The sequence below is a fragment of the Betta splendens genome, chromosome 6 (assembly GCF_900634795.4).
Source record: "Betta splendens chromosome 6, fBetSpl5.4, whole genome shotgun sequence".
NCBI classification, from domain to species: Eukaryota; Metazoa; Chordata; class Actinopteri; order Anabantiformes; family Osphronemidae; genus Betta; species Betta splendens.
The window spans coordinates 14,488,722-14,760,806 of record NC_040886.2 but is presented as its reverse complement, the minus strand read 5'-3'; the positions used below and the strand labels follow the sequence as shown (position 1 = coordinate 14,760,806).

Here is a 272,085-nt window from a genome sequence, read left to right as displayed (position 1 = left end):
CACGCATGTTTCCCTGGGCTCTTTACATGGAAGTGCAGGGGAGGTGAGGAGAAAGAGGGGAGGGGTGAGGACAGGGGAGGGAGGGCAGCAGCAGCAGGAGGAGGAGTTGGAGGCTTTCGACGCAATGCAGACGGGCTCCGCTAAAACACGCCGCCAGAACTTCTCCACACACCACGAAAACAAGAGCGCGCGCGTGCCAGCACTGGCGCAATCTGACTGCAATAAAACCGACGGGATCTAACGAAAGCCACGCGGCGAACGATGCGAGACGCTGTCACGCACAACGGGCCGCCGTAGATGGGGAGATGAAATAAAGCAAACACGCCTAGAATTACTTTACATTATTTGACACTTAGGAGCACGAGGACACTAAGCTCTGTATCCTGAGCAGATACGATTGTCAGCACCGTGTCCGCAACCGTCAAATACGGGAACTCTGTGTTTTACGCGCCGATGCTCCGCAGAGGTTCCGTTTCAGCACCTCGGACAGCGCCGCTGATTGATTCACATCAGAAAACGAGAGGACGCTCGTCGTCATTACAACACAACGTGATAAAGTTTTGCACCGTCGTTGTGGATGGGGTGAACTGTGGGTAGATGTTTGTCAGGGCCCAAAAAGCGAGAGGCTGAGCTCGTCTGACTCAAACCTGTCGTCTGGCTTTTGAAAAACACAACATCAGCTGATCAGACTTCTATCTAATTTGTTTAAATGCCGAATGACCAAAAACCCGCCCACCCCCTACTTCATCATTATGACATTTTATTTAACGTAATTGGTTTCATGGCAAGACTGAGTCTGGGTGTGTCTCACATCATTCAGCACCTTTGCTTCTGAAAACAAAATCTGGAAATAGAAAGCAAACACAAGGGGTCTGTTTTCTGTACCACTGTTTATTTATAAAAAAACATGAAGTGAAGTTTACAGGTGTGTTTAAGTTAGAAAAATAAAAATTTTGTTGTATTTAAAGTTCATAAAGACTCGATGTCATGCAGACGTTTCCTCCAGCCAAGTTGTTTACAGCGAGCAGCAAAGCAATCTGAAAGTTTGTTACATCACAGAGGTAAGTTAAGGTTCCAAATGTGCATTAAACGCTGCATAAGAAGAGGGGAAAAAACAAACATGCTGCATTTACACGACACCTTTACACAAGGAACGCTGGTCATTTAAGAATTTCCTTTTTTCTAGTGGTGACACATGCACTTTGCGAGCGTTTCCGTCCTGAGATCTCTGTAGGCCACATCACTGGCCGTACAGGAATAGTCCATGAGAGTTCCAGGTTCTTGGAGAAGAACAGAATGCCACACTTGGCCTCATCGTCTGCTTCCTGCAAACAAACACAAACCCACTGTGTTAACGTACAGTAAGGGGGTGAGAGAACGCGGAGGCAGCTCACCTTCACAGGCTCGTAATGAGTCACACAGCATGATCTCCAGGGTGTAAGGCTCAGTGAGTGCACGCCAGCTGTAACAACAAGGCAACGCCGCCAATGTGTGTAGGACCCCCCATCGTCCACAGGAGGGCGCTGGGAGATCATTTATTCTGACCTCTGCGTGACATAGTGTTAATCTCAGAGACGTTGTCTAAGAACATTTGAGAACAGCGTGAATGAATTGTGGTTACGGCTGATCTCAACACGTGCGCGTCTTCCTTGAAAACAGTTGCTGTGGAATAATGGATCTCTGTGTACACACACACACACACACACACAAACACACACACACACACACACACACACACACACACACGACCTGTTGCTATCAACCCAACCGTAACAAAGACGTATTTTACTCAGTTCACGTGTCTGTGTCGCCCTCGTGCGCAGCCTTTACAGAAGGTTACAGAGGGTTCGATGTGACCATGGACTGACTTTATTTCTCATGTCAGTGTGAGAAAACATGGAGGAGGCAGGAATTGAATTGCTTTTCTCTTCCGTCATCTTGTGAATCAAGATTTCAAAATAAATGACGCCACTTTTCATTTAGATGACGACCCCGAGGCTGCACCGCGTGCGTAAAACACCACGCGACGCGAATAATGGCGAATAAAGTGAACTTACCGGCGCCACCGCCCACAGTACTTTACACGTCCGTCAGTTTCCCTGTGTAAATCTCCACTGGGTTCGTGTTCGGATCAGTCAGCGTCTCCAAGTCGTCGCTCCCCTGGTAGGACTCCGTCTTGGAGAGCGACTGTTTACTTTTGTTCGAGTCGCATTCACCAAACGAGGCCTGTCCGCAGGTCACGTGCACGTACGCGACGTTCTCTTCCTCCTCGTTCTCCCGGTGGTAGAAATAATTAAAGTTTGACACGATAACGGGAACGGGCAACGCGATGGTGAGCACTCCTGCGATGGCGCAAAGAGATCCAACAAATTTTCCGCCTATGGTGGAGGGATACATGTCTCCATAACCAACGGTGGTCATTGTCACCACAGCCCACCAGAACGCATCCGGTATGCTGGTGAATACAGAGTCGGGGTCTTCCACTTCCGCAAAGTAAACGGAACTGGAGAACAGGACCACGCCGATGATCAGGAAGAAGATGAGCAACCCCAACTCCCTGAGGCTCGCGTGCAGCGTTTGGCCGAGGATCTGCAGACCCTTGGAGTGTCTGGAAAGCTTGAAGATCCTGAAGACGCGCACCAGACGGATGACCCTCAGGATGGCGAGCGACGCCGCCTGCTGACTGCTGCCCTGGTGCTCGGCCAGATCCAGGCCCAGCGTGATGAAGTACGGCGCGATGGCCACGATGTCGATCAGGTTCATGATGTTCTTGAAGAAGACCGCTTTGCTGGGGCACGAGAGGAACCTCATGGTGAACTCGAACGAGAACCACACGATGCACAGGGTCTCCACCATGAAGAACGGGTCCGTGAAGAGGTGGGCCGCGGTGCCCTGTGCGCTGCCGTTGCCTGGGTTGTCCTGCACTGCGGGGACGTCTCTGAACTCCGGCAACGTCTCCAAGCAAAATATAATAATGGATATTAAAATGACCATAACGGACACGATAGCAATTATCCGCGCGGGTCCGGAGCTCTCTGGGTACTCGAACAGGAGCCACAGCTGGCGCTGGAACTCGTTGTTGGGCAGCGGGCGGTCCTCCTCCCGAGCCAAGCCTTCGTCGTCCCGGAACAGTTCTATGACCTCGTCCTCAAATTCGTAGAACTTGATCTCCTCCAGGAAAATGTCCACGGGCACGCTCACGGGCCTGCGGAGCCGCCCGCCCGACTGGTAGTAATAGAGGATGGCGTCGAAGCTCGGCCTGTTGCGGTCGAAGAAGTATTCGTTCCTCAGCGGGTCGAAGAAGCGCATCCTTTTACGCGGGTCCCCCAGAAGCGTGGTCGGGAAGCGCGACAGCGTCTTCAGCTGCGTCTCGAACCGCAGGCCCGAGATGTTGATCACCACCCTCTCGCTGCACTCCTGCTCCGCCGGCTCCAAGCTCCCAGCGTCTCGTAGCGCAGAAGTGGCGGCGACGGTCTCTTCGTGGTTCTCCGGGGGCACCACGGTCATCTTTTACCCCTCCGAGGGTAAACCCGTTCCTTCTCCCCACTCCTTCGCTCATGCAGCGAGAGAGAGACTCGGTCCCTTCGACTCCCAGGTCGCAGCCGTGCGCTTTGTTGAGCTCCAAAATAGTGGCGCCGTCGTGTTTCCCTCAGATTCGCTCCTCTGTAATGTCACCGTGCGGCCGTGCAGACGGATCCCCACTTGCATAAGCTGTACTGATGGCTATCATATTCACACCATTTTAAACTGCGAAGCCCCCCGCCCCAGCTAAGGCCAGATGACATTCGCTGCTGCTGCTGTCCCTCTTCACTGACTCAGTCGTCACCACTCAAATGTGATTCTCTTCATTTGAATCTCACGCTTACGTTTTTTTAGCCTCTATGTTTTTCTTATTTGTTAAGGTCGAGTCCTTTTTCAGATCCAGAGTCTGCAGGTGCCGCGTTCATGAAGTCTCACCCAGTCCAGTTCTGCTCTAAGCACAAAAGAAGCCAAAATAACATTCCCCATTAAAAGGCTCATTTGTGGGTAACTGATTGGACCCTCAGACAGTGATCTGGCCTCCGTTGGTCTCTGAGCTCCCGTGTCGTTAACTCCTTATCGCACTGAGCGGGTCCTGTTCTGTCACAGAGGTCCACTCTCCTTTTAGTCCTCCTTCCCCGGCCCGCTCCACCGCGGCCTATCTTTAGCCCCGTTTTTTTTTTTTTCCACTTTCACCGCCTTCATGAAGCTGTGTCACTCACGGCACCGGACACAGCAGCGCCACAATAATAGCGCGGGGGTGTGAATCATGCCTAAAACCATCCCAGAGGGTAGAAGCCGCCGCGCGGAACCTCGGTGTCACAGAGGAGCGAGCCTCTGCTGGTCGCGAGGTTGACCGGCGAGGAGCGGACGATTTCAGGGTCAGATGTCCGCGTCCCGACAGGGTGACGGCTGCGAACGCCGGCCGGACCGCTGAGCAATGTGCCGGGCCACGGCCGTCTCCATGGAAACCAGCAACACAAACAAACGGGTCCAAGCAGTATCTGCAGCAACTGCACTTCAGGATAATATTATTGTCATGTATGAGCAGAGGATGCACGTTTCCTGTTTTGACAGGACTTATAGGTTCATAGATAACAGTGACGGAATGTGGTACAAACATAGTCTGGGAGACACATGCCATGAGCTCAAAGCGAGGAACCTCCCTTCGGTATTAATGGCTCAACCTCTGACTGCAGGAGACCTCACTGGTGCAGTAACAAGACACTGTGGACTTACTCAGACCAGCACAACAAATAAAGCTTCAATCCACAGCAGCGAGAGTGATCGGTAATCGTTTCTGCGATTACGATTGCATAAATAATGCAAATATCAATAATAATAGTAGTGTGTGAATGTCTCAACAGCAACGCGCAGACGGTGCATTTCCTTTCTCAGCCATTAAAGACGTGAGGTAATCACAGTAGCAACTTGTCAGTGACTCCCCTTGGCTTTCACCTCCTCCCAGACCCCACGCCAAGTGTGTGTGTGTGTGTGTGTGTGTGTGTGTGTGTGTGTGTGTGTGTGTGTGTGTGTGTGTGCGTGCGTGCGTGCGTGCGTGTGTGTGTGTGTGTGTGTGTGTGTGTGTGTAGGTGTGTGTGTGTGTAGTTGTGTGTGTGTGTGTGTGTGTGCGTGCGTGCGTGCGTGCATTTGTGTGTGTGTGTGTGTGTGTGTGTGTGTGTGTGTGTGTGTGTGTGTGTGTGTGTGTGTGTGTGTGTGTGCGTGTGTGTGTGTGTGTGTGTGTGTGTGTGTGTGTGGGCGTATCCAGCGTTGCTATTAGCGCCATCGGTGAATGAATCCACAGGCCTGTGCACGTGGAGGCTGTAATAGGGCGAAAGAGGAGTTTTCTGGAGGTCAGACGCGCCAGTCAACAGCTCCCGTCCTTCTAGTGCTCCACGTGAAATAGAGGCACTGGAGCCGCTCTGACGTATGTTCTGTAGGCCGGCGATGACAGGGTCTCACGCGCTGGAATGAGCCCAAAGATGTAAGGTTACAGTGAGGCCTCCCATTCGAGCCGCTTCGCGTGAAGCCCTCAGACAAAGGCTTCACACAATCATAATTTACTTTACGTTTTTATTAAAATGAGAACTTAATAAATCAAAATCCATCTGATCATCATCTATTTGCTTCTCTAGCTTGTGTCAAACCAAAATGGGAAAAAATAAAATGTATTTTAAAGTATCACTAGAATATGAATAGTAGCTCATCATGTTGGTTGTTTTGTTTATGTTCTTTATGTGTGCGTGCGTGCGGGCGTGTGTGAGTGCTGCTAAATACAGCGCATGAAATAACCCAATACATGAACAGAACATCACACACACATTGAAGCTTTGAGCTGGTAAATGTGTTTGCAGTGTTTCTGTGTTTCCTTCTGCCACATGCGCCTCGCTCTCTGCTCTTCAGCGCCGGCGTCTCGTCCGCGGCGCGAGAAGCATGTGCAGCTGCAGCTAATTAGCGGCTTTCGCCCGCGCTGTGTTCGTGCTGTCCCGATTACCCAGTCGACAAGTGAGGGGCGCACGCGGCCTCCTCGGCCCGCGCCGTGTGGAGCCAGGGCTTCCACTGTGGAAAGCAGACACCCCACTCTAACTCGCTCCCACTTGCCAGGTCCTGGGCTTTGATAGCCGCCAATTTTAGCCCGCCGCCATCTGAAGTTGGTGCTCGTGTTTTTGCTGATAGGTAACAGAGTGCGGGAGCGAGGCGTGACACCGGACCCCTCAGATCCGGAGGGCAGGGTTCCTTGGAATCGCCTCCCGTTCCACGCCCACGCCAGATTATCATGTCACTCCTTGATCGAGCCTTTCCCTTTTTTAGTGCACAGCGTGCAACATTCAGCAACTGGGGGGGGGGGGGGGCGACTCGCAGGAGATCCACACATGGGTTGTTAATCACACGTCACTTCAAAGGCTTTAAAGATGGACTTTTATTGGTAACATTGTGTTCATACGCTGATTGACCTCTTGTTGACCTCTTAAGTGCCAGTTTGTGAGGAGTGAGGAGCCACCATCTATTCCCTCACTCTTCTCTGTCCCTGACGTTTACACAGTAAAAGCCTAGGCTACAGGAAATATCTTGAAACTCTGTCTTATCTTCATTTTTACACTTCTTTTTTAAATTTATAGACAAGAGACCATGTCCAAGGTGCAGCAGCTCTCGCTCTGATGATGCGTTTCCATGTTTTCTGCTTCCACTCAAGTCAAACAGCTGAAGCCTCTAAAGCAAAGAAACATCCACGCTGTACGTTTAAAAGCTCCTGTGAAGTGGGTATTTTTTTCCTGTGTATTTTCTTTACGGGTAGAACCATGTTTGCGCTGGCGTCCACAAGGCCTCGCTTGTTCAAAGGTTTATTCAGCATTAACATTTATGTTTGTTGTAACTCACCTGTCATGTCTCCACATGTTACAGCGAGCTCGGCAACGCAAACACACGGCGCTGACCCGCAGCGGTGGGTCAGGCCCGGGCCGGTGCCGGGCCGCCGGTGCCAGAACACTTCTCAATCCAAAGCTTCCTTTAATTTTTGAGCTGCACTCAGAGCTAAGATTCATCACGTTCCGATGGAGGCACCGAGGCCGGTTTTCCTCTCTGTGGGCTCCAGAAGCAGCCACTGGTTAACTGGTTTTGGGACGATGACAGCGCATGTTGAGCAGAGCTCATTACGTTACATGAGCCTGTAAAATACACATAATTCACTTTTCTTCATCAACAACATTATTTCAAGGCAATGGGTGCTGTAGTTTGTATAAATTAGATTTCCAAATACAAAAAGATGATGAGGAGATATTATATAATCGTAATAGTATATAATATTAGATAATAAATTATCTCTACTGTGGGCTTCCACAAGCGTAAATAAACACATGAACGTTAACATTAAGACTTTCAACATTGTATCTGCATATAAATACTTTTATACAGTATATGCTGTATTTTCAACTTTCACCAGAGCTGTAATTGAATCCAGCTCTGAGAGCAGCCCAGCGCTGTGGAACCTTAGAGACTCCTATAAATAACCAGGCTGGGCTCCTTCAACACTTGCCTATATGGCGCATGGAATGATTAGCTCATGGCAAAACCCCTCTGATCTTACAGCGTGTAGCCACAACTATTTTCTGTCAGCTATGTGCGTTGCTTAACTCTTGAAGTGTGTCAAGTATGTGGTCTCTTAGGAATTTACCAAATGTAGTTGATCTGTGTTGACCTCACGTATATGTACTAATGATTGTTGCTGCATAATGTGGCTGTAGTGGTGTAATATCAGCACCTTCTTTAGACAAGATTCACGTTTTGGCTTCAAACCGATGAAATTCTAAATCCATTCTCCAGGTATTCAGCGAAGTCACTCCGCTCTGCTTTCACTTAACTGAACAAGCACACGTGTTTCCGAGCTCCAGTGGCTGAATTAAAAAAAATGCATTTGAACTCGACAGTAAAAAAAAAAAACAGTCCGGTTTTGAAATTGAGACAAAGGGCAAGAACACGTTTCACAACAGGTGTGTTGACGATAGCTGATCTGGCGTCAGCGCGTTCAACGTCAGGTGTGCTGGTCCCAGACCAGGTGGAAACGCTCCCTTTTCAGACACAAACTCCCGTGATATGAGTGTGATATGTGTGACAACGTCTCTCTACTGCTTCTCTACCTCCAGTTGAGCAGATTGATTAGATTAGATTAGATTAGATTAGATTAGATTAGATTAGATTAGATTAGATTAGATTAGATTAGATTAGATTAGATTAGATTAGATTAGATTAGATTAGATTAGATTAGATTAGATTAGATTAGATGCGCTGTTCAGTCTCAAATCTGCCCGTTTCCGTTCTATTCTAGAATAGTAGTCGTCTTCTGTTATTTGTCCAGAAGTCTTTTTCTCTTTCTCATGTTTTTGGAACAATAACGTACTGACGGTGAATTTCAGCTTGGTCCAATCCTCTTTATAATATTTGTGTAAAAAGTAGCTTTTCATATTTCCTTTTCCTATTTCATCCAACCTGTGATTTGGAAGGATTTGTTGTCTCAGCCTCACAAACGTGAATATCTGTGCTTCCAAAACAGATCCCACGATGGGGCTTTAGCTTTTGGGGATGTGACAGCCGTGCAGCACGGTTCAGTAAGTGTGCTTTTGTGAACAAAGAGAACAACAGGCATCTTACTTTTACAGTCTATTCTGCTGTTTGTTATGTGTAGGATGTTGTGGCCCTCACAATCATAAATGACTGTTATTTGCAAACATCTGAGTTGTGAGGGAAGGTGTTGTTGAAGAACGGCCTGTGGGTCATTTAAAGCATGAGCTGAACTAAAATTAAAATTAAATTTTTTGCTTTGTGATGTTTTAGAGCAAAGATTGATGCGTTTTCATAGTTGACTTCATGAAGTCTGGAGCACCGTCAGAAGAGAGGGGCCTCACATCCTGTGCTTACGTTAAACATGGGAGCTGTAAACTACCAAACTTGCTTGCTGCAGAACCATCTCCACACACCACAGCACCCTTCACTGCAGATGAGCGGTGTGAGTTGGGCCAGCTGCCATCGCCGTACGCTGAGGAGAAGGCCAAAAGTCAGGGGTGAGTCCATCAAGGGAGGGGCAGCTCGTCTTCTGTTACTGAGCTAATGCAACCAAGTCGTTTTATTCCCTTTCGCAATCTCTTTGCTGTTTATTACAGCTCCTGCTCCGGGTCTAACTTGGAATATCCAGTTATGGCGGAAAAAAATGTTAATCTAATATTAAGATTTATACCTTTCAGACTTCAGTTTGTTTATTACTGAGGTTGCAGCAATCATAGTAAAGAGGGTGTGAAGTAAACACAAGAATTATCACCAACATCTGTACTGATAAACGAGCGCACAACACATCATTTCATAATTAGTTTTATTTAATGAGAAAGTTCATTAAGATCAAGATTTCCTTTGCTAGAGACAAAAGAAGCAACACAGGTCTGTGACCTGTGTAAAATGCAGATAATCCTTTTAAATGTATTGCAGTAAAACATGTGAAGCAAATGAATCAACCTTGTTCTAAAGGAGGAAAGTGTTAACAGACGTATTAAAATAAGAGCATCATCAGATTCACTGTTTCACCTTTCATGAGCAGGAAGTGATTTTGTCTTGTTGGCACAAAGTAAATCTGGTACAGAATCCATCTTATCTCTGACTTGCAAACGTTTAGACAGTATAACAAAGTGTAAAAAAGAAACAATTAAAATTAAAAATCTTTTGAGATTTATATTTTATATATTTCTTTTAGACTTTTCTTGTAATAAGCTGTAATCATCAAAGTAAAGTTGTTTTAGTTCCTGATGTTGTAATTTTGTATTTATAAAAGAAATGTTTAGCGCCACAAACGCAACATCAGATGCTTGAAGTGCTATTTTTCCAGCATACGAAGCAAAGGGACAGTTGGAGTAACCGATCAAAACGCTCCAGACACCACATTACCTGATCCTTGAAATGCAGAGCACGCGATCGTCCGTCGTCACCTAAAGGGCGGCGCCGCTAAAAGCTGTCTCCGCTGACGCTGGTGACCTGCGGCTGCACCCTGTTCCGGCTGCAGCTGAAGAGCCAGGCCGCCCTCCGGTGGCGCCGGGACAGCAGCACGTAGAGCACGGGGTTGACGCAGGGGTGCAGGTGCTGCAGCACGGTGCAGATGAAGTAGAACGTCTCCCAGGCCTGCCCCTGCTGGTACAGGCCCAGGTACACGCACAGCTCCAGCACGTAGCCGGGCAGCCAGCACGCGGAGAAGGTGGCGGCGGCCAGGAACACCATGAGCGAGGCCCGGCGCGTGTTCCTGGCGCTGGACAGCGACATGACGGGGCTCCGGTGAAGGAAGAGCGCCAGGCGGACGTAGTTGAAGGCGATGACCGCCATCGGGACGAAGTAGTAAAGCACAAACTGGCTGAGCACCACCTGGTAGTGGTGCTCGTGGATGGTGGGGAGGCACAGGTCGGACTCCACGCTCTCCTTGGTCGCGAACATCCTCAGAGGCAAACTGATGAAGAAGCTGAGGGCCCAGACCAGGGCCAACATGAGGACCACCAGGTCCATGGTGGGCGGCTGGTAGGGGTTGGTGATGATCATGGCCCGGGCCAGGGACACGGCGCACAGCGAGTAGGTGCTGGCCGCCAGGCTGAAGGCCAGCAGGAACTGGTAGACCTTACAGGAGGTGTCCCCCAGCGGCCACGAGCGGCTGATGGCCGAGTGCACGGTGAGGGGCACCAGCAGGAGGCTGAGGAAGTCGGCCAGCGTCATGCTCAGCAGCAGCACGTCCAGCCGGTTGCTGCGCAGCGTGTTGTACTTGGCGAACAGGGAGAAGACCGCGAGGTTGGCACAGAGCCCGGTGCCCAGGATCACGCCGCAGGTGCAGGCGAAGATCAGGCCGTAGGCGTTGGCGTCGGCCATGGCGTCGCCGCGGCGACCTCACCTCAAGCAGCAGCGGAATCCATCAGTGGGGTCGCTCGGAACGTCGTCATGGTGATTTATGAAGCGGGACCCGTTCTGAAGCCGCTAGAGCAGAATACACAGTGGACATGTAGAACCTTGTGTTACATCATATATAGCAACCGCATCTGAGGCGTGTACTTATTTTTGTTGACAAACTCACCATCGCTGCTCCTCAGAGTCGCGTCTCCTCCTCACGCCGAGGCCCGGAGACCCGTCCTTCAGACGCGTCCATCTTTCCAAACTGCACCGAAGGACCCGGAGGTGGCAGCTTCCCGTGACTCATTACAAAGTGAGCAGTGCAAACATCGCTCAGATCCCATCGATTCCACTTGACTGAGCTTAAAGAGAAACAAGCACCAGCTGCTGCGCGACGGAGGCTTTCTGTTTGAGTCGAACAGAGAAGCCGCATGTCTTTTTGTGTAATATTTGGTTTTTAGTTTAAACCTGCTTCACTGTAAGAATATTCATCCCCCACGCTGGTGAACTGTTTGAAGGACAGGGCGTTCAGTCCAGCGTTCAGCGTTCAGCGTTCAGCGTTCCGCCCGTTCTCTGGAGATGTCAATGTGGGACTCCATTGTTTGATTGATTTCCTCTGTGTGAGCTGCAGCCTTCTGATGGCAGCTTTATCAGCCTTTCCATGACATTTATGACTCTGTGTCAGCTAATGGCCCGAGCCGTACACCGTGCTCTTAGCACAGGATATCGCTGACGCGGGTGCATTTCCTCCATTACCGTTTGGTTTGCAGCCGCTTCCAAACGTCACATTCTCAAGCAGTTTAAATAAACTTTACATTAAATAAACTCATTTCTGGTGAACAATAAACACAAGAATCGAAATATTTCTAATGGCTACATTTTTAATGGATGATTAACTGGAAACATGTACTGTACATTGAGCTCAGTGCAAGTCAGGAATGCTGAAGGAATCTGACCTGGGCTTGTTCTACAAAAATATAAAACTATAAAGTAAAATGATGCAAGTGGGTTTGTTGAAGCATCCAATAAGTTACATACAGTAAAGGATCTGAGGTGGGACGGGGTAAAGATCAAAAATCAACCACAAAAGAACATTTACAGGATAGAACTAAAGTGCATCATGGAATTTAGTCAGCAGTACCGCGATTCACACAGTTCACAAAATAAATATACACATTCAAAGTGAAATAAATTACACCAGAACAGGTCAGATGTGTTCACTGAACTCCACAAAAACGAAGGAAGACTCAGCTTTCTATCTTACAATGTTACATCAGATTCAGGCAATAAATAGTCCCTTCTTACCGATGACAACGCGGCGTTAAGAAGTAAACCAGGTTACTATGATCTAAACAAATATGAACCTAAAAGGTGTGAAATATGAGATGAAAAGACAAACGTACAGGTGTGAAAAATACTACTACACAAGCTCAGACCCCGGGTCCGGATGAGCCGTGAATCAAGTTTGTCAGAGCTCCGCTTGGCTGATCGGAGGTTCTCGCGTCAGTGTCTTGGGCCGGGCCCGTCTCCCTCCGGCGTCCGTCACGGCCGCCCCGTGGACCGCGTGCGCCGGCGCTTCCTGTCGCTCTCCCTGCGCCGGCCGAGCCGCGCCTTTTTCTTCCTTTTGGCCAGCTTCAGCGGCTGCTCCTTGTTGGTCTCCTGCGGCAGGTTGGGCCCGGCCCCGTCCGGCCCGTAGCCGTCGGGCAGGTTCTTGGTGGCGCCGGAGGGCTTCTGGTGCAGGGCGCCGCCGCCGAAGCCCCGACCCGGGGCTCCGCTCTGCGTTTGCTCGTCGGCCGTGTGCACCTCCTCCAGCAGCTCCTGCAGCCACGTGCGACGCTTGAACTCCTGCAACGAGCGACCCTTGTCATGCATCAGCTGAGCGTGGCCCACTGACCTCCTCCTTCAGGCAAAGGACAGAGGCAGAATTAACATCTACAGGAAGGCTTGACATTCTGAAACTGCACGATGGTTCAGTTCCATCAGCAATGGAAGAAATGTGAAAGAATTCATAACATAATCTCAAAAACAGGCTTTTTGGATCAATCTGTTTTGTGATTTAATGTGACAAGAAGCATTAAGTAAATTTGCAGGAGCTTGTTGCAGACTCGGGAGGCATGAAACTTAAGGCAAAACTCTCCAGCTCAGTAGGTGGCAGCATAAACAAGTTTGAGAATCATCACTAGACTGAGCTGGAGAGAGAGAGACAGAGAAGAGTGAACTGCAACTCAACGTGGGGCGGCAGCGCTCTCCCACATATTTAACTTCAGCCAGTTCCATATGGCACAAAGCTTAAGATGCAACGTGAATACGAGGAGAGTAACTCACGCTCTGCTGCTAAGCGCATCCGCTGGTCTCCCATCAAGAGTCAGGGGAGAGCACAGCAGGAGCACAGCCAGACTCCAGCCGTGAAGCATGACCACAGAGCACATCCTGCAACCAAAGGAGCGTTAGCTGTCACCTTCAGTAGCTGAAGGAACCCTTCACCGCTTAATGTGAGGGAGCTGAAAGCTTAGAAGATTACAGAAGAAACCCAGACTTACATGGTGTGACAATCCAAAGGGGAGCCTGCAGTCCCTTTGAGATGAACTCGTTCAATTATTCAATAGAATGTAAGTCAGCTATTTGGTTTACTCCAGTTTGGCTAATTCAGCAACAGTTTCCGGGTCCATTTATGTGAAAGCAGTCTGGGAAAATCCCCTCCGAGAGCGCTTCATCCATTTGCCTCCCACCAGTGTGTGTGGAGCTATTTATTTCTCCCCGGCGTCACAATTAAAACGCGGACGAGGCGCGAGCAGCAGCCCATCGGCCGCAGATCCTCCGAGTTCCCGCTAATCTCACGGAAAGCGGCGCCCGAGCATCTTCTCTGGTGGCCGGAGCCGAGAGCGGAGCCGAGGGGCTTTTCAGTGCAGCGCTGTAAACGGGTGTGAGTCAGTCTGAGCGAGTGACAGAGAGGAAGGCGAGCCCCGGCGCTACCTTAGCCCCTACCCATTAAGTCCAGTCCAAACTCCCTCCCTAACCTCCAGCTCCTGCCTCTCTCTCCCCCGAAGCGCGTGGTCACACCTGCTGGGACGAGGTGGTGCCAGTGCAGCGTCGACAGGCACGATGCACGGGGTCACTGAAGACGCTGCAACCAAGCGCCGGCCCGGACACCCAGCCATGCAGATAGCGGTCCGTTACCAAGCAGAGAGGGCGCCGTGAGGAGCGGGCAGAGCCTCCAAAACAAACAGGTCTAACGGGTCTGACCACCGTCCCAGGGGAGACGACCGTAACCTCAGAGAAACCCAAGCCACAGCCTCCAACTGCAAACCAGCAGCCCACCAAATGGTTACAGTGGGCTGTGAGGAAGCCATGCGCAGCCCGGGCTGTGGTTTCGTGTTCATAATGTCATAAATGTGTGCTGGAGAGGCAGCGCCGCTCCGCTCCTTCATAAATATGCATGGTGTTTGCTTATTTCCACGAGAGGTGGCGTTTTATTATGATGGTGAAAAGAATTTTTGAATTTTACTGGATAAAATGACTGTTTGTTATGAATCGTTGGATTCCTGTTAGATATTTTTGAGCTGAGGTGATAAATCTTTTAAGGGTGTTGATCAGTTGAGGGCAAACAACTAAACCAAAGTCCTGATTCGCTTCAACAATGGAGTTGTTTAAGGCCCAGACCCCCTGCTGCCTCCTAATTTCACCGTTTGTCTCCGACTTCCAACGCTTCAACTCTCAGTTGGGGAAAAATGCCTCATTTGAGACTTTACCTGCAAAAAACATGAAAAAAACCCCAACAAGTGGCGTTTCCTGGCAGACGCAGGCCACAGACGCGGAGCCAGGAAAGCTGCTTTTGATTCACGCTAAATTGCACACTCAACACGGAGCAGTATTTTTCATCCCGCCTGACTTTCACACGTACAGAACGTGTCCACACCCACTGCTCATACCCACGGCTTCGCGTGTTCTACCCATCGGCCGCGCCCCGCCCTCTTATGTCACCGGCCCTGTTGGCGCCGCTTCTCCCTCCAAGAAGCAGCAGGTTCTATGGAACGTGACACTGATCCAGGTCCGGTATCGGCTCATTGTGACCACAAGTCCTCAGAAGCGAATCGAGCCATTAAAGCAAACAGCGTTACACACGTGTCACACTGAGCGCTGGCATCTCATTAAGCGTGTGTGGTGCGTTCAGGGACAGGACAGGGTGTAGGTCACCTGCATTCCAGAAGGTCAGAGCTCAAAAACCTGCACCATAACCTCCTGTATGTCACTTTGTGTGTTTAGCTGCGCAGAACAAGCCATTTCAGCGTTTAACCTCCGCATGATGCACGTTGGGCTTTGATCATTCAGCTATTGGTTCACATAGGAACTTTAGGTTTGTTTTCCTGGAAAGCGTCACTTGAAAAATTACATTTGCAGAGTTCCTCCTTTCTCCTAATGGTTTTTTAATGGCAGCTCGCTGTATGGGCCATTTCAGTTGGTCCATTTAGAGCGGGCTTTATAATGTCATGTTGTGGGCAGTTGGAAGAGTCCGCTGCTAATCATTCACACCTACTAATCATAACTGTCATGGCAGGAATGTTCTTTTTTGTCTTTACCTACTCCTGGCTCAGCTACCGAGGCGGCGTGTTATTAATGAAAGCCCAGTAGACTCCGCTTCAAGTCGCTGCAGTCTGTTTTCTTTTCCGCCGGTGGTTTATTGTTGCGTAAAACGTGACTTTTCTGAAGTTTGTGTCTCGTATTAAAAAATCAGCCGACAGCAGATTTGACGTGCTCTGAGAACCAGCTCTCAAGAACTAAACTCTCTTCAAGATGTGGCTGAGGATTCAGCAGCTCGTCTGGTCTTTGGAGGTTGCGGGGGCCGTGAAGTCTCTCAGACGGTGCTGTTTGTCATTCGTAGGTGAAGGCTCATACGCTCAGAGACCCTTTAATCATGTTACCAAATCCTCACTTTAACTCTGTGTAGGTAGTGAGGTTATTGATAAATACTACATATTGGAAATTCTACCAAGGTGGGTTTGAGTTCAGATTTTTGCTTCGTAAATTGGCCATTTACTAACAATTACTATAGTTATTTTTGTAACAAACATAGGTGTAAAAACAGGATTAATATTTTGTTAGAAGGTTCAAGGTTAAAGGAATAGTGACCATCCACATGATGTGGATCTTATTTTTCCAAATATTTACTTTTTACTCTTAATTTCCAGACTCTTAGTTGCTGTTTCCAGCATCATTTGCAGACTTTTAAATTACGAGCGACACCGCACAATGGACAGTGTAGTCAGGAAGCCAGAGGAGGGTCAGTGCTCCACACTCTGAGAGGCGTACATCCTGAATATTACCTAATTCCTGCTCAGGGTTACACAAACACGCTTCTCTTTTTTTTTGGTGCCTTTATTTAATCGGAAAGTAGCTGTAAGATCCGTCCGTTGCTGTTTTGCTGTTTGATATACGATAATCCTCCTCAGGTATGGTTCCTGGGCCCAGTTTCTTATTTACAGCTGCTTTTTTAAATGTTAACCATAAATGTCAAGCTTCTGGAGACAGAGAGTCTGGGAGGTCCTATCAGGACAAAACCGTGTTGTCCAGACTCAGTCCAGAGCACAGGTACATTAAATCATTATTTTTTTAGACAGGAAATATCTGCCACTGGACATTTTGCCTGTAAAATGTGTTTCTAAGATGAAGTGATTACCGCCTGGCACAACCGCTCTCTCATCAGAGTGTTTGAGCTTGTTTCTAGTGCAAACTTTAAATGTTGTTCGTCTTGTGATTAAACCGTGTTTGATGGCGGCGTACGTGTGATTTCAAAAAACAGACAAACAACTCCTCGTGAGCTGCCCACCGCATTAGCATTTCTGCCTTGGCAGATGCTGCTGGTGGTGGTGGTGGGGTGTCTGACTGGCAGCCTCTCTGCTTGGCCCCGAGCGCCCCCCCCCCAGGCCAAACCACAAGCTGCCCCGTGTCCTACGCCGGCCTATAACTCTCTGACCTCAGAGGCAGATCCCAGGCCAGCTGGACGCCGCCCGAAACCCCACGCATTCACCACACGGCCACGAGCAGCGCTTCAGGCCCGGAGCTCCGGTAGCGGGTTAGCATGCGCCGTTTACATGCGACATAAATCCAACCGCGGGGCTTCGCGTCTTGTGGCTTGTGGCGACGAAGCCGCCGAGAGGCCGCGTCCGCCGTTTTTGAAACCCGCCACAAGTCCGCGCGCCTCACGCCGCACCGCTCGCTCCACAAATTGTGCGATTTCACATGGCCTCAGCCTCCCGGCGCAAATTGGAGAATCAATAGAGGCCTGATTGAGAAGACCACACACGCGGCGGCGCAGTAATGACGGGCCGGGGCCTGTTTGTTTGCACAAGCGAAGAGCAGGCTCAAATCATTAATGAGTGCTTTGCGTCCAGCGTGCAACCACAGCTGAGCCAGTGGGTCAACAAGGTTGGCCAGACTAACCGCCGCGCGTGTGTGTGTGGGGGGGTCCGTCCTCCCGAAGCGGAACGCAGCCCCTGCACAGGCTGGAGTCACATTATCGGAACGTGACGCGTTTCCCTTATTAACGCTTACATCACCTATAGGCACGGTGGCGCTTCTATATTTAACGCCGCCCTATATTTGCTGGCGCTCCGGCACACAGACGCTGTTTTGTTTAAAAAAAAAAAAAAAAAAACTCTGACTTTGAATATTTAAACGCTCCGCTTGAAATTTCCAAATCGTTATAATGCGCGGCGCGAGCCAAGTGCACTTCACCGACTCAGAGCTGATCCATTTACTGTAAATGAGCTTGTCTCTGTTGGTTTCCTGGCCAATTACCGTACAGTGAACTTAGGTCCCGTATTTATTTATCCATAGGTTATTTTAAATGGACCGCGCTCAATGCAGAGGCCTTGTTGGGCGCCCTCGTCCTCCCCGGACGCCCTCTGCACGGCTCTGACCTGCGCCGAGCGAGGCCACCCGCTCTGAGCTCCACAGGCCCCGGCGACTGGCACGCCACCGCCCGGCCTCGGCTCTCAGCTCTCAGCTTTCTGCGTCTCCAGGAGCGCGGGAGAACAGTGGGCACATTTTGAAGCTGCACAAGCGTGAAAGTCTGTCCAGGCCAAGCAGAAAGTAGGAAGGCTCCCAGCGCGCGGTGCACACGGAGCAGCTTTGATAGGACATGCAGAACCAACAGCAGCAGAGAAGTAATGGAAATGGAAATCATTGTATAAAACATTTCGAATTAATTGAAATTCATTCAGAAACTAGGTCAGTTAATGTGTGTGTCGGATGTCTAACAGAACCGTCTTTGCAAACGGACCTGTAAATCTGACGGGATTTGTGATTTGATTGAAAACGCTTTACAGTTGTTTTCCAAAGCTGAAATTTTCAAATGTGGTAAAGGATGACATCATGTTTGTGTTTACTTTTCATGGGGTTTGTTACTGAAGATTTCGCAGACGCAGACATTTAAAATGACATGAGCTCATGGCATCTGCTTTAATATGTGGCGGCTCTGGTCACGGAGACGGTGCAGAAACACACATTCATATAAATGAATAAAAACGTAGGTATCATGAATAAAATGGCCTGTAGGAGCTGTGATGAGAAGCCTGCTCTCGTAAAGCAAAATGTGACGACGTAATGCTCCCTAACAAACAGTGAGTCCCTCTTCTCTTGGCAGGACATAAGACAGTGGTGCCAACAGGCTCCAGCCGGGAGCCTTGTTTTCTGTCCCACTGTGGTTTTCCAACAGTCTGAATCCACCAGGCCAATTTGCTCACAACAGCCAGCATATTTCTCCAATCTGCATCCTCTTGTAAAGCGGAGGAAGGAAGGCCGCGCTCGCGGCTGTTTGTTTTGTGCCGCCCGCGGTCTCGCAGGCGCGTAACATAAGGCCGGGCTTTCATTGCCTCCCACTGCATGAGCAGCGTGGAATTAACTCCTCGCCGCCCGCTCCGTGGGAGCCGTAAAAGAGGCAGCACTGACTCAGGGACGGATTCACGGCTCGCGTGGGCGGCGCCGGGAACGCTGAGGCACCGGCGTGTTTACGTTGCGCCGTCCCCGGAGGCTGCAGCTGCTCCACGGGGGCAAAGCCGCCGCCGCGGGCCCGTAAAAGCCCGGCGTTAACGGCGGCGGCGAAGTGGCTGCGCAGGCGTGACCCTCCTTTCACAGCTCGTTGGCGTTTCCGGCCCCGACGGCGCCGCCCTAAACCTGCACCGATCGATAACTTAGCCGGAGGTGATGAGGAGCGCTGGTGTTGAGAACAGCAGCAGCTGCGTGGAAGGTTAAACAGTGGAAACAGAAGTCAAGAAGTCAATTCCTCTGGATTGTTACTACATATCATTTTACAGCCCCAGTTGTGCTCAGTATTTGTATGAACTAATGGTCTAAGACTGAACTTAAATGAGGAACGTTTCCTCAGTTCAGTTGCTCGCAGACGTAGACGCTTCCTGAGGCGATGGGAAGTCAACTCACTGCTTCTTCTTCTTCTTCTTCTAAAGGGCCAAAAAAATCATTTAATGCATTAATGAGTATTTCCACCAAATCAGCCAAAGCAGAAAAACACACAGAGGTAGGTGGAAAGTGTAAAAGACGTGGACGGGTTTATTTTAACACCTCCACGCCTGTAGATATCTGTTCCCAATCAGCCGTTTGGTGTAAGAGCACACCGGCCCTCGGCGCGGGTAATGAACCACAGCGCTGTGTGAATGGGAGCGTGTGTGCGTGTGGCCGCGCATGCCTGAGGTTGCTGAACCTCAGCCTTCTCCTCAACATTAATAAGGACTTCCTTCCTCCCAGACAGACTCAAACACCTGATCATTTACCGAGGAGGACATGCCCACGCATCCCCCGGAGCCTCCGCCTCTAATAAGGATCGGCCTGTGTTCCTCGGCTGCCCATCAATCAGAGCGCTCGCACGTCCACGCGCAAATCATGCTCCCTCGCTCGCTCGCCCGCTCGTTACTCCACCCCTCATGTGTGAGAGCGTGTTTGTGTGCAAGCGCAGACTGAGATATTATGGGTGGCAAACACATCCAAAGAGACAGAACAAGACATAATCCCTCTCAAACACCCACCACTTCAAAAATTACAGCTTTTCTCCAATAGCAATAAAGTTTGGCTCCTTTTAAAAACCCGGAGCCAAGATACACCTGGTGAAATGTGCATTTTTATGATGTGCATAACCTCTTACTGTGTTTTTCCTTTTTAAATATAAGGTTTTGAATTTGTTTTTCATTGGTCGCGAGTACAAACACGCGCGTTCACTTGGCCGAAGCAGCAAAGGCGTCGGAGAACGGGCCGAACACTAATCACTCTGCCTGAGTCATCGCGTTTCACTGGGCATTAGTTAAGTCATACGTGATGTCTTCGCTATGAGGCCTTTCATGAGTTCAGCCCCTTTCACGCAGGAATCGCGCTGGAATCCTGAAAATGCCAGGAGCCTCTGAGATTCAGAACGATCACAGACTCTGGCTGTGGGTTCCAGCTTCTTCGTGATCCGTTCAACAGTATTATAGTAATAGTAATAGTATTTACTATTGTCCATTCCCCCTGATATGTCACTACAGGCAGGTAGTGTGGTGTGATGCAGGCAGGGCTGGGATGCAGGCAGTTCCTGTGTGTTTTAATCATTCAGTTTCAAGCAAAAATGCATAAAGCAGTGTGATTGTTAATAATAATCTGTGCAGGTGTATCCAAAGCCTTAACCAGTTTAAAGCCGCCTCCTCTACAGCGCTGATGTCGTCTGCGCTGTTTGATTGGGTCAACGCGCTGGAGGTCCAGTGCCACGCTGTTTTCTTTAACTGGGCCCACAACTCCTAAAAACACACAAACACCTGGGTTGTAAATGACCTGTTCATCACGCAGTGACAGGAGAGGTGATTCTGGACTCTTGGTGGGCCAGGTGTGCGGATCGGGACGGGCCGCGGTGCCAGGGCCCGTTGGCGTGGCCACGCGAGGCCGCGGAAAGTTCTGGACTCTGTCGCTGCTGGCGGCGCCGCGCTCCTGAGCGGGACGGCTGTTGGCTTTGCCTCCAGCTGTTTCTTTACAGACGCTCTGAACGCCAGCGGCTGCCGGGGGCCAAGATCAGCCCAGAGTCTGGCCACACACGGGCCACTCGCGCACACACGGCGCACACCCACCGCTACACAAGCACAAACAAACACACGCGCCACCGCCGCCGCCGCCAGAGCAACAAAATGCATCGCATGGGTTTTCACGCACATCTGGTTTTCTCATACCGCTTGTTATTTTCATAGTTGATGCAGGTATAAAGGTGCAACAATGAGGCAATTAGTGTCTGCAGCCGAGCCGGGCCTAATAGTGCAGAACGTCGTCAGACCCAGACCTGTAAAACAAAAAAATCACCTGGTTCCACTGCAGACTCCATTAGACTAAACCAGTGCTGTGTTTACTTTATTAGCCTTGTTGTAATTGTCTTTGTGGTGGGAGCAGAAGAATAGTGGTAGTTTTACTCCATTGGCTTCAGTGGAGCAAGAATAAAACTACAATATGCACTAATACTTGAAAACAAGGACAAGTTTTGTCATTTCATTGATGAACATGAAGCACAGCTGCCAGCGTGTCCTCCAGCAGCAGCAGCTTTCAAAGACTGCATGTTCTAACTGCACAGAACACGTCCTTTGTTCTTGGGTCATTATAATGTGACAACGCGTTACACTATACTATAATGTTCCCACTATCGGTGGAGCTTGAAACCTTTGATTGAGGAACCCTTGAAAGTGGTGTTAGTGAATAATCACTCTGTTGAAACAGGTCCACCGCAGAAAAATAAACTTGCCTTCTTTTGTTTTCCTTCTGTGGTCGACGGTAACTCATTGAGCAAAGAGAAATAGGAGGGAGCTCTTTTTGTTTGCTAATTCATTACGTTCCCGAGACTCGGACAAGTGGCTGCGGAAATTAAAATTTATGGAAATCTATTTCGGTGGTAGATTGGTCTGTGTTTCTTGGAGCGCGGACGTTTGTGGCTCGTCTGTAGAGGGCGAATGTGAAGGTTTGCGGCCTCTTAGCGCAGATATGCTGGAAACTGTTGGGCTTTAAAGTGAAAACAATGCTTATTCCTGCACATAAGCATAATAATGCTCTGTGTGGCACAGGTCGAGGTCGTGGTCATTGGGTTGAAACAACACGAGAGACGTTGCACCGGTGGAAAAGTCCTGATGCACAGCTTTCCAGACGCCGCCGCGCTTCCGCTCTCTGTTCGTGTGTTCATCCGTTGGCGGAGGCGACGTGTGAGCAGCCGGACTGAGACCGAGACGCTTCCTCCTCCCGGTCCCGCTCGCCGGGCACCGAGTGGGTGGATCCGGTTAGCGGCAGTCATAACAAGCATTTTTCAAAATGAGCCTCATCTGATGACAAGCGCGGACATATCGAATGCCCAGCGGCGCTTTTGGGGCCAGGCCTCTGATGACGGCGTCCAGCAAAGACGCCGCTCTCCGACCGTACGGGGAAACAGTAAAAACTGTTGCCGCGAATGGAAAAAGCACGGGTTCAGGGGAGCGGTGTGTTTTCCAGCGTCTTAAGACGCGCAGCTGGACGGGAGCCGCGTTCTCAAGCTGCTACAGGCATTTTCGCCAACTCGCCCCAAATCATTATGTTGTCACTTTAGTTTCCCTCTAACATATGGCTTTATGAGCGTGTGGTTCCTACACTTATTACTTCACCACAGCGTCTGTCAACTTTCAAACATCGGCAATAAACTAATTCCCATTTACTGTCCGCCGCCGGTGCTGCAACTGCCCCCCCCCCCCCCCATCACTCACCCGCCGCCCGTCTGCCCCATGTGACACCTGAGCGGCCATCTTGCCACAGGACGGTGGCAGCAGCTCCACCTCCTAGTTTGTCTCTCGGTCGTCTCCCCCAGCATCAGCACCGGCGCTGGGCGCGTTTGGCTCAGCGCGTCGTGTTTGACCCGATTCCCAGCGCCGGCAGCCGGCACATTAATAAAACCCAGCTCCGGCCGCGTGGATGATGCGTTTACCTGAGTGTAACACAGAAGATAATGGGAGCTGTGATTGCAAAAACACCCCCCGTCTCACGTCTAATCCTTCTTACCAGAACAGATTACTGAATTGATCCATTATGTGTGTCTGCGTTGCAGCCGTATTAACTTCTTGGGCTATTTTTGCCATGTGGTTTTATCGTGTAACTCTGCTCAGGAAATCTCCCTGAGCCGGCTGCTCTTTTATCAAAACCAGAAGTGCTGGTGATGGTGGGCTGAAGCAGACACAGAGAAAAGGTCCGGTTACGCAGCGGAATTAATTCTGGGTCCCAAACGGGCCTTTGCATGAACTTGAAAGACACTTGGTCCGTGCACTTGAAATGGCCGTGCATATTCGATGTCAGCCCCGCTGGCACTGCAGGGCCGCCTGTGCTGCTGCACCTGTGCTGAATATGCAGGAAAACGCATACGCTCCCCCGTAAGAGAAGAGCACGTCAATTAAACTAGACGCTCTGGTCAATCAAGCCACCCAATATGCCTTCTCACAGCGAATTAAAATTAAAATTGATATCCCCAGCAAGGCCAGGCTTTTTTGTGTGTTCTGCCACTAAATGTCGGCGATTTATCATTCAAACATTCCGGGGTTTTGTGTAGGTCCTCTTGGACTTCAGCGTCGGTGGGTTTGATGCTCAGCCAGAGACAATATCCAAGCCATGCCAAGAGTCCAAGCTGTGAACGCTTGTCTGAGAGTTACCGTAAATCCTTCTGCTCACACCGCTAAGAAGCTCAGAAAGCCACAGCCCCGCTATTCGCCACCCCTGTGGTCCGTACAGGTAGCCGCCGAGACTCCCCCGAACCAGGGTCTTTGTGTGGAGGGGAGCAATGCAGGAGCGGAGCTCAATGGATAAAGGCTTATCTGTTGTCAGGAATACCGACGGCCCCCGAGGACACGGCGCTGATTGATCTGGCCCTCTATTGGAGGTGATGCTGATGATTAATGAAGTATTATCCTGGAAAAAAAAAAGCGGTCTTGTGATTAAAAACATTCCAATTTCAGATATGTCCTGCCTCAATCTGAAGTCTCTGGGATTTGTTCCTCACAGTTTGACCTCATCTCAGAACAAGAACTATGAACTTAGGATTGTTCAAATGTCCCAGTTGCTTTAATTGCACCTAATCGAAAATTATGCTTCAGTTGTTTTCTCCAAATAAACTATATATGTCCTATATTTAAGTTGACTGAAACAGTTTCAGATTACAGATTCAGGAATATTATGATTTATCGTGTAATAAATGAACCTAATTTAACCTCAATTTAGCCTCGGTGGGTCAGTGGGGTCCAACACTGCCCCCACCAGGAGTTCCCAGTAGGCTTCTGGCATCACACATCAAGGAGCGTGGCGGGCCCTCGACCCCTGCCCAGGCCTCTGTGCCGGGGAGGGCCGCGATCGAGTGGGCCGGAGGAGACAACACACCGTGGCTGTGTGCGACTGCACAGTGAGTCCTTTCGCTCACTGCCATGTCTCAGCTGACCGCAGGATTGCAGTGTTTACTTAAGAGCCGGTGCATAAGAGAAAGGCGGACCACCGGCCGTCACCACCCGCCTGGAACCTGGGGCTCATCTTTGTTGAACGTGGCTCTGGAAGCTGCCGCCTCCCACCGCCCCGGCCTAAATTTAGCAACAAACTGAGAAATCTCTTCATTCTTAAAAAGCTGTTTTGATTTCCATTGAGAAGGGGATTCAGAGGAGGACGGGTGGTGATGCTGCACTCCTGCAGTCTGAGAGGGTCTTGTCTATGCCCTGGACCCACCTGTACAAGATGTTTATGTTACGGCTTATCTCTGAATGACAGCCAGTCAAAATGTGCGAAAATACTAAAATATGTCCTGGGAAATTGAGTGCAAGACTTTCCTGTGTATTTAATGCATTCCTCACATGAAGACTCTTGCAAAGTCACCAAATGTTCTTACCTGGGTATAAATTAAATTTTACTACTTTAAGGCAGAAAGTGACTGTTGGGTCGGGAAACTGCTAAATTCATTTTCAGTGGCAGTGGATTATTTTCACTTCACATTAAAACATGTCTGTATAGTGAATTGGCCCAACCACCTTAAACATGAGGCAATTTAAAGTGAACTAAGAACGGGAGGCATCCAAATATCTGGTTTCTATGTTCTGGTTTACATCTGGGTGTTATTTCAAGCCTCTGAGTGTTTAACACTTGCTTGTTTCTGTTTTATTTGCTTCAGAATGTTTCCTTCCTAATGAAGGTGACAATTTGCTGACTCTGCGTTTTCGCTGTTTGCACGCTGTTCCACGCTTCACACTTCTCGACACCTCGCTGGATTCAGGAGGAGGGCGAATTCAAGGCAGGACATGCGTATTACATGTTTTCATTTGCCCTTGTATGTGCTTGAATAGCGAAACAATCCCCCTTTTCATGCCCACGGCTCTTTTTCGGTGGGTGGCGAGAGCGCGGCTATGATTGGGGATGAGGGAGCTGGGGGATTTTTTTTTTCGCTCCAAGGTGAGCACCTCATGGGAGATGACTGTTTGCTGCCATTAGTTTAAGTGCAGGAGTGTCAGTTAACCCGACACTGGCACCAGAATTACTTAATGCCAGATGGAGAGAGCTGTCCTTGAAGTCTTAACAAGCACGCAGCAGAGAAACAAGCCTTTATTCAGTGTGAGAGAGCGTAGAAAAAAATGATAACTTAGCAAGGTTACCACAAAGTGTATGTTAAATCCCACATAGGAAAGGGAGGGATAACAGAGATTGAGCGGGGTGGGGAGGGGCAAAAGTCCAAAGTGGATAAAAACACAGTTTAGATGTTGCTGACTATAATTTTTTATTGCGTTCAAAATAGGCAGGAATATAAAACAAAGCAGTGGTTGTCACGCTAAAGGGTCCAGCTGCTTAAGAGGTGTCAAATTTTTGTACCTCAGCTGGATACATCAGTGTTGGAAGCCAGGGGGGGAGGAAGGAGCCAAACCCAGCAGACTTTGGCACATTTGTCCTCCACCGCTGGCACGGATGAGCCACGCTGAGAGGCTTCAGAGCATCGATAGGCCCCTGGTGTTTTACTACCCAAAACTATGAGCTGCTACAAGAGCCGGAGCGTCAAGACTACCTCCTGGAAGGACAGTAAACATGACGACAAGTGCTTTTTCCACATGGTGCACCTCATAGCCCGCTGGTTCTGATGTAGGTCCAGCTAAAGAGCGGTTCATTCAGTCAGCGAGACAGTGTGAGGCCCGAAAGTTTCAGTTTTCAAGATTGAATAAATAAGATATCCGCTGAATTACCAGGTTCTTGGGAAGGTGTCCTGGCGGCAGCGGAGACAGAGCTGAGAGCTATTACTTAAATTAACTTGACACCAGAAAGCCTCCAGATCGGCCAGTGAGGAAATTACAAACACAGCCGTGTCAGTCTATGGAAGCGCCTCACACAAAGGTCCCCGAAGAGGTCTCTTGTTGTCAGCTCTGATAAAAGTCACTGCCTTTTTCGGTTCATAATTGAAAATTGAGGTTGAGCGCTGCCAATGATTGCAATAAAATGCTGAAGGTACTGAGCTGCTGGCACATTCTCTTATCTGGAGCCTAAACCTGTGTTTGCTATGTGCTGTTCATTCATTCATCACGATTACTGTTAGCGCTGCAGACTGGTGACTTGTCGCCTCAGGGGCCGTGGGGATTCGAGACCGGGTGTCGGGGAGGAGAGGAAGCAGCCGAGGGCCACGCTGGTGTCGCACCCTGTACTGGTCCACGACCAGTGTTCAGTGGGAAAAACACAGGCCAGGTCGCTCCGTTGGACTCGTCCGCCAAGCTAAGCACGGAAATCTTTCTTTCCTGCTAACTCGAGAACCTGGCAGTGACCGCGTGAGGTTGTCCTCCATTCAGCCGCGAGCCACCGGGTCATGTGGCTCCAGCGCGTCCAGGCCCGTGAACTCGACGTGGCCCCACGGGTGATGAACCCTGGGTCGAGTCAAACCTGTGGTGGAGTCACCTGGACAGAGGCAGCGGCGTCTTAGCCAGGAACTGTTCACTTCACTGCTTACGTTGACTCAAACACATTCCTCGCGTTCAAATATCGGGCTTTAATGACTTCCTGAACTTCCAGTTGTTGGGGAGCGGCGCCTGCGTTCAGGGACAGTCTGTTCGTTCCTGGTTGGGCAGCGGCTGCTAATTGTGTTTGGCGCACAGGTCTGCAACACACGAATAAACAGGTTTCCTGTGGCCACTTGGGGGCAGCAGAACCTGTAAACAACATTTAAATCACCATAATGTTGGACAACAGGATGGAGGCGCTTAGCCGGGAGTAGAGATAATGATTGGACCTAAAGATTATAAAGATATAAAGCACGAATTGAGCAACATTATTGATTATTAGCTATTTAGTAAGTTCATAAGGAACCGAAGAAGAGGCACTTTCAGCAGCTTCACAGATCAAATTTGTCTTGATCCGTTTCTGTCAATGCATTACATTTTGAAGAGATGGATAACCAGCATTAGGTTTCCCCCCAAATGATCCAGCATTAGATCCCATGGGAGCCTCCGCGTGGACTCAATAGAAATCCTCCATTCACTGCACGGACGTTCACTCACGGTAATGTTTGCCTTAAGTTCAGCAAGGACATGAGCAAGTGTGTTTCACTGTGCAACGGCCAAATAAAACGGGAAAAGCCCAAATCATAATAGTAATGCAAATATATGGAGGAGCACTTATGATGGAGGCCAAACAGGCTTCAGCAGGGGCCAGACAGGCCGTCTCATTTTTCCTCCTGACAGAAATGTCTACAGCTCATGTGTGTGTCCTTTAAGTGGAGTTTAGATTGTCAACAGATGAAAATATACTGTGTGAGCACTACTCGATACTGTTCCTAGGCCAGCACACACAAATCTCACGTCCTGTGAAACAGCCTCCATCCTACGCTGCTGCCTGTTCATCTTGATCACTTTGGCTTTAAACCTGTGAGGATGTCAGATTGTCGTGAGCAATTTTGCACGGTGCTGCAAAATAATGTGGGATTTTCGTAAAGGAGCTAAATATACAGCCGACAACGGGGCGTCAATAAGTTCTGCGATCACATTGAAACGTGTTAACCTTAAGTAATTGAACAAGTATGTGTTTAGTTGTGTCAATAGAATTGAATCAGACTTTCTCTGGGTGGTAAAGTTGACTTTTCCTAAGCTACTTCTGTGGTTGGCTTAGTTTGGATTTAGAAATGCAGAAAATCCAAGATAAACTCTATGCTGAACATTTTTCTAACGGATCCGAAATCCACTTTTAGAACACAGATGTTTGACTTTGTGTTAATTTGAAATGTCCCACTTTTTAATACCACATAATCACCATGGATCATTTAATTAATGCGTGAAGTTTAAAAGCTTGTTATTTCTGCACACATACCTTTTATATTCCCATCAAAAAGTGCCAGTTGTTTCATTCGCTCTCTAAATGTATTTACCATCATCTGTGCAGAAATATCAGTTCTCCTGACTGGTCAGCATCACGTGGGGGATTCCATTTAAAATGAACTCATTCTGAACGTACGTATGTTGACGATTAAAGGGTGGACTTTGATCATTTTTCAGAGGCCATGACTGTTATGCTTAAAGAGGCACTCGCTATGATTCTTGGCCTGAGCTTTATTTTCTGTATAAATTACATACAAAGAAAGCTTAAGAGGTGTTTCTCAAGGGCTCGACATTTTTTATGCTAGCACTCTATTGGCAAATCCACTGTGGAAAAGCTGAACTATAGTTGAAGTGCTGTATTTTAGTGTGGTTTGGAGCTGAGGCGAGGATCAGTTGCTTGGTTTCTGCAGCAGCATCCCAGAAAACCCTAGAGAAGCTGGACTGGAGGACAGGTGGGAGCCACACGGTGCCGCCTCAAACCACTGTCCCCACAGCAGCAACGCTGGTGGGACCCAGACTACACAGGCAGAACAGCACGACCACAGACCCAAGACCGACAACATGTGGTCAGACGCTGGTTTACAGTGTGTGTGTGTAAATACGGTGATGACTGAAGATTTATGTCATTTTAATGAGATTATTAAATGAATGATTATATTCCCAAGTTAACTTCAAACAACTTCCTTGAAACAGAAAGACATGAATTGTGATTTGTTCTCCGCCCATTGCTCGTTAAACAGCACCGGTTCTCCTGCATAGGGGTTCGTCCACACCTGTTCATGCTTCATTGCAGGTAAGCAGTTGTGGCCAAACCATCTACTACAGGACTCGTTGAGACAAAGACTGTTCAACAGTTTTGTTTTGTGTTGCAACAGTATATATTCTGGATAAACCAGGTGTCCCCGTGGTGTTTAAAGACTCGCAGTACTAATAGTATGGCTAATACTGCCCTCTTCTGTTGCAGGAGCAGGATGAATCTAAATGGGCTTTTGTTCCTACATTATGTAATACAAGCAGACATAGTGAGTGAAATAGTGAAACTAAACACCCAAGGGCAACACGAGGCAGGCCCTCCTTAACCATGCTTCTCCTCCATTACTAGACTGTTCTATCTTTTAACTGAATCTATGAATCTGCTGAATTGACTTTATTACCATGATAAGAATATGACTCCGGTCAGTTTATATGTTGTTCTTCTGTTGAGTAGTTTTACATTCAGGGTTACGTTCAAAGGTGTAAGAGACTAAAATCAGGTCTCAACATTAAACGTCAAACATCAAAGTGAAAGAATTCCTGTAATTACACTGTTGAGGAATGGCAGCTGAAATATGCAAAGAACTCTTAGACGTTTGCAAAAAAACAAAACAAAAAAAAACAAGCAACTTTGGATTACTGACCGTTTTAACTCATAAACCCCTAGAGAAGCTGGACTGGAGGACAGGTGGGGGCCCGTGTGTCACCTCAAACCACTGTTCCCACCAGAGCAAGGGGGTTGGGACACATACTACACAGTTACAACAACGTGGTGGTTACACAACCACAGACCCGCGACCGACAGCATATTCTCAGGCGGTGATTTACAGTTAGTGTCAAACGTCATATTTAAAGAATCTATGTAATTACACTAAGAGATGGCAGCTGAAATATGTACTACTCAGTAGTACACATTTCAGTACTCAGACCTGTACTCAGACCTGTGCAAAGAAAACTTTGGATTACTGAGTGTTTCAACTCAGTTTATTGCACCTAATAAAAAGAAACTATAAAAAATATTTAAAAGGTGGCAAAGAATCTGTTGTTGGCGTTAATAATAATCATAGTAACATATTTAATTGATTATCTAGCCAGATAGTACATGACGGAGTTTAGATGTCTTGGTCTTGCATCAGCATGGGCGTTTTTCCTATCTAGCATATGTAATTGCTCAGTGTATAAATTAGAGAAAAAATTTTCATCAATATTCCCTTAAGCAAAACTTAATCTTTTAATCTTTTGCCTGTGACCAACCCTCAGTACAGACCTTGGGTTATTCTCATACACTACTTCTTGTTGGTTCAGGTAATCATCTCAGGTTCTGTAGTCTTTTTCCATGGTCCCGTATGAAACTAATTGTACCATGACTGTAATGTTTACCGGTATTAACCGTCAGGATTTGATCAAATGCATGTTACAGAAATGGAGAGCGCAGCAACCTATTTGGAATAGAGGATATTTGCCGCCGTTCCATTATGATATAACGCATCTCGGGTTGATGGTTTAGGCTGGTTTCATTCATATTTAACATATTAATGTCAGTATCGCCTGGGAAGTCAAACAATGGTTTGAGATCGTGGGCAGGATTTGCGTAGGGCTGGTGTCTGAAACACTCGGCCTGCGCGCTTCCTTTGTGGCGGCGGCGGCCTGCCACCCTTCCATTCATAGCCAGCCAATCAGAGCCCGGCGCACTTGGCTTTGTCGACCAATAGCAGCGCAGCTTCTTTGTAGGCCTCTTCTGACCGCGGAGAGACAGAAGCAAGCGGACCGGTTTGAAGCTAAGCTAGTTCAGTTATATCCCACCTCGCTGTTTTTAATTGTTTGCATTGATTTTTTTTGTAGCACTCGCTTGGATCTGGTTGCAAAAAATTCGAGATACCTTTAGGCGTGTTAACAGTTCGGCTAACAAGCGTAATTGGGCGTTTATTTTTGTAAACCGCTTCTGTCCCGCTAGCTACGTTAACGTTAGCAGCGGGTAGGCGCCAGTCGTGTTTGACAACAGCGCTGTTTGGTCACGTTCCCGGTGTTGCTGCGTGTAACTACCGACTTCTGTTCGCTGGAGCTACACAAAACCCAAGTCTAGGTGCGGTTGAAAAAGTGAAGTTCGGTATGGCAGAATTCCTCGAAGATCCGTCGATTTTGACGAAAGACAAGCTAAAGAGTGAGCTCACGGCGAACAATGTGCCACTTCCGAGCGGAGAGCATAAAAAAGAAGTGTATGTGCAGCTGTATCTGAAGCACCTGACCACGCTGAAGAACAAGAAGAGTCCACCTGCTGACACCTTCTCCAGCGACGAGGAGCTGCCCGCGCCCGTGGTCTCCAACAAAAGTCGATCTGGAAGAGTAGGTTTATTTAAAAAAAATTATAGGTCATTGTGGGATGCATTGTCGTGTGTCTGTATGGATTGAAAACAAGTGTGGATTAAAACTCGCGCGGTTTAAAACAAATGTTTGTGCAGAAAGCCACCAAAAAGACGGACAAGCCGCGCGCGGAAGAAGTGGATGTGACAGAGCTCACGGATGAAGATTTGAAACAACAGCTGGCGAAGCACGGCGTAGATTCAGGACCCATTGTTGGTGAGTCCCCGTAAATGGGTGCTTTCTCACAAGGAAAGGCGCATTATGGTCCGTTATATAAAGTTATTGCGAGATGCAAAATAAATTGTATATATTGAATTGTCATAAAACTGTGTATTAAAAGTATTATAATAACACATTAAACTAATAATATAATTAACTTTTTAAAAACAAGTTTACTTTCTGTTCAAGGTTTGAAAAAGATCCTTAGAATATATTAAAGTCTATTGGCCCATATCCTAATGCAAGGCCCAGGTTATGCTTAAATGAAAATGGAGTTATTGTTATACAATGTCAAGTATTCCTGAACAGTGTGCTCAGTGAAGCAGTATGAAAGTCATGTGGTTATGTATCTTAACAAAATTGGAGGACTTACCAGCATGTTTCCGTTTTGGGCTCTGTATTCAGCCTCTACCCGTAAATTGTATGAGAAAAAGCTACAGAAGCTTTTAGACCAGCCTCCAATTGAACCAGAAGCCCCAACAAACGTCACGGCACTACCGAAGACAGAAAGTAACCAGAATGGCAACACAAACTCTGACCAGTACAGTGACAAGGAAGATGGTGAGCTGTAACCAAACATTACTTATGGAAAGAAAAAACAATGTGATTTAATTACTATCATAACAGTTGCTGTGATTTCTTGTGATTGTTCTAGAGGAGATTGTTGAACCTGAACCAGAACCAATTCCTGTGGTGGAGAAGCCTGTGAGGAGCAGAGGGAAAGCTCCTGTTACTGTAAGAACAAGCAGCAGACGCCAGACCAAGGTGAGGTATATGTTAACATTCCCAAGCTTGAATATTCCACTTTTGTTAGTGTACTAAAATGTTTCATATTACACCGACAGATGGTGGAAGAAATTGTCACCGAAGAGACCCCAAAGAAGGCCCCTGAGAGTGTTGTTGAAGATATTCTTGCCAATGAAATAAACACACCAACAGGCATCAGGTAGCCTATTATTGTTATTATTGATATTATTATTATTATTATTATTATTGTAAATTTGTCAGTGTGTTGAGATGATTCAATCGTGTCTATGAAATGTTTCAGAATTTTGATTCAGAAAAAATTTTAAACAGCTGCAAATAAATATTTTTTCGTTGTTACGTTTCGTTATGTTATTCTCAAATTTAGACTTTTTTTATTATTGTTTCTGAATAGTGCAACCTGTAGGCGTCCAATCCGAGGAGCAGCTGGCAGACCCGTGAAACCGAATGAGTACTGGCTGGACGAGTCTCTTGTACAGCGCACCATCCACACCGAGAGCCGCTCTTACTCAGAGTCCTTCTCCCGACCGGGCAGCACCCCCTCAAGCAAAGCACCAGTTCGACGAAGCTTCCTGTCCTTGTTGTTGAAGCTCCTGCTTCTTGTTGCGGTGGTTGGTGCTCTCTACTATGCCTACCAGAACCTGGATGCCGACCAGATCAACAGTCTCAAAGGCTACCTGGACAACGTTGTCGTCCCACTCCAGAGCGTGGTGGACAGCGCAGGCACCTATCTCGGCATCGGAAGCGGCAGCGGCAGTGCCCCGAAGAGCGCCGGCAAGTAAAGAACCTCAGGCCTCACTCACCGTATCCATCCCACCTCCCTGCCACAGCACACCCCAGCACACCTCAAGCGACAAACTTGGCTCACCTTTTTATTCCTACATGGTTGGACAAAGGACAGATTTAATTGGAACAATAAACATTCTCTTTTTTGGACTCCAGCTTTTCTCCCACCATGCAGGGAGATGTAACTCAAACAGTAGCTTCTGGATAACCGTGTTTTGTGGCTGTCAGAAGGGACTGATTTTAATCTGTGAATTGTTTGTGTCTGTGTGTATTAACCCTTGTCTGTAGTAACAAGTGCAGAATGGAGAGGCCAGTTTATCCATGCATGGTTATAGTTTTTGAAGGCCATACTGTAGTTTCTAACACTCTGTGCCAGGTGTTCTGGTGAAGTGCCTGGACACTGTTAGCACTTAGTGCCCTCCCATTTTCAAGCACAAAGCAGCTAGGACAAATGCCAGAAGTTCTACGTGTTTCTGTATCAAATTCAAAATTTGTAGCTCTAGAGTTAGGTAGAGTCATTATTTTTATTGTGCTCAGGTCAATTCAGTTCAAAGTTTTTAATGTGGTCTGTGCTGGGAGGGGACACTGGTGTAGTCTGGTTACATCACTGCATGATGAAACTCAGCCCAAGTAAATAAAACCTTTTTTTTTTTAAATTCTTTATATTTTTTTGTTTTGATGGTTTTTTGAATCGTCAGAATTGAAAATCTATGATTTAAAACGTATGATTATGGCTAACACAAATCTGGTCATTCTCGATAATGATCATCTTTTTTTTTTTTTCTTTTTTTTTGTACAAAATTCTCTGTACATTTATATTTTGTATCAATGTCCTCATCAGCAGCTTTTTTTTTTTAGGATTTTTTTTTGCCATTAATTTGAGAATCATCCCTGAGGAGGCTGAAATGATTGCATTGAATCATGGATTATTGATTTTCCACCACTGCCAGTGTGCCCATCTGCGTTTACATGCTTTTAGTGCTCTTGTGCTTTCCTTTTATTTTGTTGTGTTTTAGAACTTCAATCCTTCAGTCCTATACACAGGACTGGCTGCACCCACATAGCCCGCTTCACTGGCTGCATGTGCCCTGATCTACACATCAGACAGGTATTTTCTGGGATGACAAATCTGTCTTTCTGATCTTCGCAAATTACCACAATTGACACAGTTAAGTTACTCTTAAAGATGTTTGACTGCAGGGAGTGATCACTTACTCACTGGAAGCAACGATGGGGAGTGGAAAGGTTTCTGGGGTGACTTTATTTCTATTTTGATATTTTTCTAAAGTGGTGTTTGACTTTTTATAGCACATTTCAAATTTTAAAAGCAATATGTAATACATGCAAAATATACTGTACTTAAACCAGACTTAACACAAGCGATTCATTATCAGGCAGCTCTCCCACAACTGACAGAAATCACAAGGGTTATGTGGGTAAGGATTTTTCATCTGTTTATTTATGATAATGTAGCCAGTGTATCATAAAATAAACTTTGTGGTTGCCATATACGTTTCTTCGTCATGTTTAAGTACTGTAATATTTTAACGTTACTACTGCCACAGCAGATGTGATGTATTTTTACCAGAGAAAATTAAAGAAAAGGTCCAAATGTTTCAGTTTTAACAATGTGACCTCACCTGGTCTACACTCTCATTTTAACGCACAACAATATTACCTGCATTACTTAAATGTTGGAAGTAGCTGCTGAGGTTTCCATGTTGTCTGATTTGTTGCTGGTTTACTCTGTCACAGCTGTTCAGCTGCGTTTCCTGTTGGTTTTACTGCAGTGTGTGGTTTTAGAGAGATTATATCGCCCCCTCCTGGCTCAAAAGGAAAAGTATACAGTGAGCCTGATTCTGGTTCTGTAGAGAAATAAAAAGGAAAGCAGGCGAGCTAGACAGTATAGTCTGTGTGAGCTTTACAGTTACAGATTCATGTGTTTTCAAAAGAGGACACCAGGAATTCTGCCATTCCTCATAATTTCTCTGGGTTTTTAACCATGTCTCATTATCTTTGTGTGTTGACCCATAAATGTGCTGCTGTAGCAGCTGACTGTGATGACAGTGGAGACTTTGCAGGAGAGGCTTAGTCCATTAAATCCAGTAGGTGCAGCGTGACGGCACTGGCAGAAGACGAGCAGAGACGCAGGCGCTGAGGAACGACGAGGAGTTGCCCCTGAAGCAGCCGGACCCTCAAAAGGTGAAAGGCCAAGTTTTCTAGTCCGCTAGACCTGGACTGGGTTTGCTTTTGTGCAGTTATATTTGTGTTTATCTTGTCTTTTTGGGGAAAATGTAGAGCTGTTCTTGTGTCAGGCAACAAAGTCTGAACTTGCTGGTTACATCATTTGTCAAATTATTTCTTTATTTGCATTATACATTAACTTATATAAGCAATTGAAAGAATACTGGTTGCCATTGCTTGTATCTTTGCACTATGTTCAAGGGTGAGTTACCTTTTCTCACATTCACCAGGTCCCCACGCATCATTTTTCCTAGATGTCTTTCTAACAGCAATAACCTGATTATTACCCAGATTTATCACGTGACCGTGAACTGTGCTTATTTGATGTAATTAAAGGTGATGAACACTATCTGTGCTGTGACCTTGCAGCTGAAGCCACCTCGTTAACCGGTCACGTTTTCACACTCCGTGTGCAGCAACGCGCTGTCACTGGGGGGTCAATGGAGGAGCAGTTCACCCACGCACTTACAGTGGGATTATACTTACTATACTACGCTAAAGGCCTCTTGTAAAAAGATAATTATGCTGCTGTACAACGATGAACGTTTTCCAAGACAGTGGGAGAGATGAGGTTAATGTTGATCCACAGCTCCGGTGCAGCAGGTGGAGGCAACGTTAAGGGATTACAGTAACTCCTTTAACCGTCTGCAGTCAGTCAGAGCAGCTGCCATCCGATCACCTTCCTCCACCCTCCTTTTGTAGAGCAAGGTGGAGGGAGGGAGGGGGGAGGAGGCAGGTCCTCCCCAGTCACATGGGCTCTGCTACAGCTACAGCTGCAGCTGACCGGATACCTGCCTGGGCCGTCTGGCTGTCACAAACAGTAACTGTGGGAGGTGTGGTGGATGCAGGGAGCACACCGGCATCTCGCGCTGCGATGCTGATCACATGGTGGTATTTATACTTTGCAGCTCGGAGTATCGTCAAGCAATGCAAGTATTTCTGTTTCTCTGTCGGGCTGTGTCTTTTCAAGGTGAACTCGGTGGAGGCTGATGTGTTGGTCGGCGTTTTGGCAGATTTCCACTTTGTCTCATAATTACCACAGCTCAGATAAATTCCAGGCGTATAATTGAATTCCTCCACACACTACAACGCTTTGTGGCAGCGGGATGAATGCAGTATTCATGAGGCGTGAGCATGTGGCCTGCTTTGTGGCTGCGGCGCTGCTCGTCCCCGCTGTGCGTTTGTCAAACGCCTGTTACTCACGAACCAGCGGCGTGTTCCGTGTCTGACCTTTCCTGTGTCGCCTTCAGCTTTCAAGATGACGTCCGTCCTGCAGAAGCTCATCACGCCGCTGTGCAGCGGCCCCCCCGAGCCCCCCAGGAACAAGGTGACGGTGGTGGGCGTGGGCCAGGTCGGCATGGCCTGCGCCGTCAGCGTCCTCCTCCGGGTACGAGCCCTGCGTACATTACTGCTACCTGGAGGTGTAATACCTGGACCTCAACAGGCTGGCTCCAGATTACCTGCTGTCTGGCCTGGGTGTTATCGCCTCAGCGCCCCTGCTGAGTGACAGTGACTTTGCTTACATAAACACTGTGTGTGTGTGTGTGTGTGTGTGCAGGAGCTGGCTGACGAGCTCGCCTTGGTGGACGTGATCGAGGACAAGCTGAAGGGAGAGATGATGGACCTGCAGCACGGCAGCCTCTTCCTCAAAACTCCCACAATAGTTGCAGACAAAGGCGAGTCTGCGTTCTTTATCAAGAACCCTAGTTCCAGTTAGAACCCTAAAAGTAGAATGTACACATCACATCTGCTCTCTCTCGTATCGCCCAGATTACTCTGTGACAGCGAACTCCCGCATCGTTGTGGTCACAGCTGGAGTCCGTCAGCAGGAGGGCGAGAGTCGGCTGAACCTGGTCCAGAGGAACGTCAACATCTTCAAGCACATCATCCCCCAGGTCGTCAAATACAGCCCCGACTGCATCATCATCGTTGTTTCCAACCCAGGTCCTCCTCAACGCCCACATCATTCCTGCATGTCTGCTGGACTCTTCCTGTGTGGCTGAAAACTCTCTTCCACAGTGGATGTTCTGACCTACGTCACCTGGAAGCTGAGCGGCCTTCCTCAGCACCGCGTCATCGGGAGCGGCACCAACTTGGACTCTGCGCGCTTCCGCTTCCTCATCGCCGATAAACTGGGAATTCACCCCAGCAGCTTCAACGGGTGGATCCTGGGAGAACACGGCGACACCAGCGGTGAGGGCTTGGTGGCTGTTCAGCAGGCGCCGGCACCGGCACCCACGCGGGGCGGCTGACGGTTGGGACGTGTGTTTCAGTGCCTGTGTGGAGCGGAACAAACGTAGCTGGAGTCAACCTGCAGACGCTGAACCCGAACATCGGCACCGACTGTGACGAGGAGAACTGGAAGGAGACTCACAAGATGGTGGTGGACAGGTTGTTCTATTTAGCAATCACATCTGTGTTTTTTAGCGCGGTGGTGTTTTATACGTTTGTTCACATCATTCTTAACAGCTCCAGACTTTAATGTTTGAACTTGTGCCTCGTGTCTCTCAGTGCCTACGAGGTGATCAGACTGAAGGGTTACACCAACTGGGCCATCGGTCTGAGCGTCGCGGACCTCACGGAGAGCCTCATGAGGAACCTGAACAGGATTCATCCTGTGTCCACCATGGTGAAGGTACAGAAGCTCACACCCACACACACGTCCACAGACACAGGGTGAAGCCAGGCCAGAGGTCAGGCTGCCTTTCCAGAGCAAACTACTTTATTATAGCACAGGAATCTATAAAGTAATTAAAGTTCAATTATTACTATTATTAATAATATAACAAATGTCCATGTTTCCTGATCTACAGGGCATGTATGGGATCAGTGGCGAGGTGTATCTGAGTCTGCCCTGCGTGCTGAACAGCGGGGGGGTGGCCAGCGTGGTCAACATGACCCTGACGGACGAGGAGGTGGCCCAGCTGCAGGCCAGTGCCGACACGCTGTGGGACATCCAGAAGGACCTGCAGGACGTCTGAGGCGTCATATCGGCACCTTCCACTCAGAGCAGACAGCTCCACCTACTGCACCTTCAGCCACCGCCCTCTCTAGATTCACAAGTATGGGAGTGTAAACCCCAAAGATTAAGCTGTCAGTGTCAGAGTTTGTTCACTTTTGCTCACTGGACACCAAATACATCCTCTGCTGTGTTTGTGAGGTTGAAGTCTGACGCTTATGTTGTTTTAAAGTCAAATAAAGCAGTTGTTTTGGTTCCCAAACACATGTTGAGTTCACTGCTCAAGCCTTGACCTTGGCAGTGGCAGTTTTAATGGTCACAGACACATTCAATCAGTGTGAGTGAATGACACCTTTTTTAACTGTGACTCCAAAAAGAATGTTGCTATGAAGATATTGCATCCTTATGCACAGAACAGGTCCCAGATGAGCTGCTGACCGACGTCTGACCCAGTCACGTCTGGTTCAAGCTGCCAATGCACATCAAACTCCACGGCCGCCTCCCTCACTGAGCCTCGAGTACAGTGACAGTGTGATGACGAACCACCGAGTGGTGTGAATGACATGACGATGACGCCTCACACCTTCTGTATTTTAGTATTTTTTAATATGATCGTAAAAGGAAATCCCTCACAGACGAGGCAACTTTACATTGGGCGGTTAATTACAATAAAATAACAGCAGCAAGTGACAAAAATACAAAGACAACAGTTCACTTCTTCACAAATAGTTAATATACAGCTCTTGATCGTCTGGGTCATCATCTGGATTTCCTTCATCTGAGGGAAAAAAATTAATTAGAATTTTCAAAAATCGAAAGCCTGCTCAGATAACGTTTAGACAGAGAAAGATGACGTTCAGGCTTTACCTTCGTCAACAGCCAGCTGCAGCAGCTCCAGCAGGATGGATGAAGCCAGAGACCGACCCCGTCCATCGCTGCCCTGGTTCAGACTCACTGCAGAAATAGACCCAGGAAATAACACCTTAATAAACATTTATTAATATTTTCCGGTGAAATTTTTTAATAGTCTTCATTTATGTTACGTCGTGTGCCCCTGACCTGAATGTGAGGCAGCAGCATCCTCTCTGCTGGTGCGCTCCAACACTGAGCGGTGTCCTTCTGCAAAAGATCAAGGTTTCCTCTTAGTCTGAGAGCGCAGCTCAAACCCACACCCTTCCCTCGGCTGATCTCAGTGTGCGCTTACGTGAACCCTTCAGGTACAGGATCGCTTGGGGAGTCCAGCTTATCCTCTGCAATGTAGGTGGAAAATATTCTGTTAACTCCATCCTGATGTTTTTAAGCATTCCTGGAAAGTATTCAGTTAAATGTGGAAAAGAAAAAACAGCCACCACTGACCTGCGGAGCGCTCCAGCTCTGTGAAAGCAATGTCAACACAAGCAACGAGGCTGTGAGAGACATCGTAGACATCTGTGGAGATGAAAATGAAATATCAAGGACCATCGGTAACAATTAAGCAGTCTGTTGCCACAATTTAACAATTAGAGGAATCATGTGAACATGTTTAGAATCATTTTTAAGAAGTTATAGTGGTGTTTGAAATTCACCAAAGACAATTTGAAAAACTAATTACTGTTGATTTGCAGAATCAATGAACTATAACAATGTGATAATGATATTAATATTTATAATAGTGGCTTACCCCTGGGTCTGTGTCCTCTGTCTGCTGTTACATTAAACAATCAGAGCTGATGACTTTATTATAAAGGCTGAGTGATGAGGTGAGGAAGTATCTCATTTGCGTCACACGTGATGTTTTTACTGACGAGATGACAGGTGCTGCTAAAGCTGTCACCGCTCATTTAGAGTTCTAAGACTCTCAGGAGTCTTTTCACAGGGTCACCCCATGATGACGACACTGCTGAGATTTCACCAACGACAACACATCAATAACTACAACACACACAGGTTAGGGTTCAATCACTGTAATCTCCTGCAACAGGCAATAAAGCAGCTGCTCGCAGAATGCAGCACTTTTCTGGGTCATCTCTTTGTGGCCAGTGTGGGTATCTGATTGTTTATTGCATCTTGTTTTTGTCTATTTGTGTTCAATTTGGTAATGTGTTCAATTTACTTACTTATACATAATACAGCAATTTATATCCCTTTGCATTTAACATGATTATCCAACCAGCCTGATAACAGCAGGCCTAATCTGTAATTGTTCCATGTTAAAAGTAAGTAAGTAGTAAGTGTTAGTTTTTTATTTCACTTGTGTGTTGATACAGTGGAAGAAAACTAGACTTTGGTTGTAAATGAGCAATTTAAATGCTTTTGGTGGAAAGGACAAATTAATGATATCAGTAATTCTGATTTTGTACAGGGTCAAAACAAAACTGATGTTTCAGACAAAAAGGTGGGATCAAAAGTATAAAAGACATTTTATTTCAAATGTGCACTTACAAAAGTTACAGTACAATGTTTTCATCACAAGCTTTTTAAAGCCTCTTCTTAACAGTTCAGGTTTCTTTGCACAGGTAACATTTAGCTCAAAGTTGTTTATTTTAAATGTACAAAAGTCCAGTAACACTTCATAGAGGAACACAAATGCTCTCAGTTACTATTCAGGCACAGGATCTGAAGGAGCGGATACTGTAAAAGCTTCGGACTCCCTGCTGGGTTAATCCAGTGGACTCTAGTTATCAGTTCATAAATATCAGACTGGATTGACACAAAAAGGGAGACATCATCCAGACTCTTGGAAACATTGTCCAGTAGCAATCAGATACAAAACTACTTTCATCTGATAGAGGAATCATTCTGAAGTCAGTCAAACATCCATGGATGAAATTGTCTTTTTGTGCAGAAAAATGTTGGCAATAACCAAAATATACAGTCAACTATACAGTTAGAAGCTAAGACAAATTATAGTTATACCATATTGTTGCTCTCCCCAATTTTGTCGACCAGCTGAAAAAAAACACAAGAATTGAATTTCATTTAAGAGAAACCCCAAGAAAAAAGATGTTTTATAGTTTTAAAACAGCCATATTAAAGATAAACTTTGGAAGTTGACGTGAACTGACACACAAACCGTCTTTAGGATCTTAGACAGTGAACAGCTGTGTTAATGATGGCGCCAATGACAATGACAAATCATTTACATTTGGCCACATTCTCAGAGCACACATGAGCCGAGCAGATCAAATTTATTTTAAATGTTAATGTTTTGACTACAGTCAGAGAAAATCTGACTGACCTGACTGCTTCGATAGAATCAGTGCAAGGTGAAAACCAGCCCGTAGAGCCATGAAATTTGCTCCAGACTGACTAAAATCAAGTTTTAAAAACCTTTTGAGCAAAAAATAACTTTAAATTAATACTTAATACTAATACTAAATTAAAACTTTATTTATTTTATTTATTGTACTAATGATATTTTGTGATTCACTTTTCTCAGGTGCACCCTTCTTTTTGACTGGATGGGGACACTTTTACTATGGCTACAATTATTTTCTGAGCCTCAATCAAGAGTCCATTCATTCAAATACCACTGGCTATCTTGATACTTACAGTTCTGATCCCAGGTAAACTGAGCAAAGAGCCAAGTACAGGTACTCGCCGGATGAAACCCACTGCCACCGGGAAGAAGCCCCTGTTTAAATGAGAGGCCAAGTGAATGAGAAAAAAGCCTTCAATTTAATCCAGAAATAATTCTGGAATTATTTCTGCTTCAACTGACCTGAATAAGAGGAAGAAACCATAGATCTCCAGAACCACACCAATGATCGGCCAGCCGATCAGAACCACGAATACCCCTCCCAAGAAGAAGCTGGTGGCTTTAACTTTATGTCTCTGGAAGAAAAACCTTAATGTTCGCTCCAGGCCGATAACGAACGACAGACCTGAAACAAACAGAATCTGCAAAACAAGCAGACACACAAAAAAACAATTACAATTCTGTGTACCTTCAGATCAGACAAATAAGTATGTGGCAATATCACCCATCCACTCACATTTCCAATAGCAAGGAGGGCTTTGTCAAAAAACAGCATCATCCCAAAGAAAAGAAAAAACACACCGAAGCCTGTCAGGCCCATGCCGATTTCTGTAAAAAAACAAACAGGTACAAAATGAAAGTAACAGCAACAACAATTACAAGAATGAAACGAGAGCTAACCACAAAATAAACTCTGTAAATGTACAATGCAAATTAACAATGGCCATTCAAAAATAACTGCAATATTCAGTAAATGACTATCACGTGATATTTTTAATTCCCAATAGATTCCCTGTAAAGCTTCTGGCTGCATCTTTTAACACTGGACATATACATTTTATTTAACACTGTTTCTGGTCACTGAGAAAAACTATGTATCAATAAGTGCAACGCCCTGAAGTTTAAAATGACTTTTGCATGAATGATAGTCAGGATGCAATCAAATTAGCTTCATAACAACATATTACTAACAAGACTAAATACCCCACATAGATAATCTGGTTGTATTTTATTTAAATGTTTTATTTCTTTTTTAACCAATAATGACGTGCTGTTACGTGACATCAGTGCGTTTTTTTCCAGCAGTGGTCGAGCTGCTAGCATCATGCCTTTAGCTAAACCGGCTGCACATGAAAAGCTAAAAGGCCGATAACGACGGTAAAACACAGGCTGATTCTTACTTTGTGAATCCGTGAGGGAAATCATGTTGGCAGCAGCTGAACAATGAATGAGATCGGATAAACCGCCTGCTTTTGATGTCAGCACTAACTGTTGATGCTACGGCAAAGGCGGTGAAAGCGAAGCTAGCGGTTCAGAACGCCACGTCTTTCTGAGACACGTCATCACGCATCCCTGCAAAGATCGTCTATACCGGAAGTTTCTGACAACTACCATTTCGTTTCCTACAGCACGCTGCAATTACCTGACACTTTAATAGTTAGAACTACGACCTACACAGCAAATAATAAATAAGGTGGTTAAACTGTTGTATTAGTATTAAAAATGTCAGCAGCAAAATTAGTAATCAGTTGACTAACCTTTACGTAAGAATATTAGTCAATGCAGAACTTGAACTAGATTAAGAGTCTATTGCTCTTGCATGTTGCTGCCAATTTCTAAGTAACAAAAATAAACAATGCGCAGCTGCTCGTTGTGATTTATTTTAGCCATAAAAACCCAAACAGAGTGAGATCTCTTCTTACATTTGTAAGATTGATTACGCGCTCACGCACATTCGAACAGTTTCAACCTCCTCGACGAACGTAAAATTGTTTGCTCCTTATTTTGACATTTCATCAGTAGCTATTAGTACTATACAATTTACAGTGTCCTAGGCACGGAGAAGGATTAAGGATAAGGATTTCATTCATTCTTCCAAAATGTCAGGGAAATAACTACAACTCCCATGAGCCCCTGTGAGGCGTTAGAGTGCAAAGTCGGGTTCAGACGTGTTCATTGAAAGAGGAGTTTGTGTCGAGCAAGACTTCCTGTAAAACGCAAACCGCGCTCATTTGTAAAGATGTGCCGATTAGCAAACGTCTTTATCAAGTGACAGGTTTTCCACCGAGGTCTGCCCGCAGTAAGCCGCCATGGGGCCAGCTTTTGCCATTGTTCTTGTGTTTGTCGGATGTTGTAGCAACGTGGTGTCTCTGGAGCTCCTCGTTAGGTAAGTGGCAAACTGCACGTAACGGTGCGCCGGTACCGGGACCGTGGCGACTGGACCACACAACAGTTTGGCCACTGCATCGCGTGTGTCACAATATGTGTGACTGGTGATGGAGAGAAACGCTAGCATGAAAGAACTGTGCAAGTTTAAGCTGAAGACATTTCAAAATAAAGTTCCCTTCCTTGTGTAAAATTCAGGACCGAGGTGGTCTTTTCCTCGACCACTTGCTGTTTGACAGGAACCATAGGGTGTAGATATCCGGTGCTGGACGTCAGTAGGAACCTGATTAATGGCTACAGCTGGTTCACCCTGTTCTACTTTACATATGGGCGTGTGACTGAAAGCCTGTCGAAGTTGAAACAAAGTGTGCTTCATTTTGCTACACTTTTTAAACAGTCAGAGTTCCTTCTAGCATATTCAGTCATTAGTTGTTGTTGTTTTTTTCAGACAAAACAACAACAACTAATGTTGTTTTCTTGTGGGGTTTTTTTCTGACAAAGTAGACTGGGAATAATTGATGATGGAAAGAATCTGTAATTAGTTACAGCTCTGCACACAATAATAATGCCTAAAAACGATTTCAGAAACACATCCGGTGTTGAACTGTGGTGCTATGTTTCAATATTTATATAACTGTAATCCCGTCAGTTTTGTTTATATAACCCAATGTTACAAATTACACATTTGCCTGGTGGTATTTTATAGTCTTTAAGCCAGATAAAGATTAATTTCCCCAAAACCATTTCTAGTTTGAGCTCATTTGTGTCTGTTCTTTAGAGATTTCCCAGGATGCGGCAACATCGTCACCTTTGCTCAGTTTTTAATAATCGCATTTGAAGGATTCATCTTTGAAACCAACTTTTGGAGGAAGAAACCGGCCATCCCTATCAGGTAAACGAATGATCGCTGTTCTCTCTGCTAAAGTGTGTGCAATTGAAATAAAATAATAATATAATAATAATAATACATTTTTTCTTTCTTCTAGAAACTATGTGATCATGGTTACGATGTTCTTCACGGTCAGCGTGGTCAACAACTACGCTCTCAACTTCAATATAGCCATGCCGTTACACATGATCTTCAGATCGGTAGGAGTGAATCCCCTGTATCCTCACTGTTGAATGTTTCCCTCGATCTCTAAACATCCATACGTCACCTCTGCTCTGGTGTTCCGTCATTACAGGGATCGCTAATCGCTAATATGATTTTGGGAATAATCATCCTGAAGAAAAGGTAGCCTCACCTCCCTCAGTTCATAACCTCTGTGTCTGTCTCATCTGCAGGATCACAGTATTAACATTTAGCTTGAATGCTTCTTTGTCTCGCTGCAGATATTCAGCCAGTAAATATCTGTCTATAGCTCTAGTATCTGCTGGCATCTTCATCTGCACCATCATGTCTGCTAAACAAGTGGTGAGTTCTCCACAATGTTCTTTGTTGTGATGCAACAAAATGCTTCACGTCCAAAGCAATAATCTCCCTAAACAACAACAGCATTGACATTGATCTGTAATATTTCATCTCTCCACTTGCTCTGTGCAGAATGTGGCAAATGAGTCAGAAGAGCAAAGCTTGTACGTCTTCCTACACTGGCTTGTGGGTGAGTTCATTGTCAAATGGCCAATTTGGGCCATTGATCGGGGAGCGGAAGGTGTTTATGAATGAAGGAAGAGAGGTCACACAAATAGTCGACCCAAACTAACCATCACACCAACAGGAGAAATCTGATTTCCTCCCACTCATCTGTGTGCTCAGGTATTGCCATGTTGACCTTTGCTCTGCTGTTATCTGCGAGGATGGGCATTTTCCAGGAGATGCTCTACAAGAAGTATGGAAAACACTCCAAAGAGGCTCTCTTCTATAACGTGAGTTTCCCTCTACCTACAGGTGTAAGACTTTGGAGAACGTTTAATCCTTGGTTTTATCTCCATATTTGAGTAACTCATGTCGTTTAAACAGTTTTTCTAGTAGGCCTCTTTGTCCTCTCGCTGAAACAACCACGGTTTGTCTTTCTCAGCACTTCCTCCCCTTGCCTGGATTCCTGCTGCTCTCCACCGACATCTACAACCACTGTGTCCACTTTAGTCAGAGCAGTGGGTATCGCGCCACCATTCTCAGACATCTTGGACAACGTGACGTTGTGCTTTTACTTACAGATGTTTTGTCATCTCTGCAGCTCCTGCACTTATTCCCGTAGTTGGACTGACAATTCCGATAATGTGGCTCTACCTGCTGATCAATGTCATTACACAGTATCCTTCCATCCTTTCCTGTTTATATTATTGCCTTGAATTTAGCATTAGTAACTTTCACTTAATCACAACTGCAGATTGAACATAGTCATTATATAAAATCACTTTTACGTAGAGACCAAAGTTATTTACAGACACAGGTTATTTGTTAAAAATAAATTAGCTATTATAAATATAGCAATTTGTCATCATATAAATAGTTTAGAGCAAATTGTTGGAACATTTCATGATATTGTAGTGCTAAAGTACCTGAATTCAACATACTTGTAAATGTGTCACTGCCAAAACAAAGTGATAATGTTTAAGCTTCGCGCCTCGTCTGCCTCTTTAACTTGGTTCCTCAGATACGTCTGCATCCGTGGCGTCTTCATCCTGACCACTGAGTGCACCTCATTGACTGTTACCCTGGTGGTGACGTTGCGAAAGTTCCTCAGCCTCATCTTCTCCATCATATACTTCCAAAACCCGTTCACCACCTGGCACTGGGTGGGCACAGCCGTGGTCTTTCTGGGGACTCTGATCTACACCGAGGTGTGGAGCAGCTTGCAGGCGGCTCTGCATGGACCTGCCAAGAGGGAGAAGAAGGCAGAGTAAAGGAGGAGGTGCCACTGTATGGAACTGTTGTCAGTCAGCTGTACTGCAGCGATTTTATAGTTCTCAGACTTGATTGATGATCACACATCGTGGGCCACAGAAAACCTTTCACACAAGGTCTGTCAACAGGTTAATAGTGGCATTAGGGTGCTGATACTTATGTTATTGTCCTTAAATCCCAGAAGAAGAACTTTTTTTTTTTTTAAGATAGTTTATCTAATAACTTGCTGTTGAACTTCCGAGTTAAGCACTTGCTGCACTCATTAAGCAGCTGTTTCCACTGAGACTCCCTAGAAACCAGATGAGCGAATACAGTCATAACTAACCGGCAGCTGGACAGAGTGGAACATTTAGCAGCTAGAAGAATCTGAGCTGAGTTGATGAACTGGTCAGGCCTAGAGCTACAACCTTCAGTGACTTTGTGCTGTAGGACATTGACAATGATTTTTCCTAACGTTTTATAGACCATATAGATATTTATAGATCTATATGTATTATCTGGTATATTAGTCTGAGGTCTATTTCTACTGGACCCAGGTGGCTTAAAATACAGGTGGGGTAAAGTAAATGTTCTACAGGCGGGTTCTGTAGGTTCTACCAGTTGTTCTTCAAAGAGGACTAAATGGTGCTTTTGTTTCACTAAGGACTGTGTTCAGTTCAGTAGTAGGACACATTTGTTTTTTTACTATAGAACAGAAGTGCTCACATTCAAGGTGAAGTCAGATTGTGCCAGTCAGAGCAGTGACGTGTTTAATAACATGTAGGATCTTGACAGTAACTGTTTTTAGTATTTGAAAGGGAGGGAAATCATGCAGAATAAAGTTAGAATAGTTCATGAGATTCATGATAATTCTTTAAATGTGATTTCTGGACAGTAGCAAAAACTTACAATATAATTTTACTCTAACGTTGGTACCTCATTTGTATTGACGGGCTGATGCTGCCACATTTTCTGACTAAATATTTATTTCCAGGTAGCGGCAGGTAGTTTATATTCACATTCACTAGTAGGTTTAAACTGAATACAGTGAATGGATGAAATGCCACTAATGAATCAGTCTCTTAGAGTATAGAGATAATGTTTGTCAACATGTGCTGGTTCTGTCATGCGCAGCAGGAAACCTGTATAATAAAATCATACACTCCCTGACAACATGCATCCTACATCTTTTATCTATACTTGTTTCATTCGTGTCTGGGACACGATGTTCCCTCACGCGTCACTGACCTTTCGGCCCAGTCGACCAATCAGCAGACGCGTTGTTTAGCGCCACCCAATAGCGTGCGGCCTTGTTCACACGCACCGGTGGGCGGGGCAGCCTCGTACAGCTGTTTGGCCCTGGTCCCACGCCGTGGGCTCAAGATTTACGGCGAGCAGGATCGTGAGCGTGGACCCGGGATGGGGGGAAACGGGCCGAGCCGCGTGTCGTTGCCGGGTGAAGGCGGAGGAGTCGCGCTGGTGCAGGGAATCCGGGTGAGTGAAGGTCCAGGGGACTTTATTCTGCTTTGACCTGCGAGAAATAAAATAAAATAATTTATTTGGAGTGCGGTGGTTCTGCAGAGCTGCACGACTTGTTTTCTGTTTTCCTTCAGGCTTGTTGTCACTGCACAGGGTCGGTGGCAGCTGGACCTGTTAAATATAGAACGTACATTCTTAGAAACAAACGGTTATAATTCTAAAAGTAGTGTCTCATGAATACACCAGTACTGCAATAAACTAATTAAATAAAATAAGCTGTACGCAATTCAATTCAAATTAATCTATTTTTTGAAAGTTTACTTTTAATGAAAATTAAAAACTTCTACATTTCTTTTTCAGTGATTCTAAGTAAAATTTCCAAAACGTCAGAATGCTGATGTTTAGTAGTACAAAATATGTGAAAAGAGACAAAAGGAGTTTGAATTTAAATCTGTACTTCAAAACGTGTTAATGAGAGATACGACGAGTGAGACAAGTCTGGACTGGATGTGCACATTCATAGTTGACATATTTGTATTTCTGTCAGATCGGTTGTCAGACAGTATTTGTACTTTTACACATTAGGAGCAACAACTACGTAACTCCGTATATAACAACTGGAGTAAACACTAAACACGCATTTATAAGTTTAATATAAACATACCTGTTCAGTTTGAGTAATTTGATAATGTGCTAACCTATAATTTGCATTGTTGATTTATTTTTTCCTGGAGCTAATTAAATTTGAAGGAGATGCTGATTTCCACCAACAGGTGGCGTTAAGGACATAACAAATATTCAAATAAATGTTTGACTTTTTAAATATCTTTTGCAGCTGTCAGACAAAGTCATCCACCGGATGAAACGGACGTCACCCTCTCGGAGTGAAGGTCCTCTGAAAGACACTCCAGTCTCCGCCCCCTCTGCTGAGCCCCTGCTACCCGTGGAGACACCACCTCCTCCTCCATTACTCCCCACTGCACCACCTCCTCCTCCATTACTCCCCACTGCACCACCTCCTCCTCCATTACTCCCCACTGCACCACCTCCTCCTCCATTACTCCCCACTGCACCACCTCCTCCTCCATTACTCCCCACTGCACCACCTCCCCAGGAGGCCACACCAGTAGAACCTGTAAAACTCACCCCCCCTCCCCCTGTGAAGTTTCACTCCCTTCCTCCTTCATCTGCCTCCCCTCCACCCCCTCCGGAGACCAAACCTCCACCTCAGACCTGCCCAGCCTCAGCCCCGCCTCCATCCACACCTTCTCCTGTGGATCCTTCGCCTGCTGCTACACTTCCTCACCCCCCCAAAGCCTCTGTGCCACAACCCCCATCTACGCCACCTGCAGCAGAACATCTATTGAACGCTCCATCTGAACCATTACCTTCACCTGTTCCCACTGAACACGTGACTCCATCTGCTGCTGAAGCGGCTGCTGTTGATCCAGCTGTTTTTGAGTCTCCGTCAAAGAAGCTTCTCCACCCTTCACCCACTGTTGAATCTATAACAGCTGACACCATAGCTACACACTGTCCTGCTGATTCCACAGTGGAGCCTCCTGTGCCTCCAGCGCCTCCAGTTGATTCATCTCATCCATATGAACCGGCTCCTCCTCCACCTCCTCCAGACTCCCCCCTGCCCACTCACTGTGTGGAGCTGGCCCTTATACCTGCTGGTGCACCTGCAAATGAACCCACGGTAGAGTCTGCAGAACCCCATCCCCCCGAACCCGTTTCACCTCCGGAGGAGCCCACTCTGAGCCCTTCTTCACCTCCTGTTGGGGATGAAACTGTCACTGCAGAACCTCCAGCTGCAGCAGGTAAGTCAGGTCTGTAGCATCTGTCAACGCAACGTCTGAAAATGAAATTAATTTGTAGGTTTGTCTTCTGGCAAACAGAATGTTCATGTGTGGCTTTGCCTGTTTCTCCTGAAGTGTTGGAGGAAAGCCTGAGAAAGAAGATCTGGGAGGAAATGCAGCAGAGTCTGGAGGAGGAGATCAACCAGAAGAGGCAGGAGCTGCAGCGACAGTAAGAACAGACGCTTCATCCCCGTAGCACGTGGGTCTGTCTATGAAATAAGAACTTTGAAATGAGTTTGAGCTCATGATTCACACGCAGTCCAGATTTGGATGTGACTCCTGAAGTTGCTTGGCTGTTCTGTGACTGTGAAGGCTGGAGGAGATGAGGGCTCAGGCCGAGGCCGCGGCGGCGGCTCGGGCTCGGGTGGAGCAGCGGGTGAAGCAGACGCTGGCAACAGAGAGGGAGGCGCACACGGAGAAGCTGAGCGACTCCATCATGAAGGAGCGAATGAAGACGCGAGACGAGGAAATCATGGTGCAGCTTTATGTAAGCGACAAAAAGATGCGTCTACGTAGACAGGAAGTCTTTGCTCCTCTTAATGTGTCTCTTTTCTTTCTTGCCTGTTTTCATTATGAAGAGGATGGAGCAAAAGGTAAAATGGGAGAAACGCCCAACGTACATGACCATCACCTCTTTCATTACATTTCTTTTTCATGCAAAATATAATTATTACTATTGGAACCTTTTATATCAGACTTCAAAGCGGCCGATGGTCTGGAGCGATCTGTGAGTGGTGTCTTTTTGACTCTCGCAGGCTCATCAGCTGGATGAGAAGAAGAAAGAGCTGCAGAAACGAGGCGCTGTCTGCAAGGAGCGCGTAGCAACGCTTGAAGCAAAGGTACGTCAGTGATGTCATCATGGAGGTTCTGACAAGGTGTGATACCTTTTTGCCACTGAGGGGCAGCACAGTGTGAGGAGCATGTGATGGGTTCCATCACTGTAAAACGGGTCTCCTGTTTAGCCTCAACGCTAATGTGACGTTTGTCGCCTTCACAGTGTGCTGAGTTTTACAAAGTGACTACGGAAAGTTTCCAGAAGGGCAAAGAAGAGACACACAGTCGTTTCGCGTGAGTTTGCAATTGCTAGTTGCATTATTGTAATGATTTATCTCTAATAGTATTTTCTAGTCACATTCATGGATTGAAATATGTGAAATGTGAAATCAACTGGTTTTAATGTAACACAAATTGGGTGGCATCGACTACGAAACCAAGTCCAGTGTTTCACATTTGCATGTCTGTGTTTTTTGCTTTGTGCTCCTTCAGCCGTTTCAACATTGAGCCAGTTTGTGGAGACCTGCAGAGTCAGATATTGCGCTGCTACAAGGAGAACCCAGGAAGGACCCTGTCCTGCTCGCGCATCGCCTCTGCATACATGCAGTGCGTGGACAACGCAAAGAAAGTACGACTCGGCGTCGAAGCAGATCGTTTCCTGTTTTCGGACCTCAGTTCTTCACTCATTGTCTTTTTTTCTCCCTGCAGAAAAAACTGAGCACTGGAGGTTAAGATGGACGACCTAAGGATGACAACTGTGCGTCATAGTTACAGAAGCCATAGGAGAAAACGCATTGAGCCTTTTATGTGTTGAGAAGAGTAATGCACCTTGCACCTTTTTAAATTTAGGCTGGTATTCTGGTCTCTTAGACGTAGCCCTGGCTTGAAACCTCCCTGGTTCACAGGATCATTTTATAAGTGACTGTTAAATCCAATAACAACAGCTTCTAAGTATCAGTCTGAGGATTCAGGTGAATCCTGGTTCATCATTAAGTGCCTACTACCAGACTGCACATGGATGAAACGTGTGGAACACAGACGTGCATAAGATGAACTGTGTGTTTAGTTGAAGCTCGTCTTCCTCTTTCTTCCTCAAGCTGCAAGGTGCATTTCAAACTGGTCTCAACGACTCTGTTCAGTGAAACAATGAGCTTCTTAACTGATGTGGGTTTTTGTCCTCAAGTAAATTAAGCAGGAATATGTTTCGTGTCTTAATGCGGGGCAATGCTGTCAAAGTCGACCCGGACTCAAACATCCCGACAGATGTGCACGTTCTACATTTACTTCCACCTCTGTCTGTATCTGTGATGGTGCTTGTTATGCAAAAACACCGGTCCCAAAATAAATTTGCACACTTTCTACAAATGTATTATCGAATGCAAAACATGCAACCGAGGACCCGTGAGAAAAAACTTGCCTTCATTTAAACATATTTGTGCAGGAATCAAAAATAACCTTACTGTCCCAACGGGGGGTTGTTTGTGCTGCAGCAGAGCAGCGCCACTATTTGGATTTTAGGCACATCGTGTCCTGATCATGCGGAGAGGAAGTGAGACTCTGCTTGTGCGTGTGCGTGCAGGTTATTTATTAACGTTTCTCGCCGCGTACGGACAAAGTGAAGACAGCTGTTGAAGCAGCTCGGAGCATCGGCGTCATCCAGTCGCCGCACATGAAGAGTCCGGAGCAGCGGCGACGCGGTCTGCGGACGCGCTGTGACGTCAGCTTCTTTCATTAGCCGCGGAGGAAGCTGTGGTCGAACGCAGCGTGTTTATCTGCGGCTCCGTGTTTGTGTGCAAGAGCGGCTGGTGTTCTGCGTTATGTAATTGAAGCCTTTTCAGAGTAGCAGCAGTTCACATTTCTGCGTGGTTAATGGTTGATGCTGGAGTTAAACGACGGCTGCTTTAATGTCTGCCTCAGTGTCTGCTCAGCAGGAGGCGTGTGTGTCTGTTTACGTATTTAATTGGCTTTGTTTCAACATTCATGGTGCCCTGAGGATGAATCCTACCCAGTTTGTTCCCATGACGTTTCTACTCGTGTAGCGGGTTTTTGGTTATAAACTCATGTCTACTGTCATGTGGGAAAATCTGGGCCTCCGGGCTGGAGTCAGGTTCCCCGGCGTAGTTCTGTGGGTGCGGATGTTAGACGGGGCCCGTACATCCGTCCTGCCGTCACACAGCATACATCGAATGCAGTTCCTGCGGTGCAGCTCCGGCCCAGTTCTTCTGCTCTCCGTGTGCGGCCAAGGCACGGTCGCAGTTACTCTGTGAAGCTGTAGCTGTGAAAGTGACTTCAAAATAAAAGCCGTCACGGCCGCGGGCTGATGCTGCAGCCGGCCACTAGGGGTCCCTGCACCCCCCCCCCCTGCTCCCAGTCACCTGACTTCCACCTCACCTGTTTCCTGGTTAACTCCCAGTATACTGTACATACACACTCAGGTGAACGATCACCTGGAGAGGTTCCTCAGGTCTCATTCGCATTCTTCCTGCTCATTTGTGCACCTTTTACTTTTGCCTGCTCCTGTTGCCTTGGCGATGTCCACACCACTCCTGTTGACCAGTAAGTCTTGGTTTAATGGTAAATGAATGAGTTACAGTAGTTAAGCTTCTGTCTCTAACAGCTCCTAGACTGTGATACAAACCCAGCTAAGCGTCAGATTACGTCCTGTCTCCCTCGGAGTAGAAGCAGTCGCCGTAGTGGTTCATTATTGGTGACAGAGGTTAAATCTGTTGTTGACCCTTTTAATTCCTACCCGTTTTGTTTATTAGCTGTGAGGCATTAGGTCACAGTCAGTGTGGGTTTCAGCAGAAACACACACTACTGCGCTGGTTAGTCATTCTACAGTTTATTCAACATTATTGATCATCTTGTAGCTTTTTTTTTAAATAACTGAGAAAAGCTACAACATAACAGTATTAACATTAGCTGTGTTTCCATATTTTGGGACCTTCTGTGCTGACTGTGAATTCAAAGCATCCTAATATATTAATCAAACAGTCCTGACACTCGATGTTCCCGTATTTAAAGCTTCGACGTCTTTCAGATGCGAGGCAGATGAACGCAGCATGAGGTCCCCTCTTGAAGGACGCAGGTTATGAGATTGGAACGTGAGTGAATGGTTGTAAACGCTGCGCAGCGGCGTCTCATCAGGGGCAGAATGCGAACAGCGAGGAGGCGGCGGCGTCTGTGTGTCCGTGCCGAGTTTCTCCTTCCACGGAGGAACAGCCATCACTGCAACCTCTCCGCCCACTCGCACCCCACGTACGGTGCGCACACACTACGTACGCGTGCACGTTAATAAACACTACAAAGCCGCAGCGCCGCTCGTGTGTCGTCGACCACAACTTTGGCTGTGGAAACGCGTGGACGCACGCGCGCGCGCGCGCGTCCCGTACGGTTCACGCGTACACGCGGATCAGCTGTGTTTGTGTAGTCGCAGGAGGCACCGGGTTTGTCGTTACGCAATCGTGTCCTTTCTCCGGTGGCGCTATAGTGATTGTTACCAAGGATGTGTCTGAAGCTCGCAGACTCCAGGAGGAATCTTACATAACGGCACTTGTTTTCTTTTTTTGTGCTCTCGCTTGTCACCTTGTTGCTGAACCTGAGGGAGGCCTTGACGTCTGATGGGACGCCAGCGCAACGATCCCATAGGGCTCAGGCCAATGGGTTCAAGCAAATCCGAAAGACCCTAAAGGCGTCACACATGTAATACGATGTTTTACTTTAATAGATGGGTTTTCTGTATTAGAGCGATTCAGTCCTTTTAGCCTCAGAGCGAGGTCTCTGTACGATACTCACCCACTGCCTTCACTCCATCCTCTTCTTGTCTCCTGAGTTATTATTGGTGCTCACACGCCTTCACTGTCTTCCTTCAGTACAGTAACGTGGCAAAAACACTCGAGCTCGTGCTCATTTTAGCTCTGCTTTTGGTCTCCACCTCTAAGTCTTGATGGACATTTCGGGCTTTTATGCTGTAGTTGTAATATATAATGTATTGGTTAAGGGAGCATACGCATGCTGGGACGTTTTTACACCTTCATCCAGTATTTATGATTCACATACGTATTTGTGGGAGTCACATAAATGTCAAAGTACTGCTGTAACTCCTCATGTCCCATTGCATCTGCGTGCAGTACTAAGTGAAGTACAGCAAAGTGTTGGCCGGATTTCTTCAGCGTCCAGGCGAAAGTTGGACTCTGGTGTGGTTTGGGGTTTGCCTGAGGAGGGTCCGGGCCCGGAGCCGTGAGCGGAGGCCGCCACAGTGGACGTCCAAAGACGCATTCCCGACGGTGCTGCGGCCGTGGAGTCATGCGCAGCTGGAGGGACGCGGGGACGCGAGCGGCGCGGAGGCGGAGCGACGGGGCGAGAGCAGCGGCAGGTGCGAACGCCGCAGGGAGACGCGGGACGAACGACCGCTGGACCAGGAGCGTGCGCGTGACGGTGGGTTGGGTCACGAGCGGAAGGCGTCCGGACCGAGACCGGGCTCGGGCGCTGGTGTGAGTCAGCCATCAGCACTTCCTTTGGCGTCTTTAGGATGGAGAGATGAAAGCCGCGGGGGGAGCCACTCACCGTGTGGTCAGCTGACTCACCCTATAGGAACGGATGCTGGGAAGGGAAGCACATGCCGTGGCCTCGTGCGTGGAACGTGCATGACTGTACTGCGGTTGGACAGAGACCCAGTCAGGGAGGAATTCGGGGTGGGATTCCTGCCCCGTGAGTCTCGCCCTCTCACCTGCCATCACTTTTGCAGATACAGTTTCGTCCGTCCCGTTCCCTTCAACCGGGAATTCCCCAGATTGTGCGGTCTGCCGGCGGAGGAAGTCCGTGTCTGTACGAGCCGGGCTCTGATAATGGTGTGACATTTCGAGCCGTGGCTAATTTAACTGATCGGTTCCTGTTTTCTCCCCAGACTCTGTTTACTTTGATCACTCGGCTCTAGCAGGTGTGACCTGAAAGGATGAAAGGAGACATTTAAGAGCTGGCTGCACAAGCGCCGAGGGAATAAAGCACATTGTGACGATTGTGTGGACGAGTAAATGGAGTAATCGCTTGTTGGCGTTGGCAGGACTGCTTTGTCATGCTGTGTGTGTGTGTGTGTGTGTGTGTGTGTGTGTGTGTGTGTGTGCGTGCGTGCGTGCGTGCGTGCGTGTTTGCGCGCGAGCGAACGCTTAAGCCGCCGCTTCTGGTAATTGCGTGTTTGTTTTGTGAGAAATGATTCCCGCATCAGTTCACATCTGCTCTGTTTACATTCCTAGAACTTATGGCGGACGCGAACGCGGCGCAGGCTGCGCGCGTGGGAGCCGGAGCCCGCGTTGACTCACGGTTACGATAATGACTCCGGCGGAGCCGTGGACGAACACCTCACACTGACTGTGGAGCGAGCGAGAGAGAGCGAGGGGGCTGTGCTCTCGGTGGCATCTCCATCTCATCACTCCGCGGCGCGTTCGCGCAGTGCGCAGGCTCGGCTCGCGCGCGGAGCGGCGCCACGCTGCACTCTGCGCTGCGAAGTGCGAAGACGTCTCCGGGGACGAACTGGAGCTCCGAGCGGTAGGTGACGGATGACCCGCAACAGGTTAGTGTTCGTCTCTGCTACGGCTCCGGTGTGTATTTATTTATTCACTGGTCGTTAGGCGTCTATAAAGGCAAATGTGCAGTTTTACTTTGATTACAATAATGTTTGGGTTGTTACCGAAAGTGACGTAGCAGTTTCACTTTCAGTCTATTCTCGCACTCGGCCCCTTGTAGTTTGACTTGTGTTTAGTAGCAGTTAAAGGACTATTCTGCCAGGTTTGGGTCTGTGGTGGGTGGAAATTGAAGCCACTGTGTATTGGATGACACAATTATTGCGTCCTGAGGAGAGCACCTGTCCACGTGATGCCACCCGGTGAGTCCCACGGAGTCTCGCTCCTTCGCGTGACTGTGCGAACGCCAGGTGACCACACCTGGATCCTGTCCTACATCGATGCGGATATATATATATATATATATATATATATATATATATATATAGCTACAGGGACACACTGCTGCAAACCTCATTCTGTCATTTAAATCCTGCTTGTGATGAAGCCTTCCTTTGTCTGCACAGTCACTGATCTCAGGCACGGAGATAGAAGTGCGGACTAATTAACGGCAGACGGGCACGTCTCTAAAACTCCCTGGTTACTCATCCGCTAACATCAAAGCCCTGATATTTATTTCTCATATTTTGACAGAAGTCCTTTAAATTCTCTTTCTCTTGCCTTTGTACTGAATCATCACTGTCCTGAGGCAGATGCGCGTTACAGTATGCTTTTTTAAAGCAGTGTTTGCTGTCTTTACAACTTGAATAGTGCGGGAAATGATGAGATGTTATGACTCATCTGTCACAGGGTTTGAGTCTTGGCTCTTGACACAATCCACTTTTGTTTAGATCAACGACTACGCATGAGGACTCGGTTTCTACCATCTGCCCCGTTGTCCAAAGTCGTACTGGGTTTCTAATCCTCATATAAGATCCTAAATACTCTATTACTCCGTGTTAGTGAAATAAAGGGATAGTTTCAAATCTTTGGAAATACATGTTAAATATCAAACTGCCCAACACTATAACGGAAGAAAGTGACTCATTGTTGTCTCAGAAAATGACGTGCACGTTAACCTATGCCTTAAGTTGCGTCGCTACCGCTAAAGCAGGAAGTTGTGGTTCCAGTGGGTCAGAGGCGTGTGGTGTCAGTGGACTGGTTTTGTTTCCAGTCGTGCTACCAACTCTGACACCAAGTCACACAGCCGCTGCCGGAGCTCCATATTAAGTGCACAGACACAGGAGCGCTATTGATTTTTCATCACTCAGGACAAACGGCTGTAAATGTAGGTTTCCATTAAGGTGCGACTGACTTGTGTTCCCTCACGGCAAACTAATCAGATTGTTTAGCCACAACACGAGCGTGAAGGCCAGTTGTGTGTTGGTTGAGTCACCGTGTTCCAGGGAACAGGAACCCTTTCCACTGGACGCGCGCTTCCCTCCTCCTCCCGCCGCTCCAGCGCACGAGTGCACCACATCTGCGGGGTCAAACCTTCCCCCATTAGGGATAATTGCTCAGCCTGCCCAGCGTGTGAACTCACTCCAGCATGCTGAGGAGCATTAGCTGACGTATGAACACGAGGCTGCAACTGGAGCCTCGCCGCCTGCGACACGACCTCGGCGGCAGCGGTGGATTACACGCTACACGCATCCGATCCTGATTTGTGCTCCTCCGGCTGAGTCACTCCCGCTCCCGGTTCCCGGACGGCGGGTGACACTGGGCGGAGGCGCTGCCGAGGCGCTGCCGAGGCGTGAGCCAGCGACGGAGGATTCGCTCATCGTCCCAGGACAGCGACGCGGAGCGCTGACCAGCAGATCATTTCCTGTCTTAACACATCCAGCGTTGTTGTGTGATGTGGCAGGATTTCACAGCATATATTGAGCAGTGTGTTTTTGTCTCCGGGTGATGGATTTACAGGTAGTCAGATGAGATGAGGCCTATGAGCACTGTAAAAGAAGAAGGGGAAGAGGAGGTGTGAAGAACAGTGTGTCATATGATAAACCTTCACCCCTTCCAGCTCCTTTTCAAAATGAAGCCATCTGGGAACAAACATGAGTCATCGCTCCTATGGTGGAAGCATTATTATTAGACCTGCTACCTTTATGTTTCATATTTAATGTCAACAGCCCCAGCTTTGTCTAGTTTAGTCAACTCTAATGGTTTCTCATCCACTTTTCGCTTCTCTTTCAGTCCACTGCTGCTGTTTCTGTCAGTAATGTCAAGATGTCACTTTGACCCGCGCTTAATTTTAAAAGCAGCCCCGTAGCCGTTCCTCTCATATTAAACCTTAAGGTGTGAGCTAAGTTACAGGAGCTCAGGAAAAGGACTGGAAGTGAAGGGAAGTAAGGTTATAAACCCTCCAACAGCTTTTAACATTTGTTTAATCTCAACCATTTATAATTTCCTGTGTGATAAATGGATCCCGTTGCGTTAGTGTCACAACAGCTGGTCAACTACAGGAAGCAGAGGCAAACGGTTAAACGCTCTGTATAAAAGTAGGGATAAGTATTTTTAAAATCTACTTTGCAGCATCTCTAAAGATAAATAATTAACACTTTTTGTGAAAATGAGAAGCTGTGGTGTTTTGGGTAGTTGCATGATTTCCTTTTTTTTTACCCTTGAACAGATTCAGACTAGTTTTTTCCCAGTCTTTCTTTGACTAAGCTGGAGGTTATATTCACTCATTTACTTGATTTACCTGCTTTTGTTATGAAGGTGTGTGTAACTATTTTGGTGCTTCCTGTTCATCCAGGTAGGTGGAACACCTGGGAGGTTCCTAGGAGGTTAGTCGCCGCTGCCTCGTCTCTAAATGTGTGTCTGATTCCCTCCAACGCCGGGTCACTGCACCGGCTCCGCTGCGTAACCGCACCCTCTGCTGTTGGTTTACAGAAAGAGCCACTGAGCAGTAAGTGGGGGCAAATTGAGAACAGCTTCACTGCTCCAGGCCCATCTGCATCCAGTCAGAGACACTTAACATTCCTCATTACACAAGAGCCAAGGTGTCTTTGTGGGTTGTCGTGCTGAGGACCTGCTGGGTAAAAGCACTGCACTCAGAAACTGATTTCATTTGGTGATGTAGATGTTTGTACCCTGTGTCTAGCACCATATGAAATCAGTGCTCTGGGAGGTGGACTGTCAGCATGTACGCGCTGGAATCGCTTAGAAAAGTGAAGAAAGAAAAACGTGTTTCACATGTCCATTTATGTCCATTAATGTCCATTATAAGATTTTATTTGATTATTTATTATTTTATTCATTTTTTAACTGCATGTGAATTGTACTAATTTAATTTTATTCCAATGTTTACTTACTTGAAGTAATCTATGCAGTTTTTACGTTTTATTGTGTACTTAATATATGTAATCACCTAAAATAAATAGATTGTCTCACTCTTGTCAGTTGACCTCTTAACATGTCTTCTTCCTTATGCTGAAATTAACTAAAACAACAAGGGAATTAAAAATGTTTGATTAGGCAAATGTATTAATGTATAAGCGTCTTGTTGTCTGTTGGATTTTATAAAGCTTTTATTTATTATATTCACATGGAGCGCTTAAGTTTGTTTTTGACCTTGAAAACATCATTCCTCATTCTATTTAGACGTTTGTGAGTTAGCTTTCGTCATCAACTTATTTTCCATCTATTTTATATAAACCCACACTCTCATGTTTGACTGTGAACCACGAGTATAAAGATGCAGCGTGTGTCGTCTCCAGATGCCCTCTCCACCCTGACATTAAGAAGACACTAAAGCAGTGATGTCAGTCGTCATATTTCATGGCTGTGACAGGTATGTTGATTGAAGTGGCCCCACTGAACCCATGATGAGCCTGTGAACGACAGAGCTGTCCGCTGTAAGGAGCTTATTATGTACCATTTCACTGATGGTCAGGTCTTCCTATAGGGGATATTTAAACAGGCTGATGTCAATAAAATTTTATCTTCTTCCCCAGGCCTATATAGAGGGTGAACCAGATGGTTTCCTGAAGGATACGACTCCCCTTAATGTGCACAGCCTAATAAAGAAAGAGAAGAATTGTATTCTTCATTGAGTATTTAAAATTGTACATTTATGGCTTTCAACTACATAAAAAATAAAGTTTACTATAGGCATTACATGAAAGATTCATATAAAACAGACACACGTGATAATATTTTGTATGTAATCTTGTTCTTGCCTTGGTCTTTTTAGTTTACTTCACAGATTGTGACAGGTAAATTATGTCAGGCACCCAGAGGTATAAATACTGTAAGACGTTACCTCCTCACACCTACTCTCTGTACATGCTATTCTGTATGTGGACACATACATGATACCTACCCTCACACTGTAAATAGACAAAGGAGCACCTGCTGAGTGTTAGAGTGTGTATGGAGCACATATGAGGAAGATGCACATTTAGAACTACAGCTGACAACCGAGCTAAGCAAAAACCAGATGTTATAAACATGTAATGGTCGTGCGTGCGAGCAGGTATAAACAACATCTGGCCGATGATCAATTTACAAAGGTCAAATTGTTCTATGTTGTTCTGGGGGCACTGTTATGTAAGCATTAGTAAGTAAAGAAAGAAAGAAATAGTGAGTTTTTCATAATTAATGTTACATGTTTTCAATTATATACAGAGAAGATATGGATTTGTATTGCTTGACCCCGTAAACCATTTAGTACTCTGAAGGAATACTTCAGAGATAGATGAATACGCTGAAGGAATATATAGCTGCAAAAATCAGTCATTTACAGTTATTACTAACTGTGAATAGGATCATTAGTTATAATGTTAAAAAATATACTGCATAATAATTTATATTGCTATTTTAATTACATCTTACAATCATAGAAGCACACTCCACACTGGGAGTGTGAAAAAAACATTCATTTTTTTCTTAACTTGTAACATTAACATTTTTTAATTTTTGTTGCCTAATCAAATTGTGGTTCCATGCTCTTAAATGCGAATTGTATATATTTGGTTTTTTTTTCACTGTGTTCAGAAAAAAAACATTTAGCTTTAAGAAAAATAAATAGGTATGTGCTTACGTATGTGGATTACTTCAGGTGTAGAATTTTATTCCTGTTTGAATAGGTCTCTTTATAAACGCGTGTAGGAGTGAGAAAATATGTGTTTTATATACTAAACGCTATTTAGCTCAGTGAATACACTCGCGCTGAAAGAAAGAACTGGATTAAAGACACGGCAAAGCTGCGTTCAAGGTCCTTTATTGAATTCTGACTGTCCCCTCCCACTTCTTCGTATCCTAGCAGCGGAGCTCAGAGCTGTCTCCTGATTGGTTCATTTCCAAGAATCCGCCATATTCAAAGTTCCACCGCGGTGTGTGCTCTGTTGTCATCGACCTCCTGCTTTCTTTGTACACATCGGACTAGTTTTCATACGCATTTTTCCCACATAGCTGTAACTAAGTTTTGGTTTTGCTAATTTTACAACGAGACCTGTCGCACAATGGAAGAAAACGAAGACGCTAGCGGAAGAATGGTGGGAAACAGGAAGGGGAAACTTCGAAGGGTGTCATCGAGAACGTCTACTACCAGTGTCATTAGCGCGTCGCAGCCGTCTCCTGAAAGACTCCTGAGAAACCACACCAAGAAGTACGTATATTATTTCTCAAAGTATGACACGCATTCTTTATTCCATAGTTATTATGCTAATGCAACTATAGCACGTTTTAAACTGGTTAGGCGACCGCGACGGGCAGGGCTGATTAACTGGCAAACGATGCCTTCATGTGCACCTCGGAATACATAGCTGTTTCATTTTGCCACAATCTACCCGTGGGTGGTCTGGAAGATAAAGGTAGAATTTATTTGGGAGTCATAGAAAGTATTTTTTAAGTTTACATCTACATGATCTGTGTGCTTTTTACCCAGTAAATATTTGGGCTTATATTTGGGCTTGATTGTGAATTGGTTATTTATTCACTAACATTTAAAATTACTAAGTTGAAGAAGACCTGTAGTTACTTATCTGTAGTGTTTCTACACCAAATGCAGACAGTGTCAATCCTGTCTCCTTTGATATTTGTTACTGGATTTAAATAAATGAAATATTCGAATAAATGATTTCCATCATAAATTACAATTATATGATAATAACAAGTTTTCCCTTGTTATTACCAATAAGTTTATTGTGTAGTTTAACTTATTTCTATAGTTCTTACAAATCTCATCCCAGTGACCTGAATATTTGCAAGTTAAATGTAACTATGCCACTTTTTTATCGGCCTTGTAGAACATTTACTCCCAGCTCTTATCCAGCCAGATTTGAATGCCTGAGTACAAGGACAGGGTTGTGTAGCAGCGTGTACAGCTGACCTTGGTCTTGACAAAATACTCTAGGAGTTGAGAAGAAGATATTGTACAACTCTATGCCTTCATTGTTCGGTCATTATAACTGACATTTTCCAGCAGCAGGAAGAAGTCCAGCTTTTGGGGGGGAAAAGGCAGTTCCATCGTCATTCAGCTGTAACGCATTTGTTATAAAAACAACTTAGCATTTGATTGGCAACTACATTCAGCGTTTCATTCTAGGCCAACAGATGAGCCACAGATGTTTTCTTGGAATCAAAATTGATTGACTAATTATTTTCATTCATGTAGACCCCCTCTGCAGAGAGGCAGCTCCTTCACCTTTCTTACTCCAGGGACCCCGTGGGACTTCAGTCTTGTGAGTTGATGTTTAAACACATCATTATATGAGATTGAATTGACGACATCCTCATAACTTTTATTTGGACATTTGTGTAACTAGTATGTTTTGATGTTACAGAAAAGAAAGCGCAAAGAAAAGGATGATGACACGGTCAGTTTGTCCAGCTTCGACCTCAAGGTGAGAGTCAGGAAACCACTTATTGGTTCATTGGGTGCAAAGCTGGTGCTGCACCCTTGAATGTGTCCTCACAGCAAACTTTAATCCTTTTCCATGACTCAGAAACTCGGCACACAGCTGTGAGTTCTCATTAGCTCAGGATAATCCCACTTTGCCTAAAATGGTGCAGTGACTGTCCTAATGTGCAGGACAGTCTCATTCAGGGTACGCTTCACTTAATTTCCAGTCCAGTTCTGATTTAAATGTATCACTGAGAGCCTTGTATTACACAGCACTGTGTTTGGCCTTTGTTAAAACTCAACACAGACAGGTGAAATCTGTATTTTTTTCCTTTATACCCAGGAACCAAGTAACAAGCGAGTAAGATCACTGGCCAAAGTTTCTTCACTTGTCAACCTGATATCTCCTTCAAAGAATGGAGCAGTGCGGCGCTTCGGCCAGACCATACAGGTAATAAACTTGGTATACTTTCTGGGACACTGATTTCACTAAGTGGCCATTGGAATGAATGACAGACCTTCATTTTAATTTGTTTCCTAGTCAATGTCATTACGTAGTGATACCAAGTCACCTGGGACGTCCCTGAAAGCCAGCAGCAAGGCAGCGGGTCCCACCCCCACAAAACGCAGGAACAGCACACTGTGGTCAGAGACACTGGACATCCATCAGAAGAGCACATTCTCCTCCAAAGAGATCAAGAGACAAGAGGTTGTGCAGCTTGGGGTGAAGTACAGTCAGTCGGGTACAAGTACAGAAAGCTAAGAACTCATTAGTTGGTTTCTGTTTTTTATTTTGTTCTCCAGGCAATTTATGAGCTCTACCGTGGGGAGCAGGATCTCATAGAAGATCTTCAACTTGCACGAAAGGTTAAATTAAGTCAAATTAGACAGGTTTTTATTCAAATCAAATCTTTTTTTTTGTAAGCTGACTCGGTCTTGGTCTGTTTCTTTTCTTCCCTTCAGGCTTATCATGATCCTATGCTGAAGCTCTCTATCATGACAGAGGAGGAACTAGCTCACATATTTGGGGACCTGGATGCATATATTCCCTTACATGAAGGTGAGCTAATATTAGGAAAACTGAGGTTAGGCTGACTAGTCTGTTTATCACGTCTTTGTTTTCTGAATGTGTGTGTTTAATTATTTGCAGACTTATTGATGAAACTGACCGAGGGAACTGGCTCAGATGGAACAGTGGCTCAGATTGGGCAGATCGTAATAAACTGGGTATGTATGACAGTATCCTGAAAGGCTCCTCAGTATGTTTTGAGGCTGAAGAAAAGATTTAACAATTAGTAAAAAATTAAATAAACTCAATTTAGCTTTTGCAAAAACAAATATTTCACGATTATCTTACTTACTAACTAACTAACATCAGTGGTGTTTGCTGCAGAGCTCACGCATGTGGCACAATGCGTTCACTTTTAGATTGTAGGTTTACCCTAACATGTTCATGCCTGAATTTGCAACATCAAAAACAAGATGTCTTAAACCATTTTAATCTTCTCAGCTGCCTGGTCTGAATGCTTACAAAAACTACTGCAGCAACCAGCTTGCAGCCAAAGCCCTGCTGGATCAGAAAAAACAGGACAAGCGGGTCCAGGACTTCCTGCAGCGCTGTCTGGAGTCGCCTTTCAGCAGGAAGCTGGACCTCTGGAGCTTCCTCGACATCCCACGTTCGCGACTAGTCAAATACCCCCTGCTGCTGCGAGAGATTCTCAGACACACTCCTCCTGATCATCCAGATGTAGCCAGCCTGGAGAAAGCTGTATGATGTGTTCCCTATAGTTCTTTGTGCTGATGCTAAATTCTGAGAATTAATTGCTAAGTATTTTCAATGTTGTGTGTTTGCTAAATGATCTGCTTTCTCCTCACTTTTGTAGATCACTATAATCCAGGAGATTCTGTCTGAAATCAATGTGAGAAAAGGCGAGTCTGAGTGTAAGTACTACATTGACAAACTGGAGTACTTGGATGAAAAGCAGCGTGACCCCCTCATAGACAAATGCAACGCACTCCTTTGTCACGGAGAGCTGCGGAACAAGAGTGGCTCGGTGAGAATCCTTCAACGGTGTAATCTGCTGTGCTGTTTGTCCTGTATGGAAGGAAGCTTCACTTTCTCTCCATGTTTCTCCTGACAGAGGCTGCATGTGTTCCTCTTCTCTGAGCTGCTGGTTCTGACCCGACCGGTGACGCGCAACGAGAGGAGCTGCTTCCAGGTGTATCGACAGCCCATCCCCGTTTGCGATTTGGCTTTGGAGGACCTGCAAGACGGAGAGATACGCATGGGGGGGTCGTTCAGAGGGGCCTTCACCTCAGGAGAGAAAGGTGGGTGGGGCCAGTTAAGGGCCTTCTGTGTGCAGTGCTTGACTCGTGTAGAGACATTTCCTTAGAGGCTCTCAAAGGTTTTTACATGTGTGACTGTGACTCATTCCCCCAGTCATGACATCATAACTTTTTACTATTGACTTAAGATCCTCTCTATCAGTCACTGACTGTTTGCTTCCTGTGTTCCCGTAGCTAAGAATGTGTTCCGTGTGAGGTCGGTGGACACGGCCCATGGCCAGTCCCACACCCTGTACGTCAACGACGTTTACCACAAGCAGCAGTGGCTCAACTGTTTACGCACGGCGTTGGCCCGACAGCAGGGGGCTCCACCCCAGCAGGAAGAAGCTATCAGAGGCAAGCGTCGCTCCTCCGCCCTCTGTAACGAAGAGGCAGACGAGAACTGCCCGTCCGTCTGTGGCCCCAAGCTGAGGCCGCAGACCCTCTCCAAAACCAGACTGGACCAGACAGTACGAGCCTCTCAAATGAGGAAGGAAACGGGAGTGTAGACATTCGGCCCAAGGTGACGGCTCGTTAGAGGTTCTTCTCTGACAGATGATCAGTGACTCTCAACCACTTTGTGATTTCGCTTTGTCTCTAGCTGCACTGAAAGGCCTTTCCAGTCATTTCCGTCCAAACGTGTATCAACTTTTTGTCTTAGAAAGCTTAGTTTACAAAGGAGTGATATGTGCCAGCGTACGCGAGATGTTTACACAGCCTGAATGTGTAAAACCGGGGGTTCTGTGTCTAAAACTGTTTTTTACCACTTGTAGCTTTGTTGTCTTCTCCAGCAGTGACGCATGTAAAATGTTTTTTTTCCACAGTGATCAGAGTTTAAACTAGGACAGGCTGTGTTGCCTGAGCTTTGAGGACAGGAAGCATTGGGGTGAGACGACAAAAAATGCTCCTTAGATCTAAGATATTGTGAGTGAGAACTTTCACCACACAGCGACAAACTGAAAACATTTCTTGGAATGAAGAAATGAGATCAATCTAATTATATTGAGTGGACTCTGTTAAGTAGAAAAAAAATAAAACATTTAGTTTACTTTAAGTGTCTAGAGTATGATTGTCTGAGAGACTTTGTACTTTGACCCATTAGTCACTTCCTTTTAGTAACAAAGCTGTTCAGTAATGAGTTACCACATCGAGAACAAACAGCAACTGAATGAACAACTCAGAAGTTGCCTCCTTTATACTTGTGTATTGGTAAATGTGTAGTTTTCTAAAAAATAATTCCATCTGAAAATCATGTGTGAAATTGGTTGTTTGCCATTCTGAGCAGAATTGTCTGCAGTACTGTTATTTACTTACATGCGAAGCTCAAATGCAGCAGGCATGGCTAAAGCTCTTGTGTTTGTGTGTTCTTACTGATGATTCATTGTTAGTGGTGAACCAGTCTTCAACATAAAGGAGCGCCTGATACTGCATACACAACCTTTGTAGTTTTCGTACGTGTTGGACATTTAAATGTGTTTGGAACTCACATAAGATACTTCTGGAACCAAGGGTGTGTGCCTCTTGTCAATCATCTCACAGATTATCAGAGTTGGAGATATGGCTGTGACAGATACATCCGATCTGGCCCTTGCGGCACATCAGTCGCTTCCACCACCCACTACCAGGGGCCTCTCGTCTCATGTCAACCGTCGCGGTATTTTGAGCTTGTGGTGAACACGCTCGCTCACTTCAACCACCTATAGGACGTGCACAAACTTTCCTCTGATTTAGTTCACTACACGTGAACAAAAACCCAAGAGGCAAGTTTCTCAGAGGTCAGTGAAGTGAACGGTAAGCTGGAAACACCTCAGAGGAGGATGTTGAACCCGTTTTCTCACAGGCCTGTTGTTGGTCTGGTTGCGTGGAGTACGTGGTCACAGTCATTCTGTTTGACTGGTTGATCCAGCTTCACTCTTTTCAAGGTCTAGCTCGTGAAGGCCAAAATTGTCAGTTGTAACTGGAAATATTTGCTCGTCAGTCTAATTGGTTCCAGTCCCCGGGAGCATGGCGTTAATGGCACAGCCTGTACACAGTATACGGAACCTCGAGCTAATAATGAACCGTCCGACAGACTTGGCATTTGACGCAGCTCTTTTCACATCAGGATGTGTCTGTTTTGGTCAAACTGGTTTCCAAAAAACCACAAAACGCAGTTCAATGAGCGTAACAGATGTCTGTGAGCATAGGAAAGTAGGAACTGGACTTGGATGATTGTTCACTACAGGAACCTCAGTCTCTCGCTCAGCATGTAATGGTACCAGCACGTTATTAGAGCGCTCCCACTGAGACAGACATGTACAAACCATCTGCCCACTGTTGAAAAGGCCTGATTACTAAGCAGTGTGACCTAGATTTAAATACATAAAGGACGTTACTTGTTAGTAATTTAGACCGAGACTCATGTTTTGTGGGGTTTCAATGTATGTTTGCATTGTTCAGTCTTGGGTTAAATTGCATGAAAAGACATTGTGTCTGAATTTGGTCCTTTTATTTGCACAAATTTATTAAACGTAAAACTATCTGTATTATTTACAATTTTAAATTAGAAGTAAATAATGAATATAAACAAATAGACACAATAGTATCCTATTTCAAAGACCTAATGTTCACAGTGCAAGTATTATGGTATATGTCATGATTAATGAATTCTGAGCAAGTCCATATTTCAAACTGAATAAATATCAACACTAGACTTCATTGTGTGAGGATTATTGTGTGATTATCCTGGCTGCAGGTGGGCTGGGCAATGCTGCGAGTTACATTACAGACGAGGGCGTAACATGTCTTAACGTCGTCTGCACATGCCCACAGCCCTGAGTGGGTTCGGTCCACATGGCTTTTACCAACAAGTCGACTTGCTATTTGAGCCTCACCTCTCTAAAACGCCACCAGACGCTGAACTTAACATTCAGTCGATGCGGCTTCATGTCTCCTGGAGGCCTTTACTAACAGGATGACACATTTTAGATGGAATGTATCCAGACATGGTACACAAGTACTTAGTGCCCTCAACAAAGTGGAAGTGTTTTTAAAAAGGAACATTTTTTCTTAATGACACAACAATTGTAAATTGACGGCCCCTTTAAACTAATATTACTTTGTACAACCTTTAGCTGCAGGTGACTTGTGTTGCTCAGAGTGACACTAACAAAGAGTTTGATCCATCGACTTTGAGCAAACTGCTCCAGTCGACCTTCCCCAGACTGGAATTTGGATCAGGGCTCATAGAAGGTAACTTAGAATGGATTTCAGTTTAGTTCTTGATTATACCTTTTACCTGTTTTGTTGGATAGCATTGTTGATTTTCTGACATAGGGCCACTGTATATTAATTACAAAAACCTGAGCTTTAAATGTCATGTAATATACATGATACACATATACACAAATATGGTACTTTAAGTTAAAACATGTCTCTCACTATCTACTAGTCCGGCAACAATCAGCGAAATATCTGTGTTGTATTGTATGTCAGCATCCTGTCATGTCATTTTCTGGAAAATGATCAGAGCCAGAACAGAACAGACATACCAGATATACTGTAGATTTAACTGTTTAGGTCCGAGATGCTTAGATCCCCTTACATGACTAAATTTCAAACACTGGAGGTGGCGTGTAAGAAAGAAAACCTATAATACGATTGGGCAAACCCAGCTTGGAAACAACTTTGCACGCGCCTTTGCCAAGAGCCCCTCTCACGGCCAATCTGCTGATCTGCTGCAGACTGAGGGGAGTTTCTGGAAGAGAAGGACAGATATCTTTACCTTGAAATGCTCTTACACAATCTACTGTATATGAGGAAATGCAGTTTCTGTATAAAAACTTACTTTCATAGAATTCAAGGCAGAGATAAGAGGGAGATCCGTGGCTGGTGTAGTGGATGGGCTTTTTGTGCAGGTTATCCCTGGCGTACACATTTCCCCCAAACTCCACAAGTAGCTCAATCAAGTCAACGTTCTTTGTTTTGGCTGCGTGATGAAGAGCAGTCTCGTGTAGCTTGGCAGCATTCACGTTGGCTCCTTTGGGTGAAAAGACAAAGCAGCAGAAGTTTTAGCTGCGGGTAAACTGTAAGCACCGGCACAACTTCCTCATTCAACTGTGAGAACGTCAAGCAGAAGATAAATATAACCCCACCGGCTTTGAGGAGAACCTTAGCACAGTCATAGTGTTGCCTGGCACAGGCAACATGAAGCGGTGTCCCGTAGTGGCAGTCGTGGGCCTCCATCAAAGCCCCTTGATCAATCATGAGCTGAACACACTTTGAATTTCCTATTGTGAAACAAGTGAAAGTTCAGACTCGTTTAGGACGAGACGAAATGTAACATATTGAATGTGTAAGTGTGTGAATGTGTGATTCACAGAGCAGTGAGGCTTAGTTTCAGTTTAAATGGCTTGGGCTCAGGTTCCACCTTAAAACGTTCTCCTCACTGGTCTTTAGAGGTCTCAGATTAACACTGTAGTCATCCAAGCGTTCCCGTTCCGCTGCTTTGGCTCAGTAGTAGTCGCTCAACTTTTGACCCAGAGTCCTACTGGTATTTGTGTATTTTTCTTGGCTATGATTACAAATGTTTTAGAAACGCGTGTAAAACTCTAATTTCTCAAGATGAGCAGATACATGACGGCTCAGAGTACGGACTATTCGCGTACACTGGTGTGTGCAACAAGCCACTGACATCTCTCACCTCCCATGCACGCCTCATGCAGAGGTGAGAAGGTGAACAGAGGAGGATTAACCGTTGCTCCATACTCCAACAACAGCTTGACACATTCTAGGCTCCCGGCTGCACAGGCGTCACACAGCGGAGTGCTTCCATCAATGTTACGAGCGTCCACCTGTTGGACACACACACACAAGGTCACACACGCACCTTTTTGGGCTTGTCTGTTGCTGTGGTTGATGCACCCGGAACAGCATCTCACCTGTGCACCGGCGTCCAGCAGCAACCGGACACAGAGGCTCTGTCCCTGTATGCACGCCTCGTGCAGCGGGGTGATGGAGTCCACAGCCACCGTGTTGACCGCCGCGCCGCCCTCGATCAGCTGCTGCAGCTGGAGAGCTCTGCCTTGGGCCGCGGCCTCGTGCACCGCTGACCGGTCCGTCCAGAATCCAAGGCCATGAGCTGCAGAGGCACAAACAAAGACTGAGTCTGTCTCTGCGTTCCTCGCAGCTGCTCTCTGGGTCTGTGTTATTACGGAAGAATAACAGACATAGAACGTGTGAAGCAGGCACTGTTAAAGCACGTGAGGAAGCTTCACGTGTCTTGAAAGCATCTTATGTGGTACATAAACAGGGGCTGTATTACCAGCCTTACTACTATTACTACCTATCCTATTAAGGACTTGACATGCACTTTTATACAATCTGTCTTATTGTATTAAAATATACTTTAGCCATTTCGAAGTTGCAGGTGTCCTTTTGCTAGTTTCGATGACAGACTATCAAACCATCATCCACCACCTGCAGACGGAGCGCAAGCTAACGCTGATGGATGACAGGTGGCTAACACAGACCTAGCTTAGTCCCATCGATAGCGAGATCTTGTCCTTATAAAATCTAGAGTCCACTTCAGCGCTCTCCAAATCGTTGTCTCAACGAAGCACACGTTTACACGTTTTGAAGGGTTGTTATGTGGTCGTCGTTGGTCACCGACCATAGGTAAGCTACTTACCGATCTCACCATACAAGGACGGTCTGGTCCGAGTGACCTCCATTTCATTTTACCGATTTCCTCCTGGCGAACTGCGCAGATTCAGACAAAAATGCCATTTACTACATTTACTCTGAATAAAATAATAAAAGAGTGAGCCGACGCCATCGCCGTAAAATACGTTGGCCAGTCTGGTATCAACCGCTCAGTCAGGGAAGATGTGGAATTCTGGGATTTGTAGGAGTGACCCACAGACATGAGGCCCTACCGTTAATAGGTCAAGCTAGCTATTTCTTTTTTTATTTATTTAGCTGGACAAATCTTGTTTCTCGGGAAAGAGCAGGACGTAGGGATGAATGTGTGCACGTGGGTGTCTCTGAGTGCACAGGTAGGAATATTTTTTTAGTAAGTTAGTTCATTTGTTGATTTGGGGTCTTTTGAGTTAAGATGGTGAACTTTAGCTAGTGTAACACATACTAATTTACAACATTTTCTGTGGTGGCAAAATGTGATTGTGAAAGTTACTGTATTGAGATTGTGTTCTTTTTTCAATGAAAAACATTAAAGTAATTTAAATGTAAGATACTAGCTTGTTCATAGCACCAATGCTAGTTTACTGTTACATTCATTTTAGTGATGACATTTGATGAAGGACCTACATTTGTCAAACAGTAGCATGAGGAATTTAAGCTGTGTAGTGCTGTTAATACAAGTAGAGCAGCCACAGTTTTAATGACCTCTACAGTGAATGTAGTCATTAAAATCAGTCGCTACGCTAGTGGCTCGTCACCACCCGCATATGATTATGATTTATTCAGCTTTGTTTTCATATAGGTGGCCGATCCACTCGCCCAATGGGTGGGTTTTTGTACGTTGTGTTTCAGTTGAGCTGCGCCGGTTAGACTTCAGTTTCATGCAAACGCAGAGGATTTCCATGTCATTGGACCCTCAGTGGCTCAGCCGTGGAGTTCCCCCTGGAAAGGCCAAACGCCCTGGCAGGAATATGCAGCTCTGCTTGGCCACACAAGAGACGCGCCTCTGGGGCGTTTGAGCGGAACCATCGCGCTCCATGAGTGGTGCCTCCCAGTACCATCCATAACTCAACACAGCCTCCATCCAGATGCCCAACGCCCCAAGAACAGCTTCAGCTTCACCACAACCCACTGACTGTGGGCACCTTATTGGGGGCCAGTCATTATAACGAAGCATCCCAGTTATTTACATGTTTTTTTGGCAGGTAAAAAGTGGACGATTAACAAAGCCAGTGAAAATAATACATCAACCAGCATATGTGTAGCAGTTTGTGCAGTACTTCCCGCTGAGCTTCTATTATTCTGCGTGTAACCGCGATGACCACCTTCCCCCTGTAACGTAACTACACCAAAGTAGCACAAAGTAGTAATCCCGCGTCCACAGCCCAACGCACCGCGTCAGGCGACGGCGGAAGGACCCCCATTTCACGCTATTCATTTATCGCGAATCCAGCGGAAAATCGACGAGCAGAACCAGTGAACCGCCGTCGTGGCGAGGCGTCCGCCCGGCTGCGTCCGGCCTCACCACCACCGCCGCCGCCGCCGCATTTGAGTGGAGACTTTCAAGATGGATGCTCTGCCTCGATAGGTTTCTGTTTCTATTTCTATGCGGACCAGACACGCGCGGCTCCGCCGTGCGTGGAAACGCGCCGGGGACCACACTCGCCGTCGCATTTAGACTGACGTTCAGGCCGTGAGAGGTTAAAAGTGTGTTTAGTGGGAAATATCTGGTACTACGTGTTCGGGCTGTCGGCGGTTTTGTAACTTCCTGGTTGTCGCAGTAATATGTCTGTCGAAACTGCGGGGAAAGCTCAAGTGACTCTCGCAGATCTGTTCAACACGGCATTCATGGGACCTAATTATTGTGTTGTGATGTTTAAAACCAGAGGCAGCCGTTTCCAGCGACCGACAGCGAGAGAGGGACCGATATCATAGGAGTTGAGCAATGGAAAGTGGAAATGGTGGTGCCTCGAGTAAAGGTGACGAGCTTTTTCCTCGTGTAACCTTAGGATTTAAATGGGAGCATTATTCGCGTGTTTTGCGCCAGAACACTTTAAATACAGACCGACTGCTGCGAGATGAATGGACGGGATTTATTATGCGCAGTTTTGGTGTCGTCTTTCCAAGGACAAATTGTCCCAAGCTTGTGAAACTTTTCCCGGATGACGTGGAAACGCCGTTTTGTTTAATTTCGCCATCCCGTTAAGCGTCTGTGTTTCTGTCCACGTTTAGGTGTTTCAATGCCTGTGTCCGACAGGTCTGACGTCTTTAAAGACTGTATTCTCACTCCACTAGAAAGTGCGTACTTGTATGACGAGTCAAAGCAGTCTTTCAGATACGAGTCCGCAGTTTTGATCAAGAATCCCGCACTTGAAGAAAAGGTATGGAGTTTTATTCCACTCTTTGAACGTTAAATGATCGACTTTACTCTATTTAATGTCAGAAATAAATACTATCTTGCAGTAGATTACAGTTTTCCATTTGAATAAGAAAGCGGTAATAATAAAGTTTTGAGATGAGCCAGAAGTAATGATGTTTTTCTAACTGCACTGATTGTTTTTTCCGTTTATTTGTCAGTATAATACATTCCGGGCAAAGAGAAGAGAAATAGGCTATTCAGACGAAGACCTGAAGGAAACCTATGGGTTTTTGCTCTTTGATGATGTCAGTAAGGTACAGACTTTATCCAATGCCGCACCTAAAAAAAACACGTCTTTAAAACCTGTAGATTTTATTAATACCAATAATATTATGTATTTAAAGGCTCAGACACTTGGAGAAACTGGCGTGCTCACTGGAAATAGCACATGCACAACGCTGGGAGATCCTGCGAAGGGTAAATGGTGTTTGTTCCTCAACTTTCAACTGCTACCATGTCAACAATGAACTCAGCAGTCATGTGGCTGAGTTGTCCACCATTAGGAAGCCATCGCCCAATAAATGCTGTAACATTAAGTCATTGAGGTTAAATTCATTTCATTAATTACATTAAGGTTTTACCTTAATAGCCATATCCAGGATGTTTATGATGCATGTTGTCCATCCAGAATATCTGTAATGGGAATCAAACAAGAGTATTACCCATGTTGACTGTTCAGTGGTCTCCCTCCTTTGAAAGTGAAAGCAAGTTTGCAGCTTTTATGAATGTATAGAAGTGAAAGTGGAAGGATCTTCTTGTGAAACGAAAACCATAAGTTAGAGTGTATGTATTTTCAGTTTCATTGTACAGTGAATCTCGGATCCCAGCTAGTCATAAAATGTACAGTTTTATGAAGCTAAGCTTTGAAGTGTCACTGGGATTTTCTATGCAAGACCCAGGCTCTGACAACTGCGGCAGTTCATCGATATACACCTGGTTCAAGTCTTTTTATGTGCCTGTTGCCTGTGTGTGTGTGGTTTATAATTATGCTGAGTTGGCTCATGTAGAGAGAACTCCACTGTGTCACATGTCAAAGGGAGGGCCATGACACCCTTCCTAGTCGGTTATAGCTCCTGTGCTGATTGTGCCGCATGGCCGTGACAAACTCAAAAATTATTGTTATTATTATTTTGTTTCGAACAAAACTCAAGACTCAAAATATGTTAATGTGTAACTTCCTTTGTATTGAAAACACTTCTGTGTGTCTCTGGGAGCGTAAGACGCACCAACTGGCCAAACCAGTGTGGAATTGCATCATACATGACATGTCATGACACAGTGTGAAGAACACAGTGTAATGTTGGTTTGGTTCACATTAAGGGTGCGGTTAGGCAGGATGACCTTAACCGTTGCAACACATTTTATCGTACAACGTGTGACTCTGTAGGACAATTCACTGATAATACACATCATATGTGCTTTGTGTTTTCTCAGGTGTTTACATATCAATGTATTCTGACTGTTTGGACCCAAATCGCTGGTATCATGGGAAATCCGGCTGCATCGCCATCATTAGATTGACAAAGGTACTAAACTGTGGGCATTGTGAATAGTTGGCACTGTGTTTTCCTTCAGATACGTCATTGCCTTCTGTTGTTTCTAATAGGGGAGAGTTAAAAGGGTTTTTGAGAACTACACTCAGAACTTCACAGCTCCTTCTGTTGGGTTTGACTGCCATGTGTCAGAACACTTGCCTGTGTCTGCCAACACCAGCTCCTTTCTTGCCTTTGAGCGAACACAGGTGAGAAAAGTGTCTTGACTTAATCTTAATTTATACTATCCTCAATTTATATTTATATATAATTTATATTTAGAAATCTACAAACATGCAAATGATGCTGTCACATTATGTTATCAAATATTTTGAACAGCTTAATGTACAACTGCATGCAGATGGAGAAATAAAGACACTGACGGGTCAAATATGTGTTGTTTTGACCTTGCAGTACTACATGTATGAGCTGCTAGATGATGGAAGCAATGAAACGGCTCCCGCTCCCAGTGCTGCCTGTCCCTTTGCTATTGCGTTATTTTCATATATGGACACCAAAGTGACTGTTGCGGAACCACAGGAGAAAAGATACTTTATGCAGCGCACACTGTTCTCCTTCGAATGTTGGTACGCTCAAAGTTAATAGTAATTTTTTCCACAGTTTGAGAATGTTGAAGTCATACTTATTCATGGTTTTCCATTTTTTTATTGCAGTGAAGAGATAAAAACAGGTCAGTGGCATCCAGTACGTTTCAGCTGCAGTGATTTATCCCTCAGTGTATAAATGTACAGTCCTTGTCAGCGCAGTACAAGAGCTCAACAAAAACACCACCACCACAAACTGTTGTAATATTAAATCATCTTGTTTCAGTTTGTCATTACGTGCCCTGGAGAGGTCAGCTCCAAATTGACACACAGTTCTACAATGTTGGGCTCAAATCTACAACAAAGGCTTTGTTTCTGCCTGGAAAACTGTAAGTTAAACACACAAAAATGTCTTTTTGAATTTGGGAATGTAGTGTATTTGTTCATTTATATAGTTTAGTATAATCCATGGTTTGTCTTGTGCCTTTCTCGTTCAAGGCCACCATTGTTGAAAGTTGACAGAGCTGTTACTATGTTGGGTCTGCGACAATTGTTGCCAAGGACTGTCTTTGAAACGTACTTTTCTGGTGAAGGTGTGACCAGTCAAAACATTTTAAATACGAAAAAAATTGGACTGTCAACACAAATGCTGGATTTATTCTTTTTCTTTTACTGTCTTTTAGTCTTTCTGGATGGCTTATACTGCAGTCTCTGTGAACTGGTTCCTTCTAACATGGAGGAAACCAACTCGCTCACTTTGCTCGTGCAAGAGGTCAAGGAGAAAGAACTTGTAAGCTTTGTTTTTAAGAACGCTTTTAGTGATGAATTATTCCTTGCATTAAGTGCAAAATAAAATGAAAAATGCATGTCATGATTTATCAGTATAATGTTAAAAAAAGCAAACCATTGTATTTTAGAGAGTAGATCAGTCACAGTTGCAGTGTTTGTAGTGGAGGTCAGATGGAAGTTTGTCCCCAAGCATCATAAAAGTGCCATTTATATTTGTCAACATGCTCAATCTCATCATCTTAAAGTTCTTGAACTTCTTCAGTCTGTTTAAACTTTGGCACCAAAACATTCATCAGACTGATAGACCTAATTGAATTAGAAGTCAAAAGGTTTGACCTGACTAAAAAGATGAACCAAATGCTATGACTAAATTTCCAGATACATGTCATTTAATATTCCATCAGTCTATAATTGTATGTCTTGCCAGTACATTGGTAATTTAGTATCAAACACCGCAGTAGAACCTTCCTATTTATTACTGCATTTGATCTCCTGTGCATTTTAGTTTCCTCTCTTTCACAATTATATTTTAGTAATTTGACATTTAACCTGACTATTTTTTGCACAGGCTCTTCTCATTTCACTAAGTGATGGCGGTTTTCTTATCCTGTTACACTCTTCTCATTTCCTCACATATGAGAGTAAGAAATAAAACCAATTATATATCATGCTATTTTGTGACATACTTGCAGAATTTCTACATGTCAACCAAGTAGTTACAGCTTTTTGTTTTTTGTTGCCAGATATTGGGTCAAATGCAACCAAGGTCCTTCAAGGCTTGTTTGTGTTTCCAGAGTCACGACTAATACATCGAGGTGATTATTACATTATCGTTACAGTATCATTACATTAAAAGTGAAAAGCTGAATTCATCTATTCTGCATTATACTCGTTAGTTGTACTGCCTGTGCTGGATTTGTCTTCATTCCAAAAAAGCCCAGATTAAGCAAGTAAGCTCTCTTGATCTTTCACAGACACAAAATTTGGAGACCAAAAGGTTGCCATTCCATCGGAGATCCATCGGATTCTACCAGCCCTACATTATGCAGAGGGTGAAGCTGAGAAAACAACCAACGATCCAAGTGAAGAACTCTGTGAAGTTTTAGCACGGCACATGCAAAATTATGCAGCACTGATCAATCCTGGGTTAGCATTGAGTCCCTCAAGGGATGTTAGCGTTTTCCCAGATCAGTATGATGTGGCAAACGCTCACAGACACCTGTACTCAACCACTGAGTGGACCAGCAGTGCATGGCAAAATGTCAGGTCATACCTGAGCAAACCACTGTCCTTTCAGCTCCCAGTGGCCAAAGCTTCAGAACTCCTTGCAGCTGGACATGGAGAGCAAGGCGAAGAAATGGATGATGACGTGTATATCTGTCTGTCATCTCCCGAGGAAGTACAAGCCAGTTCTGTGAACATGGAATCAGATGACCATTCTACCTTCTTGGAATCTCCTGTAAATACTAGGTCATGTGTGGACTGTTCCCTACCAAATTCTGAAGCACACATTGGTTTAACTGCTATGCCTCAAAAGGATGAAGCTGCACAGGATACCAAAGACTATCTAAGATCTGACCTCACGGTACTGATCAAAAAAGATGCGTTGAAAGAAAATCTGCTGAATCTTCCCACATCAGATGACCTTCCAGCAGAGCTGATTGTCAGTATAACTTCAGCAAAGCGAACTGCTACCGAACAGAGTTTAGGATCGACGATCAGTACTGTCTCAGGAGCAAAGCATAATGACTTTGAGCTTTCTGGTTTTTCACCTGCCAACTTAAAGACGGAAGGAGTTAAATCTCTCATAGATGAGACTGTTGAAATGGTAAATGGAGATTGCTCTAATCTCAGAAAAACACGACGGGGAAAGGTATGTAGGAGACGTAAAAGGTGTTACAAAACGGCACCAAAAATTGTTGAAGGACCCAGTGTACAGACACACGTGGATGCTCCACATAACCTTTCCCAGAGCCAGAAGGATGACTTGGCCAAGGAGTCATCAGGACACTCACAGTTGAGCAATCCTTCAGGAGTGGATTGGAGGAAATTACCAAGGCGAAGACGCAAATATGGAAAAGTATTAGTAAAAAATAAAAAACTAAGATCTTCTACTGTTAATGTGGTGTCAGACATCACATATCCGACCACTGTTACAAAGGAAATTGAAGCGTGTACCATGAGAAAGAAAACTGAACGCTGGGTTTTAAAGCCAGTTGTCAGTGAATGTGGAAGAATCTTGGTTCCTCATGGCTCTGTGGATTTTGCTAATCAGATTAGATATTTAAATGAGCAAACAAGAAGTAATAAACAGGATGCTGAAAGCATGTTGGTTTCAAATGCTACCAGCACCTGTATGAACTTATCTGACACCAGTGTGCATGACATTGATGAAATGGAGCAATACTCTAGCACTGCCCCTCAGACGGTGGAGAACCAAACAGATTACACAGTGTCCAATGAAAGAGTAGACTGTTTACAGAACAGTGTGGTCAGTGATGATAATCCTGAACATGTCGTTGCAGAACAGTTGGAAGGCGGCAATGGTTCACTGCATTTAAATCCAGAAGGTGATGAACATTCTTCACAAAACAATGGCAATGAGACTTCCTCCTCAGAGGCTGTTAATGAAACCCATGTTGATAGGCTCTTCCTAGGTAACTGTGGAACGAAGAGTAAATTTCTGTTGCATAAGCTGAAATCTGTTCTTTTAAGAGGAAAGAGGAAAAGTGATGCCCTTGTTTCAGAGGGAATGACCAGAGATACTGCCCAAGACACAGACCTTTCTATCAAGATGGGCAAATTTGACTCTGACACTAACGCCATGAAGAGCAATAATTCAGTTGCAAGCGTCCGGGACAGTGACAAGGAACCTTCAGAGATGCGGTCACTTGATCCACTTTTTGCATATGCCCTAGGCCTCACCCCTAAAGAAAGAACACATGAAGTACAGAACACTGTGAGTCATAATAATCAACTAGGAAAAGACTTGCTTGAAAAACGGGAACAACTGGTTTCAGACAAGCAACCTCAGATCATTCAAAAGCCTCCACCGATCTTTCAAAAAAGGGGTAGGATTAAAACACTGAGAAGACACCAAGGAATTCCTGCAGAATATATTAAACAGAAATGTAAGCGATGTTTAAACAGTCCTACATTTATCATTGATGTTTATGTTGGCTGTGATCTGTGAGATCCCTTAACTCTTGTGCCCTATCTACCCTTTTCTTAGCTCTGTCACACCTGCCTCTGTCTTCAGCTGAACTATTCATAACTATTTATCTGCCAGTTCTTTTCTAACTTATGCTGAACTCTGGCTTCTGCTGCCTCCCAGTCCTATAAATCGCGATGCACACATGGCTTAGTAAACTAGACCCACTATTTTTAAGACATGGGTTACACCCTAGTAACATGTCAATAATATATGGTACATTTCAAATGCTTTCAATGTGCTACTTCTTTATTTTATGCAGTTTCTCTTTTCTCTCCTCTGTTTTGTCTTCACAGGGTGGTTGCATTTTCAAACCCCAGCTTCTTTTGCCAGTGAAAAACTCAAAAGCAAAGACTGTACTAGAGATAATTCTGTCAGGAAGACTGTTAAGGAAAAAATGAACAGTTCATGCACATCTACAGATGCTTTGAACTTACTTGCTGACTTGGCACTCAGTGCCACTAATGGCCAGGTTCCACAACAACCAGAACCAACACTTGAGAAAGAACGTGAGACAAGTTCCAAGAACTGTGACGTTGCAAAAGATGTTACCAGTGCTGAGCAAGAATCAGTTCTTCATTCTCTGCTTAGGCAGCCTGCTTCTAGAACCCTTCAGCCTCTTGAGTCTCCTTCACCAAGCCGTCGTGTTGCAGGCCATGAATTGCTTGATTTGATATCTGAAGAACATGCTTACTCATTGCCCCAATCTTCCCCTCTGCTGTTGGGTTTGCTAGGTACACAATTCCAGGTATCCCCTTTATGTGGTTCTACCAGACTTCTACATCGTCATCAACAATTTTATGGCAATGGAATTCAAACACTACACCCCTGTCTCTATAAGGAAGAAGACAGAGATGAACACAACCACGGGACTCCGCAAAACTTGATGAACACAAAAAAACATGTGCACAGGCACAAGTTCAAACACTCCTGCGCTTCTTTCAATAAGGATGGCTCTGTTCAAGTCACGAGACAATGGAAGGAAAACTATGACTTTAGCCTAGACAGCAGGTTTACAAGTGGCTTAAAGGAAAAGACTATCATTCGAGCCTTACATGGGTATGTACATGGTGTTATTTTATTTATTTTATTATTTTTTTTAATGCTATACCTTGTTGACAAATGTTAGCATTTTGTACTAAAGCTGACTTTCAGTTTGAGTGACATGAACCAAAAGTGTTAATATTTATAAATTTCGCATTTTTAATAGCCCATGGGATGTGTCCATTCAAGACAAGACGGATGAAGTTCGGCTCCTTGTCCACATGTGGATCGGTCTGTTTTACAGTCGTTCAACTGCGAGGTTCTTTCATATTGACTCAAAGTTTACACATCCATGTTCAGAGAAGAATGAACTTTTGGAAACGTTAACTGGGGTGACATCAGCCCCAGCTCAGTTGGAGTTTAAGGAAAGTTCTCTTGATCAATCCCCGAATATATCGGATATTTCAGACTCTGCGGTGTCAAAAGCTCTGGATCTCAGCAAAAAGGATACAACTGTTTTTGATCGAGGAGCTGTGATTTTAGATCTATCGCTGAGAAACCCCAATGCAGAGGCTGCCTCTTCAGCTTTACAAGTCAACAGAAAAAATACCTGTGTGTCCAGTGAAAAGCAAGACGCGACTGAAACATTGAGCGTACTTGAGTCATTCACGGGAGTCATTCAGGAGGCCAGCACATTTCAGGTTTGTTTATAATGTTATTGTTGGATTGAAGACAGGCTATTATGCATATAGTTGTGATGAACTGATTAATGAATAAATTCACAAGTAAATTTGTGTTGTAGTCATGAAAATATAATAATTAAAACTAAATTAAAATAATATTTTAACTCTTGTGGGAAGTAGGACTAATTAGAAAACTTGGAAAGAACAAGAAGTTCTTTTTCAAGCAAAATGCTAATCTGTCAGAGTTACTCAGCATGAAACCTGAATGACTTGGACTGCTTGTTTGAATTAACATTACTACTACATTTGTTTAGATTTTAACAAAACGGCATGGAAGAATAGACTAGAATAAAATGCCTTTTATTAGTCCCACAGCAGGGAAATTTCATCAGCAGCCAGCTTGACCGCCGCCAAATCTGACAGTGGAAGCAAGTTGCAGTACAAAACAATACAAAAACGAAAACATGCACACACAGTGGCACACAGTACAAGTGAAAACCTTGCTGGAATTTTTCGTTGGATACATCGGGACAGATAGATAAGGTCGCAGAGCAGACGGTGAGACTGTAAGGGGGGTGTATCTGTATCAGTATAGTAAAGTGTTGTTTATAGATGTACCAAGATGTTTACAAGCCAGTCCAACAGTTGTCCTTGAAGGGGGAGACACAATAAGGGAAAGAAGATAGAGGCACAGCTAGTGAGTTAGATTGGACCTGGGAAGGAAGGGTGAAAAGGGAGAAGGGACAGAATAATACACAGCCAATTCTAGTACATTTTAACAACCCATGACTAATTTGTCTGGATCAATAGTCCAGTCGGTCAGAACTCAGGGCTTCATCACCTCTTGTGGGACCATGGGGTACCCGCGACATCTCCTCAAGCCTGTCTCCTCAACCCATATTCACCAAGTGTTAAGTCTGTCTGCAGATGTTATACCTCAGTCTCTTCTTCCTCCGAACGGGCTGAGATCTTACTAGTCAGTCCTGCAATCCGGGCCGTCCTCTGGTGTAATTCCATCAGCCGAGTAACCATGGCCCCAGGGGCGTTTGTAACTCCACGGCAGGTGGATATGCCAATGAGCCTGCAGCAGATTTTCCAATCTTCCGATAAAAAAGGGCACCACCAAGCCAAATTATTATTAGCCCTGTTATCAAAGTCCAAAATATGAATAGATCCTCCGCATCCTCGATGGACAGTGGCTCCAGACACACAGGGCACCGGGAATCCCACACGTCTTGCGCGTAACCAAAGCCAAAAGTCCCAGAGGGGCAGAGTGGTTCTCCCGTAGATTCTTTTCTTTGTGAGAAGACTATATCCAATGCGCTGAGTGACCACTTGATTAGCTCCATTTTCAAAAAAAGAGTTATTCCAGAATAGCAGATCAGGGTGCACAGAAGAGACAGGACAAGGACACTGCAAGCAAAGTAGAGTGGGAGCAGAGGGAAAACACATGACACAAGAGGCAGAAGTAGAAGGGTAATCTCCATGAATGCAGTTTGACTAAACTACATCCGGTTGGCATACAACTGATGTTTCTTATCTGACACACTTTACAAATCTTAAAAAGAGACCAACTTCTATGCTGGAGCAAATGAATTAACATAGCCCCAATGTTAAAGTGTTGCATATAGATCACCCATGAATGGGCTATGCTCGACTCTAGTAGTAGAGGTTTTTATGGTTCCATAACATGGAATCCAGCATCTAGTCATCATGTCCTGTGTTCAACCTGAAAACTGAATCTTGTCATTACCATGTTTATTCTTTTCTACAGTGTTACAAAGAGATGGCACAGTCCATGGAGAGCATTGCTGAGGTGATCAATGCCAAGGACAATAATGAAAATAAGACTGTTCCATTGCAAAGAGCTGACATCTTGGAAAACATGGATGTACCATCTTTTAAAGGTCATGGATCATTAATTTCTCATCCAGAAGTGATTGAAAGTGTGTCCATTAGGCCAGAAAATCCTCAGACAGTACATGGACTCATCAAAGAGAAGACAGATAGGAAAGACAAAATCGAAAGTTCAACAAGCACAGAGATTAGTTTAGTTCTAAAACATTCAATAGAATCCAAACCCGCAACAGAAAAGGATAGAAAATTTAGCAAAGAAATGGAAACTGCGGTTCACTCGACTGAGTCTAAAGATGAAACAAACTCGACAATGAAGGAAAGCTCAAGCTCAGACGATAACAGAGAACCTCCGAAGATGATTAATTTTGGTCATAATTCTGCTTGCATCGAAGATTGTTTAGAAAATGAAGAGCAGTTATCAAGGGAGGAATCTGAATCTGCCCAAGATCAGACGAAAAATATCGATGAAGGTGTTGATTGTTCAACAGTAAAGGAAGACACAATAATCAAAGAAGATCACTCTAGGAAACGTGGACTTGATGAACAAAATGGTTGCATTTCATCTGTGGGAGATGGATTTAGATTAAGTGATGAGCCTTTACAGTTAATCAAGAAGGCCTTTCACACAGATTGTAGTCACCAAGATCTGTTTGATGCACAGCCATCTCAACGAGATTGGGAAGAAGATGCCTGCTATGATCTGCAGATGCAAAATGGAAGTACCAATCCTCAGACTCTACCAGCAATGGAGCCTGTTTGTTCTGAAGTTGCGGGGGAAGAAAATTCAGAAAGATATATCTGTTTGATGGAAAAAGCAGGTTATCAGAACTCAGCATTACCCACATCTGATGAGAACATGTGTTCATTGGGTGAAACTTGTGGAGGAATTACTGTGGACTCTCTTCCACAGACAAAGGACAATGCTGAACCTGGAAATAATGGCTTTGCTGTGACTAACCTCAGATTTGGTTTGGGTCGTGATCAAGAAATCAAATCCACCGAAGAAAGAAAGGATGATGCCAAAATTCAACTAAAATTTAAAGAGACATTAACTGATGAAGCAGATTTTAAAATAGACGAAACAAGCGAGGAATGTGGAAAAAGCGATACGGTTGTTATTCCATTCCATTCCATTGGAATAAACACCACTGGAGTAAATATCGTACAGCCACATGACTCGCACCCACAAGGCAATGCAGAGCAACAAGTTCAAGACCAAATTAAAATACCAATTATCAGTGAAACTACTTCACCCACATCTCAGATGCACAGTGAAAAGACAGAATTGTTTGGCGCCAAAATACCACTTTCTGATTTAGATAAAACCCACCAGAGCTTTTTCTTGGCAAATGAGTCTGATGACCGGTGTCCTACCCCAACAATGGATGAGAAACCATATGAGTACATTTCTGACCCAAAAATTAGAGCCTCGAACCCGGTAAATGATGTGATCGATATGGAGCAAGAAGATTGTCATAAGTCTACAGGAAACAACAGTCCTAACTCTGATTGCAGACTTCATTCTGATCTTGAATCAAGAACCCAAAGAGTTCTCAAATGTATAGACATGCTGCTATTGAAATCTGACCTCACTGAGAAATCTTCGCTACAAACAGCTGGTATCAACCACAATGTTGTAGAAATTCACAAATCCAGCAGCAAGCACATTCCCACCACCTTCTCTTTAAACCAGATCTCAACTGACTGCAGTCAAATAAGCAATACAATGTCAGACATGGCGTCATCCTTTACATGTATCTCCCAAGAATTGCTCACAACTTCATCAGAGCACAAACTTTTATCACCTTTCAAAGCTAAATTAGGAGAAGTACTTGGTGTTAGCATCCAGCTAAACAAAACAAACTCCTCAGTTCCACAACATTATTTTGAAAGAACAGAAAAATTACAGCAAATGCCTGTAGGACAAGATTATTTTCCCTCTAAAGCATTCCCCTCTTCTGCGTGTTTGCAAGACATTAAACCTGATATCAACAAACATAAACAAAAAACATTGCAGTCTAGTTTTAACAAGAACCTGCGTTCATACAATGAAAATGCTATAATGGCTGTAAAACCATCAAAAAGCGATGAAAGTGAAGGAGATCAGACCTATGAAGATGGACAAATGGAAAACTCACCAATAAGTAAACAAATCAAAAATCCCATAGTCTCATATAACAGAAACACTTCCAGGGAAAAGACAGAAACTGTCAAGAAATATTCTGAAGAACCAAATGATCATATTCATGACTCTAGCTATGTTTTTTCCAAGAGGTCACCACGTGTTACTGCGTCTAAGTCTATATCGACTTCAACAGCACTTTTGGATTGCCTAAAAAATGACAGCCCTACACTGGAACCGGAATCTTCAATCATGTGTACAGTCTACAACAACAGGCAGCAGAAGGCTTATTCTTTTCTGGAAGAGATCTCCATGAGGTGCCTACAAAATGACCTCACTCAGACATCAATGGAACAGGAACACCTTATCTTCTCTGAACAAATGAAGCAACTTTTTAAAAAGACTAAAAGGAGACCTGTCTGTGACCAGGACGCTCATGACAAATCAAAGCCATGTTGCTCAAATCATCTGATTGTGCAATTCTCCAAGCTAGAGGAGGAGGATGATTCACTAGATAACTTGGATGAACCCTTACCTGCTGGTCAAAAAATTATGGTAGACATGTCTGACAGAATTAACCACACAGGTGGCAGAGAGGGAAAAACTGCATCACATTGGCAAGAAACGGGGAAACAAATGGAGCATGCTGGAGTTTGTGATTTGACTGAAGAATGTGCTCGACTTTACGAGGCAAAGATGAATAGTGTCTGTGCTGTTAAAAAGGTCCCACCTAGATTGAAGTTCTATGGAATGGATGATCTCCACCAACAGACTGAACCACGTAATAATTTTGATTTCTGTGATCAAATGAAGAGAGAAATGGATGAGAGCTTTCATAGTAATCTTAATTCAGTTGTGAAGAAGTCCTGTAAGACAAAGTACAGATTCTTCATACTAGCAACTTCAGATGATTCCTTCTTTAAAGAGACCAAGGTAAGCTTTATTACTGGTCAGATACCTTTATTTCTTATTCAACTATGCTATTCAATCTTAAATTCATAAAATGGGAATGTCGTCCAAAATGCTTTGAACTAAAACATATTTTTGATTGATGTGATGCTAAAGGAAATATCTGTTCTCCGCCAAATCGAATAAACTGTTTTAAAGCAATATTTCTTCAAAATGTAAATAATATCTGGATTTTTCTACAGGCAAGGATGGAAGCACAAGGCCATACCATTATGGATCCATCTGAGTTCTTTCTCGGTGATGGCAGTTCATCGCTGCTCATCATTGTTAGGAATGAAGATATTGCCGAGCACATTTGTGAGGTAACAGATGAACTGTTACGAAAGTTAGTAGCAGAACTTTGGTAATAATTAATGACATTTTAATGACTGTTTTCTGCTGTCTCAGGTTCCTCATTTGCTTAAACTCAAGAAGTCACCAATTGCACAATTTGCTGGAGTTGATGAACCTGATGATGTTGTAAATCTAACGCATCAGGAACTCTTCACACGTGGTGGTTTCATAATGTTTAACAGAGCAGTGTTGGAGTCCTTAAAACTTTGTATGTGCACCTTTTACAGCTTTTTTGATTTGAGATATTGTCATTCTAGTACAGTAACAACAGTTACAAGAATCTTGACCTCCACTCTATTACATTTTAGGCCATTTAAGAAAATGTTCAGAAATCTTGGAAGAGCTAAGCAAAACAGGGAAGTGGAAGTGGATGTTACACTACAGAGACAGCCGTCGCCTGAAAGAAAATGCAAGGTAGGGGTCAGCTTTAAATACTACCGAAATAACTCTTGTTTCCCACTTCCTGGTGCAGCAGGTGTTCATGTACAATGCCTAAAAGGGAAACTGTCAGTGTGTAGAATAAGCCTATTCTACACTATTCTAAAGCATCTTTGTTTACCCGCTGGGTCAACTGGCCATATTGCGCCGTGTGAAGTTAGGATAATTATAAAATGCTGACACCCGTGTAGTTTATTTTGTATTTCTTCTTTTGTCAGTAGACATTTCGTTATGAAAATTTCCCATCTGGACATTTCACACATTGCCTGAAATAGCACTCGTCATTCTATAGAATGCCTGGGCAAAGTATTTAACTATTAACTATTAACTATTTTATACATTGTCTAAGCATTCTATGGAATGCTTCTTTTCATATATTGCCAAAAAAACTGAGAGAAAATGGGTGGAAAGCATTGTGGTGGAAATTTCCCATAAAGAGGCAGATGAGATAGTTGTCTTTTGTGTGATTTATTATAAAAATAAAGGAAAATAAAAATAATGGGTAAAGCAAATAAAAACACGGATGTTGATCTTGCACATCAACAAACCAAAAACCAGCTGGGGAGATCAGTGCACACACCACGAAGGTGTGGTGCAAAGAGCCCCCGATCCTCAAGTTGTCTCTCTCCCTTTTAACCCCTTTCTCTGGTTCTGGTGGAATGTCTCTCTGCACCAGTAGAATTGTTTGTGCCACCTTATCTCGCTGTGAGTAAGAATGTTTACATTCTCACTTCTGCATCATCATGGCTTGTTATTAGAAAGGAAGAAACACCAAGCATGGAAGACAAGATGCATTCGCCTTAACAGCCTTGGGCCTGGTGGGGAGTCAGATAGAATGGAGCCAGAGACCGGGTGTAAAAGACAAACATATATCATAAACTATTAGTCAGTCAAATGGAACATCAGATGTTTAAACTTGATGTATGTCAGGGCACAAGAGATTAGTTGTTTGTGTAAGAATGTTCAGTATTGAACCTAACCAGCACATGATGACTGTGTTGGACAAAAAAAAGCACCAAGGCAAAAATTTTTCCCATTACAGCGTTTAAATAAAATACTACATAAATAGTGTTAATAAACTAAGAACATTAAAAACATTGTCACCCTAAATAAATACATTTGGTTTTCCAAGTTGTAACTGATGTATTTATTTGTAAATACTTCGGTATAATTTTGCACTTTGCAAATCACCCTCTAACAAAAGAACCCAAGTATGTCTCATACAGAGAAAGTCTGTTGTTGTACACTTTCAGAAAACCTTTCTTTGTTTTACCCTTGTACCGTTTGCAGACTAAGTGCTGAGGCTAAACAGAAGACACATTTTCTAAACTGGTGCCAAGACACTGGGATTCTGGAGGTCTTGCCCTACCATGACTGTGATCTCCTGTCACAAGATCAGCCGGACTATCTTGCATGTTTGGTCCACTTGCAGGTCCATAATATTTCGGCCCGTTATCCTGTTTTTATAACTGGTGAGATTCTAATTCACTGAATAGTTTGAGTTAACCTATAACTCTTTTATCTTGCAGGACAAAAGGAATAACATAGTTCTTTTTGTTGTTACAGATAAAATCACAGATGATGCCTTTGGCAGAAATGGAATTTTCACAATGGCTGTCAAGTCTTTTTTGACTGGTTTTCCAGGAGAAATATTTAAAGAATGAACTGAAAATGTCTGAAGAATAATTTCAACTACAACCTCACCAAACCTCTAAAAGACACCTTAAATGTTTTTTCAAACAACCTGCTTTTATTTTCTGTAAATGTAAAAGTTTAATGCTTTGTGTTTTCATGGTTTGACATTTTCTGGTCATGTTAACTAGTAAAGTCACTTATCATTCAGTTAATGGATAGTGTGATGTTAATGGCAATATTCCAACAAGTGTTCTTGCACACTGTTTCTTGTTTTATTGTTATGTAATATTAATGTATAAACTGGAGTATTTTTTTACACTGTATACTATCTACCTTTATAATACAGACTTTGTACAGGTGTAGCACAAACATTAATAGTGTTTATTTCTTTATATGCTTTTGTGTTTAAAATGTTTGAAATAAATTTTCCTGAAGTACTTTGTTCAAGTCTTAAAACAAAGCTAAATGTACAGTACCTGTTTTCAAGTGGTTTGCTACACGCAGTGAGTGCTGCCGTACACCCGTTTATTAAGTTGCTGACAGTGTTGTTCATATCGTCTTGAATTGTTGGAGAGTTTCATTTTATTACCAAATGCTAACCTATTAACATTCACTATGTGTATAAAAGGACTGAGAATAAACATAATATTGTTTTGCCTAAAATGACATGAATGCAGGATAAAATAACTCAAAGCTGACCTCTTACACTCTGCCAAATAGGTTTCTTTACTCAACCAGACTTTATCAGAATGCAGTGCTTCAATATATTTGGTTTCTCTGCATAGCAGGATTTCTTTTGCTTAAGTTTACTTCTGTTATGTAGGAATGACTTAGTCAATGCAGTATAATAGTACGGTAATAATGCAGCCCTAGGTCAATATAATCAAACATATTCAACTGCAGAACACTACTGCAATATTGAATTTGCACAGACATACATGGGCTGTTTTTATAGCTTTCAATAGTTACAATATAAGACATAATCTTAAAATATGTGGATGTAAAAAATAATAACACTCGGGCACTAATTAAGCTAGAATCCAATAAAACTGACTAATAGCCCAGTTTAGTCAAAATTGGTCAATTCTGGCATATGTGTGATCTCTCACAAGGAAATGTTATTTTTGGGAAGTGAATAATAATATGAACAAAAAAGGGAAACCTACATGTTACTCTATCCCCCCCCCATCAATTTTCCTTTGTAATTAAAGCGCATGTCTTTTAAAAGAGACATCAATGAGACAGAGATTTGTGACGTTTTGTAATTACATACAGTATTGTCAGTAAAACGTATCAGGGTTTTTTTGGAAGCCAGCTCCATCTAGTGTGAGTACTGAATCACCATACCCAGTATTTAAATTTATGACAAAGGATGTTTGTGGAATCAAAACTGATTACGGAGAATAATCACCACGATAAAATATCAAATGAAAGCCTTAAACAGATTAGGCTCTTTATTACGGGCCTATACTGGTAAAACAAATACTTACATTATCCTTATTTTTTGAGGATAATACCGTAGAATACCGTAATTGCACAAAAAAGGAATAAAGCATGTACACAATAGCAGGATTTCTTAAATGTTATAGAGGAAAATAGTCAAAGATGTCAACAATAATACTTAGATGTCTGCTGATTGGTTTTGCATCTTTTTCCCTTTAATACTGACACAGCAACACATCAAAGCCAGACTATGGGTTGACAATGAATATCTGAAACATAATAATGTGTTTTGGGAATCCTTTGGTCAGGTAAGGCCAAAACTGAGCTGCTGTGAAAACTAATGCTCCTTTTGCAAAATCAAAGAAGGTCCGTGAATAAACATGGTAGAAGCATTATGTTGCGGGACTGGTTTTTCTGCTTCAGGGTCATGAAACCTTGTTTGTGTGCGTAAGATCTTAAAAAAATACGTTATACTGTAAATAAACCTGCGCCCAACGAAGTTGGTTTAAATTATTTTCAAGAACAGGAAACTGAAAATCCTACGAAGACTTTATTAGAGCAGAGATTCCAGTCCCATTGAGAACCCGTGGCAGTTTACTTGAGATTTAGTCTTCTTCTATAAGAAGCAATTCAACTTAAATAAGTTCGTTTAATTGCGTACATTTTTAATTTCTATACTAACAATCCCTGGTAGATTTATAGACTAGTTCCTGCTAATGCGCTGTTCTCCTGCGCATCTGCGAACACCGATGAACCGCTCGAACACGACAGAGCCCTGTAGGCAGACCCTTGCTTCTGCGCATGTGCGGTGAAAATTTCGGGGATGGGTCTATCGATGGATTCAAGATGGCGACTCTGGCAAAAGCGCCAATATATTTACTAAAGTAGATGTGAAAAATAACCGCGGCAGCGGCTTTTCTCAAGCCCCTAGGGGGTTTAGTCAAACATGAAGATCGGAGGCATGTTTTGGAAAAGGAATTGACCAGGATTTATACCGTAACAAAGTCAGCGAGATGTGCGAGAGCTATGCCCGCTCGCTGCTGCGTGTTTCGGTGGCGCAGATCTGCCAGGCTCTGGGCTGGGATGCGGTTCAGCTCACTGCGTGTGATCTCCTGTCCGATGTGCTGCATAGATATATCCAGCAGCTGGCCAGGGTCTGCCATCGCTACTCCGACTTGTGTAAGTGCTTTGCTTATCGCCGGGATTACTTTTAGCGTAGAAACACGAAGTGCTCGATCACGTTGTTGTTGACTGGAGCTGCAGCGGGCGCCCCCTAGCAAGCTGCCGATGTGTCAAAAAGTACAGTAGCTAACATTAGAGCTAATTAGCCTTCGTGTTTTTGTTGTTTCTTATGTGTTTGCGATGCTCTACAGACGTGATCAACGTTTCGTAAGAAGTCGGTAGATCGCGCGTTAGTTATTTGCGATCTGTTTTATGTACAAATGACTCGTTATAGCCAACTGAAACCTGTTGAGCATTACTTCCTCAGGTTGGATAGCAAGATCGTTGCTGCTGTGCTGGGGTGTTATTGCTAAACCCATTTTGACAGCATGGTTTTGAGAAATGCATTTTAATGCAGCGCATCGTTTTGGTTTTGGCTTTCAGATGGAAGAACAGACCCAGTGTTGGACGATGTCAGCCAGGCTTTCAGGCTGCTGGGTGTGAGTCTGAGTGAACTGGAGGACTATGTCCACAACCTGGAGCCGGTGCCTTTTACTCAACAGACACCACTCTTTCCTGTTGGCAAAAACAACGTCCTGCAGTTCCCCCAGCTTGGAGCTCGAGATGCAGAAGAAAGGAAGGAATACATTCCAGATTACATGCCACCACTGGTCTCTTTACAAGAAGGTTAGTAGATAAAAAAGTTTCATGGACGTCATGCAGACTCTTGAAACTGTGATTTATAGTAATAACATGTTTTCTACTGAAGTGTAACATAGATCATACACATTAATTACACTCAGCTTCTACCTTTAGAAAAGTCTAAATAGCTTTATTATTTACCAAAGTAATCACTGTTCCTTTTTTGTTCTTTCCTCATTGGTTGGTTCCCTCCTAATTTTATTATTATTATTTAATTATAATTTTATTGTAGTAGTAGTAGTATCATTTAAGTCACATAGAATATGTGACTTAAATAATTAATAAATGCACACCTTACAGTGTGAAGTCACAGACGAGTGGTAATAAATGGACACGCTGTATTTCACACTTTACTTGAGGGAAAGAGAAAAGATCATTAATGCTCCATAAAAAATAAAGGTTCGCTAATCTTGGTACTTAAGTACTCCAAACACCTTTCAGCCATACCAAGCAGTCAAAATCACTTGATGACTTGAAAACTACACTTTAGAAAATTCTGAATTCTGAAAAAAATGAAAGTTTTTGGTTTACTAGTGACCATACATGACTTTTGTTGGTCCGACTGAAAATAACTACATTATGTAGAAAAACAGGTGTAAATGCCATACAATAATTAAAATGTTCTTTGTCTGTGGCTCCTGTAGAAGAGGAGGAGGAAGAAGTCCTTGCTGATATGGGCACCTCAGCTGAAGCTATGCAGGTGGCTCTAGAAGAGGATGAGGAGGAAATGGAAGAAGATGAGACTGTCAATGATGAGAACCACCCACTGAAGAGGCACCTGGACAGTCCTGATGCAGCTATGGGCTTGATGCCTACTTCCAAGAGACCACGCATGTACCCTGGCCTCAGCCCAGAATGGGGGGTTGAGCCCAGAGAGCCCCTTACCTCTCTCAATCCTCAGCGTATTCCCCCTGGTGTGCTGCCCTCTCACGATAGCCTCGATCCCCTGTCTCCTGAAACACCGTCTGGAGCCCTGCCTCCCTTCCGACCTCAGCCTATAGTACCAAAACACTCTGATTCAAAGGGCCTCACCACTCCAGGAAGAAAGCCTAAAGTCTCATCACCTGGCAGACAACGGACTAAGTCCCCGAAAGGGGCCATTTCTGTCCCGGTGGGCGGCAGTCCCATCCATTCTCCCAAGCCGTCTAAAGAACGCAAGAAATCACCTGGTAGGACGAAGAGTCCCAAAAGCCCCAAGAGCCCAAAGATGGGTTTGGTCAAAGCATCTCAACCTCAAATCAAGACAGATGTTTTGCATGAGCTACCCCTGTCAGCACTGAGTGAGAGGATGGGCAAGGAGAACATTCACATGCGTCACAATATAGAGGACAGAGAGTTATCTGAGGCACCCTTTGAGAAAATAGAGCCTGACAATACAGCTATCGATGACTCCATTGATGCTGTAATTGCCAGAGCGTGTGCTGAGCGGGAGCCTGATCCTTTTGCTTTCTCTTCTGGCTCTGATTCGGATAGCAATGGATTCTCTAGCCCCAGGAGACTGACCATCATGGAACCACCTACACCAAAAGTCTCAGTGGGGACTAGCAATTCCATAAAAGACACGTCAACACCACTTCACCTACCGGCACACATGGGCCTAGGAAACTGGACTATGGATGATTCAATCAACGAGGTGCTTCGAAAGGTCAACCAGGGGGGTCCATCTGCACCCCCACCAAACCAAGCAGAGTATGTGTCATCAGGATCAGCCTCTCCACCCACTCCTGAACCTCTTCTAAAGGTGTTTGAAGAGAAGACCAAAATGATTTCGCCAATAGATGTCAAGAAAAAGCTCAAGAAGGAGCTTAAAACTAAAATGAAGAAGAAGGAGAAAGACAAACCAAAAGACAAAGATCGAGAAAAGGATAAGAGCAAGCTAAAAGAGAAGAATAAGGATAAGAACAGAGATAAAAACAAGGAGTTTTCCAAGGATGCTAAGATGCCCTGGAAGGAGTTTGGAGTGAAGGATGAAGAGCACTTTGTTCAGCGAGACTTTACTCTGCCAGAAGGCTCCATCAAGGTAAAATGCAGAGATGGAGATGGACCTAAGAAGGAGAAGGAGAAACACAAAGACAAGAAGAAGGATAAAGAAAAGAGCAAAAAAGACAAAGATAAGCGAGACAAGGGTAAAGACAGAAACAAGGAGGACAAGCAGAAGCAATCGTTGGCCCCGTTTGCTCTGAGTGAACTCCCACCACTGTTCAGCCCGTCGGCCTGTCTGCGTATACCCTCCATGCTTCCTCCTTTGGCCCCAATCCTGCAGGAGAAGGACACAAAGAGCAAGGAGAAGGACAAGAAGAAGGACAAGAAAGAGAAAAAGAAGAAGAAGGATAAGGAGAAAGACAAGGAGCGAGAGAAGGCCAAAGAAAAGGAGAGGGAGAAAGATGAGAAGAGGAAAGAAAAGGAGAAACGAGAAAAGGAGAAGGAGAAGGAAAAAGAGAGAATTCGACTGGAGAAGGTAACTTTCTTTTGTTTGGCTGTGTGTCATTATGCTGTCATGTTGGCATGGAGATGTAGATTCACTGTGTTGTTTGTGTTTTCTCAGGTCAAGGACACCCCAGCTGCTCTACCTTCTCCAGTTATTCCCAGACTCACGCTCAGAGTGGGAGCAGGCCAGGACAAAATGTAAGCAGGGGGTCGCTGTTTGTGCCTGCAGCACATTATGGGAGATTTAGTATTTTTGCACTAGTAAAAGTAGATAAGTGTCTGATTGAGCAGCATTGTTACCAGAATAGATTGTACTGGGTTATGCTTTTTCAGTTTCAGACTGATAAACTACATCTACAGCCTTAAAGTTGGGTACCTATATTATTTTTATCTCTGTCCTTCACCAGTGTTATCAGCAAAGTGGTTCCAAATTCAGAGCCCAAGATGCCAGCGCCCAAGATGCCTGCTGCCAGGTCTGGACCTGGGAACCGGCCTCGGACTCCTCCACCGCCCCCCATACTCTCTCCTATTATACCTCCACTGCCCCCACCTGCCTCTCCACTGCCACCAGCTCCTGCCCCTTCGGTTTTGCTCTCTCCAACTTCCATGCTTTCTCCTACAGCTTCCCTCAAAACGCCAGTTCGCAGCGTAGTCACAGAGACTGTCAGTACTTATGTGGTGAGTTCTTCTTAAACTGAAAGTGCTTCGTGAACTGTTTTTATTTAGTCTATGTGAACGTTAACTAGATACCACATTATCTGTATTAGTTTTGCTCCTGAGCTGTGTTTTGCTAAAGCTTTCTGTCTGAATTTACCCAAGATACGAGATGAATGGGGAAACCAGATCTGGATTTGTCCTGGATGCAACAAACCTGATGATGGTAGCCCCATGATAGGATGCGATGACTGTGATGATTGGTATCATTGGTAAGAGCCTTTCTTTGTATTTTAATATTGTTGTTATCATTAAGCATCACATTAATTCATTGATAACTTCTACTTAGTACAAACACAGAAAAACTAAATAAAATTATGCCCAACCAGGTTCTTAATAAAATAAATGTTTGGCTTGGTGTTAGTGTGCAAATGGAGCTTTGATGCTGATGCTTCTACACACTTTACTACGATGTTGTTACATCTTCCACTTCTTAGGACTACTTCCCACAGTGATAGGGCTCTGGTATTTTACAGCTGCTGTTTCCACAAACAACAGCTGTTCCCATTGTAAAGCTGCCTTAGAAATGTTCCATACTTAATGTTTCATGCACATTAAATGGAACTAATTTTTTTTGACACACTCAAGACTGAAGTCTGTAGCAGTTTGGGAGTAATGCATGTTATTCCAGATTCTACTTGGAATCTTTTGCCTTACTGAACTCTCTTCTTCTCTGTCTGTCTGCTCAGGCCTTGTGTTGGCATCCTAACAGCGCCTCCCGAGGACCAGTCGTGGTACTGTGTTAAATGTTCCAGCAAAAAGAAGGAGAAGAAACACAAGAAAAGAAAACACAAACCACATTGAGACTATGCAAAAAGCACATATCTTGGACTCTGGACTGAAAGCCATCACTGAACACTCGTGGCACTGCTGTAAAATAAAGAAGACATTTAAAAGTTGTGGCTGATATTAACTTCAACGATATTTTAATGGTGTCAGCCACGATGAGTTGGTAAGAAAAACAAGCTTAACCAGCACACATCCAGCCTTAGTTCTCACATGGGCTCTGCAGTTTTCCATATTTCACTTGTTTCTTGCCTGTTGTTTTGACATCCAGCCACTGAAGGTCGTGACAGTTACATTTATACAAGGAAACGGTGACAGATTGTAGGTGAAAGCGCAAAAAGCAGAACCAGAGAACAACCAACGTTCAGCGTCTTTTATTTCTGTTTCCTCCGTCTCGCCACTAAAGGACTGACCTCTGGGTCAAACCTGTCCCCAAGTTTTTGCAGTATCATGTACATAATAACGACGGCATCAGGCTTGTGTAAATGTGTAAATACCAACTCCCAAGCCAAGTTCATTTTGTTCTTACAATTCAGACCTGTTAAATCCATTTCAGATATTGGTTTTTAACTCAAATGATTTTCTGTAATTTCTGTACATTTTTTAAATTTAAAGTTTGTATTTTTATTTTTCTTCATATGGATTTGTCCTGGAGTTAAATTGTAGCTGTGATTGTAATGTAATTCATTTTGCTGATATTTCAATATTAAAGACAGTCTGTGACTTCCAGACTTTAAGAAAAAAATCTCATCAGCATCAAAATAAGTATTTAAAATAATTTCTCAACCACTTTGGTGCATAACTAATTATATTTCATCAAAGTGAGTTCAGTCCATTTAAATTTCTGCTCCACACGTTTCAGGCTTGATGTCGTAGGTTGGATCTTCCCAGTTACAGATCAAGTTCTCGATCAGCCTTTGCAGCGGTCTGTTCAATGCATTAGCCTAGAATTGAGGAGGTTCTGCTGACTGGACACATACAGCTGTGATGCGATTGGACGGCTCAGTGGTGACATTTGACAGGGCCTTTTATCTCACAGACTGGATTGTGGGAATTCTTTATATGTTTTAGCGTGTGTGTGAAAGCGTCTTCTGTATTGATTGAGGACGTTGTCTTTGCCTTTCCCTGGATGACCACATGGTGTCATTCATCATACACAGACACTGTGACTGTGTGTCTGATAGGCAGACACCTCAAAGCATACGCACAGAACAGGCTTTAATGAATATGGAAAAACAGGTGTTTCTCATTTGATGCATGCGCACTCGTTCTCCTACAAGCATGACTTGAAGTGAAACTAGCTTCTGATTTGCCATGGTTATGGTGGAACTGTCAATATTCTTTACAGGCAGCAAATCTTCAAAATTCTGCAGAATACCCTGTAAGATAGCAAAAATGTTTCCCACGGTGATTAGTGGACTTGTTTTTTATGATGCATAAATGATCTTTTCTCTTTCTTCTAAGTAAAAGTCAAAAATCTGTAATAGAGTGTGTGTCCGTTTATTACCAGTCATCTCTCTGAAAAATGTCCTCTACCAATGTTCTGAGGAGATGATGCTGTCATTTATATTGGTGCATACCTTTTTTATAAGCGTATTGGTGCTTTTCCACTAATTAATTCATAAAGCCTTATTTATCAAGATAAGTCACGAACACAAGTCAGAAACAGAAAGCACCCCCAGCGCATTCACTTGTGAAGCAGCGATAACCTTTTACTTATTCATACCTCTCTCTCCGTCTGAGTGTCTCTAAGGTGGCTTTTAATAGATCTCTAACCAGTATGTATCGTTAACATTACATTGGAGGAAGTGGAAAAAATGATGTGTGACTGGAGAAAGAGGGAAGTGAGGTGACTTCTGTCCATGCAAAAAAGGCTGATGGTTTGTTGTGGGGTAGTTTGTTATGTTGAAATGCATTGACTCATTGTCATGACGCACCGTTATGTCCCACACGTAAATTTGCAGAGGCCAGTTAATGTTGCAAATAAAAAAAGAACAGAACGGCACAAGTATAAATGCTAAGTGCACTTGTTGTGGGCCTCTCTCCTCCTTTTGTCTCTTCGCTGCTGGTGTCACATCCCCTTCAGTCAAAATCATCTTCCTCCACAACACAGAGAAGTAAGAGCACTGGACTGTGACAGTTTCAGTTTTAACCCACCAAAACACAGACAGAATTTGTTGGTGCAATCAGTCCCGGAGGAGCCCGCAAGCAGTGAAAAGGGAAAGCTGTTGGTGGCTTTCGCTAATGATAAGGCCACCTGCAGTGTCGCATTCAATGCATGGCTGCATTTGCTTCATGATGCACCGACATTGGCGAACGCCCCTTCGCCTTCACTGTGGACGTGCACAGGAAGTGGTGGTTTGTCACACTTTGCTGCTCATACGTGCAGCTTTCGCATTCTCACTGAATTAGAAGCGCAGCTCTCATTTGCTTAAGTGCCTGATTCTATTCTGGAACCTGTTATTCGCGAGGTTTCGACTGTTAAGCATCAGTATAGTGAACATCATGCTGCGCTCCTACATGCTGGTGGGGCTCTATGTGACGACTGCAGCGCTGACAGCCATACCAAGCAGCAACGCATCTTACCGGACAAGATTTCAACATCAGGCTGTAAAATATTCATGTCAGCAGAACGAGCAGCGGCTGAAATGAAGAGGATTTTGTGGCACGATGAGAGGAAGCGAAGCTCCTCTCGCTGGTCTCCTGGCGAACACCAGCACACGCTGACGTGACCCTTTTGTTCACATGGCTTTCCTACTTAATGTCATGCTCCTCTAACAGGACACAACACCTGTGGGAGAGCGAGACCTAGATTTAATAAAGAAATAAATAAAATATTGAAATACGTGACATTAGTTGGGAGAGAATCTGGAACGTGTTCACCAGCGGCTTCAAAGGCTGCTTTTCCTTCATCATATTCTATCTTTAAGGCTCCCAGTGTCTGCAAACGAGCTTTGCCCCATGCAAATTAGCACGTTAGGCGCTTTTGATAAAACTCTGCTGCTGAGCCTCCGTTTGCTCTGAATCCCGCCAGCAGTTGATGATTACAGCTCCCGGTAATCTAAATTTAATGTGGAGAAGCGTTTCTTCTGCTGCGTCCCTCTGTGGTATTACATAAAGCCCACGTCATTCTGTTGATATACATTCTGCTCTAGAGCAGCGCAGGTAGGCTCGTACCATGTTCACAGACAGTTAAATTACCTTTAAACCACTGCGAGTATTTTAGTCAGTGTGTAGGCTGAAATGATGAACAAAGGAAGCTGTAACGCTCCAATCTGTCTTTACTGTGCGTGTATTAGTAATAACTGCATATGCAACGGAAGCTCTTTTAGTGCTTACTAGTACATGTACACCACGTACGCCCTGGTTTATCACTAGCTGACTAACGAGGATATTGTAATACATCTTTCTCCAGAGGGGCTCAATGAAGAATCTTCATAATTTTTAGTTTAGTATGTACCACCCTTCAGTGATGAGCATAATGATCAGTCATAAAATCAGTTCTGTTGGGAATAATTATGTGGTTGATGAGCACATCACAGAAGCAGCCTTGGCCTTTATTTCTGGCAAATCACTGATGTAAATGCATGCCAATATGTACAGAAGTGTGGGACGACCCCTGGAGTTGTGGACGAGGTTTGGTGGCAGCGGCGTGGTCGTTTCCTGCAGTTTTCCCATGCCTGACAGCGCGAGTAAATCACCCATGTCCAATTTCCTGAAGTTTTCCTAATATGGATGTCAATTAGTGCAAGAGTGCTACTGAGGCCACAGCTTTGCAGGCTGCAAACGGGGCTGCTGCAGGCAGCACAATGCATTAGTGCACGATGAGCTGTCAGAGAGGATTATTTCAACCACGCCAGTCAGCGAAGGGGGTGGGCGCCGCTCTGCTGCACTAAACCGAGGAGAAAGAGTGGGCGGGAGGCAGAGAAAGGGAGAGAAACACACCGAGAAAAAAGGGAAAGAGAAGAAAGTGTCCGTTACACCAGGTGGATTTCTCCAGAGCACCGATGTTGGAACACTCCTCTGAGCTGGCCCTGGTGCAGAGTTTGTATGCCAACAGCATGCGCTGTCCCCCCTCTGCGGCCGGGATCTCTGTCAGGAATGAGGACCTGCCTATGAGGTACGTTGGGGTTGGCCCCTCATTCAAATGTGGGGTGGCTTTTGTGGCGCTGTCTGTATTTGGACTGCCTCTTTGTCTGAGCTGGATATTGTCATAGGATGTATTATTTCCAGTTGAGGCGTTTTCCCTGCTGACTGAGGGCAGGGCAGTGTTCTAGTCTTCTCTGCTTTTTTTACGGAACCCCCTTTATCTGACTCTATTTCGTCTGGCTGTTCACGTTATTCTCATCAGTACAAGATGAAATAATTCAATAAGGAGTTAGCGGTTCAAGCGTAAGTTGTTAGAGGGTTTGAGAGTATAAAAAGCTGCAGATGGGCTTAACGATGCTTACAGGAACTATACAAATGAAATAAAAAAATAAAAACAAATTTGTCAGTAATGCAGGTGTTTGTCTCTCAATCACAAGGGTCACAAAAAATTCTAAAGCTGTACAGATAACAACTGAAACCATCACAGGCCTTGTTCAGACTACGATAACAATTATCTTTAAAGAAGGAATAATATTTGCGCCCATGGTGGGATTTGCATTAAATTACTGGAACTGCACTCTGACGCGAGCGCTTTATCGCACGTAGCCCATCTTGACAGTAGATTTCCTCTCGACAGCATGACACCATTAAGTTCTCTTTCTCCATTTTGAGAGCTCTTTAGTTGGTCGCCATTCTGCAAATGCTTTGGCGAACGCCAGCGCCAGAAAAAATGTGCCTTCAAGTTCAAGATGACGCATTCAGAAAGACATGAAGTGGCCCATTTGGGTTCGAAGCTGTCCTATTTTTACGCCGCGCCATTTGTCAGGAAAGAGAGTGCAATTTGCAACGCTGGATGGTGATGCCTGACTCCTGGGGCTTCAGCTCCATGCATAAAAAAACACATTGCATATACAGTGAACAAAAGCATGCTAGGTGTGGAGGATTATGATTAGATTACAGTAGAAATAATCTGAGATTAGGAATTGAGGGCTTGTATTAGAAGATGCCAGCAAGCAGGCATCTGCCTCTGAAATGCCAAGGAGATGAATGCCCACAGATAAAAGGCTGCAACACAATTTTGTATTATACAGAAACCAGCCCCACATGTGTTGTACAAACAAGAGCTGCTGTTTCCAAACTCCTGCTCCTTTCATAACAAATGTATTCCACGCCGTCCCCTGAGAACTAAATGAGTCAAAGAAAAATATGAGGATGTGGCAGATGCGATGACAATATTTTATTTCGCCTCCATCGCAGTGGAAGCCGATCCTCCAGAGACGCTCAGACGACCCTGTTATAGCAGCCCCTCGAGCTTAACAGTAATGCATGTTTCATGGCGTCTGCATGTATGGCAAAATAGGTCGCATATGATTACGCATTCAAACCTCTTCCAGGCCCTGGCTAATAGAGCGTACTCTGGACTGGTGCCAGGCTGCCTTGAATTGCTATGAACACAAAGATTAAGTTGGATCTTCTAAATGGGATATTTCCTAACACTCGCTATGAATATTATTTTGGGATGGTGCAGCTGCTGTAGCGATATTAAGTGGATTGATAATTAGGCTACACCCCCCCCCCCCCCCCCCCCCCCCTCCCCTCCTCCCCTCTCTCTGCTGTGGTGAAAAGTACTTGACAATGTAGGCTCCCCCAAGTGTAGACGCCTCGCCCTACAAGTCCAGCACAGCCAAAGCAGATAGGCTCCCCTCCCCCAGAGGAAGAGCAGCCCAGCACAAAGAGGAACATGACCTATGACCCCGGGGAGAAGTGAGACTAAAGAGGGCAAAAATAAAGCGCGTTGACGGTCTCACTTTTGATCACACACGATTTATGGGTCTATGCACAATGTAAGGCCATAAACAAGCTGGAAATAATCCTATTTATGGATATAATTTAATAAATTCCAGGTGCCTTATTTAGAGTCCTGGGACTATACGGGGACGGGGGACATTATTAACCTCCGGTAATGGACCCAGGTGCTAAATTTAAACATTTATATAGCTCTGTCCGTCTAATCAGGATCATCAGACGCCCACGAACCTCCCTTCACAATAAGGTCGGACCTGGTCATCGCGCCATGTATACGGTAACGCCATAAAGCGCACACGCCCGTGATTTTACGTGTGGTGGAGCGGCGGCGGCGGCGGCGGCGGACAGGCAGCGTGGTGCCGGACTTTTTGTCGAGCAGGCCACGCCTCTGCCGCGCTGCAGCTCGCCGTGCGCCGACAGCGGCTGGCCGAGCTCATTTGAGTCGGGACGCCCGAGCGACTGGGAGGAAGACGCGAAGGCGGACGCTGGTGCCTCTCTCGCGCATGCAGCTTTGAAGAAGACGCCCCCCCCTCCCTGCACCTGTCTTTCCTCGTCTTCTCGCCGGAGTTGAGTCTCGTGCGAGGCAGCGGACGTCGCTTCTCATTGTTAGATAGACGCAGTTTCGAGCTGTTTTCCCATGACTTCGGCGTACAACCTGGATTTCCACCCTCTCACCGAAAGTCGGTTACTGACTTCGAGCGACACAATGTAAGTAGTCCAACTATCGACCCGCGCCGCGTCGCCCACGCGGCCCCGCGGCGAAGCTGCGGGCGCGGGGCTGCGTTCAGCCGACGAGCCCGAGTTAGGGGCGCGCTGGGAGTTAGCTAACGCTAGCTTAACTGACAACTGTGATGCTAATGTTGCTAATGATACGAACGGTGGCGCTACGCTCACCTGGAGTTAAAGGGCGTCAAGGTGCACGGTCACACGAGTATTCTCAACAAAAGTCGACGGGGATAACTTACAACAACTCCCGGCGACAGCCGGATCACGTTTTCTGGGCCAGCGGCGAAAAGCGCATTTTTGCTAGCGTCCCTGTCTGATGTGCAGGCGCGCTAACATTACAATAGTCAAATAACATGTGCTTCCGGAGATCACAGGTTCCAGTATCGGTTCAGAAAAACAGCAAACGAGGCTGCTTTTACGCACTTTACGCGTACGACACATCGCCCTAGTCCCGTCCGGGGCCGCGAACAGGCGACGCCAGTTCTGTAGAGCCGAACAAGTTTATGTTGACGACGGTGAATTGATAGGGCGACGCTAGGTGGTCCAACGGCTTGACGCGAAATGGTGCGTTGTGTGGAGGTACGCGACCGTGTTAAGTTGTGCTGAAGTTCGCGATTAATACACCGGGCTGTCGCGTCAGCGGCAGATTTCGTCTCCAGCGCGGACGAGCGCCGCTCGACTGCATTAGACAGCCTAGTTTGTAGTCAGAGCAGCTCGGCTGGCGCAGTCCCTCCCCGTGCCTCTGCTAGCGCCCAGCTAGCTACCACGGTTAGCCGCAGCCCGTCCATGTTGAACACGGGCTGCGGGGCTAACGACGCCAAACACGTGGTTTCCTTCGTTATTGAGCCCTTAATGGGAAATCTTGTGACAGTCCACGTAAACACGAGAGAAACGGCTCGCTGCAAACACAGATAAAACCCCTCTGCAGCCACGTCATACAGTCCGATTTCACAAAACGTTTCTATACTCAGTGAATTTAAAGAGTGATTAAAATGTTTGCCCCCGAAGACCGTTCATTTCCACGGCAAGAAACCAAAATTATTAAACCTTTTCATTTGTGTTCATGACCACAGGGTCGACCCTTAATTTTAATTTTTATAGGGCAGCGACTTAATTTTTCGTTTTCAATTGGCCTGCCAGTTATTTTCTAATAGTTTGTCTGATCTGAAAGCTTTTTAAACGGTACTCTACACTGACGGCACAAGACGACCTCTGTTTTATGTCTAATTATTCAATAGTTTAGAGTAAAATCATACAGTAAATCTCCAGAAGTGGAACCAGGAGCCATCAAATGTTTTAAATATTTAATAGTGTTCAAATAGTTGCAAATTTGGTTTCATTCATAATTAAAATGTGGTTATAATTGAAACTGGTAGATCAAATCATTAGCAGATGTTTTGTGATTAAATGTAACATGTGTGGCATTTTGTCTTGTGGTGTTTTGGGTAATTGCGCTGTAAATTGTCATTTTAAATGTGAACAATAAGAGGAAATCGTATCTTTGTTCTTAAATGTAGGTTTTAAATATTTAATCTGATCTAATGAAGATAGTGACTGCAGCTCACCCAGCTGTACTCGATTGATTTATCCCCCTTGTTGACAGTGAGAGCTGCTATCGGGGGCTTAAGTGTGATCCTTTGGCAGCTAATGCACCCAGAGTGCTATGTCAGTGAGCTAAGGGTTAGGGTGATCCCTGTTTGTTGTGGCCAGGGAGCTGTTTATCTGTCCAGTGAAAGATATTGGCCTCCTTGGGCTGACTTTCTGGTGAATGGTGAGTGTCGTGCAGCCAGATGTTAAAAACAAAGGGCCTCTGAACCTGCTTGTCACATGTTTCCCAGCTCCCACTGCTTACTTGGCACAGCAACACTTGCCGTCCTGGACCCACACGCTCGGCCTTGGAAGGCTCACAATCCTTTCCCCCTATCTCCGGTGTGGGCTGGTGTGATCAAAGGTTAAGCAAATTCTTCTGCAAGTTTTGCAAACAAAATTGTGGGACAGAGTTACAGAATTCCAGATGGACGGTCTGCGCATAAGTGTCACAGCTGTTAAGCTGTTTGGACATACTTCCACCGTAAAAACAACCAAACAGTTGATGGTCTTGTTATACACACTGGTATCGTTAACATAGGTTTCTAAATTAGCCCCTGTTCCATTGACTTGCCCTGAACCTTCTTTTGTAAGCGTGATACCATCCTCTCACTTTTTTTCAGACGTGTTCTCCCTTAAACAAGCCACGTGAATACATCGGTTTGAACTGTGGGTTATTGCAGTGATTATTTTAGGATCTTTTTATAAAACAATTGGCACATTCATTGATGATGTAAAGTTTTATTTCTCTCGCTTGTACAACTCCTCATACATTTCCTAACAAGTCCTGTGTTAAATTCTATTGATGGATAAATTGGCGGCGAGCGTCTACACCTGCCAGCAGAAGCTAATAACTTTTAAATTGTCTGAAAATCTAATTTCATTGCTCACTCAAGCGCATCCTGTTTTCCTATAATATAGGAAGTAGCGGCTGAGGGAGTGATTTTCTGACACAGCCATAGAGAAAAGTGTCATTTGCAGACGTGAACTGAAAGGAAAGATGCACGTCTAGTAAAGGGGTGATTTATATTGATCAAACATGTTCTCTTTTCCTTATCAGAGGTTTGATAGTGGATGACAGTAAGTCAGTGGAGTCAACAACTGTCTGAGTAATCAAGTATAATTACTGCTTTTAGTGGGCTGTTTGTCTCCCTGTTAGGGATTCATTGGTAAAACTGCTGCTCGTCCCGGTGAGCTCTACTTGAACATTCAAATTTATGCTCCATTTGACACTGACAGAGCTGTGAGCGGAGTTCATTTTGTCGGCTGTTTGACTGTTTGCTCACACGAGCTTCACTTTAGCAGCGTCATCCATAACTGCCTGGGCCACTTTGTGTGACTACAGAGCTAATGGGGCGGGCCCTGTCATCAGATGCCGCCTGTCTGTTAACAAGTGGCCCATTTAGAAGCTGATTTAATATGTCTGTCTTCATCAAGGGAGGTATAACAATGAAATCAAGCCTTGCTGAGCCGAATTGGAGTAAATGCCAGAAGGAAAATGTCTTGATAATCTCTCACAAGAACCACAATGTACTGATTAGGGTCGATCACTATAGAGCTCAGTGTTTCTACTTCCTAGTCTCATATATCGTGGTGCTTGTCATTTGTTTTGCCCAACCGGAGCCACATGTCTGTGCAGCTCTTGCTCAACATTCCCACCACATCATTTCTGCAAATCCTGTTTCTGTTTTGTGTGACCAGCTTTTGAGTTGCAGCTTCAAGCCTGTCAGGAGGATATTTTTATTCCAAGATCAATCCCAACCTTATTCAACCTGTCGAAGAATACTGTCTCTTCTTGTAGCAGTAGTGAGGAAAATGGAGCTAGAGAAGTGAGCTTTTATGTTCTACTTGACAGCTGTCAAAGATATTACTAAGGCATTAGAGGCGTTCTGTGGCTCGTTGAATCGGCTTATAAGGCCGCCGCTTTCCTGAAAGAAGAAACAACTCATTTTTGAGAGTATTACTAGCAAACAGCTGTTTCAGTTGACTGAACCCCCCCCTTTTTTTTTTTCTCCGAAGCATTACGCGTGTCTGTGTGAACTTTGACTTTTTTTTATCCCCAATAAAGCATGACAGCAGTGGTCTGCTGGTTGCCAAAACAGCCCGAGGCAAAGAAGCAAGAGGGTTTGCATTATGTGTAACATCGCCGTTACAAAATTTGTTTGATCGATAATTTAATTAAAGCAATTATGCTAGTGACATTATAAGCAGAGGAAAATATTAAATGGCCAGTAACTGTAAAATATAGAGGTTTGTTTTTGTAAATGTGACTCAATGTCAGGGAGGACCGACTGCTGTCTGTAGGCAATGGTCAAAAACACAATGTAAAACCAGTGACGTGAGAGTCAGGAGCGTAATGTCCACGTGAACAGCACTTAGCTTTCAAAATCGTGTGCATTACATGGCCAATTGGCTGACTTTCTATTATGGGGATGGTAAAGGTGTCGCTGGCATACTTGCACGGTCAGCGCTGGCCATCGGGACGGACACATGGTCCAGATAAATCACCTGCTTTTTTTGCGGGCGGTGCAGCAGTAAGCATGCGACTGTCATGGATCCCAGCGACTTGTCAGCTGCTCTAGGGCATCTTGGAACGCGATGATCTGCCACATTGCAGGCCTGTGGAAGCTCAGCACAAGACTTCATCACTTCTGTCCAAGCACTCGGAGGAGTCCAGGGCCTCAGTAGCACAATTATTTAAAGCATTTATAATGCATACTTTTATCATATTTCTTGTTGTTTTATATGGTAGTGGCTTGTCTCTGGTGTCACCCCATTGAAACAAAGAGGAATCTGATTTTATTTATGTTTAAGTTTTTGAAAACTAAATAGAATTAAAAAAAATGCAGGATGTCTGAACTGAAACCCTGTTGTGGTTGCTTTGACCTCAGCCCTGAAGTTTTCACAATGAAACCCCCATGGCTAATGCATAGCTCCTGTTGCCAGTGTTGTCTAAGTCATATTCCAGCAGGTTTGTATTGGCATAATGCCATTTCTGTATTGACATAACAGTTCGCTGCTTAAATGGCCTGTCACTAGTTCCAATGACGGACACTACTTCAGCAGTTGTCGTCTAAAATTGAAATGCTACTGTCAGACACTGATCCTTGTAGGCAGCTGTGGTAGCTACACGTAGCTATTCGTAGTTGGTTACAGGGCGTTTTGAGAATAGATTGACATTTTGGGTGAAGTTGCTGGTTTGCATTCTAAGTTAGTGCAGCAACACGCTAGCCTCCTGAGCATTGGGGACACTGATAGATAATAAGAATACACTGCTGTAGGTGTGTTTCTCAAACAGTCTGCTGCCTGAGATATAGGCTTTTTCAGGGGGTAATGAATATAAAGGTGGTTGATTTGAAGCCTTCACGTTTTTGAATGCTGACATGCAAATCTAGATTTTTAGGTGCGATTAGCCGTGAATGGTGTTGGAGTGCCACTGGTCAAACTGGATAAATGGTGTCTCTGACCAGTACTGTGGGCCCTACCAGACATAGCTTTCAATGTGTTCCAGGGAATCGCTCTGACTTGGCCTTTTGTGCTGTTGAGGAACGGTGAATAGTGTTCTCCAGCATGGGGGAACAATATGTAATTGTTCCCCTGCTGTGGTGAAGAAGCTGTAGGTTACTCTCTGTACCATCGCCAAAGAGCCTGAGGAGGACATGTACTGCAAACATTTTCCCTGCTAACAAGCGATTTTTGGAGGTTTAGAGCTCTGCAGTGCTGTATTCATGTAGCTGCTACATCTGGTAGGAGGGGGCACACGCCCCATTTTGGTGGAGAGGCCTTTGTTACAGTGCAGCTTTATTCTATCGTCATTCAAATGTGTTAATGAGAATAACACTTTGTACCAAGGCGTAGAGTCGGCGTTTCAAGAAACAAAGCTGAAGTGTGATTTGTTACCATGTCGTTGAAGTCCCTGAGGGAGTTTGGTGTTTCTGCAGAACGACTTGGCTCAATTTGCAAGAGATGGATGACTCGTGTCCAAAGGTCTGTGTGTAAAATATATTTTTATCATTTTAGTCAATTTTCTTTTCAGTATACTAATACTGTGCTTTAATAATGTTGCGACTGTAATGTTTTTTTTCCCCTTTTCATGTTGTAATTTGGATCATTGACCCCTTCTTGGTCCTCTGTAGTTTGACACAGGGGATTGATGGTCAATGCTTAACGGGGTTTTTTTTCTGCCTCAACACTGATGCATAGCTGTTGCTACAGCCTCAGTTCTAGTTTCCAGCACCTCTACCCCTTTCAGGAAATGTCTCTCTGTTTGAGTTTGCGTTCAAGTGAGACAAAGGTACTGTAGTTGTGGCTACACTGGAGATTATTGATTCTCTGTCCCTAAGGCTCGCTTCAGAGCAAAATGACACAGGCTGGTATTTAACCCATCACCAAAGTTGTTCCAGTGCCTCTCAGCATTGCTCATGTTTTGTTTTGAGGATGCGTTTGACTGTATATAGAACACGTTATTGTAAATGTGCTCAAGTATCAACTTGAGTCTGCGTCTTAGCCACACTGCAAACCTAGAGCACTGTAATGTGTGACTCATAAAAATGAGAGGAAATGTTCTAACTTTTTTCCTCAGTTGTTCAAAAGTCTAACCAATCAAAATCATTCAGTGAGCGGATGTGATGAATTTAGAAAACTATCTCAAAGTATCATGAAAATAGACAAAACGATAGATAAGGTGCATGAGACAGTATCTAGGCTGAAAAGGATGCAGTAGAGCGTTGTTTGTTCCTGGTTGTCTACGGTTGTTAAAATCATGATCTAACTAACGTACAACACGTTGGCCAGAAGTGGAAGAATAACGGTTTTATAACATTGGTGGCAGATTCTCTTGTTTCATCTCCGGTTCTTCAACTGCAAAATTTACAGACAAACAGACATGACCCGCACCCTGGGGTAGAACTGGTTTTGCTTGTTTTTCTATCTCATGGCTGTTTTTAGCACAGGGACCTGTAACCGTTAGGCTTCTCGCAGCTGCAGGAACTAGTTGTTAGCTTTGTGAGACAAGTAACCTCTAAAATGGCTGAATGTTCTTCATAGCTGCTGTTTACCCTACTTACAAATAGTTACCTGAACTAGTTACCTGAACATGAATTGGATTTTAAATTTAGTTTGAAGGAAACCATGCATGTACAAAACTGAATTGATGCACAATTGTACTGAGAAAAGGGGGCAACCTATAGTTGCATTATAGTTGTCAGTGTTTTTGTTAACCTGTAGATTGTTGCTAATTCACTGATTTAATCTTTTAGTACAAAGCCTATATTTCATCCGCTGGATGGAAGTTTTTTGCAGATCTCTAATAATTAAAAATGTTTGTTGTTTTCCTTTTTTCAGCAACGGCAGCAAAATGAACGGGTCTTTGGAGCACTTAGATCAACCAGACCCAGACTCCATCAAGATGTTTGTGGGGCAGATTCCACGCTCCTGGTCAGAAACAGAATTGAAAGAGCTTTTCGAGCCATTTGGAGCCGTTCACCAGATAAACATCCTCCGTGATCGCACCCAGAATCCCCCTCAGAGCAAAGGTACTGTTGTATTTGATATTGCACAAAGTTGAATTCAAACCTTATGTACCGAGTCTAATTAAATTCTTTTAGAAAATCCATTTCTTTCTTGGTTAGCTTTTGGTAAGAGGCCAGCAGTAAGCAGAAGTGGCAGCCATTGTCCTCGCCTGTATGTGCCTGTCTATTAGCGGTCAGACACAAAACACCGTTATTGCCACATTATCTATCCTCACATTTTAGCGCTATTGCCCAAGGCAGTGCACAGTTTTGCTTGTCTACACATGCAGTCCTGTTGCATTTGTGCTCAAAGATGAGACTGTACAACTGGTGTTTCTTTCTTTCTTTTCACTTTGCCATTCTGAAAAAGGCAATATTTTATGGAAGAAGTGTTACTCAACTGCAATTTTCAATTAAGACATCCAGCAATTCGCTTACCTTTTGGAAACGGTAATCCAGTTGAGTGATTCAGTTTAGCTTGCAATTAGCAGAGATGGCATAGTGGAAGCCAGCTCTCTGCAGAGTGCTGCAAAGTGCTGCTGCAAGCACTCGGTGTCCTGGAAATAACCGCAGGTGAATAAACTAAGCCACATTTTGTCTGATGTAACTGTTTTTATATGACATCACCCAAATTTCAATTCCCCTGATGGTTTGTGTCACTGTGGCTGAAGGCAGTAATCCACTCGGGTTTAATGTGTTGCCGCCATTTTCATGCTGAAATTTGAATCTGGACTTACTATGCTGGACCAAGCAGTCTTGCTGTCATAGTTTTAATATCATATACTAGTATAGCTTGTACTTAGGTGTTACCAGAATCATTTGAACTGTATTGTGCTAAAGGGAACTTGTCTCTATTATTAGTTCCTCAGTACACTGACCCTAGCAGCTATGACTTCTGTTACCAGGACATACGTCGCTCTTTGGCAAAAACTTACTCATCAAATATTGTTGAATAAATTTGCCTGTTCAAAGGTATACCAGGAAATCTCCAGGGTGTTTTATTATGCATGTATATAAATATCCACCAAACGCTCGTTGGGAAGCTGAGGAGTTCAAAGCATTTTTTTAGCAGAGCCTTCCTTGTTCTGTGCAGGATGTCAGCTGTGATGCCCTATTGACATGTTAATGCAATGTTAATGTATTCTAATACATAATGTGGCCTGATCACGGCAGTCTTTAGCTCACCCAGGCTATGTGAAGTGAATTTGTTGCAGTGACACCCCCCCTCTCCCGTAATTTTCTTGCTGTCCTTTCTCCCCCCTCTTCGGTTTTATCTAACAAAGAGTGTATGATGCTGTTGGACTCGTTTTGCGTGGCAGATGATGGAGGATACACCCTCGTCTTGAATCATCATTCTCGCTTTTATTTGAGATTTCTTTTCTATTGATGCAGCCTCTTCATTTTAGTTGTTTGCCACAGATCCTATTGAGGAGCCATCGGATTTGCGTCTGTTTTTAGGTCACATCCACTGCAGGTCATGAAAAAATCATCTGATAACTATCACGCCTCTCTGGATGGTTTATTTAGCCCCAGTAAATTGGAGGCAGGGCTAAGCAGCAGAGCAAGAGAGCTCAGCTGGTAGTGAGAGAGAAGCGAGCAGCTCAATGCATATTAGAGTTCAACAGCCCTCCCCGCGGCCTGGGAGCTCCAGTAACAGCATAATACACACTATGTAGGTCAGAGACGCTGCAGTGCTCCGCTTCCCCAGCCCAGCGAAACTGACAGGCTGGAACGCCACTGGCGGTCTGCTGGGACGAAAGGATGAGAGGCTTTTTTTTTCTCCTCTCCCCCGCTCTTCTTTTCTTTATTCCCCCTCCCCCACCATTCCTATTCCTTGCTCTCCCTCCTGCTCCCTCTTGTCTCTTTGTGCTGTTTTCGCACCTCCCTGTGTATAAATATGTATATTTCCTTGTGATTACGTCCTTATGTAATGTGGCCTGTGTGTCATGTTGATGCTCTGGGACTGTGTTCTGGTGACCTGTAGACCGTGCACCAGTCATCCCACCCTGTGGTCACCTCTATGTCCATGTCACACTTCAGCCTTCAGCTATCTCAGTCCAGTGTCCTCGCTGCAAGCTCCTCTGTGAGCTGCGTGAACCATCTAACAGTTGGTGCTAAGAATATCCTGTCACATTTTCCTAACATGTGATATGCAGAGCATACTTTTATTCAGCTTGGTGGTTGCAGTTTAACATCACCTGTTTGTATCTGCATTTGAATTCTGTTCTCATAGCCTCCTTTCCTATTGTCCCTGTTTTTCTCTCTCTGCAGGATGCTGTTTTGTAACTTTTTATACGAGAAAAGCTGCACTGGAGGCCCAAAATGCACTGCACAACATAAAGACCTTAAGTGGGGTGAGTAAGCACAGTATGGGCTGCTTTTTAGCTGCTTGAGCCCCTCTACATCCCCGGTGCAGTCTGTGTGCTGGCTGATAATGAGCTCACGGCTCACTGAACGCCTGTCTGGCCTGAGAAACATCTCGGCCCCTGCTATGCACTAACACCACACCAAGGACTGTCCTGAAACGCACCGAATGGACAAGCTGACCCAACACGCGCGCAAAAGGGTATCGGGTAAATTGTGCTTGACCCCACAGCAGGTTTTTCTCACACACAGGACCTGATCACCACAAAAGTAGAAGAAATTATTAATGCCTCCTGAATCATTGATGATGCACATTTACACATTTTTTCCATTAGGAGTGTAAAAGCAGGCAACTAATTTTTTTCCTTTATAATATCTTCTGAGAATTTGTTCTCTTGATTCCTCTCCTGATTTATCTCGAGAGACCTGGAATAAGTTACTCGTTTAACAGCTACAAATCTGCCCTGCTTAGACACCATTCTGTATCATTCCTCATCCAATCAATCAAATCCATTCCAAACAACTCTAGCTGTCAATTAAATCAATAGCACAGTCAATTGGAAAAGGAGCCACTGTCGGTGAGGTTACAGGTAAATATTGAACCCAGTTGATAAATGAGTGTAGTAGGCTGAGTATAGTGGTCTGACTCTCTTCACTGGAGGACTATCAATCAGCCAGACATTTCAAATAAAGTGTGGTCTAACAGCTCAGCTCTTGAATTCCAATTCTTGATCATAGTGTTACTGGCATCGACTGCAGGTGGCTGAGTTTGGTTTGCGTGACAGTGGAAAAGCTTGTTTCCCTGTTCCTGTTTTCTCTCCCTTCTGTGCCTTGCTCTCCTTGGTCAGTGACGCTATCCAGTACACATACTGAGCAGGCCATCTGTTGGCTTCTCTTTAGTGCTTGTCAAAAACAAACCCACCACTTTTCAGACACACAACCTGCTCATGGCTAGAAATATTTCTCCTTTCACGTCATATAGTGGATAGAAAATCTTGACTTTTAAATAATCAGATTTGTGTTTTTGAATGATTGATCTTGTTTGGGATATGTATGGTGTGATTCTGTAAGTGAAACTCGCTGCTCATTGGAAAGCAATACAGAACCGACTTCCTTGCCAAGCATCTCCATAAAGCACTTCTAAAGGAGATGGGGACGTTGATAGGAAGACTCAGTAAATTCAATTACAAGTTCACAGTATAGCGAGAAATTGGATACTTTGAAATTTGAACACCCACCAATCAACTCGCTTCTTCCTGAACCTGGCAGTGGTGATGGATGGTGGTCTTGGAGTGAGAGCAAACAAGATGGAGTGAAATACTTAAAAATGGGGAAACTAGATTTAAGATGTTTAGTGATGTTTGATAAACAAAGCCAAGCAACTGTGTAGGTGTGGCGTTCACATTTTCTCTGCTCTTCTTTCCCCAGATGCATCACCCTATCCAGATGAAACCTGCTGACAGTGAGAAAACAAGTGGTAAGAGGATTTAATTTCAAATACAAGGTAACGCCAGTAAAAGGATGGGAAGAACAACCCTTTTTTTTTTTTTAATGATGGAAAACCAGAGCAAATTTTAACTTGGTTTAATGGGTGTATGAGGTTTTAGAAAGAAAAGCAATTTGTGGAATGTGTCTTTTATGCTAAAATAAAGGCCTGATTTTACTGAGGGTATTAGCAGCACACAGTTTGAGGTGGGGGCAATTAAGGGCTTTTAAAGGTACCAAAGGGAAAAGAGTAGACCAATTACAGGAAGCACAAATGGATGATTTCCATCTGCCAGAGAAGTCAGTTACGAAAGCAAATCTTCGAGTCTAAGAGATTTGTACTAGAGGCTGGCACCTCTAGAGGCAGGAAATGTGGCAGCATTACAAGGAGAGAGCTGAACAAGAAAGATGTAAGGTTTAGCGCATGATGTAACTGCTGCTTTCACAGTCCTCTAATAGCTAAGGTTTAACTGAATTGCTCTTCTCTTTTCATTACTGCAGCAGTAGAAGACAGAAAGCTCTTCATTGGCATGGTTTCAAAGAAATACGGCGAGAACGAGGTCAGAATGATGTTCTCATCCTTTGGGCAGATCGAAGAGTGCCGAATTCTCCGGGGACCGGATGGTCAGAGCAGAGGTAGGTGTGCTCTCAGCATAGACACAGTAGTCTTGGCCTCGATGCTGCCACCTTCAGAGATGCCGAGTACATAACTATTTATACAGGCCCCTCCCTGGTTCTTTGTCTTAACCTCGTTCACCCCCAAATCAAGTGCCGTTCACCTCCAGCGACACCTTTTTTCATGCACGTGGTCGATCCCCAGTCACTGTAGCAGCCTCCACATCTCGCAGCGAAGGGCCGCTGCACTTGCTGTCCGGCACAATGGCCCGTCGCCTTGGCAACTGCTGGCTGCTGGTGTTCGTGGGCTCAGCTGGCAGGCGGCTCAGATCAGCTCCTCCTTTACCACCTCCTTCATCACACTCTACAAAGGCTGGAATTAGCCCGTCGTCACATCTCCTACATAGTTCTCTGGTGCATAATGCCTCAGAGTGGGCAGCACAGGGCTCCTCTGTCAATGTACACATGAAACTCTACACCTGGGACGTTTGGTTTTCTTTTAAGATTTACACAGCGTAATGGGCCATACTGGCGTCCACCAGTCTTGCTTATTTTTAATCGAATCAAAGCCTTTCAGTGTGTATTTGTGTGCATTTTCTGTGTATATAATTACATTGATTGTTTCACCGTGACACCACGTAGTCGGCCCTTTCTGGGTGACAATTGAATCTGTCGATCACTGTGCTCATGTGACACGTGTTACCGTTCTCCTTGTTGTGTTCTTTCTCCATGTGCTAACCAGTGAGGGTGGTTCTGTGTGCTTGGGAGTTGCCATTCTCTGTACTGTAATGTGTTTTTTTGGGGTTCATAACGAGTTGTCCAAACCTTTTGTCTTGTTTTGTTTCTTCTTGTCCCTCCCTCCCTCCTCCCCCCCTCTCCTATTGTTCCCCCCCTACAGGCTGTGCGTTTGTCACATTTGCTACCAGGGCAATGGCACAGAATGCAATCAAAACCATGCATCACTCTCAGACTATGGAGGTACTGTACCCCTTAGCACCTATTTCTCATTTTCCCCCCTTCCCCCCCCTCATACATTCTGCTGCCCCCTTGTGTTGGAACAATAAAGAACATTGCAGATGGCCTCCGTTCATCACAGAGCATGAGTCATTTCCAAAACTCCTGCTAATTACAAGCAATATAATCATATTAAACGTTCAAACCTCTTGCTCCTGAATCTAATCCTAACTAAATTAAATATTCCTTATTAGTTTTTATATACTGAATAGTTTCGAGTTTAGGTGTCATAGTTTGGAAATCTATTTTTTTGCCCTCAGGGAATAGAGCCCACACTATCGAATATAGGCTAACAAAGAATTAACCTAGACTGAAGAAAGCTACCCAATTAGATTTCTTTAAAAACTGGGTTCATGTCCCTGTGTAGCCAATGGAGCCTTTTGTAGAAGTGGAGCAGCAGTAATTTGACAGCTAGCGGGTCAGAGGCTCCCCAGTGAAGCGTCAGAACTAGTCTAATTAGGAACCCAGTCAAACGTAATACTACTCCTACCAGACTGCACACGGCCCTAGTGCTGGTGCCACCACTTCCCCAATATCATAACCTCCCCAATCCTCAGCTGACATGGGAGGTGCTGCTGGTGCAGAAGCCATTTTCCTTGCCTAGCCTGGTCCCTGTCTAGCTCTCAACTTTCAAGATACTTTTGCACCGCATGCCTTATGCTCATGCGTCTGTCAGAGCAGTATGTGACTGTTTGCGAGACTGTGTATTGTAATGCATTTTTCTTGTCCGCTGACATATCCTTGTTTTAAGTGTTGTCTCCATCTGTCGTCTGCTTGTCTGCAGAATTGATTCTGCCCTGAGTGTTACAAACATTCAGTGTCTGCAGAATTGTCCTGTGCCCCTTTTTCGGAATGTGGCCTGGCTCAGCTATGCATGGCAGACATCCTGTGTGTCAGCTTTGATATGAATGCAACAGGCATACAAACTGTCTTGAGGCATAGATAACACCCTCTTCTGAACATTTTCCTTGCAGTGACGGTGTCTTTGCATTAGTAAATAGTGTTGATTCCTGTGTAGTTAAACCAGTCTAACTTCCTTTGCTTCTTCCCTGCTTCAGGGCTGTTCTTCACCTTTGGTGGTGAAGTTTGCTGATACACAGAGGGATAAGGAACAGCGACGCCTGCAGCAGCAGCTAGTACAGCAGATTCAGCAGCTCAACAGCACCTCTATCTGGGGAAACCTGGCTGGCCTCGGGACCCTCACACCGCAGTACCTGGCCGTGAGTACTGGAAAGTTGTGGTCAAGTGTTGACATCATTTTATTGAAGTACATGGTTAAATTTTCAGTTTAATCCAAATAAATGTATAAATATCTACTTCTACAAGCCTGGTGTAGGGTTAAGGGGTGTAAATACTTTACTGCTTACTTTCTGAAACCACACACATCCTGTTTGACACTGAATACAGTCTTTATTTGTTTTTAACAGTTGCTCCAACAGGCTACATCTACCAGTAACCAAGGAAGTTTCAATAGTATTCAGAGGCTAGGAGGTAAGTTCAGTGGTATAAAGCATTCCTCTGTAAATGAACAAGCGAACAATGTTCATGTCACCAACCTTGTGACTTTCTTGTGACCTCATGGTTCTACTATAAATCATTAATCCGTCAAATGACTTTTAGGTCTCCATCACTTTTAGTATGTTGAAACATAATTAAAATCCAATGCTACAGTAGTACTGATAGAAACACACTGTACCTATTAATAAAAACCTTCATCTCAGATCTTTTGATGTGCTGTCTTCAAGTTGGCTTTCATTTTTAAGTCCTTAACAGGAAGTAATGTCCTTCTTCTCTCAGCAGGTGTAAACCCACTTCAGCTCCAGAACTTGGCCACGTTAGCAGCTGCTGCGGCTGCAGCACAGAGTTCTGGCAGCCCAACTTCCACAAACGCGCTGTCTACTAGCAGTGGAGCCCTGGGAGCTCTGGCCAGTCCAGGTAATTAGACATTAACAGGACAAAGTATCGAGACGTCTCAATATTGTTTATAATTAAAAAAAACAAGTCCCTAAATGGTGTTACTGCTCTTGTATTTACGTTATATTACTTGTATGAAGGTGGTTTTGTTGTTGAGCTTTTTAATCTAGTTTGGTCCTAGTTTATTCCCACAACATTTTGAATATGTATAATCTAAATAAAAATTCCTCACCCGCTGAGAAATAAACTTCTATGAGGGAGCTCTTACTGCTGATGATACCTACCAACTGCTCGACAAACCTTGTGCCATTTGCTTAATGGGCTGCAGTCACTCCTCATTTATTTTATGGGCGTTAATCACCCACATGTAAAATTTTATGAGAGCCCCCTTTTCCATTCATTACTTGTAAATATACACTGGCTCCATCTGTTGGAGATTCTCATATCGCTTCTACCATAATGGCTGCTCCTCGCTGCTGTGTCATCCCCTCATGACTATAAACCAAGTGTATAACCATGTGTAGCCAAGACAACAGTTATACTGAGAGGAAGTGTTTTGAGCATGAGTAAGTCGTCCCTGTGGTCAACCATATGTTTTTGTTTTGTGTGCCTTTCAACAGCCGGTTCAACAGCAGGGTCCAGTGCAGGTGCCGCCATGAACACCTTGGCATCTCTGGGCACTCTTCAGGGTCTTGCTGGGACCTCTGTGGGCCTCAACAACCTTAACGCTCTTACCAGCAGCGTCAGCGGTGAGTCTCCTGTGTACCAAATAATCAACCTTGCAGTACTTGCTTGAATACCAGTAATTGCATCGTCTTATGAGCGCCAGCGTAATGAGACTGGTGTGGTGAAAACCTTGTGTGTACGCTCAGCTTTTGTTCACCAGCTGCTGAACTGATATTGTAGCAATTGGCCACATTCTTGTCCGGACTCAAATAGAATGTGTTTCACAGGTATAGGGGCCATGAATGGAGGTCTGGGAGCCTCCATGGCCAATGGGTCAGCAGCCAGCTCTATGGATGCCCTGACTCAGGCTTACTCAGGGATGCAGCAGTACACAGCCTCCGCCCTGCCCTCCCTCTACAGCCAGTCTCTCCTGCAACAAAGCATTGCTGGCAGCCAGAAGGAAGGTGAGTGGATCCCCAGCAAGCACCAAGCCAGTCTAGCATCACATCTACACATGTCATGTTTATTCTTTTTTTTTCTTGAACGTGTTTTAAAGTAAGTTGTGGTTTGTTTTTTTTGTTTGTTTTTTTTTTTTTCAAATAAGATTATGACTTTTTTATAACTAACTTGACTATGTGTAACTAACTTGAGGTTATGGTTTTCTTACTAAATGGAGTAGGGCCAGAGGGTGCCAACCTGTTCATCTATCACCTGCCCCAGGAGTTTGGGGACCAGGATCTTCTGCAGATGTTCATGCCTTTTGGAAATGTGGTATCTGCCAAAGTCTTTATTGACAAACAGACCAATCTGAGCAAGTGCTTTGGTAAGTGTCTCTAAATCTGTTAAAATATTGCCTTCTTATTATCTTGTTTTATTTATTATAGCAATAACAAAGTAAATTCTACATTAGGGTCATTATTACTAATTTAAACCAGACCTGACAGATATTGCTAATGTAAAATGGTTCTCATATTTGAAGCTGTTGGAAGTAAATGGGAGTTAATTACCACTTTGTCTGTTGTTATTGACAGCAGTTAGCTTGGAGGCATGTGAGGGAGGCATTTTCTAGATAGAAGCTGGGAAGTTGTTTCAGGCGTGTAACATCTGCCCAACATTGCTCTGTTGTCAGGGTTTGTCAGCTATGACAATCCGGTGTCCGCGCAAGCTGCCATCCAGGCCATGAACGGTTTCCAGATCGGAATGAAGAGGCTGAAGGTTCAGCTGAAGCGTTCCAAGAATGACAGCAAACCCTACTGATCCTAGCCCCGGGGCCTCCCCCCTCCCTAATGCTAGCACTGCTAGGGTAAGTTCACCCTCCTGCCAAGGTCACCACAGCAGAGACTCAGTGGGGCAGGGGGAAAGGAGCCGACCACAGGAGGGAGACTCACCCTATTCCTAAAAATGGTTGCAATGATCTTTCCACATTTTACTGTATTTCATTTTTGCGGTTTTCTCATGTAACTTGAGTCCGATTGAATATTTTATTGTATATGATTATTTATGAGTATCACTGGAGTCAGTGTTCGCTGGAGGTATTTCGTGTCACTGTAATTAGTGGAGAGCATCAGGTGTGTTTCCATGCCATTTCATTGCCTTCAGGTCAAGCTTGACAGGGAGACTAAGGTTCACTTTTTGTGTGGATGGGCTGAAGCCCCTCCTCATGGACCCCAGAGCCTAGAACTTGAGCCTGTGTTTGGCTTTTTCATGTCCTCGTTCATGTCCTTAATGTGAAAATATTTTGCACTCTAAATTCATTAGTCTTTGCTCCCCCATCTGTCTCGCCTCTTTGTCGTCTTACTTTCTAAGCCATGTTGAGCTAGGCAACCGCTTTCTCTATTAACAACCTCTTCTAGTCATTCCATCCATCCTCCAAGTCTCCCACAAGGGACTGGCTCTAGATGGATCTCTTTGGGTGCCAAGTATACAGTCTGTGCATGTTGGAGTCTCAGCCATATGTCCTGGTGGTGTCCCTTCCTTAAATCTGTATTATTTTTGTGTCTTGAGAGGAGGGGAGGGGCTGTTTACCACTTTGTCCTTATTGTATGTGGTGATTGGCATTGTTTGTTGTGTTTTTTTTTTTTTTGTGCCTCATGGCTAAACGATTCTTGTGCTGTGCCCCTAACTTTCTCTTCTCTCCTTTTGTCTTCTCTCTCTCCCCCTCTTTCCCTCTTCGTGTTTTTGTTCCTTTTTTAGAACTCTCCATGCCTGTTTGCTCATCATTAGCCTAGCATGTCTTCATGATGTTGACAGCCAAGCCAAACTCCTGGCCTCATCATCCCACCATTGTCTGTGATGTCTCTCTAAGCTCGCCTGACCAATACCTGGCCACCCACTGACCCTTGACCTTAGCTTAACCTGATTTTTCTGCATGTATATTCATTTGTTTGTTTTTCCTATATAGAAATGTGACAGGTGGGAGAGAGGTCAAGCAAATCAATGTGAAATTTACCTTTTTGTTTAATTCATTTAAGAGACCTTTTTTCTGTTTTTGCAAATGTTTTAAAAACCTGTGGGATTTCTTCTTTTTAATTTAGCTTTGTTTTTTTATGTTGCTTTCTTTTTACCTCTCTCAGTAAAGTTCACTTGAAAGTTGAATACAGGGATTGGCACACAGCTGTGCTATTTGGTGCCATTAGCAATATGTTGGCTTCTTTAAAAAAAAAATCACGCTTAAGACCACTTTTCAACACTTTTGACAGTCTGACCAGTAAAAACGCCTCCCAGCACTCTGTAATGGTCTATATGTTACTGGCAGTGTAAAGATTTACACAAAGGCTATTTCAATTTTCTTTTCATTTTACAAAATGATCCAGTGTGTTTACCTTTATTTTGAACTATTAATGGCACAATAAAGGTACATTTGCTCTGTTTAGAGAAATGTCTACCGACATGAGTCAACTTTTTTAGAACTGATTCACAAATAGACAATCTGTGGTTTAAATGCACACTTAGATTACCTATATTTTATACCATTGAATCTATAGAAGTTTAACTAACAAAACCCAGGCAAAACGTTGGGGTTTTTTGTAGATTAAGTTGTAATGTCATCTGTGTCAGGAGTCTTCAATGTTTTACATTTTAAAGAGGACTAAAATCAGTTTGATTAGCTTGGCCGTTCGAGGGTCATAAACACTTTGAGTCAGAAATTCATCTGTATTAATTGTAATTTCAACTTCAAGGATAAATTTTTGAGTATTTAGGTCATTTTTTTTCCACTTGATAAATCTATTGTTTAACTTCCACGGTACATCTTGTTGACTTTCTGTGAATTCCTCATTACTAACTTAATTAATGGACTTTATTTTGAATGCCTCATGTTGATAGGTGATGACTTAAGTCTTTTAATCATACAGATGCCAGACAATGTTCTGTTTTGTTTTATATTGGTGTTGACGTGCCCATGTGTCAAACTCTTTCCTGTAATAGTATCTAATTTTCTTTACACAAGCAGACACCACACGACACAAAACACTTTGTGATTGCAAACTTGGGAGCCCCTGAAGAAGAGCTCACACGGACACGACACACAACCTGTGGGTCTCTGCACGTTTTCTAAACACACACGTTGCTTTTTAGTTTTCGCTGATTGCTCTCTTTAAGTGACTTTCAGTTACACGTTTGAGTCGTACACAATGCACAGCACATTAGTACAACTAAGTCCACCACAGTGTGGGTTGACAAATACATTCCATGTTTTCAGCACGAAGTTTACACTCTTTTCTTTTTCAACCAGGGTGGTATTATGTCTGAGATCCAAGTTTTCAGTACACCCCTGGCAAAATAACTATTTTACCCCCAAAGAAGAGTTTGAGAAAACTGCGTACCTGGTGGCGCTAAAAAGTTGTCAACTCAGGGTTGTTTTGTTCGTTTGTTTGTGTTTTTTGTTGTGTGTGTGTGAAACAAGACGCTCACACAGGGTTATGCCACAAAATGCACAATTGTCACCATTTGACCTGTTGGATTTCTTTCTTCTTCAAAATAGAAATATTCCAAGGAAAAAGGTACCAAATTTGAACCAGTGCTTGTGGGAAGTGTTGTAGTTTTGTAAGGAAACATTAAGCACAATTGTGGGAGCTAAATGCTGTTTGCAGAATGTTGTGTGTGTGACTCTAACCCCAAAAGTTTCAAGGTACCACTGATTTCACTTTTTAAAATGGGCATGTGCTTTTTACGGTGTGTGTTTTCTATCCAAATGCAATACAATATTCAAAGTGCCATATTATACGTCTAGAAACTGCCTACACATCCTTATTAGGCCTTGGTTTAGAGATTTCTGCAGTTTGCCTTTTTTGTCTATTTATGCCAGTGTCATGAAAGCTCTTGTCACCTGCTCATGACCCCTTTCCCCTTCTACTCCCCCACCCTGTGTTCAGTTATTGGTAAATGTATTGTGATGTACTCAATTTGAACCATTGGTTTAAAATGTAGATAAACAATAAACTTCCCTATACATTTGAAGGTTAAACCTCTTTCTTAGTGTGAACACGTACTGTAACACTTTCCGATACAAACAATTGGTGATCTGATGTGTTTGAGGTTAAAGTTGAAGTCCGGCTGAAGGCGAAAGTGAACTTGGTTACCACGTTAACATCCGAGTGGTTTTAAAATCGCGTGTAACTGAAACGATTGCAGGTCATGACTGTGGTGTATAGTGAAGTGTTTCTGTGAGTTAAAAGAAAAGCACAATGTATAGTCACAGCAGTCCCAACAGGAACTTGACTCACTTCAGGGGCTTCCATCACTAATCCTGTTCGAGCTCTAACAATCACTTTTCTCTGTTTTCATATTCTGAAGTGCTATATTTTGACAGTGTGGTAGCTTTGCATCTCTATAGATATTGTCTCGGTCTAAAAGAAAAGAGGAAAAAGGAAAAAAAAGTTATTTTCTTGTCTGATAATCGGTAGGACTCTGTTCATGTTCCACCAATAATTTAATAGATGTTTTGTCTTGTCTTTTTGAAAGCCAAAGTGGGTTGTGATCTGTATTATACAGTTTTGTTTTGTTTTTTTCTTTTGAGTCTAATTTTTTTGAAATTGGGTGGGATTTGAAAAAGGAAAAAAAAAAAGACATACACAGGCTTTCCAATTTCTACAACTGGTTGTTCATATGTATTTTGTACCAGTGACGCTTTTTATATTGGAAATTAAAGAGAAAAAAAAAATCTATATTGGAAAAAAAAAAATGTCTGGCCTCTCAATGTGGCCTCGCCTTGATCAGGTCTTGAGTATGGCCTCTTGGTGGTGTTGAGCAGTTTTGTTTTTGATTTTTGTCTCTAAAATATGCCTGACTTTCATTTAACTTGGATCTCTCCATGTTGCTCACTTCGTTAATCGGTTTCGGGGGGGTTGGGATCCTCTAAATCGTGGTAAGTTTCATGTTAGTATTTGTGCTGTCCACATAGTTTAATGGTCATCTGGATTTTGTGTGGATAATTGTCTTAGTTTAAGAGTTAATTGAATAGTTTGAGCCTTGCTTTTTACCTGTGTAGTTCTTTTTGTTTCTCTCCATAGCGTGTGTAGCCAAAAGACTGTTTTTGTTTTTTCTTTTTGGTCAATGTTTGTTCATGTGTGGTGTGTTTCTTTGCCTCTGTCTCCAAATTAAACCATTTCCCCTAATATGAACTGTGTGTCTGTGTGTTGTGCTTGTCCAGTGTTGTAAAGGCATTTTACAGACCACCCCTCCCTCCCCTAGTGTGTCATGTCCCGCTAAGTTGTTTGTCATGCTTCTCTTTGCTTCTTAGCCAAAATGGGAGGGAGTAGGGTTGTGTTTTTATAAAGTAAAGCCCATGTCACTGCCAGACTGGTTTTACTTAGAAGCTAAAATGCTACAGGCTTTAGTCAGGAATCAAAAACATGTTCGTTCACATCAATGAACACTTTTGACCTTGTTTAAAAGCTGACATCTGCAGTCTAAACTCTCAAAGATTAATTGGAAATCAAAAGTTACAATCTAGTATCTAAAAAACTTGATTCTTAAATTGTGAATTTTTTGGATTTCATTGAGTTACGCCAAATTTCTGACTGTTTTAAATCATGTGAGGATTTATCTTTTCAGAGGTATGTAAAGATGAACTGAGCCTCACTTCACCCTTCAACCAAGATGCAACATGTTCTGCAGGGTTTCATGGTCAGACCTGTTCAGGAGAGGAACGTGACGCTTCTTCGGCATCTTCTATTGTTTGATGAACTGCAGCTGTAGATGGAGGTCGTCTTAGATGTATGACCAGTTTTCAAACACAATGAAGCAGAAGGAGCCTGAAAGTAGCAGGCAGCCAGAACACAAATATATTAGTGTTCTATGTTATGGTTACAGAAGTCTTTTTCTAAAGTTGCAGTGATTTCATCATGTTTGTAAATTTGATACAGTAGACTACATTCTATTGAGCCTTACTTGGAAAATAATAGAAAAAAATAAATGCATTCTTCATTGTGTCTCTAAACATTAACAAATATAAAATAGAAGCCAGCAGACATCCTGCCCTTACCATGATTAGAGCTTAGCTGTGGAAACAATATGCAAAATGTGTCTCGTGTCTAATATCAGATTATTTTGGAATTTAAAAATGCAATATTACAAGAAATGGACATGTTTTTTTCTGAACCACGTTTAGATACATGTAACTGTTTTTTTGAAAGAAATGCTATGTAATACCTCCACCCAGTGGTGGAGGTGCTGTAAAATACAATAGCTCATATCTGAATCAGTCTACAGTTCTACAGACATCCACAGTTGCTACTCGTTACAGTAATTATTAAAACGTATGTACACTTTTACAGAAAAATGCGTTTCTTTATACTATACAATATAACATTCCGGTACGATACAATTAAAAATGTAGAGAATTTAAAATCTTTTAACAGGTTTGAGGTCACAAAATTTCCAAATATCACTTGGTGAAGTAGAACACTGAAGTCTTTCAATCTTGTAAAGAAGCTGCTAGCGTCAGAAGAATTACCAACCCACACTATGAAACTACGAAATTACGAGTATCACGTAAACGTCTCACAACTGCCCGACCTGGCACTTGTTGCGCGACGTCACGGATGATGCTTCACGTACATTAGGAGTATTTTGCTAGTTTAAACATTTCCGCTGTCGCCTCAAAATTATTTTCGTGCTTTGCAAGACACTCCTTGTTATTTCGTCTTTAATATTTAAAAGACTTTAGTACAAATACCAGTATAATTAAAAATATAACTTTTGCTGACACGTCGCGTGCTCGCGCCGCCGTGAACTGGTGGAGTCGTTTCAGCCAATCGGCTTCTGATGCGGCGTCTCCGCCCCGGCGTCGCGTGCGTCTCGCGGCAGTATGGCCGTCGTCCCGTAGCCGCTGCGGTGCCGTCGAGCTCCACACGTCTCCAAACGGGCAACATGTCGACGGTGCTGCTGCTGAGGGGCTGTGCGCGCAGGCTGCCGGGCTGCTGCTACCACACACACACAGGCGTGTACGGGTACCGACCCAAACGGACCGACAGGGACCACAAGTTACAGAGCGACCGCATCGCCGCGCTCAACCAAGGTTGGTGCGGAGTTAATTTATAACAGAGACGAGTTTAACGCCTGAGTATTAAGCTAGTGGCTAATGCGTATTAGTGTTGCTACTGTTATTCCAGCGAATTCACACGTGTTTAAGAGTAACACGCTTGTTTTTGTACGAGTGCCGTGGCTCCACGATGATCCTGACGCCAGCCTGTTGTGTCGCCCCGTGCTCAGATCACGGCCTGGCCCGTCTGGTGGAGACGTACCGAGCACATGGACACAAGGCAGCTAAAATTAATCCTCTACTACCCGAGGAGCCCGTGGCTGAGAGCGTCCCGGAGATCGACATGTTGACCGGTACCGTAGGAGGACGACTCAACACCTCAGGTAAAGGGAAATAAAAGCCAGCAAATCAAACAGACACAGGTCAAGGTGCATTAGTTGGGGTTTGACTTTATAATAGTTATGTCTTGTTCAAAGTGGCAGAAACGATCACAAACCTGTACAAAAACAACAAATGAATGACCTACATGACAGGAAGTCAACATCCATTTATATTAACCAGCTGGAACACATCTGGATCAGCTCCGAAGGCTGGGCTAAAAGATGAGGGGCAGTTCATGTTTAGTTTATCACTTTTTTTGTAAGTTATAGACTAAGTTTTTGTCCGTTTCATTTCTTCGTGTTGTATTTTATTATTGTGAAGTGCTTTGGACGACCTCCATGTAGTAAACATCGAACAAAATAGAAGCTTCAAAATCAAGTCAGGCAGACACACAACCATACGGAAAAGTGAAATGAGAAGTCATAATTTTTTTGTACACAGGAAATTGCATATGAGTAGTAGTTCACTCACTGCCTGTGTTCCTGCAGGTCTGCGGCACTTTGGCAAAGCCGAGGCCTCCGCAGAAGAGGTCCAGGCCTACCTGGAACAGGTCTACTGCGGCCACTTGTCGGTGGAGACCAGCCAGCTGAGCAGCCTGGAGGAGAGGGAGTGGGTCGCCGACCGCTTCGAGGAGCTCGACCGGACGGGCTTCTCCCCTGAGGAGAGGAGGAAACTGGCCAAGATCATGCTGGAGTCTCAGGTCTGAGGGGAAACCAGCAGAAAACTACTAGATTGTGAAATATCGGTTTGTACTGTGTGACACCACGCTGGTTTACTCTCACTTCCTGCAGGAGTTTGACCACTTCCTGGCGACCAAGTTTGCTACAGTGAAGCGGTACGGAGGCGAAGGGGCAGAGAGCATGATGGGTTTCTTCTATGAGCTGTTCCACCAGTCGGCGCGCAGCGGCGTCACCGACGTCGTCATCGGCATGCCCCACAGAGGCCGACTCAACCTGCTGACGGGCCTCCTCAAGTTTCCACCAGAGGTTAGACTTTCCCTGGAGCCGCATGCCGCGAGACGCGTGCACTCCGGAGTTACGAGATTAGACTGTTTATTCTGGTGTTCTCTAATCAGCAGCGCATACAAACAAGAAAAAAGTCTTTGGCTGCTGAAAAGTAAACATGAGTGATGTATCGCCAGTCAACCCCCCCCCTTGCACAACTATTTTTTTTTCTCCAGCTCATGTTTCGTAAGATGCGAGGCCTCAGCGAGTTCCCCGAAACCTCGCCTGCCATCGGTGACGTCCTGTCGCACCTCACTTCCTCAGTGGAGTTGGATTTCGGATCCGAGCGGCCGCTGCACGTGACCATGCTGCCCAACCCGTCTCACCTCGAGGCCATCAACCCCGTGGCCCAGGGCAAAGCGCGAGCCAGGCAGCAGCTCAGGAAGGAAGGGGACTACTCGCCAGAGGACGATGCCCAGCCAGGGGACCAGGTCGTCTGCCTGCAGGTACCGACGGCCAGAACCAAAACCCGGCAGCACACGTTTCTATTCAGCTGTGGAAGACGAGACGAGCTGTTCTCCTCTGCGCAGGTTCATGGCGATGGCTCCTTCACTGGTCAGGGGATTGTGCCCGAAACTTTGACCCTCTCCAACCTGCCTCACTACAGAGTGGGTGGGAGCATCCACCTCATTGTGAACAACCAAGTGGGCTACACCACTCCGTCAGAGCGGGGCCGGTCGTCCTTGTACTGTAGCGACATTGGTCAGTGCAACTCAGCCTGCACCAGTACTGATGAGTTGAAGGCCTTAAACTGAACATAACAAAGAGTTTTATATGTGTAGTGAAATGCGCTGGCATGTGATGAGCGGATATCTTTGTACAACAGGTAAAATGGTGAACTGTGCCGTGATCCACGTCAATGGAGATTACGCGGAGGAGGTGCTGAGAGCCGCTCGCCTGGCGGTGGAGTACCAGAGGCGCTTCAGGAAGGACGTGATCCTGGATCTGATCTGCTACCGTCAGTGGGGCCACAATGAGCTGGATGAGCCGTTCTTCACCAACCCGGCCATGTACAAGATCATACGGTCGGTGACACACTCACCATCGTCTCCTGTTCAGTGGATAATCATTATAATGATAATCAGACACATACTCTCCCTCTGCAGGTCCCGTAAGAGCATCCCTGACTCCTACTCAGACCAGCTGATCTCTGAGGGTCTGATGACGGAAGCCGAGCGCGATGACATCAAATCCAAATATTACGGCTCGCTCAACGACAAGCTGGCCAACATGACCCTGTACAGCCCCCCGCCCACCAACCTGCAGGGCCGCTGGGGGGGCCTGGCGGAGCCCCAGGACAGCGTCACCACCTGGGACACGGGCGTTCCTGTTCCTCTGCTGCAGTTCGTTGGCGCCAAGTCTGTGGACATCCCCGAACAGATTCAGCTGCACAGCCATCTTTTAAAAACCCACGTCCAGGTGCAGCCCTCGCGTCGTTTATGTTCGTTTGTATTTTTGTCACATCTGGATGATGAGTACTCACCTTTTTTTGTTCAATTAGTCCCGGTTGCAGAAGTTGGAGGAAGGAACCAAACTGGACTGGTCCACAGCAGAGGCTCTGGCCTTTGGCTCTTTGCTCTCTCAAGGTCTGTAAGCACGGAAAAAGGTGGTTCAGAGTCTTCTTGATTACTATTGGACTGTAGAAACAGTTTGTTGTTGCTACAGGCTTTAATATTCGAATCAGCGGACAGGATGTTGGTAGAGGCACATTCAGCCAGCGACACGCTATGGTGGTGTGTCAGGACACCAACGACACGTACGTCCCTCTGAATCACATCAGCCCTGAGCAGACGGGCTTCCTGGAGGTAACTGCAGTTCAGGTTATGGCACCTAAGGTTTCCCTGCATCATTCACATCCAGTGTGTGTGTTCAGGTGTGTAACAGCCCCTTGTCTGAGGAGGCGGTGCTCGGGTTTGAATACGGTATGAGCATCGCGCAGCCCAAGCTTCTTCCCATATGGGAGGCTCAGTTTGGAGATTTCTTCAACGGAGCCCAGATCATCTTTGATACCTTTATCTCTGGAGGTAGAGTCCTACTCCTACTGTGTCATCTGCACATTTACCCCCACCTGCGTTACCTTGTCTTAAAACTGGTTTGTCTCCAGGTGAAGCCAAGTGGCTGCTACAGTGTGGGATGGTGATCCTGTTGCCTCACGGTTATGATGGAGCTGGACCCGAACACTCATCCTGCCGCATGGAGCGCTTCCTCCAGGTGTGTGTGTGTCTGTAACGGCATCAACATCGGTCAAATCAAGTTTAATTAACCTATAAGACTATTCTCTCCATTACTGTATTATTTTAATTCTTCCTCTCATCTCTCTCACCAGTACGTTTCTAGTTGGTCATGTGCCGATGCTCTGTTTTGTAGATGTGTGACAGTAAAGAGGAGGGAGTGGACGGTGACAGGGTCAACATGGCAGTGGTCAACCCCACCACACCTTCTCAGTATTTCCACCTGCTGAGGCGACAGATGATCCGCAACTTCCGCAAACCTCTGATTGTGGTTGGACCCAAGACGCTGCTGAGGTTTTCTGTGAGCGCCGCGCCCATCATCAAACTCTGCTGTTCCTATACCTGATACTTGAGGTGACTAACTCGTGTTACTTCAGGGGGCTGTGTCCAGTCTGACTGAACTGGCACCAGGAACGTCTTTCAGGCCAGTGTTGGGTGATACTTCAGTCTCAGCAGAAAGGTACAGACTTGTTTTCTTTTTTTGAGGGGATTTTTCCAAAGTGATTGATCAAAAATTATAATGACAACTGTAGACCTGCTTTCAACACGGCAGAGGCGTGGTTCTGACTGTACAGTATATGCTAATTGCTAATTCCTGTTCCTTGCAGGGTCCAGAAGGTGGTGCTGTGCTCTGGGAAGCATTACTACGCTCTGCTCAAACAGAGGGAGGCCTCTGCAGCCAACCAGAACACAGCGCTGCTCCGTGTGGAGGAGCTGTGTCCGTTTCCATTGGACGCTCTGCAGCAGGAGCTCAAAAAGTACCCGAACGCTAAAGGTAATTTCACAGAATCCCTCTAATTAGTGTTTGGCCACTTAATCGGCTGTTATTATTTTCTAAATGTTCACTTTCCAGATGCCTTCACACCAGCAGGTTGTTGGATCATAAAATAACCAGCTGATGTTTGGGATCATATTAACACTAATCCATGTGACTGCACTTCTATCCTAATGAGCAAAAAATAAGCTTCTGGAGTTGCTTATTTTTCTAGTATTTAGAAGAAAAAGTACGTTTATGACCACAAAAACGAAAATTTAAAATAAAAATTCAATGTCTAGCTCAATGTATTGATTGTATCATCTGCAGGCTCCTTGTTTTATTTTGCAAACATGCCTTTCATGCTTTGAATATGTAATAATTTCCTGGTGCTACGTTACATAACGCATCCTCGCGCAACTGATGCACCAAAGGGAAGTGAAGTTTATTTTTGTGCTTGTCACCATGAATAGATCCTAATGTAAGGTGTTTAAACGAACCACACAAAGGAAAACGAATAACCTTCAAGTTAAATAACAGAGCGGACAAAGATCTAGCAGATAAATGAGTAAATGCCCTCCAGTTTATTTCCTAAATGTGGATCAGGATGAGAAAACCACTCATTTGTGGTCATCTGTCCTGCTAAAATTAATTACCGGTACATCTGTACATGAAGAACTGTTTATTCCAGCCCAAACATGATTCTAACAAACTGTGACCTTTTGACTTGAATGTTTGACATTTATTTCACCTTTTTTACCTTTTCACTTGTGGGACAGTGATTGTCCTTCAGTGAACTCGCACACTCTTTGCTCATTGTGACACCTGCTGAAGTGCCAGTCAGAAAAATGTTTGCACACCACAAGTCGAACGGCGTTCCGCAGAATGCGGAACAGTCGGCAGTCAACCTTTCTATTAATAAGCCCTCAAGGCAACATTAGACAACACTGGTGCATCTGAAGCATGGGCTTAACCACACTGCTTCCCTGCGGAGCGACTGTCGCTGTCATTTCTCACCTCAGTGATGTGATTGCCAGGTTAGATTATGCAACACTTTTCAAAGCATAGAGAACAACAGTCTGTCAGTATCCACTCCGGCCTCTTTTCTGATTAGTCATTTGTGAGCTGTTAACTGTGCTTTTGTACTGTATGTAAAAGGAAAACATGCTGCCGAGGTTGATAGGTTTGTTGAAGTGAAACCCAGTGACAGTCATGTCTCCACTGTTTGTTGTCATTAGCTTCTTTAAAATTCTCTCCACAGAATTTGTTTGGAGTCAGGAGGAGCCTCAAAACATGGGCCCCTGGTCGTTTGTAGCTCCCAGGTTTGAGAAGCAGCTGGCCTGCAAAGTGAGTAGTGCTGGAAGTCCATCAGTGTCCACACTGAGCGCTGACATTAAACACGCTTCACTGTGTCCTCAGCTCCGGTTAGTCAGCCGCCCGGCTCTGCCTGCTCCTGCTGTCGGTATCGGGATCCTCCACCAGCAACAACAGGAGGCCATCCTCAGTGACACCTTCTCCTAGGTCTCACTAAGACTGGAAGCAAAAAAAAACAGTGCTCCCCTACGTACAGTCTGTGGTCTTCCCATAGGGAGTGGCTGAATTTCTAGGACCGTCAGTGTGGATCTGCGGGTCTCAACATGTTTGTTGGGGATAGAAAACAATAGAGAAAAGTGATGCTGATAATTCTTTTTCTAGTCAAACACAAGCTTTAATCAAGGTCCAAAAGCAAGGCCTGAATCTCTGTCTTCCTTCTTCTGATGCTTTTCCACCTTACTGTCATTCAACATATATTTTCTCTTTGTGGTTAAAGACACTATGGCACAAATAAAAAACCTTATTTGGTTCAGAATTGAGGCTTTACAGACGATGTTTACAATAGCATTGTATTAAAACGCTTGCAGCTGGGCTGAGTCATGCAAGATGTGCAAATAACTGATGTCAAAGCTCTGAATGTAAAACATTTCTCCCCTGAAGGATACAGTCAGCTGACAAGTCTAACCTGTCAGAAATGTCTGGGCACTATGTTGATGGTGAACTTTACCTGGAATTATCACTACAGTAAGGAGTAAAGGAGATGAACTTATCTCTGATGGGACGTGTTGCGCTTCTGACTGATGGCTTTGCCCGTTGGTCATGTTGTGGTACAAATTTTAGCCTGAGAAATATTTGTTATTGCAGAGAAATATGTGTTATTTTAATTGTGGTTTCATTGAAGACTAGAATTTCACAATGACTTTTAAGCACTATTGTAAATAAACCAAATTTAAATATTGAAATGGAAATATATTGAAATAAATCTATTTTCAATTTTGGTTGTTTTCATTGTTCTCTGAACTAATTATGTTTGCACATTAGCCAAAACACCTCATTACCTTCTATTAAAGACATATTGGCTTTAAATGTTTAAATCAGTAACATTTAGTATCATAATAAATCTTACAAATCAGTTTGAAGGTGTTATATTTACATGTATTTTTACTGTAATATGTCACAGCAGAAACTAGTATGTTGCAATTGATTGAATACAGTCTAATCACTGTCCTGCTGGTTTTTTACTGTGTTTTTATGCTCTGTGATGTTTCTGGAGCTGCTGCTGCTAAGACTTCACATCAGTTGGATCCTGAGTTACGGCTTTGATTGTGTCTCAGAACATTGTTCAAAGAACATGGTACGACAGGAGAGAGCTGGAAATAAATTGGCTCAGGACGTCCGAGCCCGACCCATCAGAACCTGTTTGGAGTCTCGCATTATAACAATCATACGTAGAGGTGAATTAATAAAGTGAAAACACTAAAGCATAAACTCTGTGATTCTATAATGATAAATATCTGTCATAACAATTCATTTGAAATATTCCAGTAAACCAGTTTGATGGATGAAATAGTGGAATTAGCGCTTTCTTTTTGATCTTTCTTCTTCTTCTTTCTCATGTCAACATAAAGTATTTTCATATTAGTGCATGGTTGAAAACCTTGATTGCTCTCTGTTTGAGGTTTATCAAGAATTTGCATAATTGTATTCCTGCAGTTTTTCCTAAATAACAGAGCATTCCTGATGATAAAAGAACATTTTCTTCATTTCCATTTATATATTTTAATCCACATGACTTTTTTCACATTCTCCAAACAGCTACTGTCTCTTTGATGCCTTTGTTTTCTTTTTTGAGCCTCATTATTGACACTTCAATAGGACGCTTTATCTAACTGCTCCTATTGCCAAACGCTTCCATCACCGCGTTGCTACAGCAGTCACTGGAAACCAACAGAGGGTCAGTGTTCAAACTCACATTGTAAATGTAAAATCCCAGATTGAATCACGCGGTGAATTTTGTCACAGTAAATTCACGTCATAATGTGAGAGAAGAATATTTCTGGTCCTGTACAGGTGACATGATGCTGGTGGTGTTCTAACAGATCTCCTTTAAGGATGTTTAGAAGCACAGACCCTGAGGAATGAATCATGTTTTTGCAGTTTGGACTGCAGATGTGTTGATGCACTAAGGACACATTTTATTTCTTTGGCTTCCGTCCTTTGGAGTCTCGTGTAAAATATATGTGGCTCTAGAATAGTCTAGAATTAGTGATCGATTAACTACAGAAAGTGGACAGGGGGGCCGGGGTTGCCCACCCTTCATGGGTCCTCATGACTCCTAGCTACGCCCCCGCCTCTGCATTTCAACACGCGTTAAAATGAAAGCATCCGTGCACGGACACCGGGTTTAAACCCAAGCATGTGCTTCAGCGTCGCCTGCTCACGACACCGGTGAGTCCGGCGGAGTTCGGACCGGGCCGGTGATTTGGTGCAATGCGAACACTTAAATCGCTCGCTGTGCGCGCTGTCAGCCAGATAGGCGGGAGCGGCAGCCTCCCACTCCCCCTATTGCTATAACAACCGCGGGGCGGTCGGTCGGTCGGTCGCTCGTCGGTGTGACTCCGTGGCACAGCGGCTCCGATGCGCCTGCCAAGTAGCCCGACTTCAGCTCGCAACGGCGGCGTTTGACGCGGACTGAGTCCTGCCCGGGCAGAAGGAGGAGGAGGACGACGAAGAGGAGGAGGAGGAGGAGAGCCGGTGACTCCCCGCCACAGTGAGCCGAACAGCGGGGAAGCTCGGGCTCGAGAGCCGCTACGTCAAAGTGATTAGTCGAATAAGCTGTCGGGGTCGGACGCAGCAGCCGTCCGTGGGCTCGCCTGGCCGCGTGCATGAGCTGAGGACGCTGAGGTCTGCGCTGACGAGCCGCCACGAGACCTTGGCGAAAGGCACAAGTGCGCTACTTTCTTTTGCTCTTCTTCTTCTTCTTCTTCTTCTTTGGTTGGGTGAGACGGCTGGAATCCTCCAGCGGCGTCTCTTCCCCCCTCCCCGGTGCGACATGGCGAAAGAAAACGGCGAGTCCAGCGATGGATCCTGGAAAAAGCATGTCGACGATATCAAGAAAATATTTGACTTCAAGGAAGTCCTTGGCACGTGAGTACCGAGATAACGCAGGCTCGCGGGCGACTAGAAACTTTGTATCCACTTAGCCTCAGACAACAATGACACATTGTAGCGTTTAACGGAAACGAAGCGGACTGACAGCTGTTGAATCAGGTGAGAGTTTCTCGGCGGTGGCGCGCAGACAGGGGCCTCTTGAACTAACGACACGCTCAAAAGCCCGTTAAAAAACGGCAGCCAGGTGACCGATACCAGTAAACACCCAGACACTGGGGAAATGAATGGCGAGCGTGGCCCCGACACGCGTGACGCGCCTCGTTAGGTCGTGGATCCATTCAGCCTGGTGATCGGGGACGTTCGGCAGAACTCCGCCAGCTGGGCCTGGTTCCGCACACACGCTGAGACGAGCTCCGAGCCGAACGAAGGCGCCGTCTGCTCCAGTCGAGCCCGATTCAACCTAGTGACACAGATTCTCTGAACGCCCCGACGTTCTGGAGCTCGGCTCAGTTCGGCCGGCCTGGTGTCACAGATTATGGCCTTTCCCGTGTCTCAGCAGGCAAATTCCAGGGTTTTGTTGCTGGGGGTGTTTGACATCATCCCTCTTCCTCATCCTGGAAGCTGCTCTGGAGTAGGTTGTGCTTTTATGACTGAAACAGCATCGAGGCCGTCATTGTGGTGATAGATCGCTTGGTTGCCGTCACACATGTTATACTGTGTGTTTACCGTTTCCTGTTGGACCCTTGGCCCCCGAAGACGAGCCCCTCCTCCCGACAGAGACTCATTCCAGGCTGTTGTGTTGGGGAAGGCCCTGCCTCCCCAGGGAAATATCTGTTTTTCTAAGTCGGCCTCAGAAACCGGCGTCAAGCCGAGCACAGAAAGCTTCGCTGCAGCCGAAGCGCGGACGGAAGCCATTCATAACGGCTGAAACGGCCTCGCTGCCGGATCCGCAGCCGCTTCTCGTGCAAACTTGGCCGTGTCCACCATCTTGTCCTGTGGAATCCAGGACGGGTCCTCGTGACCGCAGGTCCGCTCCCCCGTCACAGCATTCTCTCACAGGCCGGTGATTCACACAGCGCACTCGCCACTCCGGCTGTCGCACTAAACAGTCAGACGTTCCTACCTGGAGGCACTTCTGATTTCCCCAAGGCTTTCATTTATGTGTGAAGAGCCTCTGAATAACACCAGTGAATCATCGTGATTTGCTGTCCACACAATGCCCAGGTTGGAGGAACACGCGTCCCTCGCCCACAGCCCGGCGTGTGTGTGTGTGTGTGTGTGTGTGTGTGTGTGTGTGTGTGTGTGTGTGTGTGTGTGTGTGTGTGTGTGTGTGTGTGTGTGTGTGTGTGTGTGTGTGTGTGTGTGTGTGTGTGTGTGTGTGTGTGTGTGTGTGCTTCATCATCCTCCTCCTCCTGCAGGTTTCCCCCAAACCTGTCCAGGAGAGATCATCCCTCCACTGTGTCTTGGTGCCAAAGCATCATTATTCACTACTTCAGCGTTGGAAAGTCACCAAATAGATTTACTCAAGCGATTAAGGCCAATTATGTGTTACTTTACCTCAGCAATAAAATTTTATGCTCTTATGTTATCCTTCTACAGCTCAACAGACACCATTGTGCTTTTAACTTGTCGTTTATTTGTTACTATTCAGGCAAATAGTTGACAGACTGAACCTTTTTGTGTAATGATGTGTGAAACCTGGAATGCAGTACTGTTACAGTCATACTGATACTTGAACACAGCTCAGGGTTGAAGCGGGCGTCTGCACGTAGTTCATGCCATGATGATGATGATGGGTTAGTGTACAAGCTGTTGCTGGTGCTGTTGATGGTTCTGGTTCTGGTGCTGGTTGTGCTTGTGCTGGAGCCAGTGTTGGTGCTGGTGCTGCTGGTTCTGTTGCTGATGGTTCTGGTGCTGACGGTTCTGTTGCTGGTGCTGTTGCTGGTACTGATGGTTCTGTACTGATGGTTCTGGTGCTGGTTATGCTTGTGCCGCTGCCGGTGCCGGTTCTGGTGGGGCTTCGGCCCCTTCCGCTGTGTTCACTCTCCACTCGTGATCCTGTGCTCTAATGAGATCTCGGCCTCTGAAGTCGGCCGTTCCGCTTCAGCGCCGTTTGCCTCGCGGCTAATTTCGGGCCCGTACGCCGCTGATGCGCTGCTGAAGCAAATTAAGAAACCTGACCACAAACACCTTCAGAGGTCCCAGCGGGCGGGAGGCGGAGATACGGTGGCCTCCTTTTTCAGGGGCGCGGTCGGAGCCAAGGGTTCCTTCCTCCATCCAAGGATTTCATCCATTTATTGAACCTGAGCCAAAGTGGGGCGTAGCTGCTGCATGTTACTGGGCTCCCACTAGTGGAGAGGTCGGTCTCTGTTTGACGTGTGCTATTTTAGAAAGCCAGTCGAGGCTTCCTGAACAAGTAGCGAAGGAACTTTTAGACCCTCGCTTATCAGCAGCTCAAATGTCCGCGCGTCAGGATGTTCCAGTTCATACCTGGGGTCAAAGCAGAACTAAAACTCCGTTTTCCAATCGAGTTCCTTTTTTTTAAAGTTCATTCTTGTGTATTTTTAGACTCTGACTTTGAGATTAAAGCTGCTCTGTCGGCTCCTGCTGCAAGAGTTTAGCTAAAGTCGACCTACATGTGTCACTTGTCATTCCACCGAAGACACGATATTTGATTACACCGACACAGATGATCGTGTTTTTTAGTTTTCTCTGGCGTCTCCTCGGCACCGTCAAACCGACGGCGTCAGTCAGCGATTCTCTGAACCTCTGTTTGTGTGGAGGCGAGCTGGTCCTTGAAACCCCCTGAAAGCGGTGGAAGCGGCAGCTAGGCAACTGGGAAGCTGGAAGTCCTTGCTTGTTCCCACTGCAGGAGACATTTCGTGCCTCTCGTCCTCCAGCCGTGTGATCAACACTCTGCCGAACACAGAGTCCCCGTTCCTGCGACGCCGCCTCGGGCCCCGGTGAGCGCCTTGAATAAATTATCCCCAGCTTCCGTCGCTGGGACCGCGAGAGCCGCTGGATGTCATTCATCACAAGCGTCCTCTTCAGGAGTCGCGGCCGTCTCGCGGGCCTTCCGGCCGCCTCTCTGGCTGGCGTGGCCCTGAGCAGCAGGTGTTGAAGTGGAGGAGTCATGGCTGAGGTGCATTCATGTGGCTGACGGCTGTAGTCGTCGCATGTGGGCGTGCTCTGCAACCAAGGGCTGCGTCACGCGCCGGTTCCGAGCCTCACGAGGAGGTCACGCCGGCAGCAACTGGACCTGGATTATCGCATTCCCACCTCCATCCCATATGTTGTGTAACAGGCCGCTCACACAAGAAGATCCCCCCCCCCCCCCCCCCCCCCCCCCCCCGACACCAAGCATTGCTCTTACATCTGCAGCATCAGCCGCCCGTTTCACACTGACAGCGGCCCACGTTTCACATGAGTCAGCTTTGGCTCGGATGTCCTGCACATCGTGTGGCGGTGACTGCAGACTGTCGCATGAGATCTGGGAACAGGCGGCTCTGTGCCTCTGGGAAGAGCTCAGAATGCGACTGTTATCATCCGGCCCGGTGGGACGGTGTGCAGCCTGGGACTCCGGCCCGGTTTACTGGCGTCAGGGTTCTTTGGTGCGTTTCCTGCCAGGTGGGAGACACCTCTCAGGACAAATAAGCAGAGTCCTCGCTGAAGGATCCTCCTGTGTTCCACGTTCTTTGTGCATGTGCAGCATCACCACATGCACGTCCCTTTAATTCCTGTGGACTCCTGAAGCGGTGGCGTTACCTGCAGCTGCAGCACAGACCGCGGTGTTGGATGCACTGACGAGGCATCCAACGCCGCAGTCGCAGGCGTGCATTCTGACATGCCGTCATTGACAGGAAGCGCCGCTGCTCGTCTGCTCGCTGAGCGGAGCCTCTCTGTCAGTTCACAGGTGTTTCCTGTGGTTTCCGTCGCTGCGTCTCCTGCTGCACAGAGCGCGCTCAGAGGTGAACGGCTGCTGCAGTGAGGGCCTGCCGGGGCCGGTACCAATGCTGCTGTAGCGTGGAGTCCCACAGAAGCCCTTGAATTTACATATCGCCCCGCACCAGCAGCCCGAACGAGGTCACAGCCGCGGGACGCGTGCTCTCAGCTCCTCCGGAGCCGCAGCGAGCGTGTTTTAGCTCATGACACCTGGGGCCGGACTTTGTGACCAGGTAGTGTGTTTGTGCGCAGTGTGTATTTGTGCATCATGACATAACTGACCCCCCCCCATGTGCTGGTGTAGAGGAGGATTAGTGTGGATTTAATGACCCTGGTGGGACTTAGTGCAGCGAGTTTAGAGCCTGTTTGGAGGAACTGAGCCCACTTTGACAGCAGAATGTCTTCATGGTGTTTTCCCTCCTGCTGTTTGACGCATTATTTCAGGGGAGTCTCTCTGCTTCACCTATAACTGACAGCATTCCACCAAACCATCAATTTCAGAGATTGAACAGCGTGTCAGAGGAAGAATGCATGACTCTGCTTTCCCAGGGTCATGGGGCGCCACCCCCTGGACGGGGAGACCACTCACTCACCAGTTAATGTGACTCAAATGTGGGAGGACGGAGTCGTCCATCTGGAAACATCAACAAGGTGCAGAGATTGAGTCCGAGCTGCCTCCAGTTCATCAGTTGATCTGGGATTAGCTTATTTTTAGTCCTTTTAGATTTCCTACACTTCTGGTTCAGTGAAAACGACCCGGCGACTTTCAAACAGTCACTAAAACACTTCCACTAAACCGCCCTGAGAGCTCCAGCGCGTAAAAAGCTGCCTCTGAAAGTGTGTAATGAAAACCAGAGGGTGTAAAAGGCGATCGGCCAGTTTCATTAAGGTGGACTGAGTGTGGCTCCATAGCAACAGATACAGATTGCCTGTGCAAACATTCCCTTAATTCCGTATTTGTTTTAAAGGCTCTCGTACGTGGGAACAGATGGTGGAGGAAGACACGCTACCGCCGTCCTTAAGTGTTTGCTGTGCGTTTGGCTGCACACGAGGACGAAGTGTGATCCAGCACAGAAGGCTGTGGGCCCCGACCGGGCCCCGGCCGGGGCCCGTGTGCTCCGACTGGGCCCCGGTCAAAGTTGTTAACTTCGCCTCCGTTTCTTTTGCAGGGGCGCCTTTTCCGAGGTGGTGATGGCCCGGGAGAAGTCCGCGGGGAAGATGGTGGCGATCAAGTGCATCCCAAAGAAGGCTCTGAAAGGGAAGGAGATGAGCATCGAGAACGAAATCGCTGTGCTGAGGAGGTAGGTACCGCCCGCTCCGCTCCGCTCCGCCGCGCCGCTGCCTCGGCGCTTCCTCCGGGAGGCCGCGCAGGCCCCGCTCACTTTATTTACCAATCACTGTCAGACTTTATTGACTTCCTGGCCCGGTCTCATCTGTCGCCTATTTTGGGTGCGCGCGCCTCGACGGAGGTTGATAGGATTGCGCTGACACCAGGTGACACGCCATCCTCCTCCGGGGCCTGATGGGTAATTCCTCTGAGAGTCTCAGTTATCAGTCACCCTTGAAATGAGGATGCCCGTTGTTGGGTGTAGTTGCCTAGTTACAGTTGCTATCGGTTCACTTCCCTTTTTTTGTCTCAACCCTGATTTCTCTTTTCTCCCTGTCGTCGAGCTCCATGCATCTCCGTTAGTCTCGCAGCCCTCAAACCGCTCCTTCATTTTCATTCTGGATGTACAAAGGAAGTTGTGAAGGTTGTTTAGTCCTTTGAGACTCTCGCCTCCCCCGTCTTACACACCCACCTTTTCCTTTTCAGCCACCTGCCCTTCTGAACACGATCTGTCATCTGCATCTCTCCTCGCAGAGGCTGCTTTTTTTCCTAACTAAAACCTTGCTGGTCGGTTGCCTGGACACCGGCTCCCAGCATCCGTCCTGTATTATCCCTCCAGGTGCTCCTGCTGACAGGGGTTGCCGCTTCATGACTCCATGATTTGCATTCTCGAAGAATCCCCACACACTCGATCACGTGCAAGAGGTTTTCTCCTGTCTGTGAAAGAAGTGCTTTGACACAATGCTTTGGTACAATTTTCACAAGGGTACACACACACACACACACACACACACGGTGTAATTACAGCCAATGTGCTGTAACAAAAACAAAAAATGATCTGTTTGCATTTGGCAGGGCATCATCTTAACAAAGGGAAGCCTAATTGCACCTCATTAGTGTCTTGTGCCGACATGAACAGACGCTGACAGGAAGCTGTTGTGTCTCTCCAGGATAAAGCATGAGAACATTGTGGCTCTGGAGGACATCTACGAGAGCTCCAACCACCTGTACCTCATCATGCAGCTGTAAGTACGACCTTGGTTCGGGTCAGACTTCCACTCGTGCGAGGCGTTCGAGGTTTTAAAACGTGATGTAAACAGGTGTCGTCATTAGGAACAGTAGTGGAGACTGATAGAGAACGGATGCTCTCTGAATCCACTTTATGCTGTCTCCCCATGAAAGGCCTCCACCCGGCGCTGCCATTTTCCTGCTCGTGGCACATGCCGCCGTCATCGGAGACCTTTCGCTCTCGCCGCATAATTTCTCGGTGTTTGTGACTAATGCGCCAGCCATTTAGGCAGCGATTATCTGCCCCCTTTGTCCCTCTGAAAGGTGCGTAATGCTGCCTCCAAGTCTCACTCATGAGACGAGCGAGCGTCTCGTCTGCGGAGGCGCAGCCTGGTGATTATTTCCCAACTTAACATCGCTTGTGACGTTTAAGTTTAATGCAGAAGAATGCAGATAAATCAGCGAGACGCCGTAGACGAAGTGCTTGCATGGGGCAGGTCACGATTGCCCCATGTGTTAGGGCAGCTTTTCCATTCTCCTGCTGTGTAACGCAGACTCGGGGTGTCGTCCGTGTGCTGACAGGGTGTCTGGGGGGGAGCTGTTCGACCGGATCGTGGAGAAGGGCTTCTACACGGAGATGGACGCCAGCCGGCTCATTCGGCAGGTTTTGGATGCAGTCAACTATCTCCACTCCATGGGCATAGTGCACCGAGACCTAAAGGTGAAACCATACGTGCAACCAACAGCCTGAGAGCGGGGGAATCCCTCCTATGTAATTTACGTGTGTGACATTACACGACCTCTGGCTGTGGATCCCCCACAAATGTCAAATGTCACCTGTTTTACTGACAAAAATAAAATCTGAGGTCCTGATGAGTACAGCTACTGTGACTCCTCAATGACAAATCCAGGGGATGTTTCACCAGGCACATGTTACACATGTTACCCCTGAGACCTTGGGCGATGTTAATGTCTTTTTAAAGCCACTGAGCTCAATGAAGACAGAAATGAACTCATGGAAACCACAAATGTCAAAAAACCCTCTTTCTTTTTGTGTTTTCAGCCTGAGAACCTGCTGTACTTCAGCCCCGACGATGAGTCAAAGATCATGATCAGCGACTTCGGCCTTTCAAAGATGGAGGGGACGGGTGACGTGATGGCCACGGCCTGTGGGACCCCGGGATACGTGGGTGAGGCCGCCCTCTGAGCCGCGGCGCTCGTGGAAACGCTCCGACATAATGAGATTCTGTCGTTGGCTAAACACGAGCGTAGATAATCTGGCCGTAGGCGCAGGTCAACCTCCGCCATCTGCCACGGGCGCACTCGCAGACGCTCGCGTGTTCACACTGTCCTCTGACGCTTTGTGCAACCATGTCTCTGCTGCAGCTCCTGAGGTTTTGGCCCAGAAGCCCTACAGTAAAGCTGTGGACTGCTGGTCTATCGGCGTCATCGCCTACATCCTGTGAGTGCTTCGTTTAACGCACACAATGGAATGAATTTTAGTTTGCATGTAAACAGGAAGCAGCAGCCCCACAGACCCCACATAATAAAAACCTGGTTTCGAATGCCTTGATATACGTGAAGGCAGTCACTGATGCTACCAGGCTAAAACAAATCAATAAATGTCACATTTAACTGATATTTAATCCCATTTTCAGTGCGTTTAGCATCGACAGCCTCTCTAATCCCATTGAACTATCTCTTGCTGCATTATTTGTGATAAACTCTAATTGACAGTGAATGGAATCAGGCCACAAACGCAATCCTTTTAGTTGAGTGAAGTTTGTAACATGTGCTGGATGGTGGCGTTGCTGACTCGTAATGTCTTCTGGCCTCAGACTGTGCGGTTACCCTCCCTTCTACGACGAGAACGACTCCAAGCTCTTCGAGCAGATTCTCAAGGCCGACTACGAGTTCGACGCGCCGTACTGGGACGACATCTCGGACTCGGGTGAGCCGCTTTAAACGAGTCAGGCTTGGGCCCGTGTAATAAAGCAGCCCGGGCAGGCTGCCATTACCACAATGAGGGTAGAGCATCCTGCTGCTGCATCGCTCTGTGAACTTCAACAGATGCTTCAACAATTAAAGGCCAGGCACCCGTTTGACCTCGTTTGTGGCTCCACGGGTTCTGGTTCTCTGCTCGGTTATTCTGTTTGCTATGATTGTTTTTGTCCTTCGCTCATTCTCATTTCCTGTTGTCTCCTTCAGTCAAGTCAGTTCTATTTACAAACTAGCTTCCAGGGTCTTTGCAGCAATACAGGGTACCAACTAGGGACACTAAAGTACTAGATGGGCCTTGTGGTACGAACGTAGTCCCAATCGGACCTGCCCTTGACTTTCTCGATGTCTTCCACAGCCAAAGACTTCATCAGCTCCCTAATGGAGAAGGACCCGGAGAAGAGATTCACATGTGACCAGGCTCTTCAGCACCCCTGGTGAGAAGCGACTCGTCGCCACACGCAGACAATCACGAGGAACCGCGCGTCTCGGTGCGACGGACCGGCGGTGTGACGCAGATCGCCCGGCTCGTGCATTTGTCATGGGGAGCATGTCCTCCCACTGTCATCTGTCGCCATGGCTCCAAGCTGCGAGCCCACCTCTGCTCGGCTCCGCCGGGCGAGCGAGGGATCTGCTGAATAAATGTCTGCCAATTAGTGGCTGGCATCCTGAAGGATCCTTGAAGAATGTGGATGCTCTAATGAACTATTAGGATGTCATCCCAGGCCCGAGCCGGAGCTAACGAGAGCAGGCTGGTGTGGGCCGCCGCCTCCAGCTGAGGGGGCCAATATAAATAAGTCTGTTAGCCAATAATGAGCCTTCGGGGCCCAGGGCAGCTGATCCGTCTCATACAACTACGCGCTTTGTGACACTGGTAACAGGTGTCCTAACGGAAACAAATGGCTCTCGCTGATGAGGCTTCATAGACTAAGTTATGATGAATGTGACACAAAGTGAGGCCATCGGTTTATCTCCTGCAGAGACGTGGCAGCATCCATCAAACACGAGTGAAAATAAATGATGAGAACAGCAGGGGGGCGACTGGCAGGGGAATCGCAGAAACAAATGTGGGTCTGTGGTAAACGCGTGTTCACACCATGTTTGGATTCTCAGGATCGCCGGCGACACGGCCCTCTGCAAGAACATCCACGAATCCGTCAGCCGGCAGATGAGGAAGAACTTCGCCAAGAGCAAATGGAGGGTGAGCTGGCCGCCTGTTCCCGCCGCCGCGCGTCTGTCGTTGCCGTGACCTTTGACCCTTTGTCTCCGCTTGTCTCGCGCCGCAGCAAGCGTTCAACGCCACGGCCGTGATCCGCCACATGAGGCGCCTCCAGCTGGGCTCCAGCTTCGGCAGCAGCGTCCACGGCGGCGGCTCCGTGTCCAGCCCCCAGAGCCGGGCTCCGGCCAAGAGCCAGTCCGTGGACTGTGCCCCGCTGTCCCTGGCGGACGGTGAGCACATTTATTTTATTTGTCAGATTTGTTGTGCTGATGGTTTGATGGAACCGGTCGGCCGCTAATTAGCCGATGGTTCCGTTCCGGTCAGGAATGTTTCTATTAATGCCAAGAATGAGTCCAGCTCTGCTTTTGGACGCTAGCTATGAAAAACCCACCCGCTGCTGCACAGTGTCACTGGCTTCATTACAGTGAACAGTACTGGCCTCGTTAACGGCCTCCGTCTTCTGCCTTTCCTCCCACAGGTCCTCCGATAGCCCCCCTGCCCCCTGCTGTCAAAGCCTACAACCGGGACTCCGACGCCCCCTCTCCCGTCCGCGAGGAGCCGGCGGTGTCGGCGGCGGCGGCGGAGGCGTCGCGGCCGCGGCCCTCCACCGTCACGGTCATCCACACGGGGACTAAATGACGCCAGGTTCCGCGGGAGGTGAGCTGGGAGACCACGGAGCTGTGAGACAGGCCTCGTGAGTCCACGCCGTTGCCCAGCTCGCCCATCCCGCCGCCGCCTCCCGCCCGATTCCGCCAGCCGCGGGAGGAATTTGAGGGGCGCCGCCCCTCCCACTGTCACACAGACCTGGACGCTCAGAGGGGCAGAGGCTCCGCAGGCGCCACGTTCAGGCTGCGCCGCGGCCCTCCGGCAGACGAACAGGCCGCTGCTGCGGGGGACGCGCCTCGCTGAGTGGAGACCTCCGCTTGAGGCCGCTCCTCGGAGACGGGACGCCCCCCTCTGTGCCGTGTGTAAATAACCCGCCCGGAGCCGCTGAGTCAAGTCGTGTAACGCAAGTGAAACATAAGCTTCAAGCCGTGGTGAATCGTCGTGACGTCGTCTGCACCCTGAACTCCTCGTCGTCGTGGCAACTCGTCAATTTTCAGTGACAACAACGTGTGTAATCGCTTTACTTTGAAGTGGCCGCGGAACGCGAGCAGGATTGTGTGCTTTTGGGCCCGACGCACTGGATTATTTATTTTCCTACAATATCCTCTAACTTTTGTAAGGTCGTGGAAGCGTGTAAATGCGTTGGGACACAGGACGTGCTGTAGTAGCTGTGACTTGAGTGACTGTGAAGTCCTCCTCCACCACAGGAGGGCACCCCCGTGTTGTGGCTTCACGACCAGTTCTCAGGGATGTGCTCCAGCGTGACGCTAACCGGACCGAGCCTGGCTGCTGGTGATGGGGACGGTGAAAATACCGGGAAGCTGCAGATGCTTATTATTCTGATGAGCCATTGGGAGACGTGAGCGCGATTTTCATTCCTCAGATTCTTCACATGCGTTGTGACGGGATTGTCTTCACTTTTTAAAAACCTTGAATTGCGGATCTGAATTAAAGCAGATGTGTCCATTAGTGGAGTGTGTGTGTGAGTGAGTGTGTGTGTGTGGGGAACGTGCACCGTTGCAGCTCAGTCGCTGGTCTGCAGACGACTCGCTCACTGTGAGTGTGGAATCACTGTGCTTTTCATGGAAGCCTGTTGAATTTCGCAGGAAGGCTCGTTCTCCTTCCTGCCTCCTCTGAAGACTTTCACACAGAGGAGAGACCGGTCCTTGAATGAGGCACATTGTAGATTCCTCAACATGAATTAGAGGAAAAGGCACTCAACATCACAGGGTTTGAATTATCTAAAATGTTGTGGTGAATATTGACACGTGGACTTTAAGCCTGTTTACTGTAAATACAAATCTCAACAACACAGGTTGTGGGCTTTTCTTTTTTGTCTTCCCTATTTCTTTGTCTCCCCCCAAAAGAAAGTGCAAAAAAAGAAGAAATCAACAACTGTGAAGTGTTTAATCCCACAAGTATGCATGTATCACACTGTTGTAGAGGTTTCTGTATTAAAGAGAGCCTTGTTCGCTCGTGTCGTTGCTTCTCTGACACATTATGAAGTACAAGTCTGTAATAGAAATGGCTTCACTCCTCCAGCGAGTGTGTGGGTACGTGTGCATCAATATTAAACGTTTACCATTTGAAAAACAAGTGGCTTCAGTATTTGAGATAATGTATTTATTTACATGTGTTTGTTAAATTGGGCCGATGCGAAGAGGTACTTAGAAATAAGCAACAGGTGCAATAGCCTGTGTCACATAAAGCTAAATATTACTTGTAATACTCCTTTTTGGTTCCTTACTTACCCCGTGTGTAGGTTTACATGCACACAGTATATATGTCTATTGGGTTTACAGACAAACCATGCGAAGCACAGTCAGGAATAATTTGCATCATTTGAAATTATTCCAACTAGTGAGTAAATGAAAGCCTCTTGCTGTGACGTCACTCCGGCGTCTCGGCTCCGCCTCAGACGGAGTGGCGGTTGTACTCGTGCGGAGGATGCATCCCGTCGTAGTGGAACTCCCTCCACTGCTCCGTGCTCTCCCTGCTCCTCTCGTTCTGCTCTGAAACGGGAGAAGGTGCGTGAATGAGCGGGCCGCGTCACGCGGGCCCCCCGGGGTGCGGGGGGTGCGGGGTACGAACCGTCGTGCTCCTCCTCGGCGTAGCTCTCGAACTCGTTCCTCTTCTCCTCGTGGAACTCTCGCTTCCGCTCGTCGGCAGCCGAGGCCAGTCTCTGCTCCGCTGCAGGCACAGAATGTGGGACCTTTCACTGATTTTACTTGTGACAACTAGAACACTTCATGTAGCTGCCTGGCGCGTGCTGTCAGCTGGCATATGAAGCTCTCAGTGCTGCACCTGGACCTCCAGCACGTCGGTGCACGCTGACGGGCTCGCTGCAGGTTCAACCGGGGAAACAGCGCCTCCTATCGGCCATCTGCTCTCCCTTCGACCGCTGCACAGGCGCCGTGTTCGCAGCGCTGCTGCTCTTTATGTCTCAGCAGCCCCCACAAAAGCCAAGCCGGCATCAAACAGCACTGGTTCCTCTCATCTGTGTCTGGATGTGCGCGCTCTGCCCTGAAACTGTACATTATCCACCCACTGGAGCAGCTCGGGTGACACATAGACGGCGTGCTTTCCTTTGCAGAGTCCGTGCACCTGCAGGACTCACGCCGTGCGTGTGTGCGCCTGCGCTGCAGGAGCGGCCTCTTCAAAGAGCGCTGCGTGTATTTGTCTCGCTCCTCAACTCGCGTTCTCTCTCTGACCCTTCTCACATTCCGCATTCAGCTCGCGGCCGCTCTCCCACTCGCTCGTCCGTCTCGCGGCCGTCTCTGTTCTCCGCTTTGTGCTCACTTTATGCCTCCCCCGACGGCACAAAGTGTCTTGTTGTCGTGACACGGACCCGCCGCGTGTTACACAACTGCAAACACAGTCTCAGTGTGTGCTCTCACCTTCCTGTTGGCAGCGCCGCGCACAGCAGCGCTGTTAAATCACTCGAGAATGTCAGACCTGATGGAGGATGTGAGCGTTCGCAGCAGAATAAATCAGCCCTGCACTGTGTCTGTGTGTGTGTGTGTGTGTGTGTGTGTGTGTGTGTGTCTGTGTGTGTGTGTGTGTGTGTTAATGTCTGTGTGTGTGTGTGTGTGTGTTAATGTCTGTGTGTGTGTTAATGTCTGTGTGTGTGTCTGTGTGTGCACCTGTGTGTGTGTGTGTGTGTGTGTGTGTGTGCGTGCACCTGTGTATGTGTGTGTGTGTGTGCACCTGTGTCTGTGTGTGTGTGTGTTAATGTCTGTGTTAGTGTGTGTGTATGCGTGTGTGTGTGTGTGCATGGGTGTGCGTGTGTGCGCATGTGTATGTGTATGTGTGTGTGTGTGTGTGTGTGTGTGTGTGTGTGTGTGCGTGCGCCTGTGTGTGTCTGTGTGTTTGTCTGTCTGTCTGTGTCTGTGTGTGAGCTCCATGCTGGCCTGTGGCCCCTGCTGCAGTGCTGAGCAGAGGAGGCAGAGCCGCTGCCTATTAACACGCTGGCAGGTTTGCTTTTAAGTGTAATAGAACAGAAATGCAACAGTGAAGCTCTTGATGATGAGGATGAGGAAGAGCTGTTTCATACAGAGCTGGCTGGTGAATATTTGACATATGCTTGTTTTCATTGTTATTTATAAATCCTCCAATTTGGTTTTAAGGAACCAGTCGCCCAACTTTAAACCTGTGGGAAGCAGTATATGCTCAAAAAGCTAGTATTTAGAGTCATAGGCCCTAATGATGATGCGTGTATGATATGAATTACAGTACATTCAAATTGAGGTTCTGGTTCTTCACTGGGGACGTGAAGGGTTAAGATTATGTGTGTGTTCATCTTTAAGCTGCTTTACTTTTGGCCCATTGATAAATCCTTCTAAATACCGATAAGGTAAACATGAATAATAACAGTGAGGCTGCCAGAATATAATTTATATAACACGATGGCTGGACGCCAACCGACACCACACACGCCCCGGTACCACCTCGCCGGGCCAGACCTCATTCCACACCCAGCTTGGACTCACTGTTAATCTCGTCCTGGGACTTCATGCTGCGCCTGCTGCGTCTTCTGAAGAAGTCCGCGGCGTCGGCCTCCTTCATGAAAACCCTCCCGAGTGGACCTGGGGTGCAGCAGGAGGGGGTTCAGCTCGCATCGCGGCGGGGGTGGAGGGGGAGGGCGCGGCCGGGGAGGGGGGCCTCTTACCTGGCGGGTCTCGGGCGCTGCCTGCGGTGCCGGGCATGGCTGCGGAGTCCACCTCCGGAGACACTGGGCCAGAGCACAAAGACGCTGAGTCTGGGCTCCCGACGCACGGGCAGCGAAAAAAAGCACTGGCAACAGTCACAAACACACACTGGATCCGAACTCACGTGAGAGTGCAAGGAGCACAGTGAGGAGGGCCAGCAGCGGTGCACACGTCCAGGACATCTTAAGGTCTGAGTGCAGGTCTGAGCTGCTGCCGGGAGCTATGAAGGGGGCCGGGAGGCGGGGGGTGGGGGGGCTGGGGGGATGTGACTGACGCTGTCAGGGGAGGAAGGGAGTGTCCGGGCAGATCTGATAAGAAGCAGCAGGGAGCGGAGGACTCAGATTAACCCACAGGTGGAGTGGAAATGACACCACGGGCCGAGCACGGATCACGACCCGTCAACACCCGCGCGACGATGAACCAGACAGCGAAAACACTGACCTCAGTGGAAAAACAAGTCGAAAAAGTCGAGCAGAGCCCCGAACGGGGGCCTTTTCCTGCCAGAGGGCTCCGTTTCAGGTGGAGCTGAGACGTTCCCCCGGACAAAGCCGCTCTCTCTCTGCTCCTGCATAAAGTCGTACAGGAAAGTATGCAGACGTGTGTTTGCTTGAGCTTTCCCCACCTGAATTCTCGCTCCGCTCCAGAAGAGAGAGCGAACGGTGAAATTGTTTACGGAGCGGTCCGGGGTGGGAGGATCGAAGCTGACGGACGGGTTTGAGGCCGGGGAAACGTGTGATGATGTGCATTTAGAAGTGTGTGGGATGAAGACGGAGCATCGCGCCGTGACTTTACCGTGACTTTCGTTGCCCATGAGCCTGTTGTTGCTGCAGTAGGTGGGCGTATATGAAATGCTGAGAGCCGTGCTGCTCCTTTATGATGGTCAGTGCCATAAACCCTGGAACACAGCATTCATTCACTTTGCATGGCTGGCCTGCTTCTACATTCTGATTATTTCCATTAGTGCATAATTATATCAGCTATTTCCATGTGGTTGCAGAGGCTGTAAGTATTCTTTCATTAACAGCTGAGGTTTCTTGTGAAACGCGCGTGGGCCTGGCGGATTTCCTCCAGCAGGGGTCGCTGTGTGTCTTCACTGTGCGCCCCGGCGCCATTTTGCGCACCGACCGCTGGGTGGCGCTGTTTCCCCTCGCCGACGTTCGGACGACACGGGCCGTGTGGCGGCGTCAGCGCCGTCAGAGGAGGCGGTGATCGCCGTCGCCTCCCACACTGCCATGGTCTCTGCGAGAGAGGAGACGCAGGCGACAGCGCGTCCTCGCTTCCAGGCGGAGTGAAACTTTTAAAGGGGCTGAATCCACGCCATGCTGCCGGACGCTGCGCTCCCGCGGACGTGAGCGACGCTGGGGGAGCGGAGAGTAGCAGCCCGCACGCCGAAGCCGCAGCGAAGAAGACGGAGGAGGCGGCGAAGAAGCAGTCGGTGCGGGGTTTTTTTCCACGCTCGCGGGGAAAGACGGCGTCCGGTGTGAGAAGAAGCTCCGAGGTCGGGGACTCGGGTCGGAGCGGCGCTCATCGATTCTGGTGAGAGTCCTCGCGTTCTGCGCGTCGTTTGCGTGAAATGTGCAGAGCGGGGCAGCTGGCGAGCCACCGGTTAGACACCAGGAACCCCCCCCCCCTCCTCCACCCCCCGCACCGACACAGACCGGGCTTAACAATGTAGCAGTGTTTACTTCACAGACCTCGGCGTGTGTGTGCGTGCGCGCGCGTGCGTTCACCTGGTGCGTTTAACTCCAACCAACGCAGGTCAGCGGCGGCCCGTGGCCGTGGCCGTGGCCGTGGCCGGGGTTTGGCGTGTGTGTGAGTTGAACGTTAAGTTTTTAAACCCGGCTGCGTGGGTGACACGGTGCTGCGTGAGGTCGCGGGCTGCGGGAAGGAAGGGCCCGGCTGCTCTGCGTGTATCGTCTTGCAGAGCTGCCACCAAAACATCCACTGACCCACATTTCAGCGATGTCCCGTCTCTCCGCTCCAAACATTCGTTTAATAACCTCTCGAAGCGCGGCGCGAACCGTACCGACCTCTCTCGCGCGCGGGCGCACGCGCACGGCCGCCGCGGGGAGCCTGCACGCAGCGTTGCCTGAAGGCTCCCGGGACGCCCAAACAGCAGTTTCTAGAAATCTCACCTCGGCAGGAAACTTTCCACGCATTTCCGTGTTTGTGCCCGCTTCCGTGTGCGGCGCTGACCTCGTGTTGGTGCGCGATTGTGTGGGTGGACGAGCGAGAAGTGTGAGGGAAGACATCATTGTTCACGGACGGGGGGTGATTGTGATGGCGAGCCGACGAGGAAGTTCATCTTGACGTGGCCTCGTGTTTATTGTTCTCACTGATTCAGAGCAGTAATTGAAAAAACATGAGGCCGGCTTTATTATTAGTATTTGCCCCTTTTCCACGTGCACACAGACAGCATCTTATCTTATTAGCGGTTTACTGCAGCTACTGAACTCATGCAGAAAATAAGTTATACTCTTCACCTTTCAGTGCATTTGCACTGCGTTTGCCCAACTCTTCTTTTGTACACATAATAATATCCTTTAATTAGAACGTGAGCTATAATATGCTTGTGACAGAGCCCACACTGATATTTTATCCAATATCTGACCAAACTTTGGCACAGAGTCAGTTTTAAAAATCTATGTTGATCAGTGGAAACAACAGAACCAGTTTCCAGCATCTGCTCAGGGACTTTGTCTTGTTTCCTGTGAGCAGGTTTCACTCCCAGTCGTACCTGCAGGAGGGACCAGCTCCGTGGCGAAGGCCCCCCGGGGAAGGGCGGAGGCTGGGTAACCGGACCCGCCGTGACCCCGCTGATCCCTGGAGCTCCGGAGCGGATCCGGCGGTGGTCCAGTACGCGTTGTTTGGGTGTTTGCGGCGCAGAATGCGCCCGGCGGACTGTTATTATGGGTGAAGTGTGCGAGCTTTCCACGCCGCGGGTGTGTTTGCGTGCGCGTATGTGAGAGGCAGCCGTGTGCCGGGCCAAGACAGCTGGCTGAAGGTTAATGTGTCACTACTCTCCGGGGAGCAGCTGCTATGTCACAGGCTCTGCTGCCGTCTATACATAGACATGAAGACACACTCGTCCTGCTCTCACTGCTGCATTAACGCAGGAACTCGGCCCGTCGGCTCAGTCCAGTTGCTCCACTAGACTGTTGCCCGCGTGTTTGGCCGTCGAACCCTGAATTTGGACCCCCCCCCCCCTCTCTCTCTCTCTCTCCAGCCCTGAGCCAACTGGCTTAGAACCTGTTTGATTGAGCTATGCAGTAATACCGTACACCGCATGTCTGGGTTGTCATCTGTAGTATTAATGTCTGAAACAGGTGAGGGGCTAAAATTGCCTTTTTTTCCCGTCACTCCCGGATTGAACCCGGTCTTAATTTGGCAGACGGGCATCATCCCAACCCGTTTTGTTACGGAGGAGCTTTACGTGTTTGAGATGCACTGAAGTGGTTGTAATGTGGTTCTCGCCGCTTTGATGAAAACACATTAAATCCATGTTTTCATACTTTTAATTGGCTGACTTTACAAGCAGGGACCGCTCGACCTCGGCTTAGTGCTTTTCTAATCGGGGCCGGAGAAAGTAGCCTGGTGTCCAACAGCTATAAAGAAGCTTTGGGCTCCTTCTTAATGGTGTTATCAATTTTCCATTTAATTTAAGGCCCAGTGAGTTTCTGAACACTCACATCATGGGAAGCGCTAAATGGGGGCTTTTTAACAGTTTGTTAAAGTGCATCTGGAAGTAAAGATGCAAAGACCAGGAAACAAACCATTGGGTAATTGTTGTGATTTAACAAACTGAAATGTTTTAGCTTCCTAAATGTCACAATAGCTTCTGTTTTCTCTTTTCCACCTTTTGTAAATGTTTTGAATGTTGCTGCACAGATAAGACCGTATGAAGACATCGTTTCAGGGAAGCAGCTAGCAGTGATTCGGACCTAACTTCCTAGATGGAGGTGGTGTCGCTCGTGTGACCTGCGGTGTATTTGCACCCTGAATGCACCATTACGGCGTCGGAGCCTTTAATCTACCTGTTTGCATGTGTTCTGCTCACACCAGACAACATCTGCCTGGAACTTGGTTTTACTGTAACACGTCAACCCTGTGAGTCAACCTTTAATTGTCTTTCTGCACATTTAGAGCATTTAGGGCCATAATGAGCAGCGACGCAGGATTGTTAAAGCTGAACTGTAGGAAATAACAGGTAATCCTGAACGCAGTATCGCTTCATCTTGACTCAGACGAAGCGGAGGCCGGTGAAGTAAAAGCTGTTTGTTGTGTAAACTGATGCGGCGACGACCCCATCGTGTCGTCTGCCCGACGCGAGATAACCGCCGGGGCTGTTGTTCCCGCAGCGAGGACCTCCTGCTGTGAGGCTGAACACAGGCCTGCAGGCGGGGGGGCGGGGGGGGCTAATTGCCGCCCTCTCTCTCATGCTAATGCCCTGCTCGCACGGGCGGCAGGTGACTTGACTGCGGCTCTGATGGATGAGTCTGTGCCTTCGTAATTGTCTCCGTGTCAGTCAGAGCGGAGTCTGCGCCGCCGTTGATGAGACGCGGCATCGACGCGGCCGCTCGTCCCGGCGGTCGGATTAGAGCTGGACGGGAAACCGCCGCAAACCGCAAAATTGGATGTTTTCCCCAAAAATGGATTATAGGGAGAAACCCCCTCACTTGAGTGACAGGCTGTCTGTTGCGTGCCAGATGAAATCTGAGCATATCTGCTGATCCCAGCTGCGTCCGTGAGGCTTTCCTGTCACAAGTCATCTTTTCATCCCATTCACGAACCCGTTGTCATGTAGAGTGGAAGCGACGCTAAACGGAGTTTCTGACTTATGCTTTCACTGTGTTTTCGGGTCCAGACACGGCTGCTGGTGGTGCTGACATACACAACTGGAGTTTCTGAATCCTGCATGTTTTTCCCCTTTTATATCCTTAAATTGCACAGTATTGTGCTTTACAGCAGGTTTGACTGGACACTCATTTAATGAAGCTCGCTGCCAATGAAGGTGTCTTAACTTTGCTGGTGGTGGTGTGTTTGAAGCCTTTCAACATAATGGGGGGGGTAACCGTTGTAGAACAGGAGACTGTGAAGCGTTCTGTTTGCTTCATCAAACGGTTCAAACCTCCAAAATACACATTTAATTTACCTGAGATCAACAAGATCGCTTTCAGCCACAGTCAGTTTCAGGCTGTTCTGGTTCGACCGGTTCTTCCTGGCGCTTTCACTGCGGTTACGGCAAACCCGGGCGTCTGTTGACTGCAGGCGGAGCAGGGCCACAGGAAAAGCTTAGCGAGGAGCCGGCCCGTCACTCAAGCTGCCGTCACCGTGGCAACCGCGCTAATCAGCCACTGGTGAATCTCCTCGCCTGCGAGGTCTGTGGCTGTGCGTCACCGCTACGGCTTGGCCTCCTTCGGCCAGAGGCTCTGCTGTCCGTCAGGTGTGAAGCCAGACCCGTGTCAGAGGTCCAAAAAGCCACGCGGACCCGGCCCCTCGTCCCATGGAGGACCCTGCCTCTGCTCCAGCTCGGCACCACGCAGCCCCCTCCACCTCCCGCATCTCCTGCAGAAAGCCCTGCTTCTGCCGTGCACAATGCGGCCTTTTATGTAAGGCCCCATAATGGAGCCAGCTACTTCACTCATGTCCTCATTGTCTTGGCCAAGATGAGAAAAGGCTGCTCTTTATAAAGGCTGTGCTGAGCTCACTCGTGAATCACGCCAGCGGCGACGCTCGTTCTCTGTCTCCGGAGGGGAGGCCGTTCTCGGGACCCGAGGACGCGGGCTCGTTGACTAGAACCTGGAGGCGTCGCAGACAGGCTGCAGCGGCGGGATCTCTGCCCTTGACCTGGCTCTGCCTGTGATCACTGTAGCTGCTCATCCACCGCTAAGAGCAGGATCCATATAAAGCATATGCTTCTTGTCGCCACTGCAGCATCCGTAGAACTCCGGCCCCCTCCCTCCGCTCCCGCTCGCTCTGCATCAGATCCACCCCCCCGCCTGCTGTACTGCAGATGAAACCGAGTCGGGGAATGCATCTGAGCGCACAGCTGGTGTCGTGTTAGTCAGTGATGCAGGGGGCCTGTTATGGTGCGTTTGGCTGGTACAGATCAACAACATGCCTTATTAAATACAACGCGGAAGTCAGGGAGCGAAGGAACCGAAGTCGAAATCCAAGGTCAGCACAGGGGCGTGCGCTGCTGATATCAGAAGACGGCGTGGAAAATGTGTGTGACTCGTTCCCCGTGCTTCTGTTCAGGGGTTTAAAAACTGTACATGCAGTGGGGGTGGGGGGGGGGGCTATGGTTGCTATAGGGTGTGAAACGGAGGGAGACGGAGGGAAAATCAGCATGCGAGCAGCCTCCCGCCGTGCGCTGCATTTTCAGCATGGGGGGAAAAAAGCAGCGTGTTGCCGTGGCAACGAAGCCAGAATCCGCTGCGCGCCCGGACCCCTACAACGCACCCCCCCTCCCTCCTCCTCCTCCTCATCCCCTGGCTGCCCCCCCAAAGGATCCAGCCTGTTTAGCGGCGTGGGGCAAAGGCTTTCTGGGCTGTTACGAGGGAGCCCATTAACATCTATGCCATCGTATACATTAATGAAATAAGAGGGGATTCTGGAAAGTGACCAGAACAGAGAGAAGCGTTAATGTCCCGTCGGTTCATGCCAGATAATCCTGATTTGAGATTATCTTGGTGACTGTAAACAGTTTATGTTGTCTGGAGAAGTGTCAGACCGCGATCAGAGGAAAAAGATTAAGCTTTTATTAGCAAAGCTGTCTTTTTTTTTTAACTTATGTGAAAATGTGTTTGGAAGAAGAAAGCAATAGAGGAGCAACTAATTGATGTAAGTGGATAATGGTGTGAAGCGGCCTGTGTTGGTGGTGAACACCCGGCTCACGGAGTGTGGGTAGAGCTGAGCTGTTCAGGAGATGATGCGTCACCATCCGGAAGCGTCTGATGTGAAGCGGTTATGAGTTGTGACGTTGGCCTCCTCCTCTCGCATACAAGAGTTAGACTCATTGTTGCTCAATGAGAAACACAGAAAAAAAAAATAAGTTCATTCACAGAAAACGATGAGAGAGACTCCTCGCTGTTCTGCCGAGATGGTGGTGTTTAAATGTATGATGACGACATCAGAAATCCGTCTTCTGGCTCGTCTGACCGGAACCTGAGGCTGTGGCGTCGAACGCTGGCAGGAGGAGGAGAGAGGTAAAGTGGGAGTGGTCCTAGCAGAGGAGGCTGAACAGGAAGTCCGGGACCGATACCTGAAGCTGTGACCCGGTTCAGCCCCATCTGCTCCGTGACGCTTGGCCTCCGTCCCGGTTCTGGGAGGCGCCGTGCGGAGGAAGGGGCTGTCGGCTGCCAGGCGGCGCTGCCGGAGGGGCCGCAGCTCGCGTGCGTGTTCACGTCTGGCTTCACCCGTCACCCGCTCGCAGACAGACGCGTGTCCGGATCTGCCGCCGCGGTGACGTCACCATCTCTGCATGGAGCTCACGGCAGCCGCCGCTCCCAGATATCTCATGCTTTGATTCTCCTGCTGCTTCTCTCCTCGTCGCCCTCATGATCGGTCTCCTCTCATGCGCAGTGAACGCAGCTGGAATGTGTGATGTGGACTCGGGCCAGTCCTGCTCCATTCACCAGCAAATCCCCCCGTTCACGTTTTGCCTTTCCGGTCCGGTGGCTCGGCGTCTGTACTGTAAACTCGCCCATAAGAATCCCTCACCAACTCGCCGGTTCTCCCCCGGGGGGGAGGAATGTATAGTGATGTGCCTCAGTGAGCTGAGTCATAATTAACGGCAGAGTTCTGATGAGTCTGAGTCATTGTCGCCCACTCGGATTCAGCGCCTGCTTTGTTTCGCTTTGACTCTTGATGTGCGATTGTGAAACGCTGGGTTCAGGCGGTTTACAGGTGTCGAGGCCTGCGTCAACACAAAGCTCTCATAGTGGAGGTGTACGTCTTTACCCTGGCTCACACACACACTGTCGTTCACCCCCAGGCCCCCCCTCCCCGAGAGCTCCATGGAGAAGATGAAGCGCTTCAAGAGGCGCCTGTCGCAGACGCTGCGCGGCAGCCACACCATCGACGAGTCGCTGTCCGAGCTCGCCGAGCAGATGACCATCGAGGAGAACGGCCTCAAGGACAGCGGTGAGCTTCACACTGGGTTTGATTCATGCATCTGAAACCATGAGCCGTCCAGCAGTGTTTGTATAGAGCTGTCATTCTCCTATCTTTGCCTATGAGCCTGTTTTACTTTAGTTTGTGGAGCATATGTGCAGATATTTACATTAACAGTATATATTTAAACCAAAGCGGACTGCTTATAAAACACTGACTCGGAATCTTAAAAAGGACCAAGTTGAGCTGTTGAATGTTTTATTAGGACCTTGGGAGCCGTGGTTTAGTTTTGAGTTTCTCGTCCACTCAGTGTCTGGAAATGGACCAAACTGTAACTTAGAACTGACTGGACAGAGAAATTCACGACTAGAGCAGTAACTCCCTCCGCTTAATAACCCCGTGTTGACTTTGGTCCGCCACCGCGACAGGACTCGTATCTAATTTTCTGTAGACACATTGTTCCCGGCTCACGGTTACTGCGGTCGGTTACATCATTTGTTTGGATCTCGCTGAAGGTTGAGGCCTTCAAGGCGTCAAAATAAAATGGGAGGGTCACGGCGGCTTATCGGCGCTCATACAAAATCTGCAGGGAGCGAGAGAGGGAGCATGCCTTGGTGTGCTGCCACACCGTTGCCATGGCGCCCCGGGGCTGGAAACAAACTGGAGTTTCCATGACATTGCCACGGCAACTTGGATGACTTGGTGAAAGTAGCCAAGCATCTTGATGAACTTTCCCTTTGCGTCTTTTAGCCGCGCTCGGGTTCCCGGCCGTCCCGACGCGTTGCCCCCCGGCCGCTCTCAGCCCCGTCCTCCCTCCTTCGCTCTTTGTCCCAATGAAAAGTTTTCCTCCCCTCGCTCAATCTGTCAGACGGTCCATGTCCCCCCCCCCCCCCCCCCCCCCCCCCCCCCCCCCCCCCCCCTCTGAGAACTACCCGGCTTTGTAAAGAGCTTTTTGTTTAGTGATTAACACCAGGTTTGGCCAGAGTGTTCCGTGCTCGGTGACTGGGCACAGAATTATGCTGTGCATGTGTGGGTTTGTAAATGTGGGTTTTAGCAGCTTGAGAGGAGACAGAATGAAGTAGCCAGATGAGATGCGATAACCCTGCGTTTGGGGAAAAACGCTCTGGTCCTGATCTGATTATGTAACACACAGAGCTGAGGCCAGTGGCGGCAGCAGCTGCACAGAGATAAGGCAGCAGGGGCACAAGGCCCTGGACGCTGCACAGGGACTGTTTGTCTCATAGCAAATGTGATAAATGTCTACTTGGAAATGTTTTAGGATCTAATACTAATATTATAAATAAACTGCCAAGCTTTTATTCATAAATTAACAGAACGAAATCCAATCAGTGTTTGTGAAGCTGGCGGTTTTAAAACACTTCCTGGTGATGGTTCTAAAGGAAAGCCAGAATCGTGACTGAAGTCCGAGCCCGTGTCCTCGGCGCCGCTCGCTCCGTCTGCGTCTTCTGTCTCTTTAACCGCAGACAGACTCCCGTGACGGTGAGCTCAGGGCTCAGCACCATCTGCTGCAGAACTCTGGAGTTCCGATGACGGCGTTGCTCGTTTCCTCTCGATGCTTGTGAATCTCATCGAGGATCTCGCTCCGGCGTTTCTGTCGCCCAAATCTCTGCCTCGTGTTTCGATTACATGTGACACGGCAGCTGTAATGGATGGTGGCAGCCGAGTCGGGGGAACTAATCAGGTTTAGTAAGGGCTTCTGTGTCGTCAGTGAAAGAAATCACCAAAGCTACTGCAGCTTAGAAGGTCACAGAAAACTGTATTATAACTATTCCTTTTTTTATGGTGATGGAGTTTCCCAGTTATGATGATGTCATCAGCTAGAAGTCATGATCAGCCCGCTCTCCCAGAACCTGCAGATGACATCATCTTAACTGAAAGCTCCAGGTGGATAAGTTTGCCTTGTCTCATCTGGCGCCTTGTGTTGTCCTGCAGAGCCCATAGTGAGAAACGGCCGGCCTCCGTCGGCCCACAGCGTCCACTCCTTCCTCCACCAGTACACGGGGTCCTTCAAGAAGCCGCCGCTGCGACGGCCCCAGAGCGTCATCGGAGGGGGCCTGGGCTCCCTCATGCCCCGCAACGGCAGCCGCCTCGGTGAGACAGCGCTCTGTGGTGGTTCATCGAGTCACACAATAAACTGTTTGTTAATGGGGCTTTGAATGATTAAGCGGATGCTGCAGCCTGGATTCCCAGTCCACACGCGAAGCATAAATTAACAGCTTTTCTAGCATAAGCGCCCGGAGGAGGCGAAGCAGTGTCTTATTTCTACAAAACCCCAGTTTGTTTTGCAAGAAGCAATTACACTATGATGTATGGATCCGCGCTGTAGCAGCCTGTGGCGCTTAATAAACCTGATGGAGCACAGCTGTTCTATCCCCGACCGACCCCCTCATCCTCCTCTCTGTCTCTCAGATATCGTCCACGAGAACCTGAAGATGGGCTCGGACGGCGAGAGCGACCAGGCGTCGGGGACGTCCTCCGACGAGGTGCAGTCGCCCACGGGCGTTTGCCTGAGGAGCCGCGGCGCCCGCCGCATCTCTGCCGAGGTGAGCTCCCTCCCCGTCCTCGCGTGAACCGAGCGCACGCCGCGAGACGTGACTCAGCGGCTGCGATTAAGCAGCTCTGACGCCGGCTGCCGATATGAATCATGACACATTTACCCGTCGGGGGTCGTGTCTGATTTAGTGCTTCAGCCTTCGCTTTGTCACCGAAGGTATGTTTGGCTTCAATCACTTAGAAGCAGATGAATGGAGGCGTCGCGCTGGGTGCGGGCGTCCGCGGACACGCAGGAGCCCTCTGCTGCCCACATCTCAGCATGTGACACGCACACAGTGCCTCCACATTCTGAACATACTTCTGAGATGCGTTTTAAAAGCTTTCACATTTGCCACCGTCTCCACCCACCAAACCCCCTCATTTACTTTCTCCCGCTGTCTCCCGGACACAAACGCACATTCCTTGGGTGGCTCCGTAGTGTCAACACAGCGTGGAAAGACTTCTGACTCCCGTTATTGTTTTTGTCTTCATGTCTTGCGGGTATGAGATGTGATTGCTCCGAAATAATAAAGTTAAGCATTTGGGAACAGACGAAAGCCACTTTAAAGACATAACTGTCATGGCTGTCATCGCGTCCTGCTCACTTTTAGTGGAGCAGCTAGAACGACACGAGCGAGGAATTCCGAGCCTCGTCTGCTGTCACAGTGCGTGGACACGGGAGGATGGTGGAAATGGCTTTGACCTCACACAAATATGCTGTAGAGAGCGTACGTTTGAAGCGTGTGCTGATTGTCTTTCTTCGCATCGAAGCCAGACCCGAGGCTGCTAAATCCATCTTAGTGGCTCCTAATGGGATTGTAGGATGTAGCAGTGACGTCTCCAGACGGCTGCCAGACCAGGTTCACAGTGAAACGTCACTGATCGTCTGCCCTTTAGCAGTTTTTATGTTCTTGCTTAAACAAACCAGCTCAAACATGCAGGATTTGTTTAGGTAGGTGGTTTATGATAATAAAAGAGAATATAAAATATTTTTATATTAGGGTTAGTAATTTCCTGAGGCAACCTTTTGGTTTTATTTAGTTTATTTCTTGATTGTGTTGCTGATGTTGACATCCTGACTGAACCACAGCACCTGTTGGGTGACCGCGGGCGGAGAGGTCACGTGATCAACGAGCCTGGTGCTTATTGGCTGCTTTAGCTGCAGGACCCGTGGGGATTTACCAGCAGATTCAAGTCACTGCACAGATGAACTGAAGCTTGCAAGACTGCACCAAAGGAAACTTTAACCTGGAGCTAAGCAGCTTACGCTATCCAGCGCTGCCCACACATGACCGAGAGCAGCCCTTCACACTTCCTGTTTCCTGTTTGAGCTTGATTTATTCGCACAGCAGCACGTACACAGAGAAAAGCTTCTGTCTTTGCATCGATTGACCACAGGCCTGTTTGAAATCAGTGTTTGAGCTAATGATTGAAGCAGCAGCAGAAGCCGACGTTGTGGAGGAAGGAAGTTTAGAAGGAAGACTGGGGAAATTACCCGTCTGTGGTCATTCTCCCGCCACAGAGGAAGCAGTGCTGTTGTGGGATTACATCACAAGGATTATTGTAATACGGTCCAGATGGGGCCCTGTTGTAACAGATTAGGACGGGTTGATTGGACCGGCTGGAGGAGGGCTGGGGGGTTGCTAAGGTTAGGTGGTGGATCACAACACTTGCCCCAAGGACAAACCACCGGTTCTGTTCCTGGAAATGCAGACATTTTAGCAGCTTTTGCTTTAAAGGAGCAGGAAGGCAACTGAAGGTTTGAGGGTCTGATTAATTACGATTTAATGGTTTGGTCTGTTAAATTCCACCAAAGAACAAAAATCTGGAAGCCAAAAGGAGCAAGTGATAAAGTTGAAGTTGCAGTCAATATTTCAGCAAACCTGATGCACCAGTGAGCAACAAGTGGAGCTTCTTTCCTGGTTTAATAGAAGCTTAAAGGGTTGGGCGGTTTGTTCAGGGTCAGTTACACATTCATCAGTGAGCTTGTTGTTGTAATGTGGAGATTTCAGCGTTGCATATTATGGTGTTCAGTGTTGCCACAGAGGGGGTGGAAGTAGGTTTAAAGCAGCCGGAGAGAGAGAGAGAGAGAGAGAGACTGGATTAGCAGTAATCTAACAAATGGAGGAAATGCATGATGGGAAGAATCTCAGTGTTGTAATGTGAGCGTGAGTATTTTTATATAACAACTTATTAGGATCATGCTTTAGCGCTTTGTTGCTCCGGGAAATACTTTACGCCGAACTCTTAAAGGGTTTAACAGGAGGCGCCACACACACACACACACACCCACACACACACCCACACACACACCCACACACACACACCCACACACACACACACACACACACACACACACACACACACACACATCCTTGAATTTGGCCGGTCCCCACAGCTTTAAAGGTTTGTTTGAGGGTTAAGGTGTGATTTTAGGGCTGAGCTTAGAATTGAGTTTTGGAGATTAGAGCAAAGGTTTGACATCTGCCTGTAGTTGTAATGGTTAGAGTAAGGGGCTGGGAAAGGCATTAATGTCAATGGAGGTTTGGTAGGAAAATACCTTTATTTATTTATTTATTTTTTTGGTTCTCCCTTTGATGAAAGTACAAGCGCACACACACACACACACACACACCCTCCCTCTGTTAACCTGTAACTCCTGGCTGTCTGATGCTGCTACTGACAGATTCTACCTAATAATTGCGTCTGCTCTGACGCCTTCGACTTTGTTTTGCGCGTCTGTGTTCCCAGGACCTGAACAAGCGTCTGTCCCTGCCGGCTGACATCCGGATACCTGACGGTTACCTGGAGAAGCTGAAGCTGAGCAGCCCGCCGTTCGACCAGCCTCTGAGCCGACGCTCCCGCAGAACGTCGCTGGTGAGACCAGACTAGAGGACCTGGAATCAGACGGGGGCTTGATGAGTCTAGTTTAATGAAGTGTCCTTGATTAGAGCCTGGAGCCTTAAAACCACGCTGTCAGAAGAGATGTTATCACCGGGTTACTTCACTTAGCTTTAAATTACCCTAAACCCATCACGCTCCTGGAATAAGACGCAGGAATAAGACCGGAGCCAGCGAAATTGTAATGATTGTTTATGATGTATTGTCTTATCTAATGTCTCACAGCTCAAACTGGAGACTGCTGTGCAACCTGCAGCTCTTAGATAACTGCAGCGCAGAGGCCACAGTGTTTGCCTGTGAAATGCGGTGGAGGAAGTCGAGTGCTAACGCCGCTAAGCGGCTCTTATGTAAATGTGCAGCCGTTGCCTACGTACGACACTGAGAACTAACTGTCAGAAACAGAGAGAACTGGGAAGGAAGCGTCCGTCGGAGGACATTTGAAAGCGAGAGTCGTTTGACGGGCAGAAGTGAGAGCGTGCGAGCGCAAGCGTCTTCCTCTCAGCCTGTCGCCGCGCGTCTTTTTCTGTTTCTGTCTTTTTGGCTCGTGGTTTTACCTCGAACGTGCATCAGGGAGCCGCGTCCGGTTCCGCTGCAGTGACACGCGCCTCCTGCAGCCCGGTTCACGGCGCATCAGCAGCACACGTCTCAGTTCAGCTGTTCTGATGCCGGTCTTCATTCTGTAACGAAGGTCAGAGTGAAGTTGCAGTGACTTGCAGTTTCCTGCTACTGCTATGAATGTCAAAATAAAAGTAAAAAAAAACCTGGAACCACATTTATGATGACCTGAAGTAATTCGTAAGCAGACATTACGTTTTCTGTGTGATGTTCCTTCACTTGTCTCGCCCAGAACCAAACACATTATAAAAGCCAAAAGCCAACAGTCCTTTGTCACAACATGTTAGCGCTGACGGCTGCTGGGGGTCTGTGACCTCCTTCCATCCCGGCCGTGATGCTGGAGGGCCGTCATACGGATTTGCTGCGGTGCCTGTAATCTTGTCAGCGCTAATAAAGTCGGCGACATCATTAATGCGGTTCGTCCCTTTCTCTCCTCCAGTCAGAAATTGGGTTTGGGAAGCTGGAGACCTACATCAAACTGGACAAACTGGGAGAGGTAGGTGTTGACCGCTAACGCCCCAGGGGCTCACGTTCTGATCCAACACGAACAGTCCGGCTGCTGAAACCCGTCCTCGGCTCATCCTGTGTCTTCTGTGCTCCAGGGCACGTACGCCACCGTCTTCAAGGGGAGAAGTAAACTGACAGACAACCTGGTGGCGCTGAAGGAGATCAGACTGGAACACGAAGAGGGGGCACCTTGTACAGCCATTCGGGAAGGTATGACGCACTTTATGGCTCATTTATTGACTAAATTTTAGGGCTTGATTGACTTGATTAGTTAAATTCTTGTAAGACCTGTGTAGGATTAAGAGTGTATAACGAAATGACGTCTGTCTTCTTCTGTGTCTCGTGTCAGTGTCGCTGCTGAAGGATTTGAAACACGCCAACATTGTGACGCTGCACGACATCGTCCACACAGACAAGTCGCTCACGCTGGTCTTCGAGTATCTGGTGAGAGCCACGAACTCGGTGCCCTCTGCGGCGCGTGACCCGGCCCGCTCTGCTAAAGCGAGCGTCGTTATTATTCACTGCAGTCCGCTGACCCACTTGCTCTCAACAGTTCCTGTCCCCTCCCTCGCTTTTCTAGGACAAAGACCTGAAGCAGTACATGGACGACTGTGGGAACATCCTCAGCATGCAGAACGTGAAGGTGAGCCCTGGCCCACTTCAACTTCACACCTTGGTAGTGGTTGAAACACTGCCCCCTGGTGGTTTGTGTTGGACTCTGACCTGTACATTACCATTTAGTTTTATCACTATTTATCCCAGACTTTAATGCAATTACATTTCATATTTTGCGGAGCGTAATTTGCAATGCTTAATCTACACTAAGCTCCATTTTTCAGCACAATTGATTCACCATTACATTTGTGTCTTCCAGATTTTTCTGTTCCAGATCCTGCGAGGCCTGGCCTACTGCCACAGAAGGAAAGTCCTACACAGAGACTTGAAACCCCAAAATCTGCTCATCAATGACAGAGGGGAGCTCAAACTGGCTGACTTTGGTAAAAATAAACACATGATCCTTGAGTTGAATAAGAGGAAAACGTTGTTTTCTAAGCATGTGAAGTTAATGAGTTTATACTGAATGTGTTTATTGGATCATTTTTTTTTATTTCTCATGCTCCTCCTCCACAGGTCTGGCGAGGGCCAAGTCCGTGCCCACCAAAACATACTCTAACGAGGTGGTAACGCTCTGGTATCGGCCTCCAGACGTGCTGCTGGGCTCCTCCGAGTACTCCACGCAGATAGACATGTGGTGAGTGGGTTAGGAAACACTGAGCAGGCTCCTGCCCCGTCTGCCTGACGTTCCCGCTTAAGGTGCAGCCAAATCTAATCCTCGCACACAAGACTCCTGCGATGGGAGCTTCAGATGGAAACTGTGAACCTATGATTAGCAAACCGATCTCTCCCGTCTGTGTCGTCCGCTCAGGGGCGTGGGCTGTATATTCTATGAGATGGCTGCGGGCAGGCCTCTGTTCCCAGGCTCCACGGTGGAGGACGAGCTGCACCTCATCTTCAGGCTGCTAGGTCAGTGCTGCCCCCTGGTGACGGCGAAGCCCCGGAACTTTGAACATGAGCCTTTAATCCCATTAGCCCTGGCATGTAGCCCCTGTGGCAGCGCGAAAAGCCCCTCCAGCTGCCATGGCAAAGCCACACTCACAGCTTGGTTGACTATCCCTCCACAGGCACTCCCACCGAAGACAGCTGGCCGGGAATATCCTCTATTGACGAGTTCAAGTCCTACAAATTCCCTAAATACAAGGCCCAGCCCCTTCTTAACCACGCACCGAGGTAAGCCCGACACTCCCTGTGTGGTCGTTGTCTCCTTCCTACATCAGATGTAGCGCTGTACTGTTTGTACCATGCTGCTGTCTGGTTTCACACCCTTGAACCTAACGCCGCTGCCTCACTTCTCTCGTTAGCCCTCTAGTCATCGAAGAGGAGCAAATGTTTCTGATCAGACCCAGGTATAGGAGAACGGCCGCTTTGTGATGTAGACGTTTTAGCGTTTAGCGCGGCAGACGTTGGTGTGAGTGGCTCGTTTTACTGCAGTGTGCTCTTTGACGCTTCCTGTAAGGAAATCCTGTGAAATACTTGATTCCGTTTCCTTCCTTGTGCTCGCCAGCATCTGTGTGTGACCCCACCTTTACTGACACCTCCCCCTCCTTTCCCCCTACAGACTGGACACTGATGGCACCGACCTGCTGATGTCATTCCTAAAAGTGAGTCTGAGAGTGTGCGTTGGGCATTAGTGCAATGTCCAAAGCTGCGAGACGGGGGCTGTGTATTTGGAGCGACGCACGTCGACTCACGCCAGCACATTCACATGGAGCTGACCCCGTTTTCTGTTGTTCTTGCTTCTTCTGCCGCCCCCCTCCCCTCCCCAAACTTTCAGTACGAGTCGAAAAAGAGGATCTCTGCTGATGAAGCAATGAGACAGCCATACTTCAGGAGCCTGGGGCCACGAGTGCACGCACTGCCAGAGAGTGAGTAATGAAATGGCAGCGCAGTATTGCAGACTTGGCGAGCTCCGCTAGGTACTACTTGGGGACATTGCAGTGGAGGATCAGTTACAGCCTCATAACAAAGACGCTATTCTGCTGGCAAGATGTAATTTTTGTGTTGCATTGACTGACGCTGATGTCTGGCAGGCATATCCATATTCACACTGAAGGAGATGCAGCTGCAGAGAGACCCAGGCTATAGGAACTCATCATATCCCGAATCAGGTGAGGAATAATGTAGGATGTCACTAGAAAGCAATGGGTCTACAAACAGTAGATGGAATAAACACAACATCTGGATTTTAAGTTCTATTCAGAAGAAATGCAGAGCCAGCTGTGCATCTTTGTGCATCGCAAACCGGAACTGTGCAAAGCTGGTTTAATTAGGAGTTCTAAATATGGAGCTTGGGTTCTACTTCCTGTTTTGACCCCCTCCTCGTCTTGGAGCCTAATTATCCCCCCTGCAGCGATATTAAGTGGCATAGACGGAGTTGTTTTTATCATTTTGTTTTTCCCCGTAGGCACCGGGAAGAGCAGAAGACAAAGCATGCTGTTTTAGTTTCTGGACTGTGCGTTTCTTCTCCTTCACGTGGGACGGATCTCGGCGCTGCGCGGCTTCTGCAGTGGATCAGTGAGTCGAAGCGGAATCGATGTTGGCATTGAGCATCATCTTCATCACTCGCCCTGAACGGCCGGGGAGGCGCAGCCTCCTCCGACGTTTGGCCCTAGAGAGACATTTATATACTGTACATCTATATTTATTGATAAGAGAATTTGCTGCTAAATCCAACTACTGTCTAGAATTCTAACTGGCTCAGTCACTTTAACGAGTACATGCAATGTGTATAGAATTTTTTTTCTTTTTGAAGTGGTGATATTTTTAGATTTGTTCTTTGTCAATATTTCCATTTTCATGCACAAAGATGCTCCTCAAAGCTCCTCGGCGTGAGTGGTGGAAACAGAGCTCTGTTCGTGTGGCGGCTCAGAGGGGTTCGATGTTCCGTCTCGGTCGCCATCGTTTCTGTTCTCCACCATTCATGCTGGAGGTTCTTGAGGCCAGCTTTGGTTAAACTGGTAATGTTGCCCCAACTGGAGGCTAAGTGAAGAGCAGCGCTCGGTGTGAAAAGATGCTGGCGTATCATTCCAGGATGATGTGGTCTCTAGTGAGCAATGAACGAATGCAGGACGACAGAAGTCACTGTCTAAGCGTCACGGGCATTATAGGATTATTACACCTCCTACATCCTTCAGACTGAAAATGTTTAACCGCCGTAAACATCTCCACCGTTCTGTTACGAGGAAGGCAAGGCGAATTTCCGCTCTTGGCATCTGTAGTGTTGGTTTATCCATTCTGCCATTACCATCTCACTCAACTGTAAAAATGGATCCTCTTTTTCCAGATCGCCTCCATCATTGTGTTGCATGTCGCTGTTCTGAGTAAGCACACAGCCACCGAGCATTAGCTGTAGTCCTGCCCCTAGTGAGTAAGATACTGAGTCTATTTAACAGTGTTACAGAGATGTTTTGTATAATATTCTTTAACTTTATTTGTGGATTATCGTTATTGGTGTGGGATTTCATCGCAGATGTCCTGCCCGTTGAGCTTTTTTTTTTTTCCAGAGTAAAGATAATGATAAAGTTTAAAGGTGTTTGGATTTGTTTTCAGATGACGCCTGGTATCAAGCATTCAATGCTTTTTATTGAAAATGACAAGACATTCTTCACAATACAAAAAAAATATACAGAATACATACTGTATACCAAGTCCTGTATAAAAACATTACAAGCGTTACAAAGGATTTTCTATTGATTTTGAAATCTCGTCTTCAAAGTTTTTGAAATACAGAGGAAACGTAGGACAAGGCACAGCCGGTACTATCTGGAAGCATAGTGCATACATTACATAGAATACCACACAAGTGACACTAGGTTCACGTTGTGATCAACATTTGAAAAATACTTTTTTTTTTTAAACAAGATTAAAACTATGCTCTCTGCTGAAGGAGTGGCCAGCTAGCCGTCTGCAGCTAGCCGTCTGCAGCTAGCCGTCTGCAGCTAGCCGTCTGCAGCTAGCTGTACATCACTGTTGTCCATTATGGACAGGGTCGTGTAGAAACGTGCTGCACTTTCTCACAAAGAGCCAGATGTCTTACAGACACAGCGGCATATGGCTTTTAACAAGTGCTTTCACCCACTGGACTTTAAAGCAAGTGCAAAAAACTGAGGTCACACACCGTCTCGGGACTTTTGTTAAGCTAATTTTTGGGGCGAGATGACGGAAGATGCTGATGACAAATGAGGAAGATGGGAGCCTTTGACGGGATCTGGATCAGGACTTGTGGGAGGTGGGGGACAGGAGCAGGGAGGAGGGTGTTCCTTCCAGGTTTGGCAGGGGGACCGGCATGTGTCCGTTGATTAGACTGGGGAACTGTGGAGGAAGAGAAAGGGGCTCAGCGTTAGAGGAGGGGACGGAGGCTCTGTGAAAGCTGCTTTCCGGTGAGGAACCGCAGCATTGTCACTGTTCGGGTTTCCTGTTTTTTTTTGTTTTTTATATTCATTGTCTCTCTTCCTTTTTCTCCGTGTCCCCTGCACCTCTACAGAAGAAGAAGTTAAGGGTATTTCTGCACAAAGAATCCGGTACAGTGTGTCTGTGGAGGGGGTTTGGTGTGTGTGTGCGTGTGCGATTCACAAATGAGGAGCAGCACTCAAACCAGTCCACCCTGTTCAGACTGGTTCCCCTGGGTTCAAACAGGAAGTATTCACAGGATTTCCTCTCCCTCTCACCAGCGCTGAAACAGGACACCTCCGCTGGACACGCTCACTGAGTCTCAACTTGTTGCACGACTCTTTCTGGCTACTATTTTACAGAAAACCTTGTATGAGGTTGATGATCAGTGTTTTATACTGGAGTCGTGTCACTGCCAATAAGCTCCAATTCAGGTCTGGGCCATTAAAACTGAAGCCACTACTGACTTTAACCCTTTCCACTGAAACCCATGGGGATTTCACACCTGTACAGACTCACAACCTTCCCCTCATCGCTCAAACACCTCCTCCTGAGTACAGGTACACAGTCCAACCTCCAACCTTGGTCTTACCTGGAAGAGGGAGCCGTGGCCCTGCAGCCGGGCGGGACTGAGCGGCCCGACGGGACTCAGGCTGCTCCAGAAGTGGATGCCTGATAAGAGCGGACTGTGAGCCAGCAGCAAACCGGAGGGCGTCTGTGAGGGAGAACACAGGAGAAGGTTCCTCTGAAGGTTTGGGTAATGCAAAACATGCGAACGCTAAATAGACGGTATTGGCGTTTGGAAAAACAAACTGACGGAGCAGGAAGGAAGTCTGTGGTTTCTCCCCCAGCACAGGGTGACGTGGTGAGGTAAGGGGGTGGGGGTTGTTGATTGGAGGGGGGAGGGGAGTGGGGGGACACCAACGCTAGGCTAGGAACACCCGCTGGAGCGAGAACATATGAAATCAATTTCTCCCCCCCCTCCCCTGGTTGCCTCCCCCCGCCCTCCCCTGTGTCACCTCGGAGCCGTGCGCCGGCGCTGAGCGGGGACCGGCCCGTTCCCGTTATTAATGGAACCATTGGAGCATATGGCATCACTTAGGGCCTCTGTCATAGGCTGAACGTGCAGAGGATTTGGGTAAATTGCTTGTTTTCCCCTTTTTCACGTCCGAGCCGCCAAAGCGGAGAGAGAGCGGGGTTTTAATGCCTTTTCCCCTGATCTGGAAGGGCTCCAATGTAAATGAATTATTAACCGATACAGATTATTCTCTACTGGTTGATCCTCGAGGACGAGCGTCTGGGATGAAGCCAAGATAAGAAACGTCACGCTTTCATCAAGAACCTTCTGTCCTGCGAGAGCTTCAGACTGAACAATCTAGCGCGTTCGGCGCGGTTTTCCTTTTGTGTCTCGCTCACGTTAATTTGAGAACAGTCCGTAAACATTCCGGCCGAGCTGTTTATTGAAAGGTTTCATCACAGTCCAAACACAGACTGTGACGCGTTAAATTTAGATTATGTAAAATTTCTTCCTGACTAGATGAAACCATGTACGATGGTGACTCGGTCGATCCCTCTTAGAATTTTTCATATCGTTCCTTCTTTTTCCTGGAAATTGTGTCTGAAGTGACCATTTGAATAAATATGGTGCTGGTGTTTGCACCAACACGTGTCTGTATCAGATGTCTGCCGTTGAACGCTGTATGGATGCACGTTCCCTGTCGTCTGTGCCGGTCATGCCTCGACGCAGGAGGCTCTGGAAGCACTAACTGCGGGTGACGTTTCGTTACTATCGAGCTCACTGCACAGAAGCCCCGTCCTCTCTGGCTGCTTCTAAATTATTGAAAGCTGAAACGCGAGGTCTTGTGAGAATGTGTCATAGTGGAGCGCCGGGGCGTGTGGACGTGTCCTGACTAGACGGCGCGAGAGCAGGTTCTGGAGCCGGCTCGGGTGTGTGCGGGTTGCACCACGCCGTCGGTGGTGTTTCCTAGACGGTTCTAACCCGCACGGAACGGGTCGTCGCCCCTAGAACCGCCTGACAGGAGGCAGGACGTCTCACCTGGGCCGTGAAGAAGGCGGGCGTGAGGGACCCGGAGGGCAGCGCTGGGCTGTTGAGGGCGATGGAGCCGATGTCGCTCCCCGTCAGCAGCAGGGACGAGGCGGAGATCTCCAGAGCTTTGGGTTTTTTGCTCTTCGGCGGGAGTCCATCTCCTTGGTTACTGTTGCTAGAGCTACTCCTGCTGCCGCTCCTCTTCTCGGGAGGCTGCAGGGCGCGCTCCCGGTGCCCCGAGGAGAGGTTGAGGGGCTGAGCGCCCTGGTCAGAGTCCTCCTCCTCCTGCTTGGCTGCAGGCGTCCAGCCGTGGCCGCGCTGGGGGTGGGGGGGGGTCGGGGACTGGGACTGGGACTGGGACTGGGACTGGGAGCGGGCCTTGGGCCTGGGCAGGACGTGGGCGTCGGCCTTGGCGCAGGGGGGGGGGCTCCTCTCGCTGGCGTTGCTGCCGAAGCGGATGACGGAGCGCGGCTCCTCCGGGCGCTCCCGCGCGGCGCGGAGCAGCCCGGGCGGGTTCTGCAGGGAGCTGATGCTGAAGGAGGAGTAGAGGCCTGAGCGGAGGTAGTCGTTCCGACAGTGCTGGGCCCCCAGGGCTGCCAGGGTCCTCCTCCCCGCCTCCTCCTCCCCTTCCTCTTCCTCTTCCTCCTCCACCTCCAGCTCGGGGCTCTCGCCTTCCTGAATGGGGAACTTACCGGAGGCCAGGCCCATTTCGACCGCCTGCGGGTCCATCTTCAGGATCTCAGGGAAGGACACAAACTTGTAGACAAACTTCTGGCCAATCACCTTCTTGATGATGTTCTGTAAAACACGGCCATTGACAATTAGGGGAACTTCACACGCGCTACGCTAGAAAAGAATTCAGCCAGCTAAGGCAAACTGCCACCGTGAAACAGAGCTCCACTGTGCGTTTGACGAGAAAGAGGAAGTGGAAGTGTCTACTGGGGGAGGCTGCGGCTTTACAGAGAAGCACAACAAAGACCTTGTGGCGGTGCTGCGCAGGTGTGGAGCCTTGTAACAGCGGCCGTGGCTCTCACCTTGTCGTAGTAGTAGCGCAGCGCTCGGCTCAGCTTGTCGTAGTTCATGTTGGTCTTGTTCTTGCGCAGCCCCCACAGCTTGGCCACTTCCTCTGACTTCAGGAGCTTGAACTCGCCATCTGTGGACGTCCAGCATATCAGGTGCTTGTGACTCTGGTCGAGCAGCAGCTGCAGCAGGAACTGCCACAGAGTGATGGCACTGTCCATACCTGGAGGTGTGGGAGGATACAAAGGTCAAAGGTCATTTAGTTCCCCCACATGTCACTTCTCAGCCTCTGTCCGTCCCCATTATTTAATACCGTTTGATTAAAAAAAAAGATCCAATGCTTTAAATCTCTTCCATCTTGATTTCCGTCTCTTCCCGTGTGTTTACTCCACGCAGGCAAAATTAGGTTAGCGGCTGAGGAGCGACCGCCTGTTTGAGCTCTAACATGTGGTGCAGGGACAGACCAGACTGCTGATGAATGGAACAGTGTGTGTTAAAGTGTAGTGTAATGTAGCAGCGGCGGCGGCGGCAGCGGAGGGAGAAAAAAAATCGCGAGGAGGAACAACAGCTCAAGCCAGAAATATGCTGCGGTTCAACCTGGCCCCGGCTCCACAGGAAGAATGACGGGCCCAGGGTGGGTTATTCCTTTAATAGAGGAATGTGCAGCTCAAAGCTCCTGTCTGCTACCAGGCAGTCGTGCTGTTTATCACTGCAGACTCCACAGTGGGATGGAAAGGAGGCGATTCATCCATTGGGCGCTTAATAAATTAATGGCTCTGCGTCACTCAGGTTCGGTTTTGGCATCAGACATGAACATCGCACAGATGGACGTGAGGCGCTGATAGAGACCGATGCTCAGGAAACTCTGATAACAAACGGGCCTTTCGAACGCTACGCGCAGTATCTCTGTCCGGAGAGGAGAGAGAGAGCGAGAGAGGGAGGACTGAACTCATTTCCGACACAAGCGGTCCCTCGAGTTTTCCATCCGCCATGTGAAACTACAAACCTGTCAAAGTCAGGACTTCCTCCTATTCTGCGTCCAAGGACGGATGGGGGGGGGGGGGGGATCCCACAGCAGGGGAGCGTTTCCCCAGCACTGCCACACTTCCCACAAAAATCCCACGGGGGAGAAGGTCAAGAGACACGGCTCCACCCTTTTACCCACTCTGACCCAGGCTTTGGGTCGGTTTTTAACAGCACCACGGTTCGGCCCGTAGAGAGGTGGGTTCTAAACATTCACCTTTGCGGGATGCTGCGGCTCGCACAGCGGACCCGGCGCGTGCCGCATCCGCTGTGGGTCCGCGGAGACCGAAACCAGCGATCAAAGCCACAACGACGCTACTGACACTGCGTGAATGTCACAAGAACCGGTCGAACACGCGGCGGCTGCGCCCCAGAATGAATCCGCCACGGTGGAACTCTTTCTAGGAACAACCGTGCGGTGGGTTCGGTCGGGGACGAGGCGTCCCGCTGCCGACGCTCGTAGTCTCGCCGCGCACACAAAGCCGTCCAGTGTGTCGGCCGAACGGAAACTCCTAATGAGATTAGATGCTGTGTGCACGCATTACTTGGCCATGACTAAATCTGCTCTCTTCCTGTTCGCAAGCGGTACAGAATTCAGGGGCCCGTGACAGATGATGAACCGAGGACGTGTGCGCCGCTCGCCTTTGTTCGCCTGCCCGTTCTGGACACATTGTAGCCTCCGTCTTTGAGTCTTTCTCCCTCGGAGAGGCTACGAACGCGCCCCGGAGTCGAACGTTGCGGTAACGGTCACGCAGAGGTCCGGACCACCGCTCTGCCCCACTGACTCATTTTCAAGATGTTGCTCGGACCGGAAGTCGGCACAACCGCGTCCGCGTCGAAAACTGGACTGATACAGTGCGAAAATCTGAGAAACACACTCGATGCGAAGAGTTTCGCACAGTGTGGAAACTTTACAACAAAGACGGTTCCCGTGAAGCGCGAGCGTCGTCGCTCGCCGTCGGTTCCTGCGTTATTTCGCTGCCTACGAGCCTCCAATTAGCCAACAAAGCGACGTTCACAGAAAGACGTCCCATTACTTCTCCTCACCTGCGATCTGTGACTCGGTCGATCCCTCCTCGAATCTCTACGATGAATCTTGATGGATTCCTTCTTTTTCCATGCTTGCTTCTGCGCTACACAGTTGTGCTGGACTGAAATAGGATCCTGCGCTTTTTCTTTTTCTGAGCAGGAAGTTGGAGCAGGCAGACACAGAGCCGGCTGACTTCCTCTCCCCTACGATTCCCCAGGCAGTTTGCCGTCTGTGTAAACACACTTTTCCCCCCTCCTCTTCTCTCCTGCCTGCCCACTGACGGTCAGCAGCGGGCCCGCTCCGCGAGGGCACACATGGGCGAACAAAACCTCCCACCGCCCGTAAACTAACACCAGTCACCAGACAAGTGTGGTGGTTTCAGGCGCGCCTCGTTACTCCGAGCACCTCGATTCACGCACGGGTTTAAAAAGTTGTTTGGACAAAAGATAAGAGGAAGTTAGATGTGTAATGTATAAAAACGCATCCCATGAATATAACAATGCACAAAGTCTTACAATTCTGTCATATACACACAAAGTATTGGACAATAAACTTGTATAAAACATCTAATTACATAACGATTCTGATGAGTAATTTATTCCCAGTTTAACTGAATTGCACTTACTCATCCAGGTGTTTTAAATATTTTGTGAATTTTGTGACTGTACCAGCTAATGAAGTTTTCTTTATTAGCTAAACATGTGTTTTGATCGTGTTTTACTTTTTAATGCAACGTGGTTTCATGTATTCTTAACAAATCTAATCAAAAGAGCAGTAATTTAGGACAGACAGACAATGTCTGTCTGCTACACGCTGTGGAGGCAAAAGGCTTAACAAGTAGCTAAATGCACAGCTAAGTATGACTAAAATGAAATAAAATGAACAATCTGGAGGTGTGGTTGCACCGTTGCGACGCTTTGCTAATTCAACAGGTGAGTCACAGGTGTGCTTCTTCCTGCTCTGACATGTCCATGCAGCCGAAGAAAGCCCTGAACAGGAAAGGCCTGTCTGACTTCATCTATTAGCAGTTAATTTGTAATTACATTTATTATTATTGTATTATACATTTGGGCAATGAACGGACTGTGCTTTTGAACCCTCTGACCTATAGGAGAGCGGCACAAACTGCACTTCACGTTTGAAAGCCCGTGTCGTGTGCCGCGGCCCCTTTATTGTCCAGCGTCCAGCTCAGCACTGTCCAAACATGTGCGTGATGGACCCGTGGGGGTCAGTGGCCCCCGGAGGTGTGACACCGATGAGGAGGGACTCACCAGCGGCGCATCTTATTGGCGAACGCGCTCTTTGCGACCGCGGGTGGAACGGCGGAGCGCGGCGCGCAGCTTTCACTGTATCTGGAGTCGTGCTGTAGCGCAATGCCTCGTTTTACAGTCCACATCCGAGACGAGTGGCTGGCGGTGCCGTGCCGGGACACCACCTACACCGTCGGGTGGCTGGGACAGGAAGCTCTTAAACGTTACATTAAGAACAAGCCGGACAACGGGGGCATCACCTCTGTGAAGGACACCCGCTTCGTTGTGCGCAGGTGTCAGGGTTTGGGTTTGCTGGACGCGGATGACACAATCGATGACGTACTAGAGGATAATGACTTTGTCGAGCTGGGTAATTAACATATATATGAAAAATATACGTATTAATAGTAATAAGTGTGCACAGTATGCATCAAAAACCATTTACTGTAAGTGGAACGCTTCAAGCTCTATACATGTAAGTTGTGCGTAATTGCGCATATTGAAATAAATGGTGTGTTTCCAGCTATTGAAGGAGATACCATGTCTCCTGACTTCATCCCATGTGAGCCTGGAGTGTCCCATATGTATCCTTACACCTGTGTGCCATAAGAATTAGTGGGTGAAAAATAGAAATCTTGCTCGTGCCACTAGATTGTTTTGAGTTTCCAGTAAAACTGATTTTGGAAGAATAAAATAGAATCTGTGATATATTTAAAAACATATAGGGTTTTTATGAAATGTAAGAGTTTATGGAACACTGTTTGGCGGAATGTCACCCTTAAACTGTGACATAGCACAGCAGCTTACAAAGAACCTGAAGAAGTGAGTATTTCCCCGTTTTCTCCAAACATCTGAACGCATTTACAGCCTCCACACATTCAGCTCACTTCTTTCTGTACAGTATATTTTCCTGGATGGCAACAGCCTGACATCAACAGATTTGGTCAACTTAGGCCGGGGACTCTACAAGATAAAGGTAATGATCCACCTTCTGTTTTGATTGGCGTGTGGCGACTTTTCCCTCAATGTAATCAATCATTGTCTCCACCAACACTTTCAGCTGACTCCGGAGGCGGAAAAAAAAGTCGTGCAATCCAGAGAGCTTCTGGACACCATTGTCAAAGAAAACAGAGGTTAAGATTCATTTATGAGTAAATGCTTTTAATGTAACGTGCAATTCATTGATTTTTTAATGCAGACCACGCTCTCTGTTCTTCCAGTTGTCTATGGAATCACAACAGGCTTTGGTAAATTTGCACGAACGGTCATTCCTGTCAGCAAACTGAAGTAAAAACAAGTTTCACAATCTATTTTCTTGGTGACCTAAATATAATCTGTTAAAAGAATGAATCCTCTCCTATTTGCTGAGTGGTGTCTCTGCCTTTTTAATTCCACAGGGAGCTGCAGGAGAACTTGGTGCGTTCACACTCAGCAGGTAAAACTGTCAACGGAGTAAAGCTAATTTCTCCAGTACAGATGTGGAGCCAGGTACCGGCCTTCAAGAGCTTCTGCATCATAATCATTAGTTCTGTGCTGTGGTGCACAGGTGTGGGAAACCCACTGAGTCCAGAGAGGACCCGCATGCTGCTGGCTCTGAGGATCAATGTTCTGGCCAAAGGCCACAGTGGAGTCTCTCTGGAAACCCTTCACGCCATGATCCAGGCCTTTAATGGTGATTGTGACTTGTGAGTTATGGATCAGGCCCTGTGGAAGCTGGCTGTCGTGGGCTTTATTGTGTCTGTTGTGTTCTGCAGCTTCCTGCCTCTCCTTCGTCCCAGAGAAGGGCACGGTGGGTGCCAGTGGAGACCTGGCGCCCCTCTCTCACCTGGCCCTGGGGCTGATGGGAGAGGGCAAAATGTGGTCTCCCAAGAGTGGATGGGCCGATGCCAAATATGTAAGACTGCAAACAATAACTTACCTAAAGCTGCAGGAAATGTACCCTTTGATTCTAGGGGTGGAAGGCTGCAGGGCCCGACAGAAAAAATGTTTGCTTCCTGATGACCCTTGACCTTTTGCCCGTGTTGTCTTCTTTTCCTTTCTGGACAGGTCCTAGAAGCCCATGGACTGAAGCCAATAACACTGAAGCCTAAAGAGGTGATGCTTAAAATAATAATGTTAGCTTTAAAAAGTAGAGAGTCATGTATAAATACCTTGACAGTAAAATTGCACCACTGTTGCTCATCATTGCAACAGTCCCTATAGAAACTCGGGTGCATCCGCTAGAAAGTCTCCCTTTTCCTCAGGGCCTTGCTTTGATCAATGGGACTCAGATGATCACCTCCCTGGGGGCGGAGGCCGTGGAGCGAGCCCAGGCGATCGCCCGGCAGGCGGACATCATCGCTGCGCTCACCTTGGAGGTGCTGAAGGGAACCACCAAGGCCTTTGACAGCGGTGAGCCCCGGTCTCCAGCGATGGAACCCAATGGATCAATAGAGCAGTAAAGGTTCGGCACCTTGCTCACCATCTGTCCTTTTCTGGCGCCGCTCCGCGTAGACATCCATCTGCTGAGGCCTCACCAAGGACAGATGGAGGTGGCTCGACGCTTCTGCTCGCTGCTGGACTCTGACCACCATCCGTCCCAGATTGCAGGTCGCATAACAAAGCCTTGTTCTACAGTTACGGGTTGCTTGTATATCATTTCTATGTTTGTGGGTCTTCAGTCAGAACACACACATCCACAGAGGTGTTCTCATAGCACTGCCCCCAACGCTCTGCAGCTACATTGGTTACGTTGGTCAAACGCAGAAGCTTTAATTGCCAACATTGACATGTTGCCTGCATTGCATCCTTATATATTCTGGTGTTGGTGTATTTTTCCCAGAGAGCCACAGATTCTGTGACCGGGTTCAGGACGCCTACACCATGCGATGCTGTCCTCAGGTAGCCTCAAGCGGGGATCATTTTGACGCTAACAGGGCTTTTAGAATCGCAGGGGACATCACCGTGAGAGGTTGACGTCTTTTTCTGCACACAGGTTCATGGAATTGCCAATGACACAATAGCGTTTGTCCGCAACATCATCAACACAGAAATAAACAGTGCCACCGACAACCCTGTATCCTCATCCGCCTTCCAAACCACAGATTAGCTAAGTTCATTGGACACTTTGATCTCTCTGCTCCACATTCTGTTATCTTTCTTAATGGCTGCACAAGATGGTGTTTGCAGAAAGAGGTGAGACCATTTCAGGTGGGAACTTCCATGGTGAATACCCGGCTAAGGTGAGTGCGTCACCTCATCTGAGACTCATTCTTGGTATTTCTTGTGGACCAGGACCTTCCACTTTTTGACCGTCCTGTTCTCTTGACAGGCTCTGGACTTTCTAGCCATTGCAGTCCATGAGCTGGCCTCTATCAGCGAGAGGAGGATCGAGAGGTTGTGTAACCCCTCTCTGAGTGAACTGCCTGCCTTCCTGGTCACGGAGGGAGGACTCAACTCTGGCTTTATGATTGCTCACTGTACTGCTGCTGCATTAGGTTAGTGTTAAACAAGGACAATGAGGCAGAGCTGTGGAAGCAAAGTAAAACTAGTGCATTGACGCATTTAGGTTGAATACAATGGATTTAAATAGGTTAGGAGTATTTTAATGAAAATATGGCATCTTATCATTTATGTGTGGTGTCATTTTGGATCCCAATTTACTAAATCAGTTTTTATTATTTCTAGTTTCAGAAAATAAGGTTTTATGTCACCCGTCTTCCGTGGACTCCCTGTCCACCAGTGCAGCCACAGAGGACCATGTGTCTATGGGAGGCTGGGCTGCTAGGAAGTCTCTCAGGGTCATAGAGCACGTGGAGCAAGGTAAGTCTCCATCTATCGCGCATTTTACTGCCAGTGTGGAAAAAGAAACGAGGGAGTAGTCGCTTTACAAGCTTTGAAAGCCACCGTTCCACAGAGGCCTCCTCCCGGTTCTGCTGCAACAAGTGTAAGTTCAAAGGTAACAGAGAACAGCGTCAGTGAACACGGACTAAACCTGATGAGCAAACATTTGCACGGTTGGATCTCAAAGCTCACGAACTGAGCGGTTAAATATAAAACGTCAAGCTTAAAAAAGCCTAATATACACATTAAAGTACACGGAAATAAATCACTACTTAGTGGGAATTGTTTCAAAACCCAAAGGGAAGTGCCGACAATGTTAGTTTTTCTATTGTTTTAGGTTTTATTTTCAGTGGCTACAGAAAAAAAATGAACAGCACTTGTTAAAATGGAACACACGCACATTCAACTACATTATGGCGGAAAAAGCAGACAGTTGTAACAACTGGCTGAACCACCTCCACCAGAAATGACCTCAAGCAAAGTTTTCATAGTCGCGGATTAGACCAGCACAAAAACCAAGAGGAGTCTTGGAGCATTCTGTCGACAGAAGGCTTCACTTCTGCAGAGCCACAAACACTGTGTGATCCGCTGCACTGCTCGTACACAGAAGAATAGATGCACACGTATGATTGTTGTGTAACACTGTTGTGTCCAGAAGCTGAAGGCTGTAATTATTCACCAGACACAGTAAATATTACCTGACATGGTGAATAATTACCGCTCAAACAAGGTCCCACTCCAACCGGATCCAGTGGAGATTCAAAACATGGAACCTTTGCACATCACTTAATAAAGAGCGGCACTTTAACCTGTATCGTGTTTTCTGTGATTAGTTCTTGCTATCGAGCTGCTGGCAGCCTGTCAGGGTATCGAGTTCCTTCGCCCGCTTCGCACCACCACTCCACTGGAGAAGGTCTATGACCTCGTGCGCACCGTGGTCAAGTAAGTCAAACAGATGGAGTCAGGGAACACGGCTTTGAGTCCAGTGGATTTATGTAGAGCAAAGTTGAACCTCGCTGACTCTGCTCTTGTGTCTGTCGCAGACCGTGGATTAAAGACAGATTCATGTCTCCAGATATTGAGGCTGTTCACCGTCTCATAATTGACCAGAAGGCAAGTGCTGACATTTACACCTGAAAGTCGTATCCACTGAACGTATGCAACAGCTCCTCAGTGATCTGGCGTGAATCTTGTCCACTCAGGTGTGGAACGTGGCCAAGCCTTACATTGACAAGTACCAGTCAGAGTACATCCCCGAGTCCCGCCCGGTGTCTCCCACCGCCTTCTCCCTGGAGACGCCAGCATCGCCACGGAAACGTGTCCGCCATGAGTGAACGCAGCCGCGCTCCACCCGAAAGGCCAAAAGCGGCATTTAGAACCTAGTGAATTTGAATAACTGCCGCACAATGTTGTTTTTATTGTAGACTGGAATCCTAGTTTCATTTTGAACATATAACTTGATAACTTTGTAACTCTGAACTTTACTGTATATGTACAGTGGCCACATCAGTTACACCTATAAAATGTATTGTACTCCAACATACCTGCTCAGTCGTATTCTTTTCTTTACGCCGTCAGAGAGGTCGTGACAATCAAAAAACATTTCATTTATATGTGGATTTTGCAGTCAGTGGTCATTGGCAGCATTGATATCTTTTACAAACGTGAAAAAGAATATTAGAAATATGTTGGAATTTTCTGAGCACAATAAACTGCGCCCATTTACTAAACCAGATTACAGTGGTCTGAGACAGAAATGTTAATAATCTTTACTGTATATCGAAGAGTATAGAATTTGTAGAAAATATAAAAGTGGCAGATCTTTAATTTATTTTAATTTATTTGGAAAAAGATGCACACACTATTGTTAAATATTTAAATATTAACATTAATTTCACCCAAAAGTACCAGAGGGACTTTCATAGACTACAAGACAAACAAACATGCCAGTGGAATATCTAAAACACACACTGCTCTCTCTCTGTAAACAAAGAAGATGGCTTTAACAAACTGTTTCTGTACTTTATGTTTGTTAAGCTATTATAAGAAAAAAGGAGCTCACTGGGGTAAACAGGATCTATGTATGCAGCCTGAGAAGATGCTGCCATTCTGCAGCCAGGTGGGAAACACCTGAGAAGAACTAAACTGATTCTCAGACCCAGATGGTTGTCTTTGTCAACAAATACAAAGGTTACACAAACACTGTTTAAGGACACAATTCTGTTCTACACAGACACAGTGTATCTCAACAACAAAGACACTTTGTGTTCAACTTAGTCGCTTTATGGTCACAACTTACTGCAAACACAATATGTAAAATGCACCGATCAGTTTTTAATGATAGGCTTTTCATTCAGTTTTTTAAGTTGTGTAATGCTAAAAAACTAGCAAAACCTAAATATTAATACATAGAAACAAATTAGTGGTATTTATTTATTTGTTATTTTTGCATGCTTAACTGTTTTATTTCTACATTCATTCATTTACTATATATGTATATATATATATATGTATATATATATATATATATATATATATATATATATATATATATATATATATATATATATATATATATATATATATATATCTTATGTTTCGCCTTACTAATTTGATACAATTCAAAACGGTAGCGATGTAGCAAATGACAGCAACAGTGACATCATTGCAGAACAGTTTGTGTGCGGGTAGAAAAAAAAGTCTCCTTCGAGCCGGAGTCGAACCAGCGACCTAAGGATGTCAACGTATTACCACTACAGTCCTCCGCTCTACCAACTGAGCTATCGAAGGGACGATACCGAGAGCTGCCACACACGTTTAATAAAAGCTACAAAAAGAGCACATGTAGCACAAGTAGGCGTCTGATATCACCAGTATTGCCGTTGACGTGTTAAAAAAAAGCCAATTGGCTCAAAGTAATTTAAACTTGTTTGAAGCTAGCGAGAGAAGCTAGCGTAGCAGCTAACCATACCTGTACCTCGCCTTCCTCGCCTCTGGATGGAAACGCTTAATCTCTGAGGCGAAACAAAGAACAGTCGTGTAATATGACAGATTGTTCAGCGCTCCAGGCTCGAATTTCTGATATTTATACTCGTCTTTGTGTAAGTACATAATCTATTGATCCCTATTTATTTAGTTGAATCTGCTTTACTCGCCATTGCTATGTCCCACTTTAACCACTAGATGGCACCGGTCAGTTAAATACAAAAGACTGAGACTGAACAGGTGGTAAGAGATATATTGTGGTTTTCACCAATGAAATATTAATACTATAAATTGTTAGTAATAATGTGTATTATGCATATTTTTACGTTTGGTACTGTGAACAGAAATGAGCGATTGTTCTCCAAACTACGAACACGACCTGCCGTCTTTCGGACCTTCGCGCGTCTTTACTCATCCAAAATGGAGACGTCCTTCTTGCCTTGACCTGTTTGACAGCAGGGCTGCATGTTACTCGTTAAGCACAGCAAGGTCACGCCGGTGAGGCCGCACGCATTCCTTTCGTGACACAGGCAGACCCCGATACACAGACTTTCTCCATCCTTTACTGAGATTACCGTCCTGTCCGTCCCGAGCGGAGCATCCATCCAGAGGCAGCTATTTAACCCCGTCTCCCCGAGGGAAAGAGGCTGACAGGCGGCTCCTCAAGACGAGCGCCATCAATCAGGCCGGCTAATAAATGGCTTCTCAACAAAAACACAACCGTTATCCTACATCTGACACTGACTTTCAAATAGTTTGTGGCTTTTTTACACTGTTTTTCCCCAATTAGGTCTATTTAAATACAGTTTTTACAACTAAAAGGCACAGTGCATGTGCAATTTTTTTTGAGGAAATGTCTTGGTTTTGCTGAAAGACATCTTTATCATTATTAACAGCTGTTAAGGTTTTCAAACATACTTTTTAAGGTCATTATGTCTGTCACATCCTCCACATGCAGACACTTAACCGATAACATTATGAATGGGCCGTGACCCTTACCTGACTTGTATGAAGGTAAAACCTCTATTGAGTTTGTTTGACGATGCTGTAAAATATCTGCATTGAGGAGGTTTAGAGGATTCACACAGATTCAACTTAGGGCAATGACCCAGAAGGATAAGAACGTAATGAAAGACAGATGGAAAAGCCGCAAAGAGAGGGGAGTCAGAAGGTGTTGGAGCCTCTGTTCAGTGCCTACCCTCTGGACAAGCTACCTGCCCTCCTGCCCTGAAGCATGTCTGGCTTTTTGTCTGGCTTTTACAGGACAGTAGACAGATTACTTGCAAGGGTTGAGACGGTCCAGTGAGTTGAAGGTTCAAGGCGTCATGGTCGCCTGGAGGAGGGAGGTGACCATATCCTTTTACAGTCTGGAAATAAAGCAGGCCAGCGGAGGTGGAACGGCCCCACGTGCGTCCTTTCATTGGGCCATTAGACGTTAGGCATTGGAAGAGCACAGCAGCAGCGCTGGTCCAGCACTAACCTGCAGGGCGGTAATTTAACACAAGGAGGAGCATTTCATCTGGCTACTGTAACCACTGGCCTTAAATTCCTACATGATGCATCCATTGCCTCATCTCAACAGGACAACAATAAACCTTTCCTGGTTATTACGCTGTTCCTTAAGGACTCCTGCTCCAGTTGCATGGAAGGAAAACAGCAAGAAGCTTGAATTAAAGCCAGGAAAGAAATTTGTTTGTAGCCGGAATTGCTTTAATCCTAAAATAGGGGTTTCACCAAATACTGCATCATTTCCCATGTTACTCCTGGGATTTGAGGGTCAAACAACAAGTGTGTAAAGAAATAGCTCAAAGGACTCCCCTCTTTGTCCTCACACCTTAACTAGAGGCAATTTTAAACATCCATGCAAATGTAAAAAACACTCAAACCATGTTTTCTTTAATGAGAGGAGGCTGTCACTGTGATGAGAGTTCCAGTATTTCAGGAATGTCGTGATCCGTCAAGGCCAGGGTGCCTCGAGGAAGAGGCTGAGAATGGTCATGACCTTATTTCTCCTGCTTTTACACTCACACGAAGGAATGACTCATGTGACACGCCGCATTCTCAGTGAGAACGTATTATCATGTATTCACAGGTCTGATGTCCACACTCGGCAACATTGTTCCCTTTCATCTTCAAACAAAAGCTTTCCTGTTTTTCTTCCTGTTTTTTCGCCCAGACTTTCCCCACTTTAAAGTCTTTATATGGTATGAAATGAGCGTGATGAACTACCATAACCAACAGCAACACCGTGCAGGAGCTGTTTTCCCTTAAAACACCCTCCTTGACTCAATGACGTAATGTTATATGTTATATGTCATATGCGACTGTCTTATTATTGGGGTCGAGGGTTGTGCGACCCCTCAGGTCCAGGGCTGGTGTCTGTCTGATGAGCCAAGCAAATAGTGGAGAGCAGGTTAAGAAGAAGTGGTGACTGGTGGCAGGAATTCAAGACAATGACACCCCTGTCTGTCACCGCTCCAGCACCGGAGGGGTTTGTGGAACTAAAGCTTAGACTGAACCATTAAAAAAGTCTTTTGTTTTTGGGCTAATTAAACTTCCCCCAATTGTGACAGAGCTGATTAACTCCTTGTAATAGTTCTTTTATTTTCCATGGCCATAATAAATGATCATTGTTTTGTCAGAAGTCATTTCCTTTATTGTTAAACAGTCTGATTTTAGAAATCAAAGTGGGAGGGGCCTCGGAGTAGACAAGAAGTGGGCGGTCCTAATTGCTTCAAATTCCCAACTGTCACTGAACTCACCACAGCAAAGTTGAATTTACACGTGCGCAGGAGCGAATTAAGATTAGATAAAATAATTAGAACCAACAGGACATTGTAGCATCATGACAGACATAAGTAAACGCACATTTCAGTATTTTGTTACTTGACTTCTGCGTCGAAAATGCTTGGAGTTTATTTTATATAAGGAAAGATCATGATGGACTATTGATATTCTTAATATTCTTCAATCGGACTGTTGCCGCATGCGTTCAGGCGGATTTATGTAAGTGTAGCTCCTTCAGGATGAGACTCTGGACTTTGCTCGTCATCATCCCGATGTGCGCATCCTCTTCTATTCCAGCGGGTGAGTTTGAACTTGGACAAACCTTAACGCACGCACTTTATGAATGCGTGAACGAACAGGTTGTGACTTTACGGAGGGACTCGAACGTGCGACTCAACTCACCAAACTCCTTCTTCACCAGGGCCGTTCCCAAACACGCGTCCAGGTGCGGAGAGCCGCTGCTTCGGGCGAGCCTGCAACCCCCACATGGGGAACCTGGCCCACGGGCGAGTGCTGGCGACCCGCTCGGTGTGCGGCTCCAACTCCTCGGAGCCCTACTGCTTCTACAGACAGACGGCTGCGCCCCGCGGCCGGGAGTCCTGCTCGGAGGCGACGTGCGGCGAGTGCCGCTCCGCCGTCCCGGGCCACGCGCACCCGCCCTCTGCCATGAGCGACTCCTCGTTCCGCCGCCCCGACACGTGGTGGCAGTCTGCGGAGGGCGCGAGGGAGGAGACGCTCCAGCTCGACCTGGAGACGGAGTTCCTCTTCACGCACCTCATCCTGGTCTTCCGCTCGCCGCGGCCCGCCGCCATGGTGCTGGAGCGCTCCCAGGACTTCGGGCGCACCTGGAGCGCGCTCCGACGCTTTGCGGCGGACTGTGAGCGGGTGTTCGGGCTGGCGGAGGGGTCGTCGGGTGGAGACGGCGGAGCAGCGTGCACGTCCAAGTACTCGGCGGCATATCCGTGTACCAGAGGAGAGGTGAGCCATAAATAACATTTATACAACTGGTTTCCTTCCAGGTTTCATTTTCTTGACAGTTAAGTTGTTTATTCAAGACGTTCAGGACAAATAGGCAGTGATGTCTGTGGAGTGAAGGCTTCAGCAGCTCAGATTAGGTATTTATGAATTGTCATTTTATTTGTCACTTCAGCTCTGCTCTCGCCCACTTACTGGCATCACTTATGAGCCCGTATCACACAAAGCACGGAGCAAACAGTTGACCGAGCTTTGCAAACTGATCTCTGACGCGGACCTCCGAAACCACAAGCTGCTCTAACACGCACGGGTAGAATGTCAACCTCTGATCTCCCATCAAAGCGTTTTTCCCCCCAACCTGCTGCATCATCACAGGGAGCTCTGAGCCAGATCCGCAGTCGTGGTTAATTCATGAGCAGACTGATCCGTCACACAGATGGCAGGACATAAAGACTCTCACTGCCACTAAAGATTTGTTTTGCTCCAAAGAGCCTCAGTCCTCGTTGGGAGGCTTTGACTCAGCTCCTAATTGCAGTTTACCTGCAGTATCTTACAACAGTCCCTCAGCCATTTTAATGTGTCTCTGTGGTGCAGCACTTTAAAACCTCTCCCAGATCCTGCCTGAAAAATGAAATGTGTTATATTGGTTTTATAAAGCAGGCGCAGAGGCAATCAGTGGAGCCTAACATTCAGAGGTCGTGTGTGGAAACACGGGTGCTTATATGATTTTCCTGGATGAGAAGTGATGTTAAAAGCATGAACAGCGAACCAGACCGATGTCTGCTTTTGTTCTGCAGGCGCAAAAAAAAAAGGAAAGTGGCATAATTTACGTTTTCATGGCCTGTCAGTGTCTCTGATATATGTTTATCACCTGTTAGAGAGACGTTTGTGTGTGGATAACGCCCATGTTCTCCTGCTTCGTTTCCAGGTGATCTACCGAGCCCTGTCCCCCTGGCTGTCAGTGGATCCGTACGGTCCGGCTGCACAGAAGCAGCTCATGATCACCAACCTGAGGGTCCGTCTGCTGCAGCACCAGCAGTGCCCCTGTCAGAGCCAACACCCTGCCGCCGCCGGTCTCCCCACGCAACATTACGCCATTTATGACTTTATTGTGAAAGGCAGCTGCCTTTGCAACGGACACGCTGACCACTGTGTTCGGGCCGGGGGCTACCGGCCCGGCCTGCAGAAGTCCAAGAACACGGTGAGTGATTCTGAGCTGGACCCGTTTAGCGTTTTCCTGCCGATCGTCTCTATTCGCCTCCGCTTCTGTTGATGTGGTGAATTTGGGAGTAGATGGTTGTGAATGTATTTTCCCACCGCTCCTTTTGTTATTCCACCGTGCTACTGAATCTGCAGGCTGCAGCGAGGAGTAAACCAGATGAAGCCAGAACTTCACCTACCATTACAGGGATTACGGAGATTTAAATATGTGGAAACCCTAATTATAGTATTCAACCAGCAGCTCGCATGTGCCGTGTTGCTCCCTTTACTGTAAATAGAGAACACAAGTGCTAGTTTAATGTCAGTGTGGTCTGAGGAGCTTCATGGTGTGTAAACACTGGGATTGTGCATATAGTGCAAGATTGTTGGTGTGTTGCAATACTTAAGAAGCATTGTTATACACAAACCGTGTGTGTATGTAGCAATATGAAGTGAGACTGGCTGCAAACCTTCCATTCATTTTCCATGTGAATAATATAAACCATCACATTGAAAAATCGCCACAAGGACAGTGGTCCCACGCACAGCGGGTCCCAGCAGGTGGCGCCGAGGATAACGCACCGTGTCGGGCCTCTCCTGTGTTTCTGGCAGATTCACGGCAGGTGCGCGTGCCGGCACAACACGGCCGGCGAGCACTGTGAGCGGTGTGCGCCGCTGTACAACGACCGGCCCTGGCAGGCCGCCAACGGCATCACGGGGGCGGCGCACGAGTGCCGGAGTGAGTCGCCGGGTTCATTCAGCTCCGTGTGTGCTAGCAACGCATCGACGCGCGCGCGTGTGTGTGTGTGTGTGTGTGTGTGTGTGTGTGTGTGTGTGTGTCCTTCCACCTGCAGAGTGCAAGTGCAACAACCACGCCAGGAGCTGTCACTTCAGCCGCGGGCTGTGGCTGGCGAGCGGCCGGCGGAGCGGCGGCGTGTGCGACGGCTGCCGCCACCACACGGAGGGCCGTCACTGCCAGAGCTGCAGCAGGGGCCACTTCAGAGGCGCCGGGCGGCCGGCGGCGGCGGCCGACTCCTGCCAACGTAAGGCCGCCCGCACGGGTTGGGGCTGCGGGGCGGGGGGCGGAGCCTTCTGTCGGCCCCGCGGGTCGGAGCCGATCCGCCGGCGGCGAGCGGCTCGATGACAGCGCTTCACACTCTAATTACAAACAACAGATTTCCCAGGGTCCGCGCGAGCACATTCTTCCCATTCCTGGCCTTTCCTCCCGCCAGGAGCGCCGGAGCATTTTTAGGAACCAACATGGCCTTTTTGGAAGTGGACGCGGCGAGCGTGTGTCATGTGGGAGCGGGAGGCGGAAGACGCCTGTTTGCTCAGCGTGTTGAGAACACGCTCGCAGCTTCCTGCCCGCTCGTAAAAGGCTTCTAAATTCGATCCCCGCCGTTCGCCTTTACTTCCTCTGTGTTCACGCACGACGCACTTCACCTTCCCCTTGTTCTGTGGCCTCTGCAGCCTGCGCCTGCCATCGCGCCGGCTCCGTCCTCTCGGGCGGCGCCGCCCTCTGCGACCCGAGCAGCGGGCAGTGCACCTGTAAGCCCGGCGTGGGCGGCCGCCGCTGTGAGCGCTGCATGATGGGATACTGGGGGCTGCACGAGTACGGCTGCCGTCCGTGCGACTGCACGGGGGACTGCGACCCGTACACCGGCGACTGCGTCTCTGGGTAAGGGCTGGATCTGATACACCGAAGGCAGCATTCTGGATCCTTGCCTCTGACTGGCTTCACCTCTGCGGCACAGCTCGGATGTGGAGGTCTCCTATGCAGCCAGTGGCCACATGGGACCCAGCAGCAATAACAGCGACACGGCACGCTTTAGGCTGGAGGAGCTTTTCTCTGCACTGCACCACTCTGGTAAGTCACTCTAAGGATGCTTGTATCAATGCACACTCACAAATAACACATGAAGTAAAAGCAGCTTTTATAGGTATCTTAAAATCAATGAATGGTTAACTATATTGTTTGTTTGTTTGGTTTTTGCAGAGAATTGCGATTGTGAAGGAGGAAACCTTCACAGCTCTAAACTCTTCTGTGCTGCCAAGTATGACTATGGTGAGTGCTATTTAACAAGGATTGTTGGAGGTTAATGTGTCTATGGCAGCTTAAAAGCTGTCTGCTATGATGTGATTTGTGGGATCTCATTAAACTGTGGCGACAACAAACATTTGAGACAAGTATCATTTGCATCGATACATGGTTTTGAGTTGTTTTTTGCACAGAGGTCATTTGAGTGGCTTGTCTTGGCAGTGCTGGTGGTGAAGGTGATGTCAGCTCACGACAAAGGCTCCCATGCCGAAGTGGAGGTCAAGGTAAAGAAAGTCTTGTACCAGAACCCTCAGGTGAAGGTTCAAAGGGGAAGCGCCACCCTCTACCCAGAGTCCTGGACGGTTCAAGGCTGCACCTGCCCCCTCCTCAACCCAGGTCGGCTGCAGCCCCCTTCAAAGCGTTCTTGCTCATCTTGTGTGTATGTGATGATGATGCACCGCCTTCTCTTCAGGATCGACTTATGTCGTGGCCGGTCACGAGGACTGGAAGAGTGGCAGACTGATCGTCAACACCAGGAGCCTGGTTAAACCGTGGAAGTTAAGCCTTGGACACAAACTCATGCACATCCTCAGGAACGACTGCAGCCGCCAGTAGCACAGTGACGAGGCCTGAAATGGACGGAGAGATGGTGAGATGCAGAGTCAGGCGTTAAGGATGGGACAGATGAACATACTCCCTGTTTTAGGGACTTCACCGTTACTTTGTTTTTGAAAGTGGAGGCTCTAAAGAAAGAAGCTAAACGCCAGCGGATGTTTAAAACTGGGTAAAAATAAGCACATAATGTAAGCAGCAACAGTCCCTTGATCAAAGCAGCTCATAAGGACTTTCATCTGGACAAAGCTGATGCTTGAATAGCATTCCTGTGTTATGATACACCTCAGGTCAGAATCATTTCCAGATTATTATAGAACAAGAAGGAGAGTGAATGTTAAATATCCAATTATGATTTATGTCCTGGCTGAAGTTGCCGTCTGAGTTGATGAGCCAAAACACAGTCACGGCCGACTGTATCGGATTCTGCAAAAGGTCCAGACCGGCTCTGGGATAAATCAGAAATGAGTCAATATCAGAGTGAGTGTGGATGCGTGCATATTCCATATGTCTTTGGTAAAGCAGGCTGGGACTGAGCAGGTCAGAACAAGTATGTCCCAGAAGGGGAGACGTAATGAAAAACTTTAAAGGGCTGATGGAGTGTATGAAGAGCTCTGCTCCAGCACTCGCCCACCTGCTGTCTGACAAGTGCAAGACAAACTGCGCTCCAAGCTCTCAGGTCTGCGGAAGCGGCTGAAGCACACGGTTTAGTCTGACAGCTGGATCTGCTGTCGGACGTCTCGGCTCGGACTCCGCTCTCGGAGTTTCCTGACGTCCTCAGAAGACCTGCTTTCACGTGAGGACGACCCACTTGTCTGTGAACCTGAGCGGTTCCCGTGGACCTGTTTACTGCGGGGGAACGGGAGCACACGCTCCTCCACTCAGCCCGTGACTCCTGCTGCCCTAAAATAAATATGTATTAAAAGCCTGGGTACGTGCTGACATCACCGAGTCCACAGGCCATTCTGGAGCCAGGCCCAGATAAGAATAGGCCTCGTCTGCTGTCTCCAAGGAGAAGGACAAACTGTTTGAGGAGACACGATGCATTCTTCAGCCATGACATCACTGCCCGCGACCTTGTTGCAAAGACTTTACCGAAATGAGGGAAAATGGGCTGATGGGCTGTTTCTCGTAAAGGACAAAGGGCGTGTGAATGTTCCGCGTGTGTTCATTATGTTGTTTGTTTCATGCATTAGCTACTCCACTGTTGAAGTTATATGAACAGCTGATGGCAGACGCTGGCTGATGTTTGCCCCGTGTTTGAGTGCTGCCCTCCTCTGGCTAAAAGGGAGAAATGCATTTTCATATTGTTCATTCGCCAAACAATGAGCACGCTTAAGCCTTTATAACATGTACCAACATCAGTCCAGACATGATTTATAACAATTTATTTCTTATAAAAACTCAAATTAAACGCAAAGAAATTTAGAAATAGAAATATTTCATAGCAGTTGTTTTTCCTCCCAACAAGGCTCATGTCAAAGCAAAGTTACTGTACTTGCCAAAGGCTTTTTTGCATGAATCTCTTGCATATGTTTCCTTTGCTTTTCCTTTTGCTATTGCAGCACAATAAAACATAACTGAATACATTTTCAGCACTAGATTTAATAAAGATATGCCCTTTGTCTATTGGTTACATCCTTTGGAATAGAAATATCAGTAAGCTGTTGCCATGACGCAGGTCGTTTGCCCATGCTAACATGAACTCCTAGTGGTACTCAAGCAGTGGGGATTCATTTCAGAGAAATATTGCATATTTGCTATCAGTCCGTGAAGACTGAAACCCCCTGGTTTGCCTTGAGCTGTGGCGCATGCTTAGTAGTCGTCCCCCCGGCTCACCACCTCCTTGCAGGTGGGCCTGAGCAGGATGGTGTGCTCATACTGGGCGGTGTAGCTGCCCTTGATGTCGCAGAGAGGTGGGTACGGGTCTATGATGCCAAGGTCGCACAGATTCTTCAAGGCCATCAGGTACTTGCTCTCGCCCAGGCGGTCCAGCCAGCGGCGGCAGAACGCCAGCGTGCCGAAGTTCTCGTTGATCACGTTCAGCAGATGTTTAGCCCTCGGAAGTCTGCGGCACAGCGTGAAACCAGCGTGAGAAGTCTAATAATGATGCCGTGCGCTTTGCGGCATATGAGAGTCATGTATATACACCTTATAGGCACGTGTCCAACACTGAAGTTCTTCATGTAATGAGAGCACTCCATGTCGTCGTGGACGGCTCCTCTTCCTGTGCTGCCAAATGTCTCAATAGCGTAAGTTTCACCTTCCTGAAAGGCGACAAAAGACAACATGCCACATTAACACGCATTCCAGCAGATTGAATTCAACCCAGGCCTCAAATCGTCAGCAGCTGACGTTTGTGAGCAGTCTATTAGAGGCAGTGGTGTCCTTTCGCAAGGTACGAGCTGATTACACGGCTTCCATTGACATCTAGCGTTTGCATCCGCGCGTGGCTGCTGTCAGAGTGTCTGTGGGACTGGCTGATAACGCTGCGACGCCCTCGCTCGCTGCCCTGATAATCATTCAAAGCGGGAGCAGCCTCGCGGAACGCCCCGCCGCCGCTCCAGGCGGACGCAGGCCGACGGCGAGGCCGACGGCGAGGCCGACGGCGAGGCCGACGGCGAGGCCGACGGCTCGGTTACACTAACGGCATGCAGACATCAGCATAGTCGTTCCTGCCACCAGCGTAGTAACATACGTATGACCGAGTCCAGTACGATTCAGTGAAACTGCAGTGAAACGAACACGCGTTGCTGCTCGATTCGCCTGGTGATTCCATTAAAGGTGTAATTAAAGTGCTGAAGAGTGTGACTAAGATGCTATTAGACCAGTGAATTAGAACAGATCCCAGATCATGTCGTAACACTAACCAGCCACACGTTCCTTCAATCACAATAAAGAATTAAAAAGGTTTTTATACCCAAAGCCAAGAGGGGAGAAAGCTTTGATTTCAGATGTGATGAGGGAAAATCTGCAGTCACACGTGTCTCATGTACTTTATGTGTCTGAAGGTGTAAACGCCGGTACGAACCTCCATCCTCGTGGCTTCTCCACCTTTAACTATAGGGACCGTCTTCCCTGAGTGGATCCTGTACTGTCCAATGGAGTGGCCGTTGAGGTTCCGGATGGGCTTCACTGGGTGGACAGCACCGCATGAGGCTGAATAATCGGGAAGCGCGTTACGTGCAGGAAACGCAACCACTGTGCATTACCTTGGTATGTTTTCCCGTCTATCTCCACTTCATAGGACTCCATGACCTCCTGAATGGTCTCGCCAACGTCACAGAGACGAACATCAATCCCTGCAAACTGTTAACACATATTTAGGATTTTCCCACATGGCCCCATCACCACGTGTGTCTCCAGTTCTCAGAGACGTGTGATCACCCTGATGCCGGTGTTGGTTGCATCTCTCACGGCCTCCAGCAGCCCGTCGTACTTTGGGTTGAAGGTAACGGTGAAGGCGCAGTCTATTATACGACCTGAAATGCCAAACGTCCAGGTTATAACCGATAATCACGTTGTTGTGCTGCATCGGAGTTCATTTTAAAGGCTCTCACCGTTGATGTGCGTTCCAAAGTCGATTTTGCAGACGTCGTCGTAGCGCAGCACGGTGGGGTCGCCTGCGTTCGGGGTGTAGTGGGCAGCACAGTGGTTGATGGAGCAGCCGGTGGGAAAGGCCAGACCTGCCAGAAGCCCGTTTTCTTTGATGAGCCTCCTGGAACAGTCCTCCAGCCTCTCGCTGACAGACAGGAAGCAGAACGAAGGAGAGAGAACGGCCGCGACAGAGTGAAACCACTTGCTTTAAAATGCTAGATCTGCAGAAACGGGCGCAGAAATCAGCCCAGAATCATCACCGATCGATATATTTCAGAGTGTTTCCCACCAGATGTCGATCATGGTCAACCCGGGTTGGATCCAGCTCCTGACGGAGGCGCGGACCTGCCGGTGGGCCTCGGCCGCCTGCCTGAAGTCGCTCCACGTCTCCTCGTTGGCCCGGTCCAGAGCTCGCTTCTCCTCGCTGCTCGTGCGCCACGCCGCGCTGCGCCTGGCGACAGGAAGCCACTTATTGACACAGCACTGTTGTTCAGGCACAGGTGAGCCTGCTCTTACTGCTTTAGGATCAGAAGGAGCAGGTGACATAATGACTCCTAAAAGCCCGAAAAGGATAAGGCAGGCGGAGCACTTGTTTTTAGTGTTGGTATAAATTAGTGCAACCCAGTGAGACCTGTCTAAAATTACGCATGTTACACAGAGTGGAGGTCACACACCCGTCTTTTGATGGGGGATATTCACACTCCTCTCCCACTGGAAAGTCTCCGTTGGGATACAGCTCGCAAATCGGGACTGAGGGAGGGTCAGTTTGTACCTTCACTGTGGCCCAGATAGAGCGAAGGAGAAGCAGAGGAAAGCACGAGGTGAGAGGAACAAACCTTCAAGTCCCCGCTTTGATTTTCTCAAGGACAATAATGGTGCTTCTGGCGTTAAGCGAGGTCACTGGCGTCACCAAACTGTGCTGCTCCCAGTGTTTGTTACATTATTAGAGCACACATGTCCATAATGATATAAATGCCCTTTAACACAAATTCGAAATTTAAATTAAATAAATTACTACATTAGGTAAAAATCTGCAGGAGGAAACACTGCTCACATCCTTTCTTCTTTTTCTTCTTCTTCTTTTTCTTTCCAGCTGAGTTGTCTCCCTCATCTCCATCTGTTGAAAGCCTCATTAGTTCCCATACAGTTTGCAAAGTGAGAAATATTGACATAGGCTTGGGCGTAATTCCCAGAGAGCTGCCGAAATTCAGGTATCACATTGCAGATACGTCCGGCTAATTCTCACTGTGCACTTTTCAGGGGCTTAAAGTTCAGCACAATCGCCACTGCAGGCGATGATGATGATGATGGTGCCAGCGTTACCTTCTTCTCCATCCTCCTCCCTCTCCTTGTCATCCAGCGTTTGCAGCTCCAGCTGTTTTCTCACATCGCCGGCACCTCCGGCTTCTCCGTCGCCCTCGGCCTCGCTTGTCCCTGCTGCAAAGTCACACACCCCCGCGCATGCATGTGCAGGTAAACACACGCGTGTACGCACGTGGCACGCACACGCATACGCACACATACACAGAATGGGTCGATTAAGTAAGAAAGCGCGTGCACTGGTGTGGACTTGTGAACTTGGCAGGGTCCCTGCGTGCATTCCTTCTATACCTTGAGAGTCAGACTCCTCAAGGGCGTCTGTGCCTTGCAGCATTATGACATTTAGCCCTTCGGAAGCGGGGCTGCGTGCGCCGCGCTTGACTTGGGGCTGCGGGTTCAACACGTCCGGCGGATTAGGAGCTCGCGCTGTCACGTTATGACGCGTAAAGGCTGCAATTATTATAATGTTTCTCCTGCGCTAAAACTGTGGACGCTTCTGTTGCCAAATGCCGTGCAGCTCGGGGAGGTTTATGGGATGGAACGCGTTTAATCTGTCATTTTATTCAGTTTCAGTTAAATCTCGTGTTAAATTGAGACGAGATTCCACACGAGCTCATTCTGGAGCCGCGCGGAGTTGGGGCATCTGTGGTGAAACGCTGTCTGACAGGTCGAGGGGCTGCCGTCACGCACGTTCCACGCCGCTGCTCAGTCGAGTGTCACTAAAAAGAACGGACGAATACGCGCTATTCTGTCGTGCACGCGCGGACGGAGAAAGCGACGCCTCTCACCTGCTCCGGCGGCTTTGCTCCTCTTCTTCTTTCTTCTCTTCTTCTTCGCGCATCCCGGCGCGTCCGCGTCCTCTCTCGCCTCGCTCAAGTCGTCCCCATTCAGAAGTTGAGGCTCCACTTCGTGCTGCGGCTCCGCCATGATCGGAGGCTGAGCGGCGAAGTGACGCATTGGCTGCTGGGAGCCTCCAGTGGTCACAGCGGGACGTCTGCTGGGGGCTGAGCTCGTAACGAGCTACCGGATCGAACTTGACCCGAACACACAAAGCACGAACGAGACAAAAACTTTTACATCTCCTATTTGATTTCCATGTTGGAACAAACTGTACTAAGTCAGCAGCGCGGTCCCTCTGGATTCTAGAGTCACGTGTTTTTTACTGTTATGTGGCCATCACGCACATTAACGTGACCTTTACGTTGTCACCGCATGTTCCGCCCGTGCGTGCCTCTGGCCGCGCGGCCGCCGGGTTTAACGTTACCTGGCGCTGCGCACCTGCGTTGCGCGTGCGCCACTTCTCGCAGGCGCCCGCACCGCCGCGAACTCGACACCCTATGTGCTATTGCGAGCACTGTCCCGCTGTTTGCTTTGTTACAGATAGCTTTCCGAATGGACGCCCGCTCGACCATTAGCTAATGGTGCGTAACGCGAGTATTTGGAGACGCGGCGCAGATCCGCGTATCCAGGAAACGAGCCCCGCGCGCAGAGTGGACACGGACGCACGAGAGTGGACGGCGGGGGGGTTTTAAAGCTCTGCTCGTGTTTTCGTTGTATTTGCGTGGACGTGTGCGCCCAGCTGGACACGTGTGGATTTTATTTCTAAGACAATGGCCTCCTCCGACGCGCTGACTGAGCTTAAAAGTGGCCCTTTGTACTTCTTTGACCAGGTGGGCTAATCATTCATTTGCCTGTAAAAAGCCTGCAACATATTGACCGTGTCATTTGCCGTTCACTCTGCTGCAGCCCACAAGACCAAGGCGAATAAAGGGAACTCATTGGGACGATAAAAGGTTATTTATACATTGTCAAAAATATCATTGCTGGGTTCTAATTCTATTAATATTTGGTTAATGAATTTTCTTATTTTTACATAGTAACCAAGAGAATGTCAGCAATAAAGGGGACGAGGAGGCGCTCCCTGAGAGGCTGACAGGTAAACCTGATACCTCACCTGCTGCTGCACTGAATATGAAGGACCGCGGTCGGGTGGAGGCGTACAAGCGAGCAGCCCCTCGCTTGTTGAGCGAACTGGCTGCTCTGCTGTCACACGACACGCGCCCGGAGGCCGCACCCGTTCCCCGTGGCGTCGCTAACATCCTGAGCTACTCCTGGCAGGACCTGGCGGCCGGGGCGACGCCCCTGAGCGGGCCTGGGCCGACACACAGGCCACAGGTCATGTCCAGGGTGGACGGCGCCAGCGGGCCGGCGTCGGCCTCCGACGGGCAGGATGCTGAACAGAGCGCTCCACGTGGCGGTTTAGACGCCGGCGCGAAAAGGCTCAAACGCAACAGCAAAACAGGTAAATTCATTCCTTCAATATAAAATGATGTGAGCGGCGCATTGACCGAGCTCCGCGTTCTCATTTCGCAGCAGCTCACGTCACGACGCCCGGCGTCTCCGTCTTGTCCATCAGCTGTAAAAGTGCAGGTGGGAAACAGGCCTGCAGGTGTGCGTGGTGTCAATGGTTCGACGGAGGCCTCACTGCTGGATGTGACTGTCGTCCAGGTTGGGTCGCTGGGCCGGAGCAGCAGGCGGCGCTGTGTCAGTGGGTGGTGGAGCGACTGCAGGCGGCCAGAAATCCTGAGTGGGTCCGGCTGCATGCACCGTACGTTGTCCCTTCACTTTCATTTCAAAAATCACCTTCACGCAGGAGAATACGGCCGAGCCGGGACGCGCTGCTGCTGCTCCGTCACTATGGAAACGCACCGCGCAAAGCGACGGGCCGGAAGGAGAAGGCCCTAGTGAACGGACTCCCTGAGATCCCAGACGTGAGGCTGCAGAGTCCAGCGCCGCACAAGCTGCACTACCGGATCGACGACGGCTCCTCCTTCATATAGTAACGAGCCCTCGCCCTGTTCACGCTGATGCTGTGGAGCCGGTGGGGCGTTGGCTTCACCTCTGGCTCCTCTCTGGTTCTGTCAGCTACCCCTCTGGGGGCATGGCCGTGTGCCAGAGCCACTCGGGCCGGCCCGGCGGAGGCTTCTACACCAACGTGTTCAGTGACAGCCGCCGTCCCGCCTTCCTGGCCACCGTCACCGCCTCCGGCCGCGGCGCCGTCACGCACCCTCTGAGGTGAGTCCACGGGGCCCGGTTCGAGCCCATCACCAGTCCGATGCTCATGCATCGTCCTCATTCCATCGCTTCAGCGCCAGTATCACTGCACTGTGGGACCAGGATGGTGGATTCACCTGTGACCCGCTGGGGAACATAACTGAGGAGTGGAGGTGGACGGCGGAGCCCACGCTGAGGGGAAAGGTCCATATACAGGTGAAACGGCCCAAACCGTCCGCTTTAACTCACTGCTGGGGTCGATCATGTCTCATCCGTGTGCTTCTGCCTCCTGCAGGTGTCAGATCTGATCTGTGTGAGGCTGTTCAGCGGAACGTCCGCCCTCCTCACCTTCAGGTGTAACGACGAGAGCGTTCACCTGCCTCTTTGTGGTCCGTCTCCTAGCAACCGACCAAAGGAAGCGGTGGGATGACGACCTGTTATTGGACAAATGGCTGCTTTAATAATGCTGAGTGACAACGTCAGCGCTTGCAAACGTGTTTTCAGGCTGATGCTGCGTTTGCCTGCTCGGTCGCGACAGAACCACTGGGACCCGCTGGGTCTTCAGAACACGGGAGGAGCCAGACATTAGGGCCCGTAAGACAAACTGATAAGGGTCCACATTTGTTCCGCCTGGAGCCTTTTAAGTGTTTGAACACGTGCTAATTGAGTCACTCTGTTCTGTCACATAATCTGTGGTGAGTAATGATGTGTGGCGTCTGTGTTCTACTGGGACGCCTCCCAGACGGTCCGAGAGCCGGAGGAGCCGTCGGCACCGTGGAGAAGAGGCGGCCGCGGCGTCGAGGAGCTGAGGAGGCTCCAGAGGAGGGTCCGAGGAACACTGGACCAGTGGCTGGCCTGGTACCGCCGGGCCCTCGGTACCTGAACACAGACCTGTTTAGAAATGTGTACTGTGCTCAGCCTCCGTCTGAACCGGACCCACTGAGGCTGGTCACAGCACGGCCTCATCCTGCAAACTCGACATTATCGAATGGGTCCCGCTGGATCCTGTTCACGGTCACTCGTGTCGCTTGCACTTCTGAGTGACCTCTCGCTCCCCTTCAGGTGTCGAGTGTCCTGGTGGGAAGCGGCTGCCGGATGCCCCGGCGCGGACCGGGCAGAGGGGAGAGGGACGCTCGGCAGCGCTGCCCTCTCTGAACCCGCTGGAACGGACTGGTGCCCGGCCAGAGCGGACCGGTACCAGGCCGGAGCGGACCGGTACCGGGCCGGAGCGGTGCAGCAAGGAGCTGCGCAGACACGCGGTGGTGCTGACGGTGCCGGCGGACGGAGCGCCTGACACGGCGCCGGCGCTGCCCAGGTTCACACAGATGCTATTGATGGGCTGCTCACGGAGACACGCGGGTTATTGATCAGCCTTGAGAGCTACAGCTCTGCTTTGTTTTAACCTGATTGCTGGCAGGACTAGGAAGCGGGGGAAGGAGGGGCCGTGCGTCACTCGTATTGGACCGCTCCAAATCCACGGAAACATCCAACTAGAGTAAATAAGACAAACAGATTTGCTGCAGAGGCTTATTTACAGTGACTTCATTGTCGCCCCCCTCACCCTCCAGGTCAGTGATTATTCCCATGGTTCTGGAGTCACCGCCCCCTGCTGTGAGCCGCTGTCCAGCCCCGCTGCCGTCCCCCCCCTCCGCCCCCCTCGCCCTGTGCCCCGTTCTGCTGAGGGCGGCCCTGCTGGGGGAGGGGGGGCGGAGGCGGTGCCGCTGCAGCTCCACGCGGATGCCGGCGCTGACGGACCTGGAGTACGACGCCTTCGTGACGGGTCAGCCGGCACACAGCAGGCAGATCCTGGTGGTGTGCGTGACCGGGCCGGGCCGGGCCGCCGCCGCACGGGAGCGGGACCCGCTGGAGCAGCTGTACCGGAGGAGGAACAGGCACCGAGCCATGCCGTGCACGCAGGTGTGGCTGCTCGGCGCCTGCACAGCTTTCATTAACGATGACTCCACCGTCAGACGTCCTCGTTAACAGGCCGCCTTTCGAACCCAGTGCCAGATGGACTCATTTCGCCTGGTGAGGTACGAGACCGCAGCCGCGGAGCCGGGCCGCCGGGACCAGAACGTTCTGCTGCAGCAGCGACACAACGCGGCTCCTGGGATGGTTCTGGTCAGTGAAGGCGCCGCCATTCTGCAGCTGCCACTTGATGGCAGCAGCAGCGCTCGGTGTGAAGAACAGGAGCCTGTAGAAGTAGGAGGAGGACGAGGGGGGGGGGGGGGGGGGGGGGGCTGCAGGTGCTGCAGGTGCTGACCCAGGCATTTATTATGAAGCTACTGGGGGCTGACAGGCAGTGAGGGATGACGGTGGTTAATTACAAAAGAGAGGTCGCTTTTTTTCTCCGAGCTCGGTCACGACAACTGCTCTATTGATTTTTGCCGTGCGGGTAAAATCTCTGCTTTAGTGCATGAAAAATGAAATAACAGTGACGTGAGGCGATGAAGGTCACATGTCATCATCAACAGGATGCTGCATTCACACGCTAACAGTTCCTGTCTTGTGAAATTTCTAAATTTAAAAGAAAAACACGTGACTCGTATGACTGTTGTGTCATGACGTTATACATATTTTACTAAATGAAATTGTCCCCATTATCGATAGATGTACATCAGAGGGACGCTCCTGTTCGTGGGCTACATATTCAGTGATCACAGAGGATCAGTCATAAACCTCCAGGAGCAAATCTCCAGAGCCAGAGCAGGCTACAGATCCGGCGTGAGGCTCCCAGCAGATCACAAGTTCAGGTACCGACCCACGCTTTGGCTGTGACAGACTCACTGGAAGCGGATCCGGTGCTGGTTGATCATGTCAGGGTTGTGTCATTTCCTGGCAGTGACACAGTGGATTTCACCACAGACGCACGTCCCTCACGAGATGCGAAGCCGCTCGCTGCAGTGGAAAAGCAAAAGGCCGGCGGACGGCACGTGGCTGAATAAGTGTCACCAGTTCATTTTTCAGAAATGCCTTAAACGCTGCTTTTTAATCTGCGTGTACTGTTATTTTTCCAAGATTTTCAAGAATGAATGCTTTTATTTCCTGGACAGAAAAAAACCCCTGAATGTTTCCAGAAGCACACACACAACCTTCATTTCCTCAAACTTGATCTGTGTCAGTGATGGCGCAATTTCTGTGAACGTCTCCAAAGATCCTAAAGGATAAAAGATAAAAATAAAAACAACAATAACAATGGTTTGGTAACTGTGCAGGTTTGTTTCGATCCAGTCTATTAGAGATACTTCAATTAGAAGCACAGTGGCAGCACATCTCTTACATTTCATTGTATTTAAAATGAACAGATCAGGTTTCATATCTTTAGCCTTTGTTTTTATCTGATGTTCTCTGGATTTTCTTGCCAAGCAGCAGCTCTGTTACCGTAAGAATGACTGACAGATCAATCTGATGACGGCGGCATGGTCAAAGCGCCGCATGGTTCGCGTTACTTCCTTTATCATAACATTTACGTGACCTACAAAGCATCAACTGGGTAATTTTCTGACTTGTCAGTCATTCCACTGTTAATTTTAGCAGCGATGACTTACGTGGAAAGACATGCCTCCTTGTGCGCATGTGTGAACGAATCGAGTCTAATGATGAGCGGGTAAAAGCTTTTATTGCACAGATATTACGATATGGTGTCTTCACATTTTGCAGGACAATTATTTTATTATTTTTATTATTTATTTTTTTTAATTATTAATATTTATATTAGTGAATGAAATGAATAGAAACACATTTACTGCTCGGGTTCTGGGGCGCGTGGCTCCTGAGGACGCCTAGTGGATGGACGTGGACGCAAACAAGAAGGAAGCGCCGTTCGCAGCGGGCGGGCAGTCGCTGAAGACTGTTTGATGAAATCACCAGCGTCGTTCGAGCGCAATGTCGCTGCGTTTGGATCACGCCAGTGTTCGGTTCGAGTAGAACTGCTTCAAACGCACCCGGCCGTGAAGGATGCTTGTCGCTGCTCCGACTTTCTAGGACAAGGCGAAACTAAAGCGACATGAGTGAACTGGTGATTAACGCAGGTAAGATACTGGCAGCGGCACCATGTCCACTTGTGCGTAATTCTTACTGACTATCAGGGAAATGTGAATGCACCGGAACACAACCAGTTCTGATGCATACATAATCTAATAATGTTTTCTCTAATGCAGTGTTTTGTCTGGTTAACATCTCAAACTGCTTCGAGACAAACCCATTAGAAAAGTCACAATAGCTGCGTCCACGTATGCGTGTGCTTTTAAAGATTTTTGCTGATTATCGGTTTCAGTGTCTTTCACTCATCTGATGACGTATCTATCAATTACTCACTGATTGAGCGACTGATTGTGACTAATTTACAAATTAAAACACACCGCTGTTTTACGCTGTCATGGCCAAATTGTGCTTTAGCAACGAAGGAATTGTGTCATTCGTTTATGTCTCCACTTTACTGTAAATGTCACAGTTGTGTATACAACAGCAGGACCGTAGATTGAACAGCTCTTCTTCATGCCTCCTCCTCCTCCCACACCTGTTTTCCCTCTTGCTCCTCCCGTCTCAGACGTTGACATGGGCCTTTAGTCCCACAGCTGCTCCGTTGTGTAGTGGTGAACTAAAGCCATGTGATGTTTGAGCCCCCAGAGACGTGGGTTAGTACTTTACAGCAGTTTTACACTAAGCGGTCACTTGCTTGGGATCAATGCTACAGAGCAGATTTAAAGAGTTGTTGCTGGAGCGGCATCTGTGATCGTGGAAATGCAGGCTTCTATCACTGCGTCAGGTTAAAGCCCTAATCCATCGACGCAATCTCAAATGTGAAGCTATGTGAAGTATTCTAGCACATGATTCTGATTAAAACAGGTATCATAATGTGTTTTTTTTTTTTATTTATTTGCATCTACCCAGACCTACGCAAGCCTCCCGTGGCCCCTAAACCAAAGATGGTTCGTCCACTGGTGCAAGGGCTGTCTCCTGCGATGCCCCGAAGGGAGGGACTCGCGCTCCCATCTCCTGGTACCCAGAGGAAGGCCAGACCTGCCGTGGCCCCCAGGCGCTTCCCCCCCAAACCCAGCAGCGACGTGGAGCTCACATCACCGGCTTCGAAGAGCCTCGACCAAACACCTGTGACAGGGCACCCTCGACCTGCAGGCCCGGCCAAGTCCCATAATGGAGTACAGCAAGAAAACAAACGGCCCGACTGGGACTATGTTATTCCCATTTGCCTGTGTAATCTGGAAAAGTGCAGCTGCATCACAAACACATCGGTGCAACGAGACAAAACGGAAAAGGCTTTGAAAACATTGCACAAGGGCAAAACTGAGGACGGCAGAAAGCCTCAACCCACCGCTCATGTGGTTATCAAGGACAAAACGAGTCCGAATCCACAAACTGTGAGTCTGCAGCCGCCCACTAATAACAGCCAGCCCAACAACTGGAAGCACATGAAGGAGAAGCCGGCGCTAGACAAGAACGCAGACACTGATGCCTCCAGTCCTTCGGTGAACGCTAGTCCGTCCTTTCTCGACATCATGTTAACTTATGAGGAGAATTTTAAGAAAACACCCAGACAAACACAGGAAGGAGATCGTCTTGACCCAAGGCTTCTGCGTCTTATCCCCAAACCCGAACCAGTCCCTAGGAAGCCTGTCTGGAAGGCCAGGGAGGCGGTTCTGGCCCGCCAGGAGAAGGTGGAGGATGAGAAGGAGTCTGTATCCCACAAAGGGAGGGGCGTGAGGGTCCGAGAGGGCACGGGCAGCTCGTTCCCGTCTGTCAGCGTTCCTGCTCATGAAAACAAGCAGCCGGCCCGAAAAGCCGGCGCTCCACCAGCCCCTCCACCCGAGAAGAAACCCCTTCTGTCGGAACCAACCTTTGGCCCTCAGGATGTGGTGGAGGAAGATTTGGGCTGGGACATCGACCTGCATGAGATGGAGGTATCTGTGGATGGGGAGGACAGAGACCTGGAGCAGGAGGACGGGAATGACGAGGACGGCATCTACAGCAACATCCTAGAATTCAGCTCTCCCCCCTCTCGGCCGATGCCCAGCCAGGCTCCTGCCGCCACCGCTGCAGCAGAGGTGGTCCCCAGGGCGGTCAAGGTGCCTCAGATGCTGCCTCCGAGACAGACCGGCCCAGCGGCAGGGACGCAGAGGAAGGAGTCCTCAGAGGAGCGAGGGGAACACTGTGACAACGACAAAAGACGCGCCCCACGTTCCCAGGATGGTGTTCTACTCAAGTCTGCAACGCCTTCACCCCCGGAGGAGAAGAAGAGCCGGAAACAGGCGAAGACCGGCGCCACCAAGTCCTCTCGGTCCAGCGTGAGCAAAGCCAAGTCGTTCTCCGGCGCCGACGCCATGCGCTCGCAGGTGCAGAAGAAGTCCTCCTTCCGGAACCTGCTGGACCTGAAGCTCGCTGTGCAACAGCGGATAGGAAAAGGGCGCCAGAGGCCAGGCTCCCCGGAAAAGGATGATGGTGATGATAAGGAGCATCTGAGGTCTGCAGAAGATCTCAGGGACAAACGCAAAGCTTCACTCCCGCAGGTGGGAGTAAAACAAAGTGAAGAAGAAGAAAAAGAAGAAGCCATCTACGAGTCCATCTCTTCCGATGAGGACATTTCCGACTACGCTAATCTGCTGGTGGCAAAGACAGAGGCGCCGCCTACGGCCTGGGACAGTGACGAGAACCTTTATGAGATGCCCGACCCATATGTGCCCTTAGAGAAACACACTGAGCAGCACCAGCACCAGCACCAGACCCAGAGCCATCACAGGTAGATTATGAGCTACTTTGTTCCTCTCATTTCATCTTTTGATTCCCTGAACGTCTGAAACCCAGTCGTCTTTAAGACATGAGGCTAATGACTGACGGTATGAAGGGAGATCCCAGAAAGGCCTGGCAGGTTTGACGAGTACGACGGCACGCAGGCCTTTAGATTCCTGTAGCACACTTCACACAGAGGCAGCCTTTAGCCTGGTTAGCCGCTAGCACGTTAAGCTAAGGCGCTTGAACGTTTCAGCTTCTTCGTTCGTCTAACACAACGTTCTTTGTTGGCTTAGTTGATTATTGTTCACTTTATTTGCAGTAATATCTGTCTTTTATGCACAGAACCCATGTTCGTTCATGAGCAAATAGTACAAGTACAATTCTGGTTTGAGTAGTTGTTCACAGCGCTGGCTGAAACTTGACAACAATCACATGTTAAACAGCTCAAAGCCACCAACCACAGGAATCTATAATTGAATGCACCAGCTGTCGTACGCACTGACCGGCCCTGATGGCCCTGATGCTCAGCTCTGGCCTGTTTCTTCTCTTTTGTTATTTTATGTAGAACACTCCTTTTGGTGAATAGTAGCATTTTAACTATCTACATCTTCATCTCAGCTGCTCAGGTTCTAGCGTTCTCTGCTGCAGCTCCTACAGGCAGATGATTTGGCAAACTGTTATTTCCATGCCTTTGGTTCCTTTTTAATATTAACCTTATGCCATGCGTCATTGTGTGATTAGTTTTGTATTGTACACATCTCTATAGCTGCCTGTTCATATTCACATGTCTGCTCTTCCATGACTGCCTGTTTTTTTTTTTTTTTCAGTGAGGAAGAGCAGCCTGTGGATGAAGACCCCTCGGATGAAATCACCTTCAACAGTTCCGATGAGGAATTCAATGAAGACAGCAGTTCCATTTCCAGTAAAGGGGAGCCAGATGGGAATATGGTGAGAGACGCACACATGCTTCAGGATTCATGGCTTCAGTCCTGCTGTTTCCTCCCTCCTTCGACAGAGGTGGAGGCTTTGGACACAGTTTGTGTCCTATTTATCATGCTGCCATTTGATCCATTGCCAGGAAAATCAAGGACAAATCCAGCAGGAAGGCTACACTTACACAGAGGGTTGTAAGATGTGTGACTAATATGTCCACTGACCCCCGTCACCTCCAAAAGAGAGGTGACCTCCCTCTCACTGATTTACCCCACACTGAAAAAACAACCTTTTACGCTACAGGTGCTCATAAACTCGTATCATGTGTCTGTTGTGAGTGGCGTTAGGTGAGTGAGGGGCTTCTAATGGTGCTTTGTGTTAATAACACGTCTGTGTTTTTGCAGGTTTGTCAGACACAGAATGGACAAAAGAAGAGCAAAATCCACTACATCGCTACAGAAATCATGACCTCAGAGCGCGTGTAAGTCTCATTTTTAAAATATGTTTGGACTGAAAATTGGTTTCTTCACTGCAAGTTTCATTCAGACACAAACTGTTGCCACTTTTGGTTTGACTTTGTCCTGTTTATTAACTTCTATAAGAGGAGCATTTGAGTTTAGAAGAACCACTGATCAGCAGTTATGGCAGCAGTCATTCCAGAACGAACGATGCCAATAAATCATAAAATCACAAATTAGATTTTGTTTAGTAAAACTGAGTATTGCACATGGAAAGAGGTGTCTGTGGTTGTTTTTATAGCAGGTGACATACAGTCCACTGCATAGGCTAATAAAGCCAAATACTAACAACTGCATCTCTCCTTGTTTCCTTAGGTTTGTTGGTGTCCTCAAGCTGCTTCATGTTGTAAGTGTCCTCACATCTGTTGCAGACGTGTGACTGTGTTTATGTTTAATCTAGTAACCGTCTGCTGCGAGCCCGCATTCTCCATATGAGTTAGATTAAGCTCTCACGGGGCACAGCCCATGCACAGTAACGCTGCCTGCAGAGCTCACGTCCCCTGATCCGAGGCCCAGTACCTCCACTGCCGCTCGTCACAATGATTCATTGATCTGTGATCCTGTTTCTTTGCTGTACTTCCCTCCAAAATGCATGACACATGACCAAAAGCGCTTTGCAATACACGAGGGCCATTCATGAACATAGACCTGTCCAGTAGTTTTATATAAGCAAAGGTGAGAGCTGTGGGCAGAGGCACATACTGTCACGCAGCCCAGTGCCATTTATGATCATCTGTCTGTGGGTGGCACTTACCATCAAACAGCGTTGGCAGCGCTAAATGTTACAAAACAAGAAGGTAGCAGGCCAACAGGAAGTCCTGAGGCTCTGTGGACCACAGGAATGAAGCCAGTCATGGGGAAGCGTCATAGCAAAGATGCGGAGCCCGTTCACTATTCTTTGTCATGCTCCATCTTTGCGCTGTGGCCCGGCAGCATTCCTCACGCTGCTCTACAGTGATTTGTTGTGTTGCGTGTGTGTGTGGGGGGGGGGGTTGGACTCATCAGATGAACTCTATTTTTAACTGTTGTCAGGCCTGTTTTTTCCCAGGACTTAATTGTGACAGAAATATAGCAACAATGGAGGAAAGATGCACATTCATGCCCTCCCTCCCCTGGGTGTTAATATCATTATATTATTTATGTGCTTATTAATTCCTGTAGTAATTCCCCTATTTTGTGAGACATCTGCATACTGTATATATTCTTTTACATCCTTTCCCACATGACCCTCTTAATTGTTACTTCCTATTTAGAACTTTGTTGCATGATCTTGCATCATGCTTCCTTCCACTTTTGATGCCTTGCACTTTTGATGGGGTTTCCTGTGCGTTGCTTCACCTGTCTGATGATGTGACCTGCAGGACTTCCGTGAGGCCGTGCTCAAAGCTTCTACCGAGAGCGGGAAACCTGTGATTGAAGAGCGGCTCCTCGATCAGATCCTGTACTACCTGCCACAACTGTACGAATTCAACCAAGAACTTCTCAGGGAACTGACGGAGAGACTGGCCAACTGGTACATTCATTAAAAAGGGCTTTTACATTTTCTTTAGATGACACAAAGGCACTACACAAATGTTTGTGCACAACGGGCCTGAGGTTGGCGGATATGAATGAACCAGTTTGTGCTTACAGGAATGAGACATCCCAGATAGCAGACATATTCCTGAAGAAAGGGCCCTTTCTGAAGATGTACTCCACATACATCCGGGAGTATGACAAGAATGCGGCTCTGCTGGAAGAGCAGACAAAGAAGAACCCAGCGTTTGGCGCCGTGGTGCAGGAATTTGAGGTAACTGCTCGATCAACCCCTTTATTTATTGGCATTATTGAGCGGGTGTGTGTTTTGGCCTTATGGAGGTTGATTGTTTATTGCAAGTGTGTCTTCGTTTCTAAAAGTAGTCTTCTATTTATCCAAGGCCAGTCCATGCTGTTTCAACTTGGCTCTGAGGCATTACCTCCTGAAACCCATTCAGCGGATTCCTCAGTATCAGTTGCTGCTCACAGGTAGAGTCACTTTAACAACTTTGAACAAAGCTATTTAGCGTCCTGACCCACTGATGTTACATTAGAATCCTCTTTACTTTGCCATTATAATAAGCAGTCAGGCTTTGGTTGCTCATCACAGACGTCACACTGCCCCCTGGTGTTCAGACGAAGAATCACAGGAATTTCTCCATCGACAACAAGTGCAGCCCAGATCAGATTTGGTGACATAACGCGAGCTTTAACATGAGTGGGCTTAGTGTTTCATGAGACTACTGGATCAGGGTTGATCACATTTCTGCCACAATGTTAAAGAATGTCCCTCTTGTGTAATTGCATTATGTAATCACCTGCAGACCTTTTTATCCAGGATTTTACTTCAACATTCCAAGAATTTACTATGTAACAATCTGCCACTGGTGACCTCGACTTTAAACATGTTGCTTGTCTTTGCTTCAGACTACCTGAAAAACCTGTCTGAGGACTCGGCTGATCACAAAGACACACAGGGTGAATTTATTTTACTTCTGTATTCTGATGTAACTGTTCTGTTACTGGAAGTGTGTTCAAGCGTGTGCGTGTGTTTGCGTGTGCGTGTGTGTATACTGTAGTTCATCTTTTCACATTGTTTTTTTTTTTCACTCAGCTGCACTTGCTCTTGTGAAAGAGGTGGCCAATCACGCCAATGACATCATGAAGCAGGGGGTGAGAACAAATCAACATTATTATTATTATTATTATTATTATTATTATTTTATTTTTTGTTGTTGTTGATGTTGCTGATGTCATTTTTCCTTTTTGCAACTTTTGCAACTCAGGATGACTTCCAGAGAATGATGCGGGTGCAGAGCAGTTTGACTGGCAACCAAGAAATAGTCAAACCTGGACGAGTATGTCTTTAGTGACTAAACTTAAATTTTTTTTTTTTTTTTTTGTAAATTCACTTATAAATGTATATGCTTCAGATCTGGTTCTATAAATGGTTAATATATAACTTTATTTGATAGTAAACAAACCTAATTTTATCATACTTTATTTAATGCTTATTTTTTTTATAATGAAATTGTTTTACTAATGGGACTCCAGTGGTTAATTATTTTAATTTAATTGAATTAAACATTAACAAAATTAATAAAGAACATGAATTATTGTTTGACTGTGACATGTTTATGCACTAGGTACTCCTGAAAGAGGGTTCCCTGATGAAGCACTCCAGGAAGAACATGCAGCCCAGGATGTTCTTCCTGGTACGAGACGCTTGTGTTTTACTTCCTTTTGCTTCAGGGTTGTTTATTAGAAAACACAGGAAGTCAGAATAATTTCTTCTGTTCTTGTGTCATTTCTCATTTAGTTTAATGATGTTTTGCTGTACACAATCCCTCTTCCGTCCGGCCAGTACGAGCTCAAATACACGCTGTCTCTGAAAGGGATGGAGGTGAGAACTTTTACACTCTAATTATCTGTGATTTGCACATACATATCTATAAGATAAGGTTAAGTGATTGACTCCCCTGATAAAAGGTCAGCAAACCCTTACTAGAGGCCTATCAGAACGAGCTGAACATTGAGAGTGTTGAGCGCTCCTGCCGTCTGTCTGCAAGGTGAGGACCAAAGGAAACGTGGGTACCTGAGATTATTCTAAAAAATAGCTTCATTTTTTTTAGTACTCACTCGTTGTTTTTCTGTTTCTACAGTTCAGTCTCAGAGCGAGATGAATGGCTTAAAGCCCTTTCTAACGCAATCACTGACAAAACCAAGAAGAGCATCAGTTTCGTGACTGGAAAACCTCCAGAGGAGGTAAGTTGACAAATTGTTTGTCTATTCTATTTCTATTCTCTCTTTTTCCTGACCAGTCTGCTGTGGTTTATATATGAGCAGTGAACAACTGATAACTTTTTGTTTTGCCTTTACCTTATCCAGGTAGAACCGACGGATTCTACTGCTAGTCCTGCTCTGGGATCGAGAGCTCCCATATGGATTCCTGACCTACGAGTCACCATGTGCATGATCTGCGCCTGTGAGTTCACCATAGCACGGAGACGACATCACTGCCGCGCATGTGGAAAGGTGAACTGGCCAAAAGTGCCTTCCTTCATGCCAGAGTATTCTAAATCTATCAATAAAGGACTTTTGAAACTTGGGGATCATAATTTAAAAGGGATCATTTGAAATATAAAGTTAACTTTATTTGTGCAGACTTGAATAATAAAATGGAGACATCACTACAAAGAATTGTCAGTTACTCCTATAACACAGTATGTACATTGATTATTGAGCTGTTTTTTGTCATCCCATCAGGTGGTGTGTAAGTCCTGTTCCGCAAATGAATATTGTCTCAAATACTTAAAGGACAAGTCAGGGCGGGTGTGTGACCAGTGTTTTGATATTCTCTCTCAGCAGAAAGGTAAGAGCTTTAACTAAAGCAACTTCTAATGTAGTGAAACCTTCACTGTACATGGCAATAAACAAGTTTCTGATTCATTTTTTTGTAATCTGGCAGCACACTCATCTTCTTTTAAGCCATAACTTTAACCCACCTGGTGGTTTTCTCCACCATCTATTAGGCTCCCTTTATGTCCTCTGTCTCTTCACTATATTAAATCTGTACATGTTGACTATTTGTCCCCAACAGAAACTATACATCCTGGAAAAAAATCCATTTACCAGAAAAAGTCAAAGAATATACCTAAAGCTCTAAAGGAGGTGACTGGCACATTGCTTTAATAAGGTTGCACTGTTGTTCATAATGACCACACAACTGATTGGGCTTGTGCATCTCATTGTAGGTGCAGGCGAACACAGACTCCTCCTCCATGAGTGGATACCTGCAGATGTCCGAGGCCGGTAAAAAGCAGGCAAAGAGACTGTGGTTTGTGATCAAGGACAAAGTCTTATATACATATGCTGCAAGCGAGGTAAAGTCTGAAAGCCCAGCGTCATGTTATAGTTTGACTCAAAGGCATTGATTCTATGTTGGTCCAACCTTTTCATGCTTCTTCCTGCAGAATGTTGCAGCCTCGAGGAGTCAGCCCTTGCTAGGATTCACACTGGAAGTAGAGTCACCCGAGAAGTTCACACTGTACCACCAAGGGAAACTTTATTACAGTTTTAAAGCTGATGATGTTGAAACAGCCCAAAGGTACAGAACTAGGCATGTTATGTACCATAAATAATGGCAGCAGTAACAAAACTAACATTCTTTTTTGTTTTCTAACAGATGGATCAACTCAATCAAAGAAGCTGCAGTGCTTTAATACCAAGATTTTTGTTTTTATGTCAAAAATGTTTTACCTCAGTGTTCCTAAAGCGTCTGTAAAAAGCATCTTTAGGAACTAATAGCTGGATTGAAACAAATCCAAATATTTTGTCTTTGATCAGATTTATTGAAGATATTTGTATATAGTTTCAGAGCACCCTGTGGATGTGTTCAACTCCATGTTTCCTTCATGTTAATTTAATATGAACATTTTAGGACTTATTTACCTTTTAACCCACAACTTAACAATCTGTAGCTATTGTAGACTTTTACATTTTGATACCATCACATCATTCTAAATGAACTGTCCACTATAGTCTATTGATCTCCATAGCACAGAATTGTTAATAAAGGTCTATTGTTCACCGGTTTGTAAAGAATTCTGTCATCACCTCTTGATGGATGTCTACCAAATAGTTTTTAGAAATGGACACTAATGTTTTAGATGATTTGTTAAATGTTGATTTACACACAGTACAAAACACAATCTGCACTTAATGTTTGTCTCAAACCTTCACTGATTAAATGTCTGTGTCTCAACTGATCTCTTTATGTCTGGGAACTATTTTAGAGATGCTGTAACTATTCTCTAAAATAAATGTATGTGTCCTAATGTGACATGAGAACAGAGCCTAGCAAGTGTTGCACTTGTATTATACGTGACAGCACATTTTATATATTTAAAAAAATCAATCAGCCCAGAGTCAATTTTTGACAAAGACAAACTTTAGTTATTGGCTTTATTGAAATTTTACTATTTCACAAACATTTACAATTTTAATAAACCAGGGTTTCCTGATTCACAAGAAAAAAAAAGTTCTAGCTAAAACATTCATAGTTGCAGACTTACAGAACCATTACAGAGGTTCACAGTTTTTGTTGGTTTCAATGGCTGCTGATCCTTGAGAGAAAAACAACATAGATGATTGTAAGATAATTATCTGTTTATTGAATAAACACCTTTACAACACTTAAGTGCCCTGTTTTAACAAGTGCTTTCTTAATGGTTTATAAAGGATGTTGATTCCCTAAATATCAAAGATAACGGTCAGTCTTAATCGCAGTTTTAATTTAATTAAAATAAAAGAATAGGTCGTTTCTTCTCAAAAACAAAAGTAAATTGTCAGTTTATCTTATGCCGTGTAATTCGCGGCAACACAACTGCGCATGTGCAGGTTTTTATTGATGAAAAAAGGTCACGAACTCTGACCCTCCCACCAACTGTTAAATTATTATTAGATTTTAGGACATATATTGTCTGGTGTTGCAGCTTTTATACAGGTAAGTAGCTTTACTGGTGCGGATGCATGAGAGCATCGTGAAAGAAGTGCGATTGTCCAGAAACACAGGAAGGGAGGGAGTGTTCAGTCGCTCTACAGGAGGGAAGCTGCCATTAGCTAAGCTACCACCTAGCAAACAGCTAGCATAGCCCGTTAGCATTGTCGCCCGGAGCCCAGTGCATGAAGATTGACGCCAAATTTAACAGGTACACAAAAACGTTCGTGATTGATAATATAGCTGGCGCTATGTCGACCCTTACGCTGCGCGTACGTGTAGCTGTATGCAGAAATTCCCTTACATGCTAGTAAGCTAACAAGTATAACAGGATGCGCTAACGGGCTATCCGTTAGCTCCCGTGCTAGCGTTGCTAACCTGTCTTCGCAAACAGCACAACCGCATCGTGGCTGTAGGTGTGAAAGCGAGAACAACATGCCCCTGTGTTAGATCCCAAGCTGTGTTGCCGAACTGACTAGTTGTATACAAATCCGCTGCAAGAAGTCTAACGAATTCTATCTGGGTTTATGAACCAGACTCCCACCGTTCACTCTGCGATTTGGCATCATGGGCCTTGAACCCTAGCACGCTTTAACCCTTCAATGTTGACCTTTCACCCACAGGAAAAGAAATGCCTTTATCTTCCGTATCGATTTTAAATAGCTGATTGTCAGGACCTTGTTTGTGTTACCGTTTCAGCTTAGCCACTCGTTAGTTGACAGTCTACATTCATTTTAAACTGTATATTTATGCTGAGGCCACCACTAGTGCGGTTTCAAGCTAGCACCAGCAAATGTGGTTAGCAGGCCCACGCATGCAAACATGATAAATCACGTTTCATCATGTTTTACTTCATTACAGATTATATCAAGCTAATGTGGTCTTTAAGAACTTTTCTTATCGTGTACAATTACCTATTACGTGTTGAAATTCACAATATCTTCTGGCTAAACGAGGAGTGAAAATGACGAGCAAAAGAAGCTTGATCATTAGTAAAAGTTACGCACTTGGACTATAATTGCTTTCGGGTCAGCTGAGCGTTAAGCGGTTACACAGTTTATTAAACGGGCGCAACATTTAAGTTTGCAGTATGGATCTTTTACACACATCAGTGTATAAAATAAAACTTTTTGAATTCTGTGAAGTGACAGATGTGGCAAACGTATTCAGTTAATATGAAGGTGATCTTGTAGTCATCAAGACCATGTGTAATTTATTGAACCAATGAGTATCATAATATATGTCATCTGTGGCTTATGTCGCATCTATATCTTATTCTTAAGACATACCTCTGCTATTATCCAATATATATAAAATTCTTTTGAGGCCATGAACATCTGCCTGCAATATCTTTGGCAGTGTCATATGCTCAGAATTACTAATTTACTTAGTTTGTTTAATGAGTAGTTATCTGATAATTACAGTGAACAGTGTTTTTGGAAAGAAAGAGATTTGCCTTTATTTGGTCGTTTAGAAGGAACAAATCGACTTAGAGTATTACACACACTATAGGGAAGTTGCGAAGTACTGAAAATGTACTTCTAATTTGTTGAAAGTAGAGAGATTACAAAATAAAACATCACATTTTTGCTCTGTTTAGGTGTAGACGCCTGATGGTGATGGGGCTGATGTGAAGAGCTACGGAAAAAGGTTTGTATAGTAAACACAATGGATGGACAGACTCAAAGGATTCAGCTTGTGCCAGCAGACAACAACATGGCTTTAGGACACAGAATCCAGGTGACAGCTGCTGTTCTGTTTTCATTATACTGTACATATAATAAGAATTTGTACATATGCCCAATTTTAGGTTTTGTGCCTATACAGTCAGCTCTACCTAATGTTTTCTATTTATTTTATCCCCAACAGATTGTAACTGATCAGCAGACTGGCCAGAAAATCCAGATAGTCACAGCACTTGAGCCCTCATCACCTGGAAAGCAGCAGCAGTTTATTCTAGCAAATGCTGACTATTCCCCTGGTGGGAAGGTGATCCTGACCAAGCAGGAAGGCTCGCCCAACAAGGTCATCCTCACTTCTCCAGATGGCTCTGGGGTTAACCAGCTGTTGTTTGCCTCTCCTGATCTGGCTGGGCAGCAGATTCAGGTACCGCCTGAGGATTGGTGACATATTTCAGCCAGTTTTGATAAACAAGTGACTGAAAGGTCTTGTGACTGATGGATGAATATGCGTAGTCAACCTAAACAGATTATGTTTTCTATATTCAGTTATTTCATTGTGTCGTGTTTTTATTCAGTTTGTGACTGAAGGCTCAGACCAGTCTATTGTGAAGCCGGTTGTGGAATACTGTGTGGTCTGTGGGGATAAGGCTTCAGGTAGGAATTAGGCTTAAATTACTTTAACGTTATTTTTCAGCAGTGAACATATGCTGGTGTTCATCTACTTCATCCTGTTTTTCTTCCTGCTTTCAGGTCGTCATTATGGAGCTGTCAGCTGTGAGGGCTGTAAGGGCTTCTTCAAACGCAGCATTAGGAAGAACCTAGTGTACACATGCAGGGGCTCTGGAGAATGTGCCATCAATAAGCTTCACCGAAACCGCTGCCAGTATTGTCGACTCCAGCGCTGCATAGCACTGGGCATGAAACAGGATTGTAAGAAACTAATATTTTGCTAATATGCGATGTCTGTGTGTAAAATGTCGGATTTGTTGTATCGGATTCAAGTGAATAATGTTTTTGTTTGACATTTTAGCTGTCCAGTGTGAGAGGAAGCCTGTTGAAGTTACCACCAGAGAGAAGTCTGTTAACTGTGCAGCCTCAACTGAGAAAATATACATTCGAAAGAACCTGTGTAGCCCCCTGGCTGCCACGCCTACTTTTGTTTCTGACAAGGAAACTGCCAGGTACAGACACTTAACAAATTATAATATACATGAAATGTAAAAAGGAAGTAGTAAAGTCCTGTCAAATGCAGTCGGCATAATCATTTACTACTACTTCAGAACTACCACACAGCTGTATATGAACAATATACACTGATCTTCTGAATTGACTTGTTTGATGTGACTATTCTTTACAATTTACACTGCACTGCTTCATTATCCATAATGTGATATGTAAGATATAGACTGTCTGACTCCAGGTCTACAAGTTTGCTTGAGTCAAGCATGCTGCTCAACATCCAGCAACCCTTCTCTAAGCTGGAAAATACCATCTTGATCCCTGCATCCCCTGACAAGGTAAAACTAATGGAATCAGATCACAATAGGGTTTAGTGCAGTTTCCTGTGTCATTCTACTTATTCTGTTTCTAAACATAATGCCATAGACACTTAGTATGGTGTTTAAAATATCAGATTAACAACTTACACAAAACCAACTTTGCATTTTTAAGTCATGCCTGATAACGTTATTTGAATTCTCCAGGATGACCAGTCTCAAGGTGACCTTAGTACTCTGGCAAATGTAGTGACGTCCCTTGCCCATCTTAACAAAACCAGGGAAGCGAGCGACAGTGGCAATGATCTGATGGGAGCTGAAACACTTAGCAACGGAGACAGCTCCATGACAGACATCCAGGGAGAAGAGCAGAGTGACATTACCCGGTGAGGGTGTCATAAAGAATAAAGAGGGTTTGACACTGACCAGTAGATGTTTCTGAACAAGTTAAGATCTATGTGAGCACTAGAAAGATCCCAGGGGCTGTTTTTTTCTGTTTGTCACAAAGCTTTAATAGAATTTTCTGTAGGGCCATGTGGTTTCTGACTCACAAGAACTTAATTTGAATGTTTAATGGATGAAAAAAATAGACCATCTTTACTATGCTAGGGATGTGTTGCAGTTGTTGTTGTTTACGGCAACTGGTTTTCTTGTCAGACACACTATATTATATACATGTGGTCTAAGTCATCTAACACATGGACTATTTGCATTTTTGTTACATATTGGGATTAGAGCTTTTGACACCCTGGCCAAAGTCCTGCATCCTGGTGATGGTTCTGCAGGGGACTCCTTGGAGGCCACAATGCAGCTGATGTCTGGGGACCAGTCAGGTCCTGTAGTGGAGTTGGATGGACCTCTACTCTCTGACAGTCATATCCCTTTCAAGGTAAAACTACTGATCTTAACCCTGAGGATTACATCTCGCTGAAACTACTGCATATTTTCAACTAAGCTACACTAGTCATGTCTGCTCCCCCTCTTATAATTTGTTTGTACAGCTTATGATGCCATTGCCTGTGCCAGAGTACCTTAATGTCAACTACATCTGTGAGTCAGCTTCCCGCCTACTTTTTCTCTCTATGCACTGGGCACGTTCCATACCTGCCTTTCAAACCCTTGGGTAAGCCTTCGTCACGTGTTTCATTTATGATTTTAAAATAATGGAAATTATAAAATGACTGAACTAGTTCTCTTTTCTGTACTAAAATAAAATATTTTTTATTTTACAGCGGCCAAGAAAATGATATTAACCTGATGAAAGCCTGCTGGAATGAACTGTTTGCCCTTGGTCTGGCACAGTGTTCCAACGTTATGAATGTTGGTACCATATTAAGTGCCATTATCAACCATCTGCAGACCAGCTTACAGGAAGGTATGATTGCTCCTCTCTGTCTGCAGGGTTTCGCAGAACACATTTTCAGAAGCACAGGGCATGTTTTTTTCAGTATGACGAAACAGAAAGTAAGTACACTTAACAACTGCAGACATGGAAGGTTTTAAATTCAGTTTTTGTGTCTTGCTTCTGTCTCTTACAGAGAAGCTGTCACCCGAGCGAGTAAAACTAGTAATGGAGCACATCTGGAGGATGCAAGAGTTCTGTAACAGCATGGCTAAGCTTTCCCCAGACTCTTATGAATATGCCTACCTCAAAGCCATCATTCTCTTTAGTCCTGGTATGTCTGTATTTAGATGTGCTAAGACAGATCAGGAGAATAAACATGTTCTAGGTTTGCATGTCTTATTTTGTGCATGTTTTTCTACCAGATCACCCAGGCATAGACAATACCCCACAGATTGAGAGGTTCCAGGAAAAAGCCTACATGGAGCTACAGGACTATGTGACCAGGACCTACCCAGAAGATTCCTATCGGTTTGTAGTGTTTACTACAATTTTAACACAATATATATAGAATATTATTGTACATTTAGAAAAACAAATTACTTTTTTAAACACATTTTTAAACATTTTTTGGTTTCCAATGCTCTTTCTTGTTCCTAGGTTATCCAAGCTGTTGCTCCGTCTTCCTGCCCTTAGGCTTATAAGTGCAACTGTCACAGAGGAGCTCTTCTTCGCTGGACTCATTGGAAACGTACAGATTGACAGCATCATCCCTTACATCCTCAAAATGGAGTCCACTGACTATAATAGCCAGGCGATCTCTGGAGTCTGATACACTGTGCCATCTGTAACCGCTACATTGGACTGTGGTCGGTCACCAGCCAACTGGTCTGGGGGCTCTGCCGGTTGTGGATTGGTTGGAGTGTATTTATGATGTCCTATGTGAATTTGTTTTTGCTCCTTTCTTGCTATTACGCCTGGCTCAGCGGAGCAGAGCTCACAATGAGGACAAATGCCATTAACTCCAGTGATAAGCAAGCATGCTAATATGTGCCCATTCAAGAGTGAACCTTTAAAACCTGCGTAGTAGATTGTCATTTATATTGTACATAGTCTTTTATGCTTCGTTGTGTCCAAACTGTTCCTTTTCTGCAGATCCAGCTTGGACTCTGAACTGTGGATAGGTTGTTTTCACTGCTTTCATATCGTGTTATGCTTTTTTTATTTTCTGATAATTATGAGGAAGCAGCTTGTCATAATGTGAACTGATTCCTGAAATGTTTTGGTAAAGGTTAAAACCTTTTTTTTTTTATTTGTTTGCCAATCCAAAGGATCGGGGCAGCATCACTTGTCAATTATTTGACACCACATGAATTTGAAGTATTTGTGTATAAATAAACTTGTATATAGAATGCACCAAGAAGGCTATAATAGACATCACTTGGTAATGGCAAAGTCATTTAAAAACTAACGACGTCCTCTGTTTGCAAAATTAAGCTGATGATGATTAACAAAATGATTGAGTAAAAAAGCTGATTCCAAATATTTAATTGTCAGGATAATTTAATTTAACAAGCATCTGCATGAGTCAAGTTAGACTTTTGTGTATACTGTGGTTTTGTTTTGCTCTAGTATTTTGGACAGCAGCTGTGAGCCTAAAATATGATGTGTTGGACCCATGTTAATGGAACAGGCTGCTGTAGATGAACAGATGTATTTTCTGTAATGGCCTGAATTGGTACAAATTATGTATTGCATTGCTGCAAAAATGACAAAACAACCCACGTAACTTCAGTTATGCAAAACTCATAAATCATCATAAAGCAAAAAAACAAACAAACCAGATCTTGATTTTGTGCAGTGTTGAATAGGTTTAGGTGCCTGAATCCTCTAAAGAAAATGTAAAGGAAGTTATGAGTACTGCTTTGCAGATTAAAAAATCCACAACAGTTATTGTGACGAGTCGCTGTATAGAGCCACAGTGAGAAGTATCACGAAACTGGCCCTCTTTTTATAAACAGCAGATTGTTTACTTGACCCCCTCAAAATAAATAATGCAAATCTGTATCCTACCCCAGTGACTTATTGTTGCTTAGTGTCAAGTGACACGAAGGTGGAAGTTGTAGCAGAGTGTCAGGGACTAGACTTTCAGCATGTGTTATTAGGAATTAAATTTTTCATTAGGGCTCTGGGTGTGTGGGTGATCAGAAGCCAGTGGCTGTAAGCTTCCCTTTGCTGTACTTACCCAGTCAGTGGCTCCAGCTAATTAAAGGCACTGATAGCAACATTAAAACTTAATGACCATTTGAATTTCATCTGCTGCTGTTTTTAGAAGTGCATTGTCCTGCAGCTTCTTTACGATGATTTCTCTGCAGCCCCGTTTACAGCGATCACTACTTTACTCTGCGAACGGCTCTGAAAGGTTAATGCATCACAATGTATGGCCTGACACTAGAGCTTACGCTTGTCCTCTCTTTACAGCCTGCACAAACAGTTCCTGCAGTGGCAAACAAAAACACTTGGGTGAAGACATTTATGATGCAATATGGGGCTTTGTGTTTGCTGGGTGGATTAGCTCTTTTCAAGCTGAATAACTGCCAGTGAAAAGGCCATTTACGTTTTGGAGTCTTGTTTTGGTTGAATAAAAAGTTTCTACTAACAGGACTACAGACATTTTAATGAAGCCAAAATTATACCAAGATGTTTTTTAAATAATCCTCCTCGCATGTTTTTACAAGCACTCAGTTTGGATGGTTCTCGGTTCATAGTTTGGTTTAATGATGTAAAGCAAATACATACTAGTTTACTAGTTATGTCCAGAATAATCAACAGTATTTGTTTACACAGGATACACAGGCTTTTCATGTTGAAACTTAAATTCATGCTATAAAGTTTTATCTTTTCACTCTCACATTCAAACAACCCACACGTTTCTAACTAACGCAATTTGCTATGAGACGCTTTTATGTTTACATTGCGGGAATACAATCGTTTAAAACCATTTTGATCACAAAAGTGTGGCGGCCCTGTTTAATCCCCATTTCGGGCGCGTGCGTTGAAAGGGTTAACCCCTCCCCGCAGAGGGGCGGGGTCTGAGTGGACACAGCTTTTGTATGTTGAAGAGGGCGCCCGCTGTGTGTGCGTGCGCGCGCGCGCGCGTTTGAGGGCGTGTGAGCGAGTCGGAGGGAAGAACGGGGGCTAACATGGATAAGAGATTAGACCCGAGTTGTAAACTAGTCTCGGTCCCGGAGTGAAGGAGTAGCACACACGGGATTATTATGCCCAGCGCCAACGTGTCCGTGCGAAGTTTATCCGAAGTGGAGAAATACCTCAGCAGCCGGATGGTGAGTGTGCAGCCGCGGTGTTTTACATTGTTGTGTCATAAACGCTCGAACCAGCGACACGTTGTCATGCGAAACCGACAGCTGCCGGTGAAAGCCGCGTATTTCCCCGGACGCAGAGCTTCACGAGACCGAGAGAGACGTCAGGACGTGTCGAAACACCCGCGACTGTGCCACAAAAACGCCGCTGCGCTGCTCATTGTTCATCTTTAATTAACCTGCGAATGATTGATTGTACCTACACACACACACACACACACACACACACAACACGTATGAAGGTCTGCGCGTGTCGAGCCACAGAACCGGTTCACGTCGCGCACACACTCCGTCCACACAATGCGGTTAACGCAGCGCCGTCATCCTGGAGCAGGTACGTAAAGTTTTTAATTAACTGGTGACTTTGAACGCAGCACCAGCGCAGGTCCACCACCTCGCGCGTCCCGTAACATCACCGTCCTACAGCTGTTCTAAAGTCTCCCTCGGTGTTTGACCCACTTTTCACATGTAATGAAGTGTTACACGGAGCTGCCGTGTCTGACAGGTGCATGCTTGGTGATTGTTTGGTTACGCGTCCGTTTAGATTAACGCGTACAGCTGATGTACTTAGTTATATTGAGTTTAACATGGCTCATATTTCGTTCATTCATTGCTTTAATGAATACATAACTTTTATTGACCACTATAGACACATTATATTATCATGTACTTACCTGTTACAATTCTGGATAAAGTACCAAAAGATTACTAAACATGGTGGATTATGACTAGCTGTGTCCTAATTATTGGCCTGATTAGTTCATTTAGTAGCTCTACTTTGTGATTTTTAAAATTAGGAAAGGACAAAAAAAACACCCAAAACCAACTGCAAGAACAGGGTGTAGGGGGGAAAACTATCCAACCATTTGCTGATGTGTGGTGTTTAAAAAACGCACATGATGGTTGAGATAGAGGAACAGGAGAATGTGTTCAAAGCCCATTTGCACTTTGTCATGGTGACAGAAAGTTGAGTGTGACTCTTGTGCAAGCAGAAAGTCAGTCAAGTGTCGGGCTGTTTACATGTTTGTGTCCTGTACTTATCAAGGGGACAGGGCATCATAAAATGGTCTTCTTTACAATAAAACACTACCAGTAACCATGTAAAATGAATAAATAATCAAAATTCACAACTCTCTAGAGCAGAAATCAGAAGAATCACAAACACAGTTTCTCCTGTAAAAGCATCAACATGCTGTAACATATCAGCATATGAGTGTGTGCCTGCTTTATTACTGCGGGGCTGTAACATCGTGTTTTTCCTCCTTTTGTTGGCTGCAAATAACATTCCTGTTCTGTTTCTGAAAAAGCCATTGTCTAGCAGATATAGTGGGTTAGAGGCCAAGGATGATGCAACGCCTCAGTCTGAGTGGCTTCTTTTAGGCCCGCGCTGGATGGCGATTTTGTGCCATTTCTCTGAAATGTTTGCCCGTTAATGACCCTCAGGCCGTCCCCCAAAGGGAAAGTTAAAAAACCTTCACTCTGTTTGAATATGCTGTAATCAGTGCGTTATAAAGCATTTAAGTTTGTCCCACTTTTTAGATATGTGGGGTTTTTATGGTCATGGTGTTCACTAACTCTGCTCCATCACTTGCTGTGTTCACTCTGACTTTGAATCAGTATTTTGGGACTTCGTCTTCACCCCCATTCATTAATTTCCCCGTCCACACAGCCGACACACGCTGGGAGTGTTAACCTGCTACTCCTTCTGGACCAGCTTGTTTATGAGATAATAGCGATTGCGTCTTAGGTAATTCATTCCTCTGACTTCACAGTGATTAGTCACCAGGGAAACGCGACGCCTTCCAACTCCATTGCGAGTCTTTTACTTTGCTGAGGCGTTCTGTTTTGGAGGCAGCAAACAAAGTGTAGCCACATATGCAGCTGTGGGATGGAGACGCGCTCCCCGTCGCTCCGCCTGCGCCTTTCTTCCTGCTTCCCTGTGTGAGTCCTGAGTGGGAGAGTGTCTGTATCCATGAGGATCAGCTGGAGGGAATACCAATAAGCTCTGTGGGCTTCTTCCCCTCTGTGGTTCTGTTCCCTGCTGAAGGGACGGTTTTGTTCCATCTCACTGAGTGCCAGCTCCTTCCCCGGCGTCTGTGTGTTTATTTGGGGGCTGTCCTCGCTTCTTGACCACACCTGTGCTTGCATTTGCATTTGCATTCCGTGTACCTGTGTGACGTGACCTCACCTGGTGAAGGGTTTGATCAGAGCAGAGCTCCCTGGAACAGCGACGGGTCGTGTGTGCGGCTTTAATATTGTCCCCTAGCAGCGAAGGGAATCCTGCTTTCATAGTAATTCATTGTTTTCTCTTTGTTCTGCTGACGTGGACCCACATCTTCCACGGATGCAGCTCGCGGACCCGCTGAAATGCTGTTTTCGCCTGCTCATTGCGCTGCTGCAGTGGGCAGACGAGCTGCAAGTCTGTTTTTGCATAAATAATGGAATCGTCGAGTCGATCATCGATCCAAAAGAGGGAGAACGCTGCGGCGCGAGATAAGCCGACGCTGCAGTTTCTGTCGACCGCCCCAAAAAATGTAAACGAAGATTTGATCTGGTTTCCAAACACAGGTCTCCTGCTCGGGTCCAGATTGAGGCTAATGCAGTCGGATCTTTATGTTATGCTGTCGAGCCGGGTCAGGGAGAATTAAATGGGTCATGGTATTGGACAGATGATGTGCGCTATGTAGGGCAGCGTGGGGGCTCGCGTGGGGCTGAGGTGTTGGGGAGGCACCCTTGAGGCACAGAGGACCCCTGTATGTCCCATTGGGGGGTGGGGGCTGCTGCTGATTTGTGTGTGATCGTAATCATCCTTTGTTTCTCACTTTCTGTCTGTCTCACCTCCTGCTCCACTGGCACTCTATTAAAAAGCAGCAGGCGAATTGTTATTTTCTAAGCTTCTGAAGACGTGATCAGACTGAAGGGCCTCACTAACCGAACTATTATACCTCAAAAAGAAACTTTTACTGAAGAATTCGCAGATTGACCCGTCTTCTTTGACTTTTCTCTGAATCATAAACCAGTGGCACCCTTCGCCGCATGCCCGTGTGCTTTCAGCCTCTTTCCGCCTTGCTCATGGGCTGCCAGGCGTCGCCCCGCCTCACCCTTGTACCTCGACAACCCCCCAGAGAGCGCCCACATAAGTGTGTGTGGAGTGAAAAGTAGGGCAACTCCTCAGCAGATTTGGGAGGACAGTTTCATCAGCGTGAGGCTAATTTATTCAGCAGAGCCACTCATCCAGAGGGACCCTCCGATTACTCCAGCAGTTGGTCGGCGTGGGGAGAAACCTGGAGGAGCCTGGGCGTGGGGATGAGCCTGCTGCATCTCTTATCAGATGTCACGGTATCGTCCGGGAGCAAAACATCTGGCTTGTGATGCTGATGTCATTTTAAGCTGCCACGCATCAGGGTTCATCCAGTCTGTGCGCTTCCCGTTCTTGTTTGAGCGGTTCCATTCAGGTTCGGCTTCATTACTGCAGGTGCATCAATGGCGCTGCAGAGGCTGTTTCATTATGCCGCGCATGCATCCCAGCCCCTGGATTCCTTAACAATGAGTCACCAACAGTCGCCAGGTCGTATTTTTTCATCTGTTTTGTGCTCGTCCAATATCCGCAATACCACTGGACCTTAAAGCAATAAACCCAACGCTCCATTTGCCGCCTCAAGCTACAGAGGGGAATATTGAATTATTATGTGAGGAGAGCGCTTAAGGAGGGAGTTTAGTTCCAGCGCTGCAGACGTAGCGCTGAGCTTCAGGTGTGTCAAACAGGCCATTCTTTGTTTTCATTCATTCAATATGCACAAATGCTGCGTAATAACAGTAATAACAGCTTGACCTACAAGCGGTTGTGTAGCGTCCTGGGCTCCGTTTCCTTTTCTATGACAAAGCGGTTTTGACAGAAGGGAAGCTGACATGTTGGGCAGCGGCGCCGTACAGCATGTTCTCTGTGGAGCAGGACTGAGGCCCGGTGCAGGGCTCCCGGGGCGTCCGCGTCAGGCCACGGAGTCCGTATGCAGCAGCGCGTCCGTCAGAGTCCTGGACAGAGCAGAGGTAGGACGTGACAAAGTGTGCTTTTCTCCGCGCAAAGAAAGGGTCCTGTGTTCAGGAAGGACAGATGCCAGGGCGGGGGAGCGGGTGGGACGGGGACAGTGGCGGAACCACCCTAGGCATGCGTGTGTGTGTGTGTGGAAACCAGCACGGCATTGTCTGCTTCTGTGCCACACATAAAACGACATATAATGTGTATATAGGGCAATTAAAGGCAATTGGGCCACCACGACTACTGTAAACACCAGGGGGTTAGCAGATATGTGGCCATAATCCAGCACCGCAGGGTCCAGAGTCAATAGGATTCCTCCCCTCAGGAACATGGATGTGCCGGCTCTCAAAGCTTCACTTCATTTGTTTAGACACAAAGGAGTTTCTGTTGCGATTGAATCCCGATGTGACTCGTCCTCACAGACGAGTCGGACCAGTTGAATGAGTGTGAGGTCATGGTGCCAGCAGCGCGTCAGCGGAGAGGTATGAGTATAACTGAGTGGCTGCGGCTGCTCAGGACTAATGACCGTGTTAATGGTAAACTCTGAGTGTCACCTGACAGTCATGTGGCCCCGAGCGTCAGCGTGTGGTTGAGCCCTGCATGCATTAGTCGATCGGAAAGGTCCTGGGCCCGCAATGTGTAACCATTAAGTGGTGATGTAGAAAGGCTAAGTAGGATTGAGAAAGTCTGCTGAGTTAAGTCGGATCATTTGAGAACCAGCAGTGGTACATTTGTTGGGTTTAGTGCCGCTTTGGACCGGCGCTGGTGCCGGTTGTATTAGACGCCATCAGCTAGGTCCTCTCATCATTATTTTGGGTTTATGTTGCAATCATCATGCCTCATTGGACTGCTGTCGTGTCATTAAACAACTAATTAAATTTTCAGCTCGCTGCATTCTCACTTTGTCTTTAAAAGTGTCTTCACATTTCCTGCGATACAGAAACATGCTGAGCTATATTTATTCAGTTTCGCTTCCTCAAATCGAGTTCAGTGACGTAGCTCGGTCTGTAGCTCAGTGTTTTAGCATAAAATATTATATTTACTGCAAAAGTAGTGCTGTCTGAACAGGGGATTTTCTGAGCCTCGTGGCCTTGTGTGACATTATCACTGACCTACATTAGACGCGCACGCTCCATTTCTTTCCCACACATTTAATAGCTTCTATCTGAATTTTGTCATCTGTGTCCACTGTGCGTTATACATAAACAAACAGGATTATTTGGCAAGTGAAATGTAACAGATGTGCCAAATAAGAGCACTACATACACACCCAGATGGTCCCACTGTGGCAATATGAGCAGCAATATGGAACTGCAGCGCGTGCCAAGGCGCCGGTGGAGGTGGATCGTTCTAGGAAGTGCACCTTGTTTTAAACGCTGCAGGGCACAGCAACGCCGGCAGACCGGCTTTAGCAAAACACACGACTTAATCCCCCTGAACAAACCGCTCGCTTGAAACCGTTGGCTGTAAATGCTCATTGTTGACATAGAGCCACTGAAGTTACTAGTTTGGCTTTGCTCAACTATTCAGCGCCTGCAGGTAGTCGGGTCAGGACGATACTGGGGAATATCGTCTTTACTTCAGCATACACTATTTTATTTGCAAATGCCTAATTTTAATTAAACAGTGTATGAAAATCGTCACTGTTTCTCTTGATAGGATCAGAGAACGGAGGCCAGTTTTCTGAGCATCCACGCCTCAATGCGGCGAGGTTCTTCGGAGAACAACCTGGACCTGGACCTGGGCGACGGGATCCACGGCCCCGGCCTCGGCTTCGAGGTCCAGCGGAGCCGCTCCTGCCTGGACAACCTCCAGCAGAAGATCCTGAAGGTCACGGAGCAGCTGAAGATCGAGCAGACGGCGCGGGATGAGAACGTGGCGGAATACCTGAAGCTGGTGAACAGCGCCGACAAGCAGCAGGTGGGGCGCATCAAGCAGGTGTTCGAGAAGAAGAACCAGAAATCAGCACAAAACATTGCTCAGATGCAGAAGAAGCTGGAACAGTACCATCGGAAGATGAAGGACAGCGAAGTCCAGCACAGCCCCACGCGGCGCACGTCCAGCGTCAAACACAGCACCATTCCCAGGGAGTCGCCCCGGGAGCTGCTGAGGGACATGACCGGCAGTGGCCGGCACCCGACCATGGACAAGATCAAGACCATTGGACCCGGTGTTTCCCTCTCCCCTCCTTTCTTCTTCAGCAAGCCCAGGGAGTTCGCCAACCTCATCAGGAACAAATTTGGCAGCGCTGACAACATCGCTCACCTCAAAACCACCCTGGACACTTCGTCGCCGTTGCCCAGTGACGGCGGCGGAAAGGGCCTGAGTAACAGCACCTCTATGGTGGCGAAGCACAAGTATCCCAGCGACGACGAGTGCTCCTCAGAGAGCGCCTCCATCTCGGCAGACAGTAACGGGAACCCAGCGGGCGGAGGGGCCTCGGCAGGGCCGGCCGACGGCCAGGGGCCGGCGGCGGGGGGGGAGGGCCCCGGCAGACTGGCCCTGACCCTGGAGGAGGTGAAGGAGATCAAGGAGGCCCAGAGTCAGCTGGAAGAGGACATCGAGGAGCTGAAGGCTCAGTTCAAGCGAGAGTGTGGCATCATCAGCCAAACGCTGCAGGAAGAGCGATACAGGTAGAAATGTTTGGATCATTTGATCATTTGTACGTGACTTGTGGCTAATTCTCCCCTGTACTCGTTGCTAGGTTCGAGCGTTTGGAAGACCAGCTGAACGACCTGACCGAACTCCACCAAAATGAGATGGCGAATCTGAAGCAGGAGCTGGTCAGCATCGAAGAGAGGGTGGCGTACCAGGCCCAGGAACGGGCCAGGGACATACAGGTGAAGTACAGGTGGTTGCAGGGATCTGTCATTTAGATCAGGCTGTAGAATTAAGGTTTAACAGTGTAGTAAGAGGTTGTCTGGAATCTGTTAATAGGTGAAGAGTCCATTACCACACGCTGCTCAAGTGATCACATTAGCTGTAATGTAATCGAACCTTCACACGTTCTGCCCTCACACCTTCTCTGCTGATACACAATTCATGAGTGCTTTGGCTGCAGCGAACTGCCCCCCAGCCCTCCGATCCTCCATCCCACCTCACAAACCCCCCGTCCGTGTGTCTCAGGAAGCCCTCGAGTCGTGCCAGACACGCGTGTCCAAGCTGGAGCTCCAGCAGCAGCAGCAGCAGCAGACGGTCCAGCTGGAGAGCCGCGACGCCCGCGTGCTGCTGGGGAAGAGCATCAACATCATGCTGGCCATCATCACCGTCATCCTGGTGTGCGTCTCCACCGCTGCCAAGTTCGCGGCCCCGCTGATGAGGAGCAGGTACCACGTGGTCGCTACCCTGCTCGGGCTTTGCTTCCTGACCGTGTTCTGGAAGAACTGGGACCGCTTCCAGTACGCGGTGGACAGACTGCTGGTGCTCGCCTGAGTGAGCATAGTGGACGATGCTGGTCAGAATGGGACTGTCTGAGAGGATTGGTTGTACAATCGTCACATGACACCAACACCACGCTTTGACAGAAGTCACTTTTTTTAGACTGGAATGAATTTTAGATTTTTTTTCTTGTCTAGACTTGAATGTGTGTCCCTAAAAATTTGCAATAACCCTATAAATAATATTTATATAACAGTCCATTTTGATACTTGACCACTGATTGCTATGAATTTATCACAAAGCCTAATACTTAGGTTAAGTATTAAACATTTTCATTAGAATGCAACAACTCTGAATCACTCTTTCCAACAGTTCTTGGAGAAAAATCCACAGACAACGTGACATTAGGCAAATGATGATTATTTCTTATTGTCCTTCTGTTAAAGTTTAATGTCTCTCAAACTTGCACACACAAACAAAACCTCAAGGCTGGTGTCTTGTTGGTCATATCTGTGAAATGATAGATGTTTTTTTTCTGTCTAATAGACGAGCAGTATGAGAACACTCCAGCCAGCAGCTGTCTAGTTCGTCTTATCACGAAAGATTAGGTGGATTCTGTTACTGGCCTTTTCCTCCTGTTTACAGTTACATTCAACAGGTTGATGGTGATGTAAATGTTCTAATCTGAAGATGAAAACGCACCTTTCTCCATTTTTTTTTTTCTTTTTCTGAAGCACAAAGGCAACACGTGCTGTTTGGTCACATTGATTTTAGTTTTATTCCTTATTGCTTCGTCTGTGTCATCTCAAAGTTGTTAAGTGTACTGTGTCTAACATTTAAAGTGCAATATTTGATTTCTGAATGCACTGTTTTTGTACATGTTTTATGTAGGAGTGATGGTTTTACGCCGTCCTTTCAAAGTTCGAGGGGCTGTGAGCTCGGGGAGGGGGGGGGGGGGGGCTGTCATTAGCTTTGGTGTGAGATATAGAAGGCGCTGCTTGGCTCTGATAAGACCAGCTCACTCCTCTCAAGGGTCAAAAATCAATCCAGCTGCATTACTGCGCCGGCCGCGTGCTAATATCAACACGCGCCAGACGACTCAGACCCAGGCGCTCGGCTGTGTGTTTTTATGCGTCTTATGGGTTCTACCCACTTGGATGTTTGTCTTAATAATGAGTTATACTGTGACAAAAGGCCTTTTTCTGAGGAAAAAAGCATTTCCCTAATTTTGAAGAAGCAACAAACCCTCGGTGAGGAGCACAACTATGGTCCATGAACCCGTTCTGAGACTCGTGTTGCAGTCATATTTGCCTATGAGGATCTGACTGTACATGACATGTGGACTGTTTTTAATGTTTGTCCATAATAACATGTTTATCTTTATGATTGTTTTCATCTCTGTTCTAGTCACTTTATCGTAGTGTTTAGTTCCTGTTTTGCTTTTAGGAAGTTGTACCTGCCAAACTACAGACTTGGTTTACACTCTTTCTTCGTCTCTGGTGCATCCTGCAATCAATCAATTGTATGTTTATGCATCACATGCCTTTGATTTTTTTTTAATTTCTGTTAAATTAAATCTTTTTAATCTTTGACTGATGATCAGCATTTGATATATAAAATTTGTAGTGTTGTTCTGCAAGTATTCCAGCATTGTGATGTGTCTGTTGGGCGGTTACTTCTCTAAAACTACCATATAAAGGATATTTAGGAAGCTGAACTTCAAACTTCCTTCATAAAATGATTACATTTACATAAGAACACTAAGAGTACACTCTGTACTCGCACTGCTGATTTGTAATGATTATTTTTGCCTTTGGGCCTTGTACTAGAAGAATAAACATTGAAGAAAATCTTAATAAGCAAACAGCTACCGAGAAGTTACTCAAAGATGTTTTCCTTGTGCTCCTTTTTAATTCCGCCACTAGGGGGAGTAGGTGCTGCACCGTTGACGAGCATGAAGCCAAGCAAAATTACTCAGTTATCTTGCACAGCCTTCATTGTTTCTAAGTGTTTGTGTATTTTGAATCAATCACTTGGCCCAAACTCTGGCTGCAACATTTAGGTGAACAAACGTTTCCTGTGGCAGTGATACAGAAAGAAATGTGGAAGAGCGGTGCCCTCTGCTGTTGTCGAGAATTAACCTATGTCACATTTACTGTACTAGTGGCCAGAAAGAAATTGATGCAGATCTAGTTCAAACAATATGACAATAGCAATTAATGACACATTATAGGTCATTATCTGGTCGTTATCTGTTGAGCATCAGGAGGAGCGGACGGATCAGTACACAAAACATCTCTTTATACTGCATCATGAGTCAGTGGTACACACGGCGTAGTCTGCGTGGCAACACACGAGAGGAACAGGATGGGGATGATAGACAGAAAGCTTAACTGGGAATCTATGTTCCTGTGCTCTGAGAGAGCTTAGGTTGAACACAGGTATTGTGAACTGCCTGCACATTGTGTGTGTGTGTGTGTGTGTGTGTGTGTGTGTGTGTGTGTGTGTGTGTGTGTTGGGGGGTGCAGCTTTGTTTCATGCATTTGTGGAGCAACGAAGGCCTCTGGGGATGAGAAGAAATACTAGGGATTGGTGTGACACAAAGATCCTCTAACACACATGCACACAGCCACCCACACACACACACACACACATACATAAAATGGGGGATTATGAGGTTTTTTTGAAGGTGTTTGAATGCAGGGCAATATTTTCTTTCCCCCCCTCTCCCTCCTCTGTATTATGTGATATGAAAGTGAGCGCTTTCCTTTGATGTGAGCTCAGATCCTGCGTGTTTTTCCATTGCGCCGTCTCATGTGGCTCCTGGAGCTCATTGGCCCATTCACTGGGCTCTATAATGAGCTGCTAATTATCCCAGGACCTCATCAAGTCTCTTTAGGCTCACACAGGTTGGCATGGTGACCACAGGATATGGGACCTGCACGGAGGAGGCCACCGAAAGCACCTCCGCAACGTTACTCCTGCTCTCTGCTGCTGCGGGGGCGTGAGAGAGGCATATTTTTTTCATCCCTGTGAAAACAAAGAAGAGAGTGGGAAGTGTGTAGATCGAATTAGCTGTAGGCTTTGCTGATTTTAATTTTGGGAGCGTGTATTTGAATGTTTACAAATACATGCTTCAGTGTGTATTTCAGTCACTGTGGGTACACAGACTCCTATGATGGGAAAGCTCTGACCTCTCAGGCAACTTCCACATTGATTTATACTCCTGTAGTCACACTGAGCCCTTCCCATTTCCTGTTTATGATGTCATGGAAATAATTATGTTGCCTTCCTCTAGTTCTGCACTATAATATAAAAATGTATCCTGCGAAGGGCTGCGTCTTACACCTCAGGGGCTGCAAGATCCGCAGCTCTGTGACGCAGCAGCGTCTGCGACCAGAATTAGACCTTCCAATGACAAAGACGTCGAAAGAGGAGGAAGTGTCCAGATTTATAGAGACATTTATCACCAAGGTCTTTGTATAAATCACCTCTTAAAATGCCCTAATTCAAAGGCACCTCCAATTTTCGGTAGTTGCTAAGCAACCACGGAGCGCCACAGTGATGCTTGGAGTTAAAGGCTGGCAGCCCAGTGGTGTGGAGTGAATTGTGGGGTGAATCACTATCTTTTATAGCTCTTGGGTTTCATTACATGACCAGATAACTGTGACAATGGCACACTGTCACCAGACGGGAATTATGCAGCCTGTTTGCCCCTACAAGCAAACGATCAACTGCAGTGGTGGGGGGGGGGCATGTGGCATTTGATCACTGTCAATGCACAAGCAGTTATGAGCATTAGCAATGATCTGATGATGGACGTTTAGTGTTAACGCATTTGTATCACATTTGACATTGACATAAAATAACCCACATATCGACCAGTTCACACTTCGTATTGGTGCCAGTAGAGGGCGCACAGCCTCGCGGGCGCAGCATCTATGACGTATTTGAACTTGGGTCGTTCGCACTTTATTAATATGGAAACCGGAAATTGTTGGCGAGACTAACAGGTCATATACGTGGATGATCTGTACCACCGTCGTACTTAGTCTGGGAAGACGACTGTCAATGCGGTACAACGTTTCCCAGCGGTTGGTACAGAATTTATTAATGCATTAATGTATTAAGGTAGACGTGGATGTAGGTTACGAACAATAGTCTGCCTCTATTAGCTAGCTACCAACAATGAAACCATGAATCTTCATCATAGTCATCCTACACGTGCACAGCTGCAAGGTTACAAATATAAATAAAATGTATCCACGACACCTGCTTGTCTTGCGACTTGTGTTGACGAGGCCAACCGACAAGGCCTGATAGCTACAGTTAGCTAAATAAGCTAACCTTTATAGTTAGCTTATTTAGCCGTTTGCGTCTTTGGAAGGTAATGGGGTGTTTGACTGGACGTAGCTTATATGTAAGGTATAATAACGAAGTGTTTCTCAGTTTCAACCGTCTTCTAGCTGTTTCTGCATGAAACTGGATAAATGTAAAAGAAGAAGAAGCATTCAGTAGAAAGTTAGCGTAAGCTAATCACGATAATGAACGAGCTGCAGGAAATAGAGCGGCACAACGTATTAGCGCCTCATTAAGTATTAAATATGTTGTGCTGTGTTTTTACCCAATGTCAAAATAGAGGTGTGAATTCTTTTCTTTGCTTAGACCTCTGCCCCGTGACAACCCCGACTAAGCAGCAGAAGATGGATGGACATCATTTCTGGACTTAAAGCTAAGTATAAACAGATACGTGTTGATCTCCGAACAGGTGAGAGCTGAGTTCAGACTGTTCTTACATTTATTACTATTTGATCATGTTGTTTTCAAGCGTGTCTGACGACAGCATGACGCCGAAGCCGCCTGCGTTATTGTCTGGCTTATTTTTCTTTTGGATGTTAACGTCAGCCGAGAAGCCAGATCAACATTTGCCTTTTGGGTAGATGTGTCACATTGTCATCGCACTGACATTAACTGACAGCAACAGATTTTTTGACAGGTGGCAGAGGGGGCAGTGGAAACAAGTTCTAAACACAACACTGACATGTTATCACCAAGGGGGGCTCCATCTAGACACAGACGGAGCAAGGCTGCCTGTGTAAAAGTGAAAGTTAGATCATAGATGCATGTTTGCAAATGCAAAAAAAAAAAAAACGATGGGGCCTTTGTGTGTTTGAATGAAATAAGCGCTTGTGGGTTTCATGTCAATTACAGGCTCACATTCCTCTGGTCTCTACTCCAGCTAACCGTAGGCGTCGTGTGTATGACTTGTATGACAAATCTGGACAAAACAAAGACCCCAGTCTGAGGAGTGGATGGATTCCCTTCGTATGACCTCACACTCTGTGGGACTGCTCCTGCTCTCTGTTACAGAACAAACAGCTCATCTCTAACACACTCCCACTGCACAGTGACCAGACTGGTCAAACGACACCAGTCGTGGTCTGTTTGTCATTGTTGTTGTTAGCTTTTTTTTAAAGTGTAGCCAAAGGACGAGTGGGGTAATTTGAGTGTACCTTCCCACAGCGCTTCTGTGGCCGCGGGTTTAGTCCCAAGGCAGTAACATCCCGTCCGTCTGGTTCTGGGACCAGATTTAGCATTTTTTCGCGTCTTAGCCCAGAGTTTGATGGTATCTGCGTTCCTTCTGTGCTCGTTCTCGGCGGCCAGGCTGCTGCCGCACTAGAGTGACACGGGTGGATTGACGCCAGACATTGTCAGCTCATTATCAACACCTTCAGCCAACTCTCCCCACAGCTCGTGCTTCCTCTGTGTGTGTGTGTGTGTGGGGGGGGGGGGGGGGGGCTGTTATTTGTGTGGTGAGGAAACTGGGATGACTTGAAGCTGAAAGATGCCTCCATGCTCACTTTCCCATGCTGGTGGATTACAGCTGCCTGACGAGTGTTGCACGGGGCAACGCGGAAGTGAGGGAATTGCTTTAGCATGCATCAGTCATTTTGAACTGGTGTAACTTATGGTCTGTCTCAGATGTCACTTACTCATTCAAAGCCTCAGACAGACGTTTTGCTTCGGTCTATTTCTGTAACACACAGCTTCCGCTTTTACTTTTTTAAACATTTCCTCTTTCAGAAGATCCCCCTGGTTCCACACGAGAAGATGTGTGACCATGTTGCATGTTATTGATGTGCGTTTGTGCAGAACTTCCTGCTTTCTGTCAGCTCTGTGATATGTGTGTGATAATATCCTCCTACTGGGCAAGTGAACGTTTAAGCCTGGCCCTCCTTTCCTCTCCCAGTGCTGACATATTTTCACGACAGTTTCACGGCACACCTTATATTTCTGGCTCTGAAGTGCACAAGAGTCGCCAGATGTGATAGCGGCTGGAACGGAAAGAGAGAACGAGGTGAGACGGAGACACACACATACACACACGCGTGTGCAGAGGGTAAGAATGAACGGCCAGGCGGCAGCTTCAGATGCTGTTTATAGTGTAACAACCACTGCTCATTAGCGCTAGGCAGAGGGTTAGCAAGAGGAGGAAATGAACAATGGAAGGGAAATGATCAGTAACCTGCAGCGTAAGCGCTCAGCCTCTGATGCAACAGCTTGTGTGGATCTCATTATGGGTAAATTAATTTGGCTCAGGGGTTGAGGCTGTGTGTGTGTGTGTGTGTGTGTGTGTGTGTGTGTGTGTGTGTGTGTGTGTGTGTGTGTGTGTGTGTGTGTGTGTGTGTGTGTGTGTGTGTGTGTGTGTGTGTGTGTGTGTGTGTGTGTGTGTGTGTGTGTGTGTGTGTGTGTGTGTGTGTGTGTGTATGAAAGCACAGATGAACAGTGATTGCTGAGAGACAAAAAGCTGCAGTTTGTATGCATGTGTTTTATAGTATGTTCTCTTGTAATGTGTAACTGTCAGAAACATCTGAATGTTGAGTCCATAGACACTTAGTAACTCTATTTAGTTAGTTCGGTGCTCATTTGCAGGGACTGTAGCTTGTGTGTGTGCACTCCGTCAAACCATGTGAGTGTGTGTGTAATGAGATTAGGGACTAGCATTTGTGGTGTGTAAAGAGAGGAGGAAGAGGCACAGGGACGAAGGAAGAGGTGTAAAATAGTGCAGAGTGAGTAAACCAGGAACGGAGAGAGCGTGTGTTTGTGTCGGGGGAGGGAGGGAGGGAGGCAGGGAGGAAGAAGGGAGGGAGGTCTTCGCAGCGACACCGACTTTGCAGTCTGGAGAACCGCATCTTGCCCTCCACGCCACTCCTCCTCTCCTCCCTCTCGGCATCGCTCCCACGCTCCGTAACTCTGTCTTCGGCTCCCCGGATCCTCCCAAATCCTCCGGAGGTACAGGCTGCGTGTGTATATGTGTGTGTCTGGGCTGCGTGTGCGCATATACTCTGACGCCGGGTGCGTGTCCGAGTACTTGACGCTGTCCTGAGTACTTTCAGTGTGTTTGTCTCTCTCTCTCTCCCCCCGCAGCTGAGGTGGGCGTGTGGAGCCTCTGACCCTCTCTCGCCCACTCTCTCTCTCTCTCTCTCTCTCTGTCTCTCCCTCTTCGCCACAGCTTCAGGGGGTTATGGATGGACTGCGTTTACCTCCACTCATCGAGGAGGCTTTGGACTCTACAGGTCTGTGCAGCTGTTTTGTCAGCGTGTGTTTGTCAGCGATGCCGAGCTGCTGTTTGGTGCGCGCGGCTATTTTTAGACCTGCACTACAGATCAGATCCTGATCAGCTGAATAGGTGGATGGGGTCGATGTTTATGTCTACCAAGAGCGTGCTGACTCCCAGAGTAGGGGATGGGGGGGTTGAGCTGAGCAGGCGGAGGCGCCGGAGGTCAGGTGGTAGGAGGTGGAGGCTGCGTTCGAGACAGACTGACGGCTGAAAAGTGGGAATTGTTGAAGTCAACTATGGCGTCTGTGCAGGTTTGAGGTAATGGTTGGCTGGTAGCCAGAGGGGGGATGAGTTAGTCATTGGTCCAGACTTGGACGTGTTGCTCATGTTGTTTAGAAGCTGTGTTTTGTGTTTCAGTTGGTGCTCATGCGTGTGTTAATCTCACTTTGCTGGAGATCCGCAACACAACTTGTTTGTAACGTACAATCATTCCGTTGACATTTGGCACAATGCATCCATTTTTTTTTTTCTCGCTTCCACGTACACATGCGGCTCTGTGGGGAGGTATGTCTGGAATGTTTAGTGTGTGTCCAAACAAGGAAGACGTGTGTATTTTCTGCATGCTTTGAATGTACAGTTCAGTGCTGAACGCTGTTTAAAGCGGATGTTGAATAGTGACTCAGGGGTCAAAGGTTGTCGACCTCTCAGCACCTTGACCAGTCGCATGGTTGCAAGCTTGTCGCTTCCCTTTCCTGTGTCCTCAATAACCGACTCTTTCCTACAGACCGTGCTCTGCTGCGTCAGCTGTAAACCTGTAATGAAGCACTTTATTCCCGCTAACTATGCTTCATCAGGTTTCCTGCTGGAGCCCCCTCTTGACCGTGGTAACTTGGATGCTGTCTCAGGGGAGATCCTTCCTCTCTAACAAGCTCGTTCCTGTTATCTTAACTCTGGGGACCTATTTGCTTTAATCACAGCCTGAGGCATCGTTTTAAAAATGGAAATTCAGCATCTAGTGATAGAAATGTCTTGTTTAATCTACCATGAATCCTGACTGATCCACTCACTATATGAGTAGACACATAACAAAGTGGACTGAGTGAGGGCATTATCTCATATTTGAGGCTGTTAATTGAATAAAGTAGATTCAGTCTTTAGTTGGTTTGAGTCAGAGGACCTAATAAGATGTGACCTTGTTCCACCCTACTACACTACCAACAATCATCGCAGCCATATTGTTCTTCCCTGTGCCTAAGTCACAGGCCATTTCTCGCTGCTTTCCCACTCATCTCCTCCCCTCTTCTAGTCTGCTCTCTCCAGCGCCCACACATCCTCCAACACACTCGCATGCATGCGTATGCATAGGAACATAAACTTTTGCACCTGCCAGCGCCTCGGCCCACACAGTGTTTCTCTCCTGCCCTTTCCCTGTTTCCCTCCGCTGCTCTCCAGTATAAAATTCACACGGTGAACCTCCCCAGGGGCGCTCCGGCACAAATCTGGAACTAATATACAGCAAAGTTTGGAAATCTGGGAACAGCAGAAACCTCTGAGAAGAACAACAGTGAGAGAAGAACGCATCAGTGTTTAACATGGCCAGTCATGGGGCTAAATGAAAACAAGCCTCGCATGCTTTTCCACCCTCGGGCCTCCTGGCTCCTTCTTTCCTCCATCTCTCCTCTAGTGCCTCTTTTTAAAACCAGGCTTTCCAGGCACTCTGAAAAACCTGAGTGTGCCGCATGTATTTTCTCTCTTTATTGCGTAATGTATGAAAAGAAACTTTTCAGTGAATTGGGAGAGTTCACGAACTACTCTTTGCAGCTTATTCTATGGATTTTCCTGAACTTTTCTTCTCCCTCAGAAACTCTCAGCATTGTCAGCCTATCATTAGCGCCCTCGCTCCCTCTCTCTCTGAGTCTTTATTCTTTTTGAGTTTTAGAGACATTGTGAGCCGTGGTATCCCCTCTTTACTCTGTGATTTAAGCACTGAACAATCTTCCCCAGGGATTGCTTTCAGGTGGGAGCCACTGATTTGTGACCAAATGGATTATTACTGCATGGCCTGCTCAGCGGGCTTTGTTCTCTGTGCCTTTTCATGTCCCTAAATGAAGGAGCTAAACAACATATGCTCTGAATCAATCACCTACAGTACGTACACACGCAGCGTTTTTCTACATCCTCATCTAACGAGGACACTTATAACGTCCTGTGAGGCGTTTCCATTCCGTTGACCCACTTTCTCTTATTTCCCTTTTGTAAGTGCAAACATGGATTTTCCATTTAAATAACCGGGCGGCTCATTAAGTCAGCCCAACGTCTGGCTGCTTGCGGTTCCTGCGTCTTTCCTTGTGTTTTCCTGCTTCTGTTGTTTCTCACTCTCCCTCGTGTTTTTATGCTTAAAGCACACAGCAAGGCAGAGATGCTCATAAACCCGCGTTCACCTCATGGGACCTCCATCTGTGTGGTTCATCTCTCCAGCTGTTTAGTCTCAGACAGACGATCGCTGACGGGGAAACGTTAAGGTTCAGTCCTGTGCACAGGTTGATTGTTTGCATCTATTTAATAGAATAGCTCTGGGTTGTTGGCGTGAGGAGGTCACGGTGTCTTCACCAGACTCCTTTTTTGTTGTGCATCTTGTCTTCCTCTGCCGTCATGCTTCCTCTCCATCTTTTTGACCCTTCCCTCACTGCTCTACGTTGTTCGAGCAGTGCATGGGTAACGCTATCGCGTCAGTGCCGGGCGAGCTTCAAAGCTGGGGTAGGAGGGGGTGGTGGTGCATTATGCATGGACTCCTACAAAGCTGCAGCGATCCGAGGCATCTGTACACGTATCGAACACATGCAGTTTAAACATGGCGGCCCTGCGTGAACATACGCGCTGTGTTTGTATGGGGCTCACGGTGATACAGAAGCATGAATGCAACACAAATAGTTGTAGCACACACTCACACATGGAGACAAATATTCATACACGCAAATGCACAGCAGCCGCCGCCACCTGTCTGCTCAATCCCATTTTCAAGCTTGGTTCAGCACAAGGCTCCCAGCTTCCAGCTCCCGTCTCATCGAGCCGTCACTTCCTTTCACAGCTGACTTACTTCCAGATGTTGCTCTCGACACAATAAAACTATAATTACATAGCTTCTCCAGTGAGAGGAGCTTTGAGTTGTTTGCCATCGTGCAAATGCTTTACATCACGTTTCAATCCATATTACACCCACTTGCATAAATGTAGAAAGAGGAGGTGAGATAAGGTGACAGCTCATGTCTTGTTATGCATAATGCTGTTTACTCTTTGACGCTAAGATTGAATGTCAGTGCTGTTGCATATCTAAATGCGGAGCGGCTACTGTAAATGCAGAGTCACAAGGCGTTGGATGAGAAACGCTCTCCTGCGGTGCCAGGTTAAAACAACTGTGTCCCACATTCCCTCCTCTCCCAGCATGCATCTGTTTGCCTAAAATCCACACTCGGCATTTCAATTTTACAAAGTGCAAATTTAATTACGCCGCTCATTCCATCACTGGATACCAAAAGAGCTTGGGTTGCCATGTTGATGTTCAAATTTAATCCCAGACAGCTATTCCAATAAGCTGACAAAGAACAGCCTGCTTGTTCTCTCTCTCTCTTAAAGTGGCACAATATTTGCACTGACACACTCCAATGTGTTTCGCTGCAACGTGATTACGAAGGCATGTGCTGTGGCTAGATAAAGTCATCCTCTCCCCGGAGCTGCAACCTTGCTCTGGAGATGACGGCCCGTCCCTGCTCCTGCATGCGCACGGCGTCGGTGTCTAATGCAGTCCCACCGTGACTAAACACCCGCCCTGTGCCGGCAGCTATGCGGCGCCGGCAGCACAGGTGTCGCTGCGGCTGATGCGTTTTGACATTCGCTCACAAGGTGAGGTGATAAAACTTTGGGGAGTGGAGTGATTTACAAGCTGCCGGGACGAGCTAAGAATGGAGGCTGGCAGGAAGCGTGGCGAGGTTGTACAGCATGCGAGCGTGCTTTGCAGAGTTGATTGGCACCTAATAATATGTTAACAGAAACTGTAATTACGTGCAGCGATACCATCAAACCAGGCGTGTGCAGTAGTGATTGTAGTGAATCCTCGTGGGTGGTTTGCATCCGCTGCCGGACTCTGCATTCTGCACATGCAGGACTTAAGAAAATCCATCACAGGCTTTGGCCAAATCTACGTGCGTTAATAAACCTCCAGCTAGACGTCCTGATGGATTTGGACAGGAGTGATAATCAGTGGGAAGCTTTTTGTCTTTTGATGGGCTTCAGCCGCCGTTGGCTGTACGAGCGGCTCCGTCGCTGCCACTCGGCTCCAGCTTTCTGCTTTATGACTAACTCATTACACCCGCATCAAAGTTTAATGACAAAATAGCTCCGTGCTCATGAATGAAACCTCTCAGGGGCATCATCCTTGAAGTTACCATTATTATGACACAGACTAAGGCTGCTTATGTCATTTACTGTAGGTAATATGATGAAGCTACTGTATGTGTCGCGTTCATGGTTGTACTATGGCTGAGCTCACTGGTGAGCATCACTCCCACCTCGTTGGCCCTTTAATTTACTCACACGTCTGTATTCGCCGTCCTCGCCCATTCTCTCGCTGCTTTGTGACTAGTGCAAACAGGGATCTCGAGGCACTTCGGGGCCACTTGAGCTCAAATGTGTGATGCTACATTTGTATTTGGGAGATGGGCTTGACCTTGGAGAGCGTGCTATGGAGCAAAACGTGTGAAATGTTACCAGGCCAGTGGGTGATGTAAGCGGTTTGCAGGGGTGAGACTCATAATGGGGTGCAAGTGATATTTTAGCCTGCAACTGCTTATGAGAGCGAAGCAGCGCTGCGGATATAATGACCATGTCGCTCTGACCTTTCATTCCTGCCCCACGAAACTAATAACAAAAGAATGGACAGGGGAATTTGTAGTTATGCTGCTGTGGCGGCTCTGCAGTTGTTTTGGGCTCTTACAGGCTTTGACAGTGATGATGTAAAGCCCAGTTTCTTTATGTTGCCCTCCATTATATACAACGTCTCATTAGGCTTAATAAGCCCTTAACAAGAGCTCCGCTGTCTGCAAAGACGAGTAAATCCCCCGCAATGAAGCCGCGTAGTACGAGGAAGATGTGTGCTGGTCACACTTCTCCAGACTATGAGTAGTAGCTAGACTTATTGTGCTCTTTGAGGTGCATTGCTGTGTGGTGAGTCATGTAGTGATTGCTTCAGCACACTGGCCCACCTCCCCGCTCCGCTCAGCGTTGTGTAACTGACGCGCTCCACCTACTGGCCACAAACAGAATCCAGAGGCGCACATCAAACGCTTTCATCGTCGCAAATGAATAACGATCAGCGTTTTGTTTCACAATGATCTTTTACCTCGACAACCGTGTGGTTTGAAACACTCGGCTGTTCTCAGAATGCAATCTGAAGCGTGGTTCCCCAGGTGAATAATTCCCGTTTCCTTTCTGAGTAAGTCTTACTTATGACCTCCTCGCGGTCTGAGTCTTAGTTTGTGTTATATAAGGAGACTTGTGTTGAGTGGGGGCTTTTCTGCTGTGGACTTTTGCGATTTTAATCACAAGATGGTGCTGTTGATTCAAAAGAAAGCACATCTAGGATGCGTTTAAAGCGAAGATGAACTCTGGTGATGGCTGAGGGGCTTATCTATAAATCTCTCTCTGCTCCCCTCTTCTTCTCTAGCCGACATGTCTTCCTAACATCACTGTTTTTATCAGATGACCTGTGCGATCTGAAGGCAGAGAGCAGCCCCACCATGGACAACGAGATCACAGCCAAGGAGAGAGGCGTCCTGGAGGAGAACAATGAGAAGGAGGAGATGGACCGCGAGCGAGCTCAGGAGGAGGAGGGCGAGGAGAAGAAGCTGAAGGAGGAGGAGGGCGAGGGAGAGGAGAAGAGGAGGAAGGAGCAGGAGCTGCTGACGGAGGAGCAGGAGCTGGAGGAGCTGAGGGCCCAGGTGGTGCAGCTGCTGCTGGAGCTGGAGGACGCCAGGGAGACTTCTAGCAAACACCAGGAGAGCTTCCATGAGCTGCAAGGTGAGGCTCTCATTCATTTTTAATGCCTGAAATCATTAAATCTAACACCATTATATCCATTATTTACTGCCCTGAATTTAATGCAAAACGTATTTCATCATTTACACTTATACCTTCTACAGAAACTAAGCAGAGATTCACGCTGGGAGAAGGAAGCAGACGTCAATATTCCATCGTGTACATTTCACTAAATTTGCATCATGCGAGCTGAACTCTGCAGTACACTTGACATCCATCCATCACCTAAACTGCCTCTCCTTGTTAGGGTTTCAGGGGTTCTGGAGTCTTTCCCAGCTGTTGTTTGGGGTGAGGCAGGGTGCACCCCGTGCATCACAAGGCCACACATAGACCAGCACGTTTGCTAAGACCAGCGCTGGCCATGTCTCCACAGTCGAGGTGCTGAATAAAACAATACTACCGACATTTTCACACGGTCTATCTAAATAAAAGCCGGCTGTTCTCTGCCTGGACGGCTTAACTCTCCACTGGAGACATCTCTTGTTTACAATGGCCTTATTGAACATGTAGTGCAAATGCAGTCAGTGACATGGTTCGTGTCTCATAGCCACTAAATGGAGCATCACACCTCCCCGCAGAAATGATGAGCTTAATGTTCAGGAACACTCTCGGTGCGTAAACCCGTAGGTATGAGGCCGCACTGAGCTCACCCCGTGCACATTTTTCACAGAGTGCACGTAACTCAGTGTCCTAATAAAAGACGCAGTGTGGTGAGCTCAGTTGTTTGTCCGGTACCCGTGAAAGCATTCCTCAAACAACTGCGTGCACGCGGGGAAGCTTCCAGACTGGGTGTCCTAGACCACGCCAGGAATTCCTGCTGGTCAGCTCCCAGTGGGAAGGGTCAGCTGTTCAGGCTGCTGGCAGCTGTCGGGGGGCTGGTGTGTTTGTGATAGTGGAGGGGGGTGATAAGGTGAAGTATAGGTGGAGATTAAAGGGGATTTGGCTGAGTGTTTGTTCACCAAACTTTGGACAAATTCAAAAAACATCAGATGGAGAAACGGGCAGATGATGATCAAAGCGAGCAGACTTAATTGCTCTGGGATCACAGATGTGATTCTACAGCAATCAGCAGCTTCATACTTCAGTATGAATTGAATCTTAAAGAATACACAGGAAAACCGCCCCCCCCCTCTAAATTTAGCTGCTGTTTTATTAAAACCACAACAGGGATCTGCCTGAAGAATACAACAGAAATTAATCAGCGTGGCACATACCAGTGGGAGCAGAAAGGAATGGAGTCAAAAATAGCAGCAAACCAAAAGCTGTGAAAATAGCATCCAAAACAATCTGTTTGTTGTCCTCTGTTGTCCTTAACTTAATACATTACTCATGAGCAGAATGCATTTTAAGACAATAATCTGACGAATGTAAAACTCTGGTCCCGCTCACATTTCATTTAACATATAGACACAGACCTGCTGATGCTATTCAGCCATACATTAACATATCAACATATCAAACGGGGATTTCTTTAATGGGCTGCTGGTCTCCCTCCCTCCCCTCCACTCCTTCCCTCCACTCTCTTCCCTTCCTCAGGTCTGTTGGAAGAAGAGCGTTTGGCCAGTGCTCATCAGGCTGAAGCCTTCACACGCCAGATCCAGAATCTGCAAGGTAACGCAGTAGTGAAACTCACCAATGACGTGTACTGACAATAGGGATTTCTGTTTCAAACTCAAAATCCAACTTGGATACTGCATATTTCATTACTTTGTTGGCCAAGAGCTGCTGAGTTTTCTGTTTGAGCTGACAGGATTTCCACTTTCTATGAATTTCAATTGTCTCATCGGCCACTGAATAGTCACAGTGTGTTGCGGTGTAATTGACTGGAACATATTAAATTGATGCAAATATTTGGGTAATTGATTTGTGGGCAGTGTCTTTTTTTGTGACCAGATTTTTATTACACTTTGGTGGATGTATAAATAAATCAAAAAGCAATTTCCTTAGAGACAATTGTTCGTGAATAACACATGTGCTTAATGTGAATAAAACCTGAAACAAGAATAGTGTTAAATGAATAAATAAAAACATTCTTGCCCACAAAGAACTGCTTTTCTTGAAAACTAGTAATCACACCCTGGAAAGAAAATGTCTGTTACCATCTGTTACATCATCAGTTACATCAGCAGCGTTTTCTAACAGCATCCACACACACACACACACACACACACACACACGCACACACACACACACACACACACACACACACACACACACACACACACACACACACACACACACACACACACTCTGCAATCTCAACCGCACACATCCGCACACAGAAAACCTAATGTTCCTCTCCTCCCTCTCTCCCCTCAGCCCAGCTGCGCTCTGTGCAGGAGGAGATGGACAGCCTGGAGGAGGAGAAGGAGAGCGAGCTGGCCGAGGCCCAGGAGGAGCTGCGCACGGCCCAGGAGGAGGTGATCTTGCTCCAGCAGGCGGCCGAGGAGGCGGCCGCAGAGAGGGAGAACGACATTGCGTCGCTGCAGGAGGAGCTGTGCCGCCGGCGGGCAGAGCTGCAGCGCCTCAGCGAGGAGACCCAGGAGTACGAGCTGGAGATCACAACGCTGAGGGCTGAGATCAGCATGAAGAGCCAGCGGAGGGAGGCCGAGAGGAGAGAGGGTGAGGGGGAAGGAGATGGGTGAGATCAGTGTAGTCACAGGAGAGAAAAAAACATGACAGAGAGAAGGTACACCGTATGTCCCCATCGCGTACCACATTTTAACAGTACACCAGACTTCACACCTTGTGCAAAACACCCATCTGTGAGAAGTGTGGACAGAAAAACAGTTTCTGCTTGCGCGTTAAAATTTAAACTGCCTACTGCTGGTACACGCGGCGCTCGATCCATCTTCGTGGCTGGTATCAAGAAAACAAAGCATGATGTTATAGATGTTCTCCTTCCATGCTTACATCATGTCAGCACCCTGCAGTCAAGGACATAAATCATTTGTGGCGTTTAATAAATATTGCAAATGGACTGCTGAGTGTTGCAGCGGGACGTGGTGTTCGTGTGTGTGCGTGTGCGCGCACATTTAGGATACCAGGGGCATGAAGTCATGAGGGAGGGCTACGCGCGCCCGACGCATGATATCACTGCTGTGCTCTGCAGCTGAGCCTCGGGTGGGACACAGGGGAGATAATGCAACTGAACATGGCTGCACGTTTTGTCTCCTCTTACTTCTGACCTTCGTCTCTCGTCTTCCAGGTGACGTGGACCTGTTGAAGGAGGAGGGCCGCGTGCTGAGGGAGGAGTGTCAAGCCCTGAAGGAGGACAACAGGCGTCTGACTGAGAGGCTGCAGCTGCTGCAGAGACAGAGGACATGGTGAGAGGTCAAAGACGTCTCACTTATCAGCTGTGTGCTGTGAACCGGATCAGCTGGAAGGGCTGCCCCCAGGAATACAGCCCCCCCTCCCGTCACAGCCATTCACGTCATGTTTCATTTAGAGACAACTGGACACCTGCTTAGTCACTGCAGCACATATGTAATGTGAGGGGGGACAGAAAAAGCTAACGAGGCTGTTTGGGTTTTTTAGACTTACGGCAAAGTCTGTGATTTGTTTGTCTTCAGTGGCAGTTAAAAAAATGTCTTAATTAGATTATAATTATCCTGCAGAAATGTCATTACCTTGCTGCTGCTTCTTAGACTCACAAAGCTGAAAAGCTGAATATTACATTGCTAAAGTTAAATATAGTTTCGCAAGATGTGTTTGACAAGATCCTGCATTCTGTGCTCTCAACCCTGTATCACTTTAATCACTGATATTATCACCACAATTGAATATTATTTTTGAGCTTGTGTGTATTCCAGCAGAATTTAAAGCACTGCGTACCATTTACCAATATCCTCTTTTTTTTATCTTTCTCAAAGCTCAAGTGTCTATCTGTCACTGAAAGAGGAAGACGCAGGCGAGGGCACGGAGGGAAAAGAGATGGAGACGGGCCCAGACGAGGTCATGGCTGAGAGCTACATGACCATGGCCCAGTCTGAGAACTGTCGCCTGGTGGACGCCTCCATCCAGAAGAATATTTCATTTGAAGGGAAGCCTGTGACACCGACCAGCTGGAACGGCGGCATCGGGGAGATATTCTCTCTGAGGGACCAGCTGAAAAGGGCTGAGGAGAAGGCCTCACAGGTTCAGAGAGAGGTACGATGGCCAGCGGCCGAGCTAAGCGGTGTGGGTTCAATACAGACATTAACAGTCTAAAGCATTTCTCCTTTTCATTTCCTCCAGTGCGACGGCCTGAAAATGGAGCTGCAGGAGCTTCAGGTGCTGTACGACTGCAGTCAGAGGGAACGCGCCGAGCTGGCGGAGGAGCTGCTGCGCTGCAAGGCAGAGCTGGAGAAGCTCTCAGGAGGGGCTCAGGTGAGGGGCACATGCATAATATACAGCAAAAGAAAGAGATACTATATATTTTATAATGAACTAAAACTTTAATTAAAGCTACATTTCGTGATTATAAACATGAATGTGTTTCCAGCTAACGCCTGTGTCTGTGTCTCATACTAAAGCATTCTGTGTGTAGATATGAACTGACTTGGCCAGTCAGTCTGTATCAATGTTCTTTATGTGCTTTCTGAGAAAACGCCCACCCTCCACTGTGTCTGTGTCCTAACCTTTGTGACAACAAAGCTTTGATGCTGTTGTGGGACAAAAACGGCAAATATGAAGAAAAATGCAGCCGGTCGATGTTTATGTTACTGTGGAGTGCTGCTTTGTCTGTTTGTTTCAGGACTTATCATTTCATAAGATGATGCGTTAAAGTCAGCTTGAAGTAAAAAAAAAAACAACAATTTGCTTTTTAAAAGTAAAAAAACATTCTGTTAACTTACCACATATTTGAATGTGGGTGATGCTTTCATGTGTTCAAGCAGCTGAACTCTTGCTGATCATGATACTTTGATGCGTTTTGTCTGTCGTCTCGGTTTCTCGCGGCCTGCGTGCACAAATGCAGCGACAGCCCAACCTGTGGGTTTCAGCTGCGTTACATGGCAGACAGGCTTCTTTTCTCCTACGGTCTCCAAAGAAAAGGGCCCCAATCATTGAATCCAAATATTGAAAATGCGAAGTACCCACGCCCACAACCAGGCTTTGTTTTGAGGTTAGAAGTGAAAGGTCTGTTTCGTCAGGTGTGATGAGACGTCTGCCTCGTGTCAAACTGTCTGCCTGTGCCTGTCTCTGACGCTGTCCTTGTTCTCTGAATGTCTGTGACCTTTTTGCCAAAACATAAAATTGACTGAATTATAAAATGAGGATAGAGAGACATCTGTTGCTGGTCATCATATGCTAGTCATGACATACTGTATGTTGTTTTTTTTTTGTCATCATAACGTCACACGCTGTCAGTGAATGCCTCACAGGACTGTTGCACATACACACGTTGGTTGGAATGTATGTCACTATAAAGTGATGCTTCATTTGTTTATTGGAAATGCGCCTCAGTCCATCACCTCTCCTTCTTTTCCTATCTCAGCCTTACGCCACGTCAGTTTTAATTTAGTGGTTGTTTTATCTGTGTCTATGTTTTCAACCCATCAGTTCATTCCTTCCCTTCATCCCCATGGTCCTTGTGTGTTTTTATTTTCTCCTCAGAGATTCATCCATCCGTCTGAGCACCATGTTCTCTCCATCCCCTTCATAGGAATGATTGTAATAGTGGCTGTGGTCTGGTGCTGGTTATCGGAGCTGGCGTCCCAGAGAGCAAGGTATGGTCGTAGCCGATCTCTGTCTCACTGTACATAGTGGTGCTGAACACCATTAAAGACTCATTTCACCCTGATAACATTTTTTTAAAGATCAACCTCTGACACTTGCTCAATGTAATATACACGTTTTTGTTATTTTGGTGAACTGACCCTTTAAAGTTAAATACTGTGAATCTTTGTTCAGGATTCATTTGATTGTGGAAGGATCTGATGTCAGTCTGGCTGTAAATAACGATGCCGTAGATGATGATGCTGAGGGATGACTTCACTAATTCACAGCTCTCTTTCTGTGGCTCCAGTTTTAGGAATAACTGTATAAAATTCTGTATTAATATAGTTCTGAGTTTGTATCATGTTTTCCCCTTAGTCTTTTTAGTTTTAGTGAGAAAAGTTTCAGACAGAAGCTCAGGGACTTTCTCATATTGACAAGGCTAAGGCAAGTTTATATCATTCATATAAATGTTTTCCCCAAACTAGAGCCATAGAAAGAGTGAAATTGGCCTTTAAAAATGTATGAGATTGAGACGGGACGGGTGGGCAGTTTGGCAACTACATCATTTCTGAATTGTAGGAAACCTGTGTCAAATAACAAAATGAACACTGCTTCTACGTCCAAATGGAGAAGCCGATAACTTGGCCATAAATCAAAAACATTCATACAGTAGCTAATGCAGCCAGTAATTTGTTTGTTTAAATAATACACAAACAGAAATGCATAAACAATAATTAGTGGTCTTTGGGGGGAGTGAAAAGGTGGAACTAGCTCACTGTTGACCAACAACTGTTGCTGAGTCTCTAGTCAGCGCAGACAGATGCTGCACTTACATACAAGCTGTTGTTCCTCCAGAAATAGAGCACACATACCTCCTCTAAACCACCAAGCGCCTGCTTTTCTTTGTCTGCGCAGAAAAAGACTCAGCTTGTTAATTAGTGAGATTTAGACGAGCAGCCTATTTTTGCACGAGGCGATAACAGGCTTCTCATCTCGCGCCGTAAGAAAGAGAACATTGAGTTGTTGTCTTTAGCATCCTGTCGAGTTCATGTGACTGATTACTGTCTCTCTCTCTCCTGTCTTCCCTCAGGGGAGTGAGGTAGGTTGGTCCATTTTGACTCTAACTGCCGGCACAGCAGTGCTGCTAATCACGACTAGCTTGTTGAGAGGTGTCGTCCGATGTTGATTGGATGGGCGTCACCTGCGCAGGGACAGACGTCTGCTTCAGACCAGCCCTCGTCCTCGCGACTCTAGAGCCAACGGGAATTTTCTAATTGTGGTAGAAAGTGAAAGGGGAGTTGTGTCTCTAATGAGAAGGTACTGCATACACACACAGAATGAGAACCGTGCGCTCTGTCTCATCTTGGTGGTGTTGGATGAGCCGATCTCGCTCCTCTAAATGTGCTGTATGCTAGTGTGGTGTCACATCATCTGTGTTTCTGTGAATATTTCCCTCTTTTAGCTAACAATGTGATAAAAGGTTTGTGTCCCAGTGGGTTTTATTTTATTTAACCATTATTTATTTATTTGTTTGTTTAACAAGTCTAATTTATGCACTGAAATTGTACATTTGCCCATAAAACTTTAACAATCAGCATATTTAACTAATGTACTGAATGCAATAGAATAAAATACTATTAATACTGCAATAGTACGTTGAGAGTCACAAAATATGACCTCATTAACAAAACCTACTTCCTGTCCTGGCAAAGTCATCCTTCCTCAGTCCCATTCATAAACCTATGATGTGCTGTAGCAGGTACATGGCTCATTAAGCACACGTTACCACCATCTGGGTCTATTCTGTATATGAAACCAATATTTCACCCATCCTCATCCCTGGAGGGTGGAAGTGCCATTTATCGGTTGCATGTTTTGCCCGAGGCTCTGTTCCTCCCACCTGCCTCAGCATGGCCTCATCAGGTAACGAAGGTTCTAGCGCTGCTCCTACCTGCTCCTACACACACGTACAGACTCAGTGTCATACAGTGGTTTTGTTACTTAAGAGTTAAACATACCTGAGCAACTTTGGGCAAATTCTGGCGCAGTATGTATATTTTAATGTTTTTTATTGTTCAACCCAGTGTCAGTTCCAGTGGGGACGAATGGATTTTATAGCCTCCATGGTAGACTTTACAGTGCTTGGTATTCCAGGAGTATAGTTCTAGACATTTGTGGTGACTGCAGGTTGTTTAAGGGTACACAGTGGGAGAAAGCTGTCTGCCAGCGCTTCTTTTTGATTACTGGTGTGATGCACCGCACATCTGGCAACCACCGGTTAGCAGCTACGAGGCTAAAGCCCTGAAGCAGGTTAAGTGAAGGACACTTTTAAACTAGGAAAGTATTTAAGACATAAATTTAAAAGAAGTCTAAAGTGAAACGTTTGTCATTATTACAGAAAATATATGTGGAAAGATTATTGTTTACATTTGTGACTTTTTCTGTGAAAATCTGCAAAACTGCATGCTCTAAACATACGTAGGCACAATAGAATTTATGTTGGTTCTGTTATCGTCTGTAAATAGATATGACACAATACTGCGGCAGAAATATTTCTTAATTCCATTTGTACTAGCTTTATAGAAAGTTTATCCTTTTTTGAAAAAGCATTGTATATTTGATAGCCAGACTATATGCTACTGTATGTAAATGTTTATTTATGGTGACTTTGTTCAACACCTGTCGGCACTGCTTCTCTTTTTCAGTACCTCTGTGTTATAAGTGGTGTTGTCGTTGCAAGTATTCAGATTGCAGAAGGAGCGATATGACTCCTGGTTTTTCCAGTCTGTCAAATTAGATAATTTAATATATTTTTCTGATTCCGTAGTCAGAAAGCACCGCTCTGATACTCGATATCTGGCCGATGCCATTTGTCACATGTTCTACTTCAACTGCCACTAGACTGCAGGTGTTATTTAAAAAGTTCAATTAGCAATAGAAAGGAAGTTCCCATCGACAGAAGTCGTATGTATCATTAATCTTGAGGTTTTTCCTCATTATTAACATCGAGTTTCAGAAGCTTCTATCCTGCAGTGTTTCTCAGCTTGCTGCTTTAGATATTGATAGTTTTGTTGTTTTCAATATAGTCGTGGCTATTTTGTTACCCGAAGGTCTATTTTGTACTGTAAATGACTTGAGAAAATAAATATACTCATGGCACATGATGTCCGAGAGCTTTCTTAGGACGCAGCATCACCAGCTATCAGTCACAGGGTTTAAGGTTTCTAGGAATCCCATTCATGAATTCACCAGGCGTCAAACTGAGCCAGTTTCTCGCTGGCATAAGGTTACGTGGGTTATAATTAACTGTCACTCCAAAGACATGACACATGCTCACAGACATGGTCTGGTGCGTCAGCGTCGTTGACGAGGTCTTTGAACTATACTCACCTCTCTATTGCTGTGGTTTACTGAGCTGTGAGTGCAGCTGCAGTAATTAGCTAAAAGTTGCCCGGATGTGCAGCTTCACCAGGAACCAGTCATGAGGCGACGTTGGCGTGAATCCTGCCCCCGCTCTCTGTCGCTGGAGGTTTGTGAACCTGCACATATTCCCATCTGGGTTCGAATCAGGTTTCTAACATTCATTGTCAGAATATAAAAAAAAAAAAAAAGTCCAAATGTCACATCCAGATCAGCCGCATAATCTAATCGAATGCTTCTTGGCCTCGAGCCGGTCTGTCCAGCAAAATTCACCCCAGTCCCTTTTTTAAATATTAAATATATTCAAGTGACAGGGTAAGAGGGAAAAAGCTAATTAAAAAAGTACTTGAATGTGAGACCAGCCGTGAGCCCTCGCTGGGATATACTGTCAAATGAACAGTGTCCACATCAACAGATTTAGTTCTTTCTTGGGCCTCAGCATAAACATTATATTTCTGCTCATGAGAGAAATAGTGTAATTATTAAGGAAATTAAAAAATATATTGTAACGGAAATCTAAAACTGACATCTTACTATGTCCTCTAATTATAACTGGTGATTATTCTAGGTCATGCTTGAAGTTGGCATAAAATTATCCTACATCACTCAGGCCCTAATGTAGCTGCTCTGCTTGTTTGAGCAGAGTAGATTAAAACTCCAACGTCTTCAAAGGACAATTTGCTTTCGCCAGAGGAGCAGTAAATCCTCTCTCCTGATGAAGCTCAGTCTGTGAAGGATTCTGCAAGTCACCGCGTGCGAGTGATTCATGCTGCGCGCGCCGTCGAGCACCTCGACCAAACAAACGGTTTATGACTGAAGAGGGAACTCTCCGGGGAGCGTCTAGCGCGGTGGGAGACCAGGCCCGGGACCCCCCGCTGTGTCCAGACTGAGTCTCTGCAGAGCGCTTTCTGCATGTGTCACCGTTATTCTTATCCTCCACTGATTCACGGAGGGCGCTTTTAGAACGTGGCGTCACTGCTGTGTCACCGAAGCTAAAGTCACAACAATGCTCAATATTTACTGGCACTGACTCATTCTGCAAAACCATCAGTTCTGCTGTACTGTTATTTAAATTGATTATACTGAGACTGATCAAATTTGCATTTAGCTATTAAAAAAATCAATATATATTTTCTAGATCTAGATAGTTCTAGATCATCTGGACTGAACTAATTATGTTATGTTAGAAGTCAGTCTATTGTGGCCTTTGCGTCTCTCTGTGGAAACAGGTTTGACTCAGAGGAGGCAGATCGCTGCTCACGGTGCAGTTGCTTCATCTTGACGACCTCAACCTGTAGAAACGCGTCTCTACGGCCTCAGTCCCGCTCTTTACCAATTACCCACAAACCTGGACGGACGCGCTGTGCCCGTTTCTCCCTGTCTATTTTTAGCCCACTCGTTCAGCTTCTCGGACCCTGGGAGTGACACACATTGACAACAATCGGCGCGTCCCAGCTCCCACTCGCCCAAATAGGAGCGCCTAAAAATAAGGCGCATGCCGCAACTGTTGCGCCGTCGCGGCTCGGACCAATCGCTGCCCCATCCTCCCGTAAACCGAGCCCGGCTCCAGTTATCCCCACGGATTAACAAATAGACTATGATCGCAGGGTTTGAGTGACGTGGCCCGGGGTCCTTTATAAACCCCCTCATCGGTTTCTCCCAACATTCAAGTGAAACACGCTCAGAGCGACCTCCGCCAGCGCTTCTTCTGCCTCCAAAGTTTCCCGACGCAGCGAATCAACGACTTACCGAGAGGGTGCCAATTAAAAAAAGCGCACCGCGGAGCCGCCTCGCGCATTAAAAGCCGGATAACCTCATCCATCACCGTCGTGAAATCGCAAGTACGTCCGAAAAGTCTGTCGTCTGCTTTTGAAACGCGTCCAAGTTCGAACCGTCCTCCGCGGGAGCGCGCTTTTCACCGACCTGCGAAAGTTTTCTGCGCCGCCGAGCGCAACGGTCCGAGCGTCGCCGCGGTATAAAAAGCCGTCGTGATGAGCAACAACTACGGCGACGACCAGCTGCCCCCGCAGTACTACCAGGCCACGGACTTCGGCGAGGAGGAGGACGACGAGATGCCGGCCACGGAGAAGGACCTGGCCGAGGACGCGCCGTGGAAGAAGATCCAGCAGAACACGTTCACCCGGTGGTGCAACGAGCACCTGAAGTGCGTCAATAAGACCATCACGGACCTGCAGAGGGAGTTCAGCGATGGGCTCAAGCTCATCTCCCTCCTGGAGGTCCTGAGCCAGAAGAAGATGTACAGAAAGCACCACAGCAGACCCAACTTCCGCCAGATGAAGCTCGAGAATGTTTCTGTGGCCCTCGAGTTCCTGGACAGAGAGCACATCAAACTGGTCTCTATAGGTAAGATGCTCTTTAATGGTTTAATGGTGAAACTCAAATAACGGACAGTGAACTGTTTTTGAAGCTGCCATGTCTCCACCATTGGCCTGCTGGTACGTTATCAGGCCAGCAGTGGCATGTGGCCTTCACACACCCTTGGAAACCGGCGTAGAGCTCAGCTCGCTGGAAAGTTTCTGCAGAAGTGTCACCGAGGTCATTAACTGGTGTCAGACCCGAGGCCCGGTTTCTCCGTCGCATCCTTTACTGACTCCCACGGCAGCAATGTGGTAAACTGTGGACTAGAAATTCACTAGGGCTGTGCTAATGAGAATGACAAAAGTTATGCATGAGCATCGCAGCCACACACACACACACACACACACACACACACACACACACACACACACACACACACACACACACACACACACACTTTTGTCTCTACTGGGTCAGAACGACTCTCTGGGGCTTTTCCCAAACATCCAATTGCTGTCCAGGCTATTCAGCAGCTCCTGTGAGGTGAGGATTAACTCTGGTGGGATTTGAGGCTCAGGCTGCACCCACAGATAGCTGAGGTTATATTAAATTGTAGTGGATTTGTGAAATTTGTGTCACATTCGCACACTCCCAACAAGAGGATCTCATTCCACCGGAGCGAGCAGAACGTCGCCTCTTAAGACTATTTGACAACTGGGAGAAACTAGTAGTGTAACAGGAGAAAGCACGGAGGGAAGATAAATTAGGACGAGTGACGAGTTGGAGGAGAATAGTTATTAAAGCTGTCTGTCGCGGTGACTAATGGTTCTGCAGCACTTGAGTGAAATTCCCATCAAGGCTGAGGCGTTGGCTGGGTGACAGTGAAGGACACACACACCTCCACCTAAACATGCTTTAGCGTTAGCGTTAGCGAGTGTCTGAGGTCCGGTCCATCACAACCAAAGGTCGCCATCACAGATATCACCAGAAATCCTGGGTCCAAAATAGAGCATCGGCGCGTGTCTGGCACAGTTCTCGCAGCTGTTCAGACGCACAGCGGGTCAGACTGCTTTGACAGAAGCGGGCCGAGATAACAGAAGCCCCGGCCGGCGGTTCCTTCTCCTCGCCTGCATCTGGGCCGGGTCGGCGCGGCCTCTTCAGATAACGCCCCCGTCTCCTTCCACGGTCCCAGCGCCGCTGCACGCGCGTCACAGCGTGTAACCAGATAACGTCCGGCCGATGCCCCTCCGGCCGCACAGTTGGCCTCAAAGCCGGACCTGACGGGTTCAGAACCGCGCCGTGCCACCTGCCGGCGCCAGTCACGCGGTGTCACGGGCCCCGTGATAAACAGCTGGCGCGAAGGTCCCCTGTTGTCAAAGCTCTAATTAATTAACTGGGGTGTATCACACGCAATTAGCTGATGAAACATTAAAGTCTAAAGCGCCTCTGAGGTTATTTAGCTTAAATGGCTAAATTCCTAATTTAGAGTGGATTTAAAATGTCGTATTCGGAAGACTTCCCTCAGAGAATGGAGTGAAATGAGCTGCGTGCTCGCTGTCACTGACTCTAATCTCCACCTTGTTTGATTTATCACGCGCTCGCGCTACAAGTTTTGCTTGTAATTGAAATCCGAGTGGTATTTATGCGCGGGGGGATCCTCTTCCACATATCTTCAGCTGTCACTGTCTTCAGTGTACCATTGTGACCGGATGACAGATTGTCAGGGGTCCTCAGCCAGACAGCTGTCTGGGAGAACGGGGCTCAGGGGAAGTAGCGAGGAGCATTAGATTCTTGTCCTCTCAGCAGTCAATCATCATTGTTTATATTTCTACTCAGAATAGCCCAGTCAGCTGGGCAGCAAGGAAATAATCATATATATAAATACAGTATATGGAGAGAGATCTAGGTGTTTAGCATTAGGGGGTCACGGTCATCAAGATCAACATGCATGAAATTCAAACCCACAAAGAGTTGAAACTGTGGATTATGCAAATGTTCAGAGTTTATAAATCCTCACGATCACGCTTGTCTGCACTGTCACACTGCAGATAGCAAAGCCATAGTGGATGGGAATCTAAAGCTGATCCTGGGTCTCATCTGGACTCTCATCCTCCACTACTCCATCTCTATGCCCATGTGGGACGACGAGGACGAGGAGGAGACGAAGAAGCTGACCCCCAAGCAGCGCCTGCTGGGCTGGATTCAGAACAAAGTGCCGCAGCTGCCCATCAACAACTTCAACCGTGACTGGCGGGACGGCAAAGCCCTGGGAGCTCTGGTGGACAACTGCGCCCCCGGTAAGAGGCGAGCGGCGCGAATGCTGATTCAGAGCCACGCGGAGCCCGCTGACAGGCGTGTGTGTGTGTGTGTGTGTGTGTGTGTGTGTGTGTGTGTGTGTGTGTGTGTGTGGCAGTTTTGCTCCGTTGCTACGGAGGCGAAGGTCAAGCATGTGTCAATCAGTGTGTTGGAAACAGTATCACCTTGTCGGCATCTCTCGGCCAGAGCTAAAGGCCGTACGCGCTAGCGTCCAGGTCCAGACTCGGATGGCAGCCGGTGTAATCTGTCCCTGGAGAGCAGGTCCAGTCGCTGGGTGTGGGGGGGCGCTGACCCCCGAGGACGTCCCTGCAGCTGTCCCACAAAGACCGAGGCGTTCGTTCAGGCCCCAAGGCCCGAGTCCGGCATGGCGTTTATAGCGATGCTGCTACACAGCGCCCCAAATTTGGCCACCATTCTTCCTTTTCTGTCGGAGTGGGGGGGGGTTGGGGGGGGGTGTTGGCCCGGCATCAACACCCAGAGCGATCTGTCACAGGGAGGTGCCTGAGCCAGAGATTCAAGGATCACAAGGCCAGAATTGAGCCGCCGCCAGTCCGGGCTCCTGCCTCCGACGGCGAACATCACAGGGAACATGGGCTCCCAACTCCGGCTTCGCGCTGCGAGGAGGTTGGGGAGTCGCGAGAAGCACCGTACATCATGTTTAACTGTGTTTATGTGAGCGCGGATCTGAGCAGACGCATCTTTCAAACACTGCAGCAACACTGACCATACAAGGCTGCGCCGTTTCACCAGCTAATACCGAACAGCAGGGTAACTGAGGAAACTGGTCCAGCTCACACACACACACACACACACACACACACACACACACACACACACCCTGCTTCCTCCCAGCAGACATTCGCCTCCATGCATGTGAACCATGACCAAATGTCTGTGTTTTATTTAATTGTTAATAGTAATCTAAGTGTGTGTGTGTGTGTGTGTGTGTGTGTATGGGCCTGTCCATCATCACACTAATCCAATTTAGGCATTAGCTGCATGCAGGAGGCTTCACCGTGCACCTGAGTCACAGTGGAGCCTTCAAACTCAAGCGCAGCACTCTGGCTATAGTCATGCAATGCTGTTGCTGGAGGTGTGGGAGAGATAGCGCTGACAGCGAGTGGCCTTATTATAGCATCCGCAGCCGCCTGCGTCAGCCGTCTAACCGTCCCGTGGGTATTCTGCAGGTCTGTGCCCCGACTGGGCCGAGTGGGACCCCAACCAGCCCGTTCAGAATGCCAGGGAGGCCATGCAGCAGGCGGACGACTGGCTGGGCGTGCCTCAGGTAAGACGCTCCGCAGACGCCCGCCGCACACACAGTAGCCGCTTTAGCCTCCGCCCAGCTGGAGGTCAGCAGACGGGCCCGATGTCGCAGGAAAAGAAGCCGACGGACGCCTTCTGTTGGTGCTGATGGGAACACCGTTTCGCTCAGCGGGCGGGTTTCCAATGTGCACCATTCATTTTGATCTGTCGCGCGGTTTAAGGCAAGGACACGTTCGCGAGTGCAAACACACCTGAGCGCACGCGCGCGCGCGTCCATGGGGCCGCGCTCAACTCCAACATGTAAATGATACGAAGCCCAGTGTTTTTCCGCAGAGAGAATCCTGAGGGTGTCATGAAATATTTATTACCCAGCTCACTTTTAATATTTTCTTTTACCTTATTGTAGCTCTTGGTAAGTGAGCGTGTAGGAGTTGTACATAGTAGATTTGTGAATCTGTGGAGGTGTGACATTTCTTCACACATTCTGAGCCAGCCTCCAAAACAGAAGCGTAAATATGCCTGCGCTCATCAGAATAACAATGTGAGCAGAGTGTGTTTCCAGTCGTTGTAATTCGCACAATGCGGCTTGTTTACTTGTTTGTCTCAGGGTTCGCTGTTCTCCATGAGGCTAAGGGCTGCGCAGATACCTGGGGGGGTCATGGCTTTGCAGCCTGGGGGCTAGATTCCAGTGTGGTGCTGTTAGGGGGCTGTGGGAGAGGTCCGGCTCAGGATAAATCCCCCTGACTGGCTTATTGAGGGCAACAATACTTAGCCCCGTGTCCTGGGGTTAAATATAACCCGCGTGGAGCGTGGCTTTGTGCCACGATGTGAAAGACAAGCAAACAAGTGGAGTGGGGAGAGCGAGGCAGTGGTGGGAGGGATAAATAAGTTTAATCCTTGTTAAATCCAATTGTACAATGCTTAATAAAGGGAAAGCTGTATAAAGAGTCAACTACACCCGACTGACAAATAGCAGCACCGTCATTTTAAAAATGAAAAGACTGGATTTAACAGGAGAGTAAAAAACCCAGGCTGCTTCTCATTCATGCCGGCGATCGTTTTCTCCTGCAGGTCATTGCCCCTGAGGAGATCGTGGACCCAGATGTGGACGAGCACTCTGTGATGACCTACCTGTCCCAGTTCCCCAAGGCAAAGCTGAAGCCCGGAGCTCCTCTCAGGCCCAAGCAGCTCTTCCCAAACAAGGCCAAAGCCTATGGACCAGGTGCGAGACGTATCCACCCACTCATCCAACACGAACTCTGGCCTTGATGATGAACACTTTGATGTGTCAGCACATAAACAAGCCTTGATACATGCGGAATCTGCTTTTACATCACAGGCATCGAGCCTCATGGCAACAAGGTGCTGCATCCAGCTGTGTTCACCGTGGAAACGCTCGAAGCTGGAAGCGGCGAGGTCCTGGTCTACGTGGAGGACCCTGAAGGCCACACAGAAGAGGCAAGTTGGAACTAGTACAAAAGCAGTATTATCACTTGCCCAGATTGCAGTTGAAGGCAGCACCAGTGATCAGTAAGTGTCTGAACCTGTCGTTCCTCTTTCAGGCTAAAGTTAAACCCAACAAGGACAAAAAGAGAACCTACACAGTCACTTACGTTCCTAAAGTTGAAGGGGTCCATAAGGTGAGGTCCTGCCCTTTGGACTGTTGCACATATGAACTGGGGCCAAAGCTTTAATGTCTTGACTTTTATTTTTTAGGTGAAAGTGTTGTTTGCCGGTCAGGACATCGATAAGAGCCCGTACACAGTGAACGTGGCGAAGGATGTGGGTGATGCCAGGAAAGTCAACGCCCGGGGGCCCGGTCTGGAGCCCACGGGCAACATGGCCAACAAACCCACCTACTTTGACATCTATACCGCCGGTACGAACTGTATGAGTGCAGACAGCAATGCCATCGAATGAAAACTTCTGGTTCTGTGGAAGCTAATTGACCCCGTTCCGTCACACTCAGGCGCCGGTAACGGCGACGTCAGCGTGGTCATCGTGGATCCGCAGGGCAAAAAGGACACCGTGGAGCTGATCCTGGAGAATAAGGGCGACAGCGTCTTCCGATGCACCTATCGCCCGGTGCTGGAGGGGCCTCACACCATTCATGTGCTGTTTGCGGGCCAAGAGATCCCCAAGAGCCCTTTCACTGTCAACATCGCGGAGGGTAAGTCATCCGTCTGCCTGCTAAATTACTGTCAGACAAATCCGATTTTCCACCGTGCTGTTAGTGTCACGGTGAGCGATCCATCACAATCTAAAGTCATCTTTATTCTCCCTGGGAACAGCCGCCCAATATAGACAATAACCCTTCCTGTCTGTCATTCTAGCGCCGCCTGTTGCTCCTCCCACAGGAGCTCCTCTGCAGATAGTCCCCCAGTCAGTGCGCACCCCTCCTGGAGTGAAGGGTGGGAAGGGGGCCCCTCCCCCAAAACCCGGTCGCCCAAGTTAGTATGGTCTGCTGGAAAGGAGCCTGTGCTCGTGGTTTAGCCAGATCTGCCCCCCCAGCCCCCCCCTCTGCACTGCCCTGCAGATGGCCTCTGCGCTTTCTCTGAGACTTGCTTCATGGGCCCGCTCCGATTCCTTGCGTCCTGCGGCTTGATGATTTCAATTAAAAAAGAGATGAGATGCAATACTGCACATGCAATTTGCAGAATGTCCCAGTTTGTGTTTCGGGTTGAGTTTCTCTTCCCAGTTAAATATCTTGGCTTATGCTGTTGATTTGTTTGTTATTGCATCCAAATTTGCATTGAGTTTAAGCCTGCAGTCAACATTTCTGAGTGACTGACTGAAATGTTGTCAGACGCTCCCTTGATGCACTCAGTGCTATTCAGCATTCTGTACTCTATGTTATATGTTCTGCATAAAGCGTCATTTTCATTTTCAGGTTCTGTCAGTCAACCTTTAGGAAATTCAGTTCCTACTAACGCTGGTGTCAGCTGCTGGCTGCGCTCACTCGCTGTTTGCTTTGCTAAATATTTCTGGCTCTCACACTTGTTGTCGTTCCTTTCAGCAATTAACCCGAATGCCTGCAGAGCGACAGGCAGAGGCCTTCAGCCTAAAGGCGTGAGAGTGAAGGAGGTTGCAGACTTCAAAGTTTTCACCAAGGGAGCTGGCAGCGGAGCCCTGAACGTCTCCGTCAAAGGCCTGAGTGAGTCAGACAGCTCTCTCTTCTCAGCATCACTCCTCTCCCTCCTTGTACATTTTAGGAGAAGCTTCCTTTGTTTGGGTTCTTTGTCTGCAGGGTCTAATTTGCATATGCATACGATAAAGTGCAAAACACAAGGTGTAAAATGCCTTTCTGACCCGATAAAACTCCCATATTGACTATATTAATTATCCTCAGCTGGAGCAGAGGAGCAAGTCAAAGTACGAGACGCTGGGAACGGTGTGTATGAATGCGAATATTACCCCCTCAAAGCTGGTAAATACACAGTGAGGATCACATGGGGAGGCCAGCCCATCCCACGCAGGTAGGCTCTGCTGCTGCCTGTAGCTATTTATTAACTATGCACATTCCCATGCGTGATCGGTGATATTTTGTATTCTGCAGCCCTTTCGAGGTGGAGGTGGGTGAGGAGGCAGGTTTTCAGAAAGTGAGGGCCTGGGGTCCTGGTCTGAAGACGGGCATGGTGGGAAAATCTGCAGACTTCGTGGTGGAGGCTATCGGCACCGAAGTTGGAACTCTGGGTGAGACATGCACGAAGACGAACTGTCATAAAGAAAAGTCAATTATTTTAAATGCATTTTGAGCGCTGATGTGTCAGTAATTGCTTTGCTCAGGCTTCTCCATCGAAGGCCCATCACAGGCTAAGATTGAGTGTGATGACAAAGGCGACGGCTCCTGTGACGTGCGCTATTGGCCCACGGAGCCCGGTGACTATGCCGTCCACGTCATCTGTGACGATGAGGACATCAAAGACAGTCCCTTCATGGCTCATATCCTCCCTGCAGCCAACGATGTGTTCCCTGAGAAAGTAAATCCCTGTCGCCGACTCAGAAAGCAAAGATGAGGATAAACCCAAACTCTGAACAAGAAAAGTTCACCCTCCTTGTGTTTGTTGCAGGTAAAAGCCTACGGTCCAGGCCTGCAGCCGACGGGTGTCATTGTAAACAAGCCCACCGAATTCACTATTGATGCCCGCTTGGCCGGGAAGGGTCACCTCAAGATCTACGCGCAGGTACCGTATGGAGAGCCCTGGTTTGTGAAACAGTCATGGTTTATTTATGGGTACACATCATTTATATTGCATACGGCTGTACACTCCAGAACTCGCATGCTTTTTTATCCACTCAGGATGCTGAAGGCTGCACCATCAACATCAAGATCACTGACAGGGGAGACGGCACATTTCTGTGTGTGTACACTCCTGTAAAGCCCATTAAACACACCATCATCGTCACCTGGGGAGAGGTCAATGTACCCAACAGCCCTTTCAGGGTGAGACACGTGACGCGGTGCATGCAACCATAGTTAGACCGCACTTAGAATTCAGTCAACTTAATATAATGATACTTCACAAAATATAGATAAAGTCAGAGGACTGCTGCAGCTCTACTTCAGCCAATTGCTCCTGCCTCAAGTGCACTGTGAATTCATTAGGTGCTGGTTGGAGAGGGTTCTCATCCAGACAGAGTCAAGGTCTATGGGCCTGGAGTGGAGAAGACAGGGCTCAAGGCTAATGAGCCAACATACTTCACTGTGGACTGCAGCGAGGCTGGGCAAGGTGAGGAGATCATGTGGGCGGTTACAAAAACTCTTTTGACTTGAGCCGACTCTTAATGAAATTAGCGCCACATCATATAATATTGAAAAGTACAGCAGGAACACAGATAAACGTGTGCATTGGAGCTGCCAAGGGTCGGTTATTTGAAGTGGCTTGGATGGATGTACTGTACAGGGCAGCGCTCTGGAAAGTCTCTTATTTATTCAGAACATCTATCTTGAATGACCTGTATGAACTGTGCTCATTGCTATACGCCATTAGGGGACATCAGCATTGGAATCAAGTGTGCCCCAGGGGTGGTTGGCCCTGCTGAGGCAGACATTGACTTTGACATCATCAAGAATGACAATGACACTTTCACTGTCAAGTACACTCCGCCCGGCCCCGGCCGGTACACCATCATGGTGCTGTTTGCTGAGCAGGTAAGAAGAAACAGCGTGTAGGGCCGGACGCCAGTGACATCACTCTCATCACTGAGATTATGTTTTTGTATCATTGATTTTATCAGGAAATTCCCATCAGTCCATTCAAAGTCAAAGTGGACCCGTCCCATGATGCTGGGAAGGTTAGAGCAGAGGGTCCTGGGCTCAACAAGACAGGTGAAAGTTTTTAACATTTTCTGCTGTGAGAGGACGATGCTGTTTGATGGGAACTGATAGTTCTGACGAATACTTGCGGGTTTCAGGAGTGGAGGTGGGCGCTCCAACACACTTCACCATCTACACAAAGGGAGCTGGCAAAGCGAAGCCCGAGGTGCATTTTGCAGCGTCAGGGTCAGGGGAGGCAGTTCGTGACTTCGAGATCATAGATAACCACGATTACTCCTACACTGTCAAGTACACAGCTCTTCAAGAGGTGCTTTGAAATCCAACAACAGAACAGAATGATTGATATTAACGCCACCAATTGTTAAACATGTATTATTTTTTGGTCGTTAGGGTAACATGGTGATTTCAGTGACACACGGAGGAGATCCCATTCCAAAGAGCCCCTTCCACGTCACCGTGGCGCCACCTTTGGATATAGGGAAGGTGAAAGTGGAGGGACTGGACGCCAGTAAGTTACATTACCAAATACTGAATCTGGGTATTTATAGCGTAAAAACGAATACAAAAGAATTAAGTGTTTGATGGAAATGTGTTTTTCAGAAGTGGAGGTTGGAAAGGACCAGGAGTTCAGAGTCAACACAAAGGGTGCTGGTGGGCAGGGAAATGTAGGTGTGAAAATGACCTCGCCCTCTGGGCGACCAATCCCATGCAAGCTGGAGTCCGACAAGGCCAAAGGCTCTCACAGTGTGAAGTACATTCCCCCAGAAGAGGGGCAGTACAAGGTTGATGTCAGCTACGATGGCAACCCGGTGATGGGGAGCCCCTTTGGGGTCGAAGCAGTGATGCCCGCTGACTCCTCAAAGGTAAAGGTCCATGAGAGCTGATTCACTCTAATACTTGGGGCTCAAGAAACACAACGTACATTTTTATGCTGCTCAAGAAAAGTAACATAACATCTCAAAAACAGGTGCGAGCGTTCGGCCCAGGCCTGAAGGGAGGCGTTGTGGGCAAACCTGCTCCGTTCACCATTGACACAAAGGGGGCCGGGGCGGGTGGGCTGGGCCTGACGGTGGAGGGCCCGTGCGAGGCCAAAATCGAGTGCCAGGACAACGGCGACGGCACGTGCTCGGTCGCCTACCTCCCCACGGAACCCGGCGAGTACGCCATCAACATCCTGTTTGCGGAGCAGCACATCCCCGGCTCCCCCTTCAAAGCCACGGTGCGGCCGGCCTTCGACCCCAGCAAGGTGAGCGCCAGCGGCCCCGGCCTGGAGAAGGCCAAGGCGGGCGAGCCGGCCACCTTCACCGTGGACTGCACGCGCGCGGGCGACGGCGAGCTCACCATCGAGATCGTGTCGGAAACCGGGGCGAAGGCCGAGGTGCACATTCAGAAGAGCGCGGAGGGGATGTTCTCCGTCACGTACATCCCACCCTTCCACGGCACGCACACCATAACCATCAAGTACGGGGGCCAGATGATTCCTCACTTCCCGAAGACCCTGCAGGTGGAGCCCTCTGTGGACACCAGTGGCGTGCACGTGTACGGCCCAGGAGTGGAGCCCCGAGGTAACGGCACCGCGGCCCGGAGCTATGCTAGCGTTAAAAGGAATAGGTTCTGTCAGAATATTTATCTTAAATGTCAGTATTTGCAAGTTTCCTCGTTTTATGTCCTGGATTTGTGCTTTTTGTCAGACATTGTATTTTAGGTAAACTGTAGCATGTTTTAATTATTAATTGCCATCTTAAAGACTAAATGATTACGTGCATTTAGCAGTCAACTGGAAACAGATGACGGTTAATTATAGAAAAAGTTCACCGAAAGTTACAGCCCCTGTTTTAAATAGTTAAAAAGGGTCTCATGAATCAGTCATGAAGATTTATCCTGTAATGTCTAAGTACTGGGGTTTGATGTTACTCCTCTGTACCAGATAACCTGAGGGGCTTTTCTGGTTGTAGGTGTCCTGAGGGAAGTCACAACTCACTTCATTGTCGATGCCCGCGCCCTCAACAAGGTCGGGGGAAATCATGTCAAAGTTCACATTCGAAACCCCTCCGGCAGCAACACAGAGAGCTACATCACCGACAAGGGGGATGGCACCTACAGAGTGGAGTACACCGCGTTTGAGGACGGTAGGCAGGCACAGAAAGGCTCCTATGGAACCATTTAGCTGTGATAATCTGTGAAATTAAAGGCGGAGATAATACGAGAAAACGAAGGTGTTTATCAAGAAAAGGAGAGCGGGACTGGATAGAGCTGTGATCTGCCTGCGAGACAGACAGAAAAATCACTAACAGGTGCTTGTGGGCGCCGTTTGGGAATAAAGCAGGAGCGGTGGGGAAAGGAGGAGCAACAAAGAGAGGGGTATAAATACAGGATGATGCAGTGGAGCAATGATGTGAGGGGCAGAGAGCAGGGAGGCAGACGGGCTTTATAAATAGTGTGCTGTTGAACAGAAGCTCTTAACCAGGCAGCTATGTGCGCCGATGGCTGCCTGCACACAGCAGTACAGCAGGGGAATGATAGAGGGTATTAATAGAGACCCATAACACAAAGCAAAGAGATCACAGAGCAGCGCTCCAGCACCAGACATGCTCTAATATTGCGGCGGTGCGGCTGGGAATCCGCCGTAAAGGCCCACTGAGAGGCCTCTGTGAGAAAAATGTTGTAACAGAATAATGAATAGAGAACAGATGTAACGCCTTGTACGTTCACCAGAGCGCCTGCGTTCTGGACGCCGTCTTTTGTAAGTAAACAGATGTTTATGTCCCTAAAAGGGAATTTGTCTGGTCCATAATTAAAACGAGCCTTGCAGTAGCGGTGAACTGGCTCGTGTCTGTATCTGTGCACAGGGATGCATCTGATTGAGGTGCTGTACGACAGCGCACCCGTGCCCAAGAGCCCCTTCAGAGTGCCGGTGGTAGAGGGCTGTGACCCAACCCGCGTCCGTGCTTATGGGCCCGGTCTGGAGGGAGGAATAACCAACAAGCCCAACTTCTTCACCGTGGAGACCAGGTACCGTTGGGTCGCTTTCACAGGGGAAACTAGTGCCGCTGTATCTCAAATACGTGGAAATGAAAACTGCTGGCGTTCCTCCCAGGGGTGCTGGTACGGGAGGTCTGGGTCTGACCATTGAGGGAGCGTCGGAGGCAAAAATATCCTGCAAGGACAATAAAGACGGCAGCTGCAGTGTGGAGTACGTCCCCTTCACCCCTGGAGATTATGACGTCAACATTAACTATGGAGGTCATCCCATCCCTGGGAGTCCGTTCCGCGTGCGCGTTCAGGACCCCGTGGACCCCAGCAAGGTCAAGTGCTCAGGCTCGGGTCTGGGCTCCGGGGTCCGGGCCCACGTTCCCCAGACCTTCACAGTGGACTGTACCAAGGCCGGCCAGGCCCCGCTGGATGTGAAGCTCTACGGCCCGACAGGTGAGCGCCGGAACAGCAGCAGGTGTGAACAGAAAGTCAATAGGCATTAAACCTGAGTTGACGCGTGAAATATATTATTTCCATCGTGTCAACTCAGGCACTCTGGAGCCGGTCGGCGTGAAGAACAACAGCGACGGCACCTACACAGTCCACTACACGCCGGCCCAGGACGGCCCCTACACCGTAGCCGTCAAATACGCAGAGCAGGAGGTCCCACACAGGTGCAGCATATGTTTGACCAAGGTTAAAATCTGACTGGTGGGATTTTCATCCTGTCTGAGTCCAATAAGCGCCCCTCTGTCCTTCATGCACAGTCCTTTTAAAGTGATGTCCCAGCCCGGGCATGACGCCAGTAAGGTACGAGCCAGTGGCCCTGGTCTGGATACAAAAGGTGTGTGTGCGAGTCTGCCCGTGGAGTTCACCATCGACGCCCGGGATGCTGGGGAGGGACTGCTCACCGTGCAGATTCTGGTGGGTTCGGCCACATTTACTCACCTTTACCCAAACCCTGCGCGCTTTTAAGCCGCGAGCGCTCATCTGAAAAGCTCTCTCTGTTTGGGACAGGACCCCGAGGGCAAACCGAAGAATGCAACCATCCAGGATAACAGGGACGGCACCTACACCGTCTCCTATGTGCCCGACTCCACGGGCCCCTACACCATCACCATTAAATACGGAGGAGATGAGATTCCCTACTCCCCGTACCGCATTCAGTCCCTGCCCACAGGAGACGCCAGCAAGTGCCTCCTCACCGGTAAGAAAACAGCATAATGGCTCCGATAAATAAAAGATCTCCACAGATGAAGTTTTATAATTTATGTATATTCACTCATACGTTCTTGTTCCTTCCAGTGTCTATCGGAGGACACGGCGTTTGTAAGTACTCTGTGCCATAAACCCGCTACAACAGGTTCCAGGAGTCTGTTTCCCCACTGACGCCTCTTCTCCCTTGGTCCCTGACAGCCAGCCTGCAGAAGCTGCAGACCTCCGAAGACACCGTCATCACAGTGGATGCCAAGGCTGCAGGGAAAGGCAAGGTGACCTGCAAGGTGCTGACGCCACAGGGGATGGAGCTGGACATGGATGTGGTTGAGAACCACGATGGGACCTTTGACATTTACTACACAGCCCCTGAACCTGGGAAATACGTCATCACCATCCGCTTTGGGGGGCAGAACATTCCAAAGAGCCCCTTCCATGTGGTGGTGAGTTAGAGAGGAGTCAAATGTCTACGTGCTAGCCCTTTACCTGATTAGCATGAAACCAATCATTTGTTTTGACAGGCCACCAATGAACCAGTGGTTCCACGCGACACCGTGGATCCCCTGTTTCGTCCCGTCAACTTTCTCGTTCCCTTCACGCCGCAACAAGGAGAGATCACAGGTGCGACAAACACCTCACACACATCAACCAAACATGACACGCACCCGAAGCCTCCGCTTAAGGCCACCGCCGTTTACCCGCGCCGCTGTCGTTTCTAGGTGAGGTCCGGATGCCTTCAGGCAAGACTGCCCGGCCGCACATCACGGACAATAAAGACGGCACCATCACGATCAAATACCAGCCCACGGAGAGAGGCCTGCACGAGATGGACATCAAATATGACGGCAACCACATTCCAGGTCAGGAACACGCTGACAAAGGCTACTAAGATAAATGAGTCTGCACAGGTCTAAGAGCTGCTCGTCCATGTGTTTCCACAGGAAGCCCTCTGCAGTTCTACGTGGACGCTGTGAACAGTGGAGTGGTGACGGCGTACGGTCCAGGTCTGAGCTACGGCATGGTCAACAAGGCCGCCACGTTTACCGTGGTCACCAAGAACGCAGGAGAAGGTACGACTCGCTTTCTCTTCTGTAGTTTGAAGGCGGACAAATGTTTCTCAGAGAAACGGAAGCATCGGGGTGCTTTGTTCTGCCTCCTAGGCGGTCTGTCCCTGGCTGTGGAGGGTCCCTCCAAAGCTGAGATCACCTGCAAGGATAACAAAGACGGGACCTGCACCGTGTCCTACCTGCCCACGGCGCCTGGAGACTACAACATCATTGTCAAGTTTGACAACAAGCACATTCCTGGGAGTCCCTTTACTGCTAAGATCACCGGTGAGGCTGACTGCGTCACACTGCTGCTGCATGTTTATGGCGGATGAGCCCAATGTAGTCGGCTGACCCGAAGCACCTCTTTTATGTCAAGGGGACGACTCCATAACCAGGACGTCCCAGCTGAACGTCGGCACGGCGGCCGACGTGTCCCTGAAGATCGCGGAGACGGACCTGAGCTCGCTGAGCGCCAGCATCAGGGCTCCGTCAGGAAACGAGGAGCCCTGTCTGCTGAAAAGGCTGCCCAACAGACACCTGGGTGAGGCATCCTCCAGCCACGCACACAGGAAAGAGAGAAACGCCCGTGCTTTGTGTAATGCAATCTAATAGTTTTATGTTTTTATATGTTGGCAGGTATTTCTTTCACCCCGAAGGAGGTTGGAGAGCATGAAGTGAGCGTGAGGAAAAACGGCGTGCACGTGGCCAACAGCCCGTTTAAGATCATGGTGGGTCAGTCAGAGATTGGCGAGGCCAGCAGAGTCAAGGCTTTTGGCAAAGGCCTGGTGGAGGCGCACACCTTTGAAATGGCAGAGTTCTTTGTGGACACAAGGAATGCAGGTAAGTGCTGGAGGGAGGTTCTGCTTTAAAATCAGGAGGAAGCCATACAGAAACCTGTCCAACTGCTCTTCGCTGCTTTAGGTTATGGCAGTCTGGCCTTGTCGATTGAGGGTCCAAGCAAAGTGGACATCAACTGTGAGGATGTGGAGGACGGAACGTGCAGAGTCACATACTGTCCAACCGAACCCGGAAACTACGCCGTTAACATCAAGTTTGCTGAAAAGCACATCCCAGGTTGGAGTCTTTCACTGAAAATGGACCTGACGAAAACCCCAAACCCCATGTGGTTGATTTACTGTGTTTGCATTCCTCCCATGCAGGGAGCCCTTTCACAGTGAAGGTTACCGGAGAAGGAAGGATCAAAGAGAGTATTACTAGAAAGAGGCAGGCGTCTTCTATTGCGTCAGTGGGCAGCACATGTGGCCTTAATCTCAAGATCCCAGGTGAGCAACAGAGCCAATTAGGAGTGTTTGGAGGGCAGGTCGCCCCATCACATGTGGGAATAAGTGAAGCTGCTGCACACTCACATTTGTATTCCCGCCGCCTTGCTGCTCCGCTCTCAAGGAAACTGGTTCCAGATGGTTTCGGCCCAGGAGCGGCTGACCAGGACCTTCACCCGCAGCAGCCACACCTACACCCGCACCGAGCGCACGGAGATCAGCAAGACCCGCGGCGGCGAGACCAAGAGGGAGGTCCGCGTGGAGGAGAGCACCCAGGTGGGGGGAGGAGGGGGGAGCCCCTTCAGGGACGTCTTTGGCGACTTCCTGGGCAGAGAGAGCCTCAGCAGCTTTGCCGGCATCACCGCCAGACCCGAAGGTGAGGGCCCAGATGCTTTGTGCTCCGGTGCCTGATTCAAGGCGGCGGCGCCGTCAGTGCGTTTGACCCGATGTGCTGTCGCCCCTGTCGCTCCAGTGGAGAGCGGCTCCCAGGCCATGACGGCCCAGGTGACCAGCCCCAGCGGGAAGACCATGGATGCCGACCTGGTGGACGGCGGCAGCAACACCTACAGCGTGCGCTTCATCCCCCAGGAGATCGGACCCCACACGGTCAACGTGAAGTACCGGGGCCAGCACGTCCCCGGAAGCCCCTTCCAGTTCACAGTGGGGCCCATGGGGGAGGGGGGGGCGCACAAGGTCCGGGCGGGGGGGCCGGGCCTGGAGAGAGGCGTGGCCGGAGCACCCAGTGGGTTCACTGTGTGGACTATGAATACTGATAATGTGTTTCTGAAGCTTTTCCCATTCTAATCTGAACTGGTTTCCACTCCTTTAGCCGAATTCAGCATCTGGACCCGAGAGGCGGGCGCCGGTGGTCTGTCCATCGCTGTGGAGGGGCCGAGCAAGGCTGAAATCTCCTTTGAGGACAGGAAGGACGGTTCGTGTGGGGTTTCCTACATAGTGAAGGAACCAGGTATACCGCACTCCTCTGCACGCGTCCTGCTGCTTCGTCTGGTCGCTAATGTAAACGGTGAAACCGTGCGTCCCCAGGTGACTACGAGGTGTCAATCAAGTTCAACAATGAGCACATCCCAGACAGCCCATTCATTGTTCCGATTGCTACACTGTCAGACGAGGCCCGCAGGCTGACTGTCACGAGCCTTCAGGTAGAGACACGCACACACACACACACACACACACACACACACACACGCACACACACACACACGCACGCGCACGCGCAGAGTTGAGATTAATGCGTTGCAGTAAATAACAGCCACAAAATAGCAGGGCTGAATAACAGATTGCGTGTTGCACAGTGAAGGAGTGGTTGTTGATATTTCTGTCTAACAGCACTTTGCCCTTGAAGTGTAATTGAATGCCAGTGTTGGAGCAGTATCCGGGCTTATAATACTCTGATGCTGGCCAGCGATGAAGGGCTGGATTAACTGTCCCCTGCTGATGTGGGGGAACGATGAATTTATCAAGGCTATGATGACGTCCCTGTCCAAATATCGTATTATGGATTAATGTAAACAGGCAATAAACAATAAAAATGGGTTGTACTGTATGTGACACAGTTTAATTAGCGAAGTTATTTTGCTAACTTAGTTTTCAGTTATTATAATGCATATAGATTTCTAACGAGCAATTAGCAAACCTGATACGTAGCAACACTAGCGTCTAGCTATCGTACATCTCCTCTTACACTGTTTCCTATTTGGGAACATCATGTTTTGTCCCCATGACTCCTAAGAGTCACACACACGGAAACGTTCTGATCGTATTCTTACCCGCCTCCTGCAGGAGAAGGATTTGAAGATAAACCAGGAAGCGTCGTTCATGGTGCAGCGGAACGGGGCTCGCGGCGCGGTGGACGCCAAAGTCCACACGCCGTCCGGCTCCTCGGAGGAATGCTACGTCACAGAGCTGGACAGCGGTACACGCGCACAACCAACGACCCAGTGGTGTCCAGAGAATGGGGTTTGAACCTCAGTAATAGCTCCGCTTGTTTCTCCTCAGACAAGAGTGCAATCCGCTTTATTCCACGGGAGAACGGCGTTCACTCCATAGACGTCAAGTTCAATGGATGCCACATTCCTGGGAGCCCCTTTAACGTGCGAGTGGGAGACCCGGGGCTGATTGGAGACCCGGGCATGGTGACTGCACACGGCCCCGGACTGCAGGGAGGAACAACAGGTACAGAACATCCTGGCCTCTCAGCACCTCTAAAATGCGCATACTGTATGAGCGGACCTTTCATGTCCTTTCCCCGTTGCAGGCGTTCCTTCAGAGTTCGCGGTCAACACCTGTAACGCCGGCTCGGGGACCCTCTCCGTGAACATCGACGGGCCTTCTAAGGTCAAGATGGACTGCCGCGAGTGTCCCGAAGGCTACAAGATCACCTACATCCCCATGGCGCCCGGCAATTATCTCATCACCATCAAATACGGCGGGCCGCAGCACATCGTGGGCAGCCCCTTCAAAGCTAAAATCACAGGTCCGCTCAGCAGCCGCGCTCCCATCTGATCTGTGGATCTGAGATGACAAGTGTCTCGACAATGAAGCAAATGTTCATCGGAACAAAGTGTGGATGTCTGCAAATGTTATGTCATCTGTGGTGGATGTGCTTACATAAAGTTCGACTTCTTCTTCTTCACCATAGTTATATATTCCTGCATGCAAATCCCTTTTTTATTAATGTAAGATAACAGAACTTTTAAGATTTTGAAAATCTCTCTCAGGAGCCCTAGAGCGAAACGCTCCAGCACCTTTGTTTCCCTCATATCTTCATCCATACTCTCATGTAATGTCTGGCTGGAATCTCTTTGACTTTCGTCCTCGCTCTGTCCTCTTCAACACAGGCGCCCGACTGTCAGGGGGACACAGCCTCCACGAGACCTCCTCAGTCCTGGTGGAAACGATGACCAAGACCTCCAAGGTGGGCGGCTCCTACAGCGCCGCCGCCTCCACCGCCGCCGGCAAGCTGGCGTCGGACGCCAGCAAGGTGGTGTGCCGGGGCACGGGCCTGTCCAAGGCGGCGGTGGGCCAGAAGAACAACTTCACGGTCGACTGCAACAAAGCAGGTGAGATGCAATACAAGCATGACTCAAAATAGGCCCCGCTGTGTTGGGACGAGCTGAGAAGCACGTTGCATGACGTTCGTTTTTGCAGTTTGCTTATAAAGGTGACTCCCGCCATTAAACCCCCCCCGTCGCTCCCCGTCTAGGCTCCAACATGCTGATGGTGGGCGTGCACGGACCCCACGCTCCCTGCGAGGAGGTGTACGTCAAGCACATGGGCAACAAGCTCTACAACGTCACCTACACCGTCAAGGACAAGGGCAGCTACACTGTCATCGTCAAATGGGGCGACGACAACGTCCCCGGGAGCCCGTACAAAGTGGCCGTGCCCTAAAATAAACTGCCGCCGCTCCTCCACCGGCCGCCGTTGCTTTTGTCATGTGCTCGCATCAATCAAACTCCCCAGCCGCTCCTTCTTTGGTGCTGCTCTCCGCTCCCCCGGCGGATGACAGCGAACTTAAGATGCACTAAAACCCGCAAGGACGTCCGCTCACGGTTCTGACCAGCACAGAACCTCTGTTGCCAAAGCTTTGTGTTAGCTCCAGAAGTGACATTTACGTGTGTGCATTTACATTCAGACCGATGTAAAGGCAACAGCGCTGAGTGAAGGAAATGGTTTTTGTATTAGAATGAGTACTTCACCTTTTTTGTTATATTAACCTATTTTTGGTAAGTCTTTGCAGACCTAATAAACATTTAATTGCTAACTTTCCAGATGGACGTGAGTTAAGTTATTTCTCTCGCTGCAGTGTAACGGGGCGTCTCTTGCTTTTTACATTTCTATGGTTTCATCATGCAGCTATTTTTTGACCACTGCTGGCGTCTCCCTCTGAGCAGCTGTCAGGATGTTTTCTCTTGATCCTGCCAAGGGTTCGAGCCGTAATTCCTGTTCGCGGCCCTTGCTTCACTAGTGACCTTATTAAAACTTCCACTATTTGATGCTACGTTAGTGCAATAGTTGGAGGCATCCGTCCTGGCCTCTCATTCACATTCTGTACGTGTCCAGATGCAATCACAAGATGGCAGCAAAGTCAAGCGCTCCTCGAAATCTCCGTCTCAACCAAAACACCAGAATTACATGTCCATTGTTCCCAGTCAAGATTAACTACACTTGCCTCAACACAAGGGAGCCCGCCGAGCGTAGAAACCAGAGGCATCAGCTTCCATTGTGTGTGTAATTAATCCTTTTGGATCAGAGATGGAACGCAAGTGCTGTGGCATCCTTTGTAGTGGCGGGTGGGGGACAGACCCCGCTGAGGCACAAATCAAGCAGAAAGGCGAGGTGGTTCCCCTGCATATGTGTGTGTAATCGCTTGTGCGTCCTCCGTGGCCCGTGTGTGTGTGTTCTGTGTGTCCTGCGCGCGGTCTGCAGGCCCGGGTCCCACAGTGAGTCAACCACCCAGCCTCCACACGCTGACACGCAGCACCAGCACCATTCCTCACAGAGAGGAGCCTATAATTAGGTGCTAATTCTCCCTGGTTCCACGGTGACGTGGTGCTGGGGGCCGCGGCGAGGCAAGACGGAGCGAGCGGGTGCATGTCGTGTACAGTGGCGGGAGCTCGACTCCGGGCCATCTGGCCGAGTGGCTGGCGCTGCCCGCGGCTGCCCGTGCTGACGCCGC

The 272,085-nt window shown here is 47.1% G+C and overlaps 29 protein-coding genes and 1 non-coding gene across 72 annotated transcripts in view; 19 read left to right on the top strand and 11 right to left on the bottom strand.

The window, feature by feature from the left end:
* The window catches only part of kcna1a (potassium voltage-gated channel, shaker-related subfamily, member 1a), a 7,162-nt gene extending 7,108 nt beyond the window's left edge, over positions 1–54 (bottom strand). The window contains exon 1 of the mRNA XM_029154468.3: positions 1–54. This exon is cut by the window's left edge and continues 565 nt beyond it. The gene's annotated coding sequence lies outside the window, so the exon portion shown is untranslated.
* Positions 55–871: 817 nt separating this feature from the next.
* Positions 872–4,192, bottom strand: kcna6a (potassium voltage-gated channel, shaker-related, subfamily, member 6 a). Of its 2 annotated transcripts, none has more exons than XM_055509801.1 (2): positions 2,058–4,192; positions 872–1,547 (listed from the first exon to the last, which is right to left on the bottom strand). In XM_055509801.1, exon 1 carries the CDS (start codon positions 3,505–3,507, stop codon positions 2,080–2,082), a length of 1,428 nt encoding a protein of 475 aa, XP_055365776.1. In that variant the 5' UTR covers positions 3,508–4,192; the 3' UTR covers positions 872–1,547; positions 2,058–2,079. The 2 variants fall into 2 exon arrangements, with proteins under 2 accessions (XP_055365776.1, XP_029010676.1); XM_029154843.3 differs by having other exon boundaries at positions 872–1,325; positions 2,058–4,190.
* A 5,190-nt stretch (positions 4,193–9,382) lies between these two features.
* LOC114857611 (galanin receptor 2a) lies at positions 9,383–11,415 on the bottom strand. The gene is made up of 2 exons (XM_029154248.2): positions 11,108–11,415; positions 9,383–11,010 (listed from the first exon to the last, which is right to left on the bottom strand). The coding sequence occupies exon 2, from the start codon at positions 10,903–10,905 to the stop codon at positions 10,003–10,005; it is 903 nt and encodes a 300-aa protein (XP_029010081.1). The 5' UTR covers positions 10,906–11,010; positions 11,108–11,415; the 3' UTR covers positions 9,383–10,002.
* A 385-nt stretch (positions 11,416–11,800) lies between these two features.
* Positions 11,801–14,436, bottom strand: LOC114857430 (parathyroid hormone-related protein-like). The gene is made up of 3 exons (XM_029153907.3): positions 13,464–14,436; positions 13,249–13,353; positions 11,801–12,823 (listed from the first exon to the last, which is right to left on the bottom strand). Coding segments are annotated over exons 1-3 (465 nt in total). The 5' UTR covers positions 13,466–14,436; the 3' UTR covers positions 11,801–12,465.
* Positions 14,437–30,744: 16,308 nt separating this feature from the next.
* On the top strand, positions 30,745–34,656 carry tmpob (thymopoietin b). The gene is made up of 6 exons (XM_029153300.3): positions 30,745–31,361; positions 31,478–31,595; positions 32,004–32,159; positions 32,254–32,363; positions 32,444–32,544; positions 32,758–34,656. Exons 1-6 carry the CDS (start codon positions 31,128–31,130, stop codon positions 33,143–33,145), a joined length of 1,107 nt encoding a protein of 368 aa, XP_029009133.1. The 5' UTR covers positions 30,745–31,127; the 3' UTR covers positions 33,146–34,656.
* A 154-nt stretch (positions 34,657–34,810) lies between these two features.
* Positions 34,811–38,614, top strand: ldhbb (lactate dehydrogenase Bb). Of its 2 annotated transcripts, none has more exons than XM_055509490.1 (8): positions 34,811–35,351; positions 36,644–36,780; positions 36,952–37,069; positions 37,164–37,337; positions 37,413–37,586; positions 37,667–37,784; positions 37,905–38,028; positions 38,207–38,614. In XM_055509490.1, exons 2-8 carry the CDS (start codon positions 36,652–36,654, stop codon positions 38,372–38,374), a joined length of 1,005 nt encoding a protein of 334 aa, XP_055365465.1. In that variant the 5' UTR covers positions 34,811–35,351; positions 36,644–36,651; the 3' UTR covers positions 38,375–38,614. The 2 variants fall into 2 exon arrangements, with proteins under 2 accessions (XP_055365465.1, XP_029009135.1); XM_029153302.3 differs by lacking the exon at positions 34,811–35,351 and adding an exon at positions 36,130–36,322.
* A 360-nt stretch (positions 38,615–38,974) lies between these two features.
* Positions 38,975–40,172, bottom strand: LOC114857133 (spexin prohormone 1-like). The gene is made up of 6 exons (XM_029153305.3): positions 40,013–40,172; positions 39,709–39,780; positions 39,557–39,602; positions 39,412–39,471; positions 39,220–39,306; positions 38,975–39,130 (listed from the first exon to the last, which is right to left on the bottom strand). The coding sequence occupies exons 2-6, from the start codon at positions 39,778–39,780 to the stop codon at positions 39,072–39,074; spliced, it is 324 nt and encodes a 107-aa protein (XP_029009138.2). The 5' UTR covers positions 40,013–40,172; the 3' UTR covers positions 38,975–39,071.
* A 554-nt stretch (positions 40,173–40,726) lies between these two features.
* On the bottom strand, positions 40,727–43,171 carry golt1bb (golgi transport 1Bb). The gene is made up of 5 exons (XM_029153304.3): positions 42,991–43,171; positions 42,327–42,418; positions 42,053–42,231; positions 41,884–41,965; positions 40,727–41,280 (listed from the first exon to the last, which is right to left on the bottom strand). Exons 1-5 carry the CDS (start codon positions 43,013–43,015, stop codon positions 41,242–41,244), a joined length of 417 nt encoding a protein of 138 aa, XP_029009137.1. The 5' UTR covers positions 43,016–43,171; the 3' UTR covers positions 40,727–41,241.
* Positions 43,172–43,519: 348 nt separating this feature from the next.
* slc35b4 (solute carrier family 35 member B4) lies at positions 43,520–47,975 on the top strand. The gene is made up of 10 exons (XM_029153303.3): positions 43,520–43,976; positions 44,754–44,867; positions 44,962–45,064; positions 45,160–45,209; positions 45,308–45,389; positions 45,519–45,576; positions 45,732–45,841; positions 45,994–46,069; positions 46,153–46,228; positions 46,573–47,975. Exons 1-10 carry the CDS (start codon positions 43,900–43,902, stop codon positions 46,820–46,822), a joined length of 996 nt encoding a protein of 331 aa, XP_029009136.1. The 5' UTR covers positions 43,520–43,899; the 3' UTR covers positions 46,823–47,975.
* A 162-nt stretch (positions 47,976–48,137) lies between these two features.
* LOC114857128 (uncharacterized) lies at positions 48,138–52,282 on the top strand. 3 transcript variants are annotated; one of them, XM_029153297.3, is made up of 9 exons: positions 48,139–48,296; positions 49,117–50,104; positions 50,219–50,312; positions 50,456–50,630; positions 50,722–50,736; positions 50,899–50,982; positions 51,141–51,211; positions 51,410–51,545; positions 51,626–52,282. In XM_029153297.3, the coding sequence occupies exons 1-9, from the start codon at positions 48,222–48,224 to the stop codon at positions 51,647–51,649; spliced, it is 1,662 nt and encodes a 553-aa protein (XP_029009130.1). In that variant the 5' UTR covers positions 48,139–48,221; the 3' UTR covers positions 51,650–52,282. The 3 variants fall into 3 exon arrangements, with proteins under 3 accessions (XP_029009132.1, XP_029009130.1, XP_029009129.1); XM_029153296.3 differs by having other exon boundaries at positions 49,117–50,113; XM_029153299.3 differs by lacking the exon at positions 50,722–50,736 and having other exon boundaries at positions 48,138–48,296; positions 49,117–50,113.
* A 9,277-nt stretch (positions 52,283–61,559) lies between these two features.
* On the top strand, positions 61,560–66,695 carry LOC114856834 (neuroepithelial cell-transforming gene 1 protein-like). Its single transcript, XM_029152623.3, has 12 exons — positions 61,560–62,086; positions 63,095–63,161; positions 63,264–63,323; positions 63,666–63,773; positions 63,864–64,031; positions 64,127–64,189; positions 64,286–64,382; positions 64,473–64,549; positions 64,833–65,090; positions 65,206–65,376; positions 65,464–65,650; positions 65,843–66,695. Exons 1-12 carry the CDS (start codon positions 61,941–61,943, stop codon positions 66,154–66,156), a joined length of 1,716 nt encoding a protein of 571 aa, XP_029008456.1. The 5' UTR covers positions 61,560–61,940; the 3' UTR covers positions 66,157–66,695.
* A 2,479-nt stretch (positions 66,696–69,174) lies between these two features.
* On the bottom strand, positions 69,175–74,453 carry asb13b (ankyrin repeat and SOCS box containing 13b). 3 transcript variants are annotated; one of them, XM_029152625.3, is made up of 7 exons: positions 74,327–74,453; positions 71,316–71,386; positions 70,567–70,766; positions 70,329–70,479; positions 69,781–69,915; positions 69,474–69,665; positions 69,175–69,383 (listed from the first exon to the last, which is right to left on the bottom strand). In XM_029152625.3, exons 2-7 carry the CDS (start codon positions 71,356–71,358, stop codon positions 69,235–69,237), a joined length of 870 nt encoding a protein of 289 aa, XP_029008458.1. In that variant the 5' UTR covers positions 71,359–71,386; positions 74,327–74,453; the 3' UTR covers positions 69,175–69,234. The 3 variants fall into 3 exon arrangements, with proteins under 3 accessions (XP_029008458.1, XP_055365466.1, XP_029008457.1); XM_055509491.1 differs by lacking the exon at positions 74,327–74,453 and adding an exon at positions 72,721–72,862; XM_029152624.3 differs by lacking the exon at positions 74,327–74,453 and having other exon boundaries at positions 70,567–70,827; positions 71,316–71,514.
* Positions 73,167–89,509, top strand: tasor2 (transcription activation suppressor family member 2). 4 transcript variants are annotated; one of them, XM_029152622.3, is made up of 23 exons: positions 73,167–73,305; positions 73,559–73,707; positions 73,904–73,999; positions 74,090–74,162; positions 75,180–75,271; positions 75,352–75,486; positions 75,692–75,864; positions 75,952–75,968; positions 76,109–76,211; positions 76,321–76,415; positions 76,506–76,612; positions 77,180–77,252; positions 77,355–77,426; positions 77,586–79,742; positions 80,557–80,570; positions 80,664–80,881; positions 81,033–81,507; positions 83,264–86,401; positions 86,620–86,739; positions 86,825–86,978; positions 87,079–87,184; positions 88,499–88,680; positions 88,775–89,509. In XM_029152622.3, the coding sequence occupies exons 1-23, from the start codon at positions 73,272–73,274 to the stop codon at positions 88,870–88,872; spliced, it is 7,881 nt and encodes a 2,626-aa protein (XP_029008455.1). In that variant the 5' UTR covers positions 73,167–73,271; the 3' UTR covers positions 88,873–89,509. The 4 variants fall into 4 exon arrangements, with proteins under 4 accessions (XP_029008455.1, XP_029008453.1, XP_029008454.1 ...); XM_029152620.3 differs by having other exon boundaries at positions 80,119–80,570; XM_029152621.3 differs by having other exon boundaries at positions 80,557–80,881.
* Positions 89,510–91,091: 1,582 nt separating this feature from the next.
* On the top strand, positions 91,092–97,560 carry taf3 (TAF3 RNA polymerase II, TATA box binding protein (TBP)-associated facto). The gene is made up of 7 exons (XM_029154390.3): positions 91,092–91,465; positions 91,892–92,134; positions 92,794–94,607; positions 94,695–94,774; positions 94,984–95,254; positions 95,396–95,502; positions 95,980–97,560. The coding sequence occupies exons 1-7, from the start codon at positions 91,300–91,302 to the stop codon at positions 96,092–96,094; spliced, it is 2,796 nt and encodes a 931-aa protein (XP_029010223.1). The 5' UTR covers positions 91,092–91,299; the 3' UTR covers positions 96,095–97,560.
* A 2,438-nt stretch (positions 97,561–99,998) lies between these two features.
* LOC114857378 (CUGBP Elav-like family member 2) lies at positions 99,999–123,473 on the top strand. Of its 8 annotated transcripts, none has more exons than XM_055509485.1 (14): positions 100,002–100,196; positions 109,628–109,818; positions 112,066–112,148; positions 113,587–113,635; positions 114,145–114,279; positions 115,157–115,236; positions 116,331–116,492; positions 116,700–116,763; positions 117,073–117,207; positions 117,807–117,935; positions 118,140–118,316; positions 118,532–118,675; positions 118,982–119,155; positions 120,046–123,473. In XM_055509485.1, the coding sequence occupies exons 1-13, from the start codon at positions 100,084–100,086 to the stop codon at positions 119,107–119,109; spliced, it is 1,590 nt and encodes a 529-aa protein (XP_055365460.1). In that variant the 5' UTR covers positions 100,002–100,083; the 3' UTR covers positions 119,110–119,155; positions 120,046–123,473. The 8 variants fall into 8 exon arrangements, with proteins under 8 accessions (XP_055365464.1, XP_055365460.1, XP_055365458.1 ...); XM_055509483.1 differs by having other exon boundaries at positions 100,003–100,196; positions 118,529–118,675; XM_055509484.1 differs by having other exon boundaries at positions 100,004–100,196; positions 117,070–117,207.
* A 1,651-nt stretch (positions 123,474–125,124) lies between these two features.
* On the top strand, positions 125,125–132,017 carry dhtkd1 (dehydrogenase E1 and transketolase domain containing 1). Its single transcript, XM_029153781.3, has 17 exons — positions 125,125–125,371; positions 125,566–125,718; positions 126,205–126,416; positions 126,508–126,702; positions 126,897–127,166; positions 127,251–127,422; positions 127,547–127,745; positions 127,827–128,139; positions 128,222–128,306; positions 128,386–128,525; positions 128,594–128,744; positions 128,825–128,931; positions 129,088–129,252; positions 129,329–129,411; positions 129,560–129,726; positions 130,967–131,052; positions 131,125–132,017. The coding sequence occupies exons 1-17, from the start codon at positions 125,224–125,226 to the stop codon at positions 131,224–131,226; spliced, it is 2,748 nt and encodes a 915-aa protein (XP_029009614.2). The 5' UTR covers positions 125,125–125,223; the 3' UTR covers positions 131,227–132,017.
* A 1,375-nt stretch (positions 132,018–133,392) lies between these two features.
* On the top strand, positions 133,393–145,826 carry camk1db (calcium/calmodulin-dependent protein kinase 1Db). The gene is made up of 11 exons (XM_029153793.3): positions 133,393–134,166; positions 139,242–139,373; positions 140,350–140,424; positions 140,990–141,128; positions 141,471–141,597; positions 141,794–141,869; positions 142,246–142,358; positions 142,764–142,842; positions 143,519–143,606; positions 143,692–143,854; positions 144,103–145,826. Exons 1-11 carry the CDS (start codon positions 134,072–134,074, stop codon positions 144,261–144,263), a joined length of 1,248 nt encoding a protein of 415 aa, XP_029009626.1. The 5' UTR covers positions 133,393–134,071; the 3' UTR covers positions 144,264–145,826.
* Positions 145,827–145,838: 12 nt separating this feature from the next.
* On the bottom strand, positions 145,839–149,571 carry ucmab (upper zone of growth plate and cartilage matrix associated b). 2 transcript variants are annotated; one of them, XM_029153797.2, is made up of 6 exons: positions 148,880–149,571; positions 148,563–148,746; positions 148,399–148,461; positions 148,220–148,315; positions 146,322–146,420; positions 145,839–146,242 (listed from the first exon to the last, which is right to left on the bottom strand). In XM_029153797.2, the coding sequence occupies exons 2-6, from the start codon at positions 148,618–148,620 to the stop codon at positions 146,145–146,147; spliced, it is 414 nt and encodes a 137-aa protein (XP_029009630.1). In that variant the 5' UTR covers positions 148,621–148,746; positions 148,880–149,571; the 3' UTR covers positions 145,839–146,144. The 2 variants fall into 2 exon arrangements, with proteins under 2 accessions (XP_029009630.1, XP_055365467.1); XM_055509492.1 differs by having other exon boundaries at positions 148,563–149,003; positions 149,231–149,571.
* A 99-nt stretch (positions 149,572–149,670) lies between these two features.
* On the top strand, positions 149,671–167,275 carry LOC114857379 (cyclin-dependent kinase 17-like). 4 transcript variants are annotated; one of them, XM_055509481.1, is made up of 18 exons: positions 149,671–149,974; positions 156,435–156,583; positions 158,507–158,665; positions 158,984–159,117; positions 161,858–161,983; positions 163,062–163,118; positions 163,225–163,339; positions 163,479–163,573; positions 163,710–163,772; positions 164,004–164,127; positions 164,261–164,381; positions 164,556–164,653; positions 164,812–164,917; positions 165,049–165,093; positions 165,306–165,348; positions 165,522–165,612; positions 165,778–165,855; positions 166,152–167,275. In XM_055509481.1, the coding sequence occupies exons 2-18, from the start codon at positions 156,457–156,459 to the stop codon at positions 166,187–166,189; spliced, it is 1,620 nt and encodes a 539-aa protein (XP_055365456.1). In that variant the 5' UTR covers positions 149,671–149,974; positions 156,435–156,456; the 3' UTR covers positions 166,190–167,275. The 4 variants fall into 4 exon arrangements, with proteins under 4 accessions (XP_055365456.1, XP_055365457.1, XP_055365454.1 ...); XM_055509482.1 differs by lacking the exon at positions 149,671–149,974 and adding an exon at positions 150,231–150,250; XM_055509479.1 differs by lacking the exon at positions 149,671–149,974 and adding an exon at positions 154,481–154,615.
* A 34-nt stretch (positions 167,276–167,309) lies between these two features.
* LOC114857381 (ETS domain-containing protein Elk-3-like) lies at positions 167,310–173,647 on the bottom strand. The gene is made up of 5 exons (XM_029153795.3): positions 173,274–173,647; positions 171,218–171,426; positions 170,193–170,981; positions 168,729–168,851; positions 167,310–168,058 (listed from the first exon to the last, which is right to left on the bottom strand). The coding sequence occupies exons 2-5, from the start codon at positions 171,422–171,424 to the stop codon at positions 167,960–167,962; spliced, it is 1,218 nt and encodes a 405-aa protein (XP_029009628.1). The 5' UTR covers positions 171,425–171,426; positions 173,274–173,647; the 3' UTR covers positions 167,310–167,959.
* An 898-nt stretch (positions 173,648–174,545) lies between these two features.
* On the top strand, positions 174,546–179,867 carry hal (histidine ammonia-lyase). 2 transcript variants are annotated; one of them, XM_029154712.3, is made up of 20 exons: positions 174,546–174,876; positions 175,030–175,090; positions 175,301–175,328; positions 175,408–175,482; positions 175,567–175,639; positions 175,727–175,793; positions 175,904–175,941; positions 176,053–176,178; positions 176,261–176,400; positions 176,553–176,600; positions 176,750–176,897; positions 177,000–177,095; positions 177,328–177,386; positions 177,481–177,561; positions 177,662–177,727; positions 177,817–177,982; positions 178,173–178,307; positions 179,162–179,270; positions 179,372–179,441; positions 179,531–179,867. In XM_029154712.3, the coding sequence occupies exons 1-20, from the start codon at positions 174,630–174,632 to the stop codon at positions 179,660–179,662; spliced, it is 1,965 nt and encodes a 654-aa protein (XP_029010545.1). In that variant the 5' UTR covers positions 174,546–174,629; the 3' UTR covers positions 179,663–179,867. The 2 variants fall into 2 exon arrangements, with proteins under 2 accessions (XP_029010545.1, XP_029010546.1); XM_029154713.2 differs by lacking the exons at positions 174,546–174,876; positions 175,030–175,090 and having other exon boundaries at positions 175,104–175,328; positions 175,727–175,753.
* Positions 179,868–181,030: 1,163 nt separating this feature from the next.
* Positions 181,031–181,118, bottom strand: trnay-gua (transfer RNA tyrosine (anticodon GUA)). Its single transcript is given in 2 exon segments — positions 181,031–181,066; positions 181,082–181,118. It is a non-coding gene; the product is annotated as a tRNA-Tyr (tRNA).
* A 2,873-nt stretch (positions 181,119–183,991) lies between these two features.
* On the top strand, positions 183,992–190,514 carry LOC114856872 (netrin-4-like). The gene is made up of 10 exons (XM_029152714.3): positions 183,992–184,400; positions 184,522–185,078; positions 186,004–186,276; positions 186,888–187,014; positions 187,130–187,318; positions 187,746–187,953; positions 188,030–188,142; positions 188,272–188,340; positions 188,536–188,709; positions 188,786–190,514. Exons 1-10 carry the CDS (start codon positions 184,340–184,342, stop codon positions 188,926–188,928), a joined length of 1,914 nt encoding a protein of 637 aa, XP_029008547.1. The 5' UTR covers positions 183,992–184,339; the 3' UTR covers positions 188,929–190,514.
* LOC114856874 (methionine aminopeptidase 2-like) lies at positions 190,299–194,959 on the bottom strand. The gene is made up of 11 exons (XM_029152717.3): positions 194,631–194,959; positions 193,846–193,959; positions 193,577–193,639; positions 193,197–193,299; positions 192,812–192,973; positions 192,486–192,667; positions 192,313–192,407; positions 192,138–192,234; positions 191,957–192,060; positions 191,077–191,192; positions 190,299–190,993 (listed from the first exon to the last, which is right to left on the bottom strand). Exons 1-11 carry the CDS (start codon positions 194,797–194,799, stop codon positions 190,741–190,743), a joined length of 1,458 nt encoding a protein of 485 aa, XP_029008550.1. The 5' UTR covers positions 194,800–194,959; the 3' UTR covers positions 190,299–190,740.
* Positions 194,960–195,151: 192 nt separating this feature from the next.
* On the top strand, positions 195,152–200,119 carry LOC114856871 (uncharacterized). 7 transcript variants are annotated; one of them, XM_029152712.3, is made up of 17 exons: positions 195,152–195,512; positions 195,589–195,635; positions 195,720–196,144; positions 196,216–196,272; positions 196,351–196,429; positions 196,496–196,681; positions 196,768–196,917; positions 196,992–197,112; positions 197,192–197,317; positions 197,401–197,490; positions 197,639–197,771; positions 197,959–198,211; positions 198,314–198,391; positions 198,465–198,813; positions 198,901–199,017; positions 199,507–199,649; positions 199,739–200,118. In XM_029152712.3, the coding sequence occupies exons 1-17, from the start codon at positions 195,453–195,455 to the stop codon at positions 199,839–199,841; spliced, it is 2,517 nt and encodes an 838-aa protein (XP_029008545.1). In that variant the 5' UTR covers positions 195,152–195,452; the 3' UTR covers positions 199,842–200,118. The 7 variants fall into 7 exon arrangements, with proteins under 7 accessions (XP_029008545.1, XP_029008541.1, XP_055365497.1 ...); XM_029152708.3 differs by having other exon boundaries at positions 196,216–196,429; positions 199,739–200,119; XM_055509522.1 differs by having other exon boundaries at positions 196,219–196,272; positions 196,351–196,681.
* Positions 200,120–200,429: 310 nt separating this feature from the next.
* Positions 200,430–210,698, top strand: LOC114856869 (FYVE, RhoGEF and PH domain-containing protein 6-like). The gene is made up of 21 exons (XM_029152703.3): positions 200,430–200,927; positions 201,790–203,650; positions 204,471–204,591; positions 204,981–205,057; positions 205,410–205,440; positions 206,456–206,607; positions 206,727–206,883; positions 207,011–207,098; positions 207,537–207,587; positions 207,724–207,782; positions 207,896–207,967; positions 208,256–208,324; positions 208,429–208,512; positions 208,599–208,678; positions 208,772–208,874; positions 208,998–209,144; positions 209,376–209,481; positions 209,710–209,780; positions 209,864–209,992; positions 210,083–210,216; positions 210,295–210,698. The coding sequence occupies exons 1-21, from the start codon at positions 200,903–200,905 to the stop codon at positions 210,329–210,331; spliced, it is 3,654 nt and encodes a 1,217-aa protein (XP_029008536.1). The 5' UTR covers positions 200,430–200,902; the 3' UTR covers positions 210,332–210,698.
* A 763-nt stretch (positions 210,699–211,461) lies between these two features.
* On the top strand, positions 211,462–218,193 carry nr2c1 (nuclear receptor subfamily 2, group C, member 1). 3 transcript variants are annotated; one of them, XM_029152716.3, is made up of 14 exons: positions 211,462–211,614; positions 213,209–213,348; positions 213,478–213,714; positions 213,866–213,944; positions 214,041–214,220; positions 214,321–214,471; positions 214,711–214,807; positions 214,994–215,172; positions 215,522–215,675; positions 215,788–215,909; positions 216,019–216,161; positions 216,325–216,462; positions 216,554–216,659; positions 216,789–218,193. In XM_029152716.3, the coding sequence occupies exons 2-14, from the start codon at positions 213,277–213,279 to the stop codon at positions 216,958–216,960; spliced, it is 1,830 nt and encodes a 609-aa protein (XP_029008549.1). In that variant the 5' UTR covers positions 211,462–211,614; positions 213,209–213,276; the 3' UTR covers positions 216,961–218,193. The 3 variants fall into 3 exon arrangements, with proteins under 3 accessions (XP_029008549.1, XP_029008548.1, XP_055365498.1); XM_029152715.3 differs by having other exon boundaries at positions 211,462–211,819; XM_055509523.1 differs by lacking the exon at positions 211,462–211,614 and adding an exon at positions 212,388–212,406.
* A 1,068-nt stretch (positions 218,194–219,261) lies between these two features.
* LOC114857712 (transmembrane and coiled-coil domain protein 3-like) lies at positions 219,262–228,514 on the top strand. Of its 3 annotated transcripts, none has more exons than XM_029154467.3 (4): positions 219,262–219,472; positions 225,204–226,177; positions 226,249–226,384; positions 226,671–228,514. In XM_029154467.3, exons 1-4 carry the CDS (start codon positions 219,407–219,409, stop codon positions 226,974–226,976), a joined length of 1,482 nt encoding a protein of 493 aa, XP_029010300.1. In that variant the 5' UTR covers positions 219,262–219,406; the 3' UTR covers positions 226,977–228,514. The 3 variants fall into 3 exon arrangements, with proteins under 3 accessions (XP_029010300.1, XP_055365393.1, XP_055365392.1); XM_055509418.1 differs by lacking the exon at positions 219,262–219,472 and adding an exon at positions 219,544–219,842; XM_055509417.1 differs by lacking the exon at positions 219,262–219,472 and adding an exon at positions 222,840–223,555.
* Positions 228,515–230,977: 2,463 nt separating this feature from the next.
* On the top strand, positions 230,978–249,432 carry LOC114856843 (coiled-coil domain-containing protein 136-like). 11 transcript variants are annotated; one of them, XR_003786142.3, is made up of 11 exons: positions 230,978–231,016; positions 231,588–231,690; positions 233,173–233,280; positions 240,238–240,555; positions 242,110–242,184; positions 242,893–243,195; positions 243,782–243,899; positions 244,446–244,722; positions 244,810–244,941; positions 246,218–246,281; positions 247,364–247,439. XR_003786142.3 is itself a non-coding variant. In XM_029152637.3 (11 exons), the coding sequence occupies exons 2-11, from the start codon at positions 231,630–231,632 to the stop codon at positions 247,374–247,376; spliced, it is 1,518 nt and encodes a 505-aa protein (XP_029008470.1). In that variant the 5' UTR covers positions 230,978–231,016; positions 231,588–231,629; the 3' UTR covers positions 247,377–249,432. The 11 variants fall into 11 exon arrangements, 10 of the variants coding, with proteins under 10 accessions (XP_029008470.1, XP_029008472.1, XP_040926964.1 ...); XM_029152637.3 differs by having other exon boundaries at positions 246,169–246,281; positions 247,364–249,432; XM_029152639.3 differs by lacking the exon at positions 246,218–246,281 and having other exon boundaries at positions 247,364–249,432.
* Positions 249,433–251,345: 1,913 nt separating this feature from the next.
* On the top strand, positions 251,346–271,175 carry LOC114856842 (filamin-C-like). Of its 2 annotated transcripts, XM_029152634.3 has the most exons (47): positions 251,346–252,057; positions 254,061–254,309; positions 255,516–255,613; positions 256,663–256,813; positions 256,931–257,049; positions 257,154–257,231; positions 257,308–257,470; positions 257,561–257,761; positions 257,925–258,041; positions 258,608–258,745; positions 258,941–259,067; positions 259,148–259,284; positions 259,378–259,571; positions 259,662–259,775; positions 259,892–260,035; positions 260,198–260,321; positions 260,583–260,743; positions 260,830–260,920; positions 261,007–261,176; positions 261,260–261,377; positions 261,470–261,732; positions 261,837–262,434; positions 262,825–262,998; positions 263,719–263,881; positions 263,967–264,295; positions 264,393–264,516; positions 264,610–264,766; positions 264,860–265,049; positions 265,148–265,171; positions 265,259–265,500; positions 265,579–265,678; positions 265,777–265,917; positions 265,999–266,127; positions 266,218–266,391; positions 266,483–266,647; positions 266,743–266,946; positions 267,028–267,180; positions 267,267–267,389; positions 267,511–267,762; positions 267,859–268,128; positions 268,216–268,353; positions 268,431–268,546; positions 269,187–269,319; positions 269,403–269,579; positions 269,662–269,880; positions 270,245–270,466; positions 270,610–271,175. In XM_029152634.3, the coding sequence occupies exons 1-47, from the start codon at positions 251,685–251,687 to the stop codon at positions 270,795–270,797; spliced, it is 8,235 nt and encodes a 2,744-aa protein (XP_029008467.1). In that variant the 5' UTR covers positions 251,346–251,684; the 3' UTR covers positions 270,798–271,175. The 2 variants fall into 2 exon arrangements, with proteins under 2 accessions (XP_029008467.1, XP_029008468.1); XM_029152635.3 differs by lacking the exon at positions 257,925–258,041.
* The last annotated feature ends 910 nt before the right edge of the window (positions 271,176–272,085 follow it).

Coding starts and splice junctions, on each gene's coding strand:
- LOC114857133 (XM_029153305.3), bottom strand. CDS start 39,780: ATGTCTACGATGTCTCTCACAGCCTCGTTGCTTGTGTTGACATTGCTT. Junction 39,603..39,708: donor AGAGCTGGAGCGCTCCGCAG/GTCAGTGGTGGC, acceptor CCTACATTGCAG/AGGATAAGCTGGACTCCCCA. Junction 39,307..39,411: donor TGCTGCTGCCTCACATTCAG/GTCAGGGGCACA, acceptor CTATTTCTGCAG/TGAGTCTGAACCAGGGCAGC.
- hal (XM_029154712.3), top strand. CDS start 174,630: ATGCCTCGTTTTACAGTCCACATCCGAGACGAGTGGCTGGCGGTGCCG. Junction 175,091..175,300: donor GAGCCTGGAGTGTCCCATAT/GTATCCTTACAC, acceptor ACTGTGACATAG/CACAGCAGCTTACAAAGAAC. Junction 177,387..177,480: donor CCATGCGATGCTGTCCTCAG/GTAGCCTCAAGC, acceptor TTCTGCACACAG/GTTCATGGAATTGCCAATGA.
- golt1bb (XM_029153304.3), bottom strand. CDS start 43,015: ATGATTTCCCTCACGGATTCACAAA. Junction 42,232..42,326: donor CCCTCCTTGCTATTGGAAAT/GTGAGTGGATGG, acceptor CTTGTTTTGCAG/ATTCTGTTTGTTTCAGGTCT. Junction 41,281..41,883: donor GTTTACCTGGGATCAGAACT/GTAAGTATCAAG, acceptor GTTTTTTTTCAG/CTGGTCGACAAAATTGGGGA.
- LOC114856872 (XM_029152714.3), top strand. CDS start 184,340: ATGAGACTCTGGACTTTGCTCGTCATCATCCCGATGTGCGCATCCTCT. Junction 184,401..184,521: donor ATCCTCTTCTATTCCAGCGG/GTGAGTTTGAAC, acceptor CTTCTTCACCAG/GGCCGTTCCCAAACACGCGT. Junction 187,954..188,029: donor ACCGGCGACTGCGTCTCTGG/GTAAGGGCTGGA, acceptor TCTGCGGCACAG/CTCGGATGTGGAGGTCTCCT.
- LOC114856869 (XM_029152703.3), top strand. CDS start 200,903: ATGAGTGAACTGGTGATTAACGCAG. Junction 209,145..209,375: donor ACTGCCGCGCATGTGGAAAG/GTGAACTGGCCA, acceptor TCATCCCATCAG/GTGGTGTGTAAGTCCTGTTC. Junction 210,217..210,294: donor GATGTTGAAACAGCCCAAAG/GTACAGAACTAG, acceptor GTTTTCTAACAG/ATGGATCAACTCAATCAAAG.
- nr2c1 (XM_029152716.3), top strand. CDS start 213,277: ATGGATGGACAGACTCAAAGGATTCAGCTTGTGCCAGCAGACAACAAC. Junction 215,173..215,521: donor GAGCAGAGTGACATTACCCG/GTGAGGGTGTCA, acceptor TATTGGGATTAG/AGCTTTTGACACCCTGGCCA. Junction 215,676..215,787: donor ACAGTCATATCCCTTTCAAG/GTAAAACTACTG, acceptor TTGTTTGTACAG/CTTATGATGCCATTGCCTGT.
- LOC114857378 (XM_029153783.2), top strand. CDS start 100,084: ATGTTGGAACACTCCTCTGAGCTGGCCCTGGTGCAGAGTTTGTATGCC. Junction 112,149..113,586: donor ACATAAAGACCTTAAGTGGG/GTGAGTAAGCAC, acceptor TTCTTTCCCCAG/ATGCATCACCCTATCCAGAT. Junction 115,237..116,330: donor ATCACTCTCAGACTATGGAG/GTACTGTACCCC, acceptor TCCCTGCTTCAG/GGCTGTTCTTCACCTTTGGT.
- tasor2 (XM_029152615.3), top strand. CDS start 73,272: ATGGAAAGTGGAAATGGTGGTGCCTCGAGTAAAG. Junction 73,306..73,558: donor TGGTGGTGCCTCGAGTAAAG/GTGACGAGCTTT, acceptor GTCCACGTTTAG/GTGTTTCAATGCCTGTGTCC. Junction 80,882..81,032: donor ATCATTCGAGCCTTACATGG/GTATGTACATGG, acceptor CATTTTTAATAG/CCCATGGGATGTGTCCATTC.
- LOC114857379 (XM_055509479.1), top strand. CDS start 154,509: ATGCAGGGGGCCTGTTATGGTGCGTTTGGCTGGTACAGATCAACAACA. Junction 165,349..165,521: donor TGCTGATGTCATTCCTAAAA/GTGAGTCTGAGA, acceptor CCAAACTTTCAG/TACGAGTCGAAAAAGAGGAT. Junction 165,856..166,151: donor CTCATCATATCCCGAATCAG/GTGAGGAATAAT, acceptor TTTTCCCCGTAG/GCACCGGGAAGAGCAGAAGA.
- LOC114856871 (XM_029152705.3), top strand. CDS start 195,453: ATGGCCTCCTCCGACGCGCTGACTGAGCTTAAAAGTGGCCCTTTGTAC. Junction 197,113..197,191: donor GGGGAAAGGTCCATATACAG/GTGAAACGGCCC, acceptor TGCCTCCTGCAG/GTGTCAGATCTGATCTGTGT. Junction 198,392..198,464: donor CACGGAAACATCCAACTAGA/GTAAATAAGACA, acceptor CTCACCCTCCAG/GTCAGTGATTATTCCCATGG.
- LOC114856834 (XM_029152623.3), top strand. CDS start 61,941: ATGGAAGAAAACGAAGACGCTAGCGGAAGAATGGTGGGAAACAGGAAG. Junction 65,091..65,205: donor TAGCCAGCCTGGAGAAAGCT/GTATGATGTGTT, acceptor TCACTTTTGTAG/ATCACTATAATCCAGGAGAT. Junction 65,377..65,463: donor TGCGGAACAAGAGTGGCTCG/GTGAGAATCCTT, acceptor TTCTCCTGACAG/AGGCTGCATGTGTTCCTCTT.
- asb13b (XM_029152624.3), bottom strand. CDS start 71,363: ATGAAATGGAGGTCACTCGGACCAGACCGTCCTTGTATGGTGAGATCG. Junction 69,666..69,780: donor TAAGGTTCTCCTCAAAGCCG/GTGGGGTTATAT, acceptor TTTCACCCAAAG/GAGCCAACGTGAATGCTGCC. Junction 69,384..69,473: donor CTGCCTTGAATTCTATGAAA/GTAAGTTTTTAT, acceptor CTTCTCTTCCAG/AAACTCCCCTCAGTCTGCAG.
- LOC114857430 (XM_029153907.3), bottom strand. Junction 12,824..13,248: donor GATGCGCTTAGCAGCAGAGC/GTGAGTTACTCT, acceptor CTTTGCCTGAAG/GAGGAGGTCAGTGGGCCACG.
- LOC114856874 (XM_029152717.3), bottom strand. CDS start 194,799: ATGCGTCACTTCGCCGCTCAGCCTCCGATCATGGCGGAGCCGCAGCAC. Junction 192,974..193,196: donor TATCCCCCATCAAAAGACGG/GTGTGTGACCTC, acceptor TCCTGTCGCCAG/GCGCAGCGCGGCGTGGCGCA. Junction 192,061..192,137: donor AGACGGGAAAACATACCAAG/GTAATGCACAGT, acceptor CTGTCCACCCAG/TGAAGCCCATCCGGAACCTC.
- taf3 (XM_029154390.3), top strand. CDS start 91,300: ATGTGCGAGAGCTATGCCCGCTCGCTGCTGCGTGTTTCGGTGGCGCAG. Junction 91,466..91,891: donor CCATCGCTACTCCGACTTGT/GTAAGTGCTTTG, acceptor TTTGGCTTTCAG/ATGGAAGAACAGACCCAGTG. Junction 94,608..94,694: donor AGAGAATTCGACTGGAGAAG/GTAACTTTCTTT, acceptor GTGTTTTCTCAG/GTCAAGGACACCCCAGCTGC.
- camk1db (XM_029153793.3), top strand. CDS start 134,072: ATGGCGAAAGAAAACGGCGAGTCCAGCGATGGATCCTGGAAAAAGCAT. Junction 139,374..140,349: donor GAAATCGCTGTGCTGAGGAG/GTAGGTACCGCC, acceptor GTGTCTCTCCAG/GATAAAGCATGAGAACATTG. Junction 140,425..140,989: donor CTGTACCTCATCATGCAGCT/GTAAGTACGACC, acceptor GTGTGCTGACAG/GGTGTCTGGGGGGGAGCTGT.
- LOC114857128 (XM_029153296.3), top strand. CDS start 48,222: ATGGGGGGAAACGGGCCGAGCCGCGTGTCGTTGCCGGGTGAAGGCGGA. Junction 48,297..49,116: donor CGCTGGTGCAGGGAATCCGG/GTGAGTGAAGGT, acceptor TATCTTTTGCAG/CTGTCAGACAAAGTCATCCA. Junction 51,212..51,409: donor GAGACACACAGTCGTTTCGC/GTGAGTTTGCAA, acceptor GTGCTCCTTCAG/CCGTTTCAACATTGAGCCAG.
- slc35b4 (XM_029153303.3), top strand. CDS start 43,900: ATGGGGCCAGCTTTTGCCATTGTTCTTGTGTTTGTCGGATGTTGTAGC. Junction 43,977..44,753: donor TCTCTGGAGCTCCTCGTTAG/GTAAGTGGCAAA, acceptor TCTGTTCTTTAG/AGATTTCCCAGGATGCGGCA. Junction 45,842..45,993: donor AAGAGGCTCTCTTCTATAAC/GTGAGTTTCCCT, acceptor TGTCTTTCTCAG/CACTTCCTCCCCTTGCCTGG.
- LOC114856842 (XM_029152634.3), top strand. CDS start 251,685: ATGAGCAACAACTACGGCGACGACCAGCTGCCCCCGCAGTACTACCAG. Junction 267,181..267,266: donor TGCTGAAAAGCACATCCCAG/GTTGGAGTCTTT, acceptor CCTCCCATGCAG/GGAGCCCTTTCACAGTGAAG. Junction 268,354..268,430: donor CTACATAGTGAAGGAACCAG/GTATACCGCACT, acceptor GTGCGTCCCCAG/GTGACTACGAGGTGTCAATC.
- ldhbb (XM_029153302.3), top strand. CDS start 36,145: ATGGGCTCTGCTACAGCTACAGCTGCAGCTGACCGGATACCTGCCTGG. Junction 37,338..37,412: donor CATCGTTGTTTCCAACCCAG/GTCCTCCTCAAC, acceptor TCTCTTCCACAG/TGGATGTTCTGACCTACGTC. Junction 37,785..37,904: donor CACAAGATGGTGGTGGACAG/GTTGTTCTATTT, acceptor CGTGTCTCTCAG/TGCCTACGAGGTGATCAGAC.
- LOC114857381 (XM_029153795.3), bottom strand. CDS start 171,424: ATGGACAGTGCCATCACTCTGTGGCAGTTCCTGCTGCAGCTGCTGCTC. Junction 170,982..171,217: donor TGCGCTACTACTACGACAAG/GTGAGAGCCACG, acceptor CGTGTTTTACAG/AACATCATCAAGAAGGTGAT. Junction 168,059..168,728: donor GCCACGGCTCCCTCTTCCAG/GTAAGACCAAGG, acceptor CTTCCTCCACAG/TTCCCCAGTCTAATCAACGG.
- kcna6a (XM_055509801.1), bottom strand. CDS start 3,507: ATGACCGTGGTGCCCCCGGAGAACCACGAAGAGACCGTCGCCGCCACT.
- tmpob (XM_029153300.3), top strand. CDS start 31,128: ATGGCAGAATTCCTCGAAGATCCGTCGATTTTGACGAAAGACAAGCTA. Junction 31,596..32,003: donor AGATTCAGGACCCATTGTTG/GTGAGTCCCCGT, acceptor CTCTGTATTCAG/CCTCTACCCGTAAATTGTAT. Junction 32,364..32,443: donor GCAGCAGACGCCAGACCAAG/GTGAGGTATATG, acceptor TTACACCGACAG/ATGGTGGAAGAAATTGTCAC.
- LOC114857611 (XM_029154248.2), bottom strand. CDS start 10,905: ATGGCCGACGCCAACGCCTACGGCCTGATCTTCGCCTGCACCTGCGGC.
- ucmab (XM_029153797.2), bottom strand. CDS start 148,620: ATGTCCTGGACGTGTGCACCGCTGCTGGCCCTCCTCACTGTGCTCCTT. Junction 148,462..148,562: donor TGTGCTCCTTGCACTCTCAC/GTGAGTTCGGAT, acceptor GCTCTGGCCCAG/TGTCTCCGGAGGTGGACTCC. Junction 146,421..148,219: donor GTCCCAGGACGAGATTAACA/GTGAGTCCAAGC, acceptor CTGTGCCTGCAG/CGGAGCAGAGACTGGCCTCG.
- LOC114856843 (XM_029152637.3), top strand. CDS start 231,630: ATGGACATCATTTCTGGACTTAAAGCTAAGTATAAACAGATACGTGTT. Junction 243,900..244,445: donor CTGCAGAGACAGAGGACATG/GTGAGAGGTCAA, acceptor TCTTTCTCAAAG/CTCAAGTGTCTATCTGTCAC. Junction 244,723..244,809: donor CCTCACAGGTTCAGAGAGAG/GTACGATGGCCA, acceptor CATTTCCTCCAG/TGCGACGGCCTGAAAATGGA.
- dhtkd1 (XM_029153781.3), top strand. CDS start 125,224: ATGTCGACGGTGCTGCTGCTGAGGGGCTGTGCGCGCAGGCTGCCGGGC. Junction 127,423..127,546: donor CTTGTACTGTAGCGACATTG/GTCAGTGCAACT, acceptor TTTGTACAACAG/GTAAAATGGTGAACTGTGCC. Junction 128,307..128,385: donor TGGCTCTTTGCTCTCTCAAG/GTCTGTAAGCAC, acceptor TTGTTGCTACAG/GCTTTAATATTCGAATCAGC.
- LOC114857712 (XM_055509417.1), top strand. CDS start 223,418: ATGTTGGGCAGCGGCGCCGTACAGCATGTTCTCTGTGGAGCAGGACTG. Junction 223,556..225,203: donor GAGTCCTGGACAGAGCAGAG/GTAGGACGTGAC, acceptor TTCTCTTGATAG/GATCAGAGAACGGAGGCCAG. Junction 226,178..226,248: donor CTGCAGGAAGAGCGATACAG/GTAGAAATGTTT, acceptor ACTCGTTGCTAG/GTTCGAGCGTTTGGAAGACC.